General features: G+C 39.4%; 1 protein-coding gene across 1 annotated transcript; it reads right to left on the reverse strand.

Moving 5' to 3' along the window:
* Positions 1-21714: 21714 nt before the first annotated feature.
* On the reverse strand, positions 21715-229453 carry GUCY1A2 (guanylate cyclase 1 soluble subunit alpha 2). The gene is made up of 8 exons (XM_060771014.2): positions 228747-229453; positions 205634-205695; positions 195160-195281; positions 184480-185198; positions 122459-122944; positions 94612-94755; positions 53714-53868; positions 21715-22657 (listed from the first exon to the last, which is right to left on the reverse strand). The coding sequence occupies exons 1-8, from the start codon at positions 229065-229067 to the stop codon at positions 22450-22452; spliced, it is 2217 nt and encodes a 738-aa protein (XP_060626997.2). The 5' UTR covers positions 229068-229453; the 3' UTR covers positions 21715-22449.
* Between the last annotated feature and the right edge of the window lie 58905 nt (positions 229454-288358).

Raw genomic sequence — 288358 nt, forward strand, 5'->3', positions numbered from 1 at the left:
TGGTGTACGGAGAGGAGGAAGACTAATACATCTCAATATTTATGATCACCATAAATCATTGAAATCAAATCATTGGAATTGATCACCAAATCATTGGAATTGATTTCAGCCTGTTAGCTGTTGGAATGATCCTACCTCTTAACAGGGTCTTAGCTTTTTAAAATATTTTATCCTGCTGATCTATGTTATATGATTATGTCAGTTCTGAATGATTTAAGTTGTATTTTTGGTTAATTTTTATTTATTAAGTTTATAGTTAGGTTGCTTGTATATAGTTTGATGTATTTTGTTTTGATGTAATTTGTTTATATGTTCTTTGTAAGCATTGAATATTTACCATGAGTCCCTTTGGGGAGGTAGAGAAGTCCAAAAAGAAAATTTTAAAAATTATTATTATGAAAAGAAGACGATTTCATAATCATTTCACCTTCTGTCAACAAACCAACAAAACAAATGTTCCAACAACATTTCATAGGTTTGGAATAAGGTTTATTGATGTAAATATAGTTTAAATAATTGATCAGACATTCAAGGGCAAATAAAATGTATTTTTTTCCCTTTAAAACATAAAACTGGGATATGGACAGTAAAAACAGAATAACACACAACAGTCATAATCACTTTATATAACTTTTTTTTAGTCATCCAAGTTTACTGTCAATGTTTTAATATTTTTTCATATACAAATTCATCTTGTTCTGAAGTTGGTGAGCTAGAAATTTTTGCATAATGAAACATGCTATTTACACCACTTATGGCACACAAAAATATACAAAAGTGCTTAAAAGGCTTTTGCTGTGTGGAAAGCAAGGAAGATGCAGTAGATTAAGGGCACAACCCACCAAGCACTGCTGCTGAACATCTGCCTTCCAATCCAGATATCATCATATGTGCATCTCCCTGCCAGTTCGAATCAGTGCTGAGAGCATTTATAATGCTGTTTGGTGAGAAATTGGCCCTCCAAAATCCCAGATAGTGAATTCTCAGTTTAATGATAGAGCTCTGTTACTGGATATCCCATTTTCACATTTAAACAAGTATGACTGGCCCTTCCCCAAATGGGAAGGCTACTAAAAATTATTAGAGTAGGAAAGTTTCCATAAATATTAACCATTTATAATTTTTTATGATGAGAACTGGCTCCTTCACCAGCAGTTGAGAATTGGTTTTTTTCTAACCAGACAAGCAGTAATCTGCATAAAAAGAGGATGTTGAGAAAACAGTTTAATGGGAAAGAATAAATCCCCTTGTCATTCTTTCAATCCAGTTCCCTCTTGCAATTTGAAACAGAAAATTAAAGATCTAGACCTCAATAATCATTAGTCATAGACAGTTTCATAACTAATGGAATATTTAGTCCCATTAATTATCACCTTGTTCTTTGTGGCTTCTTGTATTTGAAACCCTTCTCTGGGGTGGGTGAGTGTGTTGATGTTATAAGAAACAATCTCCCCATTTTCTTTCCCCTCCCATCCATTGTCCACTCACACTGGGAAAAACTACTTACTTTATCTTGCAGCATTGTAGTAATGTGTCCTTTCCCAGTCTTGCAAGCATTCAGTTATGAAGCAGGACCAAAGAAAAGACCTCATGCTAAAAGGAGAGTCATTGTGGTTGGTATCCTGTTAGGCAGTTACAGTGGAGCTATAACCATATAACTGCTTTGTAAACACATGGCACCATTGCTGTGAGTGCAAATGTCCCCAAAAGCCAGGAGGCCACATTGAATTAAGAAGCTCTTTGGTGAGCTCCGGGGTGCTGAAAAATGATGCATCTCGCTCTCTCCTGCTAGTAAGTGGCAATATGATGAGTTGCAGTGGGATCTTATAGGGGTCTCTCCTACTCATCATGCTGTCACTCACTGGTGGGAAGGGGCTAGAGGCATAATCTTGTAGTATTCTGCTCATCAGCACTACAAATGGCTGCCTTTCTTTTAAGGTGGGCTTATGAGGCAGATCAGGAATTGGAGTGTACCTAAGACATCATAGCTACATCTGCCATGCAGGATCTTTGCTTGAGTTTTCAGTGTCATACAAAACATGAAGTTCTACATCCAGAAAAGGTGTCACGAACTGTGTATTTTGTGAGTATGGTGATTCAATGAGGGATACAAAGCATACAAACCCAAACCAAGGGTTATTATTATTTTAAATTTTTTCATGAATCAGTCTTTTTCACATGTAATATTACTGCTGAAATGCTATTTATTAGGCCTAATTAGAGTAGACCAACATAACCAACTGTTGAATCTTAAAAGTCAACATGAATCTACCTATTGATTTAGTGGGCTTGCTCTTATTAGGATTCTCATCGCCTTACACACAACTCTCTTCTTACAGGAAATAATGGTTGTCTGAATGCAAAATGAAGGACAAAATGTCCCCTGTGGGAAAAGGAAAACCCAAGATGCAATCAGTAAACACAAATTAACATTTGAACTGTATTATTTGAGGCATTTTAGTTGAAAAACATTGAAAACTAAATATTCCCAAGTTTGCAAAATACAATATAAGATGTTGAAACACATGCTATACAGATATTTTGTATATGAGATGGCATCTAAACTGCTGGGTGATATACCTAGAATAATTTCAAAAGAAGCGGTGCACATAACACATGAATATAATAAAATAGCAGATGTACAATATTATTTACATTGCCAGCAAAATAAGAGAGAACAGTTCCATGAAAATAGTAAAAATCACAGACCTGATTCATAAAATATATGTATATGTATATGTATAATATATATATATATTATATACAGTACATGAACCTGTATAAAATGGAATGGAACAAGAAACACATGTTATTTTTTAAAAAATAAATAATTACCAGAGATGTCTTAAAAGGGGGTTCTTTATGCTACCCCAAAAGTCTGACATTACGTAATTGGTATGCAAAGGAGAAGGAAATGCCCCATGGTTCACACAGTACTAGATTGACTTGTGGGATCTTCTACCATATATGGAGCTCTGGGTGAAATGCTACTGCTCCAGTCACTTCAACAGGGATTCAACTATGACACTTTCTATACTGTTAAAATAAATGGGCACCCCTTTCACGTGAAGCAGTTTTTCCATTCCGTGTTAATTCTAGCTTAAGTGAAGTCTCCCATTGAGTTCAATGAACATTTTAATGATGCAATGTAATGTAATGAAATCTCATTCACTGTGATAAGTGGGACTAAAACAAAGGTGGAAAATTTCTAGCCCTCCTGCCAGCACAGCCAACAGTAAGGGGTGGATGCAGTTATAGTCCAACAACAACTGGTAGGCCATATATTCCCAGTTCCTGGGGTGGGGGGAAGAGGCTACATTTCTAAGTATCCTTAATGGGTAGACAGTCCCAGAAAACTAACTAGGACTTATTTTTGAGTAAGCATGCTCAGGATAGTGCTGTAAAAGAACTCATTTTGATTGGTTTTTGCCCTGTATGTGCAATAGGGGATTTTGGAACGAAAATGTGTAATATATACATATGTCTGAGTAGATTTCATAATGGACAGAGATGTTAGCAGAAAATGGGAGAAAGTAATGTTGACAATTGTGTGACCCAGTTCAAATCTCCAGGTACAACTTCAAAGCTTCTGACCCTGGGGTTTTCAATGTTCACATTGGAACCACACACAAAAGACAAATACATTCTTTAGGTAAAAAGTTATTTAAGTTATATTTGGGTGAAGATGAAATATGGTAACAATCAGAAGTCAAATCATACACAGAACGCATATTTGGAAAATGGCACATTAGAGGGGTAGGGATGGACACCTCCAGTTGTCAACCCTATTTTGACATGCTTGGCAACATACAGAAAGTATTATTGAAATGGAAACCTTTTAATCCATGTGTCCTTGGTTGACTTTGGGCAATGTTTATGCCAGTTGAAATCAGACAAAGTCAATTTGATTAGACACGTGTAAATGGTCAGTGAATTTCACTGAAGCTGGATTTACACTGCCAAATAATCCAGTTTCAGAATGCAGATTAACTGCATTTAACTGGATTATATGGCAGTGTAAACTCATATAATCCAGTTCAATGGAGATAATATGAATTCTGAAACTGGATTATATTACAGATCTAGGGTAATAGACTTATTATGAAAAACTTCAATCTTCAGATCGTTACTTTCATTTCTTTAGATCAGTGGTTCTCAACCTCTGGGTCCCAAGATGTTTTGGCCTTCAACTCCCAGAAATCCTAACAGGTGGTAAACTGGCTGGGATTTCTAGGAGTTGTAGGCCGAAACACCTGGGGACCCACAGGTTGAGAACCACTGCTTTAGATGAAAGTAATGACTGAAGGGCTTTAAATAAAAAGATATAACCAACCATCATTAATTTCTGAAATGGTAATATTAGGTTTGAGAAAAAGTGGCTCTTTTGCAGTAGAAACTTTGGGAGAAATGACCATAAATCATTAGTGGAGTCTGAGCTTGGAAATGGTACTTCTTTGAAATGGTACTTCTTTGGAATATAATGCAAGCTACCATGGGTAGTAGTCATGCAGACTGGTGGATTCTGAGCTTTGTATTTCCAAGAAGTAATGTTTCTAAGCTTTTAGAGAATCACATGATTTACATTCAGAAGGCCCCAGGTTCACATATCTAATAATGCCTAGTTAGTAGAACATGTGTGGCAAATCTCCACCAAAGAACTTGGAGGGGCAGGGCACACGACTCTGGAATAGACTGACAAACAATGTGATTAGGTATAAGGCAGTTTCTGCCACCTCCTTTCTGCCTCTATTTCCATTGCATCTCTCATTTTTTTCTTAAATCTCACTACTGCTGCTGCTGCTGCTACTAGGAAAACTTGGATCTAAATACAACTGTTAGTCCCAGCTGACAGCAAATCAATTGAACGAACATAATGCCATATCCTTCAGTATTTCAGAGGAAAACCAGAATACACGTTCCACACAGCCTTATATTCCAGAATATCAAACCAGAATATCCCACATTATCTGAGTGTGGACTCAGATAACCAAGTTCAAAGCAGATATTGTGGGATTTTCTGCCTTGATATTCTGGGATACAGGGCTGTGTGGAATGGCCCTGAGAAACATTAGAATCTAGCCAAAATGGCAAATGTTATTAATGTGGAAGAACGTACAAGCTAGGAGACACTTCAGCAGTTTGATTTTGCCTGAAAGTGCAAGATCCTTTCTCATTTGTTCTACTCCCCATGCTGAGTACAAGCTACATTTGCACTTTGAACTCAGTTTCTAGCAACCGAAGTAAGTAGAGGACCAAAAGGAAAAGGAAGCCAAAGAGGGGCCCTTCCACACAGCCCTATATCCCAGAATATCAAGGCAGGAAATACCACATTATCTGAGTGTGGGCTCAGATAACCCAGTTCAAAGCAGATATTGTGGGATTTCCTGCCTTGATATTCTGGGATATAGGGCTGTGTGGAAAGGTCCTAGGTAATGTTAAAGGCAGCTGAAAAGTGGGAATGATTTATTAGGACTGGCAGGGAATTCATTGGGACAGTTGGAAAGGATGAAATGTTATGTAACACCATTTGTTTGTGGGTTATAAATGTTATTTCCAAATTAGTTCTATCATAAAAATATGGAAAAAGTTTATTAAACTGCAAAAACTTTGTTTTGAAAAGTTAAAAATGGCATATTTTCATGAAGGAAAATTACAAACGTTTGTGTTTCAGGTAATAGAAGGATAAAAAACAAAAACAATATTTCTGGAGTATAACAACTACTTTCAAAGTAAGTACTGAACAATTAAACAGAAAATAATACTTTCAAACCAGGAATGGAAACCTTTTCGAATTTTGTTACATAGTGTTATCACCCCCCCCCCCAAATTTACTGAGTCTATTTTAATTATGATTAACAATTGGCTTTAGTTCTTAATTAGGACTCTTCTCCTCATTGTGAAAATCTCATTGGTCAGATGTGAACTTTAAAGATTTTTGCGGGGAGTCTGTATGCTAATGCTCCTCAAAAAGTGGGAAGACAGGAGTGAATATGCCAAAAATGCTGACTCAAGACTTTGAGAACAACTTGAACAAATGCTCATATCCCTGAGTCCTTATATCAGCAAACTTGCCTAGACTTTAGCGATCTGAATACTGCTGATAATATACTGAAATGAGATGTTGGAATATTTTTCTTTCTTTCTTTTCTTTTTTATGAATCAGGTACTGTGTCAAGGTCACACAATAAACAGCTCATTAAACGTTCTCTTCTTTAAAAACCCTTTTGTCAGCAGGTTTATAAAATGTGACAGATTGGTCAAAGGTTAGAAAAGAATTGCAAAAGGAATGAACGCTGAAGGTATTGTTATTGTTGCATTAATAATATTCAGAGACAGCAAAGAAGTTCATTCTTCTTGGTCCAGTGAGTAATATTAAAAATCTGCATCTTCTTTATAAAGAGTTATAAATAAAAACACTACAGCTATGGAAGCTTTGACTGAGAAGATGCAGAGTTGAGTATATATTGCTTTTTTAAATATAAGAGTGTACTTAGTCTTCTAATATGGCAATATACAAATTGGGTTTTTCTGGACAAAGTAAAAACACTTCTAATCACACACACATACACAACATTGAAACAGAGGTTTCACTACAGAGGAAGATGAGGAATCACATCGGATACTGGGTGAGTTATTTCAAAATCAGCTCAAAAATATTTTCCATTCAGAAATAAAACTGAAATTCTCATTAGCAGAGACAAACTGGGAAGGAGCAGGGTCTTTCTTAATCAATTGCAGGCTTAGCTTTGTCTCATTACAATACCACACTGAAAACCAGTTTCTGTCACCACTTACATCATCGTTTCAGGCTTCTCATATTTTCCTTTGATGCCATTTTGGTAAGTGAGTTATGTTTCCTGTTCAGCATAAGAGAAAAATGATTTCTTTGGACTATAACTCTAAGGATTCCCAACTAGCATGGATAATAGCCATGCTTGCTGCAGTGTTCTGGGCATTACTATACTGTCTCTCTGCTCATGCCAATACATAAATTGCCAGCCCTTCATACTACTGTAAATGAGCTCAATGGCACTAAGCTTAACCTAACACAATTTTCTGCAGGCCACAGACCTCCGTTTCTGTGCATAAGAAAACAAAAATGGCTATCACCAGCAGAGCAGTTTTGTGATTCTGATTTCAGTGTTATAGAGGCATGTCTATACAGAAATTCTCTGTGCAATAACAATGAAATCATCAACATGAGGTTGAGAATGGGCAGATCTTGATAATGTCAGTAACCTCTTTTTGGAATACTGCTATGGAATAACATGAAGCATGAAGCACAATGAAGACTGGTTAACTAGACCCACAATGGAGTTGTTTCTGAAAGAAAGGAGATCAGATTCTTCAATGCTAAGAGAGAATGCTATGGCTCAACGTGTTTGGAATAAAATGCCGTCTAAGGGACAAGATGATTCATTCAACACAATTAAATTAACTCCAGGTAGATATTGCTTATTTCTGATGTCACTCTACACAGAGTAATCCTCAAAGAATGTAGTAATACACATAATGTTTTATTGCAGATTTCTCCAGCCTGATATTATCCAAATATATTGGGCTACCACTTCCTCATCTATAGCCAGCATATCTTTTGGGTACATCTGAAAGGTATCAGGTTAATAAAGGCTGGGCTACATATTTTTCTATGAACCCAGAACTTCTAGTCATTAGCACTGCTTTCCATTTTAGTTCTGCTCAAAATAGTAGAAAAACTCTAAAAGAAAAAGAAACTCAACAACAGAAACTGAAACATCTCAAGATACATTTTGGTCTTGCACTAGACAGTTCTCAACACCATTTCATAAAGAGGAATGGGAAAGGATGTATATTTTCTAGAGAAGGGTTATTGCTCAGTGTCATACTTTATAGACTGATATTCCCAGATTATTTCCAATAATATTATGTGGCCAGGAGTGGCAGTATCTCTGTTTAAGTTTTTGAGAGCTCCTGTTAATTGAACTAAAGGGGAAGAAAGCATAATAAACAACATTTAGCTAGATAAAGGACGGGAATCATGTAGCTCTCGAGATCCTGGTGGACCATAACTTCCGGTGTTTCTTACCTATCATTGGCAAAGCTGATCAGGGGACTTGCAACCCACCATCTACTGAAGGCTTCAAGAGAAACTCATTGAATTACTTTGTATCAAGTTATATGTGGAACACTGGCCTATGTTTCCCATAATGTTAAGCAATGCAGGTAACAAAAACATCATGCGATGAAGCTAATAACAGGAATGTCTCCCAGAAAAGAAATGAATGAGGGGAGAGAACCAAGAAAGCACAACTGTGTTTGCAGAAATAGAAAATCAATATACAGAAATAGTATTTTCTGGACATAAAACAAGAATGGGAAACAAAATGTCGGTGGATAGCAAAAGAGATTAAAAGATGGGCTTAAAGATAACCTTAAAAAGTGTGGCATAAACACTGAGAACTGGGAAGCCCTAGACCCTTGAGCGTTCTAACAGGAGGTCAGATATTACCAACAGCGCTACAGATTTTGAAAAGGCACAAATAGAGGGCAAAAGAGAGAAATGAGAATACGTGGCCAAGAGTGATGGGCTATGATGATTATTATAGCTAATACCAGAAAATTTGACAAAATCAGTAACTACAAGAACCAGCACATGCAAAGAAAAACATGCAAGTCAAAACATCATTGTAACTGTGTAATAATGATATCTCTGTCTAGAGTGCATGCACATTAGAAAACCCAAAGAACAAATTAGCATAGAGTTTTAAAGTTTTGGGGATACTGTGCAGTATGTGTAAACTAATCTTATAAAATGTGTTTCTGGTCCTAACTCATTTTTCTTTTTAAAAAATCTGCTGAAAGACTGCACAAAACAGTGACACCACTATTTTAACTGAACCATGCTTCAAATTTGATGAAACTTTTATTGAAGTAAGTAATTGTAATTTTTGGTTAGATGTAACTTGGTTATTCTGGAGCACATAATAATTAAATCCCAATTTTAACTCATGTTGTTATTATTACACATAGAGAGCTAGGACTCCTTTGATGGTAAACCACAGTCCTCTAGTGCTACTGACCCAAGAAACAAATGTATGATCCACAAATTCAGTAAATTTATAAATGCAGCACTTTCACAATATCAAGAATGTAATGTTTATCTCCTGCTGAAAATAATACTTCTGTACCACACAAAAATGATAAACAACAATTTGTTCAGAAAATTGTGCAATTTATGAAAAAAATGTTTCCCATTTTCTTCACAAAATTCAAGTAGTTCTTCTTTGGACTCTGGGAGAATCAAGCATAGCACTGCAAAGACTGAAAAAATTGCCTCGTGGAAGGAATTCTGAAATCAACTGGGATTTGGAGGCTTAGTGAAGCAAACTATCAAACACAGACTGGGAGCAGATGATGGAGTTGTGAGAGGCAAAGATAAGAATGGAAGACAAAAGTCATTGTAAAATTTGCATGTTAGCAACATGGTATAATTTTGACTGCAGCATCTTGAGGAATTTTGAGAAGGTAAGTGCGACAATTTGATTTTTCTTTAGAAGTACATTAACTAGAATACTATAAAAGACCTGTTTGTTTAAACATGAAAGCAAAATTGCTGCTTTTATAAAAGGAAGTATTGTGGAGGCTGAGTTAGTTTAGTCCAAAGAAGTTATGAATTTAATTCACAAGGATCCCACTTCAAATTCAAGTTCACTTTATTACAGTCAATCACCAACTCATGAGAAGAGGGACACAGTCCTGCACAACACTTCAGGTCTAAGGGTTTTGAGATTTAAAACTTTAAAACTTCAAAACTTCCAAAATCTAAAACTTAAAAACTTTAAAACAAGTGCATCATTGCCAGGACATCAAGACAATTAACTCAAGAACCTAAGCTAAAAGCCACATACAGGAGTATATCGAAACCTAACACAATTAATGGATTTAAAAGGAAGGGAGTCTGAAGGGAGGAGATTGGGGTGCTCAAGTGGCACAGAGCAGGGAAATCCAGTCAGACAAAGGAGGGAGCAACTTCCATACTATAATTAAAATATTATAATTAAAAGACTATAATCCCAATTTTCTGCTAGTATGAAAACTTGACTTGTAGTAGCTGGTGCTATTAGTCATCAATTGCTGGATTTTAATTGCTGTTGTGTAGAACTTGGCGACATTATAGGTTACAGCTGAGTTCATATCTAAAAGCAACAGGGAAATGTAAAACTGTCCAGAGCATCCTGGGTGTTTGAGTAGCCATGATGTAAAAAGAAGGGATCAAATATCTCTATAGAACAGGCACTGAAGAAGCACATGTTCTGTTGTCTCTATGTGTCCTGAGTCACAAGGGCACAGTCTCTCAGCATATAGGGTCTTCTGGTAATGACCTTCCAATATGGCAGATAGGAGTGCATGGCAACATGCCAGAGTGAAGGCTCTCCGATGACTGGAAACCTCTAGCATTGTTAGATATGTCATAGGGGAGGAACAAAATTTACTGACTCCATCGATAATAAAGGATGGGGCATTAGCTAAGTCTAATTGGCGCTCGATGTCAGTTATTCGTTGTTTAATCAGAGATTTGGCTTGGTCGTAGCCCATGCTGGTTAGCAGTCCTGGAGAGAAGCCTAAGGATGAAATTTTGGCTGCTATTGCCTTTTCCCATCTGGACTGAAAGTCATCTGACATAGTAAGAGGTGCAGGGCCAAGGGGAGAGAGCGATAGTATAAGTCAATAGTTCAGTATAACCACCCACATGCTGTCCTCAATTCTCAGGAAGCCAGTCTCCAGATGTAGGGTGGTGTTGGAAACACACCTTGGGACCTGGAGGGCTGATCTTAAGAATTTGGATTGTACACTCCCCAATATGGTAAAGTCAGAAAAGGGGCCTAACTGGGCACCATATAGGAGTTGTGCAATTGGCTTGGCATCAAATAGTTTGAGTCCTGTGGGTGTGTAGTGTTCCCTTCTTGACCTGAGATATTTTGGTATAGCAGATGAGCTCCTCTGTGCAATCTCAGCCACATGGTCTCCATGGGCTTTTCTGCTGCTGGAGGAATGGAGAACTATCCTCTGATTTTTGAAGCAGGGAACCTGCTTGATTTTGTTCCCATCTAAATTCCAGATGTGAAGGATCCCACTTGTCTCTCTGACACCGTATATCCTAAAGTCCAAGTATAGGACTTTGATCATTCCCAGTGCGTCATGCTTTCTTTTTCATCCTATTTCCCAACTTATCCTTTTTAATCTTCTTCCTACATGTCTTTCTTTTAAACAATAAAAAAATATTGAAAGTAGTATCATTTGTCACCCAAAGCAAAATCCTTTTACAATTCCTGATGTCTTACAACAATAGTGGGGAAGCTTGGACCATACTGATATTTTGGACTATAACTCACAGAAGCCTCAATCACACAGCCAATGTTAAGGGAATATGGGAGTTATAGCCCCAAATACCCACAGGGCCAAATCTTTCACAACCACTTATTCTAGAGGAATGCTGTCTAGCTTTAATCACTTGCATGCAATATACTGTTTAAAAGATACTTTGCTAGTTACACTCGGAAGCATATATCCCCTTATTACAGCCCCCTTCAAACTTTCAGAGTACATTCTAAGTCACCTAACACAAATCAATTACCAATCAACCCTGCTGTCAGACTTACAGCTAGGGACCTAAAATGGATTTCTTCCCCCCTGCTTATGGCAGGGAACAAATCACTGCAAACAAAGAGCAGTGGAGGTAATTGATGTACGCAATGAGCTCCAAGCTCATAAAATTTCAATATTATCATGGTCACACATCTTTCACACAATCTCATTGATTATTATGGGACTACTTGTGAGTGCACTAGGTATGGACTGATGATCATGGCCTTTGAAACTCAAAATACTTTCACAGAATCAGATAACATAGATGAGCTAGTTCTCAATCATCTTTAACTATCAATTTATTATTATGATAATGGCATTGAAAGGATGTGAAATGAAGATTAAAAGTAATGTGCTACTTCTCTGCTTCCTTTCAAAGTGTACTCATGAGAGAAGTGGAAATTTTTAATGATCTTTATTGATTGTGAGAAAATAAAAAAATGGGCTCTTCTTGTACTTTAATGTATTTGCATTTGTTTGGGTATTGAATGATTGCCTTTTTGTGTGTAAACTGCTATGAGTCCCCTTGGGAAGAGGGGGCAGTCCATTAATAATAATGATAATAATAATAATAATAATAATAATAATAATGGGGAATGAAATAATGTGGATGTTAAGATAATATTCAGAAGTAGCAGAGAAGCATGATGCTAGGGCACTTAGTTGATGAGTAACAGTTGTACAAATTTTCATCTTTAATTTCAAAACTTGGGAAAATAAGTTAGAAATTAATTTAAAACCACATTATGTATGCACGACTATGCAGGCTAAACTCCTGCTGTTTTATCTTTCAATTAACAAACTTGTATTAAGTGGAATTCAGTGTCAATGATTTCAGTTGATACACTTTAATGTCTCCAATCCAAGATTTAGACCAGTGCTTTCCAACAGGTCTGAACAAGAAAGTAAAAAACTCGAATATCCTTGTATTTCAATGCACATATGTTTGAAAGAGGAAGATCTAATACTCATAAAGCACAAGCCAATCATAAACACAATCAACAACTCTTCTACTTTTATAGCCATCCTAAAATGTAAAGCCAAAACTCATGATACACATTAAGTTCAACTACATGAATCTCTCCCATGTTTACATGCCCTTTTCATCCATAACACTGTAATAAATATAGCCTACACAATCAGAATTTAAAGTGGAGTGCCTTGGAAGACTAACATGGTTAGAATGGCACAAAAAAGATAGTGAAACAAAGTCAATGATAATGTGTTTTCTGCATCCCTTCCTCCATCTCAGAATCCATATATTGTTTTTTGTGTGTCAGAGAGGTTATTTTTAGAAATGTGAGAAACTGACTTATTGCTTACATACAGTTAAATATATGTTTTCCAATTTTCCAACTAGAACTAGCAAACTGCCACAAGCACACTTTGGTAGATATACTTACATATACCAATGCAGTTTTTATTGCTTGTCATCATAGGTTATTGCTTGGATTCTTTGTCTGTGCATGAATACACAATTCATAAATACAATCCATGATTCCAGAACTTACTTCTAGCTAATGACCACTCTTTTTTAAATTTTTTTGTTAATTTCTTTTGTGAGTTGACGAAGTTGTGAAGTTGAATTGAGGTGAAAATTATCTTGGGTAAAAAATTTAAGCAAGCTTTCTAAAAAGTGGACTGGACTAGACTGACAATATGGATATCACCCTTTTGTAGGTATTTGCAAAACCTCTTTTAAACTACTGGGAGAAGGTTGGAATTTTATTGACTGATTTGAGTGATAGGTTTGATCTGATTAAACCTCAGCTTTCTTCCAGTACGATGCAGGGAGGTACCAACCAAGTTCCTAAGTACGTCATAATCCCGGCATGTGGGACATAGTTTTCTTTTGCTGTTTTCCTCTGTCTACATCCAGTATTCATTAGCAGGTTGTTTCTACATATAGAAAATAGCCATGGTGGCAAAGAGACCACCTGTCTCCAATGGCTCTGGCTTAAGATTCTGGCCTTTATGACCACCTAAGCTAGACATATCCCATTATCAACTACACCCATAGAACTATCTCTGATGCCTTCTGTACCACATACTTTTATGATACATGCTAACAGTTATAAAACATTACTTCAGGGGTGAGTTTGAAGAATTCCCACTGATCTTACTCCATATGATGAGCACCTAGGATTTATTTATTGATTTACTCAATATCCCACCATACTCCCAGCACAGGGCTCAAAGCAACTAAAAAAATATCACCCACTAACTATGTGCTCAGCAACTTTTCTTTTTTATCAATCTCGATTTGCAGAAGAGCACAGGTTACAGGACCTAGTGCCAACAATGTATTCTCTCCTTTGCCTCTCTCCCAAACTTAAGAGACAAATGGAAGAAATATTTGTTCCCAGGTTAAAAAACAAAACCGATTTTAAAATAGCTAGGAAATCTCATCTGGAAAGAATAATACAATTCCTCATAATTTTCTCCTGATACTCAAATGTTCTGAAGTGTTCCGACAGAAGATTCTATGCAGGAAAACACTAACTATGGTACATTGGGTTTTCAGATTATAAATTCATGCACCGGATCATGGTGAATTAAGTGACCAGGGTTATGGGTTCACAGCATTTAAATTATTTGTTTGGCTGAAGAGCACACCAGTGCTGACCTAGATCTTTGGAAACAGAGGCTTGAGGAATTCAGTCCTTACAAATCTCAATAGGAACCAAGCTGATTGTGGACTAATCAGTCGATCAGAATGTAGTCATCCGTTTGGCTTTTGCAATTATTAAATGTTCTTAAGAAGTGCCTACATACAGTTACAAATAAGTATTTGTAAATAACGTAAACATATATTTTAATTCTGCAGAAATGTTTCAGCTGTACTCCACAAAAATAAAAATCAGGCTACTTAGCAAGCCTTGAAAATGCTGATTTATTATCAGTAAATGTTTGATTTTATGCCTATTTCATGTACCTCTATATCCAGGGTCATTTAAAAATTTCTCAAAGAAAAGGGGTTGCAATTGGAAAAGTTTTAAGAAGTCCGGGTCTAGCATGTGGCGGTTCAAAGCAATGGAACCTACTTAGACAGATTTGCTACCTTGCTGACTGCTTATAATATTATGACAAATTCTCAGAATACATATTAGATATTTGAAAGATGATATCTGGAGGTGGCATGAAAATGGTGGCATGGTCTAAGATGAACAGCTGGCAAGTGGAAACACCTTGTTAATTTCTTTTCCTTTGATTCTGGCAGCACATCATAAGTCTCACTCACAACAAATATCAGATAGCGAACTTGGCACCATCTGGAAAAGATGCTGCCCATCAACTACCCTTGAAATAGTTTAATTACTGGCACAGATATGAATAGCCCCTGAACCCTACTGGCCTTTGCGAAATGAGAAAATTTCAATTAAGATGTATGAAGTAGTCAACATGATGAGGGCTGGAAGGTACTCAAAGAAACCATGCCTGAAGACAAAATACTCTACTGGTAGAAGAAAAATAACACCTGTTTGATGATTACTTAAAAATCTCCCAGGAAGGAGCTTCTTTAAAGTACCAGCAATTTAATGCAGAGTTTCCTGTTACTTGGGAGTGACAGATGTGTGGATTGTCCCCAAGCTTTTTAAGCCTTTGCTTTGCTACCCATTATGACTGTTTCACAAATACCACTCCCCAATCTATCATAATCTACATGGGAGCACCTGAGTGATGTATAACTGGAACATTTTGACATAAAGTGGCTTGAATTTTGCAGGGAAATATTTGCACAAGGGTCTCTTTATTACTACTGCCAATTATTCAGAACTACACTTAAGACTAGTACAAGGCCTTAAGGACAAAGATACCTTAGATAAATTAACCTTTTCAGACAATCGGAGATGAAATCTAGATCACCTCGCAATGTAACATACACTGTTTTGGCACAACCCCTCTCCCACAGATTGTTAAGCAGATGGAAGAGACTGGCACATGTTAGACAACCCTGAAGCTAATAGAAAAGGGATGAACATAAGCCCCACTCAGAGCGGGGTAGTTGAAGGCCCCCCATGAAGGAGACCAGTGTTAGTTGAGGCTGGTTGGCTTTATCAGACATCAACAGGGCAGATCTGAGCCCATTTAAGGCTGAACAACCCCTCCAGTTTAACTTCTTCATTCTGCTTGTGACTCACCCTCCCAACCTATAGATAGTGTTCGTGCAAAGTGGTCACATCTAGGCTGCATAGGATTCCCCCCCCCCTTTTAATTGTTCCTTGAGTTTTTGTTTCTGTTTTGCTTACCCCATACTGTTTCGGCTGGGTGCAGTAATTATCTTAGGGTGGCATCATTTAAATAGGTTGTCATGGCATGTAAATTGTAACATAGTCCTGGTAGACACCACGGCATCCATCTTTGTGGGTGAAGGTTGGATTTCCTTAACAGTCACTATAGGCTTTATGGCTTGGGGGGCTGTAAATGGGGGGTTCCCCTTGGGGCTAGAATGAGGGTTTCATGGTCTTTAAAAACTTAAAGATTTGGGAGGGAGTGCCCTCAGGATGGCCTTCCACTTAAAAATGCCCAAGGTGCACAGCCAAAGATTTTGGGGTGTCCCTTGGGATCTATGCTGCTAGTGCAAGGATGGTCCTTAGAGGTGGTCAAAGGAAGTGACACCAGGCTGAAGGACATTACTCACTAGATGGCTGAAAACACAACTGGTTATTTCCTTACTAGTTCTTTTCCCTTACAGGTTATTTTGGTTTACAGGTGCATCCAGAAGTTATAGTAAATAAACAAATAGGTCAAAAAATGGACCTTTAGTTTCGTGTTCTTGTGTCTGGCCTCTTTATTTCATGGTGCAAATTCAAAAACCAGAACAACTTATGAAAACCAATCCTTTCTTCACCATGTCCAGAAAAATTAGGTTGGATGAAGAAGAATAACGGTAAATATAATAAATGTGATGCCTTCCAATTGTAACTATTATGAGAGAGGTAGCTCATGGTAATCTGCTGCAATAAAAGTAGCCGTGAGTGTTATGGCATCCTGAAGACTAACAACAAGGACAGAGGTGAGAGGGGGAAAAGGTAAAATAAGCTATGTAAAATAAGCAGTCATTAATGACACATTGTGAATATGAACACAAAATGTCCAAGGAGATTCTTTTGTGTGTGTGCGCGCGCGCGCGTGAGGGAGGGAGGAATAAAACAATTTCATTTTGGCTGTAGACAATTGCACTGAACTTTTTGATGTATTATAATTCAATGGTTTATCAAAAATGTATTGAGTTCTTAGGAAGTTAAATTTTACTACCTGCAAGCAAACATGAGAGCAGATATTTTTCCACACAGTACAGAAATTAATTCCTTGTACTTGTACAGATACCAGAAAAGTATTTGCGTATTAGTGTCATAATATTATCATATTGTGACTTAAAGATGGAACAGCACAAAATGCTATCCAAAATGGCAGAACTTTGATTTTATCAAATGCAGGTCATACATAAGGAGACAATCAGATGAACTCACAGAACAATGAAGTTAGAAGGTATCATGTAAGCAAGTGAACTTTGTGCCTGAAAGACAACATCAATGAGCCCATAATCAACTGCATGGGTTTCCATCAGAAGGTACTAATAGTGTGATCTGTCAAAAAAAAACCAAGCTAAATTTTCTATGTAACTTTCATTTGGGTAATTGCTTGGCATTCACCCACATTTGCAAAACATTAACTTCTATTTCTTTACATTTTTAAAATGTTGCTTTCCATTCTCCAGTATTTTACAAAGCATGCTCACAACTCTCACAACTAATGGAAGTTCAATAATTAATCCACCAGATGCCTATGCTGAACTTCAAATACCCCTCTCAAGGATAAGTAGCTGAATCCAAATGCATTCCTAGCAATAGCTACAGAAAAACATCCACATTCATCCTTGACTTGATAGAAAATGTTCATGTTTTTATCCATGGGAAATGAAATAAACTAAGAATTATTGCAATATAAAAAAGCAGAATCCTAACAATGCACCCAAGCTTTCCTCACACAATGAGCTAAAGAATATGCCTCTGTGGAAACTTAGCTGTCATAATAAAGGAGCACAGCATATAATACTTTGCATTTAAATTGATGTTTGGGATATATCACCTTTGAACATGCGTTCACAAAACAAAAAAAACCTACTATCTATAGACTCTTTGTAGGAAAGCTATGCTATTTTCTGAGAACAAGCTGATTTATTTGCAAACACAGTCATTATCTCCATGGAGATGCTGAGAGCAATTGTTTAGGTTTTCTAGTGATCTCTGTGATTATGAATTCATTTCTTATTAAAAATTAGGGATTTGAAAAGACACCTAAATGGTGGGTTTGCAGTTTTACTCAAGGCCATAGCTCTTACCTTGTGGATCCTATTGTTCAAATTAATTAGCATTCCTATTCATTCTACGTGTCTGGAAACAATGGGAACACTTTGCCAAGCAAGGTTGCAATGATTCATCACTTAATTATAATTGGGTTTTAAGAGGAGGCCCATGCAGATCAGATTGCCATAAATTGAGGCTGCAAAGCAGAACTGTTTTATGTATTTTGCTTCTACTGTCCATAGATTTTCCAAAACTGTAATCATTTTCATGGTTAGGACTATATCTGTGCATATGTTGGGAAGCCAGAATTTAAGTATTAAAAATGAATCCTAAAGTTTGCATCTAAAGGAAACTGTTCCAAACAAAGCTATTTCTATAACAAATCTGTTTTAGTATTAAGGTGCCTGACAGAAATTATAGTATTTATTCCATATGACTTGAAAGTCAGCATTGCACAAACTGTGTTGCTTTGATAAAAGGTTTTGTGTGTGTGTGTGTGTAAGGAGCGACTTGAGAAACTGCAAGTTGCTTCTGGTGTGAGAAAATTGGCCAACTACAAGGTCATTGTCCAGGGGACGCCCGGATGTTTTACCATCCTGTAGGAGGCTTCTTTCATGTCCTTGCATGAGAAGCTGATGCTGACAGATGGAAGCTCACCCTGCTACCCAGATTTGAAGCGGCAACCTCTCAGTCAGTAGTTCTGCTGGCACAAGGGTTTAACCATCATGGGCTACTTTGATAAAAGTGAAAGATGAAGAATTTTTTAAAAACTATAATGTATGGAAAAGTTAGAGCCTTAAATATTTCATTCATTGTGTGAAATTTTAGTACTTGAAAGCAAATATGACCCCTATGAATACCCAAGAATATAAAGCTGTTTTTGTCCTCTTAAATGGTGGGTGATGATTTATGACTGCATATTCTTAATCATTTTACTGGACCCGTTGCCAGAATCAAGCTTAAAAACGGCACTGTATGAGGATATCTGATTGAGAAATTTGACTGAGAGTTTAGCCTCAGAACTACCAAAGTTATTTTTGACTCCTAACTCTTGGGAGTTGAAGTCAAAGAAAATAACTTTTTCAATATTTATAATTAGCACGAGCTTTCAGGAATTACAGTGGATGCTCAAGTCCCATTATATACAATGGTTTAATAAAATGAAGTCCCTTAAATAAAATAGTAGAAAAAAAGATTTACTTTTGGAAACCTTTTGAAATATTTTCAAGCTGTGGATGGTGGAATCCATGGATATTGAGGTTGACTGTATTATCCATCTCCTCTTATGCATATTTTGTGGATTTCAATCCTTGAAGCCTCATGTTCAAATAAACTTGTTAAGTGCCTTTCTTTTTCATCCCCCACTTTTTAAAAATGCAGGCACAGAGTTGTCACTTTAGATTTAGTTTAAGAGATATCAAAGTTGCAAGATCAATGGGAGCTGCCCATTGAAAAAAGGATGAGAATAACTTGAGACTGAAAAAAAATGAAGCTGTATGTGACTTGGGCCAATACAAATTGGAAGAGAAGCTGGGAGAAGGTAGTGCTTCTGGCACCTATCTGCACCTTACTATTTGAGAAGATTGCTCTGTATGACTTATTTTCAGAATTACCACTCTCTTCCCAGAGGAGGTTCACCTCACCTCCCAACTTTGATTCCAACTTGACCTCCTATTTGCCCTTTTAATGCCAGAACAGCTGTACAAATATAAACCTGAGTGCTTATCTGTAAGACAAGGGGGAATGTTCAGCTCCAGATTAGTATTCAGCTGTGGATACTGCTGCAGAAGTGATTTGCCAGCTATCTCTTAGCTGTCAAGAAAGCTCTGGGGCACAATACAAAGAAGTACAATATGCTTCCAAGCATCACCTTCTGGCATCAGGATTCATGCTGGGCATAAATCATAAAGGTTCAACTGGAATTGTTTTGGATTACAGCATTCAAGGTAGCCAAGAAGAGTTTTGCAACATGTTAAAGACTCCTAAGATTTATTGTGGCATCAGCTTCTGTGGACTACAGACTATTTGTTTTAATTAATGAAATATTGTATCTGCTTACTCTCTCTTTCTTTGTTTGTGGAGATACAATGGTTAGCATCCTGCTGGTAATGTAAGCAAGTATAAACCACACTGTGGACACAGAGGGATTTTTTGGACAACATACAATGATTGTATGCAGCTGATGGTGGCATATGTTTATGGGGCTGTGACACATGCAATAATGGATTAAAGCTGAATTACAGTATTTCTACATGAAGATTACAATGTCTAGCTAAAGGTCTCCTGCTGATCAAAGCTATCATTATACATCCATCCATTACTCTGGAGTGGTCATATGTGATGGTAATGCGGCTTGGTTATAGTTTTAGAATCAGCAGCTAGTACTGACCTCAAGATCACTTAAGCCAGTGGTTTTCAACTTGTGGGTCCCCCGGTGTTTTGGACTACAACTCCCAGAAATCCCAGCCAGTTTACCTGCTGTTAGGATTTCTGGGAGTTGAAGGCCAAAACATCTGGAGACCCACAGGTTGAGAACCACTGACTTAGGCTGAACATATACACACAGGAAAAAAGCTCTACTGGATATAATGGGATTTACTTTTGAGAAAACATGTTAGGATTGCATCCTAAACATGGACACAGAAGTTATCCTTTGAGAAGGTGAAACCAATTTCTGCCAGTACTTGAAAACATACCATCTCCTCTGGCATTTAACATTGGGATATCAAAGTTTCAGAGGGTAAATATGTTTTTTGTGGTTATTTCTAAAATACTGTAACAATAGATATTGACACATAGAAGAAGGTGGTTTAATGCAGATGATGGCATGTGATAGCCTAAGTTGTAATGAGAAATCTATGAGGGTATGATATAAAGCCACATATCTTCAGGTAATGTCTCTTTATGGATGAAGACCTGGTAGCTCAGAAAGAGACATGCGCCTCATAATACTATATTAACAGAGAATATTGGTGGAGTTTTATCAAGGGTGAGAGAATCTTTTGGGTAAAATCTGAACTTCAGGAGATCAGCACTTTCCACTCCCAATGGTATACCAAAAATGGAACATGATATCACAACTGTGTTTGCGTGGTTCTGATGTTACTACACCATGAGTAGGACAAATACTGAACATTAGTTTAGAAATTCAAGACATAAATATATCTCACAAGAAAAATAAATATCTAAGTGGTGTTATTGAAGAACCCCAATAAAATAGCTTCTATTGTTTTAATGATGATGATGATGATGATGATGATGATGATGATGATGATGATGATGATAATAATAGCAACCACCTGTCAAAATTGAATAGATAACCATAAATGTACAGAAGCAGGCTAGCCTCACATTTGTTACAGCATGTGGTGTTTTGTCCAGAAAGTTAAATGTATAAAAATAGGTAAAATCCCTACAATATTATATATGGAATTATATTTCCTTCTGCCAGGAAGGTTATAAATGATCTCTACAGTATTTGTATGAAGTAGTTTTAAGTTTAAAAAGCAACTCAGAAGCATTCTTACCATTAGCAAATACCATTTTTATATGCAGGATTGCATCCAAAACTGAGCTATCGGTTTAGTTGGTGCACATTTTAAAGAATTATCCACCATGTCCTGCAGCTGTAACTTTTACAAGCATTTTACAAGCATTTTACACATGAAGGGAGCCTTTTCCATTTTGGCTGCCATTAATGAAGGGCATTTAAAGCAATATATATGAAGCAATGTCTTCAAAAGCAACCATTCTCTCAGTTCCAAACAGAACGAAGCAATCCACTAAGCATGTAGTTTATTTCAAGGGATTTTGCCAAGGACACTGAGGCTGAAATTCAATGTAGTGGCAAAATGACACACCCCTCAATTACCCATAGTTCCCAATCTCACCTAAAATCTTGCTTTACAGTTTTTCTAGACCTGTGAAGCAGATCTTGAGAGACAAAGTGGCTCGAAGACATAATGAGATTCACTTTCCTTCTCTTTGGATTGACAGAAGCAGCTCCATCAGAAAAATACCTCTCCAAATTGTCACTGCATTGGTGGTAAAAAATTCAAAATGTTGTTGGTCTACAAACCCCATCAGCCCTGGCCATAGTGGCTGAGAGATGATGGGAATCACAGCCTACCAACATCTAGATAGCCACAAATAGTCAGCCCAGCTTAGGAGAACATGTCTCCATTTCCCATTCAACATCAAGTCCATTTGGATTCCTTTCTTAGCCCTACAATGACTCTCATGACAAAGAGAAGCTCTATCAACACAGTAGTCCTTTTTTGTTTAATATGATCTGTGTGTGTGTTAAACATCTCTGCCCCCTCCCTTGCCCCTTTCCAGTTTGTTTACTGATAGCAGTCACCCACCTTTAAAAAGAATTATTGCCTGACATTTCACAGAGCTTTTTTCTGCTTGCTTGGAACAATGCAGTGAAACAGAAAGAATCTCCTCTTTCCTGTCATGACCCAGTTCTGGGCTTGTGCTTTTTTGATGAGTCTTTGATCCGCAGTGGGCCTCATAGGCTGGTTTCCCGGAGGAACATGGTGCCAATGTTGTAGGAAATCTTTCTCACTCTGGCAGATGTGACAGAGGACTTTGGCTGCTTCTGACCAGTTCTGACCTCCAGGAAATAACAAATCCCAGGGATTTCCTTTGGAAAGTTATCTGGAAGCTCTTCACGGGACCGAGGAATGAAGACAAAATTTTCTTCCTTCTTCAGAAGCCTGGGGATGGGATGGGATGGGATGGAAAGAAGAGACAAAAGAAGGTCACCAGTGAACTATAGTCCTAAAAACAGTGGAAAAGACCATTCTTATAACCTTTAAGAAGATGTCTGAAGGTGAATAAACATTATTTGCACTCACCCGCATTAAACGTTTTTTCTTTATTTAAAGCATTTGTGAGTTACCTCTCCACCCACAACAGGTTGAGAATACCTTATCCAGAATTCGAAAATGCAAAATACTTCAAAAAACCAAAATTCTCCACATGGGTGGCTAAGATAATGATACCTCTGTTTTGCAATGGTTTGATGCACACAAACTTTGTTTCACCCTCAAAAATTATATAAAGTATTTTATGAATATTCAGGCTATGCCTTTAAGGCATCTATAAAACATAAATTAGTTTTATGTTTAGACTTGAGTCCCATTACTAAGACATTTCATTGTATAGTTATAGGCAAATACAGATATTCCAAATTCTGAAAAAATCAAACACCTGAAACATTTCTGATTCCAATAATTTTGGATAAGGGATACTCAGTTTATATTTAAGATTCTTTTGGACTTTGAGTTATTTCTGCATAAAGAAAAAGCAGATAAAACATTTTACTTCTTGAATAAATATGTCTGAATATTCATAAACTGGTGCAGAAGATTAATGTTGAAAATGAAGAGTTGGTGCAGGCAGAGGATGATGTGAAAATAGAGTGCTGTTACCTTCCTGCCGAAGCGGTACCTATTGATCTATTCACATTTGCATGTTTTTGAACTGCTAGGTTGGCAGAAGCTGGTGCTAACAGTGGAAGCTCACCCCACTCCCCAGATTTGAACCAATGACCTTTTGGTCAGCAAGTTAAGCAGCTCAGCGGTTTAACCTACTGCACCACAGGAAGGCAGATACAGAAGAGCAATTACTATTCAGGATGAGGATAATAGTACAGTTGCTTAGCAAGCACCTGGGGTCCACTTTCACTTATTACTAAATGTGCAGGTACATGCATTATGGACATCTTGAGCCATTTGATTAGCAAACATCTTCCCCCATCATGGGTAAGTGGGTGGGGGAGGATGATTAGGTGTTTTGTGCATTTAATTTTGTTCTGTACCAAAGATATTGAAAGGAATCATTCTTTAGAAATGGTGAAAATAGTAAATCACATATTCCTTAAAATGGTGATCATGCACTACAGAAACAATGTTCCTCATTTTCTTTTACTATGATCCTTCCTTTTTTTTCTTTCTTTCTGAGAAAAGGGAGATACAGAGGGGGAAGAGAAAGACAGATGAATCAGTTGATGGAAGTTGAAACAATAGATGTAAAACAGATGGTGATGCCCCTTGGTATTGAATTTTAATTATGTATCTGTTCATTTGTATATACACTGAAATAGATTATTAAATAGCTGTGAATGATGAACAATGGTGCTTTTCAGTTTTATTACCATTGTTCTGTTTGTTTTTGATGGTAAACAAAGGGTGTTCAATTCAACTAGCAATTTGATTAATGAGATGGTGTAGTGGCATGTATTTGGGTTTGATCTGACATTCATCTGTTTAAACATTTATTCTCTGCCTTCCCATTTGAAAACAAAATGCTTAAGGTAACCCCCAAATGAATGCATTGTTTTTTTTTCACAAAATAGCAAACATGTAATACAAAACTAGCTAGATTGTATTGTGTTTATTTTTTGTGAATTTAAAATTTTGTAATAAGCACTTCTGTTTGTTTTGCAAAGATTTTGAACTTCATAAGAAAGCAACTAGCATTGAGCTATACTAAAGTTTAATGTTCCTCTTGTGGTTTATGAGGAACATGTCCAATATTTCCTTTACATGTTGCTGATAGAAAAATGTCCCATAATTGTTAAACCATCTCCTTGAGTCTGCTAAGTGGAGAAGAGATGTTTAGCTTTCTGGAGCATTTATTTTCTAATACCACATTGTCTTATGACTGAACGTGGATGCAGGTCTGCAGCCAGAAGCAACTGGTACCATCTATGTTCAGCAGGGCAGTGAATCACTTTGGATTTTAGCACAAATTTTAAATGCTGCTCCATACTGATGAATCTATTTTGGGGATAGGATTCAGCACCTTGGATAATTCTGGTGAAACCCCAGAGTGGTTTCTCCACCTCACTGAGACTCCAGCCACCATGATCTCTAATGCCATTTCTGCCCTCTTGTGAGATTGGCATCTCTTTGCCTTACAGATCGAAATGCTTCTTTCTGCACAACTCCTGACTAGGGGTGGAAAGAACAATACAAATATTTGGAAAATTGTAGAAAAGCATCTTGCTCTATGGTCATGAAGCCCTCACAAGGAGAATCCTTTACTTAGAAGAATCTTTGCTTTGGGATTTTTTTATACACAAATAGAACAGCAAATAACATTTCCTATGCATTAAATATTATTTTCTGTGCAAAAGTACAAATTAGTTTCCCAGCTAATCAAGACAATGGCTAAAAAGGGCATATTGTTTTCTTTAAGAATGAAATTAGAAAGCTATTACAGCCCCACTCCCAACCACTTTCCTGGTGTGGTCCTTTTTTTTAAAACACTATCAACTCAGGCAACGGAATAAAAGGATTCCCTGAAACACAAAAAGAATAAAAGGGTCAGAAACTCTACACAGTAAAGTGCATATCTGTGTTTCAGGTGTGATATGTGTTCCTCACTGCCCTGACATTTCAGATAATGGCAAGTGCCTGAAATGTCACAATGGTGCCATCATTATGCTGAAGCATGATAAACGTGGAAGCAAATTGTACTTCACAGATGTGACTTCTCTGCAATGGAGAAAAATATCTCTGATACCCAGAGTATATATGTGACAGTGCCCCAAACATCCCCCTTTTTATTAGTCTAATACTTTAGGAAAATATTAGAAGGAAACCTGGTTTCAGATAGGGCAGTCATACATCAGAGGTGTGTATTAGATTCAACAGTAAGTATCCATAACACATTTTGTTTGAACAAACAACTATAAGAAGGTGGAGCAACAGCCCTAGTTAGAATGCACATTACCAAGTGCCATTGTGTGACTTTAAGCCATTTCTGACATGATAACTCTAAGATGAATTTATTATGGAATTTTCTTGGCAAGATTTGTTCTGAGAAATTTGCCTTTGTTTTTGTCTGAGACTATGAGAGATTCCACCTATGAGGGATTCCACATTAGGAAAAAATATCCTCTGAGTATGAGCTGTCTGACAGCAGAATATGCTGCCTTGGAGTATGGTGAAGTTACTTCCCCTGGAGGTTTTCAAACAGATATTGGATGGCCCTCTTTCACAAGTGCTTTGATTTTATGTTCATGCATGGCAAGGGCTTGGACTGGGTGACCCTGTGGTCTCTTCCAGCTCTATGATTCAATGATTCTATGACTTGCTCAAGGTCACCCAGAAGGTTTCCATAGGTGAGTTTCAAACCTCTATACATGCACCATTTAAAAATAATGACATTCCTCTTGCAACAGATATTATTTCCTCATGTTGCCAGACTACTGTTGCCACCTCTAGTAGTGCCATGCCATTTTGGTTAGATAAAGCACACTGTGAATATAGCGCTAAAGGATTTGCTCAGAAAACAAATTACTGCGATGTTCTTCAACATTGGTCAAAGGGGAACCTAGTCAAGTCTGACTATCTCAGCATGCAACACCTTCCTTTTTTATGTCAAAGTAAAAAAAAATAAACTAGGAAAGTGGCTAGGCTTTTTGAAAATCTTGTGTAGTGAAGTATGAAATATTTTACTCTGGATTCTAAGTGGTTCATTTTCCTACTAGTGTCTTAAAAGATAAATTGGGAGCCATGTCTGAGTGGATGGCCCAATTTTATTCAGTGAGAAAGGGAGAGAAATTAAAAACAGCTTACTAGCGGTTATAATGAAGAATAAATATGGGTGAATTGGGAATAAAGCCCAAAATCTTTGACTCAGAATTCTACAAATGCCATAATTTGGCAGCACAGTTCTGATGAAGTACTGGTCCTTTTTACTCAATCAAAATAGTTGTTAATCTAAACTAAAGAAGGTCAGTTTAATCAGCTATTGAATGGGAAATCAGTACATTCAGCACTTACTCCCCTTCCCTGTCCCTCTGTGCCGCACTTTATTATCGCTAAGTAGAGCACTTTAGACCTAGCACTTTATTTAGATCTGCACTTTATTAATGTGCCTTTAGACCTTGCACCTTGCTAATGTGCTTTTATGAATGTGTGCTGCTGCTAACTAATTACGGTTATTACGATCACCGACGAACTGCTCCTAACTCTATGCACTTTAAGAACTGCTCCGTTGTAAGAGTCGGAACATCAACCACCATCTGTATTGCTGCTACCCATGTGGCCCCCTGCCCCCCTTTGTGTATTGTTCCTGTTGCTTTACTGTAGCGGAGGGGGCAAAAGGGGTGAAGTTCTGGAGCCTGTGATTGAAGATGTGGGGGGGAGGGGGGAGGTGGGGGAGAGGGGATGTTGGCAAGAGCCTATAAGCATAACAACAAGCGCAGGAGAAAGTAATCTTATGGTTCGGAACTGCGGCATAGAGGGGGGGGAGGTGTTCCACTAGCCGAGGGGCCCCCATAGAGGTCGTGGTGGGAAGGAGGAGATGCGGGAGAAGGAGACCTCGAATTCGGCTTAATTCGGACCGCTTAGCCAAATTGACTATTCCCAATCGGTCTCCTAAGGTAAATTGGTGTAACCAGGTGAGCGGGCCCTCTAGCTTGAAGGTGGTGTTGTTGAACGCCAGATCTGTCAACGGAAAAACAACTTGGATCCAGGATTTAATCCTGGAGGAGCGGGCAGATCTGGCGTGCATCACGGAGACCTGGCTGGATGAAGCGGGGGGCGTAAACCTCTCCCAGCTCTGTCCTCCAGGTTTCTCCGTGCAACACCAACCAAGAGCCGGAGGACGGGGAGGCGGTGTCGCAGTGGTCTATAGAGATTCCATCCATCTAACCAGGAGCCCCATCCCGCAGACCACAAATTTTGAATGCGTCCACCTGAGGGTGGGTGACCGGGACAGAATAGGGATTCTGCTAGTGTACCGTCCACCTCGCTGCACTACAGTCTCCCTACCTGAGCTAGCGGGGGTGGTCTCGAGCCTGGCGGTGGAGTCCCAACGGCTCCTTGTGCTGGGGGACTTCAACATCCACGCCGAGGCAACCCTCACAGGTGCGGCTCAGGACTTCATGTCCGCCATGGCAACCATGGGGCTGTCCCAACGAATAACTGGCCCCACCCACTGTGCTGGACACACATTGGACTTGGTTTTCTGTCAGGGATGGGAGCAGGGTGGCGGTGTGGAGGAGTTGTCTAGCTCTCCGTTGCCATGGTCCGACCACTTCCTGATTAGATTTAGACTCACTGCGCCCCCTAACCTCCGCAAGGGTGGAGGACCCATTAGGATGGTCCGCCCCAGGAGGCTAATGGATCCGAGTGGATTCCTGACGGCTCTTGGGGAGTTTCCCGCCGCCGCGGTAGGTGATCATGTCGAGGCCTTGGTCGCTCTCTGGAATGGGGAGATGACCAGGGCTATTGACAAGATCGCTCCGGAACGTCCCCTCTCGAGTAACCGAGCTAAACCAGCCCCTTGGTTTACTGAGGAGCTGGCAGCGATGAAGCGAAAGAAGAGGGTTCTAGAGAGCGTGTGGCGCTCAGACCCAAGCGAGTCAAACCGAACACGGTTTGTGTCCTTTTTAAGGGCATATGCCGCGGCAATAAAAGCCGCAAAGAAAACCTTCTTTGCAGCCACTATTGCGTCTGCAAAAAACCGTCCGGCGGAGTTGTTTCGGGTTGTCAGAGGTCTTTTAACTCCCCCAACCTCAGGTGGGAGCCCTGACAACTCGGCAGCACGCTGTGAAGCATTTGCTCGGTTCTTTGCAGACAAAGTCGCTTTGATCCGCTCTGGGCTGGACGCCGCATTAGACGCAGTCTCTGTGGATGTGACACAAGCACCTGCTTGTCCGATTTTGTTGGATTCTTTTCAGTTTGTGAAACCCGAGGATGTGGACAAGATACTTGGAGGAATGAGACCCACCACGTCCATCCTAGACCCCTGCCCATCCTGGCTTCTGAAAGAGGCCAGAGGGGGATTGGCCGAGTGGGTAACGGTGGTGGTTAATGCCTCCCTTCGGGAAGGCAAGATTCCAGCGAGCCTAAAACAGGCTGTTGTAAAGCCGCTGTTGAAGAAACCATCACTCGACCCCACTAAATTGGACAACTTTCGGCCTGTTTCCAATCTTCCCTTCTTGGGCAAAGTCATGGAAAGCGTGGTGGCCTCACAACTCCAGGTATTCTTGAGAGACACGGATATTCTGGATCCGGCACAGTCTGGTTTCAGACCGGGACATGGTACCGAGACGGTCTTGGTCGCCTTAGTGGATGATCTGCGCCGGGAGCTAGACAGGGGGAGTGTGTCCCTGTTGGTGCTCCTGGACCTCTCAGCGGCCTTCGATACCGTCGACCACGGTATTCTTCTGGGGCGCCTTGCAGAGATGGGTCTTGGGGGCACTGCTTTGCAGTGGCTCCGGTCATTTCTGGAGGGTCGTACTCAGAAGGTGTTGCTGGGGGACTCCTGTTCAGCGCCACAGCCGTTGATCTGTGGCGTTCCTCAGGGTTCCATCTTGTCCCCCTTGCTGTTTAACATCTACATGAAGCCGCTGGGTGAGATCATCCGGAGTTTCGGGGTGCGGTGTCACCTGTACGCAGATGATGTCCAACTCTGTCACTCCTTCCCACCTGCTACTAAGGAGGCCGTCGAAGTCCTGAACCGGTGCCTGGCCGCTGTAATGGTCTGGATGAGGGCGAACAAACTGAAACTAAATCCAGACAAGACAGAGGTACTCCTGGTCAGTCGCAAGGCCGAACAGGGTATAGGGTTACAGCCTGTGCTGAACGGGGTCGCACTCCCCTTGAAGGCGCAGGTTCGCAGCTTGGGTGTGACCCTGGACTCATCGCTGAACCTGGAGCCTCAGGTTTCAGCGGTGACCAGGGGAGCATTTGCACAGCTTAGGCTCGTGCGCCAGCTGCGCCCGTATCTTGGGAAGTCTGACTTGGCCACGGTGGTACACGCTTTGGTCACATCCCGCCTCGACTACTGCAACGCTCTCTACGTGGGGCTGCCCTTGAAGACGGCCCGGAAGCTTCAGCTAGTCCAACGCGCGGCAGCCATGGTGTTAACGGGAGCAGGACGCAGAGAGCATACAACGCCCCTGCTGTCCCAGCTCCACTGGCTGCCGATTCGCTACCGGGCCCAATTTAAGGTGCTGGTATTATCCTACAAAGCCCTAAACGGTTCCGGCCCAAAATACCTTGCAGACCGCATCTCGGCCTATGAGCCCACGAGGGCCTTGAGATCTTCCGGGGAGGCCCTTCTCTCGGTCCCGCCTGCCTCACAGGCACGTCTGGCGGGGACGAGAGAGCGGGCCTTCTCGGTGGTGGCCCCCCGGCTGTGGAACACCCTCCCTGTTGAAGTTAGACAGGCGCCCTCCTTGTTGGCCTTTCGTAGGGGCCTGAAAACATGGCTCTTCGAGCAGGCCTTCAACTGAGAGTATCTTGAACGACACTGGAATGGACTAGGATCACGAAATTTGGCTATGACCCCAGGACTTGACGAAGCGGATTTTTTAGTATAAGTATATGTCATGTTGTATTGTCTGGTTTGTATTGTCTTGATTTATTGTACACTGTCCTTTTTTGTTGCTGTTCACCGCCCCGAGTCGCCCTCGGGCTGAGAGGGGCGGTCAATAAATGCAAAAAATAAATAAATAAATAAATAAATAAATAATTATTGAAAAAGCCATCCCTGGATCCCCTCATATTGACCAGTCTCCAAGATCTTCTCTTAGTTCATAGTTGCTGGCAAAATGGAATCACCCCATGATGCACAGACACTTCTGCCTTGCCAGTGCCTGAAAATGGTGTTTTTGGGAATTGAGTACTACCTGACTCCTAACTGGAGAACACAGGGAGGAAGAGAGGAAAGAACAGGAAAGGAAACAATGTGGTATGGGACGCCAACCCAGAAGACAGGGAAAGATGGTAGGGAACTAAGGAGGATGTTTCCCTCTGCCTTCCTCCTGCCCATCTGATGAAGTCCTTACTGCAACAGCATCACTAGCTGCAAGTCTGTTTCAGGGTGGATTTAAAATGCTATATATTTTAGGTCCAAGTCCTCTGAAAGGCTGTACTTTCTGGTATGAACCTGCTTACATTTTGTGATCTTCTGAAGAGGCCTGCTTTCTATCCCACCACCCTCACCAGTTTATTTGGTGGCAACATGGGAAAAGGTGTTCTTCGTTGCTCTTCCAGGTTCTGGGAACATGCCTTCCATCTTTGTGCAGGGAGAGAAGACCTTTTTATTTAAGCAAGACTTTGACCATTAATATTTCAGGCAGAAAAGGCCTTGTATAAATGTGCTGGTCTTCTTGTTGATATTGCTGCTGCTTTACATGGCTTCGCATTTGGTGATGTATTAATTGTTTTTAACTTTTGTATGGTTCCAATTTTAAGTATGTTATTTTAACTGTTGCAAACCCCCATCAGGCCTAAATTGAGGAAATTTGTTTATTTAGAACATTTATATCCCATCCTATTCTCGACATCCAAAGAGGGACTCAGGGTGGCTTCCAACAATATTAAAACACCAATAAAACACACAATTACATAAAATGATAATAAATATACATTTAAAAACAGTTCACCAGGTTTAAAACTTTAGAAAAGATGGAATATAGTGGTAGAGGAGGAGGAAGAGGAGAAGTGACTAGAGTTAGTGCACAAGGAAATCCTACCAACTTAGCTTGTCACCTGTAGTTGAGATTAACAACATAATATATTTCATGAAGGCCTCCCTTCTAAAAGGAAGGAAGGAAGGAATGTTTTATCAAATTGCTTCCTGTGTGTCTTCAATTTCTATCACAGTGAGGGGTTTTCAGCAAGATCTTTTCAAAGGAGGTTTGCCTTTGCTTTCCTCTCAGAATGAGATTGTTTGACTTGCCCAGAGTCGCCCAGCAGGTTTCCATGGCTGAGTAGGTCTCCAGGTCTCCAGAGTACTAGTTCAATGCTCAAACCTAAACAAGCTTAAGGGGAGGTTTCCACTGTCAGTCTATTAGAAGTGGAGAGTTTTTTCATTATTGTAAAGGAAAACTGATACATTATTCATGTTGAGGCCAGCCAGACAAACCAAGAGTTAATGCAAACATTGTGCCCATTGGAGCAATTCACAGGCTATATCAAGAAGAGAAGCAATGACTAAATAAGCAATACTCTGCTTGGGGATTATGTTTTTTTTGGAACCAGCTGTCCCTGCCAGGCACCTGTCTCCGAGCATTATTCCAAATCCAAGCAAGATGCTTGGCACTCTCAAGCTGGATAGCAAAATCTACTCCTTCAGCTGAAAACATTATATGGAAGCTTACATTTCAGCATCATGCAGTTCTAATCCCTCAGTGTGCTTTGTATCAACCATATAGCATGCATATGATGATATACAACTCCAAGAAACTGGAAATATATTTATCAAATATGCTAACTCTAATTACATTCATGTTGGCTTCCTTTTTCTGTTTTAAGCAAAATGAACAGAGTTACCATATATGTTAATTGTGCTACTCCTCGATATGCTTTTTCTGTTAAAATTTACAAAGATGGCATTTCTCTAAGTGAAAACGTTTCTGTGAAAGAGAAAACTAGGATCAGTATATAATTCACTGCAACTGATTGGGGGAACTATTCAGATAATTGGGAGTTTGTAATGTATTATATGAGATAGAATAGTGTCTTTCAGAGCTCTGTCTTGTCTCCCATGCTATTTAATATCTACATGAACCAGCTGGTAGAGTTTTCAGTATCATCAGTATTCAGATGACACTCAACTTTCCATCTAACTCCAAGGAAGCTCTTCCCCTCATTTCCGTCCTTCCTTCCCCCCCACCGCTTCCTTCCCTCCTTCCCATTCCTCATAGTCCCCGATGGCGGCATCCTTCCTTCCCTGGAGCCAGACGCCGGTGTGCGGGGGCAGCCTAGGCCGGGCGTGGCGGAGGCCGAAGGGCTGTCCTTGGGAGGTACAGAAGGAAGGAGGAGAGAAGGAAAGAAAAAAGGGAAGGGAGGAAAGACGCAGCAAAGGAAAAAGAGAAAGAAGGAGAGAAAGGCGCAGGGAAGGAAAGAAATAAGGAGAAGGAAGGATGAAAGCGAACAGCTAAGGAAGGAAGTAAACAGGTAGAGAAGGAAGAAAGGAAAGAAGAAAACGGAATGAAGGAAGGAGTGAAAGAAGCAGAGAAAGAGGGAGAGAAGGCTGGCCACAGCAACGCGTGGCGGGTAAAGCTAGTAAACCTATATATAATGTCCAAAGTTTTTATTTTTTAATTATATTTCAAGTGTGATGTAAACTATTTTAACTTTTGCTTTTAATACAATTGTTTAATTATTTGTTTTATATAGAAGGGTTTAAACTGTGCTTTGTTTTAATTCTCTGTAAAGCACCAAGTGTAAAGCACTTGAAAAAAGGCATAATATAAAAGAAAATAAAATTTAAAAAATTACTTGTGAAAACAGCAGATAGAAGCTTCACTTATTGTATTGGAAGTAGGGCCCATCTACTCTTCCACATAATTCAGTTTGAAACTGCATTTTATATTCAGGGTAGAATCATATAATGTAATTCAGTGTGGGGTGTTGTGTCGTTTCTGGGTTGTATGGCTGTGTTCTAGTTCAACAACATTGAACTGAATGATATGGCAGTATAGATGGCACCTTAGTTTCCTTTTGAAGGAAGCAGTGAGTACTTTTAAAAAAATGTCTTTCTCCTACAAGAAAGTATTCACAAATGCACAATTTAGAACTTATGCTGTGCATTTGCACATTGTATTTTTTTTTTACAGCAGCATTTGATTATTAGGAAACAGCACATTCACTTGGAAAGTAATATTTCATAGAATCATAGAGCTGGAAGAGCCATCCAATTCAACCCTCTGACATGTAAGTACACATTTTTGCAAATATTCTTTTCATCTCTAGCTGCATGTGACATAAATTATTAATGTTCTGCATGTCTTCTAAGATAGTTTTCAGTTCGTTTAAAGGTCAGAATGATCTAGGTCTAAAATACCAGAAGAAACATATTTTTACATTTGCCACCTTCACCATTCTTAATTTAATGCGTACTTTATTTATGCAGTCTGAATTCTCTGCTAAAGAGCTGTAGCCCATTCCCCTGAACTACAACATTATTAAAGCCCACTACAAGATGATGTATGTTAGCAAGATCATGGGATTCTGTAGGGGAGCTCTATAGGCATTGAAGTGGTATCACACTACTATCTAATAGGCCTGGGTAACAACGGAAAAATTTGTTTCTAAAATCGATTTGTATTTGGGGTTTTTTTTTGTTTCGATATTTAAAATAATTACAAAATTTTCCTTTTAAAAAGTTCGATATTTACGAAATTTCGTAAATGGTAAAAAATTAACGAATCGATTTCCGAAACAATAACGAATTGATTCGTTAATGGCGGACGCTAAAAAACCTCCAAAACCTTCTGAAGCTTCCCTCTCCCTCTGTTGTTGACTGTTGGTGTGATATTATAATTTTTTTTCACTAATTAAACCATAAAACTGGCCCAGACATGCGGAAATAATAACGAAACGACCTCAAAACAATAACGAAACGAATACAATATCGAAATACGAAGCATTTACAAAACGTTTTTGAAAATTCGTTTTTTTAATAATTGCTCCAGAATGTTTCGTTATCGTTTTGTAATTGAAAAAATTAACGAATTATTAACGAATTACGAATTAACGAAACAAAACCGCCCAACCCTACTATCTAATTGTACTGAAAGTAGCATTCCTCTACAGAGGAGGTCTGCCTTGCCTATATCCTAATATTCTTCAAGGTATGTGTTTTAGGTTTTCTAATTTCTGGTAAGTCCACTTTTCTGTATTGTGTGAGAGAGCTGGCATGTGAATGCACATCGATACATCAGACTTGGCAGTTTTGAGTGACATTTGCATGTGTAAATCATACTACAGGAATCAGTTAACAAAGTGTAACATACATACTCTGTTGACTGTTGTGCAAGCAGAATTCCATCTACCAGAATGTTGTGCATTGTGCATTGCTTTATTAACAATGGTATGGGATCAGTGACATGTGTTGGTGTAGCAGAGTGCTGGCAAAATATATCTACCATTTACATTACATAGAGGTAATATTATGAGGGTTGAATTAAAAGTAATGCCTCCACTTTCGTAACTCTTCAACAGATGGCAGTACTGGTATGCAGCAGGTACTGGCTTGTTCAGTAGACTCTTCTGTACAGTTCCATTTTGGCGGGATGCCTTAGGATTGAATGGTTGTGTTGTTAATGTGCAAAATACAGAACCCTGCACAGACAGTCTGTCAATGCGACTTAAGCAACATGTAGTCATTGAATTCTTGACAACAGAAGGTGTCACCCCAAAGGAGATTCATCAGAGAATGCAAGCTGTTTATGGTGATCATGTTGATGTGAGTACTGTGCATTGTTGGGCAAGTAAGTTTAAAGATGTTGAGGTGGGAACATCTGACTTGCGTGACAGAGCTGGATGTCCTGTGACAGCAACCACTGAGCTTCACAAGCAAAAGGTTGACAGATTGATTCAGGACAATCGTCATATCACTCAGAGAGAAATTTCAAGCATAATCGGCATTTCACATGAATGTGTGGATCACATTACTGCTTTACTTGGCTATTGGAAGATCTGCTTCTGATGAAGACGTTGAGAGAACTGTGAGAAGCTGTTGCAGAAACAGAGTGTTGACTTCTTCCGTGATGGCTTCAGAAAACTTGTTCATTGTTGGCAGGAATTTATCCAATTGTCTGATGACAATTTATCCAATTGTCTGGTATTCCCTCACTTATTGTGGATGATCCGTTCCAGGACCACCCATGATAAGTGAAAATCCATGAAGTAAGGATGCTCTGCCTACTTGGCTGTGGGCTCATCCTCTTCACTGAGTTTGCTGCTCATCCCCTTGGAGGCCCCTTGGACAAGTTGATGGCCTCCAAGGCGGTGAGCAGCAGACTTGGCAAAGAGGACGAGACTGTTGCTGAGTGGGCAAAGACAAGCCCCAGGGTAAGGCCTAGCGCCTGGCTTCCCCTCCCTTTCTCCTCGTCCTCCTCCCCCCTCCTGCGGCTCCCCACGGCTTATTGCAGACCCGTGAAACAGCGAGTCTGCAATAAACGAACCGCAATATAGCTAGGGGACACTGTACTGCAAACTGGTAGAGATTTTCCATTTCTTCCATACATGAGAATCAATTTCATTCTCTTGACACATAAGAACACTATTTGCTCTTATATTTTTTTCTTAGTGTGCTATTTGGAATGAGAAATCAATTGCAACCCATCACAGACAATATGTACTCACTGCACCTCTTTGTATTATTAATTGACAAAACACTATGCTTTGTTGCAAACAGAAGTGGGTATACTCCATGTTGCTAGGTGATTAGTTTCAGATCAAAAGTTAGATCTGAAATTGCAAGTAAAGCCAGACTAAACCAGCCAAAGTTATTTATATGGTAATAATCTATCAATTGTGATCACTAGTGTACTTTTAAAAAGGTTTTCTCTCTCATTAGATTTCTCATAGAACTGAACAGTTCAAGCTCTGCTGGCCCACATGTAAGTTCTGAATGTAAAATTCCATATTATAAAACAATTACTGGTTGACTGGTTGACTGGTTACACAATACAGTATATATAACACTGTAAGCCACTAATTAGCAGCTCTAGCTAATATAAACCACTTTGATTTCTCTGCAAGTCCTTCCTTTATATGAGATTCCTACACCTCTAGGCCATCTGGGAAATTACACTCAGTAAAAATATAATTGGAATGTGTAAGTTAACATAATCATGCCATTCTGATATTTTTTTATGTGATGCTTAAGCGGCAAATAACATGATTATCATTTAAAAGGTAAAGGTAACGGTTTCCCCTTGACATTAAATCTAGTCATGTTTGACTCTGGGAGCTGGTGCTCATCTCCATTTCTAAGCGGAAGAGCTGGCATTGTCCATAGATACCTCCAAGACCAGCACGACTACATGGAGTACTCTTACCTTCCCAACGAAGTGGTACCTATTGATCTACTCACATTTCCACGTTTTCAAACTGCTAGGTTGGCAGAAACTGAGGCTAACAACAGGAGCTCACCCCACTCCCCAGATTCCAACCACTGACTGGTCAGCAAGTTCAGCAGCTCAGCAGTTAAATCAGCTGCACCACCATTTATGCCATACAAGTTTTAAAGTTCTCCAGATAGTTTTACACTTCACTCCTAAAATTTCTCATACCTGACTTACACTCTATGCAAACTCCTCACCTTCTCATCCCCTTTTGGCATAGATCCCATTCCATGACATATAGCTATTTCCAGCGGGGCTCTGTGGCAAAAGGGGAGAGGAAGCAGCATACCACACCACTGTGGCAGCAACACTATGGGGCCCCACAGGTTCAGCACAATGTGAATGTATATCTGTAGGTTAATGTGATAAGGTCCTTAGAGCTGACATCTGTGCAATTAAAAGCTGCATCTGGAGGTTCCCAGGTTGGTATCCTCTCAAGGAAGAAAATAACAGTTGTCAAACTTATGATTTCCCAAATGCTTGGGAGACCTGTGCCTCTAACCCCACTGAATGTAGAAGGCTGACTGTACTATCGCAGATCTAGACCAGTAAATTTTACATCAGTTACAAAACAAGCAAACAAAGATCTACTTTGAAGAAGCCAGCCATAGATGAAGGCGAAACGTTAGGAGAAACTGCTGCTTTCACAATCATACAGACCAGAAAAAAGATAACACTCCAAACAAACAAAACTTGTTTGTTCGTCCTAACTCTACAAGTTCTTCTTGTTCCGCTTGTAATGGTCATGCTTGTATTAGACCATTACATGCTTGTATTAGACCATTATGGGATTCATAGGCAACTGGAGATCTCATGAGAGGTCTTCAGATGGCCTTATTTAGGTCTGCTTTATGTGTTCCTGCCCAATCCTGCACTGATTGGCAAACTATAGGAGGAACATTAGGAGGATTTGTTGGTGGTGGCGGACAGCCTAACAGACATTGATACTTGGCAAATATCCAGATACCATCGCAGACCCCCAAAGGCCTCACCAGTTCATTATTCTTCCTGAGGTGTCTTTTGTTTGTTAGAAAATAGATTTTTTGATCCGTGGAAGAATAATGTTGAATATATTTTCTATTTCTCTTTTTTCAGTACATCTTATGAAATGATGCTTCCTTTGTAATTCCAAATTATAAAAAGACAAACATATGCCTTTGGTTTTCCTAGATAAGTAAACACAATATATTTGTGCTTGATACAATTCACAAAAAGGTATAGACACATTGGTGAGTGCACAGAACTGACTGGCATTGACTTCTTCCAGTAGAAAACACAATGTTACCCAAAGGAAACTATTCTTCTTTCAAAAATTAGTATTAACAGGCATAGATAAAAGTTAATATTCTACTACAAAGTTGCTACTCTGTGGAATTTATTTTCTCTTTCCTTATAATTTAACTCCACTAAACATAGCAATAATTTCCCTACACACTTCATTCTGTGTTAACATAACTGACATGAATATAATTTCCCTGCACACTTCATATTGCTCTAGTAACCTGGTTTCTTTCTGTTTTGTAAAAAAAAAAAAGAAACCCAATAACACAAGAGGACCTGGAAACAACATTTACCTGTCAAGAAAGAAATTGCACTGCATTTGCTTTTAGAAAGGAGATTATAGCATGTTAAGACTGTTGAAGAAAGAAAAATAGTGTGAAGGAAAAAACACACAAGTATTCAAACCTGCAATCAAAGAAGTCATAAGATAATATGTATCTCTCCAGCGCAGTGGAGTACAATTTACTCAGAGTCTTAATGATTATGGCCAGTGGAATTCTTATTTGCAAGACATCAGGACACAGAGAACCTTTTTTTACAGGAAGTCTCCAAATTACAAACAAGATTCTGTAGGTTTGTTCTTAAGTTGAATGTATTTGTAAGTCAGAACAGGTAAATTTTTAAGTGTAACTCCATCCATCCCAGTGATGCTTGGAAAAATAGAAGGAAAAAGGAAGAGGGGCCAACCAAGGGCAAGATGGATGGATGGTATCCTTGAAGTGACTGGCTTGAGTCTGAAGGAGCTGGGGGTGGTGGTGGCTGACAGGGAGCTCTGGCGTGGGCTGGTCCATGAGGTCACGAAGAGTTGGAAGCGACAATAACAACCATCCAATCCATCCATCCAAATAAAAGCTTTCAATAGCACAAGGAAGGGTTAACAACTGTGTGATGTTTGTTTTGTTGTGTCCTGTTCAGAAGATTTCTCTGCAGGTTCTGTCCCTGTGATGATTGGATTATGAAATATTTTGCTTGTTGTGGAACCAAGAATGTGTGCAAAAGCTTCAGTTGAGATACCTTTCCCCCATTATAATCTTTTCATGAGTGAATTTCCTTTCCTAGAGATTTCATTCACTTCCTGTTATCTCACCCCAGTTCTTAACTATGAGTTATTTGTTACGTCAGATGTTTGTAACTCAGGGACTGCCTGTATTACATTAGAAGTGATTATGAGGCTTTTCTGATCAACCTCTGGTCTTCTGATCCTCCAGAGCATCAGAGGGCATTGTTGCAGTCACAATCTTTTGGTGACTGGACATGTCATTTCTTGTTGGCTCTTGCTCCATTTTGGGTTTTTTTATGCCCCGCCCCCTCTACTTCACGATGGGGACCCCTCTTCCAAACCTCCCATGCCCAATAGATGATTTTTTAAAAAAACAAACCACCTTTTAATGCAATTTTGCAATTTTAAAACAATATTTCTGGCCAACATTGTTGTTGTCAGAACCTTCAGGATAGGCATGGGCAAACCTTGGCCCTCCAGGAGTTTTTGACTTCAACTCCCATAATTTCTAATGAATGGTCAACTGGCTAGGATTTCTGGGAGTTGAAATCCAAAACACCTGGAGGGCCAAAGTTTGCCCATGCCTGCTTTAGGAGGTTGGGGGGGATCCCAGAAAGCCACACTGGGCACCCATCTACACAGCATTTACCGGGTTAAGAGGGGGTGGGTGGCTACATGATGCTATCTGTAAATCCATGCTGATTCACTGCAATGGATGAAAAACACGGAGTAAAAGGTCCCCTTTTATCCTGACTCCATCCAGAAAATGCACATATTTGCATCACTGTATATCCCTACACTCATGAAAAATACATGATTCCCTTCCCTCCACCCCCTGTGGAGACTGCTCCAGCACACATCTGCTTTTTAAAAGCCTATGCTGTGTGGAAGCACCCTGGATCCTTTAAAGCAGTGTTTCTAAAACTGTGCTCCTTCAGGTGTTTTGGACTTCAGCTTCCAGAAATCCCAGCCAGTTTACCAACTGTTAGGAATTGTGGGAGCTGAAGTCCAAAACATCTGGAAGAGCACAGTTTGTGAAACACTGCTTTAAAAGCCCACAGACAACCTGTGCTAATCCTACACAACTGACGACGCAACCAGACAATGATTTGATATGGAGACGCTTTGATAATGTTTTTAAATGCTGTGTACATTTTTTTTGTTTATATTGTTGTTAGTATTTTAAAGTATTTATGATTGTTAACCGCTCCGAGTAGCCCTTGGGCTGAGAGGGACGGTATATAAATGTAGTAAATAAATAAATAAATAAATATGTTCTAATCCTCCTCCTACATGATGTTGATGGAGGAAGGAGGACATGGAATAGGATTGGCATTTTCTTAATATTCCCATATTTATTTATTTAGAACATTTATACCCCATCCTTCTCAACCACCAAAGAGGGACTCAGGATGGCTTCCAACAGGTGTAACATAAAATACAATTAGCATACATTAAAACAGTTAAAAATATACATTAAAACAGTTTGCCGGTTCAAATCATCATCCAAATCTGTCCATCGTGGTCCACTAAAACCTTATCTTCACCAGTAAATCAGTCTATTCTGCAAATGCTTGATCCTACAACCAGGATTTGAGTGTTTTCTGGAAGATCAGGAGGGCTGGGGCAGATCTAATCTCATAAGGGAGGGAGAGCCACAGCCGAGGAAAACAAAATATATCACACATATTATGCTGGAAAAATGTATCACACAAATAACCACACTTTCTCAGAGTGGTACCCAGGTTTTAGAAGTCATAGAATCATAGAATTGGAAGAGACCTCATGGGCCATCCAGTCCAACCCCCTGCCAAGAAGCAGTAAAATTGCATTCAAAGCACCCCCGACAGATGGCCATCCAGCCTCTGTTTAAAAGCCTCCAAAGAAGGAGCCTTCAGTACACTCTGGGGCAGAGAGTTCCACTGCTGAACAGCTCTCATAGTCAGGAAGTTCTTCCTAATGTTCAGATGGAATCTCCTTTCTTGTAGTTTGAAGCCATTGTTCCGCATCCAAGTCTCCAAAGCAGCAGAAAACAAGCTTGCTCCCTCCTCCCTAAGACTTCATCTCACATATTTATACATGGCTATCATGTCTCCTCTCAGTCTTCCTCCTGTGATGTAAATCCTTGCACATGCATAGGAGTGTTACCTAGCAGGGCCCATTAACTTAGATCTTTAAATTGCTAGTGGGAAATGGCATTGATGGTTATACAATGGAAGAGTGAACACTTGTGCAACATTTTTAGCTCTGCGTGTCTTATGTTGTAATCCATTTCTGCAATATAGGAAATTTAGAAAATTAGCTACTGTAATTTTATGCTGTGAATAGAATCTCAGTTATAGTTCTATCATCTGAATGGGGAAGAACTTATTTAAGGATAACAATTAAATCCAGGACAAGAAAGTATGCTAAAATTCATTTAAATATCCGCTGAGTTTTATAACATGCCTGTAGAGGTCTGTGTTTTGTGAAAGATAAAGTGATGGTAGGAACCAAAGCCTGACTCATAGAAAACTGAAATGAGACATCCAGTTTTATTCTGTAGGTAATTGGGCTTTTTTATTAGTGTTATTATTCTGAAGAGATTCAAAGGCAACTAATGTAAATCTTTCTGACTTACATCTTGACTTTCTTGAGAGGTGCAAATTGGAGCAGGGCTGCCCAAAGTTCAGCACAGTTACTAGGCAACAGCAAATGTTATATTTATATTTTTAAAATCTTGCTTCCATCAGAGAGAAACCATAGACATTGAAAGCTAACAAAGGTCATTTTCAAATGTGATTATCATGTGAAAGAAGCTGTTGGCTGCTTCTGATACATATTGTAAGACAACTTTTCATCTGAGAACCTGTCCTTGGCTATGTGTAATGCTAACATTTATAATCTGTATTGTGGTTATGGATAGAAACAAACAGCTATTCCTTTAAAGGTTTGTGTGTGTGTGTGTGTGTGACAGGAGCAACTTGAGAAACTGCAAGTCGCTTCTGGTGCAGTTCGCTTCTGGTGCAAGAGAATTGGCTGTATGCAAGGAGGTTGCCCAGAGAACACCCATCATGTGGGAGGCTTCTCTCTTGTCCCGGCATGAGAAGCTGGAGTTGACAAATGGAAGGTCAGCCTGCTCCCTGGATTTGAACCACTGACCTTTCGGTCAACAGTCCTGCCGACACAAGGGTTTAACCCATTGTTCCACTGGGGGCTCCTCCTTTATAAGATGGGCCTAATTGATTCACAGGTAAGACTGGAAAAATGCCAGACCAGATATAGAAATATAACATGATGTTTGCAGCTCTGCAGGGGCATAAATAAAATCTAAGAATATGAGAAGGGTTCTATTGGGTTTGGCCAAATGTCTCATCCTGATGCCGATGGAATCAAACAAAGACCAAGCAAATGCTTCTGGAAAGTACAGAATCAGGATGTAAATACAACAACCTGAATCCTACTGTTAATCCTGACTAGAGTAGACACATTGATTCATTGGGGTTTATTACTTGTTGAATCACCATTAAATAATTTATTGAATGGTTGTCCCCATCTTTAAAAAAAAAGGTGGAGGTGGGGTAGGGAAACAAGTCATACCAGACTAACCTATCTACCTTTTTGGTGGGTAGTGTTACATGTTACAAGCTTGGTAGATGAAGGGAATGCTGTGGTTGTCAGGCTGATCAGCATATCTTGATTTCAGTAAGACTTTCTCACAAAGAAGCTAGCAAAATGAGATTATATCGAAACATTAGGAAGAGTTTATTGGGGCCCCTTCTACACTGCCAGATAATCCAGTTTCTGATTCCAGATGAAGTGGATTATCGAGCAATGTAATCCAGTTCAAAGTAGATAATATGGGATCAGATACTGGATGATGTGGCAGTGTAGATCCAACCTGAGAGAAATAAGTTCAGAAGTGGAATTTGTTTCCTCAGAGTGTGGTAGAGTCTCCTTCTCTGGAGGTTTTTAAACAGAGGCTGGATGGTCATCTGTTGGGAATGCTTTGATTGAGTGTTGAACCAGATGGCTGTTGTGATCTCTTCCATGATTCTACTCTACCAATAGGATGCCTGCCAGCATCCTTTCCAAAACCTATCCACTATCATAATTCAGCCATTGGATTCATTGTTATAATTGACTGACTAGGGGTTAAATGCTTTATCAGGGAAGCATACTGGGATTAGAAAGCATAGAGGTTGCCATAGTTGTAATGATCTTAGACAGAATATATGTTAGTTCAAATATGGGTGAACTTACTGAATTTAGAATAAGATATTTGCATGTGGGAGTAAGTCTTCAGAAGAACTGTGATGTCACCCAAAGCCCACTCAACACTTTTCAGTTAAAGCCAGTTGCATGTTTATCTGAAAGTCATGGAGGATGGTAGATCAAGGGTCACTAGCTCATCTTTTCAGCCTAACCACTTTAACATTTTAATAAACATTTAGTTCACATTGGCAAACAAACAAATTGCAGAGAACCAAAATAAGCATTTGCTTAGATTAGCAAATGGGGCAGTGGAAGGTGGGGGTAGCTATTGAGTTTTCTCAAATGTCAGAGCAATTAATGATTACATCCATCTACATCCTAGAGCACTTTGCTATAGGTATTATAGAGCCTTTAATTTCCACCACAATAATTCATCCAGTTTTCAAAATCAGAGAAATTATCACTAAAATAAGCAATTATTTCAGTTTCACACCTCACTGGCTGAGTTTTTAGAAAAGCAGTTACCTGAACTGTCTGTCTTTTGAAAAATATATAATAACAGGAATGACTTGTTTACAAAGCTAGCCACATTGCATAGATATTAACAAGATGAACCTTTTCAATATTAAATCTTTCAGGGTACCTTGGCTAAAGAATCTTGCTCCCGTAGGTTCACAATGGACTGTAAAGAAATCATTTGAGTACTATCTTGATTCAAGAAGAATAATGCAGGCTCTGAAACAAGTGTTCCCAGTGTGATTCCTGCCATCACACTTGATCTATCTAGGATTTAAGAAGCTCCCCAGCAAGATTCAGACCATAGATCTGCCCAGAATGATCTCTTCTGCCTGTCATCACAGAGAGAGCAGGGGGAGAGATAGAGGGGGGGGGGAGAGGGGGGGGGACAAATGCATGGGTGTCAGGAGCTGATTCACCCTGCAAGACCCATCTGTAGGCTGTAGCTTCCCCACAGTAAGCCCCAGTACCTCAATTGCAACCTCTCAAGCTGGTGACAGAGGGAGTATTTTCATCCTTCTGGAGAGCTTTTTGTCTGATTTGGAGGAAAAATTGCCCAACAGTTTTCTAAAATGTTTGAGGGGAAAACCTTTAGGAAACTGATGGAGACTTTCAAAGGCCCAAAAAATGGGGTCCAAAATGCACCATGTGCACACTAGGAGCTAGGTTACTTAATTTTTTAAAAAAGGTATTGTAATTTAACTTGCCATCTTCATGCAAAGCGTACATACTACCACTGAACTGTATCATAACACATGAGATCATCCATGCTAGACCAAAGGCATGGTCCAGAATTTGGTTCGCACAATGGCCAACCAAAGACATACTAGAGGTGTAGGTGAAACAATATGGCTCTGCTTGGGTTAGTTTAGTAAAATACAGGTTTTAGAATTGTCATGTCTTCACTTGTAGGGAATTTCCTCCTGAAAAACAGGGGAAGGTGACACCAGCATATCTTGTTCCTTCCAGGACCAAAGTATCAGGACATACTGACATGAAAGGGGATTGTAGATGATACTGAGCGTGTTGTATGTCTTGAAAGATAAGCAAATTATCTGCTAGGAATGTTAATTTGGGATTTTGCCTCAGGATAACATATGAGGGATTGCAGGGTGGGTAGGGAAAACAAAAAACAGTTGGCAACATTTAGAAAAATATATGCAAATTTGTATGAAGTGATGTTGTAACTGTCACTCTGTCCAAATTCTGCTCTGTCAGGGTGTAAGACAGAGGTGTATTTCTTTCCACGAAGTTGAATACTTCATAGGCCAGCATAAACTGCTAATCTGTCTTGGTTGACCAGGAGAAGAAATTCCACTTTTGAAACTCAAAACCATGCCCCCAAGATGTTAAAGCAGGGCATTAATGGTTCTCCAACTGCTGATGGCACCAGACTCCCATCAGCCTTTGCCTTTAAAAAAGTAGCAGAACTGGGAAAATTAAGCAGTTCTATAGATTTGTTGCTGGCAGGAGATGACTATATCTAGCCTTGCAGGATCTATCGACACGGTTCTTGCTCCGTTACAGGTAATCCGTATTTCCAGCAGGACAGTGGTGTCAACCTGTCTATTCTTTGGTGAGCTACAGAACACAAATTGACAATTTTCATTGACCTTCCAATATGTCACACATACGTATCTGAATCACAATATGTCTGCTGGGTAGAAGTGAGGCATTTGGGGAAGAAAGTCAATTTAGGGTGTTATTGTGATTTCTTGTCTTTTGGTGGAAATAGTTTTAGAGTCACACCTAAAAATATTTTAAAATGGAGGGTTCAGGGAATTGGTGGGAAGGCTTAAGTTTCTGCAACTGTAGTGCATGAAATTATTTGATTCTTACTGGCAGCCACAATCCAGCAGAGTCTCTGAAAACAGAGCATATAACCTATTATGGTCAAGGGAAAGAGCCACTTTGAGGATGACAGGTTTTGTTATTTTTAATTGCCCACAATGTAGACTCCTAGTGCCCACACAGGACCTTAGATTATAGTTACTGTGTCAGAAAGCATTAGCCTGTGCACGTCAACTAAAATATCAGGACTCCATTATGGCCAGAAAGGAATGTAAAGAACAGATTGCTTCACAAATTGTTACAGTATGTAATTCTATGTCTTATCACATGTGGTGAAATATCTCATAGGGTGGTAAGGCTGTGAAGAAAGAAAACACCTCATGAAACGAGGAAACACTATCTATATTGGCACTGTAGAATATCCCATGTACAACAGTACAGGCAGTTAATATTAAAGAGATGCTTGCTGTTGGGGAGTACAGCAGTCCCAGAGTTACAAATATCTGACTGACAAATGACCCATAGTTAAGAACAGGTGTGAAACAACAGGAGGTGAGAGAAATCTACCCCTTGGAAGGTAAATTCACTCCTGAAAGAGTAATCATGAGACAAAAGTGTCTCAACTGAAGCATTCTCACTGATCCTTGTTTCTACAACAAGCCATATTTTTCAAAATCCAATTGTCACAGGAACAGAAAGTGAGTTGAAATCTTTCTAACAGGGACACAGGCAGGAAAACAACTATCACAGTGTGTTAACTCTTCCCTATGCAATCCAAAGATAGATATAGACAGACAGATAATTGTCTGGAGTTACACTTTAAAAATGTACCTCTTCCAACTTAGAAACAAATTCAGCTTATGAGCAAACCTACAGAACCTATATTGTTCATTACTTGGGGACTTCCTTTACTCATTTTTTATGCAGGGTCAAAGCTAGTTCTAATTTAACACTAGTATGTCTCCATGCAAAATGCTGTAGAATGAATGCAGCTTGATCCATCGGAATATACTTTTATCTCAGTTTGTCTACGTTTTAATCACAAGTCCACATTCATGAGTTTAATGTTTACATTTGTATCCTATTGTTATTAAACTTATACTATTACAATTTTATTGTATTAATTTTAAGCCTACCCTATTATATTTGTATTCTATTATTATCTATCTATATAAAAGTCAAAGTATGTATGTATTTTTGTACCACAAAGGGTTTTGCTAGGTGAAGTGCCCCTCTGTGATGTCACTGGATTGATTGCTGCTAGGTGAAATAGTCTTTTGTAAAGTCACTGGGAAAGAAAAGTGTATGAGGGGAAGGGAGGAAGAAAGAAAGAAAGGAAAAGCCATGTTACCATGAAGACATTGTGAGATGACAGCTGAGCAACACTGACCACGGATTTCTTGTCTTGGGATAGTTTTTCCTTTTAGAAACTATTAAGGTGCAACATGGCTGTATTTGTCTGTGTGTGAGCCAGAGCATAGAATGGCAATATTTCCAAGTCCTAGTCTATATGCACACACAGACACCCAGAAACTTTACTGAATATTTTGTTGTGTGCCTTCAAGTCATTCTGATTTTGGCAACTATATTATTATTATTTCTTTGTTGTTTATTTGTTCAGTCACTGCTTTCCCTCTTTTTTTGTGACTTACCCAAGGTTAGCCACCAGGTTTCCATGGCTGAGCAGGGCATCAAACCTGGTCACAGACCAATGCTTAAACCTAAAGGAACTTAAAGTATGGTTTCTACTAAGCTTTTGCAATCTGGGTAAACCTTAATCTGTTTCGGTGTTCTGGATTTTGGTGGGGGCCAAAATCCCCCACCAAAATCCAGGAATGATTTGGGAGAACTGAAATCCATTTTCAATCCAGGAAGCCGAAAGATTTGTTTTCAATCCGACTGTTCCCCAGGATCCCCCAGGATCTGGGTTCGCCTTAACTTACCATGTTTTAGAGTCATAGCCCAACACTCCGGGCGCAATGTTTAAAAACCCACAGTACCCACAAACCATAGTTTGTGTTGAGATCACATTTAGGTTTTCCGCATTTGGGAGATTTAAATAAAGTGACCATATGATGTATCCAAAAGTCAAAATTGGTATATTCAACCTTGTTTATGAATTATTAGTCTAAACATTTTTTCTTTAAATATGAGAAAGATAACAGATCTGCCAGGTGGCACATGCCACATGATTCATGGATTCTATAGAGAAATAGCGAACACATTTTGTCTGGCTGTCAGCTTTGACTGGTTGATGATCTTGCCTGTAAACCAGAATGTTCTTATTCTACTGTAGAAGGAAAGCAGGGTGTTGTGCTACCAGCCACATGAAGGCAAGAACCACATATCAGTAGCATTAGACACAGATTTTATATGCCAGATCCTCAATTTGTAATCCCTTCAATGTCCATAAGAGCTCAAGTATTTCTGAAAAACTGACTAAATTTCTTTAACTGGATAACACCTATAGTTAAGATCATCATTTTCATGCTGCAATTCACATTCTGGTGACATGAATCATATTCTGATTTCTAGGGACCTGTCAAAGAATATGAATTTACATGAGAGGAGAGACCAAAACAATCTGTTTCTGGAATTTCAATAGGAAAATTAGGACCTTAATATTCTGCTTCAGAAATTGCCTTAGTAGAGTGGATCCTGGAATAACAGCATTTGCAGAGAAGAGAACTATTTCTGGCTAAAAAGAAACTAAATTGCTTTGTATTCCCAAGTCTCTGCACTGCTGCTGCTCATCCATCATGATCCATCACATCCCGTTTTGCCATCAGGTCCTACTCAACATGCCTGTGACTTGTTCAATTCAATGTGTTTCCTTGCATGATTTTTATCTGAAGTGAGTGGGCTTCATTTCTTTTGCCAGTTTTTAATTACTTTCTGAAGCTTCAATTTTGAACTGCTTTATATTCCAGCACATTAGGTGCGTCACATCCTGGGTGAAGAAAATTACACAGAGATTTACAGGGACATATAAATGCAGGGATACTTGGAGCTATCAAAAATAGAAAGCAAAAGCCAGTAAACAAGTTACACACCAGAAAAAAGACATTTAGTCGCCCCTCTGTATACATGGATGAAATGAAAATCCAAAGCACAAACTGTGATTTTGCCATTTTATGTAAGGGAAAACCATTTTATTACACCATTGTATATAATGGGACTGAGTATCCATCCCATAACTTTAATATACTTTAGCGATCATATTTTTATTATGATGTTAATGTATTAGATGAGGTTTTATTAAGCATTTATTAATTATTTTATTCTGTTTAAATTTATTTACTTTGGCTAGTTATTGTAAGTTATATTGATGTTATTGTATTACTAGTTTGATTTGGTTTATGTGTTTTCATTAATGGCATTGAATGTTTGCCCTTTTTTATGTGGAAACCACTCTGAGTCCACTTGGGGAAACAGGAAGGGTTATAAATAAAGTCTTTTTCTTATTATCCACAGATTTTCCACAGTTAACAGTGTCCACAGTTAACTGTATGTGTCCTGGATCCAAACCCCAGCAAATATCAAGAACCCATTGTATTTCAAAATCACCATAGGTGGGGAAATAGTGAGATGCAAGTGCCAGTCTTTTCATCAAGAAAGCAGAAAGCATAAAGGTTTGTCCAAAGGGAGAAACATTCGCAGGACTTTCTCTTTAAAAACTGATTTTTTTTAAAAAGTAAGCCATGGCTGTTGACTTACCTAGTGAGTAGATAGAAGAAGGTACAGCTTTTAGAGGGCCACAGGGTTCTAGTCCATCACCCTTTGCTGGTGAAAGGGAGGTTGCCTGACAATTTGAAGTTGGATTGACTTCCCATAAGTCAATGTAAGTACTATGCCTTAATTCTTATTTTCCAATCCAATCCAATCCAATCCAATAAGCCTTTATTGGCATATACATAGCAAAAAGGTATACAATACAGAATAAACCATAGAAAATTGAACTTCACATTTGCTACACATTCAGTTTACAGACTTCGTTCAGGAATCTTGCCACTGAAAGGCAGCAGTTAAAATTTTGACAATTTTAAAGCATAATTACTTTGTCTGGGTCATTGTGGTTTTTCAAGGAATCTATAATGTGTGTTAGTAAGCTAGATCTTGGTTCCTGGTAAAGTGGGCAGTGCAGAAGAATATGCGGAATAGAATCCAGCTGACCTGTGCTACAGGGACAAAGCCTCTTATTGCTCGGTAGACCATTGAGTCTTCCTCTATGGAGTGGAGATGGCATAATAGTAAATCTAGCCAGCATGTAGGCTCTCCTGTAAGAGGGGTTAGTGAGCGCTGTAATATAAAAGGCTGGGTTTCCCTGTATGAATGGAATTGCTATGTTCATAGGTGAACAGGATTTATTGGCCAAGTTCAACAATTGGTTATAATCCCTTTCTAATTCTAATGTAAAAAACAACAACCATGCCACTTCCAGTAGAGTGGTGAAGGGCAAGAGCTCCGTCCATCCTGGGAGAACCTAAAAGAAGCATGAACCTCCTTTATTGTCTATGCTGTAGCACCACTTCTGGGCTTTTCCAAGGCCTAGGTGCAAAAATGCCAGCAGCTAGGGCAGCTGCCTCCCTGAGGCAATGCTGTTTCTTTGCCCTCTCTGTGGAATGACCCTCAACTAATCTGAGGGTCAAGTCAAATTCTATAATTTTGGCACCAAAAATGTGTCCTCAATTTGATTTTTACATTAGCATATATGCTAGATTAAACATGTAAATAAATACCCAGTTTAAGAAATATATGTAAAAATGCACAAAAATGGCATGTGAAATACTCCACAATCTCAATGATGGATACAAAAGTAGGATAGGAGGAAAATTCAAGTTGGATTTGGAGGAAAATACAAAAATCAAGACAGAGAGATTTTCACACTCATAGTTTGAAAGGTGATTTTGGATCAGGGAATATTAAAGAACATCCCCATACCCAATAACCCCCATACTCATTGTTCTTTCTTTGCGACATATTAGATATTTGTAAACATGTAACTAACCAATAACATATCTTCTATCTTCAAACTATTCCTCTTCATTCTCTTTTCGCTCACCCCCACACTCCTAGTATGAATTTAATTTGTACTTTTATTTGGAAATGTTTAAATAAAAATTATTTCTAAAAAAAGTCCCTCAGAACAACCAACCATCCACAGTCAAAATAATGAGATAAAAATGAATGCAATGTAGCATTCAAAGAATTAATGTAATATAGAAGTACAAGGACAACAAGGAAAATTGGGTCAGTTTTATGTCTAAAAATCTCTTGGGTGCTGAAAAGCTGGATAGAAATTTGTTAAAACAGATAAAGAATAAGTGATATTTCCATTTTTTCTGCAGTGTATCTGCTTTATTTTTGAAGAGAGCTGGTGAGGTCAAGGTTAATCGGCATGCTAAATACACTGATCTCTTCTGATTTAAGAAACTAAACAGGGTTGGGCCTGGCTAATATTAGGATTGAGACCACTAGATAGTATCAGAAATCTCTAAACTGGAAAGAATCTTGAAAAAAATCCACTATGAATTAGAGTCGACAAATCTAAGAAATAAGAACTAATATTATTATTGGATAAATGCTGCTTCAATTGAATATTCTCTCCACACAACCCTCTCCCAATCCTATTTGAGAAATGTGGGCTTTAAATGGTATAGTCAACCCTCCACATTTGCAGGTTTAACTCTTGCAGATTTCATTAGTCATGAACTTGATTATTAATAGAGCTCTAGGTTCTCCAACATGATTCTATGGTCAACTTCTGCCAGAAGTTTATTGTGTTAAAGGACTTAGAAATGAATAGAGACATCACTTCTCTATACATTTGGAGATCCTCCAGTGTGATTCTATTGTCAGTTTCTGGTGAAAGTTGACCGCAGAATCATACTGGAAACCCTATAAATGCCTAGAAAAGTATTCCCTCATGGTTTCCCCCCTTTTGTGTAGATGCCACAGAGGACCTACTTGTATGTGCATTACTCTGTCCTATTAACATTGCCTCTATTTGCTCAACTGTAAATTGTAATGCATGGTCATCAATGACCTCAACATGTGAGATCATTGATGACTATGGTGTCTGGAAAGATAAAGACTCTCTCCTCTCTTTCTTCTTCAAGATGGTAAGTGCCAGTTTTCTAGAACGGCACCTGAATCTGAAACATTTCTTTTACTTAGTCAGGAGCAAGGCAATATATGCATTACATATTTATAATATATACTCTAATATCACTAGTAAACTTTGAAGTTATATAACTTGAATATTGCCTGTTTCCTTGCATTACTGAAAATAGCCTCTGACAATTCAGTGCACTTCTCTGCAAATTCTGCTAAAGAAGACTGCCCTCTCATTGAACCAGTCTTCATTTCCCTCCCAAGGGGACTAACATTCTAATTCAACAATTCTAAGTAAGAAGCTGTATCCTTATGGTGAATAGTCTGTGAACTGTAACCAAGGGGAAACAGCAGAAGAAAGCCAATTATACTCAAAATTATAAAATGTGTTGTTAGTAGTATCCCAAGTATGTGAGGGGTGCAGACCACAATAGCGGATATCATCCGGGGGGGGGGGGGGGATCAAGTGACTGTCTATAAAATGTTGTGTATTTTTCTTTTAAAAGACATTTTGTTTCTTTTAAAGCAAATAATATATTTCAGCAGACATGTTTCATTTCTTATTAAAAATATCCCTGTAGCTGGATACAAGATATAGAATATCCCAGCAATTAGATATAAGCACAAAAACATGTTTCATAAGCCCATATTTCATATACTGGATTAATATAATTACAAGATTAAAAATCAATGCTAATTTACTTTTTGTACTTTCTAATGCACATGCACTCCATTCAGAGCTACTCTTCTTACCAACTTGCAATAACACTTTGGACACATAATTTCAGCTGCACACATTACAGGTTTGTGTTGTTTTCACTGATATTTTTCACCTGATCTTTTGATCATAACACATTTATTATTATTATTATTATTATTATTATTATTATTATTATTCGTGATGTTTTCTATAATCATCAATGTTTTCAAAATTTCTAGGATTTTAGCTACAACATTATGAGCAGGTGATATGTGTGAATAACAATAGAGATGCAAAGCTTTTGAGTATGGTGATGAAGTGACAAGTTCAGTTCCTATATAATGCCTGCTCATTCATAGCTATAAAGGTCTGTCTACAGACACTTCATTTCATGTAACTGATGAATCATAGAATCATAGGGTTGGAAGAGACCTTGTGGGCCATCCAGTATAACTCCCTCCCAAGAAGCAGGAAAACTGCATTCAAAGCACCCCCCAAAAGATGGCCATCCATCCTCTGTTTAAAAGCCTCCAAAGAAGGATCCTCCACCACACTCCGGGGCAGAGGGTTCCACTGCTGAACAGCTCTCACAGTCAGGAACTTCTTCCTAATGTTCAGGTGGAATCTCCTTTCCTGTAGTTTGAAGCCATTGTTCCACATTCTAGTCTCCAGGGCAGCAGCAAACAAGCTTGCTCCCTCCTCCCTATGACTTTCCCACACATATTTATACATGGCCCTCATCATGTCTCCTATCAGCCTTCACTTCTTCAGGCTAAACATGCCCAGCTCTTTAACCTACTCCTCATAGGCCTTGTTCTCCAGACCCTTGACCATTTTAGTTGCCCTCCTCTGGACACATTCCAGGTGGTCAACATCTCCCTTCAATTGTGGTGCACAGAATTGGACACAGTCTTCCAGGTGTGGTCTGACCAAGGCACGATAGGGGGTAGCATGACTTCCCTGGATCTAGACTTAAGTCTAGAAAAGCTTATGCTACCAATTTATTCATTTCATTTCATCTCAACAGTGTTATGAGTTCTCTTTGCATACTGATTCAGACTAAAACGATTATGTCTACCACTTGTTGAATGCAATTCTTAAAAAGTATCCTTCAGTGAACTCTATGTTGGAAACATGTAATGTTTTGTACTTGGTAGTATAGCTTTTCATTTTCTTTTTTTACATTTTATGTATATATATTTTCTCATAAATGAATAAAATAAAATAAAATGTGTTTTTTTTAAAAAAAGATTAGGATAAAAATAAAATGTGATTTGAACACTTACTGGTATGTAGTAGGGCTAACATTGACACGACGAGGATGGCTTCCCGACTCAAATTTGCTTGCTAGGGTAACGTTGTTACCAAAGAGACAATACCTTGGCATTCTTACACCGACAACTCCAGCAAGAACAGAACCTGAGTGAATTCCTATTCTCATCTGTTAAGGGACAAAGGAAAAACAAAATCCATTAATCAGCACCACCTATAATTCTTGTTAGTTAACATAAGACACAAAACATCTGTAATATTCCAGTTCAAATGTTATCTCAAATTAGATCAGTAGTAATAACTGGTGTACTGGTTTGAGTAGTGGAGTATGTCTCTAGAGACAAGGGTTCAACTTCTGACTTGGCCATGAAATCCACTGGGTGACTTTGGGCAAGCCACACACACTTAGCCTGAGAGGAAGGCAATGCCAACCTCTACCAAACAAGTATTGCCTTGAAAACACTGTGATAGGGCTTTCTTGGTTCTATTTCACAGTTTTAGGATATTTGCTAGGAGAAAAGTGGGATATAAAATACATAAATAAATAGGCTTCAATTAAGGTCAACACAGGCCAGAAACAATTTGAAGGCACACGACAACTAAATCATACGTTCATATGTTCAGGAATGCTTTCCTTACAATGTTTCCTCAACAATCATTCTACATCTGCACACACACACCTTTGCCTTTCCCAAAAGACCTTATATTTGCTTTGAGTTAACCCTGGAACCCCATACCTCAATATCCTCCTTAATACAGTTAGAACCAACCAGTGGCTTTGTGGATGTACAACAAATATGATTAAGTACAGATTATATTTCATACTTTATACCTTCAGGACATATTTGCTGCCTCAGGCAGATATTTACTACCAAGCAATTAAAAAGCACCCACATATTCAAGACTGATGGTATGAGATATCTTCAAGACAGTGGTTAGAAAGAATAGAGAGTCCATAAGCTGAAGTCATGTGGTGTGTGGGGAATTTCAGGCTACACTGCAAGGAACTTATTCCTCAAAGAAGTACTACATATAAATGCCCTAACAAAGATTTACAAACATCCATCTGGCCAGCAGATCTAAATCTATCCAACCAAATTTACCAAAGAATGCTATATATAGTTTCAAGAAGTGGAAAGGGGTATAAGGGTTTTTTGGTATTGCAGTTCCCAGATCTGCTTGCCAGTCATTTTGAGTGGGAGATTTTAGAAGATGCAATAAAAAGAGTGAGTTTTCCAAACTCCTATATTTTCACAAAAATTTACAGCAGATGGGTTTAATGAACAACATAATCTGGGGAGATATAATGAAAATTACTACAGGAAGCTTCAGCCTTCACTGCCTTGTTGCATTTAATGGCTGAAGCTTCCCAAGTCTGTCTAAATACAGGAGAGCATCTGAGCAAGGCTGAACAGGCAGGGAAACTATGTAATGAGTGTCTTCTCAAATATAGCTTCATAAGGATCCAAATCATTGAACTGCAGTGAGTGTGGCTGATGACTTTGTCTACTTTTGTGCTTCTTCACAAAACTTTGGGTCCTTGTGAAAAGACTTCATCAGTACACATGGCCTCTTGGATACCCAGTGGGATGGGATTTTATCTCATCAGTACTGCTATAGGATTTAGAAATAGGATCAAAACTTCTGTAGCCTGACATTTGAGAGAGTATGGTTTTACTTTTTTAAAAGGATTTTTAGATCATTTTCCTATTAATCATCTTAAATAGGAATGCCATTTAACCCTATGCAACAGCAATGATATATAGTAGCTCTTCTATATCCAGGAGTTCTGTATATCCACATATTTATAATCATCCATGGACTTTAAAATCTTTAAAAAAGAAAACCAAAAGCAAACCTTGCGTCACCGTTTTATATAAGGAACACTATTTTACTATGTAAATGCATATAATGGGACTTGAGCATCCACAAATTTTGGTATCAATGAGGCCGGGGGGAGGGGGGCTTTGAAAAAAATCCCATCAGATAGTAAGGACTCATTGTAAACTATCATTCATTTGAAAACCATAATAGATAATGTGACCAGCTAGAAAATATCTAGCAAAACAGATCTTTAATTGTTATTGAAAGCAATGCAGTTGTTGACATTTATTAACTGAGAGCTTTCCGCCCCTCAATCTACTCCAAACTGAACTTTGCATTTTTAAAAAGCTGTCCGAGGTACAAAATCTATTTAGGGAAAAGATTCATTGCCTTGAATAACACCTTTGAAGTTCAGGGTAAAACACAGAAAGGATTCAAAGGTCCATTGATACTGAAGCCATTAATGACTCTTTTTTTGTAATTCTGATGTTGTTGTTGTTTGCTGTTTATATTTTGATTTTATTGCTGTAATATGTTGGCCGGGCTTGGGCCCTTGTAAGCCACTCCAAGTCCCCATCGGGGAGATGGTGGCGGGGTATAAATAAAGATTATTATTATTATTATTATTATTATTATTATTTGGTGCTACTGCTTTTGACATACAATTCAGAATGTGGTTCTGTTCTCAGGATGACAAAGATGAGTGCACAGGTTTGTGTCTTGAGCACTCAACATATGCTATATAAATGCTAAGAATGATGTTTATCATTAAACAAACAGACAGAATGAAATCCTTCATGAAAAGCAGTTCTGCAAAGTCCAGACTATTGAATCACCCCAGGAAGAAAGCATACCTGCTTCTACAAGGGATGCGGCAAAACAGATTATTCCAGATGGCTTCAGCAGGAGAGCCAACCCAGGAGGCTGTCAGAGAATGGAAATTCTGACAGTTGTTCTTAGTGTCAGAAATAGTCTAAGTGAGGAAGATGTATCCCATCCCCAAAGACCATATCTTAGGCAAGCCAAGTAAGACTGTTGAAGCACATCCAAACAATAATTCCTCTTTATGCTGAGAAGGCTTCTGATGGTGTTCCAGTTTCCTCCCCAGTCCAATGTGATAGGCTTTCATGCCTGACAATTACAAAAATGTATGTTGGCTGCAAGGTTGGCAAGAGTCTTGTTTCAAAATGTAGCTAGAAGAAACATAGTGAGATGAATGGGTTCCTCTTTACACAAGATTGAAATGTAAGGCTTTATCACACAAGTCATGCAAGCAGCATATGGGTACATTAGTGCTAATTCACAGATCCATGGTTCCATGAGTGTACTTTCTTTGAAATGCTGCCTCATGATTTGATTAATCCCCTGCCATCCTACTTATTTGGCTGCTATTAAAATATTTTAGGTTTTCTTCCTCTTCCCATGATACTTCTTTGTCCTCAGCATATTTCAATTGCTACAAACTAAATGTGCAGAAGTTTACATTCAATTAAATCAGCAGAAGAGAGTAGAGAAGAGGGCAGGATCTTACCTATTCCAGTAGGATCAGGCAAAAGTAAACTCTTTCATCCCCTCCCCCCATTTGCATTTTCTCCTTCATTAACAACATTGGTCATCTTGACCATACTCTGGTGTTAATTGGTCATACATGCCCTAGTTATTATCTGTAAAATGTGGGGGATATGAAAATGTAGTAACTGGCCTTTGAAAATTGCATTGTTTTCAAAAACTTTCTAATTGCAGGAACACAGTTGCTGAAATTTTTCATTGCTATGATTGAGGAGAAACTTCATAAATAATTACATTACCAAATGAAGCTGACTTGCTGACAAATAGCAAATACAAACAGTCTATTAACAGGACAGGATGCAAATGCTTTAAATAAATCAGAGCTTGGGAAAGTAACTTTGGAGTGGGCTACAATTCACTGAATCCTACAGCTACAAAAATCACTTTTCCCAAGGTCTGCAATAAGTCAAATGCAATAAATCTTTCCCATTTCTACACTATGAATAGGTGTAATTTTTTTCTAATTCAGGACTTAATTAATTAACCTGTGTTATGAGTGACTGTACAGTTCTGTTGTCTGGACAATGTTTGGTGGCAGTACAATGATCAGTACCCTAACTGTCCTCTTTTAGACCATGAGTTTAAGATTTCTGCTTCAGAGGGGGCATATGGAACTATTTAGTGAATCTTCAAGCAGCTTCCTTAAACAAGACATTTCTCATCTAATTAATATTAACAGAATCCACACTCAGCCCTGGAGCAACATGCCTCAAACCAAATAAGTAACTAAACTAATTAGGTTAAATTTGGCAAGCAAATCTAATCGAGACTGTACAAAAGGTCTGTTCAGTTTCCAATGTGATACCAGCTCTCAGCAATAAACCTTTATTATTAGTCTGCTAGTGAAAGCAGAATACACAAGATTTGCTTTTTCTTCCGCTCCCTGTTTTTAAATAGGCAGAGAAAGCTTTCTGGACTTTTTCCAGATGTAGGTTTATTGTAGAATCACCATGGTACATTCACTCACATTGAAGAGACAGGAACACACAATGTTATCATTCATTTGTAACCTTGTTTTTGCTGGTGCTGTTTCAATCATTTTAATTACTGGGGGCGGGGGGGGGGGGAGGGCGTATTGTTTGGTAGGAGTACAGAGATGAAGAAAGCTGTATTAGGTTGTAAAAATACTTTCCTGTGACAAATGATAATTTTTGACAGGGTTTACTGTTAGTCTCATCAGTTTCAAGGTATTGTTAAGAAGTATGCTGGTAACATGAGATATTGATTCTTTAGTGGCTGGATTATTTTCCGAACATTCCACCTTGAGATAGCTATTTGACTTCTTCTTTCTAGTTTTTTAATTGCGAAGGCAAAACAATATTTTGCTGTAGCATTCTGGAAGTTTCTGGATCATCTGCCCTAATTCACATAGCCAACAGTGACAAATTATGGAAACTGCTGTCCAAAAATATATCGAACTATCACTTCTACCAGCTAGGAGTGGGTTAAACCCCTGTGCCGGCAGGACTGAAGACCGACAGGTCGCAGGTTCGAATCTGGGGAGAGACGGATGAGCTCCCTCTATCAGCTCCAGCTCCTCATGTGGGGACATGAGAGAAGCCTCCCAAAAGGATGATAAAAACATCAAATCATCCGGGCGTCCCCTGGGCAACGTCCTTGCAGACAGCCAATTCTCTCACACCAGAAGCGACTTGCAGTTTCTCAAGTCACTCCTGACACTACCAGCTCACTGTACCATACAGAAATAAATCTCTCCACTTTAATATTCATTTTATATGCTCTTTTATCTTTTGTGTATTAATTTTATTTATTTACAGTTGTCGTGGCCATTGGGTGCTTTTGAATGATTTTCAACTTTTGAAGATCCTAAGGGGAACCTGGGATCCAGTGTGGTGTAGTGGTTTGAGCACTGGACTGTGAATCTAAGGATCACAGTTTAAATATGGTCACGGCTATAGAAACCCACAGAGTGATCATGGACAAGGAACACTCCTTCAGCTTCAGAGGAAGGTTAAAGCAAAGCCCCTCTGAACAAATCTTGTTATCCCATGCTCCAATCAGCAAGTGATTCAGGAGTCAGGTAGTTGGAGTGTAAGAGTTGTCAAGTAGTTAATTTAGTCAGGTCAGTCATAAGTTATCAAGCAAGATAAAAGGAGAAACAAGAAGGTGGTTATCAACCAGTCCAGAAGACATTACAGCAGGGGTTCTCAAACTAAGGCCTGCGGGCCGAATGTGCCCCTCCAAGGTCATTTACTCAGCCCCTGGTCTTAACTTTAGACTTAGGGTCACCCTAAGTCTGAAACAACATCAAGTCACACAACAACAGCAACAACTTGAATTAACTTGGCTATCTGGTCAACCAAAAACAGGCCCACCATTCCCATTGAAATACTGGTACGTTTATGTTGGTTAAAATTTTCCATCATTTTAAATACTGCATTGTTCTTTCCCACAACAGTCTGAGGGACAGTGAACCGTCCCTCTGCTTTAAACGTTTGAGGACTCCTGCATTAGAGCAAGGCAATAGTCCAGACACATAAAGCCAACAAGGAGTAAACCAGTCATCATCAAACATAGCAAGTCCAAGCTTAAGAAAGCACTAACTCTGAAGGATACTGCTAGTCATCAAGATCAAATGGCTGCAGACAACAAAGATGCCAAGGAGGTACTACAGGCATCTGTCTCAAGACACCAGGTTCTTAACAGTCAATGGGGTCAACATAGCTTTTACTTATGATCTTCAAAGCACTGTATTGTGTATTTGAATGCATTTATGGCCTCTTGCACCCCCCCCCCCTCCAAACTATTTCAGATCCTTGAACTCGGAAAGACCACCATTAGGAGGAGCTGTAAATTTCTAGAAATCTGACTCCTGCACGACTTGGAGTTCTAAATTCAGAGGTAAGTTATGAGACTTGCCAAGAAAACAACAAATAGATCGTATTATCGGCTTTTGGGAAATTTTTGTTCAAGAGGAGGTAGCTATTGCCTTCTTCTGAGAATGAGTGTCATCCAGTGGATTTCCTTGATGACACAGAACTTGAAACCCTGGAATCCTGCTTGGACCATTACACTATGCTGGCTCAGCCAACAGGTTAAGCCAGCATGACAAGCTTTAAAAATAAATAGTAAAACCATAAGAGATTTTAATAAAGGTTTGGAAATCTTATTGACCAAGCTTGGAAATAAATGCCTACATAAGTTTATCTGCTTTCTTTAATGTAGTAAATACTTTTTCCTATATTTCAGAGAAACTAACATTTTGAAAGTAACAAATGTGTAAAATGTGTTTATACTTTAATCTGGTAATGTCCTTGGCTTCCAGTAATGTGAACATATTGACTGTTTTGGGAAAACAACACACCAGGAGGGGTGGGCTGGGAGGGAGAAAATAACTCACAGGATACTGAAAAAATCTATCAGGCTGAGAGAGAAAAACCTTCATCAATATGATCAAAATACATAACCTTATACCTTTTTATAATGAGTAAGAAAATACCTTCACGTGCATTTAAACCTCTTTCTGCCAATTTTCTCAATAAATTTCCTGCTCAGAACAGGATTTTCATAGGATGCTCCACATTTTCTAGATTTCCAAAATTTGCAAGTCGCTCACCTGGTTTCCAGAGTTCTTTGGAGCCAGGTGTGTATGTGAGATACAAATCACAAGTGGAAAGAAATGGGAGCATGCATGAAGAAATGTGGATACTGACAATAAAAGCCAAAGCTCTCTATGAAAGCAATAAAGCAGAATTGTGCCTTCAATAATAATAATAATAATAATAATAATAATAATAATAATAATACCACCTTTATTTATATTCCACCCTATCGTCCCAGAGAGAATCAGGGCAGATTACAGTCACAAAAAGGCAAACATTCAATGCCTGAACACAGCGGCTAATACTCATATAGCAATGAGCAATTTATAAATAGAAATTATAGCTTAACGATTGAAATTAAATTTAAACACACCCTATGGTATCAAACATAAAACAAAACAAAACATAACATCAAACAAAAGCATTAATTTCCCAGAGCCAACACTGGGGTTCCATTGGGGGCATATAAGCTGATCATTGCTCAAGATGACAAGTGAGCTAGCGGGGCAAACAGGGCCCGGTTACGGATGGCAGATGTTACTCAGAGGTATATAGCAATACCATTATCTATAAGCTGCTCATTGCTCAAGATGTCAAATTGGCTTGCGGGGCAAAATAATGATCCAATAAACAGAACACAGGCATTTAAACATAGCTTTGCTCCAGTTTTCCAGGGTCTGACAGTCCAAATCTCTAAGATCTTCCAGCACAATCTGAAACTTGTATCATCCATATAAATGGAACATCTTCTTTATGTACAAACAATATCAATCCATACAGAAGGAACCTCACTCATACGATAATGCTTTAGACAAGGCAATTGTTACTACATGGGCTAGCTGAATGAAATCACAGGCAGTGATAATGGCAATTGCCATTTATTCTGCAAGTGAAAATAAAAATGATGTTATAAATATATGGCCCAGGGAATGATGTGCTTTAGTGTTTGAGTTGTAGGACACAGATTTTGATTTTTTTGTCTCCTTTGCTTGTTGTCAAGGCTTGCTTCAAACAAACACCGGGCAGATCTAACACATTAGCTCCGTACAAGCGATGGTTTGCACTTCAATAGGTTACCTTGGGGATTTTAATAACTTGATAGTTGTCTTTCTGTCAACAAAGATCACAGCGATATACACAGGGGGGTTAGGCAGATTTGCTTAGCTTTGCCAGTGTTCAAGCAGAGCAGAGTTTTGGGGCTTTGTAGTCCAAAGATATTTTGTCTAAACTCTGCATCAGATGACATAACAAAGCTCCAACTCCATCTCTTTAACAAAAATTAGCATTTATCATGTTTAACATCAAGAAAGCAGGAATATAAAACTATGGCTAAGGAGGGGCAAAATGGATCCTAGAACAGAGGGAAAATGAGTTCGCAGATTTCCATCCCAAGGAGATGGTGTAAAGTTAGCAGTAGACTGGAAGACTTTTTGTATATTTCTTGTTCTTATTGTTGTTAACTGCCATCAAGTTGACCAATTTTTGGTAACCTTTTGAATGAGATACCTCCAAATCACCCTACCAGGTATTGCAGATAACAGATCTGCAGAGTATGAAACCTCTAATAGGGCATTCCTCTTTTTTTATTGCCTTCTACCTTACCAAGAATCATTTTCTTTTCTAGTGAGTCAGGTTTACTCATAGTATGTCCAAAGTATGGCAGTCTCAGTTTAGTCACCTTGATTTCAAGGGAGAAATCAGGCTTGATTTGCTCTAAGACTAATTTCTTTGCTTCTTCTTCTTCTTCTTCTTTTTTTTTTTTTTGCTGTCTAGGGTTTCTGCAGAACTCTTCTCTAGCACCATATTTCAAATGAGTTGCTTTTCTTCCTATACACTTTCTTCACTGTCCAGTTTTCACAACCATGCATAGAAATTGCTTCTATGAAATTCTAAATTTAGGACCTCCATAATAAAAACCAACATTAATTATACTTTTGTGGTTGATCTCAAACATATTGCATGCCTACTGAGTTGAGGGTGGAGAAATTACCTGATGAAAATCCCCCGTGCAAACCTCCATCTGTATCATTATCTCCAAAAAGTCTTGCATATTTCATTAAAGCACCTGCACAGGAAATGAAAACAGCTGTGGCTGCACGTAAGCTGAATTCCACCGTTACTAACGGATTCCTTAACAGCCAGCATAACTAATCAATTTGTTTTCACACCAGATACGATCCAGTTAATTGCTGAAAATTCAAAGCTCATGAGAGCTTGTAGTCTGGATCCCTGCTAGGGGAAAAACAGCCTCTTGCTGTCCTCTCCTGACGCAAACATAATTTAACTTCCTGCAGAGATATACAGAGAGAGGAAAAAACAGGCTCTCTACAGAATAAGGGGGAAAGGATGTAATAACTTTGACATTTCTGATGTATTGAGCAGCTAATTTTTGTGGGCAGAATTTCTGAACTAAGTGCCACAACAGTGGTTTTGTTTCACTATGGCCTGGAGACCACAATGTCTTCTCTGGTGGTCCCCAAGACCACAATGAACATTAAGAGATAAAGGGATGAAGAACTGAATGGGTTTTTATTTCTTTTGCAATTTTCACCAGCTACTGGTGGAGCTGGCTACCTGTGAGTGAACACTTAAGGATACCTTCCAACATTTCACAGATCAAAGGCAGGACACATTGGGACAATCAATATCAGAGTGGCAACTTTTATGAATAAGCAAGACTATAAAAGCTAAGAGAAGCTGAAGCAGTCGATGTTGCCCAAGTCTACTGGGAAGAGCAAGATTCCCCTCTTCCTCTTGCTGAGTTAAAGGGAGTGCAAACTATTTCTTCAGTTTGAACTCAGTTTGTATCAACTAAAGTAAATTGAAGACAAAAGGGGAAAGTGGGAGGAAGGGAGGAGAAAAGGGAGATTTTGAAAGCAACTATAAAAGTGGCACAACAGAGGATGAGTCAGTACTGTCCTTGCCAAACTAGGACAGTTAGGGGGTATGAAACTTGAGTCAAATTAGTCTGAGATGAGTACTGTTCTTGGAAGACAACTATAGATATGTTAACTCCCTTCTTTAAGAAACACATCCCATTTTAACAAACATTATCACTGGAAATGACAGTTCTGGGAAGGGTGAGAGGGCTGCCTAGCACATTTACAAATTATAATTTACAGAAATGTAATTTTTTGTACTCATGCGGGGTTGGCAGAAGGAATAATGACAACTAGACTGATAGAAAAATTCATAGTGTACAAGCCATGATACATCCGTTTTGAGAAAATGAACAGACTGATCAACAATGTTGTCATACAAGGCGTATTCTATAGACCGAAACTGCAGGATATGTTTTTTTTTATTTGAAATGGGACTAGCGGAATAAATGAATAATGCCTTCTCTGTCCTCTTGGACAATGATATTTCACTCATATTTGCAGTAATCTAAACACCTTTCATTTTTTCTGTTATGAACAGCACATTTTAATCCAGACATGGTGCCTAAAATGACAGTAATAAGATCCTATTTATTTTTTTATGAGATATTACTGGGTGACGGCTCTTAAGTCAGCAATCTTGCTATTTATGGCAGCACTGTGATTTCTAAAATGTCTTTTATGTTTTGAATTATGATTGATAACAGTAAAAGCTAAATGAAAGAATACATGCAATATTCTATAACTAACAATTAGATATCATTAACCACTAATCTCTGTTGGATGTCACATGCCACGATGTAGATGTAGGAACTCAAAACTTTATATTTCACTTTTTCTTATAAAGTAAAACTTTTCTTATAAAGCAAAACGTTATATTTCACTTTTTAATTAAATTAGAATTACAGACTATATAAGAGTGTACTATATCAAAGCTACTAAATAGATAATAAAGGAAATATGCAAAAGAAAAGTGAAATATATGAACATACAGCACAACAAGTTGCCCCCATATTTGCAGGGGATACATTCCTGAACATATGGTGAAAACAGAAACCATGGCAATTGGAGAAGGGAGGGGGAAAATAAGGGTCTGATTCCTACTTTCTACCCTCCATCCACATTGCCCTGGCACCCTGATAGACATGACTCCTAGTGATAGAATCATAGAATCATTGAGTTGGAAGAGACCTCATGGGCCATCCAGTCCAACCCCTTGCTAGGAAGCAGGAAAATTGCATTCAAAGCACCCCCAACAGATGGCCATCTGTTGGGTGGCAGCCACTAGCCACCATGCACCCAGTGGTTGTTATGATGAAAACAAGAAGGGTGGTCATCTATCCAAGGACTGACCCATAATGGTCCGAGGGTAAAGTATCCACATAGAAACAGCCTATATGGACAATGTCCACTGAAACTTACTATGTTCACATTGGCAATTATGAGAGGTGTGATACTGTTTAACAGGCATGGGCAAACGTTTTTAACCTGGGGCTACCTTGTGGGCCTGACTGCAAGGCCTGGGTCGGGAGGGCATGTGGGTGGGGGCAGAAGAGATGGGGTCATGGGCCAGAAGAGGCAGGGATAGGCCAGAGGGGTCAGAGCTGAGGCAGAATGGTGGGGAGGGAAGGGGTGGGTCTATCTCCAGTGAGACAAACACACTGCTGTCGCTTGACAGCAGCTTGTTTCCCTCCCCAGCTCTTCAGGGCCCCAGGAAGGCAGTGGCTCAGAAGAGGGATACAAACATGCTGCTGTAAAACAGTGGTGGCATGTTTCTCTCCCCAGCTCTTCTCTGTGTCCCAGGAAGGCAACAGCCTGCCTTCCTCAGGCCTAGAGAAGGGAGAGAAACAGGCTGCTGTCAAGCAGGTTTGGCAAAGGCATGTTTCTCTCCCTGGCTCTTCTTCCTTGGTCCCAAAGAAGGGAGAGAAACACGCTGCTGTCAAGCACACTTGGCAACAGCGTGTTTCTCTCCCCGGCTCTTCTCTGGGCCCTGAGAAGGCAATGGCCTGCATTTCCCCAGGCCAGGAGGAGGGAGACAAACACACCACTGCTGAGTGCTCTCCAGAAAGCGCTTGGCAGAGGCGTGTCTCTGCCTCAGCCCTCCTCTCAGCCTGGGGCCACACTGAGCTGCTGTGTCCACATACTGAAAGAAAGGCCAAAGCAGACAGGGGCCTGGGCAAAGAGCCCAAAAGGCCATGTCTGGCTTGCAGTCCTGGGTTTGCCCATGCCTGATCTATAGTAAATGCAAATAAACCTAAGCCACCATTAAGGTTGTCCCAACCAACATCCACAAGTGATAGCCATTAACCATTTTGCACCTATTGGCTACTGCAATGACAAGGACAGGAGGAAGACAGTAAATGCTATCTGGTGTCCCTGAGCCATTCAGAAAGGGAATGTAGCATAGTAATATGAACAGTTGTGGCCAGTTCCATCTTGGAATGATCCCACATTTTAAAAGGGGCCAAAGTCATGCTTTGCTTCAGATTCTAAGGATTCTAAGGAAAAAAATTCACAGTAGCCCACTAAGAAATAGGAATGTGCAATTCAAAAAACCTCATGCCATTTTCAGTGCCAGTTTTTGCACCCCCCCCCCCTGCATTTTGCTTTTAAGGAAATTCCCAAATTGGGGAGGGGTTTCTGTTTTTGTGCCAAAAAGTTCTGTCCATTGGTGCCAATGGGGAAACTTTAGAGGCTTGTTTCTCTGCCATTTTAAGCCTATCAGCATTTTTACCTACAAACCCACCAAGTTTCAGAACATTTCACCAATACACTATTTTTGAGGAATTTAAAAAAGATTTTACCATAACATTTTTAAAAAAGAAACCACAAGAGGGGGTTCTGGGAATTGAAGTCCCAAGCACACTCCTTAAGAGTGGAGGAGAATGGACAATTGTCTTATGTTCTCCTTGGCTGTTCTTGAAATCTAGAAATTGATTTGTTTTTTATCTGATTCCAAACTGTATAGAAGTGGAAATTTACAAACTGACACTGACATTACAAGGATAGATAACACTGGGGGATATAAAATATATTTGATCAAGAATTTGTTTTATTTTATTTAAATTGCCAGCTTTAATTATTTATTATTTTCATGACTCCTTCCCCAGAAGGTGGTTTCCAAAATGCAAACAAGCACAATATAGATAAAAGGTGCTGTGATATTATCTACTCTGGGTAATAACTGTTCAAAGCAAAAGGCTGGAAGGCAGTTCGAGACTGCAAATGAGCCCCAGCAGTGAGCGTCTTTCAAAATGCTGTGGGTGGACAGTTCCTAATGTTAATACATTTTTAAAAATTAAAAATTATGAATTATTTAAATACAGTGCATTATATAAGTAGATGCTGTTGAAATCTTCTGGCAGTTATAACTATGATTAGCTCATGAAAACTAGGAGCAGGATGAAAATATTGTACCAACAACACTAGTGGAACCACCAACACTCATATGTGTTAGTAGACGAGTCAATGCAGTGCTGTTACAGCTCAGTTCTATAGCAGTTCTTGTAACAGTTTTGGATTAAGTTTCATTTTTTTCACACACCATGTGGTGTAAAAAAGGCCATTCTAGAAACAGGAGGGTGCCTTCAAATCCAGCCAATCGTATAAAGGCAATTCAGTATCTTCTGACTGATTTCTTAAGAGGTTAAGAAAATTTGAGCCTAAAAAACTACTTGAAGATCTATCCACACTCTAGGCACAATCTAGCATATTTGATAAATGGAAAGTCTCCCGCTGCCTTCAGTAAGTATTTGTGTTGAGTGCAAAGAGAAACTTCACTAAGGGTTTAAATTCACAGCTTAGCTGGTTTTGTTCCAGGTGGTTTTAAGAGAAACCACCAAAAGAATCATTATCTTCAAGGCTAAAACAGTCATGTTCTTAGTGGTAAAATACTAATCCTAATGCATAATTAATTTTAAACACCTTGGACACTAATCTAAACCATACTGGCATATTATAAATCTGTGCTCATATACACAGTGATTCCACTATGCCACCCTTCTGATGAATACCACTTCTTTCATTGCCAATTCTCCTGAACTAATGAGAATTTTCACAGTTTGGAAATTATCCCATGTAAAATTTGACCCAGGCTGTTTAGTGCTGAAAATAAAGATTTCTATATAGAAAAAAAATTCTGTGCAAAATATTTATATGCATATTTCTTGCTCAGAAAATGCTTCAATTCTGCACAATATAAAAATATGATAGAGTTGCACAGAAAAACAACGTATTTGCTGGAAACAACACATTCTGTATGGAAATACTAATAGAACAAAGAAATATTATTTTCTGTACAGAAAATGCGATTTCATTTGCATAAAACCCTATACCCTGTGCAAAACAAACATCTGTGAATTTTGTGAAAAATGAGACCTGAATTGCAAATAAGTTTCAAAATATTTTCTTATTGCAGGAAGACAATTGTGAAAGGTACTCATTGCTTCATTCAAGGAAACAACCGAATGAATAATTATATTCTTGTTCTGTGGATGTTTGCCGTATATATGCTGTGCTCCGCCCTGATTCCCCTTCAGGGTGAGAAGGACGGAATATAAATGCTTTAAATAAATAAATAATAATAAATAAATAATTTGTCATGAAAATTGAGGAGTAGTGACACATCTCAGAGCATTAGTGAATCTTTTTCTAGTTTTAATACAGATATAACAGGAACCTATCCAAGGTGCTTCACCAGGTGAAGCATCTGTCTGAAGCACCCATTGCCATTAACTAACTCAACTCTTCAAATTAATCTTGCCAAAAACCAGCAGGCAACTATCATGAGTGCTTATGTATCAACAGTAGATGCTGAGAAAGACATCATGGAATATTTTACTGTCAGCTGGAAACCATCCTATCAAAGATACCTAAAGAGGACAAAATCATCCTCCTGGGTGACTTTAATTCAAGAGTTGGATGGGATTATGACATGTGGCCAGGACTATAAGAAAATATGGGATTGGAAAGTGCAACTTAAATGACATGCTACTTTTCACCAAATATGTGGAATGCAACCTTGTCAGTAGCAACATGTTCTTCCACCAGAAAAACAAGTTTAAGATATCATGGAAGTACCCCTGGTCAAAATATTGGCACCTCTAAGACTATGTAATTATATGTGCCAGAAACTGACTTTATGTGCTTCTCACGTGAGCCATGACAAGTGCTGATGACTGCTGGACAGACTACAGCATAATTTGATCCACAATGACCATCAATATCACTCCCAAACATAGACTCCAAGAAAGAAAGAAAAGATGTAAAATGAACACCCAAGCCCTTCAAAAGTCCTCCAAAATGAGGCCTTCTCCAAACAACACTCAATAATTGTCTATCCATGGTACACCCTGAACATTTTGAGGAACATTGGAATAAACTGAAGATCTCTGTCATTACAGCCTGTGAAGAAGCCATTGGATACCAAACTAACATCAAGGCTGATTTGATGAAAATGATAATGAGATCCAACAGTTAATTGATAAGAAAAGGAAAATCTTGTAGAGACACTTATTGTGCTGCTATGAAGATCTACACTAGTGTAAAAGCGGAGGTCCAGAGAAGGACCAGAGAACTCAAGAACAAAAAAAGGCTCAAGAAATCCAACTCCTCACAGATGTCCACGATGCAGGATTCTTTAACACCACAAAGATCATCTATTGCCCAACAAATCATGGCACATACCTTTTATGCTTATCAGATAGAACTAAACTTCTAAAGGACAAAAAATCAATTGCACTACTGGAAAAAGCACTACCATAACATCCTTAACCATGCCCCCAAAATGGCTTTGTATAAAGCATTAATTGACCTTGCAAAGGCATTTGACACAAAAATTGCAATCCTCTCTGGATCATTCTCTTAAAAATCGGATGACCTGATAATTTTATGAACATTTGTGGCTCCTCCATGATGACATGACATCATGGAGGAGCTTCCAAACTGACTTGTATAAGGTGGAATCAGGTGTGAAACAGAGATGTGTTATTGCCCCAACCTTATATTCCATCTTCATAGCTATGATTCTTCTTATTGAGGGGAAGCTTGTTGGTGTGGAAATCACCTATCGGACAGATGGCAAATTATTTAATCTCAGCAGGCTGAAAGCTAAAACCAAGGTCACAATGTCTGTTATAGAACTTCAATATGATGTTGATAATGTAGCCTGTGCTCATTCAGAAGAAAACCAAAGTCATTCTAAACATCTTTGCAGAAGTATACAGAAAACTTGACCACTCAGTGAACATTGAGAAAACCAAAACACAGTTATACAGAAATACAGTTTAACGGTGAAATATTAGAAAATGTTGACCATTTCTGCTACCTTGGTAGCCACCCTTTCAGCCTGAAGAAGAGAAAGTCAACATTGACACTGAAATGCAACACAGTCTGATCTCTGCGAGTGCAGTATTTTTTCAAAAGAAGCAGAGAATCATGGCATTCATGGCATTCATGGGGATACCAAAATGCTTCTTTATAAAGCTATTGTCCTCCCAACCCTGCTATACATCTGTGAAATGTGGAGTATCTACAAATATCACTCTCAACTTCTGGAATGATTTAATCAGCATTGCATATGAAAAATCCTACAAATCTCTTAATAAGACAAACATCAGCATTCTGGAAGAAGCAAAGACCACCAGCACTGAAGCAACGATCCTCTGCCATCAACCTTGCTGAACTGGCCACATTGCCCAAATGTCCAGTCACTGTCTCCCAAAAGTTACTCTACTCTCAGCTCAAGAATGCAAAATGGAATGTTGGTGGACAGCAAAAGAGATTTAAAGATGGGCTTAAAACAAACCTTTAAAACTGTGGCATAGACTCCAAGAACTGGGAAGCCTAGAGTGTTCTAACTGGAGATCAGCTCTTACCGACAATGCTGTGGAATTCAAAGAGGCATGAATGAAGGGCAAAAGGGAAAAAATGTGTCAAGAGGAAGACATGTCAAATCAACCCTTGTTGGGACTGCCTTTCATCTGGAAACCAATGTCCTCATTACGAAAGAACATGCAGATCCAGAATATGCCTCTGCAGTCACCTAAGGACCCATCACAAAGACCCCACAGCTGGAAGGCAGTCATACTCAGCCATGAGTGATAGCCTATGATGATCCAAGCTGTTGAACCTTATCTACTTTGGAGATCAGGTTCAGCTCCATTCAAATATGGACTGAATCCCAAAACAGATTCAATACTTAACTGATGGGGAGGACCCAAGAAATGTAGCTATTGAGGGAGTGGTAAATGATTAAATAGAAGGCCTCAGGTGATCAGTGGTACTGGTGGTTAGGATGTATACTCCACTACCTTTCCCATCCTCAAAATCTGTCAGATACCCAATTAGAAGAATCTTTTGCAAAGGAGCAGTAGGGATCTCTGTGGAGTGTAATATCTATGCCAAGAAGTGAGCAGCCATGAGAACTCCACCCCATCATACACATCTGTTGTATTTTTAAGCTCTTGATATTGTTTTTCATTTGGAAAACACATTTGAAGCTTCATTACTTTGCCTTTCAAACGCCCTCTCCAAAAAGCATGAAAGGAAGATGCACAAAGTTAATATACTTTGGACTTCACCCAAAATGATCTTGGCCTGATTTCCCAGGCTTTGATCAGCTATCTTGTTCATCTGTACCCCAGAAACACAAAATAAATATAGCGATTAGGCCAGGAGTTAACACAGCATGTTCTCTGCTGATGATTATTTTTACACAGCAAACAAACACCAACTTGGCTGTGGTGCATTGACAAATGATGGCATGGCTTGTGTCTAACTTCCCTGTCCATTATTGCTCTGCAGCTGCCCTTTAATAACATTAGCAACTGCATCACACCTGGGTCCAGCAGCTAGTGAGAGTTCCTTACTACATGTTCCAAATGTGGCTAATGGTAGAGAGAACAGCAGAAAGGCACAGCTGGTGCAGAAAGGTCCCAGAAGATGGTGATATCCCCTTGCTCCAAATGCTGTAACTGTGACCTGAGGTGGAAAGAAGAGCAGCCAAATACAGTTTCATCATGTCTTGGTCCCAGCCTTTGGTTAGAACAAACTCTGCTCTTCCAGGTGTTTTGGACTTCAGCTCACACAATTCCTAACAGCTGTTAAGGTGTCAGGGATCTCTGGGAGCTGAAGTCCAAAACACCTGGAAGAGCAGAGTTTAAGAAATAGTGGGCAAAACCTCCCTCCATTCTAACTACCTTTACTGTGCCTTCTGAATGGGAAGAATGGCTAGAAACTGCTAAACTTAACGATCACCTCCAAATCCCCTTTCTTTTATGTCTTATTTACCTTAGGGCAGGGAAATGGCAAAGTAATTAATTATAAGTCAGTCTAGGAAACTTTGTGGTCGAAGGAGAGGGCATAAACACTATAAACCATTGCTTCTTTTCTGTGATTTCTAACCCCTTAACTCAATGTTAGGGTTGTGAAAAATTTGGCAGCAGTGAAAGGTTTCTGAACATCACCTAGTGGCTGCTTTAGCATTACACAAATCTGTTAGTAATAATGAGCTGTGTTTATAATGGACTCTGCAGAAAATGCCTCAGCTGGTGTTGGAGGAAAATTCTGAGAGTGTCTTGGACCGCAAGAAGATCAAACCTGTCTATACCCCAGGAAATAATGCACAAAGGCTCACTGGAGGGAAGGATATTAGAGGCAAAGATAAAATACTTTGGGCATATAATGAGAAGACAGGAAAGCTTGGATAAGATAATGATGCTGGAGGAAAAGGAAGGAAAAAGGAAGAAGGGCCGACTAAGGATGAGATGGATGGGTGGTATCCTTGAAGTGATTGGCTTGACATTGAAGAAGCTGAGGGTGGCATCAGCCAACAGGGAACTTTGGAGTGGCCTAGTCCATAAGGTCATGAAGAGTCAGAAGCGACTGAACGAATAAACAACACCATTCTGCCATAATCATAATGAATGTTTTTGCAACACCAAGCTCTATATGGACTGTTGGTGTGTCCTCTTGATGTCATGTTTTCTTCTATTTCATTATTGGTTGATCTCAATAAAATATCTATATATTTTAGAAGGAACATAAAGTTGGAGAAGACCACAAACCAAACTCCCACCATGCAGGAATATACAATCAAAACTCCTCAAATTCACTCCTGACAAAGCACTCTTCTATTTAAAAGCCTACATAGAAAAATACCTTACCATATTCCCTGGCAGCATATTCCACGGTCGCATAGCCCTTACTATCAGGAGATGTTTCCTAAAGTTTAGGTGGGATCGCTTTTCCTGAATTGAATTGACAGATTGATGTGTGGTGGAGATTCGTCTTTAGCCCTTAGGTAGTTGCCTGCACTGTTATAGAGTTTACAGTAGCAGATCTTGGGTTGCATATGGCCCAAATCTCATTTTTGCAGCCCTCAATGGCTCTATATTTTTGAGACAACTCCTTTTCTTTCTGCCTCCACCCCCAAAAGTGAGTTGTCATTTATGCTACTCTCAAGAAATCTTATGTTTTGTCTCACTTGATGACTGGCTTAATGTCAAAAATACAATGTTTTTGAAAAGATGACATGTGTCAGGGACAGTAAACCACCCCAGGAACTGCTACAGTTGTGTCCCTTCCTGGTGGTCTGTAAGATACTAGCATCTTTTCTCTGTGGCACCAAACTGAGGCAAGTGAAATTTCTGTGTAAATAAACATTTTCCCAGCTTGTATCTTATTAATTTAGTCAAGATCCACTTACATTTAAGCTGCCTGATTCTAAAGAGAATGTCAAGTTCTTGACCTCAATGCTATAGTTAAAACAAACAAAAAAGTCATTATTTTCTCCTTTGGCTCTGTTCTCACAGTTGTCTGCCATCATCATTAAAAAAAACCCAAAAAACAACAACCCCAATGCTAATGAAAAATAGGCAGCATAAATTTCCAACTAGCAGGAATCGTGTGCTTTAAGCAACAGGAGCAAAATACACAAGAGAAATAAACTCTGTGTGGAATTTCTGCATCATTAGCATTGCTTCATTCTTTTCCTTGCAATGGTTGCTGCATTGGTTCTTTGATATTATATGAAACTTGAAGTTTTCATTTCTAAGATGCTTCTACATCCTGAAAGGAATAACTGGATTGGAATATACCTCTACAAGATGCTGGAGCATCACAGCATCACAGCATCTTTCATTAGGCAGAATTAGCCTCACCTGGTCATTTCTCCCTATTGGAAGATAGGATTGTCCTGCAGTCCCTAGATGGTTCAGGTCCAGGGTATTTGGCTGACCACATCCCCTTGTACAAACCTACCTGGTTCCTGGGGTCTTCATGAGGCCCTTCTCTCAGTCCCACCTCCATCTCAAGCTTGGTTGGTGGGAACAAGAGAGTGGGCCTTCTGCCCCTCGACTCTGGAACAGCCTGCCCAAGAAAGCCAGAATGGCACCCTCCCTGATGACATTCCAGTGGCAGGTTAAAACCATTGTATTCAAACAGGCATTTTAAGGAGAAGGTTTTTAAGATCATGTCAGGGGCTGCTGTGATTTTATATGCTTTTATGGATTTAACCTGAATAGTTTTGAATATTAATTATATTTAATACTGTTTTTATATTTGCAAATTTGTATACTTTAAGTTGTATTGCAATGCTTTTAATTGTGAACTGCTTTGAATCTCTGTATGGAGAGAAAAAGCGGGATATAAATAAATATAATAAACATAAACATAATAATATCCATGTTACTCCAGTCTTATTACTATGATCCAATCCTACAGAATCCATGAAGGTGGAGTTTGGTAAAGTATCTCAAATGGTCTTCTACAGAATTTGTAGTTCTGAAGTTCAGGATAATACACTAGAGTTCTATATCAGATAATTCAAAACACCTAATCAAAATCTGGGGGTTTATAGCTGATAAAGATATATAAAACTATAATTTCTCTGAAGGGTAAATATACCACAATCTAGTCTGGAACTCTCGGGTTCAGTGGAGGATGTTGCCCCATCTGTCATTCTGGTTTGCATCTCTATTCTAGAATCAATTCAGTTTGACACTACTTTTACTGCCATGTATCTCTCGTACAGAATTCTGGGATTTGTCCAGACACTAGCACTATTTGATAGATAAGTATAAAACTTTGTAAAACTAGCACTCCCATGATTCTAGATCATTGAACAATAGCAGTTAAAGTGGTATCAAACTGCATTAAAATTCTCCAATGTAGAGGCATCGCTGGTTGCATCTACACTTAAGAATAAGAAATAAAAATTATATGGAATAGAAAGGTGTGATATTATCCTTTGGTTCTAAACTTGGCAGTTTATTTAGTGTCTTTCCACAGATTTTGTTGACACAGACCCCACTTGTGTAAGGGATCAAACACAGTCTGTATCAGGCATCTTCAAACTGCAGGCCTCCAGCTGTTTGGGCCTTCAACTCTCAGAATTCATGACAATTGAACAAGCTCGTTAGGGCTTCTGGGAGTTGGAGGTCCAAATAGCTGGAGGGCCACAGTTTGAGGATGCCTGGTCTGTATCTTAGTTATTTGTGTGCATATATGTTATTTTAAGAAGTATTCTTCAAAGTGTGCATGTTGAACATTTCCCACAAAGACTAGGAAGGTAATTCTAGTACATTTATTATCTTTAGATAACTTTATTATGGTCACAAGCCAGCCTCTACAGTTACAAAATAAACAAATATACATTATAGGCAGGGAAGCCTTTTAAAGACATCCATACAGGAACCAAAACATTAGTATTCTCAAAGAGCTATGACTAGGAAGAGTACAACTGTCAGTGCAGTGCTATGTTTATTGCTCAGAAAGAGGACTGATATCAAAATTGTCTTCTTGTGCTAGATTGGATTTGATAATCTTGGAACTCTCTGCCCTGGAGTGTGGTGGAGGCTCCTCTTTGGAGGCTTTTAAGCAGTGGATGGATGGCCATCTGTCAGGGGTGCTTTGAATACAATTTTCCTGTTTCTTGGCTTCTTGGATTGGATGGCCCACAAGGTCTCTTCCAACTTTATGATTCTATGATCCATTTCCCCATCATAATTCAGAGCTCATCATAGCCATTCTAATTCATATTATTCCCTACCACATCTTTAGTGGCCATCTCTTTCCCCCTAAAATAGGGTCACCCAAATATAGAAACACATTCAAACACATTTAGAAGAAATGAATTCCCCATCTACATTTTGTGTTCATCAAATGGTCCAGGGATGAATGTGACCTGCTTTAGCAAGGCAGGGTCATGCACAAAGTACAGGATTCTAAATTAAATTGGGAATTTACAATGCAATCCTATCCATGTTTACTTGGAACAAGGTTTGCTATGTTTAGTTGGGCTTGATTGAGGCAGAATTCTTGTCAAGTGGCCTCAGCTTGGTGTTAAAAATCCATGTTTTGCACAAAAAGTAACAGGTTCATACTGGGATTGGCAACCTGGAAACTTCCTGCTGTCAGAGATAGAAAATGAAACAATTCAACCTCCAATAAATCTAACTCTAAATAGCTGTAATGGAACAAAGAAACTCAAAAAGAAATATGAGGGACTCTACTGACACATTTGAGAAACTAGACGAGTATCCACATGAGTATCACATCTAGCAGTACTGTGTATTGATGTTTTGTACATAATATAATCTTGACCTCATCCATTTAGTTTGAATGACCATAGGAATGAAAGCATAATATATACTACAAGAACAGACTCGGGATGCACTTACATTGCAGATTGAATGCAGTTTGACACTTCTTTTAATGCTATTCTTCAATTCTATGGAATCATGAGGGTTGGGGTTTTGCAAGGTCTTTAGCTTTCTCTGCCAAATAATGCTGCTATTTTGCTAAACTACAACCTCCACGATTCCACAGCATTAAGCCATGGCAGTTAAGGAGGTGTCAAATGGCATTTGTTCTACAGTGTAGATGCATCCTAAAATAGATTAGGATTTTTGGGAGATCATGTTAGTAATTACTTCTCTAGACAGCGATGAATCAGGTGACCTAACAGTATGATTGTCTCCAAGGACACTTTCTAAATTATTATACTCCACACATTTGAAATAGAGGGATGTAATTCTTCACTAAGAGTGAGTATACATTGCATGACAAACCTGGATCCAGGCCAGAACAGAAATGTCATAGAGGTGTAGTGGACTCCTCACAGTCCAGCTGTTTGGGTAAAGTGCCTACATGACTTGGAAGGAGGGAGCCAATTTTCTCCCCTTTTCCCTGGCCAGTGCGACACCTCTGCTGAAATCAGTAAAGGGCCCCTGTGACAGCTAGGAATTTACACAGATATCTGTGGCCATCTTGAAGCTGTTATGGTTGCAATTTAGATGTGATTCATTCCTTTTTTCTGTGCTGATAAACACTGAAAAGGGGGTGGTGGCTGTGCCCCATGTGGCCAGCAAACTGATCTGAATCAGACTTGAATCTGTTGTGTCCACCATCATCTGAAGCTATGAGGTTTTTCGGAAGTTTCAGGCAAATTTCAAGACATCCTCCAACTTAGAGTAGTTCCTAACATGGGATAAACCAGATTAGGCCTGTTAACCCCACAATATTTACCTGAAGTGCAGGAACAGCATGGAGCCAGCCAGGAGCAAACTCTATGTGAATATGGCTTGCATAGTTACATAGATGAGTCCTACCCTTCAAGGAAGTGATGAATAATTGTAGCAATTTTCTTCTTTCTGTGAGAAAGTTTTCCAAACCCATATTTTTGAAGACTAAATATGGGTAATTCCAGATTTAGTCTGCACAAAAAATGGCAAGCGATTGTTCTGTTCAGCAAACAGATTTTCTGGATAAAAGTGCTATTTTCTGTACAAAACAACTACATGCAAAGATTACACAGAATAAGTTCCAAACTGTGAAATTCCTCATCCATCCAGAGTTGTTTTTTTTTTTTGGGGGGGGGGGGATCAGAATTTCTTAATACTTGACATCTTTTTTCAAGCATTAAAAACATTGTGAATATTCTTTCTATCCTTGTTCACATAGCAGTACAATTAACCAATTGGATCACAGAATTTAAGATGACATTTGGCCTTCTTTCTCTTTCCTTCTGCTTCATATTTTAAAAAAATGTGTAGGGAAGTGATCCCAAAATGACTTAGCCGCCTGCATTCCTGGAATGTAGAAATGCTCAGACATGAGTCTGACAAGAACAGCAGAGACAGATCCTGGGAACTTTGCTAAATATCTGACTCCAGTGGCAGGCATCAGGCTAATTTTAGAAGAGAGCAAAGTTTAGCAATTTACATGGTTTCAAGAATACAGCAAAGGAAAAGTAACATGAGAAGTAAGTGTCCCTTACACATTTTGGCAAATACTTTCCCATGAGTTTTGAGGGCTCTGAACTATTGTTCAGAAGGTATCAGGCTATATGTCTCCACCAGACACCAAAAGTCAGGGCCTTAGTACCAGGACAAGGGAAATGGAACTACAAAAACATCAACATCATTTTCTATTAGCCCAAACTCACGACAAACCCTATTAGACTTTCCCTCATTTCAGAGCCTTGTCACTGCAAATTGACAATATGATTCAGAATTCATGAAACAAAGGCACCCACGTTCGCTGTTCTGCATCTCAACTGATATGTAAGCTGCATCACTAATCAGGAGAATGGGATGCCTGGAATAAATAGATGCTGAATGTAAAGAAATATGACATAAAAATGAAAGTTTCTTTTTCCAGAATACACACAAAGGAGTAAATTAAGTGTGGAAAAATATGTAGAATACAAAAACTGCTACTCTATCCCTGTAGAGTGAAAAAAACACTGGGAGCTTAAATTATTGGTTCACTTGCTGAGTTGGAAACATCACTGCAGTGTTGGGAACCAGAGGGTCCTCCAGTTTTTCTTGGACTGCAACTCCCAGCATTCCTCATCATTGGGTGCTGAGAGTCATAGTTTAACACCATCCAGAGAACCACATGTTTGTCACTCATGCACTGCTAGTTTGCATCTTGATCTAAGGAATACCTTGATAGGAGACCACCAATCAATACCAGGTGCTGTATTCAGATAAAGGAACTGGCAAAGCCACTTCTGAGTATTCCTTACTTAAGAAAACCCTATAAAATTCATGGCTAACTTGAGGGCAAATACACACATCAAACCAATGCAGGAGGCAACACATTAAATCTTGGCTAGGACAATGGGAGATCAAGGTTCATATAACTCAGTGGTTCTCAACCTGTGGGTCCCCAGGTGTTTTGACCCACAATTCCCAGAAATCCCAGCCAGTTTTTTAGCTGTTAGGATTTCTGGGGATTGAAGGCCAAAACATCTGGGGACCCACAGGTTGAGATCCACTGATATAGCTTCTCACTCAGCCACAAAAACTCATGGGCAAGTCATGCACTTTCAGTTTCTGAGGGAGACAAAGGCAATCCCCTTCTGAAAATTTTTACCCAAAGAGACCTGTGGCCCACCTTAGGGTCATCATTTGTCAGAAATTACTTGAAGGCATGACCTTTTAAAAATATGTTGTAAAATCTCATTATAAGTTAATGATGTCCTGAAAATGTAAGTTAGGGAGCAGTGCTAATTAAGCTGATAACAAAAGACTACATAAGTATGTTAGAAATTCTTCAGAGATCTTTAAACTAACATCCGATCATTTCACCCCCCCCCCCCTCTCCCCATGGAGGTGGTGGAGGTGTTTGCTGTTTTGTATAGCTCCACGTGAGCTGCAATAGTGAGTTTTTACCTAAACAATCTCCAATGCATACCAGTTTTTATTATTATCAGTTGGGTTAATCCATTATTCCAAAGCAGATAATTGCAAGTTTCAGCAACACTGCTAATTGTGATGACAGTCAAAGAAGACATTCACTCCGAAGATCTCCTACAGGTTTTCCTTGTCAATCTAGCATTGCATTCCCACTGAGCCCGTGGGAACTCTAATATCACAGCTATTACAGATATTACAATAACAGCCAGATATGACCTTAAAAAATTGCTGCCTGTGATAAAGTGTTACAATTTTGCCCCCCCTCCCAACTAGCCAAGATGTTTTATCATGTAAGCTGTAAATCCCAAAAGCATATCTCCCCACTGCAGTGAAAGAACAATAATAACAGAGTAACTAACTATTCTATTTTCTGCCTTTTCAGTGGCATTCAAAATCGGTTGCTTAAGCTGTTTGCTTCACTGTGCCTTAATGGCAGAATGAGATTTAAAGTTTTCTTGTCTCTAGGTAGTGTACCAAATGCACACAAACGTGCTGCGAGGACAATGCTTACGCACTGCGGGTGCTGTGAAGAGAATGCTTACGACATGCAACCCACGCTGAAAGCACACTGAAAGTCTGCAATTCTGTGCAAAGCTGCATTCAATGCTTGTCGCAAATCGAATTGTCCAATCGTTCTAACAAATAAATCCATGGGTCAGTGGCATGTCTAGGATACAATTCCTGACACTCACCCCAATTATCCATAATTTGTGATTTAGTAGAAGGACTGGAACCAAATATTTGTTCTCTAGTGTCATTGGGAATATTTTTTAAAGAAGCAATGTTTTGTCCAATGTATACCAAATCTCACAGGAAAAAGAAGCTAAAATATTTACATTTTCTGCCCAGCTATTTATTTATAACAGGAAATTCATGTAACCTCAGGTTATTAAATCATTCTGAAACAGATGAATGTTTTTCATGTTGTCAGCTTCAAACACCAGGGCAAATGCCATCCTCAGCTATTCCAAACCCCTGCTGAACTCCCAGCTAATTCTAAGAACTTGCTGACCTGCATTTTTAAAAAGGCACATTTATTTCTCACGCTTTATTTGAAGAATATTTCCCTTCCACTGTGAGATTATGACATGCTTCCTTTTTCCTCCGGGAAGAGGCTTAATGGTTCTAAAAACCTTCTATGAAAACCTTTATCTGCACATGAGGTTGAGAACAGTCAAATAATCTTCTACTAATTTAGTCCAGGCCTGGAGGCAGTCTGCTAAAGGACTTGGTTTTGATTCACTCAACACCCTACAGGATGAGAATTTATTCTGAAGGTGATTTTGGATAGGGTTATGATTCAGTTATTGGAGGTAGTTTAGTGTAATGGTTTGAGAGTTGGAATACAATGCTGGAAATCAGAGTTTATATCCCCATTTAGCTATGGAAAATTCCTGAGTGACTTGGGGAAACTCACATTCTCTTGGTCTTGAAGGGAAAGGAAAGCCTATGATAAGTTGGAAATGATCTGAAGGCACGGCTGTACCAGGAGCTCCAACTTCCTTTTCTTTTATTGAATGTTTGCATGTATTCTAAAGGTCTCTGCATTTGCAATTAGGTGGCTTTCCTTGAATTGCAGTTATTGGGTCAATGACCCGTCCGTCATCGTTAGGTTCCCAAGTTCCTCCCCCTTTTGGGTTTTGGGAGGGAAAAGGAGCCATTTTAGCTCAATCCACACAGAGAAGTCTTTTGTACAGGACGTAAATCAGGTCCTCCTGTAGAAAGATTCATCTTTTACAGCTTGGCTGGGGAATTTACAGCTTGGCTGGGGAATACAGCCTCAGCATAGCTTGGCTGGGGAATACAGCCTCAGCATAGCTTGGCTGGGGAATACAGTCTCAGCACAGCCATTGCTGGGAACCGAACACCTTCTTTCCTCCTGGAAGTCTACAAAGGACTCTGTTGGGTAAGGGCCACTCACGGCAGCCAGAAGCAGTTGGTACTGGGTGTAGGGGCTCCATGCCAGCAAGGCCTAGGACAGACTGCCCAGATAGAAGTTAAGGATTTCCCCAATAGTAAAGAAACAGTCCATTAAGAGAGTTGCCTGCCCCCTGTGGGCAAGATTGAAAGCCACTAGTTGATTAAGAAAGCCTTGAAGTAGTTGTGAATTATTGAAGACCTTAACAATAAGAAAGAACTCTGTTGAACCTTTAAGCAATCTAAAGTCTCTGTTTAAGGAAATCCTAAGGCTTCTTATCTGAGGTAGCCCTGGCGTCCCGTTGGGCACACAGTAAACACTTCCTGTCTACAGTCTTTTGCACAGGCTCAGCGCGTGACAGCACAGGCAGAGAACAACAACATGCTTTAGCTACTGATATATCTTTGTTCAACAGTTAGTATGATAAAGAATGCATCTACACCAGATATGGGCAAGTTTTGTTTTTCCAGATGTTTTGAACTTCAACTCCCAGAAATCCCAGCCAACCTACCAGTTGTTAGTTTGTCCATGTCTGATCTGCACTGTAAAATCCATACAGCTTGGCATCATTTCAATGGTTGTATTAGGGAGGGGGGAGGGGTCGTAATTTTACAAGATCTGTAGTCTTCTCTGCTGAAAAGTGCTTGGGTCTCACCAAACTAGATATCCTAGGATTCCATAAGATTGAGCCATATCAGTTCAAGTGGTCTCAAACTGCATTAATTCTACAGTGTAGATGCACTCCTGATTATATCATTCACCATGTGCAATGATCTTCCTATTAAGATTAAGTTGACTCCTGAGTCACCTCAGGGAGATAGGTGCGGGATATAAATAATTATTGTTTTTGTTTTTGTTATTGCATTGTTTTCAGTGTCAGCTAAATATTTATTTGTTTATCCAGGCATTTTTCTCCTAGTTATATTATCAGTGATTATTCAGTAATATCCAATTTTTCCTAAATTGGAACAATTGGCATCAACACATACAAGACTATGTGAAGGAGCTTACTACTTAGAAAACCAAAACAGATCTTTACATGTCTTTCTTCTTAACTACCACCTTTCTAACAAACAATGTTGTACTTTGTAAGAATGCACTCATGTAATATACATGACTTCAAGTAGGTTTCATAGTAGTTTTAAGGCAAAGTGATTGTCCATTGATTCTTCTGAATATGACCCACAGCACTTGATTTTCACTGGTAATCCCCTTTCCAAGTATTAACAGTCAGAACCTGTTTAGCTTCTAAGATTAAATGTAATCTGATGTCACAGGCTGTGAAATGTAGACATTAATGGTTGTGTAGTACTGAACTCTGAAAAGAAAAAAGTAGTTGTCATGCATACCACTCTTTTTGCATAGCTTTGTACAAAATATAACAACAAACAACATAAAACAGATCTGACAAATCTGTACAATAAAGAGGATAAGAAGATACAGCTAGAACTGGATAAAAGGATGTGACTTGAAACACAAGAAGGACTGGGCGTGGATAATACTAGACATTGTTCTCAGTCTTCACTTCTCAGCTTTGCTTAATCTTAGTCCCCCCAAGTAATTCCCCCAAGCACTGCAGCATGAAGCTATGGAAATTTTTCTCCCAACTTGATGAAGTAACTTTTTTAAAAAATCTAACTTATGTACTCATGTTTAAGTCTATAAACTTTAGTTTTTAAAAAATCAACCCCAAAAACTTGGGTTGACTTATCCATGGGCCAACAAGCATACTGTACCTTAACTCTTATCACAGAGTAGCATGTCAAAAGACAAGAGCTTAATCCATCATCCAAAAAACCTAAAATAACAACCGAGACCCTTTACTCTCTCAATGATGGTAGTGTTTCTGGCCTTTTTGAATGGGAAAATGTTGGTGGTAGCCAATGTCAGATGGCTTTATTTATTTATTTATTTATTTATTTCCTATATTTATACCGCACCCTTCTCACCCTCGAGGGGGGACTCAGGGCAGCCTCACAAAAGCACCATAAGGTGTCATCATCATAAAACAATCAATAGTACCTTAAAATATTTTAAAATATCAAAACAGTAGTTAAAACAATTGATTAACACATGCCTATTAAAAATCAGAATCCAAAATCCAGTCTGGGTCAAATCATTGCCATAAGTGTTAAAATCTTCTTTCCCTCTATGAGGTGATGGTACTTTCCTCTCCCTGTAGCATTACCCTCAACCTTTTCATGAGTCATATAAACATCCATAATTTTGTCCTCAACTTATACATGAACGATCTCTCCATTAGTAGTTATGGTACTTGGCCCATTGCATCTGTTACAGAAGCAAATGTGAATGGTAGGCATTGAAAAAGGGTGGATTGCAGTATGTTCTTTCTTGACCCTAAAGCTAGGACATTATCTTGTGATTCCATAGGGATGGTACATCTCAGGACTTTTTCCCCCACATAGTACTAGGATTTAGTAGCATCTTTGGCTTTTGGTAAATAAAGGACTTTACTTCTACACACACACAGCTGTTATTTATTTTCCCCTGTGCCCGGTTTCTCTCACAAAATGTCAAAATGTATCTTTCAAAACAAATACTGTCCAATAGAGGTTTTGCCAATATCTCTCCTCCCTGATTTTCATAGAAAGCAAATCACATAAATGGCTGAAAATATTCAAATATGCCATATCTTCCAAGGAGATACTGATATGACAGTGACAAAAACGTAAGGCAACTATTGTCAAAAACTATGTCACCTGTCATATAAAACATGAACTGTAGTGAAGACAGTCAAAAACACTGTAATGGGCACCAACCTGGAAATAGGAGTTACAATTTTGTTTATTTTTTCCACAAAATAACTAGTATCATGGCAAGAGGGATCCAGTATGTTTCAGTCACTACCTTCATTTTGAGGACATATCTGGGGACAAGTTATTTCAGCAAAATATGTGTTTTTCTTTGCAAAAACATAAGGGGTTTCTGTTCAGATAAATGTTTTCTGTATGGAAAACTATGTATTTTTTTGTGCAAGGTATAATAATCTATGAAGAAAACATAGCAAAATGTTTTCTGCACAGAAAAACATGTATTTTTATTAGTAAATGAGTAAGTTTGAAGTAACCCTTCCAGTTCTTTGAAAAACTTGTGAGTATCAAATTCAATTGGAAACCGGTCTGAGTCCCTCAAAAGAGGCGAGAAGGTCGGTATATAAAACTTTGAAATAAATTGAAATAAATAAATTTTAAAAAATACAAAACAGAGAAAAGGTAGAAGCAACTGGGGTGATATATGAACTACATTTTGAGTTGGCTCCAGAAAGGAGGAATGTAGGAATGACTGAATAAAACTTTTCAAACAAGGAGATTCGTATTTCATGTCCATTCTTATTTAAGCTTTCTCAGCATTACAATGTGGACACAACTAGACACTTTTAGGCCAAAAGAAAGTTAAATGGAGTGCTGGGAAATGGCAAATGTGGTCCACGGAGGGGGAAAAACAGCTGAGAGTAGTCCTGGGCCCCCCAACAAACAAACAACATGGAAATGAACTTCCTGAAATCTGAAACTTTGGATACAATTCTGAAGTAATCCATAGCCTTCCAAAATTATTGTGGTGGAGGGAAATTAACCACTAGGTTATCTTAAGTAGAAGAGTGCTGTGCACTTGTAAAGTCCCCATCTCGAAACTCTGATCTGAATAAATATATATATTCCCTAATTGTAGATCTTTATTTTATTGAGACCCAGTCGCAGTTCACTAACATGAAGGAAAAGGGTTAGAGAGCAGCAGAAATCCAGTTATATAACCACATTGTTCAGGCATTACAAACATGATTAGTTGTTCTGTATGCAAATGCATTCCTTTGCAGTTATGTTATTGAATGAGATCACAAATAATTTATCATTTTAAGCTAGCCATCCTGAAATAGTCTCTTTTGTACCTTTTGGGGAATGATTTAAATATTATTAAAGACACTGGGGAGTGGGGGAGGGGGGAGATAGAAAGAATGGAAGGGGGGGACTCTCCAGAAGTTGCTAGGATACTACAGCACAATCAAGGAAGATTTCCAAAACCAGTGATGGAATTATCAGCAGACAAATGGGCTCTGAATTGCTCAAAAAAGGGTTTATTTGGTTTCACTGTACACAGCCACAGAGAGTCCAGTCTCCTGTTGTCAAGTTTAAAACTGTAACATTGGGCAGAAGGGAATAAACATTTGAAGTGTGAAGTATAAGGTGATGAAGAGAGTTGCTCTGAAATGTAAAAACCTGGACTTTGTCACTCTCCCTCACTGCTATATTGAAATGGACATGGAAATAATAATGGTCTCCTTCACATTGCAGACAGAGGATGGAAAGGATGGAGAGGAGAAAGTAACTGGGCAGGCATAACAAGATGTTGCAAAAAGGAATTTGTCATTAGAAGGTTTTTCATCTGAGTTATGTCTGCATATTGACCTGGAAACTTATGGCATATTGCACGTTACTCATTGTTCCCTATGAATCAAGGCTTAGTGATAGTACAAGTATTTGACAAGTGGAAGATTTGGTTCCAGTTGCAGACCTCTTTAGTAAAAAGGTGTTCAAGTAGCAGGTGTTGGAAAGAACAATCGCCAATTAAAGTAGTCAAAAGAAATGGCTATGAACTACAACAATGATTCCCAAACTTTGGTCCTCTAAGGATTGTGGACATCAGTTCCCAGAGCTCCTGATTGTCAAACTGGCCAAGAAACTGGAAATTGAAATTGAAAATACCTGGAGAATCAAAGTTTGGGAATCATTGAGCTAGAAGGATTCCGCAAATCACAATTCTTAGTTTGGCAGTGTTTCCAAACTTTGATCTTCAAGATCATTTGGACTTCAGCTCCCAGAATTCCTGACTGTTCATTGAATTGGATGGGACATTTAGGAATTGAAGTCCAAGCAGCTAGAGGACCAATTTTCAGAAACCACTGGTAGACTACTGTGAAAAACATAGTCCTTTTTAAAATCCATCTTGCTACCCTATTTTGTGATCAATTCTTACTTAAGGCTGGTATTTTTACTGTTTTATTTGAAAAGTTCTTTGGTTATATAGCAAAAAAAAGTCATAAAGGAAATTTGAAACAGATAAAAAAGTGGAATAAACTACTTCACTGACTCATAAGGCATTCATTCCCCTATGTATTTTCCCCGTCTCTTTAATGGCTGATCTCTATACCGTTCAACATTGTCAGTTCTAAAAACAACATGTTTTCCTCGCATTAAGAAGCAGATTTGACAGCAAGCTTGGAATTATTTTTGTTGACCTTCACCTCTCATTTTTTGGACCACCAACCTGCTTTCAACAAGGAGAAGCTGCACAAATCTGTGTAACTGCAGAGTTAATTTTAGCAAGCTCTTGCAAACCGACATTTGCTTTTCGTCTGAGGCTCTGCGGTTCTTTGCCTCACTCGTTAAACCCATTAGTCCCACCTTTGCATGCTAAAATATGCAAATTATTTCTGATAATGGCTTCCAGGGGAAATTCTCATTAGTCAAGAATTGCAGTGACGTTTCTTTCAAGACAAAAAAAATCTAAAATAAGAGGAAGCTTTTTGCCAATTGGGAAAGTGCAAATAGCTCATTATTCAATAACCAGTGTATTGCCTACAAATCAGTGATGGAGCAACACAGTGAATGCAACAGCTCCTCATGTCAGTGATACACAATGCACACAAACACACTAGCCCCTTGATGTTCACAATACCAAAAACATTAATGTTGTAACATCTACAGTTATTTGCAGTTATTTATGGTACATTCCACTAAATTGGGTGGTGCTTTCCTCTCATTACCTCTCTCAACTTGTAAATACACAGTGATTAACAAAAGATCAATTGAAATACAATCTTCAACCTTGAACAGGAAAGCAGATAGGGTAAACTGCTAATGTCGAGAAGGAATTTTGTAAAAGAAAAGGGAAGTAGTATTCAGCTTCTGCTTATTTTCTTCATTTGATGTGATTCTGTGTCACCACATCTATGTTCTTCTGTCATAAATAGTTTAATTCCAAAGTCTCACTATTATTTCATTCACTTGCCAAATTCTTTTTTTTTTTTTTGTCATGTCAGGAGCAACTTGGGAAACTGCATTTTGCTTGTGGTGTGAGAGAATTGGCCGTCAGCAAGGAAGTTGCCCAGGGGACACCCGGATATTTTGATATGTTACCATCCTTGTGGGAGGCTTCTCTCATGTCCCCACATGAGGAGCTGGAGGTGATAGGGGGAGCTCATCCATGGTCTCCCCAGATTCGAACCTGTGACCTGTCGGTCTTCAGTCCTGCTGGTACAGGGGTTTAACCCACTGCACCACTGGAGGCTTCCAAGTAAGGAAATGCTTTAAATCATAGTGGTCTTGCTACTCTCCACTATGCAATTAGAGCACTACAATTCCTCATTAACTGCCAAGGCTTCCTCCTATGCTAACTTGAGGCTTGTAGTTTAGGAAAATCAATTAATAATTGCCTCTAGATTTCCTCTAGTGCATCACCACAAAACTACAAGCCCTGGAATTTCATAGCATGAAGCCATTGCAGTTAAAATGGAGTCACAGAACTATAACTGTGATGTGTGGAAAGTGCTCTGAAAAAGCATGGCAGTAGCTACACCAGGCATGTTAGGAATTGTGGGAGTGGAAGTCCAAAACACCTGGAGGTGAAAAAAAGCAGCCTGAGCTACATTCTCTCATGTGTTCTCTTCCACTTCTAGTAATATGGCATTGAACAGTTATATATGGAAAGGAAGTTCTCCTTTTAAGGATACAGAATGTCTCCAATAGGTATGCAAAGCCTCAAACTTTTTGTTCTGACATTTGAAGAAATATAATTATGGTAGTTTTCTTCCCAATATAGGAAAAAACAAATAATTCTGTGCAATATTCTTTCAATATTCAAACAGCTTGAGGTCATTATGCAAACAAAAAAAAGTGGTTTTCTGTGCAAAAAAAGTGAAACTTTTTGTAATATCTCTGCAATATTCTTTCCATGCTCTAGCATCCTGAGATGTTGCAGGAGGGAAAATAGCTTTCTGTGCAAAACCCAACAACAAAAACAACAAACAGAAAACAGGTGGGTTTTTTGGCACTACTCCCCATCCTCCTGAAAAACAACAACAACACGTTTTTCTCCTCATAATATTTCTTCTACATTTCCAAACATTTGAATTCTAGGATATAATTCATTGAAATTGTCATGAATCCATTATTCTTCCTAATAGGGTTTTTCTGCTACCCCCAGTCATTAAAAATATTCTTTCTCTCTTCAAGGACTTGACACCCAAAGATAAATTAATAGCGGTAGCCCCACATAAAAGGGATTTTTCACAGAAATTGGGTTCCCTCCTCTATAGACACTAACAAAGTCCACCTTGGATTTAATTTTAAAAGGCTCTTGTTGAAAAATTGCAATCTATGGTTACAACAATCTAACACTCAAACTTCTTGATATAATAAACATGGACTCTGTAACACAGCAATTGGAAGATAAACAGATAAACAGGACAGATTGGTCTCCAATCAAAAAATACTTCAAGATTAACTAGACTTAGATACGCGAGACTCATGACTAGAAAACAATAATAATTACACTGAAAATGTTTTAAGGGGAAAAATAGATGATCAAGACCAAGGACTCTCCCCTGATGTATTCCCTAACCCCCACATCTCTTCCACACATCCCCATCCCTACACTCCCCCCTCCCTACCAGACCCCTCCCCATACCCATCCTCCCCTATTTGCCTTTTTTAAATATATAATTGTTAATTTGATTGATTTTTATAATATGGATGTATCTCTGTAGTAAATCTACCTTTTAGTCGGCTAGGCCGAAGCCTGCATAGCAGTGTTTGGCCTCCTGGCTGTTGAGCGGGGAAGGAGGAGGGGTCAGGCTGACTCCTGATTGGGTGTAACAATCAGGGGTGGAGTCAGCTGAATGGAGGGAAAGGAGTGGTCTTGTCTGACAGAGGGGAGAAGAGTCTGAGAGTTAGACAGAGAGAGTTGGATTTTTAGAGCAGGGAACTGACAGAAGGAGAGTTTTAGCTAGTCTCTAGGTTTAAGGTATATGGTGAAGACATTAGGCTAGAGCTTTACTAGAGAGGCTAGTAAAGGAGAGCTGTGTCTTATTGAGCCTAAGAGAGGTTTCAAAGATACCTTATAGCCAGTTGAGGGAGGCAGACAGGGGTCTGTGCTCCAAGTAAATCTGTGTCTAAGAATAGAACAGTTGGTTATAGAGACTCAAGCGGAGAAAGCTATTCTGTCAGGAGAACTGTTTGTGTTCAAGCAACCAAGTTACTGCAACTGCATCAAGATTTTGTACCACTCATTCCAACGAGTTGTTGTTATTCTCAAGTTAAAATAAACTCTTTATTAGTTTACTTTTAACTGGTGTTCGCCTCAATCCATTCGTTTCCCTCAGAACTCACTCTCCCAATACATTTCTGAAGCCCAGTCAGCCATAAAAGTCTCAGTGCTCAAACATTCTTTTACTTATTATACAATCACACCTTTTTGGTTCCTCAGGCCGGTATTTCTGAGGTGGTGGCAGCTATATTTCTACCAAGTACTTCGGTCACTTAGGGTCAGCCTTTTGTTCCACGCTATATATCTAAGGGCGGAGGTGTGATCGTGGTGTCCACCCTGCCCGGATATCCTTTATATTTCATTATATTGGTGGCAGCGGTGGGATTGGTTGTTTCCCCCCCTGCCCCAGGTATCTCCTAATCTTTTATAATCTCCCATCTTGAAAACCCTTAATAAAAAATTATTGGAAAAAAAAGAAAAATCACAATCTATGGTTACAACAATCTAACAGTAAATATCTGAGGGTGACTTCTACCTGCACTTATCTTATAAGTATTTGTAGTACTACAGAAAATTCTATAGGGGGCTTTCCATCATCATGTTTATCCTAAATACAGCAGGGACAGGACTACAGGACAACCAATATGGTCAGCAAAGGATGTCAATAACATTTGCTGTAGCTTGCCAGAGTCTGAAACCTTATCTTTTTTTTTTTAAAACCATAACACCAAGGCTCTCTCAGCCATCAGAACCAATGGCCACATTGTGTGGGGAGTCTGGGAACTGTAGTCCCAAAAAGTAATGTTTCTGAATTTTGTAAGTAGATGGGACATTAAAGATAACACTATTATAGGCCATGGCCACAGTAAAACACTGGTCCCAAGACTGAAAAGTCATAACAACATCAAAAATGTGAACAATGATCATCAGGGACTCTTCTTAGGGATCTAGATATTTCTAGGTATTGACACAAATATCTTTCACATTAGACAAAGAACTACACCGGAGTTTTGTCACTCAAGATTGAACAAGTTATGGTTTAGATGCTGGGCAAGCTGAGGCCAAATTTAATTCATGTTCCTGGTGACACTAACCGAACTATTGATCCTGCTATAGCACAGAAATGAAATGCAAAAATGCTAAGCAACAAGGGACATGATCCAGCTAACATTAAACATTTTTCATACACCACTGATTTCAATTCATCTGAACTCTCTTGCTGAAATTAATGGGATTTTAAAGTGCTTTTTAAAAAGCTTAGATGGCATCCCAATTTGCTGTTTGATCAATTACATTTGAAATGCATGAGGAAGCTGAAAATCAATGCTTTAAAGAAACTACATCTAAATTGTACTTTAGAACAAATACAATTTAATGAATGCTTCTCAGATAAATACTGTATACCCTTGCCCCTTCATTTCCTGAGACAATATCGATATATGCCAGTTCTATAAATAGGGACAAATCTTAGAGATCTCTGTCCATTTTTTCAATCAGTCCTCAGATGAACCCAGTTAATAATGTGATGATAATAATAATTGAATTACTTTTATTCTAAGACATACAAGTTCATTACTTGATGTTACAGGCAGAAAATTTCAGCTTACACTGTTATGAAAAACCAGATCTCCAACAACCACCAGCCAAGATCATCCCTAGATAGATATCGCATTGTGTATATTGGTGTGTGTGTTTGTGTTTGGTTGCTGTAGATGTAACTCATTGAACACATCTCCATTCAGAGCTTAGACAAGTTACATTTTTGAACTGGAACTCACAGAATCTTCCAGTGACCATACTATACCGGTTTAACATTGATTAAATATGTCTGTTAAAAATTATTTTTGTAAATTTTCATTTTTTCTCACCACCACCACCACCACCACCTCTTTTCTATGTTACTTCTGTGTGGATTCTTTGTTTTACAGAAAAAGTTATAAGGACGTTTAGGTTCACTTTAGACATCTGAATAGCTTTCTGAGCATTTTGTCATGTATCCATATGCTTACTAAATATTTTTTTTGCACATCTTCCAATATTGCATTTTAAACATTCTATGACTACTTTAAAATGAGAATGTTTTGTTGGACACATTTTTCCTGTTTTCTGGTCCAGAAAAACAACTCTCAATATTCTCCAGGCAAAGGGAGTAATGTTTCTCCTGTTAACATCTGAGAAATTGATGGATGCGAGCTATTGCTAATCTTCATGTGGGTTGGAACTATTGTTGTTGTGTGCCTTCAAGTCATTCTTGACAGATGGTGAGCCTATCATTGGGTTTTCCTGATGAGATTTGTTCAGAGAGGTTTGCTTTTCCCTCCCTCTGAGGACAAGAATAAGTAACTTGTCCAAGATCATCTAATGAATTTTCATGGCCAGGCAGGGACAAAACCTGGTCTATAGAATCATCATCCAACAACTCCACCAAGCTGGCTCTCTGTGAACTATTCATAACATTATTGTGGATGGATATATTGACCATCACTATAGATGGATTATGGCCAGTGTGCTTATAACTACAAATATGTCATCTTTTTGGTCCATCAGCAAGAAAAGGAAGACATGGGGCAGAGGAGGAGTCTGTATTCATAGTTTTAATCTCAAGTCCATCATCTGTCATCATTGGGATGGACAAATTCATTATCTGGGCAACACACAGTTCTTTTGATCAAAATACTTTTCTCACCCAAAATGCCTCTAAACGATGAGTAAGGGCAGACTTGATCATGCAAAGGAACAGAGTGCCCAAGGACACCAGCCCCCCAAGATAGAAGAAATTATGTTTTGGCTGATACCTTTCAGAAAAATCTGATTGGTGACCCCCCACTTGTTGGACTCTATTCAAAATTGATTTTTTAAACTAACTTTTCCAAGCTATATTTCTGACCAAGTTCTGCAATATATAGCTTTTCATAAATGACCGACCAGGCTGCGTTGCATAAGCAATAGGTCCCTTGAGTGCAACAACTTTGAAAAACTGGGTATCCTTCTCCCCATTTCCACACAATTCAGGATTCAGAATGTCAAGGCAAAGTTGGAATCCCTGTAAAACATCAAGCATTTCTCACTTCCAACAGAGAAAATGGGACAGGTATAAAGCACTACTCATGTATTCCTTGTACACCCCCCTTTTTTTCTAAATTAAAGGAAAAGAAGGGGGAAAGAATTTCCTTTCAACAGCATCATATTTCCTGTTTAGAAATTCAGCACATTGGGAACATTATGACTCATTCAGCAGTAGGTTCTTAAATTCTGTCTCTTGCTACAATCCCATGAGATTTAGAAAGGAGCTAAATCCCTGAAGAAGCCACCTCCATAAATGACAAGATCATGGAAATTATGCCTGTCTTACTGTATAAAGAACTAGAGGAATTGAGAAAAGGGTGAGCTAGAAAATAACAGTGCAATGTGCATTCCAAGCAAATTCACTAATGAATTTTAACTTTAATGATCTGTAGTTATGATATCTTAAGGCTTGCAATTAAATGAGGAGGAATTACGCAGTTTATTGAGAAGTGCTCAAAACATTGCAGTAATTATCCATTTTTTAAAAGAGTGGCAAATTGCCATGTGCAGCATCTCATTTCAAAATGTGTCTGGAGTCTTAGGACCCTTCCAGCCAGACCCTATGTCTCTGGATCTGATCCTAGGTTTTCTGTTTATCCCAGATTATCTGGCAGTGTGGAGTCATATAATCCAGTTTAAAGCAGAAAACCTAGAATCAGATCCTGGGTTATAGGGCCTGTCTGGAAGGGCCATTAGAAGTTAGGCTGTCCTATGTTCTCTGACAAATAGACCTTGAATTTGTTTGGAGGTTCTAGCAGAGAAGTACAGCCATCATTTATCCTTGACTGAAGGATGGCACATTTCTTCTATCTGAGGCTGTCATCCTGTCCCACGGAATGTGCAGCCTTGGGAGGAACACAAATGGAGCAGTGAGGACACCCACCTAGACAGCTAGATCAGCTGAATCATCAGTGGGGTCAGTAGAGTGAAAGAAATCACAATTGGATTGCTCTCACATCCACAGTGATTGGGATTTTGGAAGACTGAAAAAAGACGTCCAGAATCTTATTCTAGCTCTTATTCTTAGGCTATGACAATAAATACCATCCAACCTAAATTCCACTTACTGCATAATAAGTATGGTTCAGGTTTTGGGGTTGGATTGCTGCTGTTTTTAGGGCTTGTATACTTTCAGAACCATAAACAGGCAACACAAGTTAAAAAGAGTGACTGATTGGGATGGCAACTGGCAATAGTAACAAGCCAACACTGATTTCTTTGACATCTAATGTATGAAGGTGTTACACTAACAAGCCATCTTTTCCCCATTCCATAGGGAACTGTTTTGAATAATATATTGCCAGACAAAAAGTTGATCTGTCATTTATATAATAATAAAGTCCTCTATTAAATGCATGGATTTGAGTCCCGGGCCCATCTAATACTGTTTTCCACAGCAGCTGGATAGATGGCTCTACATGTTAAGCATAAATGTTACTGCCTTAATATAACTGCGGTTTCCTAGCACCAAATAGTATTCACTGGTATATTGTCTTTAAACATGGAAGCTCTATTTGGGTTATCAGGCTGAAAAGGATATTGCTTATATTTACCAGCCATCAATGGCAACTGAAATCACAACCTTAGGATTTGCATTGTAGATTTGGAAGAAACCACAAGCACCATCCAGTCCGACCCCCTGCCAAGCAGGAATGCATAATCAAAGCATTTCTGACAGAAGGCTTTCCAGCCTCTGTTTAAAAACCTCCAGGAAAAGAGTCTCCACCACATTCAGAGGAAGCATATTTCACTGTCAAATAGCTTTTACCATCAGGAATTTCTTCCTAATGTTTAGCTGGAATATGTTTTCCTGTAGTTTGAATCTGTCGTGCCATGTCTTAGTCCCTGGAGCAGCACTAAACAAGCTTGCTCCCTCTTCAATATGACATCCTTTCAAATATTTAAGCATCGTTCTCATGTCCCTTCTTAACCTTCTCTTCTCCAAACTAATCATACCTACTCCCTAAGCCACTCGTCATAGGGCTTGGCTTCAAACTTTTTACCATTTTGATTGCTCTTCTCTTGACATGTTCCAGTTTGTGATCACATATTATGTCATACATTCATTTTACTTTCTTTTTGGGAGTCCAGAGCAATCAAGTTTACCTGAATAGGTCTTCCATCTGGTGTGAGCACCTCCTCTGAGAGCTCCATCATCTTCAGGGCCATCAGGGCTATGGGCTTCGCATGATTCAGGTTCTGCCTATGGAGTCCTGCTGCAACACAATATGCATCACCTATTGTTTCCACCTGCAGCAATCAGACAAATCAAATGCCAACATTATGATAATGACCCAGAAATCACTACCATTAAATACCAGCAATCACTGAATGTTGCTTTAAACATGTCAGCACAACATTAATAAGAGAAGCTATTAGGCAACTGCACATAATTATCCCCCAGGTTTGCAAACAGGTATCATCAAATCCTGACATCTCACTGCAGTGTTTCTCCTGATAAGCAAGTGCAAAAATTAGTTACAGTCAAGGACACGTAGCACCAAGGGAGTTAGAACAGTGTTGTTCTAAAGGTGAACATATTTTCTGTATTAGGGGAAACTTCTGGAAATGAACCCATTTGGGGAAAGGATACTATTATGGTCTGTTCTGTGGTAGAGTGAGAAATGTAGGTATGTGTTCTTACATGATTTTTACTGTACTTTTTAAAAATTATATATTGAGTCTGAATGCAATTAAAGCCCCAACATTAAGAACAGACTGAAAATGGGTTGTTGTAGGTTTTTTCGGGCTATATGGACATATTCTAGAGGCATTCTCTCCTGACGTTTCACCTGCATCTATGGCAAGCATCCTCATGAAAATGTATAGAGATAATCTCATACATTCACTGCAGTAAAAGCCAAGCTCCCTCCCTCTACGAATCATCTCAGAGGTAAGATTGTCCGGGGAGGCCTTGCTCTCAGACCTGCCTCCTTTGCAGTGGTGGCCCCTCATCTATGAAATGCCTTCCTAATGAAATTAGATCAGTGCCCTCCCTCTTGGCCCTGAGAAAAAAACAAAAACATGGCTGTGGAACCAAACATTTGGGTAGTAAGCAGGGCAAGAAATGAACACAGATTACATACAATGGTTAATTGATATTGGAACAGCCTGGACCATGCTTTTGGACCATGTGATTATAATGTTTATATTAATATGTTTTAATCCCTTGTTTTAATGTTTTAATGTAGTTACATTTTATGACTTAATTGATAGTTTTATGTTACTGTTGTTTTATATTAGGGTTTCATGTTTTATAAGGCACTGAATTTTGCTGTAAATATGTTGGAAACCGATTTGAGTCCTCCCAGGGGTGAGAAAACTGGTATATAAATCAAGTAAAAACAGAAATAATAAAGAGATCCCTAGCAGCTGCTTCTTGTAACTCTGAACTCATTGTTGACAAGACCAAATACTAACCATGATGTTCAAAGAGGCTGTTGTTAATGTATGCCTTGAAGTGATTTATGGTGAATACAAGTCAATTCTATCATGGGGTTTTCTGAACAATATCTGCTCAGATATGGATTTTGATTGCCTTCTTCCTAGGCTTATGAGAGACAAGTATCTAGATCTAGTGTCTAGATCAAGGGAAGTCATTGTGTCTTTGTATTCTACTTTGGTTAGACCTCACCTGGAATACTGTGTCCAATTCTTGGCACCAAAAGAGATATTGACAAACTGGAAGGTGTCCAGAGAAAGGCAACTAAAATGATTAAAGATCTGGAGACCATGCCCTATAAGGAGCATCTTAAAGACTGGGCATGTTTATCCTGCAGAAGAGAAGGTTGAGAGGAGACATTATAGCCATGCATAAATATGTGAAAGGGTGTCATAAGGAAGAGGGAACAGGCTTGTTTTCTGCTGCCATTGAAGCTAGGACTAGAAGCAAGGGGTTCAAATTACAGGAAAGGTGTTCTAAAATTAAGCGTGGCGGCAGTTACGCCTTCAGACAGAAATTCAAAATCCAATTATCACAGGGACAGAAAGTGAGGCGAAATTTTCGGAACAAGGGCACAGACAGCAAAACAAACACCACTGGGTTGTTAAACCTTCCCTATGTTATCCAAAGCAAGAATGTATGTATGTATGTATGTATGTATGTATGTATGTATGGCTGGAGCTGCACATAAAATGTACCTGATCAAACCTACATAATCTATCTTGTTTATTTTAGACAGGGAGGGCAATTGTGGTCTGAAGATGATGTTTTCAACCCATAGGAACTATTATGAGCCATATAAGCTGTCAAAATGCTTTCCATCAAAGATATGTATCTCATCCTACATCCCAGTATTTCAGGTCAGTATACCCTAAAGAACAAGATACTATCCGATCTTGGTAGCTAAACAGGGCTAGAAAAGCAGCATTGAACACCAGGTACCATAGGCTATATTTCAGGGGAAGGAGCTGGAAACAGGAGTGTTTATTGCCTAAGCAAACCCTATGAAATTCATGGAGCCATAAGTCAACAAGCAACTTGAAGGCACAAACAAACACACACAGTAAAATCAATTGAAATTGGTATTTTTAAAATGTTAAATGGCAGTGTGTTCAATGGAGGGTCCGTGGCATTTTTAAAAGGCAAAATGCAGCTTTGGGGTTCTTCCAAAATCAATAATTGACACTTTATCTACATTGTTTTAGGGGCCAGCTGGGAATTTGCAGACCGGGGCGATAAAGAAATGGCTTTGGAGAGGTGCACATGCTCTCATTCAGGCACACTTAGAGACAATGTATAGTTGTTCATTGTTATAAAAAATGTCAAATTCTCAGCTGCAACAATTTTAAATTCAAATTGTCTATTAAGGCTTTACAGGGAACCTACTGTGAGGCCAGGCTGCAATAACAGCATATTCCCTTGGCAGCTGCTCTTTTCAGCGTACCAAGCTTGTCTGATTTGTGCTGTAAGTGTGACCCCCTGTGATTATATTTTGATGCTTATTTCAAGTCAATTCTTTGAGGACAAAAAGAAGAACAAGAAGTAGAAATCTAGGCAGTACCAGTACATAATGTTGCTGTTTCACATTAAAGATTTCCTCTACTTTCAGTGTACTTGTCAATCATGGTTGGAAATCAAAATTGCATTCATATATGTGGAAAATATAATTGAGAGGCTTCACAATGTTTGTTTCCAGCAATTGGCTGTTATGATGTTACTACATTGGAGTGCCAATGAATTGACCATTGCATGTTGTGACTGTTGTACATTGGGCACTCCTAATGCCATCTAGACAATTCTATGGGCTGCTGTTGCACATTGGGACACTGTAGTCTATGTCCAAGTGCACATAGTGGCAATTCACTAGAAGGGTTACATAGCTAAGTATGCATAGTGTTACAAATGCAGATCATTATACAGAAGTAGCCGTCCCCTGCCATGCGTTGCTGTGGCCCAATCTGCTGATCTGGAAAATAAAGTAATTAGAAAGTGTTGGTTTCTAATATATGTTATTTCTTTATGCTTGTGGGTAAACAGTATTTTTTGTTGTTTCTTTGTCAGTGTTGATGTAGAGATTGTCCGGTTTTCTTACTGCAATACCCCCCTTCTTTGGGGGTCCCTTTAAAATCTATGATACTATATCTTTCATATACATATATATGTGTTTGTGTGTGAATCATACATATCTATCTATATCTATGGCTGGATGGCTCTTTGTCAGGAGGACTTTGATTATGTTTTCTTGCCCTGGTGAAGGGAGTTGGACTGGATGGCCTTAAGGCAGCACTTCTCAACCTGGGAGTCGGGACCCCTGGGGGGGTCGCAAGTGGGTGCCAGAAGGGTTGCCAAAGACCACCAGAAACACACAGTATTTTCTGTTGGTCATAGGAGTTCTGTGTGGGAAATTTGGCCCAATTCTATTGCTGATGGGTTTCAGAATGCTCTTTGATTGTAGGTGAACTATAAATCCTAGTAACTACTGTACAATTCCCAAATGTCAAGGTCTATTTTCCCCAAACTCCATCTGTGTTCATATGGAGTATTTGTGCTAAGTTTGGTCTAGATCCTTCATTGTTTAAATCCGCAGAGCTCTCTGGATATTGGTGAACTACAACTCCAAAACTCAAGTGCCCACCAAAGCCTTCTAGTGTTTTCTGTTGGTCATGGGAGTCCTGTGTGCCAAGTTTGTTCAATTTCATCATTGGTGGAGTTTAGAATGCTCTTTGATTGTAGGTGAACTATAAATCCCAGCAACTACAGCTCCCAAATGACAAAATCATTTTTGTGTGATGGTCACTCCTTGGGTTAGTAGGTGTCTTATGGCCAAATTTGGTGGCAATTAGTCCAACAGTTTTTGAGTTATGACGTCACTCAAAATGAACAGAGCATTTATATATAGATAGACTAGCGGTTCCCTGCCACGCGTTGCTGGTGATCTGGAAAATAAAGTAATGAGAAAGTGTTGGTTTCTAATATATGTAATTTCTTTATGCTGGTGGGTAAACAGTATTTCTTGCTGTTTCTTTGCCAGTGTTGATGTGGAGATTGTCTGGTTTGCCTACTCTGGAACATGCAACGTATCATAGTCCTTCTTTAGTGGTCCATTTCAAATCTTTGATACTGTATCTGTCACATACATGTGTGTGTGTGAATGGCTGGATGGCCCTTTGTCAGGAGGGATTTGTTTATGTTTTCTTGCCCTGGTGAAGGGAGTTGGACTGGATGGGCTCAAGGCAACATTTCTGAACCTGTAAAGTCAAGACCCTGGGGTCACCAGGGGGGTGTCAGAAGAATCACCCAAGACCACCAGAAAACACAGTATTTTCTGTTGGTCATGTGGGTTCTGTGTGGGATGTTTGGCTCAATTCCATCATTGGTGGGGTTTGGAATGCTCTTTTATTGAGGTGAACTATACAAGTTGATTTTTGTTATTGGGGGGGGGGGGTTCTACAGTAGCCTACAGATCAGCTTTAATATTATAGGATGGGTTCTAAAGCATGAATCATAAAGTACTAAGCTACTTCTTTTGCTTTTTCACTCATGACAACACCAATACTATTGTTCTGAGCAGTGTACTGTCTTTTAGGGACAATGTGAGAACTGTCTCAGTGAATCACAGCTGGGATACTTAATGTTACAAAGATCTTGACATAACTGCATATTTTCCTGATTCTACTTTGCAAACCTTTAAAATTAAAATCGTGCTATGGGGTCAGAAAGCTAGCCATGGGCTGATTCAGTGTGTCTTAAAACTTCATGAGCTTCTATTAACATAAATTAACTTTTTAGATTTCCTCTTATATATGCATTCACATGCAAAGCATATCTTGGACTGGATTTGGATTTGTCCTACTTAGAAAAGATTCACTGAAATCAGTGAGACTTAACTGAGTCATGAGTAATGTAAATACCAATAATTTCACTGAGTCTGCTCTAAGCTTGCCTAGGTCTAGACCCATCCATTATATCTATATAAATTCAATTGCAAGCACACACATCAGAAGTTAATGGAGTCAGAAAAGGTCTTTATTTCTAGCTGTAACAAGCAGTACTGTTGTATTTTGTCCTAAATGCAAATGCCAAGAACTAAAGTAAGCCATACATTCAAATGTTCTCTCCACATAAATGCTAAAGTACGTTCAGTTTCCTTGAAGTGCAGCTGGTAACTGCCAACTAGTAGTTCTTTTTCTCAAACTCTCAAGAATTCACACTATATTAGATTTTTCTAGGCCATAATCATATATGGAAATTTTAGCTATGCTGTAGTCTTTCTCATGTGTAAGCCACTTTGAGTCCCAATTTAATGGGAAAGGTGGGCTATAAATAAAGAGAGGAACCAGTGTGGTGTAGTGGTTTTAACAATAAATGACAACTTGGAGTAACCATCTCGGGTCCACCTACTCTCTGAGGTGGACATAAGGAACAGTAGTAAGGTATTGTCAAAGACCTTCATGGCCCAAATCACAGGGTTGCTGTGAGTTTTCTGGACTGTATGGCCATGCTCCAGAAGCATTCTCTCCTGATGTTTCACCCACATCTATTGCAGGCATCCTCAGAGTTGATGGGTCTGTTGGGAACTAGGCAAGAAAACTCACAGCAACCCAGTAGTAAGAGAGTTATGTGTCTTGATAGTGTTCGGGACCTTATTAAAAACAAATTATTTCCATATGTCACCGTGATACTTGAAAAGTAGTTTATTATTATTATTTTATAATGTTAGACATAGGTTATTGAGTTACTTGTCTGTTTTATGAGGCCTCCTGAGCTAATGCAGTTGGGAATGCCAAGGTTAAGACCCTGGACAGGCATTTCATGTTGAGAAAGAAACTCTTCAAGCAGAAAAGGCTAAATGAAAAGTGGAAACAGAAAGAGACAGAAACAGAATCAGAATCCTGACTGCAACTGCGCATCAATATGTGCGCTGGGACAAAGAGAAGTACTAAGATGCTTCCTAAGGTGCACATCTTACAGAATTTTATCAGCAACATTTGCTTAGAGAACATTTGGCATTTTGTTTCTCTGAAGTTTGAAAGAGTGTGACTTGCCCAAAGTCATCCAGTAGTTTTCCATTCCTGAGCAGGAACTTGAACCCTGCTGTTCCAGAGTCTTCATCCAACGTTCCAATCAATGCACTGTGCTAGCTCTCAAAAGGTCAGACAAAACACCCTGAATTTAGCTTGATAAATTGTCTGACAACTATTGTGGAACACACAAAAAAACACAAATGTCTCTTGCCCTTTCTTTCTCACACACATGTGTGCCTAACCTTTGATAATAGTTGTACTTGCTTTATAGTGCACCAGGTGAATTTCCATTGCAGTCTTCAAAGCTGCCACTTTAAAGCACATCAGTATTGTCCAGGATCTCAGGTCAAAGTGTAGCCTTTTACGGCTGTTTCTTTGACTTTTGAAACATCCAGGTTTCACACATTGCCATTCCAACCACCCCCCCCCCCCCCCGGGCTCCTGGAAGACTCCAAGGAAAACAAGTCATTTTTTAATTGGTTTATAGTCTCTATGACCACCCACAATATTTGACCTGAAAATAACTTGTTTTTCAAAACTAGAAATAGACTTCTGTCTAGTTTGGATGAAAGGGGTTTTTTGGCTCTTTGTACAGTTCTCAAGACATAAAATTGGGCACCTGCCAGAGTTGCTTATGCTGCTGTTGACAAACTAAGAGGTTACTATACCATGCATGACAATTATTCTTATTTAAAATATTAATTAATATGTAGACTGGAATTGACAAGCACTTCCAACACTAAAGTTAGACTTTAGTAGAATTTGGGCAACTATTGACTCATTAATCAAGAAGTGATTTAATGGCTCAACTCCTATGGGACTACCAATTGAGTTCAGTATGAAATCTGAGAATGTTCCTTTGTTTCTGAAAAATTCCTTCCAGAACAGCAGTGTATGACTGTGCTGGTACGGCTGTACCAGGAGCTCCAAGTTCTTTTTCTTTCTTTGAGTGTTTGCATGTATTCCAAGGTTCCATGCATTTTGCAATAAGGTGGCTTCCCTTGGTTTGCAATTATAGGGCCAATGACCCATCAATCATCATTAGGTTCTTTACTTCTGCCCCCTTTTCTGGGTTTAGGAGGGAAAAAGGGGACCTCTAGTCCAGTTCACACAGAGAAGCCATTCGTACAGGACGTAAATCAGTTCCACCTGTAGAAAGCTTAGTCTTTTACAGCTTTTGCTGGGGGGAATTCAGTCCCATAGCTCTACGGAGAAGCATAGCTTTTGCTGGGGGTAATCCAGTCCCACAGCTTTACAGCCAGCCTTCGCTGGGAATTGAAGACCTTCTTTCCTCTTGGAAATCTACAAAAGGACTCTGTTTGGAAAGGACCACATGTGGCTGCCATAATGCAATTTGGACCGGGCGTAGGGGCCCATGCCAGAAGAGCCTAAGACAGATTGCCCAGATAGAGGTCAAGGATTTCCCTGATAGAGAAGAAACAGTTCATGAAGATAGTTGCCTGTCCCTTGTGGACAAGATTAAGAAAGCCACCAGTTGATTGAAGTATTTGTTTGATTTATTGAAGACCTGAGCGATAATAAAGAAATTTGTTAAACTTTCTAAGTTTCTAAAGATTTTGTTCAGGGAAATCCAAAGGGCCTCTAATCTGAGGCACCCCCAGCGTCCCGATGGGCATACAGAATGCATCCTGTCTACAGACCTTTTCACAGGCCCAGCGCATGACAGCACAATGACTGAGAAGACATTTTCCCCAAATGGAAAAGCTTACTATTGATCCAGATTTCTTTTGAATTATAAACATCCTGTAATTATTTCTAACTCCTGTACTAAATTCTACAAGATTTTCTATTTTTTTCCCTTTCATACTGAAATAATAAATGCAGTAGTCAGAGGAGTAGGAACCAAGTCTCAAGGGTAGAACATAAGCGATTAATAAAGAATGTCTCAAACTCACATTCAGTATTGATTGAATCCTAACTTCCCAAAGGATGCTCCAGGCCTCTTTCCTGAATTTCCATGTGTATGACATTCTCCGTATGTGAGTATGTGTGTGAGAGAAGATCCCAATTGGGAAAACCCTCAGAGCTGATCCCACACTCTTTATTCAGAGACTCTGTTGTCCTATCTTCCCTTTACAGATTACACTATGTAATGCGATTTTTGTTCCTGGGTTATAAATGTCATTTACTAATTGATTGTATCATAAAAATGTAAAAAAGTTTATTAAACTGCAAAATTTTTGTTTTTGTGAGACACCTTGCAGCACATTTTGCTATAGTTTTTCAAAGAATATCTCATTGAGTCTCAACTAATTCAACATAGTTTATGGCAGCCACAAAAATGAAGTTTCTAGAGTATAACAAATACTTTCAAAGTACCACACAATTAAACAGGAACACCACTTTCAAATCAGGAAGAGATTTTTTTTTCAAATTTTGTTAAATTGTGTTATTAAAAAGAATAACATACATTACATTTCAAATGCTACAGTCACTAATGGGAACGATTTATTTTTTAAAAAACTTCCCAAACATTGTCAAGATTCATACGATTATTATACAGCAAGATCCCCACACATTCCCAAATTTTGAAAGGATACATGAAACTGCAGATAATAGCAAACTCTATTGAAATACATGTCTGGCTGCAAACACCATACAGTTGGTTTGGAGGACCTAGAAAATGCCTAGAATAACCATGTTTTTTTAGCAGTGGATAAATGAAATTGAGGTACCAGTCCTGCAGATACAAGGGTCATACTGTACTATTGTCCTTTATCTCTTTCTTTCATATATTCATGAAGGTTTCCAGAAAGGAACTGCTTCCTGTATTTTTGCTGCCCTCTTGTCTATGTTTGGAAATTGTAACCCTGGGTCCAAAATGCTGTGGCCAGACTGCTAACTGGGGTTAGTTAAAGGGAATATACACAGGGTGTCCCTAAAGTCTCTTTACCATTTAAAAATGTATTATGAAAGCAAATGAAAAGACAAATATTTGGAGATTTCTTGCCCTGTTCGCTATAGCATTTTCTCATCAATCGAGGCAATAGCATTAGTGATCTATTGCTTTAGGTCAGTGATGTTCCATATCTTTGTTTGATACATGATTTTCAACATAACCCCATAGAAATAAGTCCAGGGGAGTGACATCTCGTGAATGAGGTAGCCAAGGAATTGGGCCATCCTTTCCAATCCATCAGTCTGGAAATCATAGAATCATAGAATCATAGAATCAAAGAGTTGGAAGAGACCTCATGGGCCATCCTGTCCAACCCCCTGCCAAGAAGCAGGAAAAGTGCATTCAAAGCACTCCCGATGGATGGCCATCCAGCTTCTGTTTAAAAGCTTCCAAAGAAGGAGCCTCCACCACACTCCGGGACAGAGAGTTCCACTGCTGAACAACTCTCACAGTCAGCAAGTTCTTCCTCATGTTGAATTTAGGAACCCACAAACAGCCAGTCCCCTATTTGGTGGCACGCCATCTTGCTGGAAAAATACAATGTGATTAAGAGCTTTGATAACCACTAAGTATATTGAACAAATCTGATTAAGAGATCTTAGCAGTTGCCTTTGTAATAATTTTTTAATGGTAAAGAGACTTTATGAAAAACCTGCATAACTTCTTTGTTGAAAATGCTGCGCTGCTAGTTTGTTTCAGAAGACAATTAAAGGGGATGGTTATGGCCCACAAGCCTTTACACAGTTTGTGTTCCAACTGTCAGTGTATTGAAAAAGAAAACCCCTTCCTCTCAAGCTGTGGTTCTCAACCTATGAGTCCCCAAATGTTTTGGCCTACAACTCCCAGAAATCCCAGCCAGTTTACCAGCTGTTAGGATTTCTGGGAGTTGGAGGCCAAAACATCTGGGGACCCACAGGTTGAGAACCACTTGCTCTATAGGATTCTACTTAAGTTTTCACATCCACAGGGAAGAGATTTCTCTCTATCACCCAAAGTCAGTAACTTATTTGGTGAGGGCACTGTGGGTGGCAGGCTCCATAGTGGCTGATCTAAGACTGTGGAACACCTTTCCATGGTACTCTAAGTTGGTTGCCTTTTAAAACTCTATCTGCTTCATTCAATTGATGAAGATCTGATATGAGAGTCAGCAATATCACTCCCAACATGCAGAAACGTACGTCCAGGAGGTCCATGGGGTTAAATTGCACAGAGATGGGATGCAAGGGTCAGGGCTGACAGACTTCTTCTTCCCCATAAGGCCATTATCCCTCCATTTTTTCTTGTCAGGAGTGACTTGAGAAACTGCAAGTCGCTTCTGATGTGAGAGAATTGGCCATCTGCAAGGACGTTGCCCAGGGGACACCTGGATGTTTTGATGCTTTACCATCTTTGTGGGAGGCTTCTCTCATGTCCCCGCATGGGGAGCTGGAGCTGACAGAGGGAGTTCATCCATGTTCTCCCTGAATTCGAAACCTCTAACCTGCCAGTCTTCAGTCCTGCTGGCACAAGGGTTTAACCCATTGCACCTCCGGGGGCTCCTTACAGCGGTTTAACACCAAAGAGGCATTTTTAAATATCATTTAACAGATTCCCTTTTTAACCTAATCATTTCATTTCTTCATGTCTCTGCTTTATTTCTTAAGCAGTGGAGGTGCTCCCGTAGTCATAGCTTATCTTTCAATTCCAGCAGGATGAACCTGCTAAAACATTCACCTTGCAGGAGTTAAAAGACGGGAGGAGAAAGGTAACAGCCCTCTTTCTTTGATCTGCTGGGGAGATAGCTAGGGAAATGGCTTTAAAGTTGTAGCAACATTTAGCAGGTGGCAGTATTTATCAGGAACTCTCTTTTTTAGTAGAAAAAAGAAGGGGGAATGGAAAGAATCGGTCTGTGGAGAAAAAAAAACCTGCCTGTTGTGATCTTGTATCTGAAGATAACCTTGCTGCCTGACGGCTTTATAGACATGACCATTGTTTGATGCTGCTACACCTCAGTTTCCCTGCCAATCAAACTGTAGGATGCTTTTTGCCAAGATGACAGATTATTCTTTAGCCTTTGCGGGAGACTGCCAATAAAGTTGCCCCCTCCATTCCCTCTGTTGTATTCCTTTTATTTAATTATTTTGTTCATCAAAGCAAAAGCAAAAGGGGTTGATAGCAAAGTGAAGTGACTTGGAACATGCAGGGCTTATGTTCACTTCATATTAATGTACCAATCAATCACCTCCTGGGAAATTAAATTTTTATCCTTCCTATTCACCACTTATTATTCCTCCACCCACAGTGAAGTTAGAAGTAAGGGTATACTTTGAATTGCTACACTGAGATTAATTTGCCCACAGAGCTTGTAAAGCCACTGTTCAAAGAAATTAGTTATAGTTAAAAAAAAAAAAAACAGCAGTCACTGTTACGGCTGCACATTGTAAAAACAATAACTCTTTTATTTTCCTATATTTCCAAAGTGACTAAAATAAACAACAATTGTTATTTGTTGTTACTTAAAATCTATATGCAGAAGGAGAAGGCACAGCAAAGAAAAACCCATCTCTTGAATCATGGGAGAGTCCTTCTCCGCCATTTAGTCAGGCCACACTACTCTAAAAAGGAATGAAGAAATTACATTGCAAAAGGTGTGAGGTTATATCTTCCTAAGTTGCTGTAAAAAGGCAACTTACTGTAGTTATGTTTTTATTATTGTTCATACCTTTCTAATTTGTTATGCCTCTTCCTCAGTCCTTGAAACTAACTACGAATTATAAATTATTCCCTGTTGTGTCAACTGTTTACCAACGTGATTTCAAATGTGGGCCCTCTAACCAGATTAAATATGCCCCAAAATGCAGAATCTCAAAGATGGATGCTTTTGCATTTTGTCTGGATTTAAAGAAGCTCAAATTGGCACCGAGGGCATTCTCATTTGGCTAATATCTGGACAACGAAACATACCAAAACAACAAGTTCTCACTATATATATCCTGAATGTATGCATCTGGGATGCATTCCTAGGCTTCATATAATACATAAAACCACAGAAGATAGTGAAGTCTATTGTTTTCAATGGGACAAATGACAAAGAAGAGAATACAGCTTGTTCAGGATCCCCTAAGGCAGTGGTCCTCAACCTGTGGGTTCCCAGATGTTTTAGCCTTCAACTCCCAGAAATCATAACAGCTGGTAAACTGACTAGGATTTCTGGGAGTTGTAGGCCAAAACACCTGGTGACCCACAAGTTGAGAACCACTGCCCTAAGAAAATAATGGAATAAGTGAGACTGAATTAGTGAAACTGTGGGCCCTTCCATATCTCTCCATACATGGAGCTTATCACACGATGTCAAACTACTTCCGGGGTTGAAAAGAGGCAGAAATGTCCTGAAAGGAGGGAATGCTGAACACGGGCAAGCAATTGTTATCAGAGCTCCTACGCGTTACTCCCATCATTCCAGGTGAAAAGCAGATGGGATAGGAACCATCAAAGTTTCCCATCCTGTTTCATTGCCCATTACTGTCAGTCTTCTTTACCACAAGGGGCTTTGGACAGGGCAATTTTATCCCATGGAAAGAGAGGTTTTAAAGTGGTGGCAGTCCTCTTTAATGTAAGGGGTTTGGGGCAGGGCAAGGGATCTCTTGGTTTTCATATACTGTAGTTTTCTCTGAATAGAAAATAATAATGCAGGCCCTGTGATGAATGTATGATGGCTGTATCACCAGCTCTTAGGTTTCCACGTGTGAGTGTGATGGAGAGGCAGAACTCGAAATGGGATGATTGACAATCTAGAGGGGTGACTATCTATGTTAAAAGAATAGTCACCCATGCTTTCCCATCTCAATGTGATGAGGTCGTCAGTCAAGGAGGATAGGGACGAGAAAGAGGGCCTTCTCGGTGATCCCCCCCCCCCCCCCGGTTATGGACTTCCCTCCCTGGTGAGATTAGATCAGCCCCCTCTTCCCTGTCCTTTAGAAAGATGGTAAAAACTTGGCTGTGGGACCAAGTCTTTCGGACAGTGCAATAAGGCAATAATAGGAAACTTTGCCAACCACTTTTGATATGGATGATTTTAGGTGGTTTTAAATAGTTGATTTTAATGTGAAGGTAACTGATTGACATATATATGTTGTGCTCCGCTCTGAGTCCCCTTCAGGGAGAGAAGGGTGGAATATAAATGTTTTAAATAAATAATAAATAATAAATCTGATCAGGGATATTGATACAGTGACTTGGAGGTCTCTCATTTCTAAGATTGCCTTAAGTCAAAGTCACTTTGAAAATAATGAATAATAACGTTTATTTTCCCTATATAGATTGTAAACTGGCCTAGGAAGGTGTATATTTGGAACAAAAATGGTTAAGGAAGAAAAGGATTTAGCAACTCTTGCTTCTGATGCAGCTCTGCTTCATTGCAGATTGAGTCTTCTGTCCATTTCCTAAATCAAAGTTTTTAAGACACTACTCAGTACATCTCTTGCTTACTGTTTGGCTCAGCACTGAAAGTACCTAATCTTAAAATCACTTCACTGCAAGAAGTTCAAGTCTTAAATGTAAATACTTTCATCTATAGTGGGTGATACCTCTAACCTGCATTTTAATATTACCATTTTTTTCATTCTCAAAATTGCTTTATAAATTAAATATAGGAACAAAGTTTAAAAATGGGAGAAATAAAAACAAGCCAAAAGACAGAATGCCAAAAGGAAAGAAGGAGATACTTTTCAAGAAGATTTTAAAACAGATTGAGAGTAAATTAGATACATGAAAGCTATTCCATGGAGTGGAGAAAGAGTTATCTCTGATTGAGAGTCTATCTGGGATTACCAAAAAGAGATTACATATGAAGACAGCCAAGCTAAAGCTTCATTGACTCTCAGAGTCAAATGAAACAATAATTGGAAATGGCTGGGGAAAATTCTGTTTGAGAACTGCCTTATGCTTTGACAACAACTTCTTCCTTTTCAATTGGAATATGAATATAATCCCTTGTACATTTAAATCAAGTGTGGGCAAACTCCACATTGCTAACTCTAGGTAACCTTTGACCTGATTTAAAAGCCCTTTGGAAGGGATCAGATCCCTCAGAAAAATGAACTGTTTTCCGCTAGCAGTTAATTTGACAGGAAAAAAGAATATGTATGTGAGACTAGTGGAGTACCACAACATCTTTATAAATGAAATTGATGGTAAAAATAACATATAGTTACAAATGGTTACCATGGGATTTCAAAAGATTATTGAATACCAAAAGGGGTCACTCCATGGGGGGGGGGGGGTGACACGAGGGTGAGGGCCTGTCCCTGTGCTTGGCAGTCCTACTTTGCTTTTAACATCTACCTGCTTCATTTTATATAAGGTTTTTATTTGCAATTTTTAGCCTGCCCCATACAGAAAGGATGTGTTTTTCTAAGGAGGGACAGAGCCCCCAGACTTCTGAGGCAGCCATTGGAGTCATATAGGGCAGGGGGAGATATCCATATCCATATCCATATCTAATCAGGGCGACAGCCTTTGAGGCTAAAAATGTTGCTGCTGAAGTGTCAGGTCAGTAAACGGAAAACAACTGCCATCTAGGACTTGATCCTGGATGAGCATACTAACCTGGTTTCTATCGCAGAGCCCTGGCTGGATAAAACTTGGGGGATGGGGTTAATCTGTCTCAGCTCTGCCCACCAGGATTTCCTGTGCAGAAGCAGCTGAGGCCTGGGGGGCAGAGAGGTGGAGTTGCAGTGGCCTATCGTGATCCCATCCCCTTGACCATACCAGCATTCAAATGTATTTATCTAAAGGTGGGTAACCAAGACAGAACCGGGGTTCTTTTGGTGTACTGTCCACCCCGCTGCTCAATGGTCTCCCTTCCTGAGCTAGCTGGGGTGGTCTCAAGGTTGGCGTCGGAGTCTCAGTGGCTAACAGTGCTGGGAGACTTCATCCATGTTGAAACTGCCCTGTCAGGAGTGGCTCAGGATGTCATGCCTTCCTTGAAAACCATGGGTCTGTCCCAGGTGGTGCCTTGCCCTACCCATGCTGTGAATCTTGTTTTCTGTGCAGGATGGGATGATGCTGGGTGCTGGTTCTGTGGATGAACTTGGCACAGTTCCATTGTCATGGACCGATCACTACTTGGTCAGGTTTAGACTCGCTGGGACTCCAAATCTCTGTAAGGGTGGAGGGCCAATTAAGATGGTCCACCCCAAGAGGCTTATGGATCCAGATGGATTCCTGATTGCTCTTGGGGATTTTCCTGTCACCTTGGCAGGTGATTATGTTGAAGCTCTGGCATACCTCTGGAATGGGGAAAGGGTCAAGGCAATGGACACAATAATTCCTGAATGTTCCCTCCTATGGAGCAGAGACAAATCAGCCTCTTGGTTTTCAAAAGAGGTGGCAGCAATGAAGCAAGTGAGATGGAGACTAGAGCAATGTTGGCAGAAAACTGGATGCAAATCTGACTGAACAGGGACTAGAGCATATTTGAAAACCTACTACATGGCAATAGAGGCAGTAGAGACATTGTTCCTTGTTGCCACCATTGCATCTGCCAGAAACCATCTAGCTGAGCTGTATAGAGTGGTCTGACGGCTATTACATTCTGGTCCTCAAGAAGAAATCTCTGACCACTCAGCAGCACTCTGTGAAGAATTTGTAATGCACTTTGCAGATAATCCATAAGAATGCCAAATGGGCACAAAGGACTTTATCGCATGAGGTAGGGAAACAATGCTGAGTGCATCCCACTACCAGTTTGCCCCAGCCCCCAGTGGTTCCCCCTTCCCTAGCCACTGATGGATAAAACCAGCAACAGTTTCCAGTCCTGCTATGTTCCCATCTTCTACCTTAGCACCATGGGGCCCTTCAATTTCTATTCTGATAAGTCTGCAGTAACATGATATCTAGGGGCAGGATGCTCCTCCTTTCTCCCTTCACTCACCCCATCACTATTTTCAAGCTGGCCGTTTTTATTTTATTTTATATATCTCTTTGCCTTTTCATAATGTTAATGCTGAAATTGCACAACTGAACAAAACATAAAAAGTAAAGAAACTGCAGAAGTGCCAAAACATGGGGTTATGAGGATATGTGAAAGTATAATTACAAGACTACGGAATGGCAATTTGTGCAATTGCACGACTGAAGAGATATTTAATATAGAAGGGGCTTAATCTGGTATGTATCTGTTATAATGTAACTGTAGTTTATGTGATAAAGTTTAACTTAGCAAAAAACAAGCAAAAAAAAAACAGTCTGGCAAAGTTACACTTTTCAGACACATCATAGTACCCCCCACCATTTGATCCAGGGTTATAGGTACAGGATTTTGTAATCCAACAACAGTTGATGTTCCCAAGCTCTAGTGAGAAGATACATCCAAGAAGATCCTTGATTGTTACATCTATTTCCCATTTATACCACACTTAAGCCTTCCTTTTCTCACTGTTTCTTTCTCAATTCAAGCATCAAGTTATTTCTTGGAGGTAGCAAAACACGCTACATCCACCAAAGTGCTTCAAATGAGCCCAGGTGAACAGCACATAACTTGGCAGAAAATCATTCCCAAAAGAATAGGAGGAGACTCCAAGCAGCTATCTGTCCATCTGCTTAAAGGATGTTCATCTCAGGCTTGCCTTTCCAGCAAATCCTAGTTCTTTCCCCAGAGTCTAATTATGAAGCAATTCCTCTTACTACGCCTGCAGGCATTTTATTTAAAAAAAAAACCAAGGATTTAATGATGGAAAGCCCAGGAAAGCTCTTATTCTGACTTCCTTCTACAGCCCCCTGCTTAGCAGTCAGGGGAAGAAGTGTCAGAGAGAACCAAGGAAAAAAGGAAAATCTGATGAGAAAAATGTCTTGAGCCATAGACAGCTATTTTCAAGGGAATGGAAAGAAGCAATCAGTTCTCACCATGTACTCTCTCTGCCTGATATTAAATGACATTTTGTCATTTAAAAAAACAATGTGGTCTAGTAAAAGAAAAAAAGTTGCAACACTGCCAGTCTAAAACCTTGGACTATCAAAAGCAGAACACACCTGGGAACAATTTTCTGAAATGCAGAGGGAACCTGTTGCACTGTCTTAAGCATTTATATGCAGAAATAAGTCCTGCTGAGCTCAACATAACTCAGCTAATGTACACATACTGCAGACTCCAATACTTGGGAGGGTTACTTTACAACACCTCAAATATACCCCTTTCCCCAATGCGATTCAGAAAGTTATAGCTCCCCAAATGAAATTTCCCAAGCTAAGGATAGTTCTCAGCAAACATGCATATAATTGCTCTAGACCTGCGAGATTGCGTAATTAGTGGGATTGTATTCTTTTTTATATTTGCCATCAGGTCAGTTCTGACTTAGCATTGTCTAGTGGCTTTGTGACCAAGCCTTTAGAGAATTTGTGCAATTGATAGACAATGTGCAATTACCATTGGAACAGCCCGGATTATGTATTTAACTCTGAATGTATTGTTTTTAAAAGTTTTAATTGCTTTAATGTATTTTTTAATATTTAATTTAGTGTACATTGTGTTTTAAGGCATTTAATCATTGCCTGTATGTAAAACTGCCTTGAGTACCCTCCAGGCAAGGTAGAAATAATAAACAAATAAATAAATAGTGCAGGGATTCTCAAACGTTTAAAGCAGAGAGCTATTTCATGGTCCCTTAGACTGTTGGGGGTGGGGAGAGAGTATAGTTTGAAAAAAAAAAACAAGAACAAATTCGTATGCACAGTGCACATATCTTACTTGTAGTGAAAAAAAAGTGGAAGAACAATACAATGCACCAGGATTGTGGCGCAGCTGGCTGAATGTCAGCTGTATTAAGATCACTTCTGAATCACAGAATCATAGAATCATAGAATCAAAGAGTTGGAAGAGACCTCATGGGCCATCCAGTCCAACCCCCTGCCAAGAAGCAGGAATATTGCATTCAAATCACCCCTGACAAATGGCCATCCAGCCTCTGCTTAAAAGCTTCCAAAGAAGGAGCCTCCACCACACTCCGGGGCAGAGAGTTCCACTGCTGAACGGCTCTCACAGTCAGGAAGTTCTTCCTAATGTTCAGATGGAATCTCCTCTCTTGTAGTTTGAAGCCATTGTTCCGCGTCCTAGTCTCCAAGGAAGCAGAAAACAAGCTTGCTCCCTCCTCCCTGTGGCTTCCTCTCACATATTTATACATGGCTATCATATCTCCTCTCAGCCTTCTCTTCTTCAGGCTAAACATGCCCAGTTCCCTAAGCCGCTCCTCATAGGGCTTGTTCTCCAGACCCTTGATCATTTCAGTCGCCCTCCTCTGGACACATTCCAGCTTGTCAATATCTCTCTTGAATTGTGGTGCCCAGAACTGGACACAGTATTCCAGATGTGGTCTAACCAAAGCAGAATAGAGGGGTAGCATTACTTCCTTAGATCTAGACACTATGCTCCTATTGATGCAGGCCAAAATCCCATTGGCTTTTTTGCCGCCACATCACATTGTTGGCTCATGTTTAACTTGTTGTCCACGAGGACTCCAAGATCTTTTTCACACGTACTGCTCTCGAGCCAGGCGTCCCCCATTCTGTATCTTTGCATTTCATTTTTTCTGCCAAAGTGGAGTATCTTGCATTTGTCACTGTTGAACTTCATTTTGTTAGTTTTGGCCCACCTCTCTAATCTGTCAAGATCGTTTTGAATTCTGCTCCTGTCCTCTGGAGTATTGGCTATCCCTCCCAATTTGGTGTTGTCTGCAAACTTGATGATCATGCCTTCTAGCCCTTCATCTAAGTCATTAATAAAGATGTTGAACAGGACCGGGCCCAGGACGGAACCCTGCGGCACTCCGCTCGTCACTTCTTTCCAAGATGAAGAGGAAGCATTAGTGAGCACTCTCTGTGTTCGTCCACTTAACCAATTACAGATCCACCTCACCGTAGTTTTGCCTAGCCCACATTGGACTAGTTTCCTTGCCAGAAGGTCATGGGGGACCTTGTCGAAGGCCTTACTGAAATCCAGGTACGCTACATCCACGGCATTCCCCGCATCTACCCAGCTTGTAGCTCTATCGAAGAAAGAGATCAGATTAGTCTGGCATGACTTGTTTTTGATAAATCCATGTTGACTATTAGCGATGACTGCATTTGTTTCTAAGTGTTTGCAGACCGCTTCCTTAACAATCTTTTCCAGAATCTTGCCCGGTATCGACGTGAGGCTGACCGGACGGTAGTTGTTTGGGTCGTCCTTTTTTCCCTTCTTGAAGATTGGGACCACATTGGCCCTCCTCCAATCTGCTGGAACTTCTCCCGTTCTCCAAGAACTCTCAAAGATGGTTGCCAATGGTTCCGAAATGACTTCCGCTAGTTCCTTCAGTACTCTTGGGTGTAGTTGATCTGGCCCTGGGGACTTGAACTCATTAAGAGCGGCCAGGTATTCCTGGATGACTTCTTTCCCAATTTGGGGTTGGATGTCCTCCAATCCCTCATCCACTCCATCTTGCTGAGGTTGAAGACTCTCTTTTTGTGAGAAGACCGAGGCAAAGAAGGCATTAAGTAGTTCTGCCTTTTCCCTGTCCCCTGTCAGCATTGCCCCATCTTCTCCTCGAAGAGGTCCTATCGCCTCCTTGTTTTTCCTTTTTCTACTGACATAAGAATAGAAGCCCTTTTTATTGTTTTTAATGTCCCTGGCAAGTCTGAGCTCGTTTTTTGCTTTAGCTTTGCGGACCTTTTCCCTACAGGTGTTGGCTATTTGTTTGAATTCTTCTTTGGTGATTTCTCCCTTTTTCCACTTCTTGTGCATGTCTCTTTTGTGTCTTAGCACAGTTAGAAAGCCAGCCCGGGTCGGAGTGAGCGTCTGACCAATTGTGTAGCTTGTTGTCAACCTTTGCAACCCGAAAGACAGTTGCATCTGTCGAGTAGGAAATTTAGGTAACACCTATGTGTGGGGAGGATAATTTAACAAAATTTACGAGGCCATAAAAAGACTCCAGCAATGCACTCCAGCAAAAAGCATGCGGGGAATGCGGAAGTACTTCATCAGTGTCGCAGATGGAAGATGAAAGCAACAGCTCCCCTGGCAGCCAGAAAAAGTTAAATAGCCTCTGACTGTCTTGTCTATGTTGTGTGTCTTGGCATTGAATGTCTGCCATATATGTGTACATTGTAATCCACCCTGTGTCCCCTGCGGGATGAGAAGGGCAGAATAGAAATAGTGTAAATAAATAAATAAATAACAATTTTAACCAACATAAACACACCAGTATTTCAATTGGAAGCGTGGGCCTTCTTTTGGCTGATGAGACAGTCGGGTTAATTAGGATTGTTGCCGTTGTGTGCCTTCAAGTCATTTTAGACTTAGGGTAGCCAGAAGTCTAAAGCAGAAGTCCTCAAACTTTTTAAACAGAGGGCCAGGTCACAGTCCTTCAAACTGTTGGAGGGCCGGATTATAATTTGAAAAAAAAAACATGAATGAATTCCTATGCACACTGCATATATCTTATTTGTAGTGCAAAAAAAACACACTTAAAACAATACAATAATAAAAATGAATAACAATTTTAACAAATATAAACTTATTAGTATTTCAATGGGAAGCGTGGGCCTGCTTTTGGCTGATGAGATAGGATTGTCGTTGTTGTTATTGTATGCTTTCAAGTCATTTGAGATTTAGGTTGACCTTGAGCGAGGGCAGGGTAAATTACCTTGGAGGGGCGTATCCAGATCTCAGGCCTTAGTTTGAGGACCCCTCATCTAAAGTTTAGGGCAGAGCCTGGGTAAATGACCTTGGAGGGCTGCGTGCAGCCTGTGGACCTTAGTTTGAAGACCTCTGGTCTAGTGGTTTCAGCATGGGACTATAATTCTGGAAAATCTGTGTTTGAAGCCATGCTCAGCCATGTAAAACCCTGGATGACCTTGGAAAGCACCCGAGGAAGGGAATCAAGGGGAAGGAAAAATGCCATGTTTGGATAGTTACAAATCAGAAAACAACTTGAAGACACACAACAAGAAGAATGAATGAGGCCATTCCAAAACACTGTCATCGGCAACGCTGCTCAAGTCATCAGACACAGAACCCTGGCTTCTTTGACAGAGCCTTTCAATAATATGCTCTTATCTCCTATTGCCTTCTACTTTATGAAGCATTATTATATTTTCTAATGAGTCTTGTAGTCTCATGAAATGCCCATATGTTCAAGAGTCATTTTGGATTCAAGATAGATTGCAAGTCTAATTTGTCTTAAGTCCATTTATTTGTTCTTTGTTGTCACTCTGTAGTGTATGCAGAATAATACACCAGTACAAACATGCATAAGATTAGTGTGAGTGAGCCTCAGTTGTATTACTCATAGAAGATATATACTGTAGATCTGTTTGGGTCCCATATAGAAGAAACACAAGCTATAACATAAAGAAATGTACCACAGACATATAGAAAATCTTCTCAAACATCACAGAAAACAACTTTTGGCCCTTTTCTTCATATGTTTTTGATGTTTATACTCAAGTGAGCTTTGTGAAAATTACATAATGATCTAGAAGTGCTCTATGAAACAAGAATGCCAATTTTAAAGATCATCTGAAAACAGTAATTTCAGCAAATAACACACTGCTGACCTATAGGACACCAATAAGAAAGCAGATTTAGGGGTTTTTTTTTCCATTAAAAATGTTGATTGTGGCTCCAAAATTATCTCCACTCCCCTTTGCTATCACATAAGTGGGCTCCTTTGTGATCATTTAATATCTCTATAGCAACTACAGCAATTACTTGCATAGGAGGATAACATTAGAAAAGTATATTTTTAGACGCCTTTTAATGTGTAATTTAGCAGCAGGAAACAAAGAGAAAGCCACCTCTCATGCCAGCTTGTGCTGTAAGATGGTACAAACTAATATCTGATCATGTCTACTCATTTAACCTTTGTTGCAGACTCACTCGCTCTCCCTTTCATGCACACAAACAAAACCACCTGTCATAATTTCTCCCGCAGCAGTGACTCTTACTTACTTGACACAGTGTAAAAAGTCTTCATTTTGTTCTGAAAAGTTGTTATCTACCTAATCTAATCTTTCTATCTAAGGGTTGCCATGTACTTATTATTGTAAGGGCTTTCCCAGATTTGAAAGACAGGAAACCTTTCCTTTTATTTAGATTGAAATAAACGTCAAAGAGGTCTGTATTTGGAGGTGTGGGCCCTTTAAAAAAGATAAAAGTCTATCATGTAATTTATGAATGTGGACAATTACAGAGTAATATATGGCAATGGGAATTCAAATCAATACTTTCTTTTGGTAGTTATATAGAAAATACTGCTATTAATTGTTGCTTCCTGATATGTCAACCATTCATGTCATGAATTTTGACAGTCTGCTATTGCTTATGCCTAAAAAAGCAAAGCAGATATGTTATTGGGCATTACAATTTTAATAGAAACTTTGTATCAGGATTAGGATGTGGGAAGATATGGAAAAGTCGGCAAAAAAAGAAGTGTATAAATCAAGGGCAGAGTTGGGGGCCAAAATTATGGATTTGATATGACCCATGGATAAGTTGAGGATCATTCCCTAGAGCTAGGAAACTATCAGCACTGCCCCAAGAAGGTCCAAAATTTGTCAGACATGGTTTACTGTTTATGGGAGAACATGGATCAGTTTCTTCAATAGGGACTAGAGTAGTGAAATGCGTGGGAGCACTGGAAATTCAGCTGGGCATGGGGTATCTCCAGTGCACATTTATCAAATTTTTTAGCATACAGCACCCATTATTCCCAGGTAGACTCCCATCCAAATACTAACCACGTTCAACCCTGCGTAGCCTCTGAGATCAGATGAGATCGGGCATGTTCAGGGTGGTATGGCTGTAGGCATTGTTACAATTTGACAGCATTTTAATTGCTATGTCTTCGCCTAACAAAATATTGGGGGGGTTGAAGTTTCATAAGGTACTTCTATTCTGTATATTCCCCTCAATAATAGCACTAGCACCCTGCTGCAAAGAATTCTTATATATCTCATGAAATTCCAAATTTCAGAATTAATTTGCATGGAGATATAGCAATTAAAATAGTATCCAACTGGAACAGTTGTGTAGTGTGGATACACTCCGGGTAGCACATAAGGGAGATGTCACATTCTTTCCCATTTTGCAGCACATTTCAAGCTCACAGGTCTTTCAGACTTGTCACTAGAACAAGAACTCACTAGGGGAGTTCAAGAGATTGATGCTTCCTTGAATCAAAGCCTTGAGTGATCTTAACACCAGGCTGCTAGATTTAAGCATTGCCTTGCTCAGGAGCTTAAAAACAAAGCACGGCACAGAGCAGAAGGCAGAACAATCTGGAAGATGACAGCATAACACTGAATGTGAGGCTGCAAAAAGTGATGGATAACATTAATTTAGTTCTTTCTGATTATTTTTCTCCCGTTTGGTCTCCACTGACAAATGTGTCCATCCACAGTAGAGAAAGAAAGGCTGATGGCTTTCCCTGTTGGCATTCACTAAACTATAAAGCTTGGGTCTTCACTCAAGAAAGTTTCTGCATAAATATGGATTACTGAGGCTCAGCCATGGCTTTGGGAAATCAAAAACACCAGACTCATATAAAAAATAATAAAAAAGAGAAAAAATAATAAAAACACCATACAGCAAAGATGTAGTAGGAGAATGCAATTAAACTTTAGTGCACAGTAAGGATGAACAGGATGAACAAGTTATTTATTTATTTTGATGTAGTGACCAATTTGTGACCCTTTGTGTTCAGAAGAGAACTTGGAAATGTTGCTTGTGGGAACTAAAACTCGACTGGCTAGGGGAATCTTGGATTTATAGTGTGAAATAGTTATTATTTTAATTGGTAACATATTCTAGGTCAGAAATATTTCCTTAAGAACAGATAGCATCTGCCTCTTCACTACCATCTATGGTCACCCATTTACCTTCTGGTTATATGGAGGTGAGCATGGAAAGGCATTGAAGGATATCATATGAGGGAGCTATCAACATGGTCAAGGAGTGGTCCTCCTGATGTTGTTAGACTGCAACCCTGAGCATTTCACAGGGATTACACAACATCCAGGTTGCAACAATTGTCTGTTTCTGGGCATCTTATATAACTATAACACCTGATATGGATCAGGTTCAGGTTATCCAAAGGACTATATTTTCCCATACAAACCTGCCCATGTTTGGAGATCTTGTGGATCCTCGGTGGCTGCTTCCAGATTTTGGAACTCTTTTCCTAGAGAGATTTGACTGGAACCATTGTCTTTCTGCAGACAATGAAGACCTGCCTATTTTGGGGAGGCATTTGAGAACCAGTTGCTCAGATGGGTGAACCTTGTAATGTGCTAGATCGATTTTCCCTTTTGTGTGTTGCAAAGTTTTACCTATGTCAGTTTTAGCTAATGTAAACCAACATAAATCCAAAACTAGGTTATGTGGAGATAATGACAATGATGATCCCCTCTATTAGCTATGGAGATGCAGACTGATGGGAAATGTAATACAACTGCATTTGAAGATCAGCAGTTGCCCACATATTTTTCCCCATATGTAAACCTCACAGTATTTCTATCCTATCATGCATGCTAAGACTTGTTATGTGATGGGGACAATGGAAGCTGATTGACGGACAATCATCTGAAACAAAAAAACAACAACTCTGCACCAAGCTGTCAAGAATAATGCACTTGGAAATGACAATCACTCAAGAAAGTGTGGAGGCTGAAAAACATCTGTCTGATTTGCCTGGCCATTTTTACATATATTCTTTCCCTAATTGGGAAGGTTTAGAGGGGAAAAATGAATTTTGTTTTTGGTATTGAGAGCTGAATGGCTGTTAAGATGGATGAAGCAGCGCAGTTACAGAATTACCAGTGCATAAGCCCCACAAAAACTTTTTCAGCATTTCAAGCAAAATAATGGTCTGCCTGGTTATAGAGCAAATATAGCAGACTATTTTATTATAAAAAGAGGTTTCTAGTTTCCAAAATTCAGTACCAGGAGACATTGTGGGAGGACCACAACATTTGAGACCGCATCAAATGTTCCAAATTCAGGACAATCCAGGGCTATATGCAGCTCAAATTCTGTCATGCTTCTTTAAAGTAAAATGTTGCTCTATGTTCCACAAACTTGTGTGTGTGTGTGCATGCACATGTCAGGAGCAACTTGAGAAACTGCAAGTCACTTCTGGTGTGAGAGAATTGGCCATCTGCAATGACATTGCCCAGGGGATGTCTGGATGTTTTACCATCCTGTGGGAGGCTTCTCTCATGTCCCCACATGGAAAGCTGGAGCTGACAGATGGGAGCTCACCCTGTTTCCTAGATTTGAACCGCCAACCTTTCAGTTAGTAGTTCAGCCAGCACAAGGGTTTAACCCGTTGCACCACCAGGGGCTGTATAAAGAAATATTGAATACATGCAAAATATTCTCTCCTCAAACCAGGGCTGCACTAACACTTAAAAAACTACTATGATTTTTTTCCATTTCTCAAGAGAAAATAAGATAATGTTGATCTTTCAATTGGCTGTCCAAAATACAATGGAGTCAACAGTGTTATGTTTCATGTTCCTGGATTTCTTTCTTGACAAATCACAGCATATAAATACCAATTTACTATCGTTTTCCCATTCAAAGAAAAATTGGGACCTATAGTTTTATAGAGAATTTTTGCTACAGAACCCTGATGCCTCACCAAAATGACAAATTTTGGAATTCCATAAAATGGACAAAGAAAGTGATATCAAAGTGTTACATTTTTCGAGTAGAAAATTGATTCTGGAACCCACAGACTCAGCTTCCTTCATTCTCAGTTCCCACAGGTTCTTTATGACAAATATCCAAGCATTACACCATAGCTTAAATGTTCAAGATATCACCTTCTAGAGCTTAAAACCATCAAATGAATAAATCTCTTTCTGCTCACATCCCACCTTGTGCCACAACTTTAGAAATAGTTCTGAGCAAAATCAACTAGTTCTTGAAAAAACAAAGGATTTTTGCAAATGTCAACTTATAAAAATGTCAACTTTCACATGAACATTTTCACCACATGGGATGGAAAAGATTGCTGCTTCCAATTTGCTCTACTTTTTCTCCATTGTTTGTTGCCGTTTTGTGCAAAAAAGCCTAATTTGTGCAAAGAAAATTATTTTGCACAGTTTTTCAGTTTTAAAACAAATGATTTGATTTAGAACAAATAAATATATGATTGCCCAAAATATGATGCTTTACACAAATTTTCTTGCAATACCCCAGCAGATAGCCATCAAGTTTCTGTTTAAAAATCTCCAAACAAGGAAACTCCGCCACATTCCTAACATAAAAGAACATGAAAGGAAGTTCTCTGACAAATCGTTTCAGTCCTCTACTTACTATGTGTCACACTAAAAATCTAGGCATAGTCTCAAAACTCCTTCAGTATCATGTCACTGCATGACAATAAGAGATCATACCAAGGTCAACCTCATGATAAGCCTCAAAGAACTCTCAACCTCTGTAACTGGCAGCCAATGAGAAAAATACTAGGTCTCAAGCATAATTTACTAATAATAGCTCACTAGGGGCTCTTCTAATATGCAGCTGGTCTATATAAGTAAGCCACCAGAACAGAAGATGTCAGAGTGTTGAACGTATGTATCTGTCAGTAAACTTTTATCTCCCAAGAACAACCAAGAGTGTATCTAAACTGTCAAATTAATGCAGTTGGACTGGACATCATTTTAACTACCATGGATAAATGTTATGGAATCACTGAAGTTAATCATTTTTAAAAGCTTTAATGATCAAATCCTAGGATTCCTTACCCTACCATTGAGTCATGGCAGTTAAAATGATATCAAACTGCATTAATTCTACAGTGCAGTTGCACCTAAGAAAGAAAATACTTTTTTGTGGAGGTTGGGGGTACCTCGGAAGTTGATGGAATTATTATTTTTTAATGTGGCAAAGTCACAAATTAATTTCTGAATTATATGTCTGGTTATGGTGTAGTATGAACTCATCTAGTCAGATTGCAACTCATTTCAGCCCACTTCAGTTTTTATCCAGGACCTTATCTAGGACCCTTCCTTCTTCATACAAGAGGTTGTAAAAACTTAAGGTGGTGAAAACACTGCATAATATAAACCTGGAGGTGAGAGTACCTGATCTCATTTTAAGGCTCAATGTGCAACCCCCCCCCCAAAAAAAAACCCCTAGATAACAGTAGTCTATTAAGGAAAATTGACTTTGAAGTCCCTCTTCATTATTTCTATTAACAGAACCATCCTCCTTGTTGCCTGGCTTTTTGTGTTTTACCTTCAACTCACGAGTCATAGCAAAATCCATAATTTTGGTCCAAAAGCCTCTTCTCCCACATGAAGTTGACTTACAAATGAGTATACACAGTAATATTTCCAGTTTCTAATCCTAAATGGTATGTAGTTCAAAAGCCTATTATACTAGTTTGGAGCATGCCAAAATTTTCTTAAGATTCTCCCTAACAAACAATTTTCTTATATAGGCTGAGTCTAATTGTCAACTTTCATGCAAATAATATTCTCCAAGGTCAATCTTGTACTTTTCTTTCTTATTTTTAAAGGACCATAATGAGTTGATAGATTATTTACCTTATAGATATCCAGGAATCCACACTGATGGTCAAATCGTGTGTAGAGCTCATTGAGCATACTGATCACCTGCATGGGAGTACACTGAGCACAGACAGCAGTGAAGCCAACAATGTCAGAGAAGAGCATGGTAACATCATCAAACTTCCTTGCTGGAACTTGCTTCCCTTGCCACAGCTGCTGGGCCACTTCTTCTGGGAAGATAGAAATCAGGAGATCCACTGTTTTCTTCTTCTCTTCTTCCAGAGCTTGGTGGGTTTTCTCTAGCGTTGCCTTCAGTTTGTCCATCCGCTTCTTTAAGCCATCCTGGGCCTTGGCCTGCTCCCCAACAAGAATGACATCACGGGTAGCATCATGGATCGGTATGTCTGAAAGGTGGAGACCACGACCCATCAGTTCATCCAGTTTGTCCACACATGGCGAACCCAAAAACAAAATGGAGTTTGATTCCGGAACATGAATCATTTGTCCTTTGATTTCCATTACCTGCGAAGAACAGACCGAGAATAATTAATAACCCATCAAAATACGATCTAAGAGTAAAGTGTGAAGCCTGCTGAAAATGTGATGGGCGATTTTAACTAATGCTTTACTTGATCACTCCTTTTCCCCACCTTGAATATGAGTTAACAAATGTGAACATGAGCTTGGTTGTTCAATTGATTACCATCATTTTTACCCTGTCATTTAAAGCTTAGAAATATTGATGTCATAAAATATGAGACACATAATTTTTGATAGAGCGAAACAAACAAAGAAAATATATTTAATATTCCACTGTTCTCCCATTTGGGACTCAAAACAGCTTACATTACACATTTAAAAAGCTGAAGCAATCTGTAATACAAACAAGCATTAAATAACCCACTGAAAAACAATGATTTAGAAAGGTTTAAAACCTATTAAAGCTGTATAGGGCTTTATAGATCATGTACAGCACTTTAAAGTGTGCTTGGAAATATAATGCTTGCCACTAGAATTGTTGCAGTGAAAGAGTTATATGTTCTAGACTTCTGCATTTTGACTAAACCTCAATCCGTTTCTGCTGGCTGGATACCTGTAGACCCCCATATCCATTTTTACCCAACTCCCGAAATCAGGTGGGTATCCAGATAATCGTTTTCAGTCTACAACCCAAAACGGCAGCTAGATCAAGCCCACTGGTGGCAATGGGGAACTTATGAGACTCCCCTTTCCATTTCTGGGACCCTTTCCTTTTTTCTTTTCCTTTCCTTCAATCTCCGGGTTTATTGCTTCCTTAAAGCTGATTCTATTTTCTATTTTAGAGGAGAGGTAATAAGGTGGTAGTAGTTTTCAGAGAATGAAGATTTCTTTTCGTTTGTTGGGATTAATCATCATCACCACCACCATCACCACCACTACCACCATCATCATCATCATCTTTTAGACATATTTGAGAGAGGAAGGGAAGGAGAAAAGGATGGGTGGGTGGGGCTCTCCCAGGCCCCACCCATCCTACACGTCCCCAACTCCAGTCAGTCCCACTAAATAAAAAGAATCAAGAAAATAAATGAATATAAAGGAAAATCAAAAAGATTAGACTGTGATGCCAAATAGGGGAAGAGGAGCTGAGATTGGCTGCAACATGGCTCCATTTTTATAGGAATTCGTGATGTCTGGCCCCTTGCCATTACGGGCACCCAAACATAACAGGGGTGCCAGATTGGCTGAAGGAAATGGCTAAAGACAGATCCAGGCTCAAGTATAAAATGTTCCTTGTAATCAGCCCTGGTTAGTTATCCAGAAGTAGCATTTTGGATCTGCTGAAGTTTCCAGGCACAGTAATCTAAACAGCAAGCAATCAAGATAGGATACACCAAAGAACAGGTGCAGCTGTCACACTAATTGCAAAAACACTCCTGACCATTGTCAGAACCTGGGACTCTAGGTTCAGCGTTGAATCTCAAGTGTATGCACAGGATATGAACCTGATATTTGAGGAGGAACAAAACCCATCAGCACAATAATTTAAAGAGCCAAATACATGCTAAAATAAAGGGGTCTGGTATGTCTGCTATCAGAAATGGAGCACTTAAATTCCCATGGAAGGGAATTCTACAACCAGGGAATAGTAAGTAACCGAGAAAAGTTCCCTATTCTACAGGGAGATAGGGTCCTTCAAATATCTGGACTTCATCTGTGTAAAGATAATGACTAGAACTTTGAATTCTGTCTAGAAATGGGCCGGTAGCCAATGAAGGTGTTCCAACAAGGGATTCACATATTTAGTGTGTGTTGCCAGTGGGTCTCCCCTTTGTCAAATGTCAGTTGCCCAGTGAATAATGGCACAGTGGAGAAATCTTGGAATGTTGCATAGTCAATGGAGGCGGATTCATATAATGATGTCCTAGTCAGGAAACCCCATGTCCTTTAATCTCATGTAGAATGATAACATGAATATTTCATCAGTCATAATTGCATACAGGTAGGCTTGAGATGGTTTGAAGGCCTGGCTTGATTTCCAAGCCAAAAAAGAGATCCATCCATAAAGGTAAGCTCCCACTCGCTTCATCAAGTTATAGCTTTGCTTCCCAACTGGAGATGGAATCTGTTGCTAGATTATGTTGATTTAGGATAATTAAAGCAAAGTTAAACACACCTAGGGGGCTAAAACTAAGGACAAGGGTGATATTCCTCTTCCTTTTCAAGACAAGATAAGAGAAAATGCTGCTAAATTGCTTCCTTCTTCATCTACGGATGGTTAACTCTGTTCTCAATTTTGTTCAAACAGATTTTGTGTGTGTTGGGCAGGATGACTCAGGTACATATGTTTTGACATTAGGAAGATAATGTGCAGACAGCCTGGAGGGAAATAAACATAATCTTAAAATTTCATGTACAAAACCCAATACAGCCAATATAGCCAAATATATTTTATCAAGAGACTTTATAAAAAATTGCTCATGCATATTAAACCCTGCTTTCAATTTAGGTTACTATTCTTTTCAGAAGACCCCTCAGGCGTTTATGAGCATGACACAGCATAATAATGGCCAACTGGTCAGGTTTCTGAGACGAAATATCACAACAGATGTGCACATCTAAATGAAACACAAACACTCGATAAAGGGACACAGAGCACAGATCTGCCCCCAGTGTGGCATATACAAATTGGAAAGTAAATTAGTTTCACATTTTAATATCACACAACACAAATATCAACCACTTCCCAACCCAATATGCCAACCAGAATGTAATTATCCTTCTGACTCTGCATTTCTCCATAGTTTGAGATTTAGTTCATTGTTAATGAAAAAGCCATATAAAATGTTTTCATTTGGAGAAAATGTGCACAAAAACACACCTATTAGGATAAATGTGTTCATTAATGAATACATATTTATTTATTTATTACAGGTTCTTATACCCCGCCCTTCTCACCCCGGGGGGGACTCAGGGCGGCTTACAAAAGCGAGGCACCATTTGATGCCCGCGTCACAAAACAATCAATAAAAAATTATTACAAATTCATAGTTAACAATTCATACATAATATCAATAAAGCACTAAAATCAATAAAAAACCTCATACAAACCCAGTTCATCCCCCCCCATGGTCAGCGTTCACTAACTCATAGATCTCATTCTCAATTCCACTTCTTCCATCCTGCTGGTCGTATTCATCTGATTTAATTGCCAGACTGCCCGAAGGCCTGGTCCCAGAGCCACGTCTTCACCCTCCTCCTGAAGGAGAGGAGGGATGATGATGTCCTGATTTCCCCCGGGAGTGAGTTCCACAGGTGAGGGGCCACCACTGAGAAAGCCCTGCTCCTCGTCCCCACCAGCCTCACTTGTGACAGTGGTGGGGTCGAGAGCAGTGCCTCCCCAGCTGATCTCAAACTCCGGGGTGGGACGTAAAGGGAGATACGTTCGGACAGATACACTGGACCGGAACCGTACAGGGTTTTATAGGTCAAGGGGGAATGCATAGATACATTTTAATTTCTCTCCAACATAGCCTTCTACAATCTCTTTCCAAAACATGTGTGTATGTGAGTAAATTTTGTTTTTGCTACAGTAGTCTAACAGGAATATCTCCTTAGATATTTTTTTTTTAAAAAAAAATGCATAAACTTTACTGGAACAATCCTTTTCCCTACCCTGAATATGAGTTAACAAATGTGAACATGAGCTTGGTTGTTCAATTGGTTATCATAGAATCATAGAATCAAAGAGTTGGAAGAGACCTCATGGGCCATCCAGTCCAACCCCCTGCCAAGAAGCAGGTATATTGCATTCAAATCACCCCTGACAGATGGCCATCCAGCCTCTGTTTAAAAGCTTCCAAAGAAGGAGCCTCCACCACACTCCGGGGCAGAGAGTTCCACTGCTGAACGGCTCTCACAGTCAGGCAGTTCTTCCTCATGTTCAGATGGAATCTCCTCTCTTGTAGTTTGAAGCCATTGTTCCGTGTCCTCATCTCCAAGGAAGCAGAAAACAAGCTTGCTCCCTCCTCCCTGTGGCTTCCTCTCACATATTTATACATCATTTTTATTCTGTCATTTAAAGCTTAGAAATATTGATGTAATAAAATATGAGACACATGATTTTTGATAAAGCGAAACAAACAAAGAAAATATATTTAATATTCCACCTTTCTCCCATTTGGGACTCAAAGCAGCTTACATTACACATTTAAAAAGCTGAAGCAATCTGTAATGCAAGGTATTAGGTGAGGAAATTTCCTCACCTAATTACTGGGTGGGAAATTAGGTGAAAACTATATGGAAGAAAGTGTAGCTTTAATAAATTCTAATTCTACTGAAACTGAGAATGGCAGATATACACATTTGGACATATAATATTGTATTTATAGATTTATAGCATAGACAAATGATAGAGCTCCGTGAACAATTCAGGCCATGGCTAGACCATGTTGTAGGATATTCTTGGCAAGAGAGGGTTTGCCTCTGAGACTAAGGGTGCATCTACACTGTAGAATCAATGAAGTATGACACAACTTTAACTGTCAATGCTATGGAATCATAGGAGTTGGAGTTTTACAAGCCTTCTCAGCTGAAGAGTACTCATGCCTCACCAATCTAGAAATCCCATGATTCCACAACATTAAGCCAAGGCAGTTAAAGTGGTGTCAAACTACATTAATTCATTTTTTTTTAGATGGACCCTATGGGAACAGGGCTTCTCCGCAGTCACTTAATCAGTTTCCATGGCTAAGCAGGAATTTGAACCCTGATCTCTTCGAATCCCAATGCAACAGTACACTATGTCTCTGTTGGTATTTGCAACATAATTCTCATTGAATTATGAAGTACTTTGGCTACATAATGAGAAGACAGGAAAACTTGGAGAAGAGAATGATGCTCGGAAAATTTTTAAGAAAAAAGGAAGAGTGGCCGACCAAGGACAAGATGCTGGTTGAAGTGGCTGGCTTGACCCTGAAGGAGATGGGGGTGGCGACAGCTGACAGGAAGTTCTGGTGTGGACTGGTCCATGAGGTCACAAAGAGTCAGAAGAGACTGAATGAATAAACAACAACAACACTCATTGAATAGCGCAATCCTAAAACAGGCACAACAGGGTGTCTGGAGCGTTGGTTTTCCCCCCATTTGGAATTGAAGTAAATGTCTTGTATCATAGATTGAGAAACTACACATTTGGACCATGCAAATGACCAAAATTATTTGTTGTGGAAGCAAATTAGTTTTATGAATAAGGGTCTTTCCCACATTGATGGAAAGAAAAGTTTCCATGTTTTCTTCAATGTAAATGCTTCTGGGATGGTCATCTCCATTCCTCCATGTCACCAATGCCCATCCATTTCCTCCTTTGCAACATTAGCATCTTGCAGTCACTATGCCTCTGTCTTGGTGAAATGGGGATCCCCATCTATCAGGCTTAACAGGAGAGTTCACCATGTAATTCAGCTCTTCGCTCACATAAGAAAGTAACCATATTACACTGGGCAGCTGTTGGTTCAGCTGAAATTCAAAATTTTACAATACTCTCCTCATTTTTTAAAACATTGCTCCATATTTAATATGTGAATGTAATAGGTGTCTGCTTCCATATGCACTGTAAATAAGTTTAAATGGACACGTTTGGAAAAAGTTTCCGCACTGCAGAGCGGATTGCCCAGTGTACAAGGCTCCTGCTGGCAGTAATCTGAGTTTCAGAGCCTTCCTCTTGCTCTCCCATGTATTTAAGTTTACTGCTTTGTGTGTAAAATCTAATATCATTTCATTGGCTCAAACACTGTAGACATAAAGCACGCTCAGTCAATCCTACATATATAGGCTATAGCAGCAGGACTGGTGAAATCTTCCAGCATCCAAAATCAAATTCGAGGAAAGGATTGGAGGGTGCATTCCAGCATTGCATGGGGTAAGGACATGGGGCAAACCTGAAGCAAAGAGAACAGGTCCAGATGCAAATTTTACTCGCAGCTATCAACAATGAAAACATTCACAGTTTAAAAACCAGAATTCCTGTTTTATGAAAAATCTTCCCAGTGTGGATATCACAGTTCCTGTTTAGCCTGAAGAAGAGAAGACTGAGAGCAGACATGATAGTCATGTATAAATATGTGAGGGGAAGTCATAGGGAGGGGGGGAGCAAGCTTGTTTTCTGCTGCCCTGGAGACTAGAATGTGGAGCAATAGCTTCAAACTACAAGAAAGGAGATTCCATCTGAACATTAGGAAGAACTTTCTGACTGTGAGAGCCGTTCAGCAGTGGAACTCTCCCTCTGCCCTGGAGCCTCCACCACATAAAGTTGGACTTTTCTAAGATTATCTTAACACCAAACTCATCCAGACGTCCAATATACCGTAGACAATGGTTATGAATGGCACATGTACCCAAGAAAATTAGACAGAGAAACACTCCTCTAAATGTAGGTTGCCTAACAATGTTATATTCCCAAATCATGCTACCCAGCTTGGCATCTCTCAGCATCTAGTTTTTAGGTCCTTAGAGTGTGTTCAAGGAGCATTTGAGCTGGTACTGATGGGAGCCATTTCTGTTGTCTTCCAGGTGTTTAACAGACTTGCCTCATAAATATTCTAATTACACCTTCAAAACCCCAGAGCACGTCAAATCACATAGGTCTAAATAACTCACAGCAAATCCTAGGGGACCACTTATGTGCTAAAATACAGAAACATACTTCGGTTTTGTAATGAATACAGAAACTGAACAAAGACGCTTTTCTGATCAAATAATTACAACTTTTTTTGCAGTGAGCTGCCCCCTATGGGTTTGGAGCTCTCTCTCTCCCCCCCCCCATATGCTTTGGCACTCCCCACCCCCCGAACTACCCCACTTGGTTTTCTAGCTGAGTGAACCGTCAAGAGACATTATTCTTCACAGCAGCAGAACTAGTGTTACAAATTTCAAGTTATTTATAGACATCTCCGGGGTGTTATGTAATGTGCAACAGCCTCCAACCCCCAAGACAGCAAATTTAGCCTTTTTTGATTGATCTGTGATGCCTTAAATTAAAGATGCAGGAGTGCAGTCTCAGGAATCCAAGGGACCATATTAAGGGAGGGGAGGAAATACATCAGACTGATGAATGTCAGCCAATTTGCTGTTAAACAAAAAGATGTCACAGAAGAAGGAAAGGAAAGGCAGAAAATAAAAGAACAAGGACGTCAAAAGGCGGTGGGGCTAATTAGTTCAGGAAGATTCCCTTCTAAGGGATGTGATACCCTCAAAACAGAAAGCTATGGTGCTTTCTGAAAACAGGCATTTGCACATAGGGATTCTGAGAATCTATACAGCCCTAATAAAGTTTTAGATCAGGAAATACAGTATAGTATAGAATGCAAAAGCACAAATGTATCTCTTGGAAATTCAGGGCAGCATAAGGCTTTAATTTTTTTGGAAATGCAGAAATTATACTAAACTCCCATATCTAAAGGGGAATACATTCCCAGGATTTCCATGGTTAGTGAAAATTGTGGAGAGTAGCACACCTTAGTGAGCAAAGACTTCCAGCTGAACACTACTATAGAGGCATACTGGAGATCCCATGGAATGCCTAGAGAGGTCACCTGGAGTTCTACTGGAGGACCTAAGAAATAACTAGAGTTGACATATTTTTCAGATCTGGGTAAATGAAACACGGTTACTAGCCCTATTGATGCAGGGGTCATACTACACTCCTAAGTCTTCACATAAAGGATGAAAGCACCGAACACTCTGTCCTCAGTCTGAAGATGGATTTTCACATAATTCAAGATTGGATAGAGCTATCTCCAGGTGTGGATAGATAGTATTTTTAAACACATTATAAAAAGCACACATCTAGCAGTAGAAAAATAGTACCTTCTCACCCTTCCTTCTCCTTACTGCTCTAGTTTTCTAATTCTCTTTCAAGTGTTTGAATGTATGATCTGCATTCAAAGATTTTCTCTTAGTCTCACCACTATTCCAGACACATTTGATGAGGGCATAAGAAAGTGCTTCCAAGTTGTGGTACTCCATTCCCTTGAAGATCTATTTGTTTCAGCTCCCTGCTGTCTTTCCTCCAACAGGTAGAATTTTTGTATAAAAAATTCTACCTGTTGTATAAAAAAATCTACCTATTTTATGACACTCCAGCAAATGGAGCTTTTTGACAAATGTTTGTGTAGTGTTTTTATTTTATTATGTTTCAAAAATCTTTTAGTGCTGTTTTTAAGTTTGTTTGTTTTTCAAAAAACCTAAGTTCAGTTTAAGATCTCTGTATCTACAGCGGAGATCTCTGTATCTACAAACTTCGGGCTCTAGGTGTTTAGAACTATAACTCCCACAATTCCTAACAGCCTACCGGCAAAGTTTCATATGGTCCTAACTTAAAATGGTCTCTACCCTTTCAATAAAGTGGTATTGACCCTCCTACTACCACATGAACTTATAAATAATAATAATAATAATAATAATAATAATAATAATAATAAATAAGCTTTATTTATCCCCCACCACCATCTCCCCAATGGGGACTCAGGGCGGCTTACATGAGGCCAAGTCCTACAACACAATACAATAAAAGAAGTCAAAACACAAACAATAGCATGATAAATTACATAAAACATAAAAATAAAGCAAACAATATAAAATTAAAATAAAATCATTCATAACACAGCAACAGTGAGCAGGCCATATGTACAGAATAAAATACTAAAGCCAAGAGCTAAGAACACGGGGTGAGATAGGGATGGAGCAGATTATTTGTGAGGGAGAAACTCTTTAGGAGTGGGGTCGAGAAAGGTCTTCGTACAGGGGAGGAGGAGGAGAACTCTAGGGATTTATCTCCTGAGGTAAGAAGTTCAATGATGGATTTCATTCTATGCACATTTTTTTTCTCTGGAATTAGCACCAACCAGGCACTCACTCATTCACTCCTGGCAAACCTGGAGTTATTTCTCTTGACCTGTTGAATTCTTCATGCTTAAGCTTTGAAACTATTCATGTATACTAATAAATTTATTTCAAGAACTAATGTACTTGGGAGGAGGGAAGTGTTATGGAGGAAGATTTTTGTTTTGTGATTTCCACCATGTGGAATGGTTTCTTCACTGAAATTTCCAAAATAGGGAATTTCTGCCATCAATTAAAGATCTAGTGTTTAACTAGGTTTTTTCCTGATTGTTAACTTTATCAGTTACCCTTGGTTTTTAATGGTTTTGTCTGTTTTTTTCTCCTTCTACATCCCAGTATTTTGTTGCTTTCTCATTTTACTCTTTTAAACAATGCATTATTGTACCTGTTTTTATTGTGAGCAGCTTTGGGATGGCTAAAATTTTAAAAAGGAGTTTATAAAAACTGGAAATGAGAGCCGGCATGGTACTGGTTTCAGTGCTGGACTACAATTCTGAAGACCAGGGTTTGAATCACTGCTTAGCCATGAAATCCATTGGGTGACTTTTAGCAAGTCACACTTCCTTAACCTCAGAGAAAGGCAATGACAAACCCCTTCAGACCAAATCTTGTGAAAAACACTAGGTTCATTTTATTACTTCATCACACACAGTAAAATTAAAGTTTCTATAAATTTAAGAAATGGCAACCTGCACTACCCTTCACACAATGCAACTGTGGAGGTTAGGGTTGTTGCTATTTCTAAAGTGTTGGTATTTCCAACAATTCCCAAGCTGGTTGGTAATTGACTTATTTTTAAATTTCCCACATAGACACGGGCAAGATGGCCAATTTCCCCGTGTGATGTTAGTCCCTGTTACCCACTTGTAAATAAAATGATGACACTGTGTGTGTGAGAAGCCAAAAAGTCCATTTCCCGGATCACCAATACAAATGCTTGTGGGAAAAGGTCAGGGTTAATTTAAAACCACTTCCTACAATTGCCAATGAAAAGGCCCTGGGAAAGTTGAGAGTTACTTTAAAACCACTTTCTATGATCCGGGGTGATTTTTTTTTTAAAGATAAATAATCAAAATCTTGGAGAGACAATGGGAGGAAATCTCAGTGCACATGAACCCAAGGAAAGTACTTAAAACTCTGTTTCAGTGGAAGGGTCTTGAGTGCAAGCTACCCCATGGAAAGTGCCACCTTAAGAAAAATAAAATCTGCTTCAGTGGAAGGATCTTGAAGGGAGGGCTGCCTTAAAGGATGCCTGTTTTTAAAAGTGTGCTGATATCCTTGAAATGGAAGGAATCGTTGCCTGCCCATGTGATGGGAATTAAGCGGATGGTTGAGTTAGAATCTGAAGGAAGTGATCTTAGTGTGATTGAAGTGAATAAATTCTTCATCTTCTTTAGGACAGAACACCATGAAACTCTCCTCTTTCCCCTGCTTTCCCTGATTTTCCCTCTTTTTCTCCAGCTCCTTGTGATGAAGTCACTGGAGTAACTTATGACATCAATATTATAATCATTTACACTCCACTTTTCTTGCAATCATCAATGTGTTCAGAGAAATTTTGCTTCTTGAATTTTTGTAGGGTTTTTAAAGAATGGTAGGCATTTGATTTAACCCACATACCATCTGTGTTCCTAGAAGCTCCTGCTGCCCTACTCTATTGGGCCAACATCAGGTCCATCAGGTCTCATGCCAAGATTTGTCTCTAATAGTTTATAATTCCAACTACTGTATTTTCTTGAGCTGTGTCCTGTGCAATAGTATTATTACTTTTGCTCATGGAAAAAGGCAACAGCCTAGTAGGAGAACACATAGTGCACAGGCTTGCATGCAGAAGATCCAGAATTCATTTCTGAAACTCTAGAGAGCTACTGTTGGTCAAGTTAAATATATGGAGTTTGATGGAATAACAGTATAGCTCTGAATGAAATTTATGTCATGACAACCCTTTAGGGCTATCAGCTCCTCCATACTTCACAAACTGCTTCTTTTTCTGTTTGGAAGAATGGTGAGCTTCTTTTGGAAGCCTCCAGGAATAGCATTATTGTCATAACAGGCAATCCTTTACATTTGCTGGAGTTAGGGGCACAGAGCCCTGTAAAAAATGAAAACCTGCAGTAAAGAAATTGCTAATATCTCTCTAGTTTAGGAAATTTGAGATCTGCCAGAATGAATCCATGGCCAACTTCCAATGCAAGCTCTAGAGAACACCTCTGTAGATCCACAAGTTTCCTGTGTTGTGTGCCTTAACACCTTCTGCTTCTATTTTTTTCACATTCAGGGCACCTGCTTTGCCAAAAGCTACCAACCTATTTCGACTTTGATGGTTTCTTTTAGAAAAATGATAACAATAGCTAGATTCCTCTCTCACAAATTTCAGCCTTCTACAGTTTTCTAAAAGCCAAAGTTTAACAGGATGAAGAAAACATCTTAACACTAACTATGTAAATCAGAAGTGTGTGACAAGATTAGTGACAGTAGTCGATTTTTGGCCCTTCAGTGGAACCACCCTTGCTTCTTCCAGTCCAAAACTGGCTGTCACAAATTGGTTGCAATGAATGGGTTTTCAGCAGTAGCTTTCACACCAGAGGCACGAAATGGGTAGGTTTCAGTAAATCTGTTATTCCTGTAGTTTTCAATATGGGTGCTGGTCATTTTGTCCCCAAATTTGGGGGAGAGGTAGCCTCAAAAACAGATTTCTGGTCAAGGGTCTAGCTATAGGGGTGAAAAATGAGCTCCTTGTTCTACAAATAAAAATTCAGCCACTACAAGGCACTTTCCCTTCAGTTCCCAAATGTCTAGCTTTCCACTGACTTAAACTTTCAGTTGAGCATTTGGAAACATGTAGACATAAAATAAATGAAGAGGCAAATACAGCAAATGTCCAGTTCTTTGTGTCTCATATATTGCCATGCTAGATATTTAGTGAAGGAAAAGGGGTGAATTCTTATAGTGGGACCAATGCCTTCATTTTGGCCCTCTAGAATTATACCTATGCTTTGAAAAACACGAAGCTTGCAGTATACAATTTCACCATCTCAATGTAAAAGTAGACAGTTGAATTTACATGTACACATGCTCTCTCTCACACATGTACTCACTCACACAAAACCACACTCACTCATCCAAACAGCAAGTGTTATGGCAAGCATTCAGTAGTACGCTCCCCTGCAGTATGTTATGGAATTAAACATTTAAAACCTTTTTTTCCCAAAATTACCCAAAGTTTACAATCAGTTTACAATCACACCTAAATAAAAAACCAGGTCAGTTGTCAAGTTTGAATAAATGTGGTTTGCAGTGCACAGAGAGAAACCATTAGCAACAGACACAGTGATGAATTAGGACTCGTGCAGTGATACTTCACAAGAAAATAGGGTTAAGGTACAAAGTTTTGTTCCAATGCAAAATCCTGAAGGATAGACTCAGTTCAGATGTAGTAAGTAACTATGGCTTGGTTTGCCATTGTTTGAACTTGCAAATTTGCAGAAGGAGAATTTGCATTTAATAGAGTTATCAAATCTGAGTTAGATGAACTATGAATGACTATCAACCATCGGTTCTTCTATCTCAGCCTTGCTAACCCTAACTTTCTTTCTTACCTGGAGATCTGTGGGATTTCTTGTACTTAAGTTCTTGCTCTGCCCAGCTTCCATGATACGACAAAATCAGCTCTGTCCAGAAAAGCATCCATGGGCTTTTAACATACTGCATTAATGTGATTTGTCTGTCAAGCCCAGTGACATCCTCAGCCCTCAAAATGATCTTTCCTATCATCATTCACAGTTTCCAACTCCAAGTGTCAACAGTTCTAGCAGGAGAACTCTATTACCCATGCTTGTCCTATGTGATCAGAAAATCCCATTGATTTCTCCCAACAATAGAAGAATGGATGATAAAAGTATTTATAATACCAGATATTGACAAATTAGTAATAAGGAACAAAGAAAAACACACATGGACTGGGAACCATTTCTAAACTTTGTTTAAAAAAAGAAAAAGGAAAAAGGAAAAGTTTTTATAAAAAGCTTCATAATTTAACCTGTTAGAATCCATGTAGGGAATTTATAAATAATAAATATCAGGCCAGAAGGAAGACTAGAAAAACAATGTAATAGGAAGGAAGAATGGAATTATATATGAATGTTTCCAATGTCTCCAACCCAAGGGACAGGAAGTCACTTAATTGGAAAGGGTGGGAGGAAATGAGAGCATAACCAAGTGCAAATATTGAATAGATGTTAGGAAGTCCATGCATATATACTAGGGCTGGGCGGTTTCGTTTCGTTAATTCGTAATTCGTTAATAATTCGTTAATTTTTTCAATTACAAAACGATAATGAACCATTCTGGAGCAATTATTAAAAAAAACAAATTTTCAAAAATGTTTTGTAAATGCTTCGTATTTCGATATTGTATTCGTTTCGTTATTATTTCCGCATGTCTGGGCCAGTTTTATGGTTTAATTAGTGAAAAAAAATTATAATATCACACCAACAGTCAACAACAGAGGGAGAGGGAAGCTTCAGAAGGTTTTGGAGGTTTTTTTAGCGTATTTCGCGGTCGCGTCCGCCATTAACGAATCGATTCGTTATTGTTTCAGAAATCGATTCGTTAATTTTTTACCATTTACGAAATTTCGTAAATATCGAACTTTTTAAAAGGAAAATTTTGTAATTATTTTAAATATCGAAACAAAAAAAAAACCCCAAATACAAATCGATTTTAGAAACAAATTTTTCCGTTGTTACCCAGGCCTAATATATACGTACATGTATACATGCATATATATATATAATATATGTTTGCTTCATTGTTTTTTATGAAAATGAAATTTGAAAATAAAAACATGGCATCCTTGAAGTGACTGGACTGACCTTGAAGGAGCTGGGGGTGATGACGGCCGACAGGGAGCTCTGGCGTGGGCTGGTCCATGAGGTCACGAAGAGTCGGAGACGACTGAACGAATGAACAACAACAACAATCCTACCCCCAAATCCCATTGATTTCAATGAAATTGGTTACCTAGCAACTAATTAAAGAAAATAATGCAAATATTGTCTCAAATGGACCCTAATTGTCATCCATGCCAACAACTCACTTCATTTAACATTTTTTTAGATATATTAACTGCTCTTGATCTCCATATCTTGCTAAATAAAGGTATTTATTTATTTCGTATCAAAAGTATTGCATAAATTAGCATAAAACTGATAAAAATAGAGGGAGTGCTGGCGGCTAGTATCTTTTGACCAGAAATGGGCAACAGCAATGGCATTGTCTGTAGTCTCCAACAATTCTTCCTCTATACATGAGGCAGGGCATAGTAGACAAGCATACAGATGCGGAGTTGTCTGTTCTGCTCCGTAGTCACACAAGGTGTGGGATTCTTTTAGGTAGTGCCATTTTGCCAGGTTGTCTTTTGATCTGCCCACTCCACTTCTGAGTCTGTTCAGGGACTTCCAAGTTGCCCATTCTTAGTTTGCCCCTGGAGAAAGACACTCATGGGGGGCCATCCAGTTGGGATTTCCTGGTTTAGCTGTTCCTGGGGGGACGCCAAGAGGAGTGGTAGTTCTCATAAAGCTTTCCCTTGATTTGAGTCTACTGGGAGGAGGCTGGTAGCCATGTAGTGGATGGCTTTCACTGTGTTCAACCTTACTTCTCTCACATTTAGCAGCAACTTCCTGCCGCACATCGGGGTGGGGGTGGGATGCCAGCTAGCTTATAGAGTTTATCAACAGGTGTAGGTTTATGACATCCTGTGATTATTCTGCATGTTTCATTCAATGCTATGTTCACCTGCTTTGCATGGGCAGACCTATGCCAAACAGGACAGGCATACTCAGCAGTTGAGTAAGACAAGGCTAGGGCTAATGTTCTTACTAATTAAGAAATAAAGGTATAACTTTCATATTGAGAAAAGCTGTATGTGAGTGTATTTATCTTGATTATGTCGAGTTAAAGAAAGCAAATAGTTGCAAATTGCTTATTCCTTTGCCAGGTACATTTGTTTTATCAGCTCCCTGTCACAACACAGAGGACCTCTGCTGGTGTCTTTGACTTAGAGTGATAATTATGAGCAACTAATTATGAGCGGAGGACTCAAATTTATGGGTCCACTAGCCACACATTAAATGCCTTTTAGAAATTACATTTTCCTCCCAGTGTTCAACTAAACATTTCAAGACAACATACATAATTCTTACCATCTACCTGTTTTCCTCCACAATCACCTAGTAGTGTGCAACAAGATAAGAACTGAGGTGTTCACAAATTCAATATGTGTATTCAATATGTGTATACAGGCTGATATCCATACACATGTATATGCACAGCTATCCACATATAATGTTCAAATTGTGTGGGCTATTGGTAGTTTTTCCCACAATTGGAAAAAGATATATGGTAAGCCTGCCTGAAATCTGGAGTAAAAGGGCCTAATATGTCAGTTTTCAATGCCTTTTAACTGCTTTTACAGGATTAGCTTGAAATTTGGTGGAACTGTGCAGTGCTCATAAAGTAAATCACAGATTTCAAGTTTCAAGGTACTGACTCAATGACTGCTGCTATAATATTGCAAGTGCGCCCATTATATAATTCATATGGGGCTTAAAATAGTGGAAAGTATTTTGGTTTCCTTCATTTTTGCAATGTCCAGAGTACTCAATGTGCTCTATGGCCATGACCATAACGTCATAACATCCTTATAAACAGCATAACTTTGTTATATAGGACAGTGCATTTATTGCCATGTACAGTGTCTAGACTGAAGAGAGTAATATTCCCACTCAATTCTGCTTTGGTCAGACCTCACTTGGAATAATGAGTCTAATTTTGGGCATCACGATTAATGAAGTACATTGACATGTCCAGAAGAGAGCAACCAAAGTGTAAACCATCTGGAAACAGCCATGTTTAAATAATTGAAAGGATGTCACATTGAAGATATAGCAGGCTTGTTTTCTGCTTCTCTGGAAACTAGGACATAGAGCAATGGATTCAAATTACAGGTGGAAAAGTTTCCACCTAAACATTGGGAAGAACTTCCTCATGACAAGAGCTGTTTGGCAGTGGGATATGCTGCTTCAGAGTGTGGTGGAGTCTCGTTCTCTGTAGGTTTTGAAGCAGAGGTACTTTGATTCTGTATTCCTTGTGATCTCCTTGAACTCTATGAATCTACGTATGTTGGTAGCAGGAGGCTATGGCTGAGAGAGGGGCTTTTCTTAGATGTCCCACGTCAGGCCGAGACTCAAAGTGGGATCATTCAGAGCCAACCTAGTGTAGGAATCTAGGAGGCTAGGACCAAATGGAAACTCCTTGAGTGACATTCTACAAGTTCCTCCTAGCCTCAAAAGAAGGCAATGGCAAAGGCCATCAGAGCAAATGTTACCAAGAAAACCTTCATCATCTTGGAGTTGACTCAAGTCAGAAACAACCTGAAGACACCTGACAACAAACAACAAACACATAGCCACTAGACTTTACTGTGTTCAGTTAGTTTTGTTATTGATGAAGTGTCTAATTACATTTTCAATCAGCTGATAGCCTTTAGGAAATGATTAATTAAAAATGAGATGATTCAGATGTAACATTTCAGCCTTTCAAAACATGGTTTTAAATATCAAGCTGGTTTCCATGAGCTCTCCTTAATAGAGTTTTACTAAATTGTTTAAACAAACTACCATTTACTAATTTCAAGTGATGTGGCAAATGGTTGGTAGCTCAACACTGGGAGTGATAAAAAAAATGCAAGTGCCCTTCCAGATATACAAGTAGATTTACTTCATCTTCCAGCATCCCATACTGCTGATTATGTTAGTTAGGACTGCTCAAAACAACATCATTTAGAAGAATGAATTATTCCCATGCCTGACACCAAGAACAACATATTTTCACCTTATAAATGATGCACATCTGTAAATATTTGCAGTTCAGAAAATTATAATAATAAAATTTCCTTTTTTAAACCCAAGGAAATACAAAAACCTGCAATTTGTTGCATTTACTTGGGTGTCAAAAAGTAAAAACCTGACTAAATTTCAGATTTAAGTTTCAGTTACACAAAGATAGGAAGTTGTAATCTAGAGCTCATTAAGCTTTTCACAGGTGAAAATTGGGATATGTCTGGTCAAGGAACATCAGACTTATAAATGACGAACATCACACAAACTGTTATTGAGGCACTGAAATGATTCAGCATGGGCAAATCTGGCCGATCCTATCCCATGTGTTTTTAATCATTTTCTCTCATTTCCAGGTGCATCAGGAGCTCAGAAGATGGTTTCTTCCCATCTCCTGTCCCACTCCCCCCTTTTCTCTACACTTCTACTAGATTTCAGGGACAAAGTGCAAACAGATGATAACCAGAAGTATTTTTATGTTGTGTGAAGGGCTCCGTGACACTTCGTCCCAGAAATGTCTTAGAAGTGTGTCGAAACAGGGTAGGACTTTTACCTGATGAGTTCCTTTGAGATGCTGCAGCATTTTAATTTTGCTCTCTTGAGCCTATTGAGAAGGGCAAGATTTTTCCTCCTGGTGAGTTAACACACTGCAAACTACTTTTGTACATGGAACTTTGTTTCCAGCAAATGAAATATGCTGATGATAACAGAGATCACTGTGAAGAAAAATGAATTGGGACATTGTCAAAGTGGCCAAAGCATTACAGTTGGAAGGCATTTGTTCCTTAAGAGACATTTCACTTGTTTAGACATGATACTATGCAAAGTTCACAGTTCCCCCTTTGCCCCATATTTTTTCTTGGCCTTCCAGATCCAAATCTAGAACAGTTGGCACCATCGAAATTGCCCTCATTTTGTGCTGGAACAATGCATTTGAGTCTTCCTGTCTGACTACTGCTGTCTAGAACATTATTGAACTGTATGTTCCAGCAGTATTAGCAAGCTTACACAATGGTAAGGAATACTGAAAGTTATAGTCCAACAATCTCTGGAAAGCTGTATGATCCCCATCTCTGTTGTAAAGGACCCCACCTGTGAATTGACTGTTCATTGCCCACAGCAGTAGACAGAGACAACATGAAACACTCATAACTCTATCTGAGACAAATTCAATATTATATCTGATTCCTTCACTCAGCCTTCCTTATGGCCCAGCTCTCATATCCATAGGTTACTAAGGGGAATACCGTTGCTCAGGCCCGTAGCCAGGATTTTGTTTCGGGGGGGGGGGGGGGTGAATTTTTTTCAGGGGGGGGTTGGGGGGGCTGAGGTTTGGGGGGGGGGCTGAGTCTGAGTGAAAGAGGGTCTACCCTAGCAAACCTTTTATATCATTACCCCAATACCCCCATGCATATGGGATATATTGAGTATGGTGATCAGATCATGATATGAATAAACATAACAGTTTAAGTAATGCACCAGTAAGGCCTTTTCGCGAACCACCATGAGAATTTCGGGGGGGGGGGGGGCTGAAGCCCCCTGAGCCCCCCCCCCCAGCTACATGCCTGCCGTTGCTTTAACTATGTAGATCTTTGTTGCCAGTGTGATGTCTGTACTCTTCACTATTTTATCGAGATTGGTCATTGCTCTCCTCTCAAGAAGGAAATGGCTGCTGTCTGCATCTGCAGTAATCTTTGCACCTAGAAATACAAAGTCTGTCACTGCCTCCATGTTTTCTCTATTTTCCAGTTATCAATTAGTCTTGTTGCCATAATCTTGGGGTTTTTTTATGTTTCCGTTCATAGATTCAGTGGCCCTCTGGAAGCAACCATAAGGCTGATGGTCACAAACTAAAAAATAGTTTGTCACTCCTGTATTAAAATATGGGGAAAAATGTACTTTAGGAAGCACACAATGTTGTGGTACAACAGCACTACTGGCTGCTGGTTTCTGGGCACAACTCAAACTTCTTATGAGATGTAAATACTTATACAGCTGAGATCAAAGTTATCTAAAGGTTTATAGTCATTTTCATGATGCAATGTTTTCACCTGTATCTGTTGTAAACTTCATAACCCACTATGAATCTCAGACTGAGAAAAATGTAATATCATATTAATATTAATGCTGCTACTACTAAATATAATAGCATCAACAAAACATACAACTACTATCAGAATCCCCTGGCTATTTTGAAGCCTCTGGTATGTGTCTTGATATTACAGTAATTCCAATACATTTTGTCATTGTTCCTATGAGAAATAATCAGTATTCCCATCAAGACTAACCATAAATGTGACACACTCCATCCTTTAGACTCCATTTCAAAAAAAAAAAAATCATGTAAGAGAGTCTTTTACCCCCCCCCCCCCCAAAAAAAAAACCTGTCAGGAATATACAAGCAGGAATAATTCATGACCACATCTCAAATTCTTGAATTTGTGATTTTGTTCAGGCAAACCATTCTATTTTTACTTGCGATTAGATCAGACCCAGCTGGCATCAAAGCCCTTTTAGTTTCTTATGAATTATTTATCAAGAAATCTTCAAAAAAAATCAGGCTTGAGGATTACAACAGCCTCTCTTTATGACACATACTAGCCACACTTTTCGCAAGCTCTGGTGTGAGGAAACAATAACAGGTAATCCTCAATAATGAAGCTACCACTATCCATGTTATAGTTCTTAAGGTTTTTACTGGATTAGCATGCACCAACATCATCCTGCTTGTGTTGTTTGTTAACATTATGATTCCAAAAGGTGAAAGTAAAGGTAAAGGTTTCAGAGTACAGCTGTGGGAAGCAACCATCCTGTCTCACCTGGGGCGCTTAATTGAAGGTGTGGTACAAAAAAAAAAACCCTTCCACTAAATGAAATAATAAAATCAATGCAATAAATAAATAAATAGTTAAATGACAAATCAACACATAGGTAAATCCTAGTGATTCAATGGGTCTACTTTAGATAGGGTTAGCAACAGAATCCAAACTAACATACATAAAAGTAGATGCAGCAATCAAGGATGAGATCGATTCTATGTGACCAACAATGGCCTGACGTGGATTATGATTTTGAACTTATATAATTTTAAATGAATGTGTTAATAATTGATGTTTTAACTAATTGTTTTAATTGTAATTGTTATTTACAAATTGTGTGATGGCATAAAATTATTGGCTATTCTGAAGCCATCCTGAGTCCCCCTTTGGGAGTGAGAAGGAAGGGATTCAAATATGTGAAATAAATAAATAAACAAACTGTTGGCAAGGTACTACTTGGCTTTCAAATTTGGCTTTCAAATTTGAAAGCCAAGAAGCAGATCACATTTGTCATGTTGAACTTTGCTTCCTCACCTCTCCTTCAACCTTATCACATGGTCGCCGGCATTGCTCTGCTTCACCGGCAGGCATGGGGAATCTGATGCCCCATGCCCCACATCCTCTTGATCCAGGTAAGGGAGATCAGATGGAGTGAGTGCACATGGTGCACTCAGCTTCCCTTCCCCATCAATTCTATGGCAACATGGCAGCCACCACAACCTCCTTCACTCATGGAGACATGCCAATGTCATCTTATGGAAGCCAGACACCTCCATAGGTAGCTGTGCTAAATTGGTGGATGCTGCCAATTTTAGCCCATTGTGATGAGGCCTCTTGTTCCCTCCTAGCTCACTTTCTGTCAAATGAATATGTACCAATTTTGAGAAGCTTTCAGGAATTTACTGTAATGGCCTTAAATTATGTATTCTGCTGTTGATTTTTATATTTTGTTTTCTATTGAAACTGCTTGGTGAAACATGTTCAACTTTTCTTCTTTTTATGGTGCAGTTAACTGTCCTTCCTTCTTGGTCATATCTGCATCTGTTACCAAATCTGCTCAAAAAATAATGTTAAAGAACATACCTGCTTTCTAAACTGAGGTATGGCATTGAAGCTGTGAAAGCTTGTGCGTACTAAACTTTACTGCAGGACTAGAAAATCTAGAGAAAGAGCAATAAGAGCAAAAGCGACAGGAAAAGTTGTTTTACAGTTATTCACTGCGGTCTCTTGCTAGATATAACTCCAAGGCATGACTGCATGTAGAAAAAGATAACTGGAGTTATAAAGAAATAATTTTGCACATTTAAGACTTTTTATTCATACACAGAGGTTTGGGCCTTCCCAGTTTTATAACCAAATTAGCCGCAAGATCTTTCTTGGAGCAATATAGTCTCACCGTTTGTGAATTAAATACCACAAAGAGTTGCAATGTTCCTAGTGCTGCTCAGGGGAGTGCTCTTATTAGTACCACAAATTCAAAAATCTCAGCCCTCATTACATCTCAATAAAGCATTTTTAGCTCGGGAAACACCGTATTATTTAAAGACAAGGATAAACAAATTGGTTTCAAGGCACATAGGGCAAATGTAAAAATTGAATGGTTCTTTTATCCCAGGGTCTAAATCCTTAAAGAGGTTTTCAGCCCTGTCAATCAGAAGACAACCACTGCTATGAAAGATGATGAGCAATAAGACTGCACAATGCTTTACAATGGGATAAAAGTCAATACGCAAAATCTGCTCCCAGCCACATGTACTATGTAACATTCATTTCAAGGATTGAGCTGAAATATAGGCACAATCAAGCCCTCAACTCCCCCCCCCCCCAGCTTATCCTGCCAAAAAAATGACAGAAGGGTAAGTTCTCCCCACACACAAAAACACACACAGTAGTCTTGAAAGCAGCAGTTCTGGCGTCAAACAATGGTTTTTTTACGTCACACAATTATAACATTATGATTCAACTTCAGCTACATGATTTTGTCCTATGGACTCCTGGTATAGCACAACCTCCTTATCCATGATTTCACTTAACAAGCTTCAAAAATATTCCCCTCTGGGCCTTCAGTGATTCTATGATATGCTTTTGGTGCAGTATCGTCAACACTCCACATTCACTGGGGTTGGAGACACGGACTACCATGAAAGTGAAAAACCATGAATAAAGAAATTGCTATTGTTTCCTTGAGAGAATACATTTCTAGGAATTTTGTAGGCCCTCTAATACAACTCTATAGTCAAATTCTACTGGAAAATAACCATAGAATCATACTGGCGGACCTGGAGATTATTAAAGACATGTTCTATATAAGAACCTCTAAGTCATCTACTGTGACTATAAAGTCAACTTGTAGAGGAGATGCACAAGAGGATTGAAAGATTATTAGAGAAAACTTTTAATCAAATATGTGAAAAAAACCAAATCTACAAAAGTCAGACCCACAAATGTGGAGAGCCAACTGTGTTGTCAAAATCTAGGGTTCACTTTTACAGTTTCAGATATCCATGAGGGTGAGATATTGGAATGTATTCCCATACAAATTGAAATCAGAGTTTCTTTTCTATTTAGAGAGGGGCATTTTGAATTCTGCCAGAAAGCTGGAATGTCTCACCAAACCACAAGCCATGGAACTCCACCGGATGAAGCCACAAGCATTCAAGTGGAACCATAGTGTTAAAATTATGTGATGTGAAAGGGCTCGAGGTCACAGGTCCCCTCCCAATCCAGGAAAAAAATGAAACCAGACCTTCAGTTTAGGCAATTTTGTAAGAATTTACACATTATCTCTAAATATGAGATTCAGGACTTCATCACACTGATGACCCCCCCCCCCTTCCCTATCATATGGGGGAACAGTGGTAGATCGGAGCAAGGCTTGTTGGAGCCCTGTCCCTTCCCCCATCGAACAGTGGAAAGTGTGGCAAAGTGTATTGGTGCATTGCCATTTCCCCCATCAGCCTAAAAATTGTAGGTAGCTCAGCTGGAAGATTCACCGTAGTGGTGAGGAAGCTTCTTGTAACACTTCCTCTCCACTTCATCCACCGATGGGTGGGGTCTCGGCCTACGCCATCTGATGGGGTCTGTATGGCTCTGTGGCCGAAGAGCAACCCTAGCATGGTAAGGCGCAACCCCCCCCCCCCATGTGATGAGGTGGTCAATGAAATCAATACATTTCCTCGTAATTTTTTTTAGTATAATCTTATCCAAAACAATTTGCTATTAGGTGCCCAATTAGAAATATGTAACTGCAATGATGTGATTTAAATTGACATGGTGCACAACTAGAAAAAAGCTATTCTCAGCTATGGAGCTCTAGTGCTTCACCAAGCTACCAGTTTACAGGATTACATGGGATAGTGCCATGGCATTTGAAGTGGAATATTAGTGATTTACAGAATGAACATCGCTTATTTGGAAATCCTAAATGCTACAAAATTGTCCACAGGTATAGCTGAGACAGAGACACCTTTATTTTCTGTTGGTTCATTCACAAAAACCATTAAAATATTGTGTATTAAAACCTCAGGCTATATGTATAAGATGTGTAGGAAATGTAAACAAATTTCATGTTTCAATCTGGCTCCCATCTCCAAGCCATCTCATTATGTAAATGCAAGTCCCCCCCCCCCAAAAAAACCCCCAAAAACCCAAATAACAGAACACTTCTGGTCCCAAGCATTTTGGATAAGGTAAGCAAAACCTTTAACTTTTTCATGTGAAAAGGCCTTGGGTCACTGAACCTTAATCTGTCCAGACACCTGAGCCTCAAATTATAAGAGAAAAAGAAATGCAAAAAGCATACTAAAAGGATTAGGAATAATATTTTTATTATTAAACTGTATATATAATCAAACCTATTTAATACAAAGGACTTTTTATGTTTAAAAAATCAGTTTCTCAAAGCCTGCTAAAATAAGACAGCCCTTTCTGAATCATTACAACCTTCCCATCTCTGTCTCATTCAGTCATCACAATTCCCTTTTACCCATCTGTACCACTTTAACATTGCTCATTGAACTGTTGTATTTTCTTTGGCGGAGATGAATGCCGACTGGCAGCAGAAAGATAGAACTGATCTTATTGAAAAATTGGGCAGCCTCTGGCAATGAAGCATTCAGCTGGCAGTTTCTGGACAGCAGACCAGTAGATCTTCCCTAGAAACAAAAGCCAATGGGCTCACCAGCACATTTCTTTGAGGCACTTCAAAAGCCAAACCAGAATGAATGTAATTGCTCCCAGCCAGACAAAATGGGAAGATGATCCGAGTCCAGCATGTCCACCAAAAGGTGATGGTGCAATTGCTTGGCTGGCTCCAGCATGAGTCAAACTAAAGATAGAAAACAAGCCTATGAGTTGAATAGCTTCCAGATCTTCAAGAGCAAAATCCTCGAAACAAAAGACAAGATAACTCACCAAAAATATCAAATGCAAGGATGTGCAACATTAAGCAAACTGATTGAGAAATGTTGACTCAATATCCATGATAGGCTAGGCAACTGAATCTCCATTTCTGGTTTTAACTTTTTGTTGATAGAGATCATCCTACATGAATATGACACAAAGAAATCATTACTCCTGGAAAATTTCAGATGTAAGGACATACCATGGAGGAAATCCAGGAGGTATCTATGGTCAGCACAAAAGGCTTTGGGGCCACATCCAGTCCATGGGACATAGTTTATTCAAGGCTGACCTAGCTAGGATTGGAATTCAGGATCATCATGAGGTTTTTGAACCAAAATCTGAGACAATGAATAGCCATTAATGATGTAGAAGTAAATGATAGATTTGAAAGTCCAATCTTCTTAAAGGTGAAGGATCTCCAGCTAAATATTATCAGCAGGAAGTTGTCCACCCTCATTTTGAAAACATCCATAGGATGAGACCCGACCTCCTTTTTGGGAAATTGGTTCCACTGCCAAACTGCTCTTACTGTTAAGAGGTTTCTTCTTATATTCAATTGATGTTACCATCCCGTAACTTCAGACCATTGGACCTCATCCTACCCACTGAAGGAGTACAGAAAAGGCCTTCCTTATCCTCTCTTTGACAGTCCTTGAGAGATGTAAAGGAGTACAATCATATGACCTTTCAGTCCTCCCTTCACCAAGGTGAGCATGTCCAGTTCCTTCAACTTTTCCTCGTATGTTCTGTTCTCCATATCAATTATCATCCTTGTTGCCCTTCTCTGAACCTGCTCCAACATATCTAGAACCTTCTTAAAATGAGGCATTAAGGATTGAATATATATTGCAGATACTTCAGAATATAGTGAGACTGTTACTTCCTTTGACTTGGAAATTATACTTTTATAAATGAAGGCTAAAATGTATTTCACTTTCTTTGCTGCAGGATTACACTGCTAATTTATGCACTATCATACTATTCCCAGATTAAAGTGAAATGGAGGACTGATTCCTTTTCCTTACTTTGGGAAATGGAATAAATCAGCTTGAGTCTGCTTGCTTCAAGCTTGAAGGTGGATAAAAAGCAGAGAATTGGCCCTGGCACTACAATTACTGATCGGGAAGGAGAAAACGAACTAACTGAATACCTATCTTCTAGAGAAAGTTTGCAATTTACAGAAACAAATTAATTAATCCTTGCAAATTGTAGCACACTGCTGCTGTAGTAGCTGAGCTGGAGCATTTGTAACTGGATCCCTCATCTTGACATGACCCACAATAACTAGAACCCAGGTCTTGACAGCACAGAATTAGCAACCAATACATGCTTTGATGACTATCCCTTAACCGCCTTGTTAGCTACCTTGAGTCCCTATATGGGGAGAAAGGGAAGATTTTTTAAAAAGTGAATAAATAGATAAAATTATCCAGAATTCCAAATCCAAAACTGTCCACATGGGTGGCTGAAATAGTGGCATCTTTGCTTTCTGATAGTTCAATGTGCACAAACTTTGCTTCATGCAAAAATTATTTAAAATAGTGTATAAAATTATCTTCAGCTGTTGTATAAGAGGTATTTGGAACATAAATGAATTTAAGATGCAAGCATTTTAGATGCGGGATAATGAATCTGTAATTTCAATAACCATTTCCTCATCACTGTTCAATACTGCTACCAGAGGAAGAGATTTTTCATTTCTTTTTCTCTTTCTTTCTGGTAGGTTATATTCTTCAACAGGAACCAATACTTAATTTTTCTGCTAGTGAACTAAGTGATGATGAACTGCACAAAATGTAACTTCATTTTTATGAGGTTGTTGCTTTGGATTAAAGCTAAAAAAAAAAAAAAACCCAAAGCTCCACAAAAACGTTTAGTCTTTGTAAAACCTAAAGGAAGAATGTCAGGAAAAATATATGGATCCTTTTTTGAAAAAGCTAGTAGAAAGCATTAATGGGTTCCTTTTTGTAAGCTATCTCACAGCACAATGAAAGTAACACACTGAAAGAAGCTTTCTCATATCTCTCAGGATGTTCTGTGTGAAAGTAAATCCTCTAAAGATCCACTTTCTTCCTATGCCAGTTAATGAAACAGACCCATGTTCTTAAAGGGGAGATGAAAAATGGAAATGCTCTGATCATTGCCTAATGTCTATGCTAGCTGGGGTCAATAGAAACTGTAGTCCTACATAATTGGAAGACACTAGGTTGAAAAATTGTGGAGAATATAAGATCCTAACTCACACTTACCCCATTCAATAGATGGGTTAATGCCTTTAGCACTTGCTACATAAAAGTATGGAAAAAATATAGAAATATGCAATTCATAAAGAGATGCAATAGAAATAGGATCTAAGCACTACAACAAAAAGGGATTGTCAACATCTGAAGTATATCTTGTTATATTGTTGATTTGATTCTTCTTGCAATTTTCTTTCTTAAGTCTATCTTTGGTATTAAGTATAGTAAAAATATTGGCAGAACAATAATGATGGAAAAATGGGAGAAGATCTGGGACCAAAAATTAAAATACGCATATTCATATGACATGAAGGAAAATAGGTATAAATGATGCACCAATGGGTATAAATTGATGTACCAATTCTGGGCACCACAATTCAAGAGAGATATTGACAAGCTGGAATGTGTCCAGAGGAGGGTGACTAAAATGATCAAGGGTCTGGAGAAAAAGCCCTATGAGGAGCGGCTTAAGGAGCTGGGCATGTTTAGCCTGAAGAAGAGAAGGCTGAGAGGAGACATGATAGCCTTGTATAAATATGTGAGAGGAAGTCACAGGGAGGAGGGAGCAAGCTTGTTTTCTGCTTCCCTGGAGACTAGGACGCAGAACAATGGCTTCAAACTACAAGAAAGGACATTCCATCTGAACATGAGGAAGAACTTCCTGACTGTGAGAGCTGTTCAGCAGTGGAACTCTCTGCCCCTGAGCATGGTGGAGACTCCTTCTTTGGAAGCTTTTAAACAGAGGCTGGATGGCCATCTGTCAAGGGTGATTTGAATGCAATATTCCTGCTTCTTGGCAGGGGGTTGGACTGGATGGCCCATGAGGTCTCTTCCAACTCTTTGATTCTATGATTATATGGTACATAACATGGCAAAAATTAGCCAAACACTACAAACATATGAATAACAAATGCTGGAAATGTGAAAAACAAGAGTGGACATTTTACCACATGTGGTGGTCTTGTGAAAGAGCAAAGGCGTACTGGATAGCCATACAGGAAGAAATCTTGATACGAAAATACAATTCAAACTAGAACATTTTTATCAGGAATAATTAATATAAACTGGGACATGAACAAAGATAATCTATTTAATTATATGACAATAGCAGCTAGTATCGTTTCTGCTAGAACTGGGAGAACGAAAGAAATACCTTCGACCGACCAATGGTTAATAAAAGTTATGGAAATTATGAATATGGACAAATTGACCTATTTAGTAACAAAGACTCAAGGCAAACAAATGAAAACAACAGACTGGACTTTGCTCAAAGAATACATATAAAAGAAAAAGGAAACATAATTTAGTATAAATCATCCAGAGAAAAATTGTACCACATTGACAAAGACCTAGAAGGAGAAGCATGTACAGAGAAACAAACTAAGATGGCAATTGATAAAACATGAGGAAGATGATTGGAAGTACATAATTTTAACCCCCCCCCCCATTCTTCCTTTTTTTAAAATACCCTCCCCCCTTGCACCTTAGCCTGTCACCTCTTTTTCCCACCCCCTTCTTTACTTACTCTGTGCCCTCCCCCCATTTTTATCTTTATTCTCTGTGTTTTGGAAAATATCCCTTAATAAAAATTATTTATAAAAAAGAATTTCCCAGAAGACCTTTTTTTTAAAAAAAGGGAATGTCAACATCAACTGCAGCTTCAGGTAAAAAAATATTTCTAGCCTTGTGAACTCTTGGTAATTTTAGTAAACAGCAACCAGATCAGAACAGCTTGAATTGGTACAGATGTTATTCTATAATGCTTATGTAGTCAAGTTTCCGGAATCTACTAATGCTCTTAAACTAAATACAAAATATTAAATATTCAAAGAAAATAGAAAAGTATAGCAATCTGAATCATGACAACAAGCAAAACAGCAATTTCAAACTCCTATTTGCAATCTTTTGTCACACTAAGCAGTTATGGGATAACCCCTAAACCAATAGCTATTAGATGATTACAAGCTTTCAAACAAAAACTGGGGGGAAAGGAAATCTCCAGCAGCTGACAAAGCCGATTGTTTAAAGGCAGCTTGCATTTGATGCTTGCAAATACTTATGTCATGAAATGTTTTGGGTTGATTTGTAATCTGACTCCTCAACAAAATACAGTTGATTTTCAACTTTTGTGAGGATTAGGAGACTCTCATGAAAATTGAAAAGCTGTGAATTATTCTACCTCCACATATTTAAGAAACAAAAAGTACCTGTATTGGCAGGGTGTTTGGGCCTGACTGTGGATTCATTCTTGTGCACACTCATTCACTCCGGTGAACAGGGAGAGAAGGGGATGGGATGGGGAACCAGAGGAGAAAGGGTGTGCATGTTTTCAAATCAACTAATTCAATGAGGAAGGGGATGGGGAAGAGTGCAGGAAAAGGGAGAATGAACTCATTCCATCAAGCATTCAATCACTTGGGTGAGAGGGAGGAAGATGACACAGGATGTGATGGGAGTGGGAGGATGAAGTGCATGTGCATTCCCTTGCACACTCACATGGGTCTTTGGGACAGAGGAGCAGAAGAGAGCCAACTAAGGATGACGGACAGTGGCAGCAGGGGGTGGGCAATGACATTGAGAAGGGGAGGCAGCAACTACTCACAGAGGCAACACTCCCTACATCCGCTCAGAAACCTATGCATCACCTACCCATCTTACTCTCTCTCCCCTATACACCCAAGGAATTGGCCCCCTATGCCTAAGAAAAACCTATGAAATTCAGGGACTATGTTGACAAGCAATTTAATACCAAGTACATTTAGTCTCGAGCAGGCTTGCATAACTTGTTGCCCTCCAGTATTTGGGACTCCAACTCCCAAAAGTCCTAACCAGCTTGGCAAATAGTCAGAAATTCTGGAATCTGGGATCCAAAACACCTAGGTTGTACAGACCTGTTCTAGAGAGTCAGCACGGGATTTACAATCTCTTGTATTTGTTGTTTCAAAATACATTTTATGCACATGAAAATTTCACAAAAATGCCCACAAATGTGTAAAATTAACAAAAATGTGACACACACACATCCCATATATATATGGTATATATATTTCCAGGCAGAGAGAAAGAGTTGAAAATTTATATTGTGAACTGTCTTCTTCTCATCAGTGTTTCCTGCACTTGGGAAAGACATTTTTCAATCACCTTTCAGATATTTGCAAATATTCTTTCTGTTCTGAGCACCATGAGGAAAAATTTAGCTCTACTGACATTGGGTATGCATGTATACCATTGAATCTGGGCCAGAATGCAGAATAAGAAAAGTGTTTGCTCAGATCAAGCAAGACTCTTCTTATATTGTTCAAATGATGATATTTGGGACTTCCCTATCTTTGTGACCACACCTTCTCTTACAAACCAGCACATTCTCTGAGATCATCTGGGGAGGCTCTTCTCTTGCTCCCACCCTCATCTCAGGCATGGTTGGTGGGAACGAGAAAGAGACCTTCTCGGTGGTGGACACCCACCTCTGGAACTCCCCCACCAGGGAGATTAGGCTAGCACTTACCCTGTCCATCTACTGCAAAGATTTAAAAGCATGGTTGTTCCACTGTGCCTTTGACTAGACAAACCCCCTAGATAGCTTGGCCCCAACTAGGATCCGAAATTTTGTCCATGCACTTTATTATTGTTCTGCGCTTAAATTGATAATGCTCTATTTTCATACTGCCCTCTATTTTTACGGTTGTCATGTGATTGATGCACTTTATCTATCAGCCCTATCCTCACAATTCCTCCCACCCGTACTCAGAAACTGATTGTTATCATAGAACTCATTGGTTGTTGGTTGATGTTTTGGTTTTATATTTTGTTATAATGTTGTTTTATTTGTTTTATGTTACCATTACATATTTAAAGTGCCATTTTATTTTATTATGCTGTTTGGGTTTGTCCCCATGTAAGCTGCCCCAAGTCCCTTTGGGGAGATGGGGGGCAGATATAAAAATAAAGTTATTCTTATATTATTATATTATCTAGCAGAGGAAATATATAACTCCCCTGATGTAACAGTTCTTTTGGCTGCCAGTTCACTTCTGGGAAGAATTCAAAGTGCTTGTTTTGTCCTCTAAAGCTCTATGCATGCTGGGTTCAGGGTATTTGAAGAAATGTATTTGAGCTTGTTATAATACTACAATCTACAGATGAGGTCCTCTTTGTCCCACCACCCTATTGTGTTTATTTAATGGAGAGGCCCTTCCCAGTAGCTGTTCCCAGACTCTGGAACTCCCTGCCCTTCTCTACCCTGACAGGGGGACTCAAGGTGGCTTACCTTTTGTCAATAGATTAAAACAGTTCCCTGCCATCAAGCATTTATACATAGATGAGGGTTAGGACTCTAAAAATAGTGTGACTGGGATTCTAAGGTGCTGGCTATCTCCCAAAATGAGATAGGATCAAGTGCTTCAGGACAGGGATGTCTAAACTTTTGGCTTCCCTGAGTCACATTGGAAGAAGGATTGTTGTAGACCACACATAAAATTCACTGATACTAATAATAATTCATTAGCAAAAAAAAAGTCAATGCATAATTTTTGTGACACTCATAGCAAACTTAATTATATGCTGCCTAGTCAGATGGTTTTTAAAATTATTGAGCAGGTCTTCTGGTAGAACTGTTTGCAATTATAAGGCAAACTACAGATAATACTCTGATATTTGCAGATGTTACATACTCTGAATATTCTATTCCATTCCATTGTTGTCTACAAAGCATCTACTCATGCTTGAGATCAATCAAGTTACAATAGAAAATCCTAATGTGTGGGATTGCATTCATGGGTATCCTGGGCCACATGTGGCCCAATGGCTGCAAGTTAGACAAACCTGCTTTACGGCATTTACTCAGACCTCCAAAGGCTGAAACCATATACAGCCTCATCCAGTCATGATGGGTGAGGCTGCTGCTCTGGATTCCATAAGTAGTGCAAATTTAAACTGTTACTGTTTGGTTTGACAGTACTCTGAATTCTCCAGCCACTATGCCATTTTCCCAAACTCTGAACACTGGGAAAGTTTGAACTAAAAATCCAACAAATATAAATGGAGAGTGTTTTGGGAGCATCCCTAATGTATAATAAATTGCCACTTTTCCCTGTGAAATTGAAGGGCTATTTGTATTGGCTCTAGTTGTTATAGCACTGTAGTCAACAGTGACACCTTAGAGAATTCATAGCACCTAGCAAATATTCCGTGTCAATTAAACTGTTTTTAAAAAAGCAATTATTGAATCATTATCTTGAACAAACAGCCATTAAAAGATTATAAGCCTTTCAAAAGAAAATTACTGAAATACTCTTCAGCAATAAACAAAGTCAACTGCTAATGAATGACTCTTCTTTTGTCAGTTAATTCTCTTCCTCAAACAGCCAAGTTATTTAGCATTTATCTAATGAAGAAATGTGTTGCATAAAGGGATGTATTTTTTTCTGTGCAAGTTTTTTATGCTTACAAAGTTTGTTTCACCTTTATCAGTAGTGCTGTTGAAATAAACATTGTACAATAAAATGAATATGAAAAATTATATTGTAGTTATTATTAACAGAGCATTTCCAGTTTCATACAAAGTCTCATTATAGGAGAAAATCACTGTCCTGTGCTACATTAAAGAAATGCACTTAGTTCAGTGCCTTCTATATTATATATCTCATACACATCGATGCAGCTGAAGTTTTTCTCATATTCGCTGAAGTGACACAGTTCAAAAAGTGTTTGATGAAGTTTTTGAGAAGAAGGATATTAAAATGCATGGTCCACTTAGAGATCTTTGAAGTAGCAATATAAAATCTGTATCATTAATTATTGTAATGGGCCTCTAGCATTCACTGAGTTGCCTTGTTACTACTGATAATGTTATCAGTCTATAAAATAAACATTTTCCTAGTACGTTCTCCCAATGCAAATCTTAGGGTTATCAGTTAACCTCGGCAAAGATGACAGTGGGTGAAATCCACCAGGATTTTCTCCTTTGTAAGCTTCATTGTAATTAAAGGGATTGCAAAAGAGTATGTCTCTACTACATCATGATTAGGAGCAATTGATCACCTTATCCTCCATTAGCGTGTCTCACTTCATTCCAAAGCCATCAAAATTCATGGCCTTTGCTACATCTAATGGTAATGGGTTGCAGTGTTTCATTATGTGCTGCTGTTTATGCAGACATTTTGACAGTACCCTAATTGCACATTTTATAATAAATTACTTTGAAATATATAAAAATATTTTCTGCTATTGATCCAAAGTCCAATTTGACAAGTCTCTAACTATAAAAAGCACTACCATAAACACAGTTTGAGGCTAAGCTAGTAAAAATCCACCATGGCCTTGCCTATTGGTTTATTTCTAGCTCTAATTTTAACACACAGATTTTAACATCTGAAGCTGATGGCTCAGAAGCAGTACTGTAGTTTCAACATGAATTGGGCCAGAGTGAATAGTATAAGCTACATAAAAAGATTCCATAGCTGAAAACAGTCAAATGAACATCAAATAGTCAACCCGTGGGATCCAGAGGGGTTTGGTTCCAGTGCCCCCATGGATACTTAAATCTGTGGCTGATCAAGTCCCACTATATAAAGTGGTGTCCTTTTATGGGAAACTCAAGATATGCTTTTTGGAATACACACAGTGAATGGTAGAATCAATGAGTACAGAATCCATAGATTCTATTTCCGGATATGATAGATGCACTGAAGATCAGTGGATTCTATGATAGTGAGGTGGCAAATCCACCCTCATTTTAGTCTGAATTTTAAAGAGGTATCCAAAAGAAGAAACCTATATGGATACACAGTTCAGTACCTTGTCTAATGTTTTAAAAATGTTTTAAAAAAATTCACTACCACACTGAAGTAGAAGCCACCATCAGCAACACAATCCTGAAGACTGTCTGCTTCATTCTCATAGTCTATAAACCTACTAATTTTGCACATGAACTATGAGCTATAACCCGTAATGCTGCTCTCAAGTTTCTTTTCTTCCTACTGTAATTTCCAGCTAAATTTAACACAAAGTCTCAACAGCTAATCAGGTCATTCATCAAACTAAGGAACTGCAAGGAGAAAAATATAAATCACCTGAGTAATAGCTTGGAGTTTTTTAATGGTACATTTAACAAATATTATATACCAGTCTCACTTGGTCAGGAAAAAAAATATGACATCCTTACCTATAGCAAAAAGAATTCATTATGACCTGGACCAGACCCATTAACGCAAAAATGGCATGCCACTGACGTGACCTTAAAAAATAATGTACAAAATGATTGCCCTTCACTGTGTATGTGGGAGAAGCAAAAAAAAAAAAAGGTTGTAAGAGAAAAATGAACAGCCAGTTCATGCTTACCTCAAATTCAGTGGCATACATTCATTAATTGGGGTGTACTTCTGAGCAAACAGGTTTTATTTTATCAGTCATTCATTCATTTAGGTGTGGTGCTTAAATACCACTTTATACAATATAATCTCTAAGTGGTTTACATTATAATGTATGTGTAATGTATGGGTATAGGATGTTAGTGTAAGGAAGCAAGACAAGTGCAACCATATTAATCACAATATATAGGTGAAATCTTCCCTTTCTTCTTTCCTTCTGTAGCAGATTTTTCATTATACTGTTTTTAATCAATGATTTCAAATTAATTTGAATAGGCAGTCAAATACAAAGGTTATCCGGAAAGTAAGATTACAAGATTTTTTTAAAAAAAATACAAGGAATGAATATATTTTCATAAAACATACATGGATTGTACCATAGGTATTACATTATTTTCCCACATAATCATCATTCAGTTCAATGCATTTTGTCATCTGTGGGATGAATTTTTGATGCCTGTGTCATAGAAGTTTCCCTCCACCTTTTTCGATTTTCACTTCATTGTCATCAGAAAAGAGTTTTCCACCAAGGTCTTCCTTCAATTTAGTGAACAGATGATAGTCATTGGGTGCAAGATCAGGGCTGTGAGAGGGGTGGCTTAAAATACCCAACCAAATGAAGTCAATTCTTGGGTTGCATGAGTGGTGTGCGGACATGCATTGTTATGAAGGAGACAGACTCCTGTGGTCAGCATCCCACATTTGTTTTGAATGGCTCTGCAAAGTTCTTCATGGTCTTACAATATATTCCATACCCATTTTGCCACATGCTGTCTGGACATTACATCCTCTCTATAAACTGAAACATGATTTCATGATGAATTGCAGAAGTTATTTTGTTTTTAGGGTACTCATTACGGACAGAGCATTTTTTTATATATATATATATAGATTAATGTTTTATTTTCATTTACGTTTTAAGCTGTATGTGATTTTACTTATATCTTTGTCACTTTTCTCATTAGCAAATTTTATTCAGTAAACTATCTGGAATCCTACTTTAGAAAGGATGTAAATAAACTGATTAGTTAATTCACTGATTGGCCCCATGGGGGAAAGGAAATAAAATTTGCTGGCTGGTTGAAATCTTGAATTGCACAACTACACATGAGAGTATTTTGTTTCATTTTATTTATGACCTTGAAAGTATATTCAGGGAAAGGTTTTAAGGACAGGCAGGATTTCTAGCATCATCAAGACATCAAACTAGATCATCCTTGGAATGTATAGCTCATGAGGAAGGCGTTGCTCTTCCTTGTGATCTAACTGCTTTTTGAAAACAATTTTCCATTTTCCAGGCTGTAGGAGCCTACGCTTACTTCATTCTGTCTTAATACAACTCAACAGCAAGTAAAAGCAAACCATAGATGACAGAAAGTTTTATCTGGAAAGGAAGCAAGTCCCCCAGCAATAAGTCTTTTGAAATAGTCTTCTTTGGGGAGCAAAGTTTTCTTTGTTGTTTCAATTCTTTCATCTGATTTCTATCCTGACTCCCTAACACATGGCAGCTTACAATAAAACACAGATATAACTCAGTAAACAACACACCTGAGAAAATGACTATTTTTTACCAAGTATTTTTGTCTGCCCAGCCCTTGCTTTTCCTCCTTAGCCTCTGACTAGCTATAAGGGTGTTTTTAGCAACCTAAACATGACATGAAGTGCAGTAATGACTGGAGAAACACACACTTTTGATATTGGGGTGTAGAAACATGTCTGTAGTAAATAATGTAATTGTGCTTGAGAACAGAAAGAGCAGAATTCTGGTCTATGCAACCCAACTGTAACCAAATGTGCATCCTTACAACAAATAAGTAAAACAGCAGCTGACTCTGGAATTTCTTAGCTAAATAAAGAGACAAAAAAGAGCAGAATATTTAAAAAACACAGATTTATTAGTTTGTCTGCAAAAATTATTAACAAAGTATAGTTTGGCAGAAGGAAAATATCATTCTGGGATGTATGGTATTTTGGAAGGAGCTTTCAAGGGGTTTCTAGAATATGCAAAAAGTTTTTTCTTCATTTGTACACTGTTTTATGTTATTTCTGCCTATACTACCAAAGACTGTGTAAAAAGAAGCTATGCTCAGGAAAACATTAACTTCATTCATTGAAGATAAACTTGTACTAAAATGCATGAAATGAATGGGAGCATATCAAATTTAAAACACAATTTTATGAGCCAATTAAAACAAACCAGTAAAGAAAGATACTGAATACATTTAGTTAAGAATCCTTCCAGCAAGCAAGAAATTCTTCCATTTCTGGTAGAAAGAGAGAATGAATGAGCCAGCCTAGCTATTTGAAAGTAGCCCCTGAGAAAGTTTCTCTTTATTTAGGTACATTAGAAACGTTTCCTTCTTTCCTTACAAATCAAAATGGACCATGAAGAGAAAGCCATACAGAGAATGCCAAACCGAAAACAACATTAATAATTAATGCTTAGTGTGATTTAGGACAGGCTGGAGAAAACTGCTGGATGCAAGGCTGACAAGGAAAAAGAACAGCCATAGTACCTGCAAGCTGACTCAGATAGTTCCTAGGGGAGTGCTCCAAAGTGACCATTGGTATAATTCTGAGAGCCAGTGTGATATATTGGTTAAAACAGGCATGGGCAAACTTCGGCTCTAAAGGTGTTTTGTGTCAAACTAAGGTGCAACTTGACAGAAGCAAAATGCTAGATCCACCAGACACAGCTCTGTAAATCAAGGACTCTGGAGACTTTGGTTACGAAAGAAAACTCAGTTTACTAAGCACAGAAAAATACGTCCATCTACAGTGAGCGACACACAGGAAGAGACAGGAAAACCAAAACTCAAAACAGAACTTTGCAACTGTTAATCTTTCTTGCTCCAAGCGGCAACTCCCTAGAAGTTCTCAGCAGAGAGAAAGCTTATCTTAAGGTCACTTAATCACAGCCTCAACATAAACATTTCAGCACAGCATTTCCATTCTCAGTGGCATCCATATTTGCTACACAAGAATAACTCATACACATAATACATATAATACCTCAATAAATCCTGACATTTTGGACTTCAACTCCCACAATTTCTAACAGCCTACCAGAGGGCTGAAGGGCCGAAGTTTGCCCGTGCCCGGGTTAGAATAATGACTCTGGAGGCTAAGAGTTCAATATCTGCTGAGCCATAGAACTTCACTGGATGACCTTGGGCAAGTCGCATTCTCTCGGTTTCAGAAGACTGCAAAGACCTCTAAATATGTCTTGCCAAGAAAATCCCATGATAGGTTATTTTTAGGATCTCCATAAATAAATGACATCTTGAAGGCAAACAACAACAACAGCAACCACAACAACACCAACAACATTTTCCACCTCTACTCAAGGTTTGATGTGGGGTACAACATGGTTTACAGAGATAAAATATAATAGCATTAAATGAATATATTGAAATGCACAGAACAAAGATTAACACCAGTGCTAATAAATTGTAAAGTTAAGATTCACACTTTAAAATTGACTGAGTAAATCTACCAACAACAAAGGTAACTTCAATATCTTACACTAATTGTAACTTTGGAGAAATTGCTTATTTTTTATTTAAGCACCCCAAAATAAGCATCCCAAAATGTTTATTGCTCTCTGCAAAATACAGTACATTTAAGGGCTCAGGAGTGGGTGGGGTGGATGTTGCCTCACATAAGTAGGTCAACTGGATCTGAACATGAATTTTCAGGGCAATTGGATTCTTCTTTTTGTTTACATCCAGAGAGATAACCATGCCTCAGGAAAGACAGCAGGGGCTTATAGGCAACTGCTTATTCCAACTTTGATAGGCCTATTGAATCAATTGATGAACAATACATCAACTTTTATGTAAGTCCTATTGATTCTATGAAGCTATTTTAAAATAAACCAGCAATTCATTTTGGCTCACCCAGTTCTGTAGTACCCTAAGTACTAGTTTTAATTATCCATGTGACAACTGGAGGATGAGTCACAACAATAACAATGGGTACTTGCTAATATTTTCCAAATGATAAACCTCCTCCCAGAACAGAGGTGGGCAAGTTCAGCCTATAGGTTACATACAACCCCAGGTCTAGTTTTCTGGACTTTCTGTAATCAAAATAATCCTTTTTCAATAATCAGGATTATCCTTTTCAAAAACCAGTGAACAGGATTTTTACTCACGTCTTGTTCTTAAAAAAGATCTCTTCTAGGACTGAAATGAGAAGGTCTGGAACAGGATGAAACACTCCCTAAAGAGTAGACAGAGTTGGAGGTAAAAAGAATATTTTGGGGAGGAGGTCTGGTAGGGGTGAACCCTCCAAGGTCTCAGGGCACCACAGTTTTCCACAGTTCTCCATCCTTTCCTTAGAAGGAAGGAGAAGCAAGGGAAATGTGGGGCAAGAAGACCATTTTTGGCTCCCATCCCTTTTTGTTACACTTCAAACCACTCATCAAAAGTCCCCACCCACCACCTTAAAACAATATTTTTCCCTGGATGGGGAACTGTTAATGAAATACCTCCACATTCCTTTTTTAGTTGTGTTATATATTTAAAGTAACCCAACCACTCCTAAAACATACTTAAAATTGTGAGGCTCAGAAGAAAATTCTTTTTTTTCCCTAGAATGGCAAACACTCCCTACTCTTTAGGGAGTGTTTTTTTTTTAAAGGTCAGATTTTTTAAAAAGGTAATCAAGAGAAGATTCAATCTAATGATTTTATAACTTCCAACAGGCAAAAATATTCCAGGCAACATACAAAAGAATAGTATGCAGTGCTGATACAAAATTCATATGAAATGGTCAATATTTACAGATTTTTGAGGGTTGACTTTACCACAGATGCTGATTTTTTAAAACAACTAAAAGAACAATTTGGTGTTTAGAACAGCAAGGCACTGGACATGAAAATGTGTATAGCTTTCACTATAATCTGTATTAGTTTATATTGGAAATTCCCTTGAGTTCCATATAAAGAGTACGGAAGGGATAAACATTCAATAAATGAATAAATAAATAAATAGAAAAGGAATGCACTGTATTCAAATACATTATTATAACTTTGCAGGATATTATCTTAATTCTGGCTTTCACAGTTTGAAAACAATGCAATTTTGCCTATTAAATCCTCAAACAGGAGCAATCATTTTGTTTTAAGAATAACTCATAAACAAACCAAGGCACCATACAGTACTTTCAATCAACTATTGGCACAAATTGTGAAGAGAAATTGATTGACCTCCATATTTCACAAGGCTTAACAGAGTTGGAAGAGCGTGCAGCAGAAAAGTAAGGCACAGACCAGCTGGGTTTGCGGGAAGCTGTCTGTTCAGTATTCCTTGCAAGGTATTCAAACGGGTAGATGAAAGAAAAGCTAGGAAAAGAACATGCCTTTTTAAAAGCACCAAATCACTCCCGTAAGATGTTAATTAAAAATTTAGGTTATGGAGCTATCTGAATCTTTGATCCAATTATTTATGACTATTCAGAAGTTGACCTGGGAGGGCATGGAGCTAGCTCCCAGACCTCCTGACCCCAAAACTCACCTGAAGGGCCTGGCCCCTCCGTCAAAAGCTCCTGGGGTCAAAATGATGCATCAGGAGGTTGGGAGCAGGGAGGGAGGGGGCACAATCCTGCTCCATTAGGCTCCAGGAGCCCTAAGAACTGGGATCACTGTGGTCTCTCTCACACAGAGAAGAAAATATCTTGATCTTTTATGATACCAACCACTGAAAACATGACAACCACAGATTTCCTATTCAAAGGAAAGATATCCGTGAGCATGACTGTCCAACCCTAAAGCCAAAACCCCTCGGAATTTAGCTATTTGGACAAGAACATAGCCGGACAGATCAAAGCTAAACAAATCAAAACCCTCTCCTTGCTCCCTCAACAGTAATCTTGGCTACATCCTTTTGTTCCCCCATGTGAAATTATTTCTCAATCTCTCCCACTGCTGTTCTGCTTTCTTTTTTTCTTTATAGTATATTAAAGTGTTTTCCAGAATGTAACACTCAGAAAAACTAAGTTCTCAAGCTACCTCGCTAATTCCCTCTACATTATGATCACAATGAGACCAGAAACAAATACATAAAGCATCATAGTGAAAGATTCCCAGGCTAAAAATCCCTGCATATTCTATAAATAAACATCACACCTTCTTAAAGCTATTAAAAATGGCAAAATACCTTGTGTTTTGGCTAAACATTTTGATTAATGAGAGTCTTTAAAGTTCACAGTCCTCAGATTATGTTTTCAGTAATCGAGTCTTCTTCTTTGTCTCTATCTTCCCATTTCCTCTGAGCTCAATTTCATTATTTTCTCTCAATACATTGTCTAAGTAGAAGGTTAGGAGACTACAATTCCACAAATTACCCAACTAATGTAAGTATGTTTCCAAGGACTGGCCTAATCAATATTATTAGTGCTACTGTTCACCTGAATAGTTTAGGTGTCCTAACAGAAATTCAATTCCCAATACTGTGAAAATTCAATAAACTTATAAAGGACATTATCACATGAATCAGGCAAACTGGCATTGCAGCTGGACCCTCATGGTAATGGTCCCTACCACACAACACCAAGTGTATGCTGCTACCGGTTTGCCTCCCCATTGATTCTCTCATCTCTAGCTGTTGTCAAGTTTTTTGCAATGCTAGAATTATGCAATTCTGCTAAAAACAAAAATAGTAATATTAGATGAATAAAGCACAAAGTAAACAGGATAGGCGAGATTATGAGAGTGTGCAGAGGACGGACTGTGGGAGCATGGATAGATGAACCAGTACAACTGTGTTACTGAACTTGGTATGTATCCATTATCTACACTAATGCAGCTCTTGGGAAATTGTGGGTTGATGTATAAAGTTCTAAATTTGTATGTATACAAATGTGCAGATAGAAAACTCAGATTCCGCTATTAATAAAAAAACATTTTAAAATGTTTTGGGGAGCTTTTAGAACAGAATTCTACCCATATGCAATGTGAAAAACTGCTCAAAGAATCAACCTTCATATTTATTTCCAGAGGCTACAATATGTTATGCACAGACACAGATCTATATTGAGTAGGACTGCAGGGTAAGGATGCTTAAATCCAAGTATACAAAGAAGGAGGAACACACATGTCCAGAATATCTCCAGTGTCTACTCTGTGTGTATAGAAGCCAGTGGGGACATTTATTCAATTTGCTTTTGCTCTGATAATTTATTTTGCACTAAATAGAAGCCTACTTACTCATAATCTATGGGCCACAAATTCAGCGAAGTTATTGGGTAAACAGCTCACCCAGAAAGAATGCTTACTTGCCCTGGGCAAGAGGCTAACTGCATGGCTGCTCACTGTATGCCCTGAGAAAGTCATGCTAAATCCATTCAGCTGAGAATTCATTTTGCTAATGGATGTCTTAAGGAAACATATGCTCCAGCCACACAATCAAGAAGAGATCTTCTTTCTTGAGGATGATTTCCTTCATTATATTTATGTTGTATGTATTAAAACAATATATTTATATATTTAAGAGCTCACTGAAAAGAAATGCCATCTGTATTATGAATGTCAAGGATGCTACAAAAGTGCAAAGAAAGAAAAAAAAGTATAGGAGAAACCAAGACAATAGATACAGGGAATATATCCATGCCTATATCTGAAAATCAGAGGATGGAGGGGCACCAGGTTTTTTGGGGTTTAAAAAGTTATAGTTAGTTTCAGATATTCATGACAACTAGGCCAGGGCATGAAATATGTCCTGCTAAGTCCAAGTACAGCTCCAACTTATTCTGAGACTTTGGATCAGTCTGGAGGAGCCCTGATTTTGCATGTGGCAAATGAATAAACCTTCACAAATTTAAGGCACACCCAGAGAGAGAAAGTAGACTAGGAACCTCATCACATGAGGATTTTTTATCATCCTGGGACACTTCTGCCCCAGTTGAGAGAGGGATGGTCATGCAGGCCACCACACAATGTCCCTCAACTTTTGGCAGAGGCTCTGCCCCCAACTAGCATGGAATCATCCTAGGATGCCTCCTTGTTAACACAGGAAAGCTCCCATGTTGTGTTGGCTGCAATGGTGCCAGCACACTTGTACCCTGGTTGGACAAAGGTTCCCGCATGTGATGGGGAAGACATTGCAGTGCCGGAGCAGTATGCAGGGTGACAGAGTTGCCGCAAGTAGCTGTCATTTCACTACGCTTGTTGGTGAAATGAACTGTATTAAGGCAAGCTAAAGTCAGGTAAAGGGAACACTGTCTTCTGAGTTTACAGTCTGTTTGGTTTATCATCCTTCTTGTCACTGAAATAGTGATGGATGCATTTCTGTTCCTAGTATTAAAGGAAGATCCAATTGTTGCTCCTATAGGCGGAATAGGGAAGGGAATTATCTTCTCCTCCAGCAAAGAGACCAGCCTAGATTCCATAAGTGCAGCTGAAGTGTGTATTGAGGTACTGACTTCTTGTTCAACCTTGCCACATGGTCACCAAGAACATACCACTTCGTCGGAGGTGTGAGGAACCGGGCACCCCATACCCCTCATCACTCTGCTGCAGCTGAGGGCAATCACATGGGGGTAGTGTGAAGCACATTTACAGCATGAGGCTTCCCCCACAGATCCAAATGGCAACATGGGGAAACCTTCCATGCTGACGTGGTGATAGCATGCACCAGTGCTGCCTTCCTTTACCCATGGAACTGTTCTGGCGCCATCTGATGGGAGCCAGCAGGCTCCGTGGGTGACCTGGGCTAAACCAGCACATGCTGTGTGAAGAGGTGTGTTGGAAAGATATAGTGTGAAGAGATGTGTTGGAAAGATATTTTTTCTGATTCTGCCAACATAAGACAACACAGTTTCCTAAAAAAGGAAGGGTCATGAGAAGTTCCTAACACAATCATTCAGGGAATCCCCCAAAAAATTCAAAAACAACAGAAGATATTACTGATATTCTAGAAATTGAATGATAAAATACAAATGGTCCTTACTGAAAGTAAAACTGCAATGAACTTCTGGTTAACATGAAAAAGGCACCCATAAGTGTTCTTGGTATAGAACAGCTGGAAATACTGCTTCTCAGTCAGTCAGTGCAATAGTAAAAATCTTCCTTGATTTTCAGCACTTGAGTTATGCTCACTGTGTAGAACGCATGGCATGCCCTCAACTTTGAGGAATTTTTTAAAGGCTTGATTAGCTATATTCCTTTGGTCACTCCCTCTTCTCATCCATCATTAAATACATTCCAATACAACATCACTACAAAGGCATTTTGGACTTAGATAGTAAATGTCTGCTGATGACATTTTCCAAAAAACAACCATTTATGGTTTGGATTGCAAAAATGGGATCTAGATTAAAAACTGGATTTATGTTGACCCACAATGTCTCTGTCATGTTTATTTTATTTGATGACTCCTAATCAAAATACTGAGAATGTTATTTTTGTCAGACTTTTTAGACCTACTGGTCAAATCAATATTTTCTTGTTTCCCAACCACATTATATATCAAATTTGCTTTAAAAATAGTCTAAGTAAATCTGTTATTAAATAGAAGATTACAAGATTTAAATGTATAGCAGTTCACGGAGAATGGAAAGGAAACACATTTGCATACCCTGACTCCAAATAAAGACTCCAAATAAAGACTCCAAACTTAACATGACCTGGGAGATGCTAGAAAGCTTCAGACTTTTTTAATGTCTTCAAACGTTGTTAGTTCACTTCCCACTACAGAATTGTTTAACAATTTCTTTTCCTAGGACTTAAAATATTTTTTATTAACACAGACACATACAAACACATATCTCGATATATAAGGTATGTCTACAAAAGAACAAACAAACCCTATACTAAACTAAAAATATACACCTTTTTAAAAACCCAGAAAATTGGAAGAAAAATAAGTTCCACCTTGTAAATACTTCTCACATATCTTACTCCCTCTAAATTATACTTATTATTTAACCCTATTATTGTTATTTTCGCATCCTCCAAAAGTGGCAGGCTAAAACTCAGAACCTCAAGCCATGGCTGATACTGAATGAGAGACTCGACCACTGAGCACACAGAAAACTGGGCAACCTGGAAGGCACTAAAAAGACTGTGCCACAAAATGCAGAGCCAACCTTAAGAAATGGGACTACAAAGTGGAATCCACAACATGCGAATGTGGAGAAGAGCAAACCACAGACTACCTATTACAATGCAGCCTGAGCCCTGCCACATGCACAACAACCTTCTTATAGCAACACCAGCTACTGGTCAAAAAATATGTAGTATAATGCAAAGTTTTAAAACTTAGTTTGTGTTCTTAAATACATTACAACTGTACCCTTGTTTGCTTCTGATACAATAAATAAATAAATTTTAGCTTTCAACTGTTATTTATTCATTTCCCACTTCACAATTGTTTAAAGCTTTCAAATATCTTCTCCTTCCTTTAACAAATTTGATTGTGAAGAGTCTTTTAGGAACTGAAAAAGCAGAGGGACAATTCTTGCAAAATAAATTAACAAATTCCCTAGTTAACTGAATATATGTTATATCAAAGCCAAATGACACCTGATTAAAACACTATAATAGGGGAAACACTTATTTAGGATTCTAGACTGGCAATCATATATGCATGGTATTCCATTCTGTTCACACACAAATACACTATTCTGTAACTCACTGATCAAACTTCATTTTCATTACGCTCATACAAGTTTTTCTAATCCTCCGAGATTTTCTCCCTTGAAGCCTTTTGTATTTCTGCCAATGATGGAATTAACTCCAAACCTGGATTGCACCTTTTAGCCTGGTATGGACCCATGTAGGAGAATGAATCAATACATACTCATAGCATGTATATTCTGCCTTTAGCTTCTCTATGATCTCATTGTCAGTTGTTCGACTCACAAATATGTGCACTGGGTTTTCACTTGAACACATCAACCAATCTGGTGAAGAAGATTATGCAAAACCTCATGGCATAATATAATACTCAATATTAACAAGAAAACACCGACACAACTGGCCAAACAACATCAGAGTGTGTTCAAGATAATGACAGCTATTACTAAGGAGCAACAAATAAGCTACGAGAGAATATCTCAGGGCCCACCCAGACAGCCCATTTATTGTGGAAACTTCCACAATAAAAAGGGGCCTGTCCAGATGACATTCTAGCCAACCTGCAATTAATTCAGCACAAACCAGGAAAACCTAATTAGATAGTGGATTTATTCCACGCCTTCTTGGAAGGCGTGGGATAAACCCACTACTTCCAGTGCCTGGACTGCAGACACCATTCTCACAGTTTGCCAGACTAAATTAGTCCAGAAAACTGTGGGAATCCCCCGCCCAAAGTCCCCAAACCCCAAAGTAAAATAAACTTACCTGGCCTCCATTATAGTGTTGTCAGAGCTCTCCCGGCACTTAGCAATTACACACTGGGAGAGCAGAAGGGGGGGGGGGCTGGCATGTCAATTCTATGCACCGGGAGAACTCCCACAAAACTGTAATGGAGGCCAGACAAGTTTATTTCACTTTTTAAAGGGGTTTGGGGGCTTTGGTGGAGGGGTAGGGTCTCCAGATGTTCTGCTAGGTCAGCCCCAGCAGAACATCTGGACACCCACCCCAGAAAGCATGCACTTTCTGGGGTGGGTGTGGATAGGGACTCAGGAACATCTGTGTTTTTTAAATGCAGATGGTCCTGGGATGACGGACTGTGTGGAAAAACTCTTAGTTTACTTGCATTTGAGACTATTGGGAAAGTCAAGATGCTGTCCTCTCTTCTCCACATCGCCTTGCCAGATTAATTGACTGCAAAGTGCTTTTTGGCTTTGAACTCAGTTTGCAGCAATGCAAGTAAGCTGTGGATGAAATGAGTAAGTGGGAGGAAAAGAAAAAAAATGGAACATTAAAAGCAACCAAAATGTGGGACAAAGGATTAATTGGGACTATTCCTGCCAGATAAGGAATTTGGGTGGCATGGTATAATAAATCGGGTGTCTTCAAGGTGCAGCTGGACATTACTGTGTTCACAGAAATAAAAATATTTTTCTGTCTACCTGCCATTTAAGATTGACAGAGGGATTCTATTCTGGGTCGTATTATTTTTCAGGGGCTATAATCTAGGCATGGGCAAACTTTGGCCCTCCAGGTGTTTTGGACTTCAACTCCCACAATTCCTAACAACCTACTGATTAAGAAACTACTACTGAGATATTTCTCAGTAATAGTTTCTTAACATGGAATTCAGTGCCCAGAGAAGTTTCCAACATTGCCAATTTACAACCGTAAGTTGCTACAGGAAAGAATTGGTTTTTTTAAAAAAAAAAAATCAAACACTTTGCTACAAAACTGGTTCAATTTGTAATACTTCCATCTGTTTCTATTTTCATATAAGTAATTGCTTCCACTTTTTAAAAAAATGCAAATGTTGCTTGTACTTTCTAATTGTGTTTGCAGTTTTCTTCCAAGAATTTCAACAAATACAGCAACATAAACTTCTGATATAATATTCTTACATAGAAAGCACTTTTGCTACAAATACATTCCCACTGGCTTTTATTCTTACTACTCCATTTTTTTTTTCCACTACTGCAGCTTAGCAAAAATTATGGAGTTTTCAATACCCATGGGATATTGTTAAAGAATTGTTTTCCTATGTGAACACAAGGTAGTCATGACCATGGTTTCCACCTGCAGACCTAGGTCACAGCACCGCCATTAATTGTGATGTAATCTATGTTGTTTTGCACTGATTTACATGAAATTTGATTCACCTCTTGTACTCACTCTTCATGGCAAAGGAAACACCGTCTACATCAAATTGTATCTCACCTCAGCAATTTGTAACCTCAGGAATATCAGAGGGCAGACAGTGTTTTCAAATCTCCTCATTAAAATGACTCATTATGAGTGCCAAACACTGATGAGCAATAAACCACATCATTACAAAACAACCTCAGATGTGTGCCAGTCACTAGAGCTAATCTTCAGACTTTATTCCATATACCCCAAACTGCTGGAGGTGCTCCAGTGCTCAATATTTCAAGGCAAACCCAGGGATGATGTCCCCAGTTTCCCTCAGAAAACGAAGAGAGAATTAGTGGTTAGTAGAGAGGACGTGTACTTTTGTCAGTGTCCAATTTTCCAACTGCGGAGCATTCTTGACCCTCTCAAGGTGCATCTACACTGTAGAATTAGTGCAGTTTGACACCACTTTTGACCTTATCATAAAAGCCAGGTAAAGTACCCTGCCTTGCCTGGCTTCACCGTGGAAGAGAGGGACAGTGCGGTGAATCTGTTGCCCTCAAGGCGATAATCTATGGTGACTTTATTGGAGCTAGCATACCACAGACAGGCTCCTGTGTCAGGAGGGAAGAATCCTAGGATGTTTCCTAAGCCCCATCTGATGAAGTGGTAAAACTGCCATGGCATAATATCATTGAATTATGGGTTAAATCGTTTAGTGAAATACCAGTGCTCTTTGACAGAAAAGGCTAAATGGAATCTAATAGAATAGCTTTATTGTCATTGTGTAATGTACAATGAAATTAAATGCCTTCCCCAGCACACATCACAAAACAATACACCCATCCCTCCACACTTCCATCGTACAGCCCCCAATGCTACATCAATGCAAAGCCATGGAGCTCAATACAGTTATGGTTCTAGGATGAAAGCTGTATCTCAGTCAGTTTGTCCTAGCCTTTGTCACCTTGTACGATCTGCCAAATAGAAATAATTCAAAAAAAGCATATGCTGAGTGAGATCGATCCCCAAGAATGCTTGGAGATTTCTTAAGGCTGCAGGACCTATAAAGTTCTTCCAAAGAGGGGAGAGGGCAACAATGACTTTTTGTGCAGAAGTGGTGACCCTTTGGAGCACCTTCCTATCTGCCACTGTGCAGTTACCAAACCAGGCATAGATATAGTAGGCAAGGACACTCTTTATAGCACAGCGATAGAAAATCACCAGCAATTTTTCATTCAGTTGTTGGTTTCTTAGAAGTTTCAGGTGGGCCCCCGTAACCAACGCTGCCACATGGGTGCCCCAAGTCAGATCCTCCTTATCAGTGACACTCAGGAACTTAAAACTGGTCACCTGCTCCACTTGGTCCCCAATTATGACCAAGGGCTGGATTTCTGGTCTGTTCTTTCTGTAGTCCACTATGAGCTCCTTGGGCTTATTGATGTTAAGAGTCCACCTCACCCCAATAGGCAAACCGATCCCCTTGTAAAACTACAACTCTTGTAAAACTTGGAAAACTACAACTCTGAGGATTCCATAGCACTGAACAATAGCAATTAAAGTGGTGTTGAACTGCATTAATTCTACAGTCTAGAACTTGGACGTATTGGTGAGTTAAATGAGCTCAGCAGCTCATTTAACTCACCAATATGCCCATAGACAGTAGTGTGCCCCTCAACTGAGTTCCCAATGAAAATGAGATGGCAAGGAAGGTTCAATAAAATATGTTAAATGTGAAGCGGTTTCCTTCCCAATTGTTGACTCCGCCCTATAATACCTTGTCATACATTCATCAGAAGGGCTAGTAACTTGCATACCTTGCTTATGAAAAGTACCAGTTCTGCTTCCAACTGTATTTATGCTGTGTGGCATTTCATGTCAGTGAAATAACATCATAACATAAATTAACTAAGTATGCATGTAACTGATTGGAGGAAATTCACGTTATGCTCTCTTTCTCTCTCTCTCTCTCTCTCTCTCTCTCTCTCTCTCTCTGTTGTCCCTATTCATTTCTGAATGTTTTAAACTGTTGAACTGAAAGCTTTTAAGTATTCCCTAGCTGTAGTACACAAAGGTGGTTAACCAACATAGGATAGCAGGCTGGATTCACTGCTAATTATTAACTGGATGACAATGCTAACAGTATTTCTCTAGCACCTGGTCTACAGAAAAGAGGCTGGATGTTATACAACAGGAGAAACATTTATAATATTCTAGAGCTATAGCTTCTGAAAAATGACAAATGAGTATGGGACACTTGAGCAGCAGCAGAGAAAAAGTTGTCAGTATTCTTTTGTTAAACATAGGTAACATCAGAAATGGAAACAAAGTCAACTATTCTTGCATTTCATCAACTTTACTGAAATGACCCTTTTACACCATGCAGTTATAAAGTAGGCCCTCCATTTTCAAATGGGTTAGGAGTGCTTGATTCATGTGAAAGTGGAAGAAACCATGAATTTAAAAGCCTTGCTGTTGCTTACCCAAGAATATATATCTCTAGGAATATCTTTATCCCCCAAGTTCATCTTTATGTTCAACTTATGTTCAAGGTAGAACATATAGTATAAGTGGATCACCAAGAGTTCTTCCAGATAGACCGAAAGTCCAAGAAAAACTGGGAATTAAAATCCTGATTCTTCCCAGCATGTCCAAATCCCACAATTTTGGTGTGTGTGGGGATGGCTAGGTGCTCTCTTGGGTCGATTAGATATGAGGAGCTTTGTCAGAGAGGCCTGTGGATAGAATCATATCTCTCTAGTAAGTATGAGGGCAAAATGGAGGGCTGGGAGGAGAGCCTGAAGAATTGGGGTGGCAATCAGGATTGACCTCGGGATTGTGGAAGGTGATCCCAAGAGTCAATCACCACAGGCCTATCACTTGAAAAGATCTGGATCTTAATGAAGGTCCAGAGCTTTTCAGGTGATTTTTTAAATCCAGAGTAAACCTTGAAATCCATGTTTTCCCCCAATAAGGATTCCTTTGGTCTCCAACTAACTAGCATTACAGAGAACAAAGATTTGAAAATTGTTTACACTAAATCTTTTACATTTTCTGTATTCACATCCCAATGCCTGTCCCTTTTGTCTGGATAGCTAAACCACATTTCTAAACGATCAACTGAAATTTTAAATAACTGAAATGATAGAATTGGTCAGGTTCATTAAAACATTTTATGGAAAGAACAGAATTCATCTTGAGGAGCATAATTACAACTTTGGTGAAAATCACCTGTCACCAAAACTCAAGCAGAAGGATCTCCTATTTTCCTTGGATGGTCAAAGCATTAGGCACTAATTTATCCTCATATTTCCAAGGCTCAAGGCCAGAAATTCCCAGTTCAAGAGACAGAACAGAACATTGGCCCCAAACTGGAAAAATTAGTATGGTTCATAAATAAGGAGTACACGAATTAAAGAATATTCTGCTGAGATGATAGAAGAGAGAATCTGAAGCCCTTTTGAATGTTATGTTTAGGATTCCAGCTAAAATACAAGGACACATATTTGTGTGAACATTAAATAAAACTACAAGCCTGTTCAAGGTTTTTGTTCCACAACAGCCCTTTGCCGAACTTCATCTCAATCCTGCCTCCTTCTCCAGTCTTCATTGCTCTTAAATTTCTGCATCATGTTTATAAGGCCTTCTAAGAATTCTCAGATCCAAAGTCTTCTCAGGCTGTTTCTCTGAAGAAAAAAATTGACAGCTATTTTTTATTCGGTTTGGGCGTTAAAAATGGGCTGGGATGTGTAAACACTTGGGTCTCCATTATGGCCTGCTAATATGATGGCTTTATAGCTGCTATGAAAAGAAGCTACTGTATTTACCCTGTGATCTCTCTTTAGGTTGTGATTTTATTTCTCTTACAAGTTTTGGGTATGCGTGGGTATTTTCTGTCATCATCTCCACCCAGCAGTTTTTTTCAAGTCTACATGTGGTCACTTCCAAATATAAAATTCTACCAATCTATGGAGGTCTTCAAACAGGGGTTAGATGCACAGTTGGAAGTTCTTTAGTCCTTTCAAAGATTCGATAGAAGTCTTTAAACAGATATCTGTTAGGAGTGATTTAGTGGCAAGGGTGATACTAAATGTGTGTTTTTTTCTCTTCTGGATCCTTCCAACTACAAATCTATGGAGATCTTCAAACAGAAGTTGATGGGCATCTTTCAGAAGTGCTATAGTTTCTTGCATGGCAAGTGGTTGGACTAGAAGGCCCTTGTGGTCCCTTCCAACTATAAGATCTTTAAACATAGGTTGGATGAATATTTTACAGGACTACTTTAGTGGTGAAAGTTTCCCTATATGTTCCTTGAGGTTTCTTACAATTCTAAGAGATTATGATTACATGGAGGTCACTGTGTCACCAAGAAGATCTAGAGAGAGAGGAGGCCCAACCACATGCTTCATTTCTGGCCAGACAAAAGCATTTACTGCTCTCACTAGACCAGATGTTCTCAACCTGTGGGTCCCCAGGTGTTTTGGCCTACAACTCCCAGAAATCCCAGTTTACCAGCTGTTAGGATTTCTGGGAGTTGAAAGCCAAAACATCTGGGGACCCACAGGTTGAGAACCATTGCACTAGACAAATGCACACTGAGTGAAGTAATAGTTCAAATGGCCATATTGCCAAGTGCAATGGCTAATACCTAAAGGACAGTATGTACCTCACATCCTAATGGGTCTCCATTACTACTCCATTATTATTATTATTATTATTATTATTATTATTATTATTATTATCTTTATTTGTACCCCGCTAGCATCTCCCGAAGGACTCGATGCGGCTTACAAAGGCCAAGGCCTCAACAAAACAATAGCATAACAATACAAAGCAAATCAAAAACATTAAAGCAATAACAGTAAAAACAACAAAACAATACACCATAACACAATAAAAACAGGGCCGGGCCAAGTAATGGGTACAGATTAAAAAGTGCTGAATGTGACAAGTGGTCTATCGGATTTCAAGGAAGTGCAGTGTGCAGAGAATCTTAAGGTTCTAAAAAAGTGCTTCTGGGACTCATTACATTACTGCCTTTAAAAAATATTTTTTTTAAGTAGTATTATTTCACTGGTTTTCAGAAAACCTGTTGTCCTGTCATTAAACAGAAAGGAAAGGCACAATAGCTTTAATCTGTCAATGTTTCTATACCAAATAAAACTATTGAATCTTTGATGTGCCACAAGGTTTGGCTGCAACAGGCTGACATGGCTAATACGTAAGAAGTGCATATCTATCCCATGAATACTTTGCAAAGTTTGGAGTCCCACATATAGGTGTCTAATCTTGAGTGTGCCCACACGATAACCTTATAAATCAGAAAAGGAAAGAGGGAAACAGAGAAGAAAGGAGAGTTAGATAGGGTAAATCCCTAAGGATGCCAAGTGGCTTCATGAATGAGTGGCGGGAAAGAAAAGGAAAAAGAAGCAATGCCTGATATACATTAGAATTCAGTATGCTGTATCCAGAATATTTACTAAAGCGATATCTCTCTAATAAATTGTGCCCCTGAGTAAATTTTCACTCAAACAAATTGAGTACTCTATTGCTTTATGAAAGTTCCACATATTTTTTCAGCACTCTTTTGAAGCTTTCTTCTCTATGCACCTGCCATTTTTTCTCTTCTGTCAATTACAGATGTTTCTCCACTTTTCTTTGTCTTTTTCATTTTGTTCCCCTAAAGCTTTGAACAAGAGTATCCATAATACAAACCTTAAGTACAATGTCACTACTAGCCAGTGTTCTAGCTATCACATCAAAGACAAAACACTTGCTGCAGAAAGCAGAGCATGAGCTCAGTGAAGTATCATGGCTTCAGTAAACTTATGGCATGGCAAGAAATAAAACCAAATTGGCATTAGCAATTCCCAGGGTAGATTAAGATGGCTGGAGTCATGGAACAGTTTAAAAATAAGGTCTCCTTTCTTCATGCATGAAACCAAATTTAGGAACAGTTACACTGAAAATAAATTGTAAATAGACTCGTAGAGTCCTGCCATCGGAAAGAACTGTGATGGCTACAATGCCTATTTAGTCCAACTAAAATTCAGTCCCCTACCATTTAGGAACACAAAGCAAAAGCACTCAACAAATATGGCTCCCCAAACTCTGTGTGAATGTGTCCATGGAAGAAGAGTCCACCATCCTTTGAGACAGTCTGAGGATGTTCTTCTCAATGTTTGGTAGACCCTCTTTTAGTCCAGGTGGAATCCATTGTCCTAGAGCTGATTCACTCTCAGAGGCGGCCCTAGGTAATTTTCAACGGTAAGCAAACAGTATTTTGGTGCCCCACCCCCCAACCAATCATTGATATATATATATATATATATATATATATATATATATATATATATTCTGTTCGTCGTGGGAGTTCTGTGTGTCATATTTGGTTCAATTCCATCATTGATGGAGTTCAGAATGCTCTTTGATTGTAGGTGAACTATACATCCCAGTAACTACAACTCACACATGACAAGATCTATTCCCCCCCCCCCCCCAAAAAAGTGCCTCAAGAGCGCCCCTGGGCAAAACCAACTATACTGCAAATGCTTGCTTTGCATAATGGGTTGAGCCGCCCCTGTTCACACTACACAATTATAGCAGTATTATTCCATTTAACTTCCATGGTTCCATCTATAGGATTCTGACGTTTGTAGTTTTCTGAGGAATTGAAACATTCTGGCTAAGAACTCAAAATGTTCCTCCTTGAACTGCCAATCTCAGGATTCCACAAAATGGAACCCTGACAATTAAAGTGGTAGTGTTGTTGTTCATTCGTTCAGTCGTCTCCGACTCTTCGTGACCTCATGGACCAGCCTACGCCAGAGCTCCCTGTTGGCCGTTACCACCCCCAGCTCCCTCAAGGTCAGTCCAGTCACTTCAAGGATGCTATCCATCCATCTTGCCCTTGGTCGGCCCCTCTTCCTTTTGCCTTCCACTTTCCCCAGCATAATTGTCTTCTCTAGGCTTTCCTGTCTCCTCATGATGTGGCCAAAGTACTTCAACTTTGTCTCTAGTATCTTTCCCTCCAGTGAGCAGTCGGGCTTTATTTCCTGGAGGATGGACTGGTTGGATCTTCTCGCAGTCCAAGGCACTCTCAGAACATTCCTCCAACACCACCAAGTGGTAGTGATAGTGCTATAATTCTGTAGCCTTGCTCCATCTTCTAGATGGCATCCCTTCAAACATTTACAAATTACTTCAATGTCACCTCTCCATATTAGCTTTTCCAAACTAAATAAATCCTATGTTGTCTCTCACAGGGCTTGGTTTCTAGACATTTTACCATCTGAGTTGCCCTTCCATGGACACATTCAAATTTTTCAATATCTTTCTTGACCTGGAGTATATATTTCAGGAGAGGTCTGCCGAAAGAAGAACAAAAATGTATTATTATCCTCTGACATAAACACTATACTTTCTTGATACTAGATGTTTGCAACCTAGTGTTGGCTTGACTTTTCAGTCACGACATAATGCTGATGACTCATGTCACTCCGTGTGTGTGTGTGTGCATTTTGTTTTTCTTACAGTACTGATGTTGCTCGGTGGTGATTCCCAGACCTGTGCCAATGCCTATCAAAGTTCCAAGAAAATAAAGACATGTTGTAATAAGTGGGCACAAATATGTTGTTGGCCTCTGACATGTTGGGGGGGGGGGAATAAATGGTAGTTCTCCACATCAGGTTGTGTATTTTTATTTTAAAAACAGCAAGATTAAAACCTAGACAACAAACTAGACTAGGTTATTGATGATAAATTACTTTTCTGCATGAAAGGACTCTTCCAAAATGATATCTCCCAATTTAAAACTGAAGGATGAGAATGTGACATCGTGATTTTAAGAGGCACTATTTCCAAGCATGGCTCTGAAGGCAAGGCCCCATCCTTTCAAGTTCAGGCTTAAGCAACTAGAAATTTGACCTGGCTTTCTAAAATTAACACAAATTTAATCCCCAAAAGTGTCAAAGTCATATATCAATACTTCTGAGCAACAAAGATGGCAAAAATAAGCTTATATTCTTGGTCAAAGATGTTCATTCATTTGTTTATCTTGCAGCCTGCTTTGACAAAAATGGGGATATCTGGCAGCTTACAATGTGATGATATTAGCCACTACAGGAAAATATAACCACAAAAAACTGTAACATGAAACACAGTTGAACCAATTAATTAAAAGTGATTTGAAAGCACTTCAATCCAGAAAGCACAGCACCCATCCATTGTAAGCCCCTTTGTCAGCAACCAATTATTCAAATCCCATCCAAATAAAAAGTTTTTATATTCATTGCCAGATTCTTTGGTTTCAGGGAGCAAGCTTGCAAAGGAAAAGGAGCACACAAAATAGGGAGACGGGGAACATACAGAGCTAATTGCACACTATAGATGTCATAAACCAAATGTCTGTAATATGAAATAATATAAAATGTTTGACAATTTTCATGATTTTCCCACTGATATTTTACTTATAATTTGAATGAAACCACTGTTTGACTACAAACTTCAAAATTGGTTCAGTACCAAGTCCAAATGAAACGGATAAAACTATCAACATTTCAAAAACCAAATAAATAAAAATAAAACTTTTCCCTGGTCTTTTGGTGTTAAATAACACACCAAGTGTTATGACTCTTCCGTCAAGTATGTGGATTTGTATGGCATAAAAGTCAGATATGGAGACAAAGAATAAAATACTTAAAATTATATCAGTAGTTTGTAAATTCGAAATGCAGTGAAGACACAACATGTTCCCAAGAGCTTACTTTATGTCTTTCATTTTGTTCTAGAGTGATTTTAAAAAGCTATTAAAATTAAACTTTAAAATTAAACTTTTTTCTGAGCCTGCTATGTTGTGCAATTTCCTCAAAAAAACTATAAATACCAATTATGTTTTGCCACAAACTAAGACCATATTAAATACAGCTGTATAACAACTAGTTGTGACAACAACTAAAGCCATTTAATTTGCTGGAAGGTCATGGACGAGGCTACCAAATAAAATAAAAATCTCTGAACGGTTATTGTGGAGAAGGCTCCCAAACAATAAAAAATTCTGAGCAGTTATCATTTGATCTGTTTGTTTGCTAGCATGCTTTAAAGAACAAAGGAAAAGTAACTTTCCCCTAGATATTTAACAACAATTTCCAGTTAGGTAAAATGAAAAAGGGCATGTAGTGATCCAATCTTTTAAGCAACAGCTGACACTGTGCATAATAGCATGTCTCCCGACACTTTGACAGGCAACAACAACGAAGAATAGAAAACTTGTTGACATTATAAGAGAATAACAGGACCAAAAGCAAGTTATGCTGTAATGTAAGATTTTACATGCAAATATACTGTTTTGAAAGACCTTCCTTTGTTTGTTTGTTTTTTTAAAAAAATATATATGTGATTTTCTTGAAAAATGTCCTGAACACACTATGTCACTCTTTGGCAGAAGCATCTCTGGAATTAATAGGAAAGTTTTCATGCATCCCTAATTAAAAATGTTCTGTGACTATCCAAGATGTTTTAAAATTTGATGGAGCACCGCCATTAGAATTGTAGTCAATTGTTTGTCATTATTGTTGTTAAAGTCATGTTGCCATCTATTGTTTCACATTACCCATTCACAACCACTGGCACCCGTCAAATTAGGCTGTGTAATTCATTTTGGAAATCATCAGAGCCTAAACCCAATTTGACAGGGAAACAAGAGAAATATAGGCAGGGGAGAAATCAACACAAGAAGCCAGATTTTATTCTGGGACTTTTTTTCTTTTTGAAGCTGCAGACACAACAGTGTCGACTCGACTATCTGACCATGCAATACACCGTGACTATGAGTGAAGAATTAGAGCTTTTTGAGATAGTATCTGGCAGATGCCCCTGATGGTAAAATGACTTTCAGGCCACTGCAACTGAATTTTAAGGAGAATGAAATGGGAACATCCATAGTCCAATTCCAAGCTATGGGTAATGGATTTTAAATTACCTGACAAGGGCCTATTGGTTTTACAATACAAATAAAAACAGAAAAGAGAGAAAGAATAGGAACTCAAGATAGAAGAAAAATACAAGAAAGCCCTTCAGCAAAACTATAGTGGAGAGGGAAGTCCTTGTGTTGCTCTCCAGAAATGGTCCAAAAACATCAAAAAGCAAGAATTCCAAAGACCAAATCTGGCATCCAGAAAACTAAATGCAAGATGACCACAGAGAACAGGTTGCCCAAATCTATGGTGGAATAGAAAAAGTGCAATTTGCAACTTTCTTTGGTTTAAGAGAATAGAATAAGTACAAATTAAAAATATTATTTTAGCTATCAGATTGGATCCTAGCCTAGGACCTCTTCACATCAGCTATTTTTCAGCAGCAGGTTTGATTTAGCAGTTTTGCCACAGAACCTGCCAGCTCCCATCACACCCTGGAGAAGTAATTTTGGGACAGTTCTGGGGCAACCCCCCCCCCAACCCTCTGCCACTGCCAAAAAATAGCTAGCAGCAAAAGACAAGAGGCATCCTGTCTTTCCATAGAAATCTACTGGTCAAGCTAGCTGCCTGATGCTTTACCCCATGTGATGAGGTAGCGGGGGAGCCGGGACAGTACGAGGCATTGGGTGACAGGTCCCAACATCCCCTGAGCAGGTAAGCGCTGCAATGTGTGGGTATCCTCGGCAATTCCGGTGGCATGCATGAGGTGGTTCTTAGTCCTGCTTAAAGTAGTCACAAAAAACAATGGTAAATCATTTAAGCCTGACTAACTTAAATTCTAATGATTTCAACATTCTACTCTGGGGAATGAAGTTATTTTTTGGACTACAACTCCATATTCTAATATTCTCTAAATATGACTACTAATGCAACCGCCCACTCCCTTTCTCCACCAGTTCTTGTTCTTTTCATCTTTAAAAAAGCAATAAAGATGAAAAGAAGATGCAAGCAACAATACCATCAAAAATTGATGTGCTGCAAAAACAAAATGACAATATGAAAGCTACTTATCATATTAGTCTTTAACCTTCCTTCATTCATAACATGGCAGAAAGTGAAATTTGACTGTTTGATGTAGTTGTTGACTTCTACTTATGGAAATCCTATCAGTAGAGGTTTGGCACTGCCTTCCTTTAAAGCTGTTATAAAATGACTTGCCCTGGTGAGTTTCTATGGCTGAGCAGGGATTGAAATGTTAATCTCCCAGCCTTCTAGACCAAAATCAAACAATAATACCATGTTGTTTCTCTTATTTGGATATAGGAGGCATTTGATATTTGCATTTATACCATGTCATTTAGGATAATTTTTCAAAAGGATTTAAAAATAACATCAAATAATAACATCTAAATACACCATCATGTTGCAAGTCCCACTTACAGCAGACACATAAAGTTAACTGATGATCAGCAAATTAAAACTTGTGTAAAACCCAATTATTTCAATTACAAACACTGGATGTGACTAGCAATTGGATTTAGGCCTATATGCCTGAGTTATGAAAAACAGCAATCTTCCTAAAATGTCGTGCCAGCATATGCTGACTAAATCTAATTTTAAAGGGGGACAGTTCTGTTTACCTCTCCGAACGTATTCTCCGCTATGAACCTTCAAGATTATTAAGATCGTCTGGAGAGGCCCTGCTCTCGGTCCCACCGGCCTTGCAAGCGCATCTGGTGGGGACGAGGGACAGGGCCTTCTCGGTGGTGGGCCCTCGACTCTGGAACTCTCTCCCACTGGAGATCAGAACCGCCCCTTCTATCCTGACATTTAGGAAACAGGTGAAGACGTGGTTATGGAGACAGGCATTCGACGAGTGAGCCAACACCCTGAGATATGGATGAAGGATGATGAACAACGATTTTAGTGTGACGACTGACCATTGAAGTTATTGAATGTAATTGCTGTTTTAATGTTTTACTGTAATATGAATTATGATGTTTTATTGACTGTATGTGATATTATGGTTGGAAACTGGTCTGAGTCCCTCATGAGAGGTGAGAAGGTCAGTATACAAAACTTTTAAATAAATAAATAAATAAATAACTTTTTTTTATAAAAAAACCTTAAATATTCAGAAAGATTAGGTTTTCCAGATTTCCCTGATGAAACAGACACATTGTTTGGATGCCACTGTAGAAATGTATGAATCAGTGGGAGACAAAACAGCAGGATCTCGCCAAATGATCTTAAAGCCAAGCCAGGTCCATGTGGATGGGGACATTTTAGACAAATGGCTCCTTTGATTATACAGAATGTAAAGATCAGAACTCGCACCTTAAACTGTGATTGGATATAAATTAGTAACTATCTCAGTTTGAGTATATTGGAAGTTGTATGATCCAATTGTTTCTACCATCATCCTAATGACCACCATTTTGACCCAAGAGAAAGTTCTGAATTGTCTTATACAGAGAGATGGCTGCAGTAATCCAGTCTAGTCTTAATATATCACAGCTGTATTAAGAAATAAGACAGCTGTACTAGTAAGCTTGGTGTCAATATCACCAAAATTTCCATACTGTTTTTCATTTAAAAAATCCCAAAGTCATTCACATTGTTATAACATGCACAAATATTGAGTTAATTGGTGATTAAAAGGATTAAATGCTATAACAACAAAGGCAGTAAAATCCATAAAACCACTCATTAAAAATCACAGAGAACTAATAAGAAAATCAGTAAGAAAAATAATTAAGAAAATCCTTCGATAATTGATGGAAGAGACACCCAATACTAGAAGCCACACTAAAATGATTTCCACAGATAAAATCACATCTGGTGGATTAGCCAGAACTCAGAGGAAAGTGTTCCTGACCATTAACAGTTGTAAGACTGTTTATTAAGGAGGAAACTAAAATGAAAGAGAGCCCCAAGCACACAAGAGCAAATATTTACAGAACACAATGTGTTTGAGGTTGGTTCCTGTTGAACAAGCAATTTCAAGCCTAGTCTCTTCTCATTGTTACTAAACAATGGCTCTCTCTCCTTCCCTTACCAGCAATTCCCTTCCAGACTTTTCTTTTTTGCTACTAGAGCAACTCGTTATGGAATCCAGGAATAATTTCATTATCAGGCATTGCAAATATATTATTTCAGAGAAAGGTAAATGCTGAAAAATTCCAGAAAACTTTGGATTTGAGTTTGTTTTATATGCCATCTTTCTTCTGAATAGTACTGATTAGAGCCACTTTTAGTGTTCAGCCCAGTTTTGAGGGGGGGGGGGAGATTTTGTTGCCCTAATTGGTCTTTCCTGGAAGGAGGAGAATGGTGCTATATCTATTTTTTTTCACCTGGGATTCTCTGCCACTTTAAAAATATGATTGATTCTGGAAATGGTTGGAGCTTCCCACCGGAGTGGAAATAATCTATCGGATAAATGGCAAGCTAGTTAACCTCAGCAGACTGAAAGCTAAAACCAAGGTTACAATAACTTCTGTTATAGAACTCCAATATGCTGATGAAAAAGTCATCTGTGCGCATTCAAAAGAAGATCTACAAGCCACTCCAAACACCTTTGAAGAAGCATACGGGAAGCTCAGCCTCTCACTGAACATCGAGAAAACCAAAGTGTTCTTCCAGCAGTCACCAACCAACCCATCTGCAATGCCAGAAATAAAACTTTAATAGTGTAACATTAGAAAATGTTAACCATTTCCGCAACCTTGGCAGCCACTTCTCCACAAAAGTCAACATTGCCACTGAAATACAACACCGCTGGAGCTCTGCGAGTGCAGCATTTTTCCGAATGAAGCAGAAGCTATTGTCCTCCCAACACTGCTATATGCCTGCAAAATGTGGACTATCTACAGACATCACATACAACTCCTGGAACTATTCCATCAGCCTTGCCTCCGAAAAATCCTGCAAATCTCTTGGGAAGACAGGTGGACAAATGTCACCTATGTACCCACCGCCAGGACACCACACTTGGAGGACAATCTTACTCAGAAAACGTGGGATTGCCTAAGTAAAGTAAGTAAGGAGCAACCAGATAATATAAGAATCAAAGGACAATGTGCTTTACTAGTTCAATTCCTACCTGGATTTCAAACTTCTAATGCCTCACAGTGTGGTATTCCCACCTGCTGCTAAATAACAACAGCTAGAACCACTGCTTCACTTATTGCATTTCAGGACATTTCTTTTCTTAATAGGGTGGTCTTACTGATAAGATATAGAAGAACAAACAACAACAAAACCACCAATATAGTTATACACAATCCAAATGGCATGGAAGTATAGTCAAAATAGAGGATTTGCTATTATTCATATTTTCAAGTTTCCATAGGGGTCTTGGAACATGTCCCCACAGGTATAGGGGTCACAGCATATAACACAAAATTTCATTTCTTCTGAAATACACCTTTTATGGTGTATCTGTATCTCTATGTAATTAACTGTTAATATGTGAATGAGGTTATCTAGAATTTTGGTTTATAATGTTGAAGTTAATTCATTCTCTCGTGGTCTTTTAAGTGCAGGTTTTGGCAAATTGTAGCAATGCATGGAATAAGGAATGGACTGTATAGGGGCTAGTTAACTAAAGTAAAAAGTCGAAAAAACAAAGCTACTAGTGACCAGATTGGCTTGAGTTTTCTCTGATAAGTTTTTCTTCCACTAAAAGATGGCATTTGTTATCTCAATGTGCTATTAGACACAGCCCTATCCTTGAAGTCTCATGTTTGCCCTCAAAGGTATAAAGCACCTCTTAAGGATGCTGCACAAGTTCTGACACTGAAAAGATATTCGAATGCTTCAAGTCCATTGCGACTGAATCAGAAATGTAACAGACAAGGTTTTGAGCAAAAATGAAGAATTCACATGGCTGGTTGCTTGCCTTTGTTTTTTTAATGTAAAACCAGCCACAGGAGAGGCAGAAGCAACCTGGGGAGGAAATTTCAGGTAACATTGTCTTACTTAACCTGCTACGTATCTGCCAGTCAAAACATGCAGTTAAGCTTGGTTTTATACATCTCTTTGTCCAGAGGGGAAATAGCAAGCATGGGAAGGGGGAGTTGGGTCAAGAAAATTGTACAAAGAATTTTTTTAGTTGTCTTCTCTCCTGGTAAGGCAGCCGCTCCAGACTGAATGATTGATTTTATGTAGGATACCCACTCCAATGATGGATTGCCTGACATTTTGTCTAGTTAGGTTTTTAATCTACCCACCCATACACCCTTCTTTTTTCTGTTATTCTTACATTTGCTGGCAGCCTGCTCAATCTAGAAGTGTAGCCCTTTTTGTGAGAGAAAGCTAACACCTTACCTTATCTTTGTTTTCAGAGCCAGATGCTTCTAGCTTGGTTCGGATCACAAAAGGTGTCGACAGCCTCAGAAGAACTCGTTCAAATGTGGCCCCAATCTTTGGAGAAACTATCTCAAAACAGTCTTGAAACTTCAGGTTCTTGTGAGCATCACATTTGAGCTGCTTCCTTAGTCCTTCCCCTAGTTGCAGTACCAGCATGCTGGGATCAAACATCAAGTGGAAAGGGAAAGCTCGGCAGAAGGTGTTGATGCTTATCCGAAGGTCTGAGGGGGATTGGGACATGCCAAGTGGAAGTGGTTTTGTGATATTTGCATTCTCGTGCTCTTTGATAATAAAAGTGAGGCAGCTGCAGTTGCCTGGGTTGGAGTCCTCCGGGCCCAGTTTATCTGTCGCAATTTGTTCCACTTCCACTTCTAGCTGGTAGATCTTTCTTGCTGCTTCCTTAACCATACCCACGATGGCAAAACTCACAATCTGATGAGGGTGGAAGTAGTGGAGCAGAAGGCCGCCTCCAGGGAGCTCTTTGCATAGGAAAGAAGATGATTCCAAAGTGGCCTGCCTTCCAACTGAAGTCCTGATGTGCTCCAACAAAGCATCAAAGCCATTGAAGAAATCTTGCAAAGTGCCACCCACTGCTCGGAGAACCCGCTCATTCTCATCAAAGCAGATATTGAAGAATTCTGCCCCAAATTTGTCTTGCAGTTCTTCAAACTTCAAGCCTGCATGCCAATGGATAGATATGTATCAGTATGGAATCACTTTTCTGAGATAGAGAGATGGGGTGAGGTTTATTGCTTCAGTAAGAGATGTTTGGAAGGGATATGCCTATCATCTGAGGAATCTAGGTTAAAATGAGCTGATGAGGAATATGGTTCTAGAAACACATGGATCTTAAACTGGATCTACACTCTCCTATATTCCAGTATCTGATCCAAGATTATCTGCTTTGAACTGGATTATATAAGTCTCAATTGCCATATAAACTGGGATAAGAAGATAATTTGGGATCAGATCCTGGGATATAGGGCAGTGTAGAAGGGGCTTATTGCTGTATCTACACTGACATAAAATTCAGTATCTGATCCCAGGTTATCTGTTTTGAACTGGTTTATGTGAGACTACACTTCCACTCCAAAGCAGACAATCTGGGATCAGATACTGGATTATATGGCAGTGTAGAAAGAGCCTTAGAGGCCCTTCAAATGGAATTAGAGCTGTAGGGTCACTACTCTGTACTCTAAAGTCACAAGGTTAGTTGTAATTGCTACAACAACAGCAGGACATCCTTCACTTAATGATGTATATAGATATTGAAGTCAAACCTGGGAGACTTATCCATAGGCCACTGCAAGCACTATACTTCTTATTAAAAAGTAACCATCCTCTTATCCAAGAAGAGCAGACCAAGGTAAAAGCATAGTCCATCCTGGAGAACTAAAAGGAGCATTGACTCCCTCTGCTCTCTGCTGCAGAACTGCTTTTTGCATTTTTGAATGCTGGGAAATTGTGATTGTGACTGTTTGGTGTTACCTTTCAAAGAAATGCTGAGAGAATAAAAGGGTTTGATATTACTTTGGTGTTTTCCTAAACCAGACTAAGCTCTTGCCTTTCACCACTCTATTCAGAGAAAGGGAGTTTTTTAAAAAAAATTTACAAAAGACTTAGCATTGTACTTTAATTTACTTTAGAAAAAGGAAGCATCCCCTTCTGAGTAGAGTGGTAATGTGCCTTTTAAAATGTCTGGACAGGAAAATGGTAGCAGCCAGGGGCAGCTGACCTCCTGAGGTGGCACTGGCATTTTTCTCTCTGTGTGTAATTATCCTCAACTTATACAAAAGTCATATAAAGATTATAATTCTGTTCTCAAAACCTGCCCTGCACTTATACATAAGGTCACCCTGTACACAAATAGATAAGTGTGTCTTACAGTCCTTAGTGTCAGTTTTCCTTGGATATTTTGGTTGCTAACCAAACAGACAATGGGTACCAGGACTGGCCTTACTACTAGGCAAAGAAAGGCAAATGTTTTAGACAATAGGGTTTGGGTATAATTGAAAGGACAGAAAAATTACAAATAATTTGACAGATAATGGATACTCAACAGTCTGACAGGGAGAACCCCAATTGCTGTTCTACTTCAAGCAAGCTATGCTGATAGTGTGAAGCTGCCATACTCTTGTACTTTTGAACAAATCACTGGAAGAGTAAGAAAGGAGACCAAATACTCTTCTTTTCTCCACATCACCAACTAATTTAAAGAACATCTTGATAGGCTTACTGGAAAAAACTGGTCTCAATTGATGTTTTAAGTTCAAATAGAATATCTCTTCCAACAGTTCATTCCTCAGTCTTGGGCCCCTTCCACACAGCTGAATAAAATCCCACATTATTTGCTTAGAACTGGGTTATCTGAGTCCACACTGTAATATATTCCAGTTCAAAGCAGATATTGTGGGATTTTCTGCCTAGATATTCTGGATTATATGACTGTGTGGAAAGGCCCTAGGATTGACTGAACAGAATGTCCTCTGGGTGACAGTTGTCAGCCTAATCCTGACTAACAGGGGTAAAGTAAAGGTAAAGGTTTTCCCCTGACATTAAATCCAGTTGTGTCCGACTCTGGGGATTGGTGCTCATCTCAATTTCTAAGCCACTCTAAGCTGGTATTGTCTGTAGATGCCTCTAAGGTCATGTGGCCGGCATGACTGCATGGAGCACCATTACCTTCCCACCAGAGCTGTACCCATTGATCTACTCACATTCACATGTTTTTGAACTGCTAGGTTGACAGAAGCTGGGGCTAACAGCGGGAGCTCACACCGCTCCGCAGATGTAAACCTGCAACCTTTCAGTCAGCAAGTTCAGCAGCTCAGCAGTTTAATCCACTGCACCACTGGGGGCTCCAATTGGAGTAAATGTCCCCCAAAAGATCCAAGTGTACATGGTGACAATCCCAGAAATAATCCAAATCTAACTATGTAGGACTTAAAGTTAATAGCCAACACTTTGGACTTTGCCAGGAATTGACAATCAATGAAGTTATTTTAATATGGGTCTGGTATGCTCACTCATACATGTATCAGTATCTTGATGCCATAGAGTAGTCTGGAGATTGACAGCTTTTGCACTACCAAGGCAAAATTGCCAAGGGAATATCAAAGTAAATGAAAGAGTTCTAAGTGTAAACACTTTTTGACATCTTGTTTTCTACTAGAAATTTGAGGGCTATGATGGAAAATGTCATGGGGGTTGTGGGGAGCAGAATGTTTATTTGGAGAAGCAATGCCCTCATTTAGCACTTCAATCTACTACCCCGAGCACTATACGCAAGCACAATTACCTTGAAAGACATGCCAGTAAGGAAGCTATTAGACTGGCAACAGTATACCTGCAGATTATAAAGCTTGTTTAAGTAACAACACATATTTTGGCCTTTTCAAACTCTCTTCCTTAGAAACCTGGACGTTTTGATTAACAAAAAGGTCACCAAGGAATCACACTGTTGAAGGAGAGAGCATGAAATGGCCACTTGCAACAAGTATTGACTTGCTCAGAGAAAATATTGCCTACAAAAGTCCCTACGTGTGGAAAGCAGCTTGTGTTAAAATGATTGTTAATAATGTGTATGTTTCCTAACCTTTCTGGGGAAAGGGATCTTCTAAAGATGTCATCCTAGTCACAGTTAAGGGAAAATACATTTTAAAGTACAGTAGAGTCTCGCTTATCCAACCTTCACTCATCCAATGTTCTGTATTATCCAATGCAGTCCGCCTCCAGCCCAATCCACAGCTGTTTCAATACACTGCGATGTTTTGGTGCTAAATTCATAAATACAGTAATTACTATGTAATATTATCATGCGTTGAACTGCTTTTTCTGTTGATTGGTTGTAAAACATGATGTTTTGGTGCTTAATTTGTAAAATCATAATGTAATTTGATGTTTAATAAGCTTTTCCTTAATCCCTCCTTATTAGCCAACATTTTTGTTTATCCAATGTCCTGCTGGTCCATTTATGTTGCATAAGCGAGACTCTACTGTACAGGGTTAGTCAAAATGCATAGGCCAAACATACATACAATTGTATGTATGTTTGGCCTATGCATTTTGACTAACCCTGTACTACTAAAAATATTTGTTACAATACCTTTGACATTTTCCAATGATCAAGGCAGTCTTTTCTCTAATGGGGTAAGGAAAGCTGGGAAGTGTTTACAAAAGACCTATCTCTATGGAGATTTGTCATCCACTCTTATCTGGTGGCTATCAAACATAATTGACTTTTAGATTTTACAAAGGGATGCAGGATATGGCAGCATATGGATCAGGATTAAACTAGAAGAAAGAGAGGAACTGTATAACCTTTGGCTTCAGAAACGAAGAGCTGGCCCTACCATTAGGTAGGGATGGCTTAGAGGGGACACATAGCCATGTTTAAATAGTTGAAAGGATGTCACATTGAAGAGGGGACAAATTTGTTTTCTGCTACTCTGGAGGCATGGAATAATGAATTCAAATTACAGGAAAAAAGATTACCCCTAAACATTAGTAAGAACTTCCTGATGGTAAGAGCTCTTCAGCAGTGGTATATGTTGCCTTGGAGTGTGGTGGAGTTTCCTTCTATGCAGGTTTTTAAGAAGAGGCTGGATGGCCATCTGTTAGGAGTGCTTCGATTATGGTTTCCTTCATGACAGGAAGTTGAACTGGATAGCCCTTGGGGTCTCTCCCATCTTTATGATTCTATGATTCTAAGTTGTTACTAGGTGCATCCCTTATCTGAAATACTTGGGATCAGAACTGTTACATACAGGGTGAGGCAGCATAACTTTCTTTTTTAAAATGCGTGTCATTCAGTCGGTTGAAGATGTAGCGGAGCGCTAGTGGTCTCGTTCGAGAGGCGGGAGTATAAAGTTTTGTCCTGACACAGTTCAGTCGCCAACATGCGTTGGAACAGTGAGGATCGTGCTTTTGCCATTGAGGCCTACTTTTCGAGAGGATTTGGAGTGGCCGGCCCGCTCTCCAAATTTGGCCCCTTGCGATTTTTTTCTATGGGGTTTTTTTTTGTTTATGTGAACTGTCCAAGGACCCAACAAGATTTGAAGACCAACATCCAGAAAGAAATGGCTATGCTGGCAAGAGTCATGACAAACACCAGAAATCAGTTTACTCAGTGTATGGAGAATGGAGAATGGGGGATGTCACCTACCTAATTTGATCTTCCAAACTTCATAAAACAAAACTTTAGGTATGTGCCTACATTATAAAAAAAATTCTGATTCGTACAATGGGTTTTATTAAGTTTTGGAAAAAAAGAAGTTATGCTGCTTCACCCTGTATTTCAGATTTTTGAATATTTGCATATACATAATGGGATATCTTGGAGATGGAGCCTGCATCTAGAGGCAAAATACATCTGTATTCCATATACACATAGCCTGAAGGTAAATTGATACTCCGCATTTTCAATAATTGTGTGTGTGAAACAATGTTTGTGTACACTGAACTACCAGAAAGCCAAGGTTCCATTGCCTTACCAAAATGTGGACAATTTTGCATTTTGGAGTATTTAGGAATTCCGAATAAGGGATATTCATCCTGTATTAAGGTGGAAAGAAGTATGCACAACCGAAGCATTTTTCTCTATCGTTTTTTCCAAATTAAAGGGAATGGAGATTTGCTTTAGCTATTTTTAAGGAAGTACTGTAAAAAACTATGTCCTCTGTTTTTACTGGAATATTTCTTTCCTAAGGGCATGAATTAGGCACTTTGTATAATATAAATATTCAGCAGCCTTATGATATCATTAGAATCCCCACAGGGCTACAAGAATCATTATATAATCTAGATGGCTCATAGTCCTCTCAATTTGCCAGGGTTTCAATAAATAAAATATTAATACCAGAGGAGGAAACAACAGGTTTGGAGCTCCCTTTCCAAGAGACGTCAAATATCCACCTTTCGAACCACTTTCTGCTGATAGGCAAAGCAATTTTTTATTCAAGTGTGTATGTGTGTGAGTGGGTGATACTAAATGTTTGTTATGTAAAGGATTTTTAATGCACAGATTCTGTGTCTTTTTGTCGAGCTGCTTTCAAATTGATTTAAATTCAATTCTCTGTTAATATTACAATTTGTTTATGTGGTTTTAAAATGACAATGTGGTTTATATGTCTTTTTCAATCTTATTGTGAGCCATCTTGAATCCCAGATTTGAAAGCAAAATTGGCTACAAATGGAATAAAGGAGAAATATATGGGGTGGCAGGCAAAAATACTGCTTCCATTTGCCAAGAGGCAAAAACATTCTGAAGGCAGTTTTCCAAAGAAATTTCAGATCAAGTGGATGTATATTACAGCTAGTTGTTTACAGGATTACCCAACAAAAATCTGCCCCTTCATTGGGGGTATTCCTCTGGGAAGATTACATCTTTCATCAAGGTTTTCCCCTGGGAAGCCCTTTGATGAAGGGCAGGTTTTTGTAGGGGAATCTTGTGTTAAGGCTTCCCAAAACCAAAGACATTTACAGATTTGGATTACATCTCGCAGAAACCTCTACCTAGCATAACCATAGCCATTAGCCATTCTGGCTGTGTGGTTCTGGGAATTAATAACTTTCTTGACAATGAAATGACTTTCTCTCACAGTGTCTCTTGCAGGGATCTGCATGACATCTTACGATGTCAAGCTAAACCTTGGCATATTCACTCAAGCTTTTAATTATCATCAATCTGGTTAAACTGCTTTTTATTAAAGTTCTTTATTGGGTTTTTTTTTTAAAAAAAAGGTGTTTGAGTTTTATATTTATTTTGAATATTTAAAGGAATGTTTTAAAATTTGTTTTAATTGTGCCTGAAGGGCTGCCATATATAAACATGTGAGGGGAAGTCATAGGAGGGAGCAAGCTTGTTTTCTGCTGCCCTGGAGATTAGAACGCAGAGCAATGGCTTCAAACTACAGGAAAGGAGATTCCACCTGATCATTAGGAAGAACTTTCTGACTGTGAGAGCTATTCAGCAGTTGAGCACTCTACACTCTACCCCGAAGTGTGGTGGAAGCTCCTTCTATGGAGCCTTTTAAACAGAAGCTAGTTGGCCATCTGTTGGGGGGTGCTTTGAATGTGATTGCTCTGCTTCTTGGCAGGGGGTTGGACTGAATGGCCCACAAGGTCTCTTCCAAATCTATGATTCTAGGATTCTATGAGAATTTCTTGGAAGGAGGTGGAAATGTGGAATAACATGATGAAATAATGCAGGCATAGATAATATTATTCAAGTCTGGAAACTCAAATACCAACAGAAGATGAAGATGAAAGACAACAGCAAAGAGAAGGAAGAGGAACTTAAGCAGCAAGATCTAAAAGCCTTACAATAGGTTTTTAGATCTTGCTGGGTGGGATGGCATTTTTATCCAGCCAGTTCTTAGTCGAAAAAGATGACCAGAGTGATGCTTTTACTTAAGTATTCCTTATCCAAAATGCTGGGCATCAGAAGTGCTTTTCAAAACCTGTATTTGCATATACATAATTTAATATACTCCAAAATACTAAATTGGCTGAGATAGTCACCTCTTTGCTTTCTGATGGTTCAATGTAACAAACTTTGTTTCACACACACAATTACTACTATAAATTTACCTTTAGGCTATGTGTATAAGATGTATATGAAATATAAATGAACTTTGTGTTAGACTTGGGTCCTATCACTAAGATATTTCATTATGTATTCAAATATTCAAAAATGAAAAGTAAAATATGAAATACTTCTAATCCCAAGCATTTGGTGTAGTGTAGGGGATATTCAACCTTTATGAAGTATTTGAAGAATTCTTGGCATCGATCAGAGTGTGATCCCCATGTTACAAAGCAAACAGACCTGTTTGTGGAGGCTGTAAAACATATTTCAGCAGTCTCTCTGAATGTTTTCATAGTAAATCACGTAGATATGTTAATTTGACCTATGTTTTGTTATGATATGATGTTTCTCACCCAGATTTTGTTTATAACAACTGTTAGTCATATACAATAAATATTTGACTTAAGTTGTTCCTAGAATTTGGAATTCGGTTTGCAGCCATGACTAGAGTCTCTAATTTACTACAAAACTCAGTTAAATGTTGGGAAGGTTGCTAGAGAAGGGTAGGGAGTATACTTCCATGAAACTGTCTCCTGATTTGCACATCATGAAGGGAACCATCATTGCATCTATAATGGACAAAGTGAGACTCTTGCTTTTATTAATAGTGACTATTGTATATTTGGTTTGTTGTAAATTTTTTGGGCTGTATGGCCATGTTCCAGAAGCCTTCTCTCCTGATGTTTCACCTGCATCTATGGCAGACATCCTCAGAGGTTGTGAGGTCTGTTGGAAACTAATAAAATTGGGTTTATATATCTGTGGAAAGTCCAGGGTGGGAGAAAGAACTCTTATCTGTTGGAGGTAGGTGTGAATGGCCAATTGAAACATTCACACCTACTCCCAACAAACAAGAGTTCTTTCTCCCACCCTGGACATTCTATATATATATAAAAACCCAATTTACCTAGTTTCCAACAGACCTCACAACTCCTGAGGATGCCTGCGATAGATGCAGACAAAACGTCAGGAGAGAATGCTTCTGGAACATGGCCATACAACCAAAAAAATCTTACAACAACCCAGTGATTCCACCCATGAAAGCCTTCAACAATATATTTATTATTGAGATCTATTTCTTTTTCTTTCTTCTCCAGAAATTCTGATTTGGATGCTACAACTGAGCTGGGCTCACTATGCAAGTGACAGAAAGAGAGCTACAGAAATTCTGAGGCTGGAAATAATTCCGATTGAAATTCTGAGCTCTGGAAGCATTTCCTATTGAAATGATTAGTAGAGACTGATAACTTTAATGCCAAGAGAGATGTGAATCCATGCTTGTAGTTTAGTGATGCCCATTAAACTACACAGAATTCTGCAGGAGACAGCAAAGGATTTCAGATGGGATGTGTACTCTTTGCCTACTCTTTCGGCTCTAGTGTGATACTGGCCTGATACTGATAATTTTGTGATTGTGGATCTTCACTTTTTAACAGTTAATGGATCACACACTCCAGTTAATCTTGTCCAATGAACATCTGGGTAGTCCTCGTTCTAGCAAATCAGCCAAATATGACCTATATAAGAGTAAATGCCAGTTGCCAAGCCACAAAAATGTTATGTTCCTTACAGAGAGCTCTTGTTTCCATTGCAATGGGACTGAGAAAGAAAGGGAAGCACAACCCTGCTTATTGGGTTATAAATTCACTTGCTAAAAATGTGCATACAGAAGGCCAAGGGTCTCCCATGAGGTTTGCAAACAGTGACAATCTCATCACACAGCTTTCGGCACACTATAAAGTGTGAGAACTACAAAGCAAAATGCAAACTTGTTCTACTTGCTTGTACATTCCTAGAAAGCATTCACTGAACAGTCCACCAGAATTTTCTCGCCCCTAGAGAAATTGGAGAGGAGGGAATATGTAGTCTGCTGGGATTTGCTCCTATTTGCTCTTGTGTACGCAGACACTGGAACAGATGTCATACCTTCAATTGAGTCAAACAATTTTTATACTTTCTCCTTCTGCCGTGGAAGACTCTGGAGAATCATCCTAGTGCATGTACAAGTAAAGTTAAGAGTTTTGAAAAAAAAATGGAAGTTTGCTTCTAGATGGGGAATGAGAACATTCATTATCACCTATACATGCTTGCATGGACTTTGAGGTATTGATCGGGACATTTCTTATACTCCTTCCACCTTCTGCTATTGAGCTAGGGATGCCTGGCTTGATAGCAGTACATGTGAAAAAGATCTTGGAGTTCTCATGGACAAGAAGTTAAACGTGGCGACAAAAAAAGCCAATGGGATTTTGGCCTGCATAAATAGAAGAATAGTGTCTAGAGCCAGGGAAGTCTGGCTACCCCTCTATTCTGCCTTGGTCAGACCACACCTGGAATACTGTGTCCAATTCTAGGCACAACAGTTGAAGGGAGATGTTGACAAGCTGGAATGTGTCTAGAAGAGGGTGACTCAAATTATCAAGGGTCTAGAGACCAAGCCCTATGAGGAGTGGTTTAAAGAGCTGAGCATGTTTAGCCTGCAGAGGGGAAGGCTGAGAAGAGACATGATGAGGGCCATGTATAAATATGTGAGGGGAAGTCATAGGGAGGAGGGAGCAAGCTTGTTTTCTGCTGCCCTAGAGATGAGGCTGCAGAACAATGGCTTCAAACTACAAGAAAGGAGATTCCACCTGAACATTAGGAAGAACTTCCTCACTTTGGGAGCTGATCAACAGTGGAACTCTCTGCCCCAGAGTGTGGCAGAGGTTCTTTCTTTGGAGGCTGAATGGCCATCTGGATTTTATCTATAGAGTCAAATATTCTGTCCAAACCAATACTTTAACTAGATGCAATGAGAATGACACCGGGGGGGGGGGGGGTTTACTATCATCACGTGCTGTTTTCCTGATTCACCTACTGAAAGATACACAATGTTTGTATAGAATGAAATTTTCAGCTGATCCAACAGGGTATTCTTACATACATGAGATGCTATTTCACAATGATGGTGCTAATTTTGAACTACAAACTGTGGAATGGAACCTCGTGAAAGGAAACTTATAAAATGTCTGAAGGTAAATAAGAGTAAATGGCATGAATATACACAGTACCGAGTATGTTTGCTGTACACTGGAGAATTCCTGAGACATCTTCAGTTTCGTCATTGCCAGAGTGGTCTGTGTAGGAGCATCGGTCAGAGATATTGTGGAAGTTCTTTTCAGCATCCCTGTAACTGGAAAAAAACATAAAACAGCAGGACTAAGATCACATATAGCATACAGAATTATGTATCTAGAAGGCCTTCTTGAAGAAGAATCAACATGCCTTCAAGAGGAATCATGGCACATTTCTCTTCAAATGTCAAAGAAGATTTGGAATGATTCACAAATCTTGGCTGTCCAAAAAGCTTCATGACAAAGTTGGTCACAAAAATGCACATATAAACATATCAGAACAAATCTTCCTATTGCTATTATGTGAGAGCTGTTTGAAGAGTAGGAAGACATACTTAAGGAGAAAATATCAGTTTGTCCAGTAGGTTATTTCAGGACTTTGAAATCAGTGGCAGTTCAAAGGTTTCCATGTCAATATGATAGTAAATTCGCTCTGCGTTTTAATACTAATTTTTTTAAAAAGGGCCCAAACTACTGTCAAAAAAAGATTAAGCACACATTTGACAATAAACCCAAAGTGCATTTACTGCCCCTATGACAAGGAAGCCACAAATTGTCACTGTTTACAACAGGACAAAGGTAAGTAAATATTCCTAAACAATGCAAGAGTAACAACAAAATTACAGAATCCTGGAGTAGGAAAAGAGGACAAGATCCACAAAACCAACTTACTGCAGTGCAGGAATACACAACTAAAGCAATCCTGATAATGTCCATTCAGTTCTTGTTTCAAAGACAGAGAGTCCACCATCTTCCAAGGCAGTCCATTCCACTGCCAAACAATGATTTCAAATGTTTGCATTGAAACAATTTTCTTGTCATCTGAATCCTTTGTTTCATGGTCTAGTCTCCAGAGTAGCAGAGAGCAAGATCAGTCCACCTTCTACAGGATATTACTTTATAAATTTAAAGATGGCTATCATATTAATTCTCAGTCTTCTTACCTCCAAACATACCCAGTCCCTTAAGTTTTTCCTCATAAGGCTTGGTTTTTAGACCTTTAACCATTTCAGTTGTTCTTCTGTGAAACATTCTAATCAATATCTCTCAAGTGTAGATCAATGCACCTAACCACCACCCGAACCCTTTATAGTATACCCCCAACCCTGTATCCTTCTGAAATATACTTGAAGAATACTAGGAAATTGGGGGAGAATACTATAAATTGTCAGGGGCATGAATGAATACCTTCTCCTTTTTTTATTATTATTTATAATATGTATGCCTCTGGTGGCACAGTGGGTTAAACCACTGAACTGCTAAGATCTTGTTGACCAAAAGGTCACAGATTCGAATCCGGGGAGAGGCATGAGCTTCCGCTGTCAGCCTCAGCTTCTGCCAACCTAGCAGTTCTAAAACATGTACATGTGAGTAGATCAATAGGGGGGAAGGTAATGGTGTTCCATGCAGTAATGCTGACCACATGACCTTGGAGGTGTCTATGGACAACGCTGGCTCTTCATCTTAGAAATGGAGATGAGCACCAACTCCCAGGGTCAGACACAACTGGACTTAATGTCAGGGGAAAACCTTTACCTTTACTACAGAGAGAGACATATTGTCAACTGGCATATAAACATATTGGACTTAAATGAAAGACCCCTATATTGTATCTGAATGTTGCTTCCTTTTTATGGTTTCTCCCTCCTTCTCTAGACTCAACTGCTATCAGGATTCTAGAAACTAACTGGTTCTTGTCAGACTGTCTCAGAAGATTTCAGATATGCATTTTTCTTTTTATTTACAAACTTGTACACATAGAAACAGTCTTCTGGAGATACAGAAATGACAATCATATTTTAAAGGATGCAAGCAATGAGATACAGCTACATTTGTATACATCTCTTGATTGCTCAGGATGATAAAAACTCAAGAAGACTATGAAAAGGAATTTACAAACTAGGTTATTGGAAATAAAATGGTAAATGAGTTTTAATACTATAAAGAATAGCTGGCGATATGATGTATGAGGTTTCCCATCCATGTTTGCCATCTCCTTCCCCTGGGGTTGCTACAGCCACTGTTCCTGTCATGTTGGTTCTGAAAAGAGAGGTCTATTCTCAATTAAAAGATAGCACATGCTAACTAGGTGCTTGGTTTCAAAGTGTAGACAAGCATCTGGACAGTTCCCTTGGAAAACCGGCCTGGAAAAGCTGAGACCACAGAGAAATCTTCCACAGCATTTTTCTACAAGACAAAAGAAGCAAAAAGTTTGCACTAAGTTTGTAGCTTATTTGGGTCACTGGGTTGTTAATTCTCTTTGCTTAGCCATTCTGCTTTAATATTCTGTTTTTTCCATAGAGGCGATCCTGAACTAGAAGACAAATACTATTCAAGGCAGGGAAGATGCTCAGATAGTACAATGCATCAAATCCACTGACTATCAGGTGCTCTCTCTAACCTGTATAAGAACTAATGATGCAGGCAGCTGAGAAAAATCTTGAATGGAGCACCAAAGAGTATGCAGCTCTGTGTGAGAAATAGAAGAAAATGGAAGTAAAATTTTCAGCTCTTTCCTGAAGCTGACAATTAAATCTTCACATGTGCATTTTGTGAATTGTTTATGGTTATCCTGGCACCTGCTAGAAGTTTGTCTCTGCAAGAAATGGAATGGCTGATACATTTTTGACTAGTCTTGTTGACAACTGCATCATGCACATACTGGAAGAAGAAATAAGGTTATCTGCTGTTATAGACTTAAACATGACCAACAGGCAAAAATTGGTTCATGATGGGAAACTTATGGAAAACTTGCCATGTCACATATTTTTTAATATATTTGTTGTAAATTCTGGATTTCAGGAAAGTTGATTTGAAAGAGCACAGAAAAATGTTCAGATGGGTACCAAAAAGAAGAAAAGGATTCAAGAAGGACGAGAGATTTGGAAAACTGAAATAATCATGACACAATTGAAAAAATATTCCAGTAAGAAAGAAAAATGGAAAAACATCTAAGGAGGCTAGTGTGGCTGCAGAGGGATCTCTGAAGAGCTGATTATTTAAAAGGAATGTCGCAAGGAGAAAGAAGAAGAGACATCAAAGAGATAATAAAAAATGGCAACAACAAAATAGCTGCAACTTGTAAGAAAGATTTCTGTAGAATTCTGAGCAAAACAGAAGAACTCGTTGTCCTTAACTGGAACAATAGGAAGCACAAGGAAGACATATCTTTTAAAACCCTCCTGTTTAGGTACATCCTACCTCTGTTCACGCCCAGTGTTTACTTTTAAAATTTTAATCTATTACATCTGTCCTGGCCATAAGGTTTTAAATTTTGTGTGTTATTGCTTATATGTGAGTTATATTCATTGTACTGTTTTATTTGCTTGCTGCTTTGTTGTTTACTGATGTGTTGTTGGGCTTGGCCTCAAGTAAGCCACCCTGAGACCCTTTGGGGAGATAAATAAAGCATTATTATTATTATTATTATTATTATTATTATTATTATTATTATATGCACTACCCCACCACAGGGATGATTGATTATTAATAGGTGATTAACAGTTACTTCTTTTCAATCTTCGTTGTCATGTGCAAGGGAATAAGTAATAAATAAGGTAAGGAAAACAAGCATTTTTAGAAGGGACTATCCTTCCTAGGAATAACTGAAGAGATGGTTAGAGAAGGCTTAGCTGGTTTAGATGATTGTATATTTCTAGGACAAATGAGTTTTAAACCATCCCAGTTGCTAAAAGGTCATTGTCTAAAATCTTTTCAAAATGCTTAGAGAACAGCAATCTTCCTGAAGATTGGAAATGGACAAATGTTCTTATCTTCCAAAGTGAAGAAAGCAGTTCCTCAAAATTACAGAGCCATTAGTCTTAATGGCAAATTTCTAAATCAACTTAAGTAGCTGGCTTGGAATAGTCTACAAAAGAATATATCTATTACTGAAAATTGGCATAAATTTATCAAAGTAGTTCATCCAAACCAACCATATTTTCATTTTGAGAGTTTAGTTGATTATGGTGATGTCACAGATAGTGCTGTATATTTCAATTTGTGAAAAAGTTCCCATAGACAACATGCATCTTTGTAGATAAGATGGCAAATTTGGATGTTACTACCGTGTTTTTTTAAAATCCACAGCTGGCTGAGTAGTCATTAAATGGTTCAATTTTTACTTGGAAGGAGATATCAAGCAGAGTGCCACAGGGCTTCCATCTGGGTCCTGTGCTTTTCAACATTTCAATAAATGACATGGACAAAGGAACAAAGCAGGTGCTTATCAAATTTGCAGGCAACATGAAGGTGGGAGAAATAGCTAATACCACGAAAGATACGTCTAAATTTAATCATGGACTACAGAGAGAATGAGGATTCAGATTTCAATAAAGTGGAAGGCTGGGCTGAAACTAGCAGGAGAAAATTCAACAGAGATAATTGTAAAGCCTCCAGCACAATACAAAACAAATTGCAATACCTAAGTATTGAACAAGCAGCAGCATCCATACAAAGGATCTAGGCATTGTAAGATCAATGTGTGACAGAAACATGTGACTCTAGTGGGCATTTAGAAGCAATTAAGGGATACTTTTGCAAAATTGTAAAATCTTCACAATTTTTTCAAAAATGCAAAAAACATTTTTTTCCAACACCTAAAGTACCAGATTCTATCTGATCTTAGAAACTAAGCAAAGCCAGCCCTGGTTAGTTCTGGATGGGAAACCACAAACAAATACTGGATGATATTGCCGATATTTTAGAGGAACCGGCATCTCTGAAAATTCCTTGTCTAAGAGAACCCTACAAATCAGTGGTTCTCAACCTGGGGTCCCCAGATATTTTTGGCCTACAACTCCTAGAAATCCCAGCCAGTTTACCAGTTATTAGGATTTTTGGGAGTTGAAGGCCAAAAACATCTGGGGACCCCAGGTTGAGAACCACTGCTATAAATGCATGAGATTGCTATAAGTTGACAGATGACTTGATGGTACATGGACACACACAGGGTTTTGGACTAGATGTCCCTTGGAAATAATAATAATAATAATAATAATAATAATAATAATAAATTATTATATTTGTACCCCACTTTTCTCCCAGGATTGTAATGCAAGACAGCTCACAGTCTTAAAAACTATGCAACTTAAAAACTGACACAATATAATGATTAAAATATAATTAAATATTACAACTATTAAAACAATTATTAAAACCAAAAAAATGTTGTTAAAACAACTCCTTGGTATCCTTTCTGACTTTATGATTCTTTGGTTCTAATCTAAGAAAAGGGAAAAGAGAGAGAAAATAATATTGAGAATGCTGGAGATAAGGCAGCAAAGGTTGCACCTACCACCATAGAATTAATACAATTTGACACTACTTTAACTGCCATGGCTCAGTGCTATGGAATCAGAGAAGGTCTTTAGCCTTCTCTGCCAAACAGTGCTACTGCCTCATCCAACTACATATCCCAGAATTCCATTGTGGTTAAAGTGGTATAAAATGGCTTGAATTCTACAGTGTAGATGCACCCACAAAATAGATTTTTCTTTCAAAATTCAAGGTCTAGATAATCCGTATTTTAAAAGAGCATCTCTGTTTAAACAATGTTTCTGCTCCCCTTTCATCCACATGTGATCCATACTTCACATCTATCTCTCTGAAAGGAAGCACAGGCAAATCCCCAAAGAGCAGCATCTATCTCTCTTACTTCAACCCTTCAGACAGGCCAGCGCTGTGAACACCAAAGAAAGTATTCAGAGTTTGACTTGACAAAAACATTACAGAACACTTAAAGACAAATCCTGAAGTCTGAGGGAGTTTCAGAAGCTTGAAATGAATTTTAAATACAGACTTCAGTCTTGACATGAACAGTATGCCAAAACTACCAGGGGGTCTGAATAATTACAGAAAAGTTGAGGGCACAATCTAGCATTTACCAAGCTTGCTTAATTGGCATGGCCCTGGGAGATGATACATCTATATCATATGCTAATTGTGGTTGGTGTAGTGGCCAGAATCTTATGGTTCTCTGGGTGTTCTTAAACTGCAATTCCCAACAGCCTCAGCTTGTGAGGAATGCTGGGAACTGCAGCTCAACAACATCTAGAGTGACATAAGACTGCCTCTGGCAGAGGTTACTCGAAAAGTGGGGAAAACAAAAGTGGGAATTTTTATTGAGATGATGCCACGTGATAGTTGGGTCTGAAACATTGGTTCTCATTTAGTGCTGCTATCTGCCCAGTTTTTAAAGCAAAGGCAGATGTGTGTGCCTTCAAGTCATCTGTTAACCCACAGTGACCTCATGAATTTCATAGGGTTTCCTTAAGCAAGGAATACTTAGAGGTCTAACTAAAGATGGACAGAGTGGTACTATTACTTCCCTTGATTTGAACACTAACCAAGTTAGTGTAATCTAGAGTTGCATTGACTTTTCTGGCTGCCACATCACACTGTTGATTCATGTTTAGTTTGGGGTCTATTGAGACATCTAAATAGGGCATTGAAAGCAAAAGAACCCAATTTATTTCCATGGTATGTTCTTAGAAGGAGCGAAATTTTACTTAGCCCACTAGATATTGTTCATTGATCAACTGACTTGTTTTATGCTTGATTAAATTTTGGCAATGTTTTAAATAAACTAAAACATTTGCATTTTTAAAAATTACAGTGAGATTTCTATGCTAGTATAAAAGCAGAATATAAAATAAACAGATTGTAAGTATAATTGTGTATTTAAATTGTATATTAAATAAACCATAACAAAAACAGACAGGGAACACCAATAAAAATGACCATGTGGGATATTCCTCTTCATGCTTTCCTTTGTTTCAACCTCCTGTTTTAACCAATTTCTTTTCTAATGTAATCATCAAATGTTAGTCTTGTATAAAAGCATTCAGTAGAACAAAATAAGAAGCCAAACCACAACTGCATGCTGTCTTCAGTTTGATCTAAGGTAATATATGATGAACACAATACAAAAGCAACCAGACTGAGATCTGAAATCACAGCTACTATTATACAAAAGGAACTGACCTATTAATAAATAAACCATTACATGACTCATTCTACATGAAGGTCACAGGACTGTATCTATTCAGTGCTAAAAATATCAGAATCTTGAAGCCAGGTAAAGAAATTCCTCTCTTGTTTTGTTTATGGGTTGTTATTTTTTTTAATGAAAGGTTAATTGCATTCTTAACATAAATCAAGTACTTTATCCAAAAATCTTTATAGTCATTTTTCTACTTATTGACCAATTTTCCAAGTACCAAAGAACTGTAGAACATGCAATAGACAGCATCCAATCATTAAAAAACACCACTGCAGACCAATACAATTCACCAGCCTACATAAATATTACCTGATATAGCCCTCAAATAATATAAAATATAAAGCTATAAAATAAGTCCTTTCTATATCTGTGTCATTGAATGCATGATGCAATCTGGATGACTTTTAGTAAATCATACTCTCTCAGCCTCAATGGAAGGCAACAGTAAACATCTTGTGAACAAATCTTTCCATGAAAGCCCTGTGATGGGTTCAGTTTAGGGGTTGCCATAGGTCAAGTTTGACTTGAAGGCATACAGCCACAACAAGTAAAGCTAACCTACTTTGTGATCGTTTTGAAAATCCGAAAGCAGCTCGAGTTATCTTTGAGCCACTCCAAAGATGCTCCATGTTAATTTTTAAATACCCTCTCCTTCCCATGCATGCACAACACCCCCCTCCCCCCGACACTTTTCTCTTGTGGTTGTAGTGGTGGAAACAAGCTTCAGCATGCCAGGCTGTAAATAATCCTGGAAGCATTGTTTTCTCAAAAACCAAAGCAATTAGTGTAGGTCTTAGGGAAATATATTTCCCAGGTGCTGTTTACAACCGGGCACCAGGAAGAAAGATGGGGACAGACCTCCCTCCTTGTTTCTTTCCCCTTTTTCTTTTGATGCAGCCATCATCAAGGGAAGTAATAGTGCCCCTCTATTCTGTTTTGGTCAGATCTCGCCTGGAATACTGTGTCCAATTCTGGGCACCACAATTCAAGAAGGATATTGACAAGCTGGAATGTGTCCAGAGAAGAGCAACTAAAATTATCAAAGGTTTGGAGACCATGGTCTATGAAGAGCTGGATAAAGAGCTAGCTGTATTTTGCCTGTAGAAGAGACTATAATAATAATAATAATAATTATTATTATTATTATTATTTATTTCTATATTGCCCTATCTCCCAATAGGTTAAAAGGAGACATGAAAGCCATGTATAAATATTTGTAAGGATGTCATAATGAAGAAGGATTATTATTATCATTATTATTATTATTTGTTTCTATATCATCCTATCTCCCCATAGGTTAAAAGGAGACATGACAGCCATGTATAAATATTTGTAAGGATGCCATAAGGAAGAAGGAGCAAACTTGTCTTCTGCTGCCCTGGAGATGAGGGTTCAGAGCAATAGATTCAAATTACAGGAAAGAAGATTCCACCTGAACATTAGGAAGAATTAGTGCCACAATACTAATGCAAAGGAGCCCCACGGAGTCCTACTAGAAATTGCCCTGCATCATGTGAGGAGCTCCATGGGACTCAGTTCTAGCAGCAGACAGAAGCGGGGAAAAGACACTCCTCTCCCTGCATCAGATAACTTCATATGTGTAACTTCTACTCTATTTGTAGAAGTCAGGGGTTAGCTATATTAGAAGGGGCTATATCAGTTGCAATTCAATCAAAATAATTATTTAGAGTTTTCATAATCACATCATTCTGTTCCAGGCTCCTAAAACCCACACTTTTGAGATGAAAATCCAAATCCAATTATTAATCACAACTATAGACATAAATCCCGTGAAAAATTAATCAGTAAGGCAGCACTTATACACATTCCATTGGGACTGACAACAATTCTACTCAGAAATAGACATTTGGTGATTTTGGTATTGTTCAGTACCTTTCAAGGCATTTCTGACTAAAGGCAACCCTAAAAAATGAACCTATCTCCAGATTTTACTGTCAAGATTTGTTGAGAGAAGATTTGCCTTTGCCACCTTCTGAATCTGAGAGGGTGGGACCTGCTCAATGGATTTTAATGACTGACTTGGGATTTGAACGATGGTCTCCATAGTCTTAGGACCTTCCACACAGCTATATAACCCAGAATATGAAGACAGAAAATCCCACAATACCTGCTTTGAACTGGGTTATCGGAGTCCACACTGTCTTATATTCCAGTTCAAAGCAGATAATGTGGAATTTTATTCAGTTGTGTGGAAGGGGCCATCGTCTCAAGCAATTACACCATTCTGGTCCTCTTGATGATATTATTACTTTGAACACAGATTGTCACATGCCAAAGTGTTGTCAATAGAATGTGACAAAATCATGCACAGGAGAGGGAGGGCAGATATTCAGCTTGAATTCAGTACTGATTCCAGTAAAGGCTGCACTTTCTTTGTTTTGGCTAATGAAAAAAAAAGAGAGAGAACAATATCTATGCAATATCTATGCATAGCATTACTGTTGCTTCAAGTCATTTCAGGGCCTTTCCACACAGCCCTATATCCCAGAATATCAAGGCAGAAAATCCCACAATATCTGCTTTGAACTAGGTTATTGGATTCCACACTCAGATAATGTCAGATTTTCTGCCTTGATATTCTGTGACATAGGGCTGTGTGGAAGGGCCATCAGATTTACCAGAAGTAAATCCAGAACAAACCTAGCAATCAAGTATGTTCCAAATGTTCCTTTGCTTCCAAGCTTTCACTTGTTCTCTGAACCACAGCAAGGTTGGCTCCAATCATATCTCCGAAAGGAGATAGCTGGGGTGAGATGGCAGAATAGCAAAACTCCTGTGTCATCCCACACTATATGGATGGGACACAGTGGAAGGTCCCAAGAGAATTTACAAAATAGATTGTGACTTGTACTAAGGAGGGCATAGGTAAGTCAGATGTTCTGGATTTCTAGACCCCCTTACCTTTCCCATTTTGGTTGAAACTTACAAAAGCTATAACAAACATATATGAAGGATATGGAGTTGGCTAGGTTTGCCATGAGGCATTATTTTAGCAGCTTCCCATTGCTTCTTACTGCCAGGTATTTGCTGCCTCATTAGACAGCCAGCCAGCAGCAGCAGGAGGTGGGGGTCCGCTTCACCACAAGACGTGGGGAATCCGGCGCCCCACGCCTTGCATCACCCACATTGGGTGCTGGGAGGGCAATCACATGGAGGGAAGTATGGAGCGCATGGCTTCCCCCCATAGATTGTGCAACACTGGAAGCCTCCCATGTTGCCAGGGCAGTGGAATGCCAGTTCTGCCCCTCTACACCCACGGAGCTGGCACGATGTCATTTGATGGGAGCTGGGCCAGCTCCATAGGTGACCGGAGCCATTGAATCTAGCTTCGTATGATGAGTTCATAGTCACATACATGCTAGTTTTGGAGAAAATTGATCTACTTACCCCATAACTTGATGCTCATAATGCTGCAGTGTCCTCTGGAGTGTCTGCTTTATGGTCTGAGGCTACAGAATAAACACAGAAATAATAATAAAAATGCTGTCCAGAGTTTGTCTCTCAGCTTTGCTCTCAGCATAGAATCAGGATTGTGGATACTACCACTATTATCGCTTAATCTAATGTATGTTTTTCCAATTACATACTTCTCTCTCTCTCTGTTCACACAGCTGCTGTGCTTCCCCCAGAGTAATGAGAAGAAAGCTGCCCAGAAGTAGCAAGCTGTTTTTATTCCACAAACACATCAATATTTCAAGGCTTATGCCTGATATTTCAAGTCCTCCCTTAAACAGCAGTGGTTTCCTTAGCACCAATGTAACTGAATTCAAAAAAACACTGAAAAGGAAGCACAGCATATGCAGAATACGGTGACAGCCACTAAGGGACAAAATAAATATTACATCTCTCCATCCTACCATGCTTCCACTCTTGACTGCAGCCCCTCAAAAGAGGGGTGGTGGTGGGGAGCCAGGAAAATGATTATATTTATATTAGTCTGATAGAATATCAGCAATAATATTCTTCAGGTATTCACAAGAATGTGTGAGGATGGGAAGTAGAGACATAGATAGGGCTGCATACATTAGCTGTTTCCACAATTTTCTCATGTGTGTCCACTTTGCCTATTCACTCCCTATATGCAAAGGTTTGGGTAGAGTTTCTCCTACTTGAGTACATGTAGGAGAACATGAATAGGACACCCTGTCTAATTTGGGACCATGATAAAACATGGACACTGATTTCACAGAGCTTCAAATGAACATTCATTTCAATGCAAGTACAGTTTAAAAATCTCTCATCCAAAATTCCAAAATACTCCAAAATTCAGAAATGTCCACATCAGTGACTAAGATAGTGACACCTTTGCATGCTGATTGTTCAATGTATATACACTTTGCTTCATGTACTTTTTTCAAATATTTTCTCAAATATTATGCATAAAATTACCTTCAGGCTATGTGTATGAGGTATACATGAAATATAAATGAATTTTGTGTTCAGGCATGGATCCCATCTCCAAGATATCTCATTATGTATGCATATGCAAGTACAGGTATTCCAAAATCCAAAGAAATCTGAAATCCAAAAAACTTCTTATCTCAAGTATTTTGGAAAAGAGATACTCCATTTGTAGTACTTTCAAGTTAGAGAATGAAGGAGCTGAAAATGAGATTAATTTGTGTGGCCTCCCCTTTCTCTGAGCCCTTACAAATGCTCCTAGATGCCTGAAGAATTGATGAAATACCCACCTACAATTCCCATTTCATTTTTAGTGGCAATATTAGTAGCAAGAGACAATTTGATAGTTTGAAAGTAGGCAACAAAGGTTCAGTGGTCCTGCCTTGAAGCTCTAAACAACTTTTTTTGTTTGAAATGGGCAATTCTACAGAATATTCTGTAAAAGACAAGATTGTGGCCATTATTCAACCCAGGATAAAACAAAACTAGGGCAAGTTTATCCCTACATTATAATCAAGTACGTCCCACCTCAATGTCAATGGTGAAGATAGTTTTGCCCCCACAGGCACACACATAAAAGCTTCTAAAATCCCAAAAGTTCAAGATAGCATTAAGTTCTCAGCCTTCCATTGTGCTCTAGTTACCAAGACACAGGGAAAAATCATTGTGCCTGAGAAAGGAGCAGAAACCCATTTCTACCTGGGCAGGGCAGCTGCAGGAGGGCTACAGGACTGTTGGGGTCACATAAATTACTGAAATGAAAACAGAAAAAAACAAAGTAGCAAGAAACCTACTTCTGGTCCTTAAAAGTGTTAGTCTTCTGATGAGTAGAAAGAGGCCTTGAAAGTATTTTAAAATTAAAGTATCACACCTAAAGTTTCTACAGGCATTCTTCTATTTTTAGCAAGAAAAAAACCATTCTGTGGATCCTGGAAGTGTTGAGGGCCACAACCATATCCATGAAGGACTATAAGCAACCCCAGATCCAGTTGTCCACCCATGATATAAGGACAGGTTCAGTCAGATACAGAAGTGTACACTATTATACTTTGAAACACTATTGCAATATGGACAAAACCAGTAGAAGCTTATCATAGCTCTGATGTCAATGAAGGAGGTGAATACACTGTGGCCTTTAATCTGAATTTTGAAGACGGTATCAAGGTGCTGAACGCTATCACCAAACCTGGTCAGGGGAGGCAAGGATGCCATAACAGGTCAGATGAAGGTGAACATCTGTTTCCCTCCAGAAGGCAACTGTAAGATTGTAAGGGTGAAGGCAACATACTTCTCTATGGGGATCAGACTTGGAAAGAGAGAGGTAAGGAGACAGAAATGGGTGGGAGGAACTATTCTGGCTCTCCTCCTTTAGCCCTTGAGTTAATGTTTGGTTTGAAGAGTATCTTCAGTGCATAACCTATGAACCAAAGGCTGCTTCCCCATACACAAATGTCTCCTGATTTCCCCAATTTGAGAATGGTACAAGTGATTTGAAGAAGAGTCTTGTTTCACCTTAAAATTCAGCAATTATGTGTTCCTTAAACCAGAATAAACTGGGTAATCTCTACCACAATATTCTTTGCTGCATTTTCTAAAATAGGATACAATAGCTAAAAGGCTTTCTGGAACAGCCTCAGTCACCATTCTTCCAATATAATCTCAAATCAGATATCTTACTGGACTACTGAGGAACCAATGCAATTTGCAGAGAAAGGAGACAAAGCCGATGATGCTTTACCAATCTGGAAGAAAGGCACAACTAAAGACGGGTAGAGGGGATATAGCTGGGGAGGGTGAGGACACTTCCACCAATAAGAATCTTGCCTTACAATAAAATTTTCATTCAGTCCTGAAATTTCTAGCATTGTAGAAAGTGAGGCATTGAAAATCGTTCACACTCTGAACTCAAGTATTCTCTGTGTTCCCATTCTCATGGGAACTTTGCTCTTTTTCTTCAGATGCCTAAATGCTCAACCGAAGTTTTAAGTTACTGCAATGCTAGAAATCTGTGGACTGAAGCAAGATTTTATGGAGGTGGGCAGAATCCTTATTTAGGTGTAATATCCCCATTTTGCAACCAAACATAATTACAAGGCAGAGAGACGAAAACCAACCAAAATAGCTGCTGTCCGGGAACATCTGGGAGGGACTAAAGGCCCTATTACACATCCATGTAATGCAGAATATCAAGGCAGATGATCTACAGTATTTGCTTTGAACTGGATTATCTGAGTCCACACTGCCATATAATCCAGTTCGATGTGGATTTTATACAGCTGTGTGGAAGGGACCAAAGAAGAACTTGAGGGAAGAAAGGCTATCAGTGGTGGACTTAACATAAGAACCTTATTAAATCAGCAAAAAAAAAAGATCTATACAGTTGAGCATTAAACAAAACGGTCAACCAAAAATCTATAGGATGCCTCTTGCCAACAAGTAGGAGAAAGCAATGACTCTGTCCTGATTTGCAACCAGTGTTGAGGGGCATACTGCTCATGATACTTGAGAGTTGTTGAATACAATCTCAAACCAGCCTCAGACACCAGAGGCAATAATCAGTTATTGGGAGAGTTACATGTTCTCTGACCTGAGTCTAGACCAATGTTTTCCAAACTTTAGACTTCTAGACTCAGAATTCCTGACTCTTGGGTCAAGCTTGCCTGAGTTTCTGAGAAATGATATCCAAGACAGTTAGGACCAAAGTTGGGAACCACTGGTCTAGACTGATGGAAGAGAACACAGGAGGGTCAAGAGGAGGAATGAACACAGCATGAAACAACTGTTTTTTCTCTGATGGAATTGCATCATCATAGCATTTTTCAGAGCTGGAACAATATTTAACAACCACTGCACTGCAAGCTGCCCATCCTATACCCTGTGGTGAGTGAGAATAATTGTTCTTAGCAATGGCATTAAATGCTCATCGAACAGTTGATTAAGGGTTTGTTATTTTTCCAGTACCAATAATTACCTCCTGACTCCCATTTAGCCTGCAGATTTCCAAGCTTGCATTGTATATTCAGTTTCTAGATTTGAATTCTCCTATCTCCTACCAAGCAGCCTGAAATTGTAGTTATTTACTAAATTGTGTATTGCTTTAATTTTGAGAAATGTAGTCTTTTAAAAAGCATTTTGTATTGAGGAGATCAAGGCTGACAACAATGATCCCTTGGTGTATTGTGGAAACTAAGAAGTGAATATAAATTGCTTTTAATTAGAGGTATTTCCATAGGCAACCTTGAACTTCTGAATTATTTCGGGACCTGAACACTAATTCAGTCATCTTTTCCCAGTCCTGTCAATAAGAATAGACAATCATAGTGAAACGCTGCAATAAAAATATTTATAAAGCTCAGCTTAATTATCCTCAGTGCCACTGTAGACAGAACGTATGATCCGTATAGGATTCACTACCAGTCCTAAATAAAATATGTAACTTAAAGCAGATAATACAAGTAAATGCTATCAATTTACTTGTCCTTCTGCATTCAGATATGCAGAGCAGAACACTCTTGGAAAACAAAGGAGAAAAAACAGGGTTAAACCTTTTAAAGGATTTTAAAATTCGGCAACAGGCAATTGTGCTCTCAGCAAGAGTCAAATTTATTTTCCCAGGGAACATTTAAAAATAATCTCCTTCACTATTTTTTTTAAAAACTCCACAAAAACTCTAATTGTCATCACACACAAGAACTCAGCTTCCTCCCATTTGGAGATGCAGGTGTTTGAATCCTCAAGGCTTTGTGGAGCAGAAATTATCCTCAGGTGCAGCTAAAAAAAAAAACCTAAAAATATAAAATAAAGGAAACCCAAACAATTCAGCAGCACTTGAAAAAGCAATTCTTATTACAAAGAAAGGGATGAAAGAAGAACATTGTGTTCATCCTTGGGAATTATACCATCTCTACTCTGTGAAACCTTGGGTCAATATGACCACTTGTCACTTTTGGCACAATTAGAATTGAACAAAGGGAATCTAACAACTCTAGAAAAACAATATGAACCTAAACTACGCAAAACAGCAGCCATTCCTCTGAAGCATTTGCTTTGTTTCATGTTGTTTTTGCCAGCATCCATCACTTTTAATCTACTTATATCATTATCTTCATTTTATATCACCTGATCAGAGATTTTCAGCAGAAGGCTGATAGGGAAACCTTTGATGCTGACAGTGATGCCACTTTTGCTTGTAATGGGATCAGAAGCTGTCCTGTCTCAAACAAGGAGAATTTTCCGAGTTGTTCTGATAGCATCTCTTTCATTTGACGTGGCAAGAATGATTATGGATTTCTCACTTAAAGGTACACATAGACCCAAAACTAACCAACACAACACTAAGAGTGCATTTACGCCATAGAATTAATTCATATTGAAGTAACATTGTGAAATAAGAGACCAGAAAACAAAAATATGGAACAAAGGGCCATTTATTGACCTATTTAAACTGCAATCCTCTGTTGTAAAAACTAACCTGGAGGGAGCAACAAAGACATAAGTCATGGCGGAGGAAAACGTATCATCCAATGACTACCTCTTCGTCTATCTCTGGGTGAACATCTGACCCCAGGGGCAGTCCACTTAATGGCTTGCTGGTCCAGATGGTCATTACTGGAAGGCCATTCCAAGGGCACTCCCTCCCAAGCCCCAAAACGCTATAAGAGAATGCAGGAACCCCCTGGTCCAACCCCAAGGGGGGGGGGAAATATCAAGATGCCCCCAAGCCCTTATAAGGGCCATCCCAGATATCCCCTTTCACCCCCAAATTGAAGGTGCCAAGGTGAACACCAACAATGTTCTCCACCGAGTTCCTGTCACAGGAAAGCACAAACATCTGCTTAGTCCCTTACCCTTACCCTGGGCATCCTCAATACCCCATTTCAGATTTCTTATAAAATTTTCATTGCCTGCAGCAGAGAGATCTGAAAAGCTCAGGTTTTAAAAAAACAACCTCAGGGTGTTGTAAAAACTGACCACCAGACTTGAACAATGACCAGGCTCCTCCCACCTGCCGAGACTGATGTGAACACCAGAGTTCAATATAAACTGATCTCTCACAGGGACTTCATTTGCTTGCCTCCAGCCAAATCCTCTGGTTGTTGGCAACATCCTCTGGTTGTTGTTCATCACTTTAAGTGCCACGGCTCAATTCTACAGAATCATGAAAAATGTAGTTTTACAATGTCTTTAGTCTTCACTACCAAATAGTAGGTGACACATTCCTGGTCGGATCACAGTTACATCAAACCACAGAAATGTCCTCCCTAAGAATTTACCAAGTCCTTAAATGTAATTCAGGTAACTTTTGGGGGAAAAAACATATCATAGAATTGCCTAGTGGAAGTACAAATTCCTAGAGATACCACTTTCCTCAAGTCTAGGAAAGTGGTTACTGGATCCTACTATACCCCCTTATTGGTGAGTATCTCCTCTCTTCATTTTTCTCATTTTTCAAACCAGATCGCTATCTCTGAGGCCACTGTAAGCCAACGGGCTTCACATTACAGAGATCCTCTGGGATCAACCAGGACTATCTCAGCTGAATTGGAAGTTTTGGAGAATAGCCCACTAATCCATTAAGGCAAACAGAGAATAGTTGCCAACGACTTCTTTGTCATTTTTTTGAGGAGCGTGCATTCATACACACATGTATGCGAAGTCTTAAAATATCGATAATTCAGCATGAATTATGCAAGAATCAGACATTTAATTTAAATTTGCTAAAACAGAAAAGCACAATTAGTGAAATGAGAAGTTAAAGAGAAGTAATTTTTCAATAGTTAGCAGAAGTTACTAGAACATAAATATAATATGATGCACATGGCTTTAGATCATATGCCATTTATGGCAAACTCAAATGTATTTGGAAACAGCTTTTGCTAAAATAAGTGGTTTTGTGTTTTAGTCTTCTCTTTACACCAAAATTTCTGTAATTATGTAATTCTAGTTATAGTTTAAAATAGTATATTTCTTGTTATCTTGTTATTATGAGTTATCTTTTTTTAAAAAAAATTCTGTGCTTCATCCTTGGCCCAACAACCATATTAAAATACACTTCAGTCCTATGACTGTCGATTCTGAATGAAGTTCCTCTGAAGCCCCTTCTACACTGCCCTATATCCCAGGATCTGATTCCAGATTATATCTGCTTTGAACTGGATTATATGAGTCTCCATTGCCAGATAATCTGGGATAAAAAGATAATCTGGGTTCAGATCCTGGGATATCGGGGCAGTGTGGAAGGGGCCTGTGTTTAACAGGATTTCTTTCAAAGTAAATTAAAGCTATATAGAAGGAACGGATACCTGATCCTGGATTGTAGCACAAACAACTAAGTACAGTACAAGGTACACTGATTTGTTTTAGGTTTGAATCTTTAACATTGATGAAAATCAGGAAAGTTTCAAATTTGTACATACATTTTGTGTTGCTTTTTAAGTTTAATAAATCCATCGTATTTTGCACTTACAGACACATTTTTCATCTTGTAAACATGATGTACTTTTGCAACTAGAATAGCCTTTTTCACTGTCTCTTATATATCAATCTTTGCAAATCTTTCTTTTTTAACTGTACGATTTATATATTTTCACAAGTGCTGACAGGAGGCATAAAACTGTGTGGCTCATCAAAATAGTTTATAGCACTTGGTCATATTATATATGTTTTCCCCTTCCTTCCTTCCTCCTTCTCTTTCTACTTCTCCTTCCAATTTTTGGTATTCCTTGAATTCTTTCTTCAGGAATGGTTTTGAGCCTACCGCTTCTCAAATGGAACCACAGTATGGGAGCATCATCTCCTCTCTTCTAAAAATCCTCCCGTAAGTGACACGTATATTGTGATTTTTAGTGCAATTTCACATCATCAATTGATATATCATCACTTCTGAGTGACGGGGGGGGGGGGGTCCACACAGCCCTATATCCCAGGATATCTGCTTTGAACTGGGTTATCTGTGTCCACACTGACATATATTCCAGTTCAAAGCAAATAATGTGGAATTTTATTCCACTGTGTGGAAGGGGCCTCAGATAACCCAGTTCAAAGCAGATATTGTGGGATTTTCTGTCTTGATATTTTGGGATATAGGGCTGTGTGGAAGGGCCCTGGGTCAATGTCATTCAAAAGCTATGCATTTGAGCTAGTATGAAAAGTTCTGTCTGGGATGTTTGAGCTCTAGTAACACGGTAGTACTTGGTGTTACAATTACAGTAAAATGATAGCCATGTATATAGGAATCAGTCCACAAAGGACTGTAATCAACAAATCCTTCAAACAACTGTGAAGACCCCTTTTTATAGTGAGTTATAATAAATTCTAGACATCCTTATAGTTAAAGGTCAAAGTAAAGCCAAACTTATTCAAAGGGTTAATCACTAGACATTATGAAGAATTTTAAAACTTTTATTTATTTATCTGTAATATGACAGGAGGTTCAAAACCTGCCCTGGGACTAAACACTATCACACTACCAAACTGAATGCAATTCACCCTTAGTCATGACAACTCACCCAGGGCTGCAAAATCAGTGTGCTTGCCATTTAAGTGATAGATTATGTTTAAATTATAGGATCACAGATTTATATTGTGCAAGCAAGTGTGACTTACTCCAAACTGAAGCACTGTGCAATGTGTTTGGGGGAAAAAAGACTTATGGGGGGAAAGGGGGATTAACACGAACAAATACATTCTGTGTTTGTGTAGTGAAGTATCCCAATGAGCTAATACTGTTTTCTGATCCTTTAAATTAAAGCTATGTAGAAGGAGCTGTTTCTTGCTGCATGCTATATAATCAGTACAATACTTGGTGTGGGGGAAAATCTCGTTTCTTTTCAGTGTGTTTCTCCCAGTCCCTTCTGCATTTTTTTTTGCCTAGTCCATATCCAGTTTCAAGACTGTTTGTACTTCTTCATAATATGCAGAAATAACAAAAAAAAATCCCTGCCCTCTTTTTCTTCCCACTGTGGGGAAATGCACAAGCTCATATTGGAAGGTCAAACATACATGAGAAAAGGCAGCTCCGCTCATCCGTCTTCTCCCCTTGCCAATTTCAAACCCAAAGCTATCGTGAAATATGATCCTCTGCATATTTATTTCCAAATTGACTGTCCCTACTTTAAGCAAACTCAGTTCGGTGACTCACATCATAAAACAAAGGACATTTACACACTTGCCGACAAGCAGTGGAACCCAAGCACATAGTGCCAGAGGTAAACAAGAAAGCCTGCGCGCTCCAAATGTGGTTTTGACCTCATCATAGTTAGAACTGACTACATTTCATCTGACTGCATCTGTCTTGCCTATGTTCATATTTATTTCCTGGTGCAGTATACAGAGTCAAATATATTAACTAGAGATAACAGTATTAGAGGTGTTACACCACATCATTGTTACTGCTTGTTGTGTTGTGTCTTCAAGTCAAATTTAACTTCACGTCAATGCCTTCAAGTGAGCAAGGTGACCCAATGCACTTCTGTAACTGAGAGCAGATTCAAACCCTGGTCTCTTGGAGTCTTTGTCCAACACTCAAACTATTGCATTATACTGGCTCACTCCTATTTTCATTTCATTTTGCAACCCACCACCATTGCTCAGGTCATTCCAATTTAAAATTTAGAACATACGCTCAAGTTACACAGAGAGAATGCAGCACGCTTGGCAGAGGGACTGAGCTGTTAATTAGGAAGTTCTCCATTCAAACCTCACCTCTGCTATGACCTTGCTGACTCACTTCCCACGTAATACCAAATCATGAGCAAGTCTTGGGCTGGGCTCTCTTTGTTCCTTCTTCCCTTTGTTGAAGAATGCAAAAATTCCAGAATTATTTTTAAGGTTGCGGGGGCTCAACATTAGCAGACAGGTTGTAGTTAATGCTTGAAGAGGTAAATTACTTTCCCCATCCATTAACATTGAAATGTCCCTAAATAGGAAGATTCAGAAGCACAATATGTACTTAGAAGTGCTTTGCATGTATTCAATGCAGCTTACTCTTAATTAAGTTTGCACAGGATAGATTGCAGGGGCCTTCATTATTCCTGTGAGGGCTCAATAACAATAGATGTCATAATATTCCTTGGTATTTAACTGTTTAGGAGCTGGGGGAGGTGACGGCCGACATGGAGCTCTGGCGTGGGCTGGTTCATGAGGTCACGAAGAGTCGGAAGCGGCTGAACGAATGAACAACAACAACACTTCTGATTAATAACACTAAACGAGATGCAAGAGACTTTTCCAGGAACCCCAAACCTAGGATCCTTCCATACAGCTCTATATCCCAGAATATCAAGGCAGACAATTCCACAATATCTGCTTTGAACTGGGTTATCTGAGTTCACACCCAGATAATGTGGGATTTTCTGCCATGATATTCTGGAATATAGAGCTGTGTGGAAGGACCCAGAGTCTTTGAGGAGGCTTAACCTTCCTCTATTCTGTAGCCTGGCAAAGAATCCAATTATTTACTTCCAACATGCCACAAACTATTATTTGCCAGCACAAATCTATCTACTAAATGAGATTTAACACTTGTCATTCAAACCAAGATCTCAAAACCATTTTATTTTTGTTTATAACACTAAAACTGGATTTAAAAGGAAAGTGTGGACCTTTACATGGCCAAAGGCAATGGTTCTCAACCTGTGGGTTCCCAGGTGTTTTGGCCTACAACTCCCAGAAATCGCAACCAGTTTACCAGATGTTAGGATTTCTGGGAGTTGGAGGCCAAAACATCTAGGAACCCACAGGTTGTGACCCATTGGCCAAAGGGGATATCACAAACAAATAAGGATAGTGTGAAATATGAAATAAGCAACATGTGTTTTTGAAGCATATTCCTGATCCTCCAAACAATGGCCAAAGATAAAAAAAAAAGATATGGCCTTCTAGATATCATTTCAGCAATCAACATCCACTTTCTATAATCTTAAACATTTATCTGCATGAAGAAGTGAAAATATTTATTGATATTTCTTAAATAGGAAAAACGTTGCGAGTAACACCTTAGCATGAACTTTCATGGATTTCAATTTACTTCTTTAGATATACTGATGGAATTAATATGAAACCATAGTATATTACCAGTCGTATAGTTATGGGGATCGGATCAGCACATAATGGGAAAGATGCAATTGCTGACAGTACCATAAGCTTTCAGACAGTTGTGTAAAGTGATACTGGTGTGTCAGGATGGTTCTCAGACTGTTCTGAGGTGTGAAAGCAATAAATCTGCTTATCCAGACTCAGTTTTCCTGAACTCAGAAGCTTTGTTGAGGAGGCAATTTCTTTAATATGTTCCGAACTCTCAAAAGCAGTCTGTGAGCTTTTCTGTTCTTATTACTGTAGAAATGAGCCACTGCAGAAATTTTCAGTGGTGCTATCATGCTGGCTCTGAAACACAACGAAGTAATCCCTTCAGGCTAAGGGGTGCTGGAGAATCAGATTTCACAAACACACCTCCCTCTGGAGGCGGCATATTGCCTAGTTTGTTGCTTTTTCCCCAAACAGGTAGAAAATAGAATGGATGAGAATTCAGCTCCACCGCTGCCATCAGTGTTGTTCTATGTATGGTTGTGAAAGCTGGATAATTAAAAAAACCAAGAGGGAGAAAACCAATTCATTTGAGATATGCTAGAGAAGAGTTCTATGGATATAGTGATCCGCTAAAAAAACAAAAACAAATAAATGGGTCCTAGAGCAATTCAGGTCTGAACTCTCCCTTAGAAGTCACGATGACTTAAGTGTGGCTGCCATATTTTGGCCACATCATAAGAAGAGATGACTCACTAAAAAAAGACTGCAATACTTTGAGGGCAGTAGGAAAAGAGGGAGACTGCATTCCAGATGTTGAGAATCAATCAGGGAAGTCGCCGACCTGAGTCTGCAAAACCTGAGCAAGCACATAAGGTGAGTTGGATATCTCTCATTCATAGGTGTGCTGATTTGAGTGTTGGGTGAGCTTTCTACAAGACCAGAATTTGAATTCCGGCTCAACCATGAAAACTTAATGCATGACCCCAGGGAAACTGCACTCTCTTAATTTAAGAGAAAGGCACTGGTAAACCTCCTCTAAATACATCTTGCCATGTATTTATGGTGATGAAAAAATACATCCCCGTAAAAAAAAGGTTGCAGTCAACTTGAACGCACAAACAACAATAACAACAGCAGGATTCTGACCATGGCAATATATAAAATGCATCTTACTAGCATGGGAGATATATAGTAATGATTTACTGAAACAACTTTGTGAATGGCAGAAGTGGCAGTGTACTGTTTCATCCTCAATCTGAGAAGTCATTTAACACATCAATACTCCTACAAGTGGCTAAGCAAGAGACCGGAATTGTCAAATAAATTGTTCCCCTTAAACCGTGTTGTACAGCCAAGTTAACAACAGGATATACTCATTCTTCATGAGCTTCACTACCTCTAAAGTTGTCTCCATTTAAGTTGACTCAAAATGTGATAATATGACTACTAAAATTGAAGGACTAGCTATCTTGAAACAGCGAAATGAACGTAACCACATCATTTTGAATACATTACAAAGAACAAGCCAGCATTTCACTATGCAGATTAATTATTTGATGAAGAGATGAGACAGGTCAACTAAAATGCAAATAGTTAATAGCTAGGCATGTGCGATTGATTAGAACAATGTTTCAAAGTCATTACAAAACTGGGGGCACTGGCATTTTGTTTCTAAAGTGTTTCTAAAGTATTGTTAGTGAAAATTTCCTTACTATAATGAGAGTAACGAAATTTCATTACCTTTCGTTAAAGTAATTGCTCACCTGGGGAAACGTCAGGGGCTTCTTTCTCTCACATTTTTACAGCTATTGGTTTGTGTTGGGTTTTTTCGTGTCAAGAGCAACTAGAGGAACTGCAAGTCGCTTCTGGTTTGAAAGAATTAGTCAACTGCATTGCCCAGGGTACGCCCAGATGTTTTTTTTATGTTTTACAATCCTTGTGGGGTGAAACGTGCTACTATGGTAGAACACATTTACCACTATTGGCCCACCAAATTTCAGAACGTTTAATTTATCCACAGATTTTGGCAGAATTTTCAAAGTTTTGTATAAATAAAAACAGACAATAAATTACACAGGGATTCCTATATAGAAAATAATTTAATGTGTCTGTATGTCTGGATGTTACATCATTCAAGGGAGGAGAATGAGGCACCCTTCCAGATGTTGTTAAACTGAAACTTCAAGCACTTTTTTAACCAATGACCATTCAATGACTTGGGCTGATGGGACATCTGAAAGGTTGCAGAATTTTGACCCCTGCATTATATAAACCTGCATGCTTGAATACAAAGCTACAAATACTTGGTTTGTTATCTAAAGGCGCAAAAAAGATCACAGAAAGGTTTGGGCCCAATCCATCAATCACTTGTGTTTTTGGCTCTAAAATGCACAGTTATGAGCCAATTTTACCTAAACTTGATATTTATATTTAGGCTTACATCTCAAACCTTGTTCCGTCAGCTCAGGACTGATTGGCACATTTCAGCTTTCCTCAGAAAATGACAGGTTGTGTTCCATTTTGCAAGGAACGTAGTGTGAAACAAACCAAGAACTGTTGATGCTACGATTCAGACTGGTTTCTTCAGATCGTAAGTGAAATCATCAACATCAATCCAGGCAACAAAAGGTATATTTCCCAGTTGTTTATGAAGAATAAGCTGATCAAAATTGAGCATACCACCTGTTAACAATTCAGATGCTACTATATGCTTTATACATCAACCTCTGCCTCCAGTCACTGAATAAATCACTTACTTCCAACACACATGGAATAATTTTGCTTCTTGGGGGGGGGGGGGGATGACAATTCTGGACAAATATTTCTAATACAGTAGGATTTGTTTTTCAGACTACACTTTTTATGGGAATATTCTTGTTTTGCGACATAAAACCTCCATATGACCCGATAACTGGACCATCATTTTTTTTTATAATACACCATGTCTAAACGTATTTATCAAATATTAGAAATGCAATCTGCAATCCTAAATGGGTTAATTTGGCTGCAAATCCTATCAATCTGAACTGAAGTATGGGTGGAACAGAGAGAGAGATAAAATGTTGAGAATACTACTGACAAATCCCAACTAAAGCTGGCCCATTTAATCAATGGTGAGTCAACTCTTGTGTAAATTCTATTGATTTATTGGGTTGACTTTAGCTGAGAACTACCAATAGGATTCAGGCCAATTAATTTACTGCATTTCCGCCTGACATAAACAATTACAGAGAAGCTACTAACTTGCTCACCCTGGTTTCTGCCATCCATCATGACTTCTGTCCAAGGTTAAACTAAAATGTGTGCACTTTCAGCATTCCATCATTTCAAAAAGGAACTATTCCAGCATAAATCAAAAGTGCTTTTAAGAGAGAAAAAGCAATTCTGATGAACTCTACACATTCACAGCAAAACATCAGGACCATAACACATATTGGAACAAAATCCATTATCGGGTAATCTGAAAATTCTGCACAGTGGCAGATGTATGGGAGGAAAGAACTATGTTTACCCATTTGGACACAACTGATTCAAAAGTAGCAAAAGCTGGTAACTTTTTAAAAAAGAAACTTGGTGAGGCAATTCCTCTGTTTCAAGGAAGTACAATTTGAATTCCCCCCCCCCCTTTTTTTTTTTTTTTTTTTTTTTTTGCAGATTTTGGCCATCATCTTGAATGCTTTTTTTGAAATGGATCAGAGTAGGGTTAGCTCCAAAAGAGAGTTTCACAAATCCAAGTGAACAGAGAAAGAATCTGTTTATTTGATTTACCTCCTGCCTTTCTCCCAAAATAAGGGCTAGTTTCGCTCTTAGAGTAACATATCATAGACTCATTACTACCACCAAAAAGAGCAGCTGTGTTTTCTTATTCCTACTAGAAGAGAACAGTATTTATTCATTTATTTGAGAGGGGGTGCTTTGAATGTGATTTCCTGCTTCTTGGCAGGGGGTTGGACTGGATGGCCCATGAGGTCTCTTCCAACTCTATGATTCTATTATTCTAAGTAAAGTTGGGGAACCAAGGAATATATGCTGAAGGCAGGCTAAATCAAAATGATCATGGTTATTTAGCATCACCCCTGCCTCCATAGATCCATTATTCCTTCTGATTGTGATAGAAGGGCACACTATGGAGGAATGGGTTTTACTGTCTGTCACAGCACTAAGTTTTATTTCAGATTCTGTGGTGGAGTACTAGTGAACTCATCATGGACAACAGTATCCATGGATACTCATCCTATGATATTGACAATGATACAATAAAATGGTGTTTTTTACTTTAAAAAGCAAACAATCTGATTTTTAAAATAATATTTTCAAGTGCTGGGGCAAGCAGAGTCTGTAGAGGCCAATTGTACTCACATAGAGACATTAGATGTGACTTTGCTACAAATATTTCAATGTCTCTATTATCTGAGTACATACTTAGCACTGAATAAAGCCGAAGTCCACAACTCATTCTCACTCCAAGCTGTATATGTAGATATTTCCCAAGGCTATGTCTATTCCTCTGAGTGTGGCTCTTTATGGAGCTAAAAGAGGACAGTCCATGCAGAGCAGGGAAGATTTAAGAGGTTCAGGGTAAAGCTCTCTGCAAAAGATCCCAAGGAGCACAAGGACTATTTAATCCAACACCCTGCCCTGCAGGAAAAGCACAATCAAAGCACAACCAGCCTCTGTTTCAAAAACTCCAGAGAAGAAGTCTCATTCAGAATCTGAGGCAGTGTGGTCCACTGTTGAACAGCTCTTACTTAAGGTTTGTCTTTTCATTTTTCGTGCCAAAGTGGGATAATTGCAGTGGTGCAGATCTTTCCTTCAATGCTCAGGATAATCACAGCTAGTTGGACGTAGCATAGAAAAATGTGCTCCATACACTACTTAAGAGCAATTCACCATCTTCTTTCTGGTACTCTGACAGGATTATCGGCAGCATCTTTTGAAACTCAGCATATGTCTCTTGTACTTCTTCTATCTCACTCACCAAAACTCACTCAGTAATCAAAACCAAGAACTAAGATGAAGGAGATTTCTGAAGGTATTTTTTAATGAGCAAGAGTCATGATAAGGCAGCTTCTAATTCCTACAGTGATTAAAAGATCAGAGACCCACTTTTGGATGAGTTACATATCTTCATAACTGTTAGAAAAGGCTAAAATTATACATAAAAACATAAGCGAACTGCAGCACATAAGATGTCAATTCCCTGGTAAACATTTAAAAAAACCCAGCATCAATGAGTGGAGAAGAGCTAGATGGGGAAATACTTGACTGCTTTTCCCCTCCAAATTGCCTCCTTCTCCAAAAAGGTTTTCGGTATAATGTAAAAGGGCTTGCTTGGATTCAGTTACATATGTCTGCATGCAAAGGGATGTCTAGTAGTCATAAGAGGAGTTCGCAGGAGTACTAGAGACACCTTAGAACTAGGGAAATTCAAATAAGAGCTGTACAAAGAATAAAAAAATGAGAGCTGAGGTAGGTGGTGTCCAGGAACAATCTTAACTGCATGGAAGTTCGGAAATAAATGAAATTGACTGTTAACTGAAAGAAAGGAGGATTGTTAACAGTAATATGAATATTAGAATGAGAGGTAAAGGAAAAATAGGTAGAGATTATAAGATACAGACTGGAGCAGCATGAACAAAATTCATGGGGGAACTCAACAGGTGATAAATGAAAAATATTTCAAATAGGATTCGACTGCAATTGTTATTTCAAATGCTCCCTTAGATCTTGAGGAATATTTAAAGAAAGACACAAGGCGAAAGCAGTTTACTTGTACAGGTTAAAGCAATAGTGAGCCCCTTAAATTTGCAATAAAGAGGAGATGAATAATTTTATATTGAGCATGAAGAAGAAGATGTGTAGAGGTTAAAATAAAGTGCATTGTCACACAGAAATATGTCATCTGGATGCAGTACAGCAAGACCAAGGAGAAAGATGGGACTAACAAAAGGATGGTTGTTAGGTGCCAGGGCGGAATGAACTGAAGACACATCCAATAATCACAACCTGTTGGGAAGTTCTTTCAACTTCTGACACAATAAAAAGCAGCTCATTGAGTGTGAGCAAAAATCTAACAGAATAGACAAAATTATGCCCTCTAGATTGGATGACAGCTTCCAAAAGGGGCTGTTCTAGACTGAGTATATGGGAGTTATAGTATAAAACATTTGGAAGGAACTATGTTGCCTATCTCCTTTTCGAGTCCTACAACCTGTTCCTTTCAGAGGTCAACCAGATGTGATATGGAAACAATAACTTGAGGCAATTATTGTTTTGACTTTTACATCCTATAATGTCCCATACTAGCTAATGAATTCTGGAAAAGTCCAGAAAAGTAACTTTGATCCGAGATAAGAACAATAGTATTTTATTACTTTGATTTTAATTTTCTTTTGGTAACAAGTTTATTAATGTTATTAATGTCTATTTCACATTTTTATGATCTGGGATTCTAATTCTAGCATGTTATTCTTTTTATATGCATGTAAACTGCCCTGAGTCCCATTGGGGAGAGCCAGATGGCTATAAATAATAATAATAATAATAATAATAATTATTATTATTATTATTATTATTATTATTATTATTTGAAACACAACAAGATGAGTCCACAGCAAACAAGATCACTCTGCTGGCTGTTGTATTGGATCACACATTGGACACTTCCCAAGTGTCTAGGACTGTGTGATGTATGGGTGAATAATGCATGCAGATCCCAGTAAGGTGGCCTTCTACAGCTAGAAATTTCGTCAGCGCCGATTGTGTTTAAGTGCTAGCCAAGGTCTTTAGGCACTGCACCAGTGTGCTAATCACAATTGAGACCACCTTTACTGGCTTGTGCCAGAGTCTTTGCAGTTTGATCTTTAAATCCTCTAATTGTATCAGCTTTTCCAGTTGTTTCTCTTTAATCCTGCTGTCACCTGGGATTGCAACATCGACAATCCATACTTTGTTTTTTTAACATGATCATGAGGTTAGGAGTATTGTGCTCTAAAACTCTGTTAATCTGAATTTGGAAGTCCCAGATTTATTATTATTATTATTATTATTATTATTATTATTATGCAATTTGTTGTTCAGCCCAGAAACAAATATTTCATGGCATGGACATTCCAGGGTAATCACCCCCCCCCCCCCCGGGCTAATTTGGAATATGGGGTATGGTGGTACATTCCTATTTTCCCAAGCTATTTTAGGTACTTTCAGATGAACCAAAATCTGCAGGAAGTCATATCTATGTAAGATACCAGACTCGGAGTAGTAGCTAGCTAATACCCCAAAGAAAGCTCAGAATTCAAATTGGAATATCAAGAATTCAAAACCGTTAGATAACTGGGAATGTCAATGCTGATAAATGTAATGCACAGTATATGTTTGGGAGAAAAAAATGAAATGCATATATACAGAAAAAAGCTGGTGAGGAGCAGTGACTTGAGCGCTAGATTATGAGACTGGAGAATCCCCACGCAGCTGTGAAAATCCACTGGGTAACCTTGGATGAGTCACAGTCTCCAAGTCCCCGAAGAAGGCAAAAACAATCTCTTTCTGAACAAATCTTGCCAAGAAGACCATCTAAGAGTCACCATAAGCCAGAAATGACATGAAGGCACAACAACAATCATAGAGAGGCTGGCACCTACTTTGAAGACAGTACATGTGAAAAGGATCTAGCATTATATTTAGATGTCAAGTTAACCATGAGTCAATGATGTGATAGTAGTAGGTGAAAAAGCCAGTGTAATTCTGTCCTGCATCAACAGGAGTAAAGTACAGTATAATATTTCATGAGAAATGGTAGCGATTTGATAAGACTTCACCTAGAAAACTGTATCCTGTTCTGGTACCCAGTTCAAAAAAGATATTGACAAGAGATCTAGAAGAGAGCAACCAAGAAGATTTGGACAGCATACCTTATGAGGAATTGCATGGTGAAATGTGTATGTTTCATAGGGAGAAGGTAAAGAGATGGCATGATAGCCATCTCCAAATATTTTAAGCTATGTCAGGTATAAAAGTGAGTAGTTTTCTTTTTACTGTGCCAGAGACTAGAACACAAACCAATGGGTTCATATTACAAGGAAAGAGGTCTCCTCATAAACATGAGGAATACCATCTTGGACAGTATTCAAGAGTAAAATGGAGTGCCCAAAAAAGCAGTTGACTCAGCCTTTTTGGAGATCTTAGAATAGAGGTTGAGTAGCCAATTGTTGCTGTTGCTTCAGTTGTCTATTGCTGAGTGGTATGCAGTTGGACTAGACAGTTTTTGTTGTCCATTTTAAACCTTTGAGCCTGTGATCTCTAGCACAATATCTCAAATTACATGGTGCCGCTATTCTACTACTTCCATCTTAAGAAATAAGACAAAAGTTCTAAAGAATCTGTACGGGGGGAAATGGACACAAGCAGAATGAGAACCAAAATGATCAAATGGAAGACAAGCCCTATACAGAGAGGCTTAGGAAGCTGGATATGTTTAGCTTGGAGAAGGCTGAGAGGAGACATGATCGCCATGGTTCATGGTTCAATATTTGAAAGGATGTCACATTGAGGAGGGGGAAAGCTTGCCTTCTGCTGCTCTAGAGACCATGACAGGGAGCAATAGGTTCCAATTGCAGGGAAAAGGATTCCACCTGAACATTATGAAGAACATTTTGAGAGTAAGAATAGCTCAGAAGTGGAATATGCCAACTTGGAGAGTGGTGAAGTCTCTTTCTCTGGGTTTTTTTTAAGCAGACATTGAATCGTTATCTGTCTAGAGTGTTTTCATTGTGTTCTCCTACATGGCAGGGGGTTGGAATGGATGGCCCTTGTGATCACTTCCAAATCTATGATTCTAAGAATCTTGCAGAAATGTTATATAACCAAAGCACAGTTCCCCTCATTCACACACATATCCATTCAGGAGGAACAAACAGGTGTGGAACCAGAGGGCTACAGGTGGATGAGAAAGGATATTAGGATCCACAGCAACATTCCTAATAGGAGGTCAGGCAACCTGCAGCATAAAGCAGGGAGATCTCCTGTCTCATTTGAAGATTTGTTCTCAAATAAGGTGATTTAAAATGTCAGGGAAGTCTCTGTCCTTTTAGGGATGAACAGAGTAATTCAGAGGGGATGGAAACAGAAAGACGGGACCAAAGAATCATCCTTGTATCTCATCTAAAGGGCACAAAAGGCCAGGGGGAAAGGGAGAAGGAGAGCAGAGACCAAACTGGTAAAAATTAACCTTACAATTAGGTTCAAGAGCCAATTTTAAATATTTATGCCAACAAGTTTAAATATTAGAAAGTATGCCACATTGAGGAGGGGGCAAGCTTCTTTCCTGCTGCTCCAGGCATGGAGCAAGGGATTCAGATTTTGGGAACAGAGATTAGGAAGAAATTCCTGATGGCAAGTATTGTTGGGCAATGGACTATGCTGCCTGGAAGGGTGCGGTCTCCCTATCTAAAGGTTTAAAGCAGAGACTGGGTGGCCATCTGTTGCCATTGCTTTGACTGTCTATTCCTGCATGGCAAGGGGTTGGACTAAGTGGCCCTAGTGGTCCCTTCCAACTCTAGAATTCTATGATTCTAAGATTAATCTTTCAATTGGGTAGTAAAGGCAAAGGTTTCCCCTTGACATTAAGTTTGGTCATGTTGGACTCTGGGTGTTGATGCTCATCTTCATTTCTAAGCCAAAGAGCCGGCATTGTCCATAGACACCTCCAAGGCCATATGGCCAGCATGGCTGCATGGAATCATAGAATCATAGAATCAAAGAGTTGGAAGAGACCTCATGGGCCATCCAGTCCAACCCCCTGCCAAGAAGCAGGAATATTGCATTCAAATCACCCCTGACAAATGGAATCACCCCTGACAAATGCCCTTACCTTCCTGCAGAAGCAGTACCTATTGATTTACTCATATTTGCATGTTTTTGAACTGTCAGGTTGGCAGAAGCTGGGCCTAACAGCAAGAGCTCACCTTGCTCCCCAGATTTGAACCGCTGACCTTTTGGTCAGCAAGTTCAAGAGCTCAGCAGTTTAACCCACTGCATCACCAGGAGACCCTTCAATTGCGTATAAGAGCCCAATTTGTTTGTGTGTATGTCTGTACAAAAGCAGTGTGAGAGAACCACCCAAAGTTTCACACCTAAACCTGGGGGATCCCCTGGTGGCACAATGGGTTAAACCCTTGTGCCAGCAGGATTGCTGACTGACAGGGCAGTGGTTCGAATCTGGGGAGAATGGGTTGAGCTCCCTCTCTCAACTCCAGTTCCCATGCGGGGACAGGAGAGAAGCCTCGCATGAGGTTGGTAAAACATCAAAACATCTGGGTGTCCCCTGGGCAACATCCTTGCAGACAGCCAATTCCCTCACACCAGAAGCGACTTGTAGTTTCTCAAGTTGCTCCTAAACCTGGGAACTTTCAAAAACAAGTTCTTAAATAATATTTATTCCATGAGCTCCCGGTGGTACATTGGGTTAAACCGCTGAGCTGCTGAACTTGCTGACCGAAACGCCTTAGGTTCGAATTTGGGGAGCAGCATGAGCTCCCGCAGTTAGCCCCAGCTTCTGCCAACCTAGCAATTCGAAAACATGCAAATGTGAATAGATCAACAGGTACCACTTATGAGGAAAGGGAACAGAACTCCTTGCAGTCATGCCAGCCACATGACCTTGGAGTGTCTACAGACAATGCCGGCTCTTTGGCTTAGAAATAGAGATGAGCAAAAAACCCCAGAGTCGGACACAAATAGATTTAATGTCAGGGGAAACCTTGACCTTTACTCTGTGTTGAAAAACGATGTGAGGAGGGCACCCAGAGTTTCACACCTGAACCTGGGAACTTTCAAACCCCAGCTCTTTTAAAAAAAGTGTATTCTAAAGGCCAAAGGGGAAAAGAGGGAAGCAGAAGTCATACTATTGTTGAAGGCTTTCATGGCTGGAATCACTGGGTTGTTATAGGTTTTTCGGGCTATATGGCCATGTTCTAGAAGCATTCTCTCCTGATGTTCCGCCTGCATCTAAGGCAAGCATCCTCAGAGGTTGTGAGGTCTGTTGGAATTAGAAAAATTGGGTTTATATATGTGGAATGTCCAGGGTGGGAGAAAGACCTCTTGTCTGTTGGAGCTAGGTGTGAATGTTTCAATTGGCCACCTTGATTAGCATTTGGTGGCCTGGCAGTTTTTTGGTGTGGCTTGTTAGTGGTAATCAAAGTGGCCAATTGAAACATTCACACCTAGCTCCAGCAGACAAGAGTTCTTTCTCCCACCCCAGACTTTCCACAGATATAGAAACCCAATTTTCCTAGTTCCAACAGACCTCACAACCTCTGAGGATGCTTGCCATGGATGCAGGCGAAACGTCAGGAGAGAATGCCTCTAGAACATGGCCATATACAGAGGTGGCCCTAGGTAATTTTCAATGGTTAGCAAACAGTATTTTGCCCCCCCCCCCCAAAAAAAAATCAATCACTGATATATATTTTCTGTTCGTCGAGGGAGTTCTGTGTGCCCTATTTGGTTCAATTCCATTATTGGTGGAGTTCAGTATGCTCTTTGATTGTAGGTGAACTATACATCCTGGTAACTACAACTCGCATATGTCAAGGTCTATTTTCCCCCAAGAGCGCCTTAAGAGCACCCCTGGGCAAAATCAACTATACCGCAAATGCTTACTTTGCATAATGGTTTGAGCCACCCCTGGCCATATAGTCCGAAAAACCTACAACAACCCAGAAGTCAAAGTGTTGAAGATGAACCTTCCAATTGGTTCAAGGCTAGAGCCCAATTTGGGGGGGGGGGGGGGGTAGCAAAAGCAATGCGAGAGGTGAACCGTTTTTGCAAGCCATGTCTTAACATGCAGATTTGGGGGGGTCGTTGGGAAGTAGAGCGTAACGACCCCTGCCCACCCACTCCTTTTGGGTGGTGAGTCAACCTCTGAGGCGGGGAGCGGAGGAAGGGCCGCTTCCAACGTTACGAAACCCCCTCCCCTCCTTGCGAACGAGTAACACGTGCGAAGGTGTCGCCCTTCCCCTCCTCCTCCTCCTTGGTCTCCCCCTTCGTCTCCCTTCCCCTCTCCCTGCCTGGTTACCGTGGGGGCGGTGAGGCGGCTGATGCTCTCCCCCAAGGAGTCCAGGTTGGCCCTCCTCCGGCGGGGAGCCCGGCGGGAGCCTCCCGAGGCGGGGATGGCGGACCCCGAGGCCGCGGCGGCGGTGGCGGCGGCGGCGCCTTCGGAGCCCTTCTGTGCCTGCGGGGCGGCGGGCGCGGCGTCCCCGGAGCGGCTCGGGGGGCTGCGGCTGCCATTCCAGCAGAGGCGGGCCACCGGGCACTCGCTCTCCTCCTCGGGGCTCGTCTCCAGGTAGTCCGAGCCCAGCGAGCTGAAGGATTCCGAGGAGATCTTGCGCCGGGACATGCTGGCGGCGGGCGAGGAGGAAGGATTCGGACGAGGAGGAGGAGGAGGAGAGGCTGCTGTTTGTGGGGGGAGAAGGGGTGGGGAAAGGGGAGCCTCAGGCGGAAAGGGGGCCACGAGACACCAAGGGGCGGCAGAAGGGTCCCTGGCGGCGGTGGTGGAGGAGGAGGAGGGAAGGCATGGCGATCAGAGGCAGCCCCGCATTCATTCGTTCACTCGCTGGCTTGCTGAGCAGCTGCCTCTGCTGCTTCCTTTCCTTCCTTCCTTGCCTGTCTCCCTTCTCTCTCCTCCTCCTTCGCTTTTGCTGCCTTCCTGGCGGCTCCTCCTCCCGCCCTCGCCGGCCTCACGTGGCCACCGCCGGGAAGGTGGCGCTCGCCGGTCTCCAGATTGTGGGGAAAGGGAAGAAGAAGAAGAAGAAGGCGAAAGGGAACGAGGGCCAGGAGCCCCCGCTGGTTGGCCACAGCGCAGCAGCGTCCAGGAGGCGGAGGAGCTCTCCAGGGTGCTGAAACCTGAAGGCAAAGGGACGGAGAGCGCCTCCCTCAGGAACTCTGCTGTTGCAAGACAAAGGGGAGCGTCGCCTACATAACTTGGTTTCGATTGTGAAGGCATGAGCAAACTTCGACCCTCCAGGTGTTTTGGACTTCAGCTCCCACTACTCCACAATTTACTTATTTATTTAATTAATACATGCATTTCTACTCCGCCTTTCTCCCCCCAAAAGGGGGATTCAGGGAGGCCTAACATATTTATTTATTTATTTACTTACTTTATTTGTATACCGCTCTTCTCAGCCATTAGGCGACTCAGAGCGGTTAACAACAAGCAGCGGCAAAAATTCAATGCCAACATCATACAGCCATTTAAAAAACAATTAACACAATAATACACTAAGCAATTAACATCAATAACCATCAATAAACAACTCACTAGCGTCTCATAACTAAAATCATAATCCAAGCTCGTCATCCGTTGTTCCGATTTCCTATAATTCATTGTAATTCATTGAACTGCCTAATCCAACGCCTGTTCAAATAACCAGGTTTTCACTTTCTTCCGAAATGCCATTAATGAGGGAGCCGATTTGATGTCTGTTTGTAGGGCGTTCCACAGCCGAGGGGCCACCACCAAGAAGGCCCTGTCCCTCGTCCCCGCCAACTGTACCTGAGTTGCATGCGGGATCGACATAATCACCCTGTGATGCTGTCATCATAAACAACAAGGGTTACAATCAAAACAGTAAAAAAAAATCATTATACAGATACATTACCAAGTTCATCTTCTATATATATAAAATTCTCTGTGCATAATGAGTACCTTAAAAACAAAAGAACCCATGAACAAAATCACACAAAATTTGGCAACAAAACGTCTCACAATACAAGGAGTGACCATCACTCAAAAATTATGATTTTGTAATTTGGGAGTTGTTTCTGGGATTTATAGTTCACCTACAATCAAAGAGCATTCTGAACTCCATCAACGATGGAATTGAACAAAACTTGGCACTCCCATGACCAACAGAAAATACTGGAAGGGTTTGGTGGGCATTGACCTTGAGTTTGGGAGTTGTAGTTCACCTACATCCAGAGAGCACTGTGGACTCAAACAATGATGGATCTAGACCAAACTTGGCACAATACACCAAAATATGAACACAGGTGGAGTTTGGGGGAAATAGACCTTGACATTTGGGAGTTGTAGTCACTGGAAGTCACAGTTCACCTACTGTTCACCATCACATTACTGCAATGCGCTCTACGTGGGGCTGCCCTTGAAGACGGCTCGGAAACTTCAATTGGTCCAGCGGGCAGCAGCCAGGATGTTAACCGGGGCCCATTATCAAGAGAGGTCTACCCCTCTGTTTAAGGAGCTCCACTGGCTGCCATTTATTTTCCGAGCCCAATTCAAGGTGCAGGTGCTCACCTACAAAGCCCTGAACGGTTTGGGACCACCCTACCTGCGTGACCGCATCTCCATCTACGAACCCACACGCTCACTCCGATCATCTGGGGAGGCCCTGCTCGTGATCCCACCCACGTCGCAAGCGCGTTTGGTGGGGACACGGGACAGGGCCTTCTCTGTGGCGGCCCCCCGACTTTGGAATGCCCTCCCAAAAGATCTCCGACAGGCCCCTACTTTAGCAGTTTTCAGAAGGAACCTAAAAACCTGGCTGTTCCGATGTGCCTTCCCAGATTAGGAATTTCCCCCTTCCCAAGTCCTAGAAGCACCTTAGCACAACCGATGTTACTGCACACCGCACCTTTAATCCATGTTCCTCCTGCCATCTCCTGCCATCTCAGCATTTTAATCTCTGTACCCCATTGCACCGGCCAAACCAGTTTTAATTGTGTCCTGAGGTAGTTATTGTTGTTATTTTGCTTGATTGTTTTGATTTGCTTTGTTTATTATTGTGTTATGTTTTATTGTATTGTGTTTTGAGGCTCTGGCCTGTGTAAGCCGCATCGAGTCCTGCGGGAGATGCTAGCGGGGTACAAATAAAGTTAATAAATAAATAAATAAATACAATCAAAGAGCATTCTGAATCCCATGAATGACAGAATCGGGGCAAACTTCCCAGACAGAACTCCCATGACCAACAGAAAATACTTAAGGCCATTCAATCCAACCCCTTCATCAGGGTAAGAAAATGTAATCAAAGTCCTCCTGACAAAGAGCCATCCAACCATAGATATAGATAGATAGGTAGGTAGGTAGGTAGATAAGTAGGTATGATTCACACACAGAGAGATATAGTATCATAGATTTGAAAGGGACCCTTAAAGAAGGGCAATGATATGTTACATGTTCCAGGGTGGACAAACCAGACACTCTCCACATCAACACTGACAAAGAAACAGCAAGAAATGCTATTTACCCACAAACACAAAGAAATTACATATATTAGAAACCAATACTTTCTCATTACTTTATTTTCCAGACTGGGCCACAGCAACGTGTGGCAGGGGATGGCTAGTATATAAATAAAAATGTAATGTTCGTTTGGAGGATTAACAGAACTCAAAAGCCACTGGACGAATTGACACCAAATTTGGACATAACTCACCTCTTAGGCCACTGAGTAACCATCACTCATAAAAACACTGAAAAACACAGCAGAAGAGACTTAAAAAGACAAAAAATAAAAATTACATTACAGCGCATACACAAAACCACATATATGCGCATACACACACACACACACACATATACACATAAAACACATATACACAGACAGGGCCACAGCAATGCGTGGCAGGGGGCGGCATCTTAACAATAAATTAAGATGCCAGTTAAAACCAAGACCAAGTTGAGTAAATCCAATGTCACTTATGTACTAACATTCCTTCCAATTGTCCAGTAGATGAACACCTGGTTCCAAAGCCAAGTCTTCAATTGTCTTCTAAATGACAGGAGGGAGGTGGCCATTCTGATGTCCTTAGGAAGGGGTGTCACTGCCAAGAAGGCCCTGTCTCTCTTCCCCACCAACCGCATTTGTGAGAGTGGTGGGATCGAGAGCAGGGCCTCCTTTGATGGTCCTAAGCTTCGTGATGGTTCGTAACAGGAGATATGTAACCAGAGCATGGATGTAATCAGAGCGTGGACCACCGTAGCCAAGTCAGATTTTCCAAGGGACAGGCGCAGATGGCGCACAAGTTTTATTGAGCAAAAGCTCTCCCGGCCACTGCCACAATTGCCTCAAAGCAAAATGGCAACAGATGGTCATCCAGTCCCTGCTTTAAACCTTCAGTGAGGAAGACTCCACATCTTCCAGGCAGCATACTCCATTGCCCAACAGTTCTTACAATTAGGAAGTTCTTCCTAATCTCTGTTCTCAAAATTTGACCCCCTTGCTCCATGCCTGGAGCAGCAGGAAAGAAGCTTGCCCTCCATACTCCAATGTGACATACTTTCCAGTATTTAAACTTGTTAGCAGAGCTTGACGAATCCAAGGCTGGAGTTTAAATTGCTGGATGAAACATTAACAACTTTAGATACACAGATGATACCACTTTGATGGCTGAAAGTGAGGAGGAGCTGAAGAGCCTTCTAATCAAGGTGAAAGAAGAAAGTGCAAAGCTGGATTGCAATTAAACATTTTTTTAAAAAAAGATCAAACTGGTCCATACTCAAGGAAACAAAGCCCGACTACTCACTGGAGGGAAGGATATTAGAGGCAAAGGTGAAATACTTTGGCCACATCATGAGAAGACAGGAGAGCTTGGAGAAGACAATGGTGCTGGGGAAAATACAAGGAAGAAAGAAGATGGGCGACCAAGGACAAGATGGATGGATGTCATTCTTGAAGTGACTGGCTTGACCTTGAAGGAGCTGGGGGTGGCAACGGCTGACAGGGAGCTCTGGCATGGGCTGGTCCATGAGGTCACGAAGAGTCGGAAGCAACTGAAGGAATAAACAACAGCAATGGCAACGGATGGCCATCCGGTCCCTGCTTTAAACCTTCATGACTGCAGCAGCCAGAAAGAAGCTTTCTCCCCTCCTCAATGTGCAACACTAAAAAAAAAACAAAAAACAAAAACAAAAACAAAAAACAGGGGAATTCCAGACAAGAATTAATCAGAGCCAGATAATTATCATCATTTTTATTTATATACCGCTCTATCTCCCCGAAGGGAACTCAGAACGGTTTCCAAAGTAACATCACCGAAACATACAGAGTAAACAGCATGACATAAAATTAACAAAACAACATAAGCATAAAATTATCACAATAGCACATATATATTAAAAATAATCCTGCCTGTTTAGAGCAATTAAAAGGCCTGCCCGAGGCTTGTGCAAACTCAAAAATATGAGGAGACTGAGAATTCAGTACAGTGTTATAACAGACTAACAACAATAGCAGGCACGGGGTCTGTGGCTGCTCATTTCCAGGGCCAATTGGAGGGATGACTAGGGTAATAGGTAGGAAGTACAAGGCCATATTCAACAATTTTTGAGGCTGCTAGAACTGGCCGTTCTCAAAGGCTTGTTAATACCTCCCAACAAAGGATTCCCCCAGGCAGGAAGCAGCGAGACCATGAAGTTGCAAGGCCTTTAAATGCTAATCAAGATTAACAATTGCAACATTCACACTTGACTCAAACAGACAAGACTTCTTTCTCCCATTCTGGACATTTCACATATAAACCTCACTTGCCTAGTTTCCAACAGATCTCACCACTTCTCAGGATTCCTGCCATAAATGTGGGTGAAACATCAAGAGAGAATGCATCTGGAACATGGCCATACATCCCAGAAAACGCACAGCAACCCAGTGATTCTGGCCATGAAAGCCTTCAACAATAAATTTGTCTTTGTATATTTGTGTGTATGTGTGTACACACACACATACATGCAAAGGCAGTGGGTCATACCAAAGGTGTCCCCCTGCCATATGGAAACCAATGTCCTCACTGTGAAAGGGTAGCGTCACCTACGGACACGCTGCCAAGGCCCCAAACTTGGAAAGCAATCATACAGGGATACAAGGGATAGTTGACAACGATTATATCTATATCTATATCTATATCTATGCCTGTTGTTATACCTTTGGCAGGACCCATTATTTTTGTGTGAATATAGATGTGGCAAGGCAATAGATATAGATACACACTACACAGACATGTATGCCTGCTTGCACACCTTTGACATGACCCACTGTTTGTGTGTGAGTGTAAAAACACACAAACACACACATGTATGCTTGTTTGCACACCTCTATCTATCTATCTATCTATCTATCTCTATATATCAGAGTGTGGTGAAAGCTTCTTCTTTGGAAACCTTTCAACGGAGGCTGGGTGGCCACCTGTCAGGAGTACCTTGTGCTTTTCCTGCATGAGAGGGGGTTGGACTAGATGGCCCATGTGGTATGTTCCAACTCTATTATTCAATGATTCTATGTATGTCTGCTGGGACACCTTTGGTACGACCCATTGCCTTTGCATGTATGTGTGTGTGTCAAGGTTTGGCTTGATGTGCCTTCCTCTTGACAGATTCTTGGGACAAGTGGACCAGGCATGAGGATATTTTTTCACCCTATTGTAATTAAGTGGCTCGCATAGTCCCAGACATCTATGCAAACACATAATCAGGGCATTGCAGCCCTGTGACAACACTTGCATGTACAAATTGATTGATTCATATATTCACATTCTAATTTTAAAGATGACAGCAGCTGAGAAGAAATTTGCAGGTGTAGATGAGCCATCACAGAAAGCCAAGTGTATAACACCACTATTAAAACAGCTCCATGTACAACGCCTCTATTAAAACAGCTCCACTGGCTGCCAATAAGTTGCTGGGCCCAATTCAAGGTGCAGGTCATGACCCATAAAGCCCTAAATGGTTCGGGCCCCACCTATCTCTGCAATTGCATTTCCCCCTATGAACCGTCACAGACTCTTAGATCTACTGGGGAGACCTTCCTCTCTCTACCACCACTATCCCAAGCATGGTTGGTGGGGATGAAGGAGAGGGCCTTCTCGGTGGTAGCCCCCACCTCTGGAATTCCCTCTACAGAGAGATAAGACAGGCCCATCACTCTCCTCCTTCCACAGGGACCTGAAGATGTGGCCTTTGAAAACAATTAGCCTCAGGCCCCAGGCACTTCCCTGGCTATCAGTTAGGACCTGGCTTTGCACTTTACTCACTCCCCCAGTCTTCTGTCACCTTGTGGTACTAGCCTTGTTCCAGACCTTTTTAATAGTTGCTCAGTAGGCCCTGGAAATGAGTAAATCCAGGCCGCACTCTGGTCATTCGTTAGGACCTTTCTTTCTTTTCTTTGCACTTTACCCATTCCTCACCCCTATATTACCTCACTGCACTAGCCCTGGCCCAGCCCTTTCAAACTCTCTAGGCCATTGGTAACTTATTTTACACAATGGAATAGTTTTGGAGCTTTTAAAAAATGTATATGATTGTGTTAATCATTTTATTCTATGTTTTAAATGGCTACTCTGTATGTTTCTGTGTTGCTTTTCTTATGTGGAAACTGCTCTGAGATAGAGCAGTATACAAATAAAGATTATTATTATTATTATTATTATTATTATTATTATTATTATTTGTAAGGGCTTTGTACATAGAAAATTACTATGTTAAGGGAAAAGCCAATTATTATGGTAAGATTTGGTGGTTTTTTGTTTTAGCTGGGGGGAGATATTATTGTTGGAGTTTTAAGTGGAAGGACATGTTATATGGAAAAGAATTGTTGTGTGCCTTCAAGTAATTTCTGATTTACAGCCACCTAAGGGGAACCAATCATGAGATTTTCTTGGAAAGATTTGTTTAGAGGTGGTTTGCCATTTACTTTACAGACATTCTTGCCTTCAATAGTTTCAATCTGGGATGGGAAAATAAGGCAGTTTCCTATATGTTGTGCAGACATTTTTTTTTTCATTTTACAAATGAAGAAATTCTGAAAATAATTGCTAATTTATTTCAAAATGTACTGAAGCAAAATTATCCTCCATCTGTATCACCTAACAGATTCTCAAGATGAAGATAGGTGGAGACACTCATTCAGTTGCCAATTACTAGGCCTGGGCGGTTTCGTTCGTTAATTTTGTAATTCGTTAAATATTCGTTAATTTTAGCAATTACAAAACGATTACAAAACTTATTTTTAAACCCGGAAGTGTTTTTAAATATCGAAACGGTAAACGCCAAAAAAATTTGTATTTCCGTCCATTTCGGAAATACGTAAGATGGCCTGGCTAGATGCTTGCTGGGAGCTCTCCTCTCTCTCCTCTCCTTAGCCAGTCAGAGGCAGAGCCTGAAAGAGGAGGAGGAGGAGGAGGAGGAGAGGGCGGGGAAGGCGCCGGCTGAGCAAGCGAGCGAGAGGGCGAGGGAGAGGGCGAGCGACCCTCAGAGGGAAGGCGGCCCGTCCCTCCTTCCTCACCTTTGCAGTGGGTGTGCTTCATTCTCCCAATTCCTTAGCGGAGGGCTGTGCTTCGTTCTCCTAATTCCTTAGCGGAGGGCTGGGCTAGATGGCCTTTGGGGAGCCCTTCTCCCAATTTCGCATTGCTTCGGAGGAGCCAGGCCCGACTCGGCAGCAGCGCTTGAGAGCCCGCCAGAGTGAGTGCCTGCTTTCCCTCCTTAATAATAATTTCTCCTCCCTATTCTACTAAATTAATAATTAAATTAAAAAATATTTTAAAAATATTGAAAAAAAAGGGCGCCATCTTTACAAAATGTTTTGTAAATATTAACGAAATTTCGTAAATACCGAACTTTTTTAAGGGAAAATTTTGTAATTATTTTAAATATCGAAACAAAAAAAACCCCCAAATACAAATCGATTTTAGAAACAAATTTTTGCGTTGTTACCCAGGCCTACCAATTACTGAATATACAGAGCTTCGGTCCAGAAATTCTTTCACACTATTATGTTTTAGCACTAAGATTCTACCTGGTAATATTTTATGGAATTTAAAAATTTGTAATTTGGAGAGCCACTAAAGCTCTCAACCTGTGGGTCCCCAGGTGTTTTGGCTTACAACTCCCAAAATTCCCAGCCAGTTTACCAGCTGTTACAATTTCTGGAAGTTGAAGGTCAAAACATCTGGGGACCCACAGGGTGAGAGCCACTGAAAAGCTTTCTGGCTGAGATTTCTAAATACTCCATCCTATACTGCAGATTGCAGGCTTACATGGGATGCTGCTACAGCATCAAAGCAGTAGATTTGTGTCAAAGCACAATATTTGCAAAGTGCAAAAAAAAAAAAAACCCAGATGTCGAGAGAACTCAAAGCCCTGCATCTGGACAAAAGTATTCTCCCATTCGTTTTTCTTTACATTCATTTTTTTTAAAAAAAAAAAATCAAGCTCTTTCTCATATTTCAGATCAGAAAAAACAAAGCTGAGTGTATTCTTACTTTAAAAAAAAACAGCCTCTGGTGAAATTCTCATCCAGCTATCATCTCAAGATGAGAAGTTGTGGGTGTATCCTGTTGACTTATGATGATCCCATACATTTCATAGAGTTCCTTAGACAAAGAATACTCAGAAACAGTTTGCCAATTCTTTCCTCTGAAATATACCCTACAGCACTTGGTATTCCTGTACAGTGCCATCCAAGTACTAAGTAGGGCAGACCTTTCTTAGCTGCAAAGATCAGATGAAGTCTGGTGTCTTTAAGGTATTTGCACTGGGGAGAAAAAGACCTATATTATACCAGCTTGGATTTTTATTCATCTATCTTGGGGGGACTAGTGTTATCCTAGCCTCCCATCACCCAGAGAGCAAGCCCTATGAGGAGTGGCTTAAAGAGCTGGGCATGTTTAGCCTCCAGAAGAAAAGGGTGAGAGGAGACATGATAGTAATGTATCAATATGTGAGGGGAAGTCATAGGGAGGAAGGAGCAAGCCTGTTTTATGCTGCCCTGGAGACTAGGACATGGAGCAGTGGCTTCAAACTGCAGGAAAGGAGCTTCCATCTGAACATTAGGAAGAACTTCCTAATTATGAGAGTTGTTCAGCAGTGGAACTTTCTGCCCTGAAGTGTGGTGGAGGTGCCTTTTTGGAGGTTTTTAAACACAGACTGGATGGCCTTCTGTTGACACTGCTTTGAATGTGATTTTCCTGCTTCTTGGCAGAATGGACTGGATGGCCCACAAGGTCTCTTCCAGCTCTATGATTTTATGAAAAAGAGATTTAGTTTTGGTTCACATCCTTCATTTTAAAGTATAACACAGGCTTGTTTTTAGCTCCCCTTGGAATTCTCATTTTTTGGGTTAAGTGTCCAACCAAGGAAGCCCAATGTAATACCACAATACAAATTATGGAATCATACAAATGGAAAGGGCACAAAGGATAATCTAGTACAGCCGCTATCAGTGCTGGAATCTAACACTTAATACCACTTCTGAGGCAGCTGACCTGCCATTTTCAGGCACAAAATGGGAATCAGAGGGGGAAACACCCTCCAAGGATCCATAGGGGTTTCCCATTCTGGTGTAATCTTCTGCTTCTCAGGTGTTTTCCCGTGGCTTTTTATCTGACCACCCTTCTCTCCCTGCCCCTGTATAGACACTCAGGAAATGAACACAGCACACAGACTTTTGCACGCAAAGCATGTGTGCTCTGCCACTAAGCTATGGTCCCTTCCCAGAATCATCACTTTGTATTACACCTGGCAAGCTTGATGGCACACCACCAAGTGACATAAATGGGCCATCAGCACCATCACAGACAGACCGTTTGCATCACTTCAGGCATGATGCCTTTGAGAGGAGTCACAGCTCCCACGTTCAGCTGTCAGCAGTCAAGTGAGGTATATGCTTCTTGACAACTCTGCGATGAATATATCAATGGGTTCCATGGGAAAACATTGTGCTTGATGTGAGATGAGGAGATGCAAAAGTCCTGTCTAAATTGGGTGCTTCTGATGGCCCATTTACACATGCAGCTCACCACTTGATGTGGCACTGAGTGATGAATGTGCACATATGAATACATCCCAAGCACCCACTTTTCCCATTTATGCAGATGACATGAGCGATGTAAGTGGGTGTGCTGATGGATTTTGGATGAAGCCACCAGTTCTGACAAGTGTGTGCCGGCAAAAATTCCATTCTAGTCACAAACAAAGCAATCACATGCCATATTAACAAAGTTTGGAGGTTGCTAGTTAGAGCAAAAAGGTAAGACTAACCATGGAGTTGTGTAGGAAGCTGTACTGGCATTAAGCCAGTATTTGTCTTCAGTACTGAACTAGATGAGGATGAACATATATATGCTTAATCCAAACAAGGTAGTATGCAAAGAGACCTTGTAGCAGCTTAGAAACTAAGAAAATGAAATTAGTAGCATAAGCTTTTGTAGACTTGGATCTAATCACATTGGGGTCCAGAAGCTAGGGGACAGCAAGGGAAATGGTGAGGCAGTGTAACGCTTCATGCCCTTACTGTTGGATATCATGAGATCCCTCCCATGATGTTTCCCCATTGTCCCTGGCTTCCTTGGTTTCCTCCCTGGCTTCTCAATGTTACCAACAGGCTGCCAGCATGGAGCCCAACAGATCCCCACCAGAAGTAGCCCTGTGTCATTTGATGGGCTCCGCGAGACTCTGTACCAAAAGCATGCCTGAGGCATAGAAAAGACTTCATGTGATGAGGTGGTAAGTCTACTTCCTCAGATGCATGTCTCAAAATACTTGGGAACACAACTTTGTAGACAGGCTGTGTGTATGAATAGTCACAAAATGCAAAACTAGTGGGAATAACAATGAAGTGACAAGCTCAGTATTGACAGCAGTTGTGGAACACACAAAGACAGGAGGAAAGATGTTGCTTACAGTCAGGGTAATATACAAATGGTGGAGGAAATTACTGTAATTTAGTATAAAACTATCTGGGAATCATACAGGAGAAGCAATTAACTGGCCAAGGGAGTGCTCATGAGGCTGGGGTGTTAACTAGTGTTATGTATAGTGTGTTGGAAAAGCATTGTTTCTGTTCAACTAACTGTCAATTGGCTGGAGTTTGTGAATATATTCCAGTTCCACTTTTTCTCAAAAAGCAGTTCAGGGAATAGAGGTTCTGTTTTTCCTGGATGGAGTTATACGTCACCAAATTCTCAGGCTCATAGCTTAGACATTCTGCTGAACTCAACTCTGAGCTTAGAGGTCCAGGTTTCAAAAGAAACCAAAAGTGCATTTGCACCCAATGTGTCTGTTCCTGAACATGTTCTATCTGGCCAGAGTGACATGTGACTTAATTTTATCTCATGTAAATCATTTTAGCACTCACTCTATGAGCCAGCTTTCAAAAATAGTTCAGAAACTTCTGCAACACGCAAATACTTCAGCCAGAGTGCTGACTGGACACAGAGTCCCATTCCTCCCGACTTTAGCTTACTCACCTCAAATATTGCATTGTTTATGCATTTTATTTCTTGTTTTACAATGTTGAGCTTCCCCTGATTCATGCTTCTCACTTTCAATGTCCCTACAGTATGCATTGTGCAGCTTTGGGTTTTCTTTTTTGCTTTGTGAACACATCAATGACTAAACGTCATTTCAGCTTGAGTTTACTTGCTTCATTAGCCACAGTGCCACTCATACTTGTCATCTGCTCTTCTTCCACCTAGGAACCAGCTCTTCTAGCACTATCTCTTGTTTCATTTTAGATTCTCTTATCATAGTGTCACCAATGTAGAAGTCTTCAGGAGTGGTTTACCACTGCCTTCTTCTTGCAGTACTTTGTCTTTGCAATGGTGCCACTGCCATTGTTTCTCAAAGATTCTCCACCAGTGTTACCTCCCACTACTGCTGCTGCTTCCCAGCAATTGTTTGGCATGTTTAGTGTGACATCTTTTCAGAAGCCTGCTGACATAGAAGATGCTATCAGCAACATTGCAATAGTCAGCATGGTCTCTTTCATCACAGAAGCATAAAATCCCACAACTGTGGAAATGTAGTGTCATGGTAGTAACTTCTGGTAGTCTGAAAATATACACACACTATAATCTACCTACCTACCTATGTACTTTCATGTCACCTGTCAACTTTAATGGTGTTCAGTTTTCTTAAGTAAAGAATTCCAAGAATGCCAGTTCCTTTCTCTGAAATATTGAACACAGCACTTTGTATTCATTGGTTATGTCCAAAAACTAATCAGGGCTGATCATGCTTAATTTTCAAGATTTAAGACTAAACAACCTAAGGCACCCATCAGTTCAAGCAAATTATTGGACTGAGATAGGTAGGTTACAATTTACATGTGTGGATGCTTGTAGAACATACCAATGGCTCTACACACTGATAAGATTCCAGTCATGAAATTGTGTATTCTTTATGGTATATAACTATACATCACTGTGTGCCTTCAATTTACTACTTTATTCACTAGGACTACAGAAATAGCCACTTCACAAGAGGATAATAGACAAAGTGGTAGTGATATAGTTAGTTGCACAATGGCACTGTTCTATGGAAGGGGCACAATCAGTTCATAGTATCGCAAGAGGAGTATTGCAACATAACCATTTAACATGCAATTGCACCTTTTGCAGTAATGTGCAACTTGCTTGCCACATTAGATCCGCTGGGATATTCGAAAAGTATGCCAGCTTATTGTCTCCCATTCACAGTGAGACAATAAGCTGGCATACTGTGAATTAATTGTGTAATGTTGATATTCAACAGAAAGGTGGTGTAGCATAACAACAGTGTAAGTATCTATGGCCTTGCAAGATTCAGCTAATTTTGAATTTTTTTCTTAATTTTCTTCCCCAAAACCTGAAAATACACACACATTTTTAAAAATGACAAATGCTATTCATAATTACATAGAACTCTTAGACCCCAGCAAATATTATTTCCTAAAGCTCAGTTTATTCTATGCAAAGAAATTGGGGGAAAAAAGAAAGGTAAGGGTCCTTCTAAGCAAGGTAATAATGTTACCTTCCAGCATAGAAAGGAAGTTGAGCAGTGCTTTGAAAGAGCTTGTCACCTCTAAAAACAATGAAAAGCAAGCTCTTCAAATCTTCAAATCGTTTCTTTTAAATTCTGCCCACGCCTTCCTTTTGGAACTGTTAAACAGTTCATAGAGGTTGTACTAACACCATCACATCTCTCATCAAAGCCCCCACAGTTTTAAAAAGCCTTTGGCTATTGTAATATTTTTAATTAGCATTTCCAGAGCAAGGAAGGGAAAGGGGCCCTTGAAGGAAAGAAAAGGCATGTCATTTGTCCTCTGAATAATAATAATAAAAAGAAAATCACAAATGTCTTGCTGGTGTCCTGTGAAAATCATTCTGGGCTTCTCTGTACAAGGCAGGTGTGTCAGGAGGTTGTAATATTTGTTGTTTTTAAAATATCCAAATGACATTTCTGTTGTCCCCAGAATGGCAACTCCTGACATTAGGCACCACATCTCATCCTTCAATTATCTGCTTTTTAATTAAAAGGCATACTGGAACAAAAAGTATCATTCTATTTTCTCTCTTTTTATTTTTTAAAGAGTTATAGTTCTAGCATGCATCAATGAAATGGCATTTTTGCAGTGTAACACTAAGAACATTTATCATGTTTTCCTGAAAATAAGGCACTGCCTTATATTTATTTTTCCTCAAGAAGACAAACTATGGCTTATTTTCAGGGGATATCTTATTTTTATTATGGTACAAAAATCTGCATTTTTGGGACGATCTCTCTGGGCTCAGTAGCGGATCGCTTGCTGAAGCTGTCCCCCTATCCCATGGTGCTTGTATGAGGTGAGAGAGACCTACAGGCTGCTGCTGGTCAGTGCTGGGGAGCAGCAGCTTTACTGGTATTTGTGTGGGGTGAGAGAGACCCACAGACTGTTGCTGGTTGGTGCTAGGGGAGAGAGACTCACAGTGCTGAGTAAACTGGCAGCCACAGCTTTACTTCTTCCCCCTGGGGGGGGGGGCACAATACTTAAAGCATTGTGTCCTGCTCCTCACTTCACCGAGGAGACTTTCACTTTCACTTCCTATGTCTCCCTCTATGCTTCTGCTCACAGCATGCACAGAAAGATCAGGACTTGACAGGAAGCTGACCTTGTATGCTGCATAGCTACGTCTATCATTATGTCTGATGGTAGCCTTTCTTATGTTGGTACCAGCTCTCTGCAGGTCATTCATTAGGTTCCCCCATGTTTTTGGAACCATTCTGACCCCATGGGGTGAGATCTTGTGTGGATTCCCAGATTGAGAGAGACTATCAGTGGTCCTTGTCTCCCATTTTTTAAATTTTTGCTCCCACAGTTGATTTCTTCACACCTATTGCAGATTCAGTCTTCCCAGTCTGGTGTAGAGCAACAATTTTTTGGTGTCCTTCAACAGCTCTTTGGCCTTCACCATAGTGGAGTTTGGAGTGTGACTGCTTGAGGTTGTGGACAGGTGTCTTTTATACTGATAACAAGTTCAAATAGATGTCATTACTACAGATAATGAGTGGAGGACAGAGGAGCCTCTTCAAGAAAAAGTTACAGATCTGTGAGACCCAGAAATCTTGCTTGTTTGTAGGTGACCAAATACTTATTTTCCACCATAATTTGCAAATAAATTCATTAAAAATCAGACAATGTGATTTTCTGGATGTGTTTTCTCATGTTGTCTCTCATAGTTGAGGCCTAACTATGATGTCAGTTACAGGCCTCTCTCGTCTTTTTAAGTGGGAGAACTTGTACAATTGGTATCTGACTAAATACTCCCCCCCCCCACACTGTATATGAGGTGCACTGACCATATAAGGCAGTTTCAAACCACATTAAATGGCAATGTAGATAGGGCAAGAAGAGATTACGTTGATTATGATGTGGAGGAACTTGTCACAGTCCCATTGTCATGGACTGGTCACTATCTGGTCAGGTTTAGACTTGCTGGGACCCAAACTTCTGCAAGGGTGGGGGACTGATTAAGATGGTCCGTACCAGGAGGCTTATAGATCCGGATGGATTTCTGACAGCTCTTGGGAACTTTCCTGTCACCTTGGCAGGTGATTCTGTCAAAGCTCTAGTGAACCTCTGGAATGGGGAAATAGCCAGGGCCATGGACACAATTTCTCCTTAATGTCCCCACACACGGAGCATAGGAAAGCCAGCCCCTTGGTTTTCCAAGGAGTTGGCATGATGAAGCAAGTGAGAAAGAGATTAGAGCAACGTTGGCAGAGAACTCTAAGTTAATCTGACAGAGCACAGGCTAGAGTATTTTTGAAAGCCTACTACATGGCAATGGAGGCAGCAAAGAAATCGTTCCTTGCTGCCAACATTGCATCTGCAAGAAACTGTCCAGCTGAGCTGTTTCTAGTGGTCAGTGGGCTATTACATGCTGGTCTTCAAGGAGAAATCCCTGACCACTCAGCAGCCTGCTGTGAAGAATTTGTGAGGCACTTTTCAGATAAAGTCACTCAGATCCATTCTGACTTGAATGTTGTTATTGATATAGTTCCAGTGAATGTAACTTTGGCTTCTACTTGTCCAGTGTAGATGGGTACTTTTCAACTGGTGTAGCCTGAGGATATGGACAGAATCCTTGGAGTGGTGAAAGCTTCCACATGTATTCTAGATCCTTGCACTTGCTGGCTGATCAAACAGGCCAGAGGGGGACTGGCAGAATGGGTGAAGGCGGTGGTCAATGCCTCATTGGAACAAGGCAAAGTTCCAACTTTCTTAAAGGAGGCAGTTATGAAGCCTATATTAAAAAATCTGTTTTCAGGCCTGGTTATGGAATAGAGACTGCTTTGGTCACCTTGGTGAATGACCTATGAAGAGAGCTAGACAGGAAGTGTGTGTCCCTGTTGGTTCTCCTGGAACTCTCAGTGGCTTTCAATACCATTGACCTTGTATATGTGTTTCCTCCTGAGTCATCTCACTGGGATAGGACTAGGAGGCACCATCTTACAGTGGCTCTGATCCTTCCTGCAGAACCATAACCAGAAAATGGCTTCTGTTCAAACCCCCAGCCATTGACCTGTGGGGATCCTCAGAGTTCCGTTTTGTCCCCAATGCTGTTTAGCATATACATGAAATCACTGGGAGAGGTCATCTGGAGTTTTGGAATACAGTGTCCCTATATTCAGAGGACACCCAACTCTACTACTCCTTTCCACCTAAAACCAAGGAAGCTGTCCTGACCCTAAACCAGTGCCTGTCATCGGTAATGGACTGGATGAAGGCAAGCAAATTGAAACTTAATCCAGACAAGACAGGTGCTCCTAGTCAGTTGAAAGGCAGACCAGACAATAGGGATTCAGCCTGTGCTGGATGGGGTCACACTCCTCCTGAAGACACAAGTTTGCAGTTTAGGGGTCCTCCTGGGCTAAGGCACTGAACCAGGAAGCATAGGTATTGGTGGTGGCCAGGATGGCCTTTGCACAATTAAAACTTGTGTCCAACTGCACCCATTCCTTAAAAAGCTGGATCTGGCCACTGTGATATATGCCTTAGTTACAGCCCGTCTGGATTACTGTAATGTGCTCTACGTGAGGCTGCCTCTGAAGAGTGCTCAGAAACTTCAGCTGGTCCAAAGAGCTGCTGCCAGATTGTTCTCTGGGGCCGGCTACAGGGAACGGACAACCCGTTAACTGGGAATTTTTAAAATACTGCTTATATTTAATCCTGTTTCAATGTTCGTATATTTGTATATTTTAAATGGTTATGCTAATGTGAAGCTACTTTGAGTCCCCTCCCTTCAAGGGAGATAAAGAGGGGTATAAATAAATATCATGAAGAAGAAGAAGAAGAAGAAGAAGAAGAAGAAGAAGAAGAAGAGGAAGAAGAAGAAGAAGAAGAAGAAGAAGAAGAAAGCTGGCATTGACAACTCCTCTATCAATTTACTTTTGCTTGAGTTGTGCAGATGATTTTATTTGCACAATCCTCTTTATCCTTCTCCAGTTTTTTTTTCCAGAAAAGGGACTGTAATGGCTTGTGTCAGAAAAAGTCTCCCTATGAGTTTCCAAAAGTACAGCACTTTGATCCTTGGACATCCTTCTGCCTTGATTTTTTTTCAAACAGTACAATATTCTTAATGTTGTGGCTTCCTAAAACTAAACGTTCCCATGAGGAACACTTTTTCTCTCATCTTTCTACTTCGGGTAAAAAGGTATTAAGCTAATACCCCATAGGCACTGAGATCAAGATCTTTACATGTCCAAAGGAACATCTTTCAGTGGAATTGAAGAGGACTAAGAAATTGAGGATGGGAAAGCTTCTAGCTAAAACCAGGGGCATTAAACATCTGCCACATCTTTCATCTGTATACATACGTTTTTCCTTTCCTACAAAAAACAGCCCTAACAAATTTATCAACAGAGAGAGCTCTCATGTGTTTAGTGATACTTACTTTGAAGTAAATATGCAGAAGAAAAGTCCATAAGAAATACCAATTGTGATCACACCACTGTTAAGCTATTATGATGCTGTATTAAAAATTGAGAAATTAAAAGAGAAACAAGACTATTTCATGCCTAATAAATTTCTTCTCCGTGTGTGTCTCCTCTTGTTCTATTTCTCTTTGTTTAAGCTAGATGAAAAAAAAAATAGCAAGCATTTGGAGCAGATGCCCCCTCAAGTGGTGAAAGAAAACTCTTATAGCATGTGTTCTCAACTATATACCCCACATTTTCCACACTTTGTTTTGTAAACAGTGAAACACAGCCTTAATTTGCAAACCTGAAATATGGATGTCTGTGAAAATCTAATTATCAGAGAGAAAATACAAATATCACAGGGAATACATTGCCTCCTAAAATGTAGATTGACACACTTTGTGTCCTGAACATATTTTTGTGTAAAAGAAAATTGTACTTGTGGACCAAGTCTATGGAGTTGTTGTATGCCTTCAAATAGTTTCCAACTTCTGATGACCCTAAGGAAACTTTATCATGGGATTCTCTTGGTAAGACATCTACAAAGGTGGATTGACTTTGTCATCAACTGATAAAGTTAAAAGCTTGTCCAAGGTCTTCCAGTAGGTTTTCATGGATTAAAATCCTGATCTCCATAGCTCAATAGCTCAACATTCAAACAGCTACACCACACTGGCTTCCAAGACTAAGGAGACTGAATTTAAATTCCCATTTAACCTAGAACGTTAACCTGTGACCTTGGTTTCATCATCCTCTACTTCACATAGCTCATAGGGTGGCAGTAAAAATAAAAGGAAATTGGGCATATATGCCACCTTGGATAAAAGGCAGTTTATAAATATAATAAAAAAGAAAGAAAATAGGGGTATAACTGGTGTTGAGAAAACAATCTGACTCAGTACTTCTCAGCTTTTCATATCTCAAGTCCCAACAATTACACTGCTAGGGAATCTGGGTCCTATGGGTGTAGAAATAAAAAGCCCACTTTTTCTTCAAGGTATTTATGTGCTTGTAAGCATTATTTACTACTGTATGTTTATCATTTACAGTATGTTTGAAGAACATGAAAAATGGTAGTAGTAGCAGCACGGTACTGCTGGAAGCAAAAATAAACAAAAAGCAACATTTTAATAATGGATAATTGTACTGATACTGTCGAGCATAAATTTTACCACTTCAGTAACTTAACCATACAATAATATAAATTAAAAGATGAAATTATATTGTTGGCAATAATATTTACTATATGACTAAAACAGCTGTATCTCATCCAGGCTATTTTTGTGCCCCACTGGTACAGTGAGCAATCTCACATGTATCATTGAACTAGACTGAAGTTGCATACACATCAATTTCTAGATGCTTCAAAACACATTAGCTGGTATCATTTTATGGAACTGTAAGGTGGAGTTCTGAATTTTAAAGGCAATAACTAAGTTATTATACCTATATTGAACCTATATTGAACCCAGTCTGGGCCAAAACCTGGAGTGGATTCTCCACCAATATCCCCACCTTGAGTTGAAAAGATAGAATCATAGAATCATAGAGTTGAAAGAGATTGCATGGGCCATCTAATCCAACCCACTGCCATGCAGGAAAAGCACTATCAAAGTACCCCTGACAGATGGCCATCCAGCCTTTATTTAAAGCCTCCAAAGAAGAAGCCTCCACTACATTCTGAGGCAAAGAGTTCCACTGCTGAATAGCTCGTATAGTCAGAAATTCCTTCCTGATATTCAGGTGGAATCTTGACCCATTGCTTCAAGTCCTAGTTTCCAGGGCAGCAGAAACAAGCCTGCTCCCTTCTCCTTATGAAATCCTTTCACATACTTCTACATGGCTATTATGTCTCCTCTCGGCCTTCTCTTCTATAGGCTAAACATACCCAGCTCTTTAAGATGTTGCTCCTTTCTTCCTCATTTTTACAGCTACTAGGGGGAAACATGTTACAATGGTTGAACACATTTGCCATATTTAGCCCATCATGTTTAGGAATGTTTCACTTATCCACTAATTTTGGGGGAATTTTCAAAGGTTTAATAAACAACATTTTAAAAAGAAAACTACAAGAGCTAGCTCCTTGAATTTTCTATATAATGACATGAGATAACTGGATCATCCCCCTCCCCCCAACATTCAGAAATATTCATAAATCTACTGATTTTAAATACTTTTTAAAAGTTTTGACAAAAATTGTTTAAAAAAAAAAAGCTATAACAGCTATCTCATTGAATGTCTCTCATATTAACCAACAGAACTTCCATTTAGGGATTTCTTCCCAGCCCAGCCCAAAGATTTACTTATAGAAGTATCAGTCACTCCTCCTCTTTGCAGATTCAATGATTTATTGGAACTCTGGCTAGTTGTTGCTACAGAGGGACAAATCCCTCTCCTCCTCTGATTGGGGCTTTCTAATGCTGAGGAGAATTCTGGGAAATATAGTTTAGGGCAAGGCCTTTTGAATTCTCTGGCATAGGGCTCCTTGCCTTCCCAAACTACATTTCCCAGAATTTTGTGCTTTCTCAGTCTCTTTCCCAGTGAACTCTGCTTTCTCCCTGCTGCTTCCTTCTCCTAATGGTGAGAGGCCATTAATTTAAAGAGGAAAGACAGCCTTTTTGGCTTTTCTTTGCTTACTTGCACTGAAAATGAAACTGACTTCGAGAGGCTTCCAAAATTTACAAAATTCAAACAAAAAAGTATTGGGTAAGTTTTGATTCTTAAGTTTTTGGCGCAGGTCACACCTGCATGTCAGATATCACGTTGTAAGTACAAATTTAACCAATTTGATACAATTTACGATGACCAACGAAAAAATTGCACATCCCTACTGTAGATATTTTGGAGAAAAAATGCCAAGGTCAGATCTATTTCCTTCCTTTAGTATCTTACAATAAATTGCAAGGAGTACACTCCTCTTCCTCAGCAGTGTCTGAACAAACCAAACAAAACCAGATGTTGTTTCGTTGATTTATATATGATTATTATATTATTGTCAGTTTGCTTTGTATTATATTGTGTGTCTTTTTTAATATGGATACTTTCTTTTTAAATTGTATTGTATCGTTTTGTGATTTTCTAAATTCATCTTTCCCTCTGTATGTGTACATGCATGGAATTTGTTTCCAAAAAGTACCAAATTCCATTTTTTTTTAAAAAAAAATGAGTTATAGGTGGTGGCACTTTGTTGGCTAGGTACAGATTGAAATTATCAGAATGTATCAAATCACTTCAGTACAAGACTTAGAAAACTGTATTTTACAACAAAAGACTGCATGTCCTCAGCTGTCCATTTCCTTGCCCCCCACCCCCTCCAAAATTCCTGTAAGATTTGTTCGGATGGATTAGTACTTTTTGGAAACAAACTCTACATATATGCTAGATTTTATGCCTTTGGCAGGACTCATTTTTGCTCATTTTATTGTAAAGTTCCACATACATTTGAGGACACTATAAAAATTAGTACGATTATGATAAGGGAAATGAGGAGGAGGAGAATAATCGAAAAAGAAGGTGGAATGTGTTAAATGAAGCACGAAACAGTAGATTATTTTTTTAAAGTTATTTAGTGTTTTATTGTGTATATGAAAATAAAACAATAAAAAACAGAAAAAATGCATACAAAAATGCAAGCATCTAAACAGTAACTTCTTGAGTCATTTCATGACATCCAATGTTATAAAGGAGACAGAACTAGTAATACCTTTGTAAACGATCCCACTCCTGTTTATCAGGAAAACTTTCTAGACCATTCACCATCATAGATTTTATTGACATTATTAACAACAATACTTCTCAAAGGAGATGGTTTTCTTTTTTTAAAACAGCGAATTTATATAAGATGTAATGAAACCCAGGAGCCAACGAATTAAATTTAAAGTCCAATATATGTCTTCCTCAGGACGGGCAAGAACATTTTTCAAAAGCAAATTGTGATTGATAGCTGACTGAACTGCTGTTTGACAGATTGCACACTGCCATTCCATCTTTTTTGTAATAATGCTAGACAAACCAACTGCGAAAGATAGCACTTATATTTATGAAAGTGGTGGTAGCAAGAAAAACAGCCTGCATTGTGAAAAGGAGTGATTTGATCTGTGATGCAAGTTAGATTTGCTACCAGGTGATATGTTATACACAGTTCTCATGCCATAAAAGAGCCCATACTGTGCATTTGAATTATGAATGGTATACCTGGCTATCTCAATTTATTCTTGATATATAATCTCGAAAAACCTGCAGTGCTTTTCATTTCTCCCACTTGGCATCATTTTTTTTAAAGATAGCATCATATGTCCTCTTCAAGTGATGGCTGTTGACTTCATATTATGAGTAAATATGATAAGCAGCAAGGTATTTGAAATGTGAAAAAATCACCGCTTTTAGATATATGCTTTTAGAAAAGGATTTGCTTGGTTGGGGAATATGGAAACCATATTATCAAAGTTGTGCCATGAATTTGCACAGAAGAGATTGATAACATTCCCCACTTCTAGCCCAGTGGATGCCAGCCAATATGCAGTTGTATTAACAACTGTTCTGTAGTCACTGTAGTTACTCCATACAATTTAGCAGCACCTATGGCAGCTCTCTAGGGTGCACCTAGGTTTCAGATTATCCTATTAGATCACAAAGGGTGCATATATACCATACATTTAATACAATTTGAAACCACTTTTGTGGTAAGGGCTCAATGCTATGGAAACATGAGAATAGTAGTTTTACAAGGAACTTAGCCTTCTCTGCTTCTCTGGTGCTTCACTAAACTACAAATCCCAGGGTTCCATATTATTGAGCTGTGGCAGTTGAAGTGGTAAACTCTGTTTATTCTACAGTGTAGATGTACTCCTGCATTCCAAAATGTATTCCCATGTAAAAGGAGAATATAGATTCTTTTCTGATTGGAATTTCACTGATTTCAGCATCAGCAAATGCAGGAGGGCTAAAGTCACAGAAACAGCCAGATGACTATCTACGATCAGCCATAAATGTGCTCTGGGTTGTCTCTCTCTGTTTTAGGGTGCATTTCCAATAACTGGATTACATGTACATAACCAGATAGATTCCAAAGAACATAGAATCATAGGACGTGATACTCCTATAGAATATCAGATAATACTATTTTTTTCCATGTCAGGAGTGACTTGAGGAACTGCAAGTCATTTCTGGTGTGAGAGAATTGGCCGTCTGCAAGGACTTTGCCCAGATGTTTTTGATGTTTTTACCATCCTGTGGGAGGCTTCTCACATGTCCCCACATGGGGAGCCGAAGCTGACAGATGGATTTGAAACTTCAACCTGTCAGTCTTCAGGCCTGTTGGCACAATGGTTTAATCTATGGTGTCACCAAGGGCTCCAGACAATACTAATGATAACAGGTTAAATTTTCTTTATCTGAAATTTAGATCCCCCCCCCCAATTTTTTTTTGAATACTTGTATATGCATAATGAAAGATATTGGATAAGAAATCCAAGTCTAATCATAAAATGCAGTATATATTTTATTTACACCTTATATACATAGCTTGAGATTTTATACAATGTTTTAAGTATCTTTTGTGTATGAAACAAAGTTTGTACACTGAGCCATCAGAAAGCATTAGCATCACTAGCTCTTCCACCCATGTGAACAATTCTGAATTTTTGGAGCATTTGTATTTCTGAATAATGATGCTTAAACTGTACCTTATGTTTGGTAGGATGCGAACCAGTTTATTAGTTTATTAACCCAGGTTTCGGTCTCTGTAAGGTTACCAAAGAATAAGACTTACTGATCACTATGGGGCATCTTTCTGAGTAAATGTGCATAGAATTGCACTGTCAATTATTGATGTAGTTCTCACATTTACTCTGAGGAGCTGACACAATTTAGAAGAAGTCTACTTACATTGACCTAAATCCTATCATTAGCCTTGACTAAAGCAGATATGCTGAATCAATTGGACTTCCCAGTTGACTCCCTTTTCAGGAATTGATTCAGCAGACTGCTATAATTGGGGTGTAACCTGTAGGATTCAGGTCTTTGTGTTTATTCCATCACTAATGATAAGTATATAGACTGCCCCAAGGGATAGGCTATTAACTGAATTAATCAATTTCCATTTTTGTTTGCTGGATAGCATGTTGATGGGCTGCTGGGATGATCAATTTGCTCTTACTTGGCTTTATGTGACATTTTCGTGGTGATGTCATGAGCCTATACTAAGAAATACAGCTTCCCTAATCTGGACTTCCAAAATACAAAATATTCGAAAATACAAAAATCCGAAAATACAAAATTACCAAGATGATATAATGATATCTTTGCTTTCTAATGGTTTAACATACACAAACTTTGTTTCATACACAAAAGTATTAAAATATTGGATAAAATTACCTTCAGTTTATGTGTATGTGAAGCATATAAATCAATTTACTGATTAGACTTCATTGCCATCTCCAGCATATCTCATTTTACATATGCAAGTATTCCAACACCCAAAGGAATCAATATTACAGAACACTTCTGATCCTGATCTACCAATGTTCCACCTATATTGCTTAACTTAATGGTTATAAGTCTAAGCCAAGGAGCTGTTGGGACAGGGAAGATAAATGGCATGTTTGAAGTGAATGCTAGAATTTCTGAAGAAATTTGCAATCAGTGGGTGAAGTCAGCTGGCATTTTGGATTTTATTTAGAAACAGTTGGTATTACTGAGGGGTATAGATGGTCTGTGTTAGAGAGAATGGGAGATTTGTTTTTAAAAGTCAGGTTTGAGAATAAATGAGCAATTTTCAAGAGTTTGAGCAAGGTAGAGAAGAGTGTGAGGCTATGTGTGTGCATTTTTTTAAAATGAGTCATGGCAGTTGAAGTGGTGTCAAGCTGAAATAATTCTACAGAGTAGATGCATCTCATAATCAATGAAATGGTAGTGATGTAGTCCTCACTACGATATTAGTTTGTATAAATACTTGAATGTATTGTTCTCTGTGCTTCATTTGTGGAACTTTTTCAGATGTCTCTTGGCTGCAGCTAAAAAAAAGGTGCGAATCGCCCACTCAACTTTTTTTTGGCTATTGGAATCTCATATTTTTGGAATAACAGTCTTCATTGGAGACAAGAGGTGCACAAATTTTCATGGGAACTTGAGAGCATTTAGATAGTCACATGAGGGGGAGGAAGTCCTTACATGGGAGCATAGGTGTGGATCAGAGAAAACCCCTTTTGGTAATTAATGGGTTATGTAATAGAAACCTCAAATTTGGTCATAGTGGTAGGATATCTTGAAAGGAACTCCCATAGTTGGTAGAAAGGAAGAGATTTCTAAAGAAACCTTCACATTTAGATGAATATGTTAGGAAACCACACAAACATGAAAAATAGTCATTATCTTTGAAAAAGAAATACCAAGAACTAGCTATTTCATGCTGAATCTTCAATAGTTCTCTCAGAATTTACTCCTTACAAATACTTTTGCAAACATTTGGAGGTTGTTTTTTGTGTGTCAGGAATTACTTGAGAAACTGCAAGTCATTTCTGTTGTGAGAGAATTGGCTGTCTGCAAGGATGTTGCCCAGGAGATGCCTGAATGTTTTATGTTTTACCATCCTGTGGGAGGCTTCTCTCATATCCCCACATGGCGAACTGGAGCTGACAGAGGGAGCTCATCCACACTCTCCCCAGATTCGAACCTCTGACCTATTGATCTTCAGACCTGCTGGCACATGGGTTTAACCAATTGTGCCACTGGGGGGTGAAAACGGTGAATGTTTCTCCTTAGAAAAGGCATCTATCTCCTTCAACTGTAAAGGCCCCACCTGTTTTGAAATAAGACCCCCCCCCCCCCCAAAAAAAATCCAAATCACAAATTAAATCAAAGTTGCAATTTTCTTCTGTACACAAATCCTCTTTTGTGGAGGCACCAAGTCTGCAGAGTATAATTAATCAAACAATATGATTTTGCTTCTGGTACGCTCTCTCATTAGCAATGTCATCATCTACCCAGACTGAATCACACAGCCAGCAGCTGGCATGCCATATAGACTACCCTCTTCTCGTTGCTCTGGGAGAATCTTATGCCCTTGTAGCTCTGACTGACTGCCAAGTATCAGTGATGAAACCAACGCCTAAAACATATTGATCTAAATTTTGCTTGGAGCACAGGGTTGTTGTTTTTTTAATGTTCTTAACAAAACTTTAGAAGCGGCACCATTTGCCACAATGAAAGTTAAATCTAAAGACAAGGTAAAAGGCAATATTTTTTCCTTTTGTGGCTTCCAACACAATTCATGTATTTTTTTTACAAAAACCCCAAAGCTGTTAATGAGATAAGATGTGATAAATGCTTGCCATTAAGAAGAAAGCTGTTATCATATCCTTCAGCAGAGCCCATTCAAATGAGTCCATTTGTGTTTCCAGGAAAGAGTGGGCCAAATGAAAACAAAGCTATCTGCTACCATTTGGTGTGCACAGCCATGGATAAAGACCAGCTTCATCACAGTTAACAATATGCCTGGGATTGGCGTAAAGCCCTTAAATGGGGACATTATCTGAGGAGAGCTATAATGACAAACTGGTGGTCCCATTAAGGCATGCCTTTGGTTATGAAGAAAAAATGTGAATGGAGAGAGCTCAGTCACATGGTTTGTTTCTCTGAGCTGCTCTGAGAGCTGAAAAGGTGGCTCTTAAATGCCTTAAGTCACTGCAAGCTGACTTTGAAGTCCAATAGGAATTTGTTCTCAATTGACTCAGAAGTAAGCTTACCCTTTCCAATGGACCCAGGTAAAAGCAATCCATTGCAGCCTTTCCAGTCTTACATGTTCCTTTTCATTAATACGTTTTGCATTCTTGGTTATACTGTTGTGGCTTGGCCAGGTGTGCCCTGTTTTTCATTTATGAGATGGTGGGAATGAATATCCCCAATAGCTTGAAAATGGACCATGCTGCATTACCCATGAGATATTCAATATATATTCTTACTACACTTTACACACAATGATACATACACAAACATTGTGAATACGCCTGCTGTTTTTCTTGTGCAGATTACTGGCAAATTAATAACTGTTATATGAAAATACAGATATAATTGTGAGGGGGAAATAATGCACAGAACATGGTATACATTGACTTGTCATGCTTTCTAATAGCACTTGTGTTTTTTATTGGTACTAAGTATGAACTTAATTAGTAATCAAAGCTTAAAGTCTTTCTTTGTAATTAAGAACTGTCAGCTCTCTCTCTCTCTCTCTCTATGTATATATATATATATATATATATATATATATATGAGAAATTCTGCAGTAGTGCTAAATGAGTTATTGAAAATCCAGCATAATATATTTCCTTTTAAATACCGAATGGATAGCTCCTTTTGAAAAACATGCCAAGGCAGCTATAATTATTTGAATTCTCGGAGATAAGTATTTCAACTATAGAGTTGGTGATGGGGAACCTAATTAATGCTCTTTCTCCTAAGACGTTATTATATAATGACATTTTTGACACCGTGCAAGTGTTGTTAAATAAACAAATAGCCATAGTGACATAGGAAACCACCTTCATACTGAGATAGCCAGTGACATACTTAAGAAAGCTACCAAACTAAAAACTGGAGAGGCTTCCAGTACTTCTATTGGTTGTGTACATAATGATTGTGTAGATGATGATGCTTGTCATGCAATCAGGTAACAAACTGCACAGCTGTACTTTTATCATCTCCAGAGCCTTCAAAGATTATGGAAGACTTCTACAATTTTCATTGTGATACACTGGAGCCAATCCAAAGCATTTTGATGTCTGAGACCGAAAATGTAAACATTATTTAGACATTTCTGTCTTTAAAAGACCTGAGCATCTTCATTCTTAGTAAAAACTTTAGAAATCAAGATTAATAAGGGACTGGGGGAGTGGGGAGAGGTAAGAAAAGAAAAGGCATCCCAGTTTTGAATTTTGTACACACTTTAGTCATGCTATATCGAGATCTGCACTACCTGTGTAATATAGATCACTTTTAACCAAATAACAAAATTATTGCCCAAGTCCATCTTTTCCAAAACAACAAAAACAAATCCTCCATTCAAATTTTCAAAACCCTTTTCTGTATCCAAAAATATCAATGTTGCCTGCGGGTAATGCAGATATTTAATGCCTGACCTCTTTATATGGGTCTCTTCAAAGCAAATTACATCATGTTGGTATTAAAATTGTGACAGGATTTTCTTCTTTTGGCTGGGCAAATTGAGTCCTTTTGCATTCTATATCATGCTTTTTTATATCCTTTAAAATCTGGAAAAAATGTCAAAGTTCATAACAGAAACTTTTCAATTTGAAAAGATCGGATGACAGAGGATTAATCAGGACTATTTTTGCTGAATTAGGATAATCAAGAGGAAGACAGATGCACAAGACAAGAGAAAAGTGGTGACCAAGAAAAAAAAAACCAAGAAAAAGGCATGACAACAATAATAGAACATTTTTGGCAAAGGGAGACTGTTGTCTCAAAGTGCAGTTCCAAGAATCACAAAATTATAAAAACTGACAATTATTGACTACTGTTGTGTTTTTGCTGTTGTATATTTACAGCTAAGAAATGAAAGATGTTTATGTGGACTTTTCTGCCTTTTTTGCCAACATAATTTGGGACTGGATACCTTGGCTTGAAGCCATGTGGGGAGTACTCATTGTCCTCCAGACAGTATCTTGAGTCAACCTTGATTGAAGAGGCTCAAAGGATTGTATAGTTCCACCTTTTTAAATCTGCAGTTAAAATCATACTTACTACAAAGTCAACCTCAATAAAGTCAGTAGGTACTGTATTCCTTGCAAGTGAACATACTTGGCACACTATTTCTAATCCAAACAAGAAATAGATATCAATGCATGAAAATCTTTCCCAGTTCATATGAAGAGAAAATATTTGTTGCTAAGAAGTGAACACCTTGAAAGAGCCCAAATAGTTCTGCAATCAAAATAATGTTTTCATTACCTAAATCGGGATGCTGCATTTCACCAAATCTAAGGTGCCATCAAATATAAAGTACATCCCATTTTTGAAGCATCAGTTTTAAGAAAAAACAATTTTCTTGGAATATTTTTTTAGAATTTTCAATGCAGGTTTGTAATGCAATCTTTCATGTGGGGTGAGGAAGGATTGTGAAGAAACCCGGAAGTCAGCTGGTCTGCCTGAGTCTGTATTATTAAGTCTATGGGCTTGTTGGAGAGGCAACAATAGTAGCACTTAGAAAAATACCTGTTAACAGCTATCTGGTTGAGGGTGAGGACAAAATGGTGAAGGCTAGGAGAACCATTTGGGGCTGGCACCATTCATCCTCTTTGTCCTCAGGTAAAACAGTTTAAAAATCAAAAACTGCCATTGAATTTAAGGCACACCCCATTTTTGAAATCTTAAATGGGGAAAAAGTATGCTTTAGATTTGATGAAACATTGTATTAATCTAGCGGAATTCACTGAGATTTATCCTCAACTTTTCACTTATGCCAAACAATAGACTTACTAGTGGATGAAGAGGAAAGAGGAAAGAGGGAAGAGGGAAGGGGAAGGAGAAGAAAGCTGTTATTTTATTCCAGTCATGGAGACACCTTTCGGTAAAAATTGCTCTGCCTTCCTTTATTTTCTGAAGTCAAAGATGCAAATGTTCGCACTATATATTGTTCTTTTGTCATTTTTTAACAATGACAGAATCCTATTTCTGTCATTTAACAATGACAGAATCCAGTTTTATTTAAATACATAATTTGCAAAGAAAAAGGGGTTCAATTAATGGAATCCCTTGTCCTTTGTCTACTGTCTTATTGGTGCAACAATTGCATTTAGTAATGATGTGCGATATATTTGTGAATCACAATAAGAGTCAAGACCCATTTTTCCTTTTTGTCATAGCCAATCATTTTTCCTAAAAGAATGCCAATGACAATTTGACTGATTTTTTAAAAAGGGGAATGAATCAACCAATAATTAATTCACTTGTCGCAGATCCTAGGACTATGAAAAGCAATAATAGCAGTCTTTAGACAAAGGATGTTCCAACCCCACTTAATAATGTTGTTGCACACATTACACCACCTTCAACCACCATTTAAGGTGTCAGTCATGACAAGTGACTTCTATGTCAGTGGTACTGGCTTAGTCTGAATTTTAAAGTAATTATCCATTGATCTGGTTCCATTTTGGTAACCAGTCACCATAGTTTTGCACAGTATATAAACCTGGTTTTCTATTGTATGGGAAGATGTTGGACAACTGCAATTCTTATACATTCAATCGCAGTGGGACACACTCAGGCCCATGCTGTCCCCTGGGAACCAGGCATGTAGCCAGGGGGGGGGGGGGGCTCGGGGGGCTTCACCCCCCCCCCTCCAAATTTTCATGGTGGTTCGCGAAAAGGCCTTAATGGTGCATTATTTAAACTGTTATGTTTATTCATATCATGATCTGATCACCATACTCAATATATCCCATATGCATGGGGGTATTGGGGTAATGATACAAAAGGTTTGCTACGCTAGACCCTCTTTCACTCAGATTCAGCCCCCCTGAAACTCAGCCCCCCCGAAACCCCCCCTGAAAAAAATTCAGCCCCCCCCCCCCCCCCCGAAACGAAATCCTGGCTACGGGCCTGCTGGGAACCATAGAGTTGGAAAACAGCACAAGGGCAAGTGTAAAAATGAAAGCACTCCCAAAAGATAGCCATTCTATTTCTGTTTTTAAACCTCCAGGAAAAGAGAGTCCACTACACTCCAGGGTAGCATATTTCACTGTCTCACAGCTCTTACAGTAAAGACATTCTTCCTAACGTTGAGGTGGAACAAACTATAGAAAACGCACTTGCTATATCTTCAATAGGGAATCCTTTCAACAATTTAAGCATGGCAATCATGCCACCACTTAACCTCTTTTCCAGGCTAAATATACCCAGCTCAGCCATAGTATGATAGTTGCGCAACCAGGGGTCAGAATTAATGAAGGGAACACGTATGCAAGTAGGCAGAGCGAGTGAGAGATGCAGCTGCAACAGGATAGCAGTGAAGTAATTTAACTCAGGAGGGACAGGATAAGGGTGAGGTAATATAACAGTATTTCCCCCCTCTTTTTTATTCTTCCTTCCATTGGTCGTCTTTCCCCTCTCCTTTTTATCCTTCTTTCCATTGCAATGACTCCACTGCAGCTGTGTCTCTCACTCAGAGCACTCACTCACACACATGTTCCCCTAATTCAGACCCTCGTTGTGCAAGCAGCGTAGTGTAGGGTCCCAGCTATCATACTATTGCCCCCAGCTCCCTCAAATGTTCCTAATAGGGAAATTTGGTTGTCCTTTAGCCATGTTGCAGCTTGTTGGTCAATATCATTCTTGAATTGTGATATCCAGAACTGGACACAATCACCAGGAGGTATAACCAAAACAGAATAGACTATTATTATTCCTTCCTCCAATTTATGAAGCTACATCCCTTGGGGAGCAGTTCCAAAGACAACTATTTCAAGGTACATAGAACCTAAAAGCAGGTTTTTAATACTCTTCAACCAATTCCTAATCAATAGGACAGTGATATTGAGTTGTGGTTCTGTGAAAATTGTGGGACAAAGAAATATGACACATATTTTTATCCTTTGATTTACTCCTTCCCTCAGCAGTATGTTTGTTATGTGGGTGAATGGGGTGTGCTTGTTTCTAGTAGATGTGTGCCCACTGTGATCTTTGTCTATAATTATATGTAATCTTCAAACACTTTTTCCCATGGAGAGGCATGATCTCATGGAGAAAAACTTTGTCCTGGCACCTTCAGTTGTTGGAGTGGAGTTTGCTCTGGTGTTTGAAAATCTGGATTTCCAAGGTAGGGTCCCTGCTGATTCATCTATGTTCCAACTGATGTTTTGAAGCCAGCTATTTTTGGTGCCATGTTTCCTTTTTTCTACTACATGGCAAAACTATCCATATTTGTTGGGCCTTGAATCCTTATTGAAGGAGCAAGCATCCTCCATGGGATCAATGTGAATACTGTGTCATTCACCTTCTTTCTCAGATTCCTAAATGCTGTGCCCATAATGCAGTGGTTATGAAGAGCATTTGGAAATTTAAACTCCTGTTGGTAGTGCTATCTGGACAACTGCAGTAACAGGATTATTTACAACCTATGCATCTGAGGTTGTTATAGAGTTCTTGCATCATTATGTGTGTAGTATATGTGTGAATGGAGAACTGTTTATGGGGGGCATGATCACATAGTTATGATTTTTTTGTCTCCCTCCATGTATGCATCAGAGTCCAGGGACCTTGCTTTAATGGCTACAACTGCCACAATCCCCCAGCCAGCATTCCCACTCTCCATATTAGCTGGAGTTGTAATGTTAGATCCATGTCTAAAGTTGTCCTGTAAGTTTTCAAGTACTTTCCTCCATTGCATGGGTGTACCTTCTCTAATCATATCCCTGACTGGTGGGTAGTGGCACAGTTTCCAGAGATACTGGACCTAGAAACAGCAAGAGCCAGAGAAATCAAATTCTAGTAAGCTTAGGCAATCACAGATGAGTCAGCCCAGTCTGTCATATGTATGTCATCTAGAAGGTAATCTGAAAATGAGGGAACAAATGTCTCCAGTATCCCAAAATAAGTCACTGATAATAAGCAGTCCTAAAAACCAAAGACATGGAAAGAGAAAGAAAATACTATAATTTATGGATGATAAAAAGGGGTCAGGCCTTTAAGAAATCTGAAAGTACACCAGAGCATACATCAGTTTCTTGAACAATTGCCTGCAATAATAAATTCCCTTCTATAGCTGGGAGATTTATAGTGCCTTGAAAACCTGGTGGCTAATCTCTTGGTTTCTCTTATTTGAGGCTTTGTATGAAGCACTCATTCCCACCTACACTCCTATTTGTCTTGCTATCACTCAGCAAATGAAGGAGACCTTTCCCTAGCAATCTTCTGCTCTGACTGAAATGGAATCTTGTGATCTAGAGAGAGTGGATTGGATAACCATTTGTTTGCCATTGATCATTCAGGTTCTGAGAAGGGGTTATCTACTGGGGCTCCTCCAGGATTGGATCCTTTGAATTTGCTTCTTCAGGGCGAGTCATGACAGTGTGTGAGTCATATCTTCTAACTGTCCCAGTTTGGCAGGGGCAGTCAGGATTAATCCACCCATTCCATGCTTTCAGTTGATTTGAAAATGGCTTCGTTTATTTCTTTTCCTCCCACTTTTCTCCTTTATCCTGCAAACTGAGTTCAAAGTGCAAAAGTAGTTTGCACTCAGTTAACTCAAATGTGAGATGAATCTTGCCCTTCCCAGGGGGCTCAGGAAAAAGCAAACTGTTGCAGTCTCTCTAGCGATTTCATATGTGTGTGTGTGTGTATGTATGCTGATTCTTCTCCATTTGTGCCACAGAGGCCACTGACTCCAATCCCATGATGTAGAGGTACTTCCCATGAGACCCCTTCACACAAGTGGGGAGGAACCAGCCTATGTTGCCATGGTGGCAAGACGGAAGGCTTCCCATGTTGCACTAGCAACAATGAGAGAATGCTGGGCAGTGGACTCTTCTCCCCATGAGATGGGGTTAGGGGTAAATCGGTTGATGCAGGGTGTGGGTGATGCCCCCCATCGGGCACCACCAGATTTGCCACAATGCGTGGTGATTCTGGCAGCTAATGGGATACAGTCATAAGAGTTCTTCCTCATTTACAACCATTGCCATCTTGATCACACTCTAGTTTTCATATGTGAAATGGTGGAACACAGGTGGTTTTTTGCTTACACTATGGCCCCCATCTCTGTGGGACTAGTATTTACAGTTCCCTTTATCCAAGTCTGACAAAATATGTCCTGTTCATGCCTTCCAGCACAACTCCATGGTTTCAGATGCCCTCTATTTCAATACAGTACACTAGTATCTATATATTCATGTATCCACACAATGCCGAGAGACAGGGGTCTTACTATATGTGTTTTTCTATTCCTCTTCCCCACTGAGCACTCATTGGATATACTCTGTTTTCCCAGAAAGCAGCATAATATTTCTCCCTCTCCTAGAAAAATGTCAGCTTTTTTTTTTTGCTCGTGTACTTACAAAAGAAAGAGGCATTCATCTCTCAGAAACACTAATGCTAATTATTCATTAACTTCTGGGAATTGGGTGCTTAGTTTCACTGATGATCCAAAAGAGTCAAATTGAAGGAAGAGAACTGATGCTCCAGTATTCATAATGGACACCCATTTGCAGGAGAATGCAATGTGGAAATCAAAAGCTAGAGAGGTCTTCTATTCCACCGAACTAATGAGCTGGCAATTGAAACACATCCTTTAATCTGAATAAGAGCTTTTGTAAAAAGAAAAAAAGAAAATGAAGAGAAAAAGCATGCACATTATCTTCATCAATGCACAGGATCAACAGTGATGGCATAAAAAGGTTTTATAATGTTCCCATTCTTAATAGACAAGAAGAATCTATGAGTTGCATTGTACTATATCACTTTATTTATACCCCACTTCCCCCCCCCCCCAAAACTGGGACTAAAGACAACTCATTAGATGAAAAGAAAAGCATATGTAGATAAAAATGTGCCAAAATTATGATTAAATCATGCCAGCCACATGACCTTGGAGGTGTCTATGGACAATGCTGGCTCTTCGGCTTATAAATGGAGATGAGCACCAATCCCCAGAGTCAGACACGTCTGGATTTAATGTCAAGGTAACACCTTTACCTTTACTATCTATGGTATTACAACCATTTTTAAACATCTCAATTTAAAACAAAGGGCAATGTGATGCAATACAATACATTAAGGAAAGGAAGGCAAAATGAACATTATTCTCTTAACAACAACAATATTGGTATTATTATAGCTGAGGACTATGATTTCAAAAACTGGGTTGTTGTAGGTTTTTTTCGGGCTATATGGCCATGTTCTAGAGGCATTCTCTCCAGATGTTTTGCCTGCATCTATGGCAAGCATCCTCAGAGGTTGTGAGATCACAACTTCTGAGGATGCTTGCTATAGATGCAGGCAAAACGTCCGGAGAGAATGCCTCTAGAACATAGCCATATAGCCCCCCCCCCCCCCAAAAAAAACCTACAACAACCCAGTGATTCCAGCCATGAAAGCCTTCGACAATACATTTCAAAAACTGTTATCCAGAAAATAGTGTGGTTTGGAATTATATGAAAGGTCCCCAGATTAGAAGATCAGAAATGAGGGCTGAGTTTCTTAAAAAAAATAGATGGTAAGCTACCCTGAAAGATAGCCACTATTGCAGAAAACCTGTTAGATGTGTTGTCTCAATTCATTTGGGATACCAAACAATGCAAAAATTATGTCTGAATCCCTGTGTGAAAAGTGAGAAAACATCTAAAAGAATGTGTCTTCTTCTGGCACCTCTTTTAAAGAAAAACATCTACAATTTGCAATGTATCTAGAATAGGGCTAACAAGATATAGAAGAATCTGTCACCTGTCTTTTGGAGCAGCTATCTTTCAGTGATGCTATTGGTGTATCTTGCATTTCAGCTTCTGCATTGACCATTAAACTAGAAGATCTTGAAGATCCCAGCTAGCACTCTAAGAGCCCTTTCATACTATACAATTATAACTATGATTCTTTTTTAATCACCTAGTACTACAACATTGAATTCCCACTATGAAATTAGGCCAGGCACAACATATTGGATAAACTAAGGAATTTGTTGACCTTATTTATTTATTATTATTAATTCCTGGAAAGCCTTCTAAGGTTGGGAGGGGGGAGCTATGTGGGTCTAGTCAAAGGGACAGATATCAACCTGTGACTACCACCTTGGGGTGAGCAAATGACTCCAATGACAACTCAAATATCCTGGTTTGTGACTGATGGAAGGCTGACCTGAGGGCACTTCCTTCCAAGTCCCTGTACTTTACAAGAGTAAGAAACCCCAGTTAAGCCTCAAGATAGGCCCATTCATAACCTCCTATACAGGGGGGTTGTAAGGCTGTTCCAGTGTTGGAAATAGCAACCTTCCAAGCCTCCACTAACTGTTTGTTAATGTATATACAATTGTTAGCCTGCATTCTATGTGTATGTTGATTTTCCAGTTTGATTCACCTCTTTGATGTGGTAGGAATTATAGATGTGATTGTACTGAGCATGTGCAAACTCAGGACTCCATTTTGTGTTCAGTTTTGCTTTTGGATTTCAATGAGGTCAATGTGTGCTCATAGACTTCAATGTTATAAGTTGGCTTACCACTTCATTGGAGGTGGATGTGTGTGTTCATGGGCTTTAGTGAGTACAGATATGCTTAAAGACATCTTAAAGACTATGTGCCTGTATACTGAATATATCCAAGTTTGTTAGTAAACAAGATATGTTATTTTTCAAAGAAGACCACTTTGTTTTGTCTCTTGCGTGCATGTTTTATATGTATATATTTTGGGCAACTGCAAATTCGACTTCAAACAACCATCCTCTGATATATTTTTTTGTAGAGGTCTGTCTTTATCCTTGGCCGTTTAAAGATATGGTTCCTCAATTTAACAGCTGAGCTACCTGCAGTGCTATTACATTAATGTTTTATGAAGATCACTTGTCTTAATGGTTGACTTCTAACAAGGTCGTACTTCTTTAGACTAGTGGTTTTCAAGTGGTCTCTATGTTAATAGAGATTCACATTTTGCCAAACAGAGGTGATATCATTTTACCTTTACAATTAGGTAATAGTGCACTGGGATTTCCAATAGGTTATGGACTATGTACTACCTCTGAGGATGCTTGCCATAGATGCAGGCAAAACGTCAGGAGAGAATGCCTCTAGAACATGGCCATATAGCCCGAAAAAACCTACAACAACCCAGATTATGGACTTTCCGATATTCAGAAGCCTTCTCTTTACCCATAAAGGGGGTGCCAAGGTGTACATCGGTTCTATTTCTTCTTTATATCTGTCAGTGAGGCCTATTTAAATAGCCCTACCCTTAGCTATTTAAACTTTTCCAGCTCACTAGGAAATAGTATGGGATAGGCAAAACCTCCCCACTTCTATTGAGGTGTGGGGATTCCTATCAGGCTCTTTTTCAACCATTTTTTTCTCATACTACACTTGAGAATAGTTGGTGGTGGGTCACACCAAATGAGGCCATGGGAGGGACAAGCTCTCCTTAAATAGGTCTACCTTGCCCTTCGTCACATGCAGGGTCTGGTATCATACATTTGACCATATGAGATTAACATACTACCTTCATTCATAGCAAGTTTGAAAAACACCCCACACCAAAGTCTTGCCCCATGGTTTTGGGAGAGCATCCCTGGAATCCTGAGATTGGCAGGTCAGGGAGGGCTAATTGGAATTCTCATCTCACCAGAGAGCTTTAGTGCCTCATCAGCCTGCAAAACCCAAGATTCGGCTATGACAGTTAAAGAGGAATAATAGTGTTATAAGGGACCTAATCCCATGAAAAGTGATTTACCATCCTTGGGATAAACAACACTCCTTTTTTTCCATCTCGACATAAATTCTGCCCACTGTAATGATTCACAGCATTTCAAATGTGAGAAATATAATACCCAATCATGATGAGTGAATTGTTTGTGCCTTCAGATCTTGCAAGTAGAAATTCTCAATGAATTATTATAGGACCACTTGCTCACAGCACTGATGTAAAAAATTGACTGTTTTGCAGACTGTAATGCTAGTCTGGCCACATTTCCACTGAGAGAGCAGGGTTGCTGAATTCTAACACCCACCACTTTGTTATTTGCAGCTATGTTATCAGCCTAAGGGAGGTCCAGGATATCTGCTTGCAAATAGGCTTCCCTCGTGTGAGAACATGATGCAGATAGACTATATTTCTGTTGCTGCCTCTCTCCTACCCTCATGCAACTCTGTGGGCCAGATACCACTTACAAAGCTTGGACCAAATAACATCTGGCAAAGCAATTTTTTTCATTGTCATTTCTGGAAGGGATAAAGATAGTTTAACATCAGAAGCAAAAAAGCTGTTAAATGTACATCTGTTAGAAATTGAATGTCTAGATATGTTATACATGGATGCACACCACTCACATTTGTTTAGGAATTCATGTATAGGAGAAAAAGAGATGGTTAATATATCTAAACTTTCCAAAAGGTTGACAACAGTTGATGGGCAAAGAAAGGCAAACAGAATCCACAAGGGTCTAAATCCTACAGTCAGTACCAAAAAGATCAGAGTCACAGAAACTTTGAGAATCAGAGAGTTGGCCACAAGGATAGGAACTAGGGCTGGGCGATTTTGTTCGTTAATTTCGTAATTCATTATTAATTTGTTATTTTTTTGATAACGAAGCGATATTGAAGCATTCAGGAGTAACTAAAAAACGAAACGAATTTTTTCAATTCGTTTCGTAATTGTTTCGTAATTGTTTCGAAATCAATTCGTAATTGATTCGAAATCGTTTCGTTATTATTTCCGCATGTCTGGTGCAAGTTTTAGGGTTGCTGTTTGTTTTCTCAGTGAAAAAAAAATAAATTATCATACCAACAGTCAACAACAGAGGGAGAGGGAAGCTTCCTGTCCCATTTGGAGGTTTTTTTAGCGTATTGTGCGATCGCGCCCGCCATTAACGAATCGATTCGTAATTGTTTCAAAATCGATTCGTAATTGATTCGTAATTTACGAAATTTCGTAAATAACAAAAAAAAATTAAGGAAAATTTCGGAATTCTTTTAAAAATCGAAACGCAAAAACCCCCTAAAAACAAATCGAGTTTAGAAACAATTTTTTCCGTGGTTGCCCAGCCCTAATAGGAACACACGATCACAGCACGCCCAACACATGACCGTACAGCCTCTAGAGAAGGATACTCTGCTACCCTCCAAAGCAGTGTATTCCAGTGTCGAACAGCTTTTACCATCAGGAAGTACTTCCTAATGTATAGGCGGAATCTCTTTTTAGTACTTAAAATCTATTGCTATTGTTATGTTCTATTCTCCGGAACATCAGAAAATAAGTGTGCTCTATCTTTACTATGACTTTTTTTCAAATATGTAAACATGGCTATCATGTCAGCGCTTAACATTCTGTTCTCTAGGCTAAACATCTCCCTAAGACATGATTTAGCTTTCCAGACTTTTTAACATTATAATGTATCAGTACTTGTCTATCTGTTAGTGTATCATTCAGCACTTGATATAATGTGTCTTCTCTAATTGAGACTAACCAACAGGACACCAGCCAAGACATGTCATTAGTTTGAAAAAATAAATGAAATACTGAGGCATTATATATATCCCATGCCTTTGCAATTTGATTGGTATCTAGAAAGAACAGAGCTGAACACTCCTATATTTCTTGGCAGTTCCGTTGAATCCATTAATTGATCATATACTGCTCTCTTATCTGGTCTAGTGTTGTCAATTGTAACTTAACAGTTGAGCTCTGCGAGTGCAGTATTTTTCTGAATGAAGCAGAGTGTGTTTGAGGATCGGGACATCCGTTGGGAGACCAAGGTGCTTGTTTATAAAGCCATTGTCCTCCCAACCCTGTTATATGCCTGCAAAACATGGACTATCTATAGACATCACATTTAACTCCTGGAAAAATTCCATCAGCATTGTCTCCAGAAAATACTGCAAATCTCTTGGGAGGACAGATGGACAAATGTGAGCCTGCTGGAAGAAGCAAAGACCACTAGCATTGAAGAGATGCTCCTACACCATCAACTCCGCTGGACTGGCCACTTTGTCTGAATGCCCGATCACCATCTCCCAAAGCATTTACTATACTCCCAACTCAAGAATGGAAAACAAAATGTTGGTGGACAAAAAAGAGATTTGAAGATGGGCTTAAAGCTAATCTTAAAAACTGTAGCATAGAAACTGACAACTGGAAAGCCCTGGCTCTTGAGCAGTCTAGCTGGAGGTCAGCTGTGACCAGTAGTGCTGTGGAATTTGAAGAGGCACAAACGGAGGGTAAAAGGGAAATATGTGCCAAGAGGAAGACATGTCAAGCCAACCCTGACTGGAACCACTTTCAACCTGGAAACCAATGCCCTCACTGTAGAAGAACATGTGGATCAAGAATAGGGCTTTACAGTCACCTATGAATCCACCGCCAAGACCCTACACTTGGAAGGCCATCATACTCAGACAACGAGGGATTGCCTAAGTAAGAAAAGACAGTTTTTTTATATTTAGGCAAGGAGCTTTCTCCTATCTGTTTTATAACCACAAATGACTAAAATTGAACCAGGGACTTTGTGCATGTCAATCAGGCGCTCTACCATTGAGCGACAAACTCTTATCTTCATTTCTGTCTAATCATTTCCTTCTGATGGATCATTTTAGCATTGAAATTGGCCATAATCACTGTGAAATTTCTTTATGTTGGCACTAGAATTGGATGCATAAAAATAAAAAGATGAATATAACCACCTAGAGCTTTGAGGGTACATAAAATGGAAAGAACTCCAAATAAAGAATTTAAACACATTGAATCAGATTTTTTAAAACAAAAAAAATCATGTCAGCCCCATTTGAAGTCCAATTTTGACTTGTGCAAAGTTTGCCACTTGTTTTGCAACAAACATTTTTCCTCATAAAGAAAAATTTTGCTTACATCAGATCCTTGGCCTCCATGCTTTGTTACTGTAATGACACTGTGAGCAGGAAGACAAGTTAACATCCTTTCTTACCAAGATTTACATTAAGCTAAATCTTAGTAAGTGGCACCCTGTCTTTATTTGTTAAAACACCATGTCAACTGATCTGAAGAGTAAGGGTGGTAGCCAAATATATGTCCAAGTTAGAGCAATCAATGCTAGCCAGCCACCATAAAAGTAAGCATGCATGGTGCCCTAGGGTGGTCAAATTATTTTGGCACCTGAAGCACAATAACTTGGCAGTAATAATGCATGAATCTGAAACATCCATTAAATATTAGCCCTGGCAGCAATAATACATTAATATTAAAGTTAGACTCTAAAAACATAAGTAGTCATACTTAGAGCTTCAGGTAGATCCTCTGGTAACCTTTAGAGGCTGGAACTGGTGTTGTTGTGTGCCTTCAAATAGGTTCAATTTATGGTGTGAATATATTAGGAGGGAAGCAGGTCTTTGGGAAGATTTGTTCATAGAATTTTGCCTTTAAGGCAGAAAAAGTATGACTTGTCCAAGGCCACTCAGTGGGTCTCTATGGCTGAATGGAAATTTGAACCCTGGTCTCCAGAGTCATAGTCTAATGCTCTCACCACAACACCATGCTGGTTTTCTTTTATGCCTCTTTATGTCTCCTGCATGAGTAGTAAAATGTTTTAGGCCACTTTGCAGTGTCTGCATTGGGAGTACAATACCCGAGCCGTGCAAGCAATACCATTGCTCATGTCAATATTCATTCTTGGAATATGCATTTATGCCTGCCCCTGTTGAAACTGGCAGTAGTTGTGCATTCAATTGCATATTTGTGTATTATTTTGTTCATTCAATTAAACACGCTTTATATGTGGCATTCTCAAACTCCAAAGCATAAGCCAAAAGCAGCAACACAATGATTTGTTTATTTATTTATTTACTATATTTATACCCCGCCCTTCTTAACCCCAAAGGGGACTCAAGGCAGCTTACACATAGGCCACTATTCAATGCCTTAAGAACAACATACAAATAAAATAAAACGTTTTAAAACATTACATCCACTATTAAAACCACGCCATCCACCATTATAATCTGGGGCTGTTCCAGCAGTCATTGCACGTATTCTGTATTCAACTATTGCACTACAATTATTCTCTGAAGGCTTGATCCCAAAGTCATTATTTTACTTTCTTTCTGAAGGCCATGAGAGAGGGGGCTGATCTAATGTCACCAGGGAGGGAGTTTCACAGCTGAGGGGCCTCCACTAAGAAGGCCCTGTCTCTCATCCCCACCAAACGCATCTGTGAAGGAGGTGGGACTGTGAGCACGGCCTCCCTGGATGATCTTACACAATGACTGTGTAGTATAATCAACACATAACTCCTCCTACAGAGGTTTACACAACCCTGATGTAGTGCATGCTGCCTATCACCTCACTGTGCCTAACTGAAAGCTCATCTCCAAGATCCGGTTATTCCGTTCTTTATGAACCAGAATCACATCAGTGCTATGATAGCACTTGTGTGTGGATGATCACTAAATGGAGCTATGATTATCAGAAGCAATGTGTTTTCCAAATAGTAGTAGCTATGAGCAAACAATGTGCAAAATCTGTTGAAATTAAGATGTGCTTATGGACCTCCTAGAAACATCAGTCTGAGCTGCCAAAATAAAAGAAAAAATACTTAGGCTTGCATCCAAATGCTAGTCTCACTCATAGTAGACACGTCAAATCAATTATGGGGTGTTCGACCAATCCTTTGAATATAACATTGATTGAGTAGTCTACTCTGCCAATTGGACTAAAGCAACAGTCTAGATTCATCTTGCAGAGTTGTTCTTCCAATCTTTGGAATTTGGCCACCAGGCACCGTAGTTCTCTGCAAAAGTTTCACTTCATGACAGAAACTTTGTAAGGGCAAACAGCACTGAAGTATTGGGGCAATGCAGGCTCCATGCAGTAATATATTTCTATAATAACAACATCCTTCTATATGTTTAAAATGACCACTATTCCTCAAATCCTATTTCTGATCATTGCTGTGGTTCAGCTGGATGAAGATGACGGGTTTGAGGGTTCAGGGCCTGATAAAGACGAGGAGTTTGAGGATTCAGTGCCTGATGGCAAACAGAGGGGGTTTCAGAGCAAGATGGTTCTGTAGCTGAGGGAATGGAGCGGGGCGGGGGTTGGAGTAAGATGCTGTTGCTGAGACAAAGTGTAAAAGTGGAACTGTTTTGAAATACAACAGGCAGGGAGAGGAGGATAACATTAGTTCACCTGAAGAAACAGCTGACTTAGACAGAGATACCAGGCTGCTTCTGAGAGGGCTGAGATTCAGGTGCGTGAAAATCCATGAGAAAGAGAGGCAGAAGCAGGCCTCTCAAGGTCAAAGGACTGTGTTCATGTTTTGCAGTCCTTAAATTAGTGAGAGAGCTGTTAGGATTTTAGATCAAGCAACATCACTACTGGAGTGAAGAACTCCTGTCTCATTCCTAGTTCATATCTTAGTTCAAACCCAAGATTCATGCTCAAGTTTTGCTCCCTGTTTTATAGACTTACCTTTGGATTCATACCCATGTTTTGCTCCTCGATTCCTGGATTCTTGTTCATGTTTTAACCATTGTTTTCTTTTTTTTAACCTATTGCCTTTGGCCTTGCTTCTTTTATTAACTCTTGGACTTTTACCCTTCTATTTGCTTAAGGTGCCTTGGCCCTTTTCATATGTGTTTTTATTAATAAACTGTTTATTGCCATTTTTGGTTTCTTAGTTGCTGTGAGCAAGGTGAACTCCTGCTGAGGTGCAACAATAGCCTTCTCCATTAGCTTCTCAAAAACACAATTATTGGTTGCTAAAATTTTTGAAAAGTACTTAATGATTTCTCATCAATTTGTCAAGTCACTAATTTCACCAATCTATCCCCTTGTTATAATGTTGTTCCATTTTCTTACTTCTACACATGGATGTACTGGATAGTTCCAGTTTTAAAAAATCTGGTTTCAAATAGATCTCTCTCCTTTGGAAGAGAGGAAGGAATATAAATAAAGTTGTTGTTGTTGTTGTTGTTGTTGTTGTTGTTGTTGTTGTTGTATCCTCCATCGCTTAACCTGCTACACTTGTGCATCACAATAAAATCTATATTTCTAGTCCTCAATATATATTTTTCTTTCTCTTCTTTTTAAAGCTGAAGACGAAGAATGGACAGGACTGTATTTTGAATGAATTGATCTAAAAGTTAAAACCAGGATTAGGTCTCTTGCCTCTCTATCTTTGGTCAAATTCAGAAGGAAACCAAGATCTCTGATTGAGGAACCTTAAATAGTTTAGCTGAGCAAAATCTCTCATTTGGCAGAGAAAGGATTATCCCAACAGTATGCTGATTAGCCATCTTTCTCATTGTTGACTGCAAAAAATTCTGTCCAATTTTTCCTGGATTCAGGCATGCCAGCAATAACAGAAGAAGCTGTACAGTACTATAAGACATTAGTTATTTGCAGGGTTCCCCCCCCCCCCCCAATCAACCTGGTTACCTTTGCTTTTTGGTGAGCCTGTTAAAGCAGTCTTATTCTGAACTTGGCCAAAGTCATTTATAAGAGACTGTTTATATCATTTTATAACACCTATTCTCATTGGACTGTCTGAAAATTGGAAGTGTGAAGATCAACCGGATATCCACAGTAGGCATAAGACAGCTGTTAAATGCTTGCCTAAGCAAAGACTGTTTGAACAGCCTTAACAGAGAGCTTTGCAGTTCAGCTAGCAGCTGGTAGTTAAACTTCTTTGCAAGCTTATAATCTCAAGGGCAGATTTTCATCCTACACTCTCCATTGATGAATGCAAGTAATAAAGCTCACAGAATGACAGATACAACAGGGAGGGTAAGCATTGTTGAAACTGTGGTTGCTGCTTAAGGTAATATCTAAAATGGATGTGCCTTTTCGTTTAGTTCTTTTTAGCTGCATGCCCAAAGGAGGAAGGAAAAGGTAAACAGAGGCACTGCACAACTTTCTAAGCATACAATTCAAACATCTCAAACTACATATGAGTATCAACAGTCCAAATTTCTCCCTAATGTCTCCCCAGAAACCAACAGTTGGGGGAGGGGGGAAGGGAACATCATTGCAGTAGGATTTCTTCTTATTCCTCTTCATTGGGGAAAGTCAGAAAAATGCTGGCATGTTAACACAATGTTATATCTGAGGCTTCTGCAAGATGAATATGTTTAGGGGAGGAGACATTAGGGATGTGGATTGTGGAGCTATTTTAAGGTGAGGAGAGCTAAACACTGGCAGATAGGATGTTATTAACTTTGTCTATTATTATTATTATTATTATTATTATTATTATTATTATTACTTTATTTGTACCCCGCTAGCATCTCCCGAAGGACTCGATGCGGCTTACAAAGGCCAAGGCCTCAAAACATAATACAACAATACAATACCTAAAGCAAATTAAAAACAGTTAAGCAGAATAAACGACAACAATAAACAATACATCGAGACACTATAAAACTGGGCCGGGCCAGAGTAATGGGTACAAGATTAAAAGTGCTGATGTGGCTGGAGGTATGTAGGATTATAAGTGCAGTGTGCAGTGTGCAGTAATCTTAGTTCTACTAAAGTGCTTCTAGAACTTGGTATTGGAGGTTCCTAATCTGAGAAGGCACATCGGAACAGCCAGGTCTTCAAGTTCTTTCTGAAGACTGCCAGTGTAGGGGCCTGTCTAAGATCTCTTGGGAGGGCATTCCAGAGTCGGGGGGGCACCACAGAAAAGGCCCTGTCTCGAGTCCCCACCAAGCGCGCTTGTGACGCAGGCGGGATCACGAGCAGGGCCTCTCCAGATGACGGAAGTGAACGCGTGGGTTTGTAGATGGAGATGCGGTCACGCAGGTAGGGTGGTCCCAAACCGTTCAGGGCTTTGTAGGTAAGCAACTGCACCTTAAATTGGGCTCGGAAAATAAACGGCAGCCAGTGGAGCTCCTTGAACAGGAGGGTTGACCTCTCTCTGTAATGAGCCCTGGTTAACATCCTGGCTGCTGCCCGTTGGACCAGTTGGAATTTCCGAGCCGTTTTCAAGGGCAGCCCTATGTAGAGCGCATTGCAGTAATCCAATCTAGAGGTGACCAAGGCATGGACCACCCCAGCCAGATCAGCCTTCGCGAGGTACGGTCCCAGCTGGCGCACAAGTCTCAATTGTGCAAAAGCCCTCCCTGTCTACTTTAAGGTCCTTGCACAGGGAGAACACATGCCCCATCAATTTTCATTTAAACATCCTTAAATATGGAGTCTCTTACAAACATGTTGTGTACTTTAAAGTGCCATCCATGTATTCAGTGTAGCTTTCTCCCAAGTAAATATGTAAAGGATAGCTTGCAAGCAGCTTTTATTAATCCTAGCAAGGATCAAAAATGTTCACTGTTATAATATTCCTTAGTGTGTGATTATTAGTACACGCTCAAGAATGTGCAAGTGCCTAGGAGCCTTGATGGTCTAATTTTGCCAGATCATTTCAAGGAAAGGGTCCTGCCCTCTCATACAGAGAAACAATATGTAGTTTGGAAATTGGGACAGGAACAGAAAAGCGGTATTCACATGTCAGCAACCAAATGGATGTACTGAATGACCTTTTTGAGGGAGAATGAGTGAGAACAATTAGAAGGCAGGCCAAAGCATTAAAATTCTGATTTCGGGACTGAGAGATTTACTTGAACAGAATTGCATCCTTAATGACATCCTAAAGCTATCTGTAACTGAGCAGTTGTAGAATGATGATCCAAATTGAATATCATTGCATCACTTCTCAGTTATGGATAGTTTCAGCATATCATCACATCCATTCGTCTTTTAAGGGAATTATCTCAAGAGTCAGTGTGGTATAGTGATTTGAATGTTGGCCATAAACTCAAAACCACTAAGTCACAGAAATCCACTGTGTAGCCTTGAGCAAGTTACATACTCCCAGAAATTCCTGTTTTTGGATTGCCATAAGTCAGAGAAACAAGTTCAAGGCACAAAACGACAATAAAAGCTTTCTCTCATGGATGAGCAAATTGCTTTCTCTGAATTACAAATGGTTCCTCATGGCAAGTTGGCAGAGGAGGGTGACTTACAAGTCTCCCTACATCATCCTGATGCCCACATTGCTAATTTTGTCTTGCAGGATTTGACACGTACACAACACCCAGGGGTATATCTATATTGTGGAATTAATACTGTTTCATTCCACTTAAATTGCAATGACTTAAAGAGAATGTTAAATGTCTTTCAGTTTTATTGGAAAATAGCGAAGTATTTGCTTAACTCTTTCCTTTTGATATAAGAAAATGCTCAGTGACCCCTGTCTCAGGGAAAGAGGGTCACTTTCCAATTATTCTCCAAACTGGTGGAGATGTTGCTGCTAATTGTAGCAAACAAATGAAGAAATGGATGGGAAGAGATAAGGAAAAATATGTGCTCTTGTTGTTAATGTGAGACCTACCCCCATCTATCTCAGCCCCCCCCCCCACAACTTTAAAAATTTCTTCTGCCCCAGATAAATGTGATGGTATGGTTACCCCAATATCGATGCCGAAGAACACAATATAGAATTTCCAACAGACCAATTATTCAAACATGATTTCTGGATAGTGTGATTTTAATATTGAATGTAATGTTTTAAATGTTTAACATGTATTAATTTTAAATTGAATTTATTTTTAAGTTTAATGTTTTATATGTATTTTAAGGCATTGAATAATTGCCATATGTAAACCGCCTTAAGTCCCCTTCGGGGTAGGGAAAAGCGGGATACAATTAGGGTAAAAAAATAAATAAATATAGTAGCTTTGGGTAGCAAATAGAAGGGTTAATATTCCTGTGGTGTTTGTTTTGCTGTCTGTGCCCCTGTTCAGAAGATTTCATTCACTTTCTGTCCCTGTGATAATTGGATTTTGAAAAAATTGGCTTGTTATGGAAACAAGGATTAGTGATAAAGCTTCAGTGGAGACACTTTCCCCCCATGATAACTCTTTTAGGAGTTAATTTGCCTGTGCCTCTATCAAATCATCAGAAATTTGTGATTTTCTTTTTCTTGCTCTCATACTCCACATATGCCTGTGGCATTGCATCCAGTTAACGTCCAGGTTTTTTAAAAAATAGTTATCTACTGCCCATGGTCACTCCCAAAATCAAGAGTTCTGTCTTTATTCAAAAGCAAATTCAGTGAAGGCTCCATCTACATGACAATTTTATGCAGTTCAAACTAACTTCAAACTGCAAAAACCAGACAACAAATGTGAGAAAGGAAGCCATTAATGCATACCAGCGCTTTTTGGTTGTGTAATTGCCATACAGGCCTCAAACTGGTTCCAGGGTTTCCTATATAATCATCTTCACAATGAAACTATATTCTTCAATATTGGGTTGAAACTGAATTGACTGGTCTGCGTAGTTGGGCCCAAAGACTACTTTGTCTGCTAAGTGTATTCAATACTACAACAGACTCTTAATAGGTGAGCATGTTATTTCCTCCTCCCCTCCCCCTCTTCTTCTTCCAATTACAAATTAATATTGACAAATGCTCCTTGTTCACTTGACCAGCAGGATATAGGCTATTATACATTCAGTGTGTGTGCGTGCAAGTGCTGAAAATAACTGATAATTAATTTGTAGGGGGCTACAAGCAGTAGAAATTCATGTGGTTTTATGCAAACTGAATGTTATCCAGAAGGGGCCATTGTCCTGTGCTGTGAGGAAGAAGGATATCTGTTGGAACATGTTGTTTCTCAGCCAGAACTCTAAAGCCAGCCACTCTTCATTTCACCTTTCATCTCTCGTTGAATGCTGCTTTGTAAATTTTTCAACATCTTTTCATTAATCCTCACTTCTGGAAATAATTTGTGGAAATAATTCCAAGTGATGCTTGAAACTTATACATTCTTAAAGCAGTGGTAGAGAATTGTGGTTGTATTCAGTATCGCTGTATGATCAATTAAAAAAAGTTTCAAAAATCATTACAAAATTAGGGGGAGCTGGTGTTTCATTTCTAAAGTATCATTAGTGAAAATTATGTTACTATAATGAGAGTAACAGAATTTCATTACTTTTCATTATAGTAATTGCACAAGTAGGGAAACTTCAGGGGCTTCTTTCTCCCTCATTTTTACAGCTATTGGGATTAAACATGCTACAATGGTTGGATACATTTACCACTGTTAGCCTATTATGCTGCCACACCCAAGCTGCCTTAAATGTCTTTTAGCATTAACATGTCCTAATTTTCTGTCAGCTTGGGGGATGCTGGCTTGCCTTCTTGTTTGAGAAAGGAACCTCATAGAATTGTGGCACAGCTGGCTGAGTGTCAGCTGCATTAAGATCACTCTGACCAAAAGGTCATGAGTTCGAAGCCAGCCCGGGCTGGAGTGGGTGTCCAGCCATTGTGTAGCCCATTGTTGACCTTTGCAACCCGAAAGACAGTTGCATCTGTCAAGTAGGAAAATAAGGGACCACCTTGTGTGGGAGGCTAAATTTAACTAATTTATGAGGCCATAAAAAAAGAAGACTCCGGGGAATGTGGAATGTGGAAGAACTTCATCGGTGGCGTTGATGGACAATGAAAAGCAGCAGTTCCCCTGGCGGCCAGAAAAAGTTAAATAGCCTTTGTCTGTTAAATGTTGTTTGTCAAACTGGCATTGAATGTTTGCCATATATGTGTTTACTGTAATCCGCCCTGAGTCCCCTGCGGGGTGAGAAGGGCGGAATATAAGAACTGTAAATAAATAAATAAATAAACAAATAATAAATTAATGTCCATGATATTGCTTTCAAGAAATGGTAACCATTTATTAACTCGTCTTGAACCTATCTTCACCCAGGCAATAACTTGATTTCCCCACACCAAAGTCTATACTTAAAATTTGAAGGTAACTGATGGTTTCTGAAGCTGCTGATTGTGGATGATTCCTGAGTAGATTGATGGATGAAAGTTGTCCTTGCATGCTTTCTCTGATATAGGTGCCTCTGGGGTGCCCAATGCCCAAGGCATTAATTAGTTATTGGTTAACTAAGTATTGGTTAACTGACTTGAAATGGCTTATTCAAGCCTGGATCTTGCTGGGACCAACTGCAGGCATATATTGCTTCCAAGATTCCCTGGTGGTAATAATTGTAATCTAAAATGGCTCCTTTTCCCCCAGGCAAAGGGATAGGCAAACTTACTGATACAAACCAGGAAAGGTTATCTTAAACTCCACCCTAATAAAACTAACTCTAAAACTGTGGGTGAGGCAATCTGACAAAAGGAACTGGGACATATATAGTTCCAGAACACCCATCAAGTTTCAGAACATTTCACTTATCCAAGGGGTTTTGGGGAATTTTCAAAGGTTTTATAAACAACATTTTTTAAAAATTTACAAGAGCTATCTCCTTGAATTTTCTATACAATGACACAATGTAACAGAGGATCATTTCTCCCAACTTTCAGAAATATTCATACATCTACTGATTTTAGGGCATTTTTAAAAAAAGTTTTTATTAAAATGTTTATTTAAAAAAAGCCACAGCAGCTATCTCATGGAATATCTCTCATTTTAACCAATAGAAATTCCATTTAGGGATTTTTTTTCCCAGTCCAGCACAGAGATTGACTTACTAGAAATATCAGTCAATCTTCTTTGCAGACTCAACAATTTGTTGAAACTCTGGCTGGTTGGGGCTATGAAGGTACGAATCTCTCTCCTATTCTGATTGGGGCTTTATGTTGCAGCATAGAATTCTTGGAAATGTAGTTGAAGGCAGGGTTTTTTTTTAATTCTCTGGCATAGTGCTCCTTGCCTTCCCAAAATACATTTCCCAGAATTATGTGCTTTTTCAGTCTCTTTCCCAGCAAACTCTGCTTTCTCCCTACTGCTTCCCTCTCCTAGTGCTGAAAGGCCAATAATTTAAAGAGAAAAGGCAGCCTTTTTAGCTTTGCTTTGCTTGCATGTACTGAAAATGACACTGACTTTGGGAGCTTCCGAGGTTTACAAAATTCAAATAAAAAAAAGTAAGTTTTGATTTTTGACTTTTTGGCACGGGCCATGCCCATGCGTCGGATATCATGTTGCAAGTATGAATTTAACAAATTTGATACAACTTATGACAACTCACAAAAGATTGCACACCCCCAGTATTCACCTTTCATATAGTTATACTTCTTTGATCCAGTTTAAGTGTCAAAGACAAACACAACCCGACACAAGTAATTTTTTTTTGCTACTGGTTACTCCCAGTCTCAGTTGTGAAATTATACACACACACACACACACACACACAAACAATCTCAGATAAGCATACATAGGATTGTAGACTTAACCTGTAAATCTCTGACATATGGAACAGAAATCCTTCCTTCGTACTTAAAAGAAATTCACAGATGAAATTGGAGTCACATGTTATGATGATGAAAATATGGTTTCTTCTTCACGGATGCTATCTGGTTTTTTCTTCTTCTGTTGTTGTTTTTGTTGTTTTTATGTGTCTTCAAGTCATTTCTGGCTTGTGGTGACCCAGTGGATTTCCATGGCAAAATGGGGAATCAAATCTTTGTGTCTCTAGTCTTCTTTTACAGAAAAACAGTTCACAGTGGTGCTGTCTGAAATTTCCACCAGAGGGCATTCAGTTACCAGTGTGACACCACTGACTGATCTCTTTCACCATTTCATCTCATCTCATCTCATCTCATCTCATCTCATCTCATATCTCTCTCTCTCTCTCTTCACTCCACACACAAACACATCCCACCAAATTCCCAAATACTTCAGCTTTTTCTCATGATTTGCTTCAGTCCATTGGTCATTTTACGTATCTGGAGGTCATAACAAAATACAGGACAGGTGGATGTACATGAAAAAGTAGCTTCACAGATGTTCCTGGACTGCAGCACCCTAATGCAGTTGTAGGCAACTGTTCCTCTCCATGTTTTTGAGTTCGAAGTCCCATAATCACTCATAATTGGCTGTGCTGACTAGGCCTTCTGGGGGCTGTAAACAACAAAAATGTAGTGAATAACAGTTGACCACCAATGTACTATTGTATGGGCTTCAGGATGAAGATTTAAACATTTACCAAGGGCAGTGTGGTTTTGTAGTTGTAATTGCAATGCTTTATATGTTTTAATGCTCTTAATCTCATTTAAAATTTTAATTGAAATGCTTATTTAATTGGATATTGGATATTGGATGTATTTTGTTTTTAAGGCATTGAATTATTGCCTATGCTCTAAGCCGCCTTGAGTCCCCCTCGGGGTTGAGAAAGGCGAGATATAAATATAGTAAATAAATAAAGAAATAAATTCAAATGGATGTTTCATTTGTGTTGATTTTTAAAAGGAGGGTCATTTTTAAAGTGAGATCTCAACCTAATTGCGTTTCCCTATGCACCAGCTATCACCTTGTCCAAGTACATTTATTTATAGTAATTGATGAGCAGGCACAGCCAGGTTTACTAGTGACACAGTAACTCAAAGAACTCTAGTTATTTCCCTTTTCCCAACAGCACCTGTCACCCAGCAAGGGCTTTGTACATGTCTATACATTCTGCTGTTATCCCAGTTCTGATAGCGAAAAGGGAATATAAGCAACAGAGGATGTGAGTTGTCTTAACACAACCGCACTTCCTCAAGGAGTGTGACATCTCATTTGATGTACATTAGTTTTGGCAGCATGCTGTCTTCCCTGGTACAATGAATGTGTCAAGACTTCTCAGCCAGCCTACTTCATTTAGGTTTGGGAGCAATGCAAGTTCTTCTGTAACAAGTCTAAAGCACTAATTTTGAAATGCTTCCCTTATTGTAACTGTGGTAAGGACTGTGTTAATATTGGAATTTCACCTGGCAGTTCAAGACATTAAACCCTCTACATTTGGGGGGTTTAACTTTGGTTATTCACAGAGTTTATTTCTATGTTCTCTATAACAATCTCTAGGTCAAGGGCGACTCTAGAAAGATATTATCTGTAGGAACCTGCCAGGATGATCTAGAGCAGGGATCCTCAAACTAAGGCCCGGATACAGCCCTCCAAGTTTTTTTACCCAGCCCTCGCTCAGGGTCAACCTAAGTCTGAAATGACTTGAAAGCACACAACAACAACAACAACACTATCTCATCAGCCAAAAGCAGGCCTACACTTCCCATTGAAATACTAATAAGTTTATATTTGTTAAAATTATTCTTCATTTTAATGATTGTATTGTTTTTAAATAAGATATGTGCAGTGTGCATAGGAATTCCTTCATTTTCTTTTCAAATTATAATCTGGCCCTCCAACAGTTTGAGGAACCGTGACCTGGCCCTCTGTTTAAAAAGTTTTTTACATGTGTTGTAATGCAATGTAATCTAACTTTATTCCCTACATATATTGTATACAGGGGCGGTTCTTCCATTACGCTAAGTAAGCGGTTGCGGAATAGTTTGTTTTTCCAGGGGCGCCAAGGCGCCTCTGTAAATGCCCCTCCACAGTTGCGAGTCGCAACCTTTCTCTGCCTCCAGAGGCGGCTCAAGGCAAATTACACTTTTGCTTAGAGCGCGCGTCTGGGGGGGGGGGCTTCTTGAGCTCCCACTCATGGCCTCCGGGGGAAACGAGAACTGACGGGGGACTCGGTGGAGAGCATGAGGAAGATCAATATGGCGCTTCCTGGCCTGGGGAGGGCTGGCGAGAGAAGAGGGAGCAAAGTGGGCAAAAGGAGAGCTGTGGGAGGGGCAAAGGGACAGACCCCTCTTCTGCCTGTCTTTCCCCTTCATTGGGTTCGGGAGTTGGCGTCTCAGTTTGGCCACAATCCCTGACTTGGTGTGGGAAACTCATTCCCATTTGGTTACTTTTCTACAATATTTTGGGGAGGAAAGGCTTGGAATATGGCTTCTCCTCTTCATTCTCTTCCTCCTCCCACTACTTTGGGACGAGCAGAGATTTCTCCCTGGTGTTGCGAGGAGTCCTGAGGTGTTGGTGTGTTGCCTTCAGGGACTGAACTCTTTGTTGTTGCTCCCCCCTGCTTCTCTTTGGCTTGCAGCAAATGGTTTGCCCAAAGAGCAGGCTTCCCTTCTCTTCCCTTCCCTTCTCTCTCTCCCCCCCCCCCCGGCCTTTCCAAGAGCAGGATTCCCTTCCTTTCTTTTCCCCTTCCTTCTCTCTGTCTCTCTTTTTCTCTCTCCCCCCTCATCCTTTTCAAGAGCAGGCTCCCTTTCTTTTCTCTTCCTTTCCCTTCTCCCTCCCGCGTCCTTTTCTCCCGTGGAAGGAGAGACTTTCCGTCGAGATCTTCCCCCGAAGCTCTCGAGGTTTGTAAAGCGTCAGATCTGGGGAATATGGAGCGTTTCCTAGTTTCCCAAGTTTCTCCTCCTCTCCCTTTCCCTCTCCACGAGCTGTGGTTTCTGCAAAAGGCTTGAAATCCAGCCCCAGGTTTTCCAGCCAGTCCAGGATATTTAATATTGTGTGTTCATATAATATTTATAATATTATAATATAATACTACTAATAATAATACAAAATAATAATTATATATTTTATAGTAAAGGTAAAGGTTTTCCCCTGACATTAAGTCCAGCGTGTCCAACTCTGGGGGTTGATGCTTATCTCCATTTCTAAGCCAAAGAGCTGGCATTGCCCGTAGACACCTCCAAGGTCATGTGGGCAGCATGACTGCATGGAGCACCATTACCTTCCCACCGGAGCGGTACTATTGATCTACTCACCTTTGCATGTTTTCAAACTGCTAGGTTGGCAGAAGCTGGGGCTAACAGCAGAAGCTCATGCTACTCTCTGGATTCGAACCTGCAACCTTTTGGTCAACAAGCTTAGCAGCCTAGTGCTTTAACCCACTGCACCACCGGGGGCTCCCACTAATATAAAATATAATATATTTTATATTACATTTAATATTACTAATAATATTAAAATATATTGTATGCATATATATCTTGTAAGCCACTCTGAGTCCCCTTCGGGGTGAGAAGGGTGGCACATAAATGCCGTAAATAAATAAATAATATAATATAATGCCAAGTTTTCAAACTTTGATTGTGTGCATGTTTTCTTTTAAATACAGTACAAAGGTACCCTTGGTTTGGTCTGATACCATAAATAAATAAATACTAGGGAATCCTGGAGGCACCAGGACGCTTTGGTAAAGAAGGCTAAAGATCTTAGGTGCATCAACAGTTTAGAATTAATGAAGTTAGCCCTGACATTGGCAAACTTTGGCCCTCTAGGCATTTTGGACTTCAACTCCCATCATTCCTAACAGCCTCAGGCCCCTTCCTTTCCTCCCTTTTCCTGCTTAAGCGGCTGAAGGGGAAAAGGCTGTTCAAGGACCTGAGGCTGTTAGGAATGGTGGGAGTTGAAGTCCAAAACACCCAGAGGGCCAAAACTTGTCCATGTCTGAGTTGGCGCCACTTTTAAGTGCCATGGCTCAATGCTAGGGAATTCTGAGAGGTGTTGGGTGCTTCCACACTGTAGAATTAATGCAGTTGAGTCTCGCTTTTAATTGCCATGGCTCAATGCTAGGACTTGTGTTTTGGTGAGGCACCAGCACTCTGTTACAAGTATTGCAATCGTTATGGCCATCCAAATGAGGTCCTAAGGAAGTGTCTTACCCTCTCTGTATAGATAAGACTGTATTTTCATTGCAACTCAGAGTGCATCTCCACTGTCCAATGAATGTAGTCTGGCTGACTTTTAACAGCTATGGCTCAATACTAGGAATTTCAGTTTCTCAAGTCACTCCTGACACGTAATTTTTTTTTTGGTGAGGCAGCATTTTAGTAAGAAAGGCTAAAAACCTTGGGTGCATCTAACACTGTAAAGTTAATGCATTATGACCCCACTTTTAGGTGCCAGGAGTCAATGCTATGGAATCCTGGAGAAGTGTAGTTTAGTGGAGCACCAGCACTTACAAAGAAGGCTAAAGTATTGTAGTTTGGTGAGGGACCAAGGCATTCAGCAAGTGGCACAGTGGGTTAAAGCACTGTGCCGGCAGGACTGAAGACCGACAGGTCGCAGGTTCAAATCTGGAGAGAGGCGGATGAGCTCCCTCTATTAGCTCCAGCTCCTCATGCGGGGACATGAGAGAAGCCTCTCACTAGGATGATAAAACATCAGAATCATCCGGGCATCCCCTGGACAACGTCCTTGCAGACGGCCAATTCTCTCACAACAGGAGCGGTTGCTCCTGACACGACAAAAAAAAAAAAACCAAAAAAGAAAAAAAAAACAAGTATGGCAGGGACGTAGCAAGTATCTTTATGGCCATCCAATTGAGGTCCTTAAGAGGCACTCTGTGCATGGATGAGACTATTTTCATCATAGGGGGTTGGACTGGATGGCCTATGAGGTCTCTTCCAACTCTAGGAGTCTATGAAACTGCATTAAGGCTACAGTGTATATGCACCCAGTAGGCTGGTGAGGCACTAGTCTTTGGAAAAGATGACTCAAGACCTTACGAATCTTAAACTCCCAGGATTCCAGAGCATTGAGGCACGGCAGTTAAACTGGTGTCAAACTGCTTTGCTTCTACAGTGTAAATGCACCCTTTGACTTTTCCAAAGTGTCTGGCTTCTGTCCTCAGCCTTTTCTTGGGCAGTTTGTGAGTGCTCTTGCGTGCCTTGGCACCCTGCTTTCTTCCCCACCCCACCCTTTCTCAAACCTTCCTTCGCCTTGTAAAACGAGGCTTTCAGGAGATACTGCAGGTCATGCGGCTGTGTTAGTGCAAAACTGGACTTTCCAAGAAGAGAGAACCTCAGGACAAAGTCTTGGCTTTCCATTGCTCTTTGGCCTCTCCTTCACTCACAGTGGAGAGTGCATCACCAGATTTTTGGAATTGTAGTGTTACTTGCAAGAACATGACACACTCAAAACACCCCATTTCCATGACTCATGCTAATATTTGTATGCAAAGATATAGGCCGGCTCTACACCAGGTGTGGGTAAATTCTGGCCCTCCAGGGGTTTTGGACTTCAATTCTCCCCATTCTTAACAGCCTCAGGCCCTTTCCTTTCCCCCCTCAGCCGCTTAAGCAGGAAAAGGGTGAAAGGAAGGGGCCAGAGGCTGTTAGGAATGGTGGGAGTTGAAGTCCAAAACTCCTGGAGGACCAAAATTTGTCCATGCCCATATATATGTGTGTGTATGTGTGTGTGTGTAATTGGGTTTTTTTTGGGGGGGGGGGCGCCAAAATACTCTTTGCTTACCATTGAAAATTACCTAGGGCCGCCTCTGATTGTATAGCAGGCATCCTCAAACTGTTGCCCTCAAACTGTTTGGGCCTTCAACTCCCAAAATTCCTGACAATTGAACAAGTTTGTTGGGGCTTCTAGGAGTTGGAGGTCCAAACAACTGGAGGGCCGCAGTTTGAGGATATCTGTTGTATAGGATGCTATGTTATTTTAAATTGAAAAAAAGTTTAAATACCGAAATCTCTTTGTGATCTTTGGCCCAAACTATAGCAAGAAAAGAAGGGCCCAGGAAGTTGCATCTTTGTAAAGCAGTGGTTCCCAACCTTTGATCCCCCAGGTGTTTAGGAGTTCAGCTCCCACAATTCCTAACAGCTAGTAAGATGTCTGGGATTTCTGGGAGTTGAAGTCCAAAACACCTGGAGGACCAAAGGTTGCGAACCACTGTAAGAAACCTAAAGGGAACATAGTAATTTTCTACCCTCAGGACTCATCACTTATGATAAAAAATTTCCAATCTTTTTTATTTCAAAAGGCATTATGGTTTCTAATGTCTTCATCAGCATAGAGCATTGATAAGAAAGATGGTTTCTTTTTGATGTCTCTGACACAATGAAGATGTCTGGAGTGAAATTAGTAGGGCTGGGTAACCACGGAAAAATTTGTTTCTAAACTCGATTTGTTTTTAGGGGGGTTTTGCGTTTCGTTTTTTAAAATAATTCCGAAATTTTTCTTTAAAAAAGTTCGAAATATACGAAATTTTGTAAATTATGAAACAATTACGAAACAATTACGAATCGATTCGTTAATGGCGGACGCGATTGCGCAATATGCAAAAAAAAAAACCCTCCAAATGGGACAGGGGGAACTTCTGAAGCTTCCCTCTCCCTCTGTTGTTGACTGTTGGTGTGATAATTTATTTTTTATCACTGATAAAACAAACAACAACCCTAAAACTTGCACCAGACATAGGGAAACAATTACAAAACAATTACAAAACAATTTCGAAACAATTACGAAACAATTACGAAACAATTACGAAATAAATTGAAAAAAATGTTTCGATTTTTAATTGCTCCTGCATGGCTCGATATCGGATCGTAAGCTAATTTAAATATGAATTAATAACTAATTACTAAATTAACGAACGAAACCGCCCAGCCCTAGAAATTAGCATTAAGATGTATTGCCAGAATGATGAAGCAAGTTCAGCACCATGGACAAATGACTTCTGTTGCTATGATTCCAGAATCTCACTTGCAAAAAAGAGAGGATTGTTGTAGATATGGGTGTTTAAATTTTTAGCATGTGTTATAACAGTCCCTGTTATTTTTGTCTTCATTCAAACACTAGAAGTAGTAATACCAGGATGCAAATTCTAGGAATAAAAAAAAATATATACTCATTTTAATTTTAATTTATTTCTGATCCACTGAACGGTATTCCTAATCAACCATTGTCGACAGCTTCTGTTCAGTAATAGAATTTAAGAGGCCTTGTACTCTTCCGGAACAACCAAGGCTAAAGTAAAACCTGTAAACAGTATGCTATTCCCCAGGAAGGTTTATTTTTGGCGAGGGGGGGGGGGTTCAAGGGCTCCCAACTATCTCTTATTTTGACTTCATTTGTTTGGGGTCAAGAAGGGCGGTATATAAATATAGTAAATAAATACATAAACACTGGTCTATCAAAATGGCTTCCACATCACCTTGGGCAAGTAGGGAGTGATTTTGTTACTGCTGTACTCTCATGGCTGTTTGAGGCCCAGGAGAGGTGCTTTTTCTTCAACCAGGGAGAAAACTCTCAGAGGACTGGGGGGTAGTTTGACTACTTCATCACACCAGATAATGAATCTACTTTAAATCCAGTTTCTGACCTCCTGCAGAATTCTGGGGTTTGCAGTTTAGTGAGGCTGTTGAACGTTCCTCCCTAAATTACAAATCCCAGAATTCTGTAGAAGGCAGCAACCAGATTTAAAGTGGATTCCTTCTCTAGTGTGATGAGATCCTCTCAGTATAAGAAATGGAGAAGGTTTCACAGGGGCAACTCTCCAAAGTTCCACAGAAGGGCCAAATTTGACCTTAACCCTTGGTAGTTGCTTCATCCTGTTCTAGAACAGTTTTCCATTTAGAGTAGGGGAAAGCAAAATGTGGCTCATGGGTGTCATTTTGTGAGGTCTTGAGCCACCAGGGTCAAAAATGCCTCTAAGAAGTGGGCACCTTTTCACCACATTTTTCACCTTCCAGGATGTTTTAGGGCCTGGGGAAGCCATTTCAAAAACAAAAAGTTATTTCTGTTCTCTTTTTTTCTAAAATGGCTACAAATATTATTAAAATGCTCCTTATACCTCTAGATAATGTTTTTGGCATTTGAGGACAAAACAATTGTTTGTAGGAACATGCAGGAGGGCTTTCATAGTCCAAGATCCTCCCCCAGCATTCCAGATTGAAAGTTGCAATCTATGATATTTGGAGTACAGAAGTAGGCTGTGTCTTACTGAATAGTTTTTCCTAAAATGTGTGCAGTAGAATTCTGCATATGCTTGTAGGTCTTGCTTACGATTTACAGTTTCATGGGGATGTTGACACCTCCAAGATATAGCTGCAACTTGCTTTATGTTTTGCTTAGCAAAATTAGTATTAATAAAATGGATACTATCAACATTTGTGCTGATTTCAACAAAGCAGTGCATGAGTGGGAT

The sequence above is a fragment of the Anolis sagrei genome, chromosome 3 (genome assembly GCF_037176765.1).
Source record: "Anolis sagrei isolate rAnoSag1 chromosome 3, rAnoSag1.mat, whole genome shotgun sequence".
Classification (NCBI taxonomy): Eukaryota; Metazoa; Chordata; class Lepidosauria; order Squamata; family Dactyloidae; genus Anolis; species Anolis sagrei.

Coding starts and splice junctions, on each gene's coding strand:
- GUCY1A2 (XM_060771014.2), bottom strand. CDS start 229,067: ATGTCCCGGCGCAAGATCTCCTCGGAATCCTTCAGCTCGCTGGGCTCG. Junction 122,945..184,479: donor GCTCTGAAAACAAAGATAAG/GTAAGGTGTTAG, acceptor TGTTCTTCGCAG/GTAATGGAAATCAAAGGACA. Junction 53,869..94,611: donor CAGATGGAAGACCTATTCAG/GTAAACTTGATT, acceptor GTCCCTTAACAG/ATGAGAATAGGAATTCACTC.